The following is a 230792-nucleotide window of genomic DNA, read 5'->3' as shown; positions in this document are numbered from 1 at the left end:
ATACATTGAAATTCCTTATTTGGTTACGTTGAATGACAGCCCTAATTAAGTGTAACCCACAGAGGGAGATCTGTTTGGACACATACAATATGCATTTCTTTTACATTATAAGGCAATTGTGGTGGTTACTGATGTCTTGGGGATTTCTGTCCTCTGGAGTTCCCTACCTTGTTAAAACGAAAAGGTTGTAGCTCAAAGATTTATTTATTTATTTATTTATTTATTACATTTATATACCGCCCCCAGCCGAAGCTCTCTGGGCGGTTTACAACAATTAAAAATAGTAAACATTAAAAGTATACAATTTTTTTAAAAAAAACATAAAAACAGGATAAAAACAACAACAGTATCCATTTAAAAACAACAATTCTGGGGTCCATTAAAAACAAACTTAACGTTGTTAAATGCTGTTAAAATGCCTGGGAGAAGAGAAAAGTCTTGACCTGGCGCCGAAAAGATAACAACGTTGGCGCCAGGCAAGCCTCATCGGGAAGATCATTCCACAGTCGAGGGGCAACCACTGAGAAGGCCCTCTCCCTTGTTGCCATCCTCCAAGCTTCCCTCGGAGTAGGCACTCGGAGGAGGACCTTAGATGTTGAGCGCAGTGTACGGGTAGGTTCATGTCGGGAGAGGCGTTCCATCAGGTATTGCGGTCCCAAGCCATGTAGGGCTTTATAGGTTAAGACCAGCACCTTGAATTGGGCTCGGAAACATATAGGCAGCCAATGCAAGCGGGCCAGAATCGGTGTTATATGCTCAAACCTCCCTGTTCCAACTATCAATCTGGCCGCTGCATTTTGCATGAGCTGCAGCTTCCAGACCATCTTCAAAGGCTTCCCCATGTTGAGGGCATTGCAGTAATCTAATTTGGAAGTTACCAGAGTATGGACAACTGAAGCTAGGTTATCCCTGTCCAGATAGGGGCATAGCTGGGCCACCAGCCGGAGTTGGTAGAAGGCACTCCGTGCCACCGAGGCCACCTGAGCCTCAAGTGACAAAGATGGTTCTAGGAGAACCCCCAAGCTATGAACCTGCTCCTTCAGGGGGAGTGCAACCCCATCCAGAACCGGTTGAACGCCCCCCATCCGATCAGAGGAACCACCCACCAACAGCATCTCAGTCTTGTCTGGATTGAGTTTCAGTTTATTAGCCCTCATCCAGTCCATTGTCGCAGCCAAGCACCGGTTCAGCACAACCACAGCCACACCTGATGAGGATGAAAAGGAGCAGTAGAGCTGCGTGTCATCAGCGTACTGATGACAGCGCACTCCAAAACTCCGGATGACCGCACCCAACGGTTTCATGTACATGTTAAACAGCATGGGGGACAAGATCGACCCCTGCGGAACTCCATACTGGAGAGTCCACGGGGCCGAGCAATGTCCCCCAAGCACCACCTTCTGGAACCGTCCTGCAAAGTAACCACTGCAATGCAGTGCCCCCCACTCCCAACTCAGCCAGATGTTCCAGAAGGATACCATGGTCGATGGTATTGAAAGCCGCTGAGAGGTCGAGGAGAATCAACAGAGTCACACTCCCCCTGTCTTTCTCCCGACATAGGTCATCATACAGGGTGACCAAGGCTGTTTCCGTGCCAAAGCCGGGCCTGAAACCCAACTGAAATGGATCCAGATAATCAGTCTCATCCAAGAGTGTCTGGAGCTGGCCCGCCACCACCTGCTCAAGGACCTTGCCCAGGAATGGAACATTTGCTACCGGCCTGTAGTTACTAAGATTTTCCGGGTCCAAGGAAGTTTTCTTCAGGAGTGGTCTCACTACCGCCTCTTTCAGACGGTCTGGGACCACTCCCTCTCGTAGAGAGGTATTAATCACCTTCTTGGCCCAGCGGCTGTTCCATCCCTACTAGCTTTTATTAGCCAAGAGGGGCAAGGATCCAGTACAGAGGTGGTTGCACGGACCTGTCCATTGTTTGTGTCTATATACTGAAAATCTTAGAAATAGAAGGCTTCAGGTGAATGGAAATTGTTATTGGGCTGTTGCTCAATGGTGGAGCACACATGCGTTGCAGGCAGAAGGTTCCAGGTTTGATCTTGAGGTAGGAGCTGGAAAAACTCCTGCCTGTGAAACCCAGGAGAGCCACTGAGTTGACAATTCAGAGTTAGATGGACCAAGGATCTGGCTCAGTGTGAGGTAGCTTTCTATGTTTTCGAGCAAAATCATATTTCTGGGAGGCTGCCAGGAGCATAATTTTGCTTTAAAGCAAAGCACATGCTTCCATGTTTTGTTTTAAAGCAAAATAGCTTCTTCTTTTTGCTACCACCAAGATTCAGCAGCATATCACTGTTTTTTTCTTTTTTTCTTTGCTGCTGACAGATTTTAGCAGTGGAGTGGGGGAGGCAGAAGAAAGACCAGGGCAGGGGCTGTATGTAGCCTCCAAGCCAGAAGATCATTTGCTTGTCCAGCATAATGGATGGGTTAGATTGTCCTGCAATAAATTAAGGGCATTCTAGAACATGGGTGGGCAGAAAGTAGATCTTCAGATGGTTTGGATGTCAGTTCCCAGAAGCTCCTGCCAGCATGGCGCATGCTCAGGAATGCTGAGACTCAAAGTCCAAAACATCTGGAGATCTACTTTCTGCCTACCCTGTTCTAGAATATTGGCTGGGATCAAGGAATTGGGTTCATCAGAAAACCCTACCTAAATACTCATGAAGCCCAATTCTGTGCATATTTAACTTAGAAATGAGTCCCACTTGTGTTCAGTGGGGCTTACTCCCAAGTAATAATGTCATTGAATTGAAGCCTTTGGGCTGTCACCTTTTAAGCCAGTGATGTTCCACTCCATTTGTGACAGCCCCTCTGCAGTCACAGAGAATGTGGGTCTTGAGGAAGGAGGGTGACATCCTGAGGAAGAGGGAAATAATCCCTTACAAGGGAACCATTCCTCAGAACATAAGCAATATCACTCCCCACCAGCATTCTGAAGTGTTACAGTCCTATAAGGAATGTTGGATATGTTTTTAATGAGCATTTGTAATAGCTCTGACTCCCCATATTTTAAATGCAATCATCTTCAACCACTTGTTACTCTGTGCTTGGCTGTGAATGTGAAAATAAATGATTGCTCACAAAGGGAGCGGTATTTTCATTGAGTGCTTTGCAGAATGCAACTTTAAACATTTCTCACAAATACATAGGACAGTGGAGTTGGGAAACATGGCCTGGGAGTTGCTGCAGTCCATTGCAGGTGAATTTCAGTCCCTCTGAAATCAACAGCGAAAAATTATGGATAAAATTTGGGAATTACATTCAATACTAAAAATGCCCACCCACCAAAGGGCTATTAAAACAGTACATTGTTGGTTCTGGATGGATCTCTGTTGGTAGAACAATCTACTAAGAGGATGCCATTATCAAAAAAGCTCTAGGCCAGCCTTCTACAACATGCTACCCTCCCATCACCCGTGGCCCTGTTGGTTAGGGCTGATGGGAATAGTACTCCAATGGAAGTCCAAAACATATGGAGGGCACCATGTTGAGGAAAGCTGTTCTAGACCTTGTGGCTGCTTGCCTAGCCTCATGAGGCCAGGGATCTGAAGCAGAGCCTCCAATGACGAGCATACAGGGAGAACATATGGAAGAAGGGAGTTGCCAAATCCCAAGTAGTTTAGGGCTTTGAAAGTTAACACCAGGACTTTGAACTGAGCTGGGAAACAAACCAGCAGCCAGTGCAATTCAACTAAAATTGGTGTAACATGTTCAAAATACAAGTGGCATTCTGCACCAATTGCAGTTTCCAGATGTTTTGCAAGGGCACCCCCACATAAAGCAAGTTAGAATTCATAAGAACATATGAAGAAGAGCCATGTTGGATCAGACCAAAGGCACATCTAATTCAACATTCTGTTCACACATTGACCAATCAGCTGCCTGTAGAACATGAGTTGCAATATCATCCTCCCACCTGTGTTCCCCAGGAAGTGGTATACAGAGACATACTGCTTCTGTGCTGGAGCTAGCATATAGCCATCCTGACTAGTAGCCATTGATAGCCTTATCCCCCATGAATTTGTCTAATTGCAATTTAAAGCTGTCGAAGTTGATGGCCATCAACAGATTTTGTGATTTCCATGGCTTAACAGTGTGCTGTGTGAAGGAGATCTTTCTTTTATTTGTCCTGAATCTCACCCCAGTCTGCTTCATGGGCTGACCACAGGTTCTACTATTATGAGAGAGAAAGAAAAACATCTCCCTATCCACTTTCTCCACACCATGCATAATTCTATACACCTCTAACACATCTCTCCTTACTGGCTTTTTCTCGAAGCTTAACAGACCCAAATGTAATGTTGTGGTCTAACCTGGAGGTAATTAGGGCATAAACAACTGTGGCAAGGTCCGCCTTTGTCAGGGACAGTCGTAGTGGGCAAGGCAGCCAAAGGGGCTCCTTGCAACCGATGCCACCTAGGCATCTAGCAAACATTCCGGTCCAAGGAGCACCTTCAAGCCTGATCATTCAGAGGGAGTGCAACCCCAAGACAGGTTGCATATCTAATTCTGAATCAGGTGATTCACCTACCGACATTAAACACAGAATCATAGAATAGTAGAGTTGGAAGGGGCATAAAGGCCATTGAATCCAACCCCCTGCTCAATGCAGGAATCAGTTCTGTCGTGTCGGGTTTAATTTTCAGCTTGAAACTTAAATCTTTCACTTCTGCCAGAACATGGCTCAGTACTCCTGCTACTTCCCTAGGATGAGATGAAAATGGGAGATAGGGTGCAATATCATCTGTGTACTGATGTCTCCACAGCCCAGGTCACCTAGTGATTTCATGTAGACATTAAGCAGCATGGTCAGTGTATCAATAGGTAGACCTAAGTGAGACACACAGGAAGTTAGATGGAAGAGGGTCAGGGACACACTTTGATTGAAGGAATACTCGCCCAATCAGGAGGTGACACAGCAGTCAGTGACTCAGCACTCTCAGGAGTCAGTCAGGGCTGGAGAGAAGTTAGTTAGAAGCTATGTTTGTTTGAGGCAATAAAAGTTTTATTTTTATATAATACTGCATTCCTCATTTGCAACAAACCTATCTTTGAAACAGTCAGGACCAGCTCCAGGTTTCTGAAGACCCTTGGGCAAAGATACCATGGTTGATGGCATCAAACGCCCCTAGAGAGTAAGAGCATGTCACACAGTGGAGTCTGATGGCTTTAATGTCAGTGCGGCAGTGAATCCGGTCATCTTGGATAGCTCCTTTAGAATTTTGACTAAAACCCAGAGCGGATTTACCACCCTAGAGCCATCGGAACCACCTGCAGTCTCCACTGGCCACTCATTCAGCACGGTTTATAATGTCCGTCTGTCAGCAAAGCCAAGCAAAGGGCAAGCATTTGTTGTACAATGACATCACGAATCGACAGTTTTGGACTTGGGACGCTATAACTAGTGCTGCTGCAATTAGCAAAGAAATTATTACCGAATAAGGAGTGGAGGAAGGGAAGGGACCAGTTAACATTGTACAGCACAACCCTACACATGTCTGCTCAAAAGTAAGCCCCACTTGTTAAATGGTGTTTAGTAAGATTGCTGTGGTTACTGGCACAGCTGCCCATTGACAAGGAAGTGGAGATTGAAATCAAAGTGAAAGGTACATAGAATATGTGAAAATGATATCAATATACATCCCTGAAGCAAAGACTTGTTCAACCTTGCACTGACTGCTGTGCTGCTACATATCCAGGCAAGGTGCAAATGTTGCTGCCATCTATGTTTGGGACTAGAGTGTTTTAATGGTACCAAATTGGAAAAGATCCAAATCTTAAAGCAGGTTCATGATCCAGACATACTGGTGTAAAAACATTTTTTAAAAAAATATAAATCAAAGTTGGCATTTTGAATCATGTGATTGTTCTCCAGGGTGCAAAGCTTTATAGAGCTACCCTATGCATGTCTACTCAGGCATAAGCCACAGGGAGTATTGAAGTAAGTGTGTATAGCACTGCAGCCTTAGAAACCTACCTTTTCTGAAAAGGCTAGTAATGCTCTTAACTAGAATGTCTTATTCTTCAACAACTTTTTTTTCTTTCTTTTTTTTAAAAGCTGCTAGATCCAGTATGGGTTTTTTTTCAAGAAGGATGCATTAAGTTTCCATTGCGTTTTCAGCAACTCTTTGACCACATTTTTCTTTCTCTTCTTCTCTCCGCCCCCCAAAACTAGCATTATTGTGTAAGATTTTTAAACTTTGATATGGGTTGTTCCTTCCTCCCCCCCCCCCACTTTAAAGTCTGGGAACAGGGGAAGAAGATGAAGTGAGCCTGTTACATAATGCTGGTGAGACAGACTATAAATTCAAATTTAAGATTTTCCTGCATTTATCAAAAGGGGTTTATAGATTAGAATATAGAATAGAATTTACAACAAGGAGTCTTGTGGCACCGTAAATACATATATTCAGGCCAGGAAAAAAATATTAAGTTTCTAGATGCCACAGCACTGTGCAAACAGATTAACATGGTTAGCCCTCTGGTCATTGTTTGAACAGAATTTATAAATCAAACAAACAAAAAGAACCAGGCCAAGTCAAAAAATTGGAGAATGCGGGCATCGATCCCGCTACCTCTCGCATGCTAAGCGAGCGCTCTACCATTTGAGCTAATTCCCCACTCTGAAAAAAAAGTGATTTTCGATTGGCTTACAAATAACTGTCTCCCGAGCGACGTTCCTCTTTTAACCCCTCCCCCACCTATTAAGGCGTCGTTGTTGTCAGGCAGTTTGATTTCTTCAATTTTATGACGGGGCTGGTTCTTACACTGTCCAATAGGAAAACTTGTTCACCCATAGTCATTTGTGTGCGAGGAGCGCCTTCTTTAGCTCTGCCTCTGTTAATTCTCATTGGTCTGAATCCTACGGCAAGTGATTGGTCACTATTGGTTTATTTTTAAACGGAACTGAAGGTTTTAGTTGGATAACATGAATGCCTTTCAAAGTGACGTAAGGTTGTTGCTAAGGCGTGAGGGTGGGAAGCCAAAGCCGCGCCTCCGAACACGCTGATTGGGTTAAATGAAGCCGTGACCCCGTCCCTTATCCCTTTATTGCCCAATGGTGAAGTCCTTGCCTTGTGATCGACGACACAGTGGAACCAGTAGAAAATAGAGGCTTTTGCCATTGTCCAATGGAAGAGGGGATTGACGAGGAAAGGTGTGCTCCGTAGAGGGTTGATTGGCATGAATGGGGGGGACGGAGATAGAGGAGGGTTCGGAGGAGCTATGTCCGCCATCTTGAAGATTCGGTGATGGTGGAGAGCAGCAGTTTTCCCGCCTGAGCGGGGGGTCCGCCGGGGGTGGGGGGAGACGCACTCTCTGAGGTAGGGGCTCCATGAGTGGGTCTGCTTTCTCTTAGCGGCTTGAGTCGAGTTGATATCATGTTCATTCTGCTTGCGGAGAATGAAAAAGGGAAGCGGGGTGGGGGGGCTCGTTCCTCTGAGGAAACGCGTCGGGTGGGCGATGGGGAGGGGAGGAATCGCTTGGGATGAGGTAGTTATTTCTCCCTCACTCTTCCCGTCACCATCCCTCGTTCCCGCGTCTTGATTCGAGGGCGAGTGGAATAAGGCCTTCTTCCTCCAAGCACCCCCCACTCACTCCCGCCACTCTACTCTGAGAGCAGCGGCCTAGTTGCCCGGTTTGTTTTGCTTCCTGAGATGCGGCTGCCCCCCCCCCCGTCTCTGTCGCAGCGGCCTGTGCCCCCTCTCTCCCGTGGGAGGAAGGGGTGGGAAACGAAGTTACCCGATGTCTTTTCTTTCCCTGACGGCGGGGTTTGAGTTAATGACCTTTCCCCCACCAAAGAGGGAATACGCGTCTCCTTTGGGAAGGGAGCGGGAACACGTATGTATTCATTCACACGCTCTCTCATTCTCCCAGTCTTGCCGGCTTCAAGAGGCACTTGCTGATGTGAGAACTCCTCTGGACTGTTTTCTAGGCGGTGGGGTGGGTATAGAGGGCCGTTTATATTCTTTCCGTGTTTCCTACAGGGCGCAAATTGAAAACTATTTTTTTTTAAAAGCAGTAGCATGACTCCTTTCAATTTCTCTAATCTACGAACATAAACCTCAATCACCTTTGGACTCAGTTCCTTGCCCGAGTCCTGATGTGAAGTTAACTTTTGCTTAGGGAAAGAAGTGTAGATCTGGCTGTTAAGAGATGTCTAAAACCAGGATTTTCATGTGAAAGTAGGTGGTGAAAACTGGTTTAAGGCTGTAATCTGTATCTACTTTCCTGGTGGTAAGCTCCATTGAACTCAGAGGGACCTACTTCTGAGTACACAAGCAGAGGGTTGCACTGTTAGTTTATCAGGCTCCAGCTGTTCTATGACACTAAATAAAGAATTCGGGATGTTTGTGTCCAGGACTTAAAACAAATCTCTCTTACCCTCCCACCCCAGGCTGTCCATTGATTTCCTGGGAAAACTTGGGAGAGAAGTACTGTAGTTAGTATTTGAAATGCTAGTTTTAAAAAGCCATTGAAATAACCCATTTTAACACATCTTCAGATTGAGAAGATGGAGAATTTTTAAATTTACTCTTTAATTATAATAGTTGAAAAATTTCTCAGTGTCAGGAAAGTTTCAGTTTAAACAACTTGTGCTAATATCATGGTACAGTGGATGTGATGGTATTATATGGAATCTGTTTGGGTTGAATTATGCTACCATCTGGATTCCATTAATTATTTTTGGAAGCGTTGTCAAGGAAAGGAACCCCATGTTTACTATTATGGAGACTATCAGTTTGATAGCTATCCTGCATACTTTCTGTGACTTTCCTGTACAACATTCTCAACAAGAAAAGTTCTGTTGATGACAGAGGGTAAATGGAAGAACGAAGCAAACTTTTGAAAATTGATAATTGCCTACAGGATAAATCAGGTTTCTATTAAAAACTATGAAAATCTCTTGGTGTAGGGTGAATATGTTAGATTGGATTGTTTGGATTCCCAGGCTTTAATATTACCTAATTCTGCATGTGTACCCGGCCAGATTAGGGTCAAGAAGGATTATATATATGTGTGTGTGTCTGTGCGTGCGCATGCGTGCATATATAGGCTAGTGAATGAATGCTTTTAACATTTTCTGTTGTATCATGGTGTAGTTTAAACCATCTGGATTTTTTAACCATTGATCCTTTCTCATACAGGCATCTCAAATATTGTGTAGCTTTCTTGATTTGTGATACACTAGCCTTCTAGATTTGAATGTTTAAATTCTGATTTCGCTGATGGTACCTCCAGTAGTCTTTGCACCTTTCAATTGTGTAAGTAGAATGTAAAAAAATCTATGTTGGCTAAGATGTACATAATGCATTTTAAACATTACATGTTACCACTCTACACCACACCTAGTCTGTCTCATTTGCTTTTCAAACAAATATCAAAGTGAAATTAACATTTGCAAGTGATAAACTTCAGATTGCAAACAATTTATCACTTCACCTGTAAAAATCCCTTAATTTTCAGAGAGTTCGATTAGATGACCATAAATGTTTTTCCAGCTGTGTGGTTTTTGTAAACTACCATGAGAATTTTATTGAAGGGCTGGATAAAAATAATCCAATAGAACAATTTTATGGTGCCTGGACTGTGTCTGCCAGGTTTTTTCAGATTCCTGGATCGAGGCCAGAAACAGCGCTCTGACCTTGAATTATTTATTTATTTATTAGACTTATATACCGCTCCCATAGCCAGAGCTCTCTGGGCGGTTTACAGAAATTCTAAAATTGAGGTAAAAACAAGTATACAAAATTTAAAACTCTAAAACACAGAACATACACACATAAAGCATTAAAAGCTGATTAAAAACTAAACATGTGGGTAATTAGGATGTGCCGCCATATGCCTGGGCAAAGAGGAAAGTCTTAACCTGGCGCTGGAAAGATAGCAGCATTGGTGCCAGGCGAGCCTCATCAGGGAGATCATTCCACAGTCTGGGGGCCACCACTGAAAAGGCCCTATCCCTCGTAGCCACACTCCGAGCCTCTCTCGGAGTAGGCACCCGGAGGAGGACCTTAGATGTTGAATGTAGTGACTGGGTATATTCACGTCGGGAGAGGCGTTCCGTCAGGTATTGTGGTCCCAAGCCGTGTAAGGCTTTATAGGTCAAAACCAGCACTTTGAATTGGGCTCGGAAACATACAGGCAACCAGTGCAAGCGGACCAGAGCAGGTGTTATATGGTCAAACCTTCTGGTTCCCGAAATCAATCTGGCCGCTGCATTTTGCACGAGCTGCAGCTTCCGAACCCAGAGGTCTGAGCTCCCAGCCCTCTTGCAGCTGGGTAGGAGAGAACTAGCTCCTCCTGTAAACTGGGAGAGGAGGGGAAGGGACATGCCAAGTGTGCAGGGAGGGGAGGGGATTTGCGAAGCTTCTGTCCCTCGCTCCCTCTTGGATACCTCAGCTAGATGGGTGAAAATGCCTGCCTTGCTAAATTGGAGGTACAGTGCACCTCCTGCTCTGGTTTGGGTTCTTTAAGCCTCTGGGTTTGGAGGCTTATGAGTACCTAGGCTGGATCTGATAGGATTGTGCCTTAAATAGATTTTGACATACCTATTGATTGGAAATGTTTTTATGATCAAGACATTTGTAGGAAGACCCAGTACCCAATGGCAGGACCAGTTCTGGTGCAGCATAAGTGATAAGGACTGCAGGCTTTTTATTCCTATTTGAAATTAAGTCTGCAATTCTAAGCCTATTTACCTGGGAGAAATCCCCATCAAAGCTTACTTCTGAATATGATCGAGTAATCAGCCGTCTCTACTGTTTTTGTGAATGCTGTTAATCTGAGATAAAAGGTAGGAGCCATTTAAAAAATTAAAGTACATTCTAGCTAATATAGGTGCTATGCTCTCACAGCAGAGGTGGGAAAAGCAAAACATGCTTTCACATACATCGCTAAAAACATTCTAAAAGTTGAGTTCCAGAATGCTTCATGCTGGCCAATCCTAGGCAGAGTAATGGTGTTCCTGAACCCACTGAAAACTGACATTAAAGCTACAGTCCTATGTGTAAATTATTTTGAATAGTTGTGATATATTCCTGCAATATAGGAATATGTTAAGACCAAAGTAAACCTGATGTTAGGAATCCATGATCATATCTCTTGTTTCTTTAATTTTTTCTTAAAAGTAGCAATGCCGCCACCCCCTGAATTGGGTCAGGACCGCAGTCATTAGAATGTTGGACTGAGACTTGGTAAATCCAGGTACTGGACATGAAGCTCACTGAGTGGCCTAACCTATGTTGCAGGTTGTTGTGAGGATAAAATGGAGAGGATGATCATTAAGTCACCTTTTGTTCCTTGCAAGAGGAAAAAAGGGTGGGATATAAATGTAATAATAAATACATAACATAAAGGTAGCAGTGAGCTGCACTGAGAATATTGGATTGGATGCAGCTTCTTTTCCTCTGGTGAGAGTGTTTCCATATTGTATGTTTGCTCAGAATGCTTCTGCCAGTGGAAGTGGGCAGATGGCATTGTTTGTCATATACTCCCCCACCCTTCACTTCTACTGTTCTGGAACATGCCCCAACATTCCGGTGCAGTTTTGAATTTATGCATGTTAAGATCGCAGAAAACTGGTGTAGCCTAAGTATCAGGAGGCATGTTTGAATGAAGAGTTAGGTAGAAGTTTGCCATTGTCTCTCTAAGAACATTATCCAAAAGTTGTGTTGCTTTCCTTTTTTATACTTGCTTAATGAGGTAACATTAAGAATTGAACAAGCAATATAGCAAGAAAACCTAAAATAGCATGTGGCTAATCAGCATGGGGCAACTTGTAGGCCAAACATCTGGCCTCTCATCAGCCTTAGCTAGGACAGCCAATGATGAGGAATTATGGGAGTTGTAGGCTAAAACTTCTGGAGGGTAAAGGGTAGGCTCTGTTTATTTAGTAAACTTCAGATCCTTATGGTTCCACTGCCTTCATGTGTTCCAGAAGCAAAATAGTATGTCTGAAATAGATCCAAAAGATTTCTGGACTATGTGTTCTAGTGCCAGTTCTAAAGTAGGCTAATCAAGCACTGCAGACAGACATTGTTGAATTAGTAGAGTATCTCAGTCTATGTAATGAGTGCAGCAGGTCGTTCCTGGGTTGCTTATGAAAGTGAATGCAAAGTGGCAAGCGTGCTTGCTCCAGCATGGCCTGCTAATTCATGTGTTAAACAACCCATGAATTGGTGTTATGTGTGAACCAGGTCAATGGTTCCTTGAGTTCCATGGAAGAAAGGTGGAATATAAATAACTGGAAAAAAATCGATAGATTCCATTTTAACTAAGATTTCAGATTCCATAACCTCCAAATATATGTGGTTTTTTTTAAAAAAAAATTGGTTCAGATTTATTTTGAGTTACTGAAAAAATCTGATAACTTGTAGTTTTTCATAGTGTTTAAAATTACTTGAGCACAGAAAGAAATAACTTTCTATATTAAATAAAAATAAAATAATTTCAGCTGCTAGCTGTGTTTCGCCTGTTGTAACGAAACAGGGCCTTTTTGACTTGTGATAATTCAAACTGTGGTTTAGGAGGGGGGTGGGCAGATTTCAGGCTTGTTGGATCTAATTTGTTTTTTACTAGAAACCTAAGATCCACCAGCCAAAGCCAGGCGGAAAAGACTTATTCTTGGAACTAAAGAATAAGTTCCAATTATGTATGTTCTGCATCTGGGGATTTGTTTTGAATACTGGAAGTTGACTGACCTCACAGCTTTTCACACAAGTCATTACCTTTGGCTCACATTTCAGCAGCCTAATTTAGGTGAGAAAAGTCATTTTATTGCTATTTTAAATCATTGGGAAACCTTTGCAAAAGTACAGTAAGCAAGTCTCAGTAGTGGCACCCACCCTTTGGAACACTCTCCTACCTGTGGTCCAAGAGGCGGAAACTGGCAAGCTTTAGATACCTCTTGAAGACATATCTGTTTAGTCAGGCTTTCCCTTGCTTGTAATCACACTGCTTGTTATACTATTCTTGTAATGTTTTAAATGTATTTATTGCATTGTTTTTTACATTGTATTGTATTTTTAAAAATGTAAACAGCTTCCAGATCTTAAGGAAAGATAAGTAAATTAATAAATTAATATATTAATACTGCAAATCAGCTAAAGGGTCTACTGGTAGATTGCGATCTGCCTTCTGGTTTAGGAACTCTCCTTATGCACTGTCTTTAGCTTTCAGATCCTGGTTTTTTGACCCATTTCCTTGTTACATTTGAAACATGGAACTGAAGTTTAATGTCTGCCTTCTTATCAAGTTCTTAAACCACTGTTTGATCCTGATTAGCAAACAGATGCTAAATCACAGTTCCCCATCTTGGATGTAATTGGGAATTGTGCTTGAAAGAGACAAGGATTGAAGCAATAGCACATTTATGGCACCTTAAAGACTTAGCAGCCATGATGAATCTGTCAGCGTGAACGTGCCATAAGCCTTGTTTTAAAAGTTTGAGTTACTGCTTTTATTTAGATTGACTGTTCCTTTCTAGATTCGGTGGCATAGTTCCAAACAGCAGCCCAATCACATTGGCTTAGTAACCTGCCATTATTTGTAGATGCTACTGGCCACTTGGGATGGTTTCCTTCCCTTGGGCTTCTGAAAGAGGCACTCACATGTACCCCAACCACCTACTGGAAAAAGCACAGCGAAAAAGGTGTGTGTGCTCAGGATATTGGGCAGGGGCACCTACTACTCATTAGAGAGTGGACTTAAGGAACCCTAGTTTCAAAGTAGGCTATAATGCTCTCGTCTGCAGAATTCTTTTACACTGTCATATGTGAAAGACTTACATGCTCTTTTAGTTCAGGTGCAGAGGACTTGGGGGGGAAAGCAATGTGAAGGGAGAGAAAACAGTCTGTTCTCTTCACTTGAACCCCTAGTTCATTGAGAGCTTGGAAGAAAAGGGATTCAATTTAATTTTGACTCGGTGTTGCAGGAGGCAGTAGTGGTAAAGCACTGCTGGCACCTAGAGAACACTCCCTCCCTTGGGACTGGTGGTGGCTACAAATCAAGTGCTTTGGCTAATGAAATCTGTTTAAATGAAGGAATTATCCTTGTCAGTTGGAACATTGATACTGTTAAGTGCTCCTCACTTCCTAGAGTGGTGAGAAGTTCCAGGGAAAACAACTACTTAAGTTTAGCTTCCTTTGGAGGAAGAGATAAGTTGATTTATTTACAAATATATAAGTTGAGCATACATGGGAGCAAACAGATGAAGCACATCTACAAGCAGTAATCCTCTTCTTCACTTTAAGATGTCCAGAGAGAGGCATCCCTACATCCCCTGATGGTTTTAGCTAACAGCTTTCTACTCTGTCTTGCATTCTGTTCCCAAAATAATTTCTATTATTCCCTGACACACATGCACCTAGCTCCACCTTTCAGCTTGAGGGGGTGATGAATCATTTTTGCTGAAAATGGTACTCTCCTAAAAGTGTCTACAGTTATTTCTTAGCCATTTTACCTGTAATTTTCCTAATGTGGCTGACACGAGCAATGAGTTTGGCCTTCTCTTGTCAGATTCCTTCAGAGCAATTAAAATTTAATCTTATAACAATCCTTTCTTTTATGGCAAATACTGCAACAACCATTTTTAATATGTCACATGTCTCTTAGGGTGGGTAAAATCAGTGAGTAAAACACTTTTACATATTTAAAATGTCCTTTAAAATAGTTGAATTTGAATTTAATATAGAAGTCTACACATATTATCGCTTAAAATCTGAATCCATGACCCTCTACTGAATATATCAAATCCTGCATTTCTGTGTAAAAGAATGAACCGGAGTGGAAGTATGATTTCTGAGGTCAAGCATTATAAACATGGTACATCAGGAAAATTATATTTGTTATGAACGTTTAGACTTTCAGCCAAAGGCTGTGGGCATCTATGTTTGATGCAGTGGGCGAAGACTGTTCTGCCCAGTAACTACATGCTTTGCTTCTGGAAAGTGGAGGGCCTTGAGAGGTGCATTTGAAACATTACGAAATTAGTGATTACTTCTGAAGTTTTTCTAAAAACTGAAATGCAGCATTGAAGAGTACAAATCATAGAATCATAGAATAGCAGAGTTGGAAGGGGCCTACAAGGCCATCGAGTCCAACCCCCTGCTCAATGCAGGAATCCACCCTAAAGCATCCTTGACAGATGGTTGTCCAGCTGCCTCTTGAAGGCCTCTAGTGTGGGAGAGGCCACAACCGCACCAGGCAACTGCTTCCATTGTCGTACTGCTCTAACAGTCAGGAAGTTTTTCCTGATGTCCAGCTGGAATCTGGTTTCCTTTAACTTGAGCCCGTTATTCCGTGTCCTGCACTCTTGGAGGATCGAGAAGAGATCCTGGCCCTCCTCTGTGACAACCTTTTAAGTATTTGAAGAGTGCTATCATGTCTCCCCTCAATCTTCTCTTCTCCAGGCTAAACAGAGCAACTGAGTGTTGCTTAATGCTTTATCTGCTGGCTAATTTCAAACACACTGAAGCATCCCTTCCCTTCTCTCACCTCTACTTTGATTAAATTTGCAGCCCTCCACATCTGCATTACAGATGTGTGTGTGTGTGTGTGTGTTTTTAAAAAAATGCTGTTGGGGGACAGGTCATGTCTCACCTAGTTTGGCTCTTGGTCTTCAAGCAAGTGATCTTGGTTACGTCCATATGTGTACAGAGTGCTGAACAGACTTCTTTGTTTCACAAATTCTACCTTGTATCTAACTAGATGCAGCTTGTAATATAAAAGATATTGGCTGTCTGACTAGAGATATTTTCAGTTATATTCCTAGGTAACATAAAGGTCAGTTTACAATTAAATAGCACATCTTTAATAATTAAAGTAACCAATCAGTATGCTGCCATGTTTAGGAAGTAAATGCATTATTATTAAGAGCTTGATTTAAATTACCAGAAAAAACCCAATTTTAAAATAATTTTACCTTGATCTAGTAAGAGTTGATCAGCAGTGTCTTCATTTTATTTTTTTTCATTTCATTTCTTTACCGCCCAATAGCCAAAGCTACCTTTATATTGAAACTAGGTAAAAGTGACAGTTCCAATATTTAACTTGCTGGTTAAATTGAAGCAAGTCGTTATCAATAATAGCAGTAATATTCAGAAATGACAGCATCTGTATTACAAATGGAAACTAGCTGGACCCAGACTATTGTGGGGACTGCAGTTTTGTAAAGGCATTTTAAGGCAATCGGCACTTTTACAGAACTACAACACTCAGGGTTCTTGGGTAGTTAGCTATGGAAATCAAATAGGATTGAATCTGTTATATATCTATAGTGTATAGATATTGTCATATGATATGTACCTATTATCACTAACAGTTGGTCTCCATACCAGGCACTCACTTATTAAAACAAACACCTTGAAAATGTGGTCTGGTTAGCATGTGGTTCTTGTAAATTGTTGTTTGAAGAGATTACAAAACCAGCAATCATGAACCATTATGCCAGTTCTGATTATGATTATGATGGTCAAAATCCAGAGAACTACTTGAGATGTGTTTTTACATATCTGGTGCTCTTTTTACTTTGAAAAGCAGGTAATCACATGCATGTCATGGTACACACTGCTTTTCAAAGTCCTCTCAGTTTCAAAAGTGGTTTGTTATGCAGCATTGGGAACCGCTGTTCAAGGAACTTTCCAGGTCTCCTTGGATACGCAGAAAGATTGTCCAGTTATTTTGATCCTGGCTAGAGATGTAACATTTCCCAAAAAAATGAGACCATGGAAAAGAACCGTTTCCCCCCTGTTATTTTTTCCCCTGCTAAAAAATGCAAATTTGGGGGGGAAATGAAGCAATACTTATTTTTTTAGCCCTTTTTACAAATTTAAATTAACTTTGTTGCTTTAAGACAGCCTTCTCCAACCTGGGACCTCCAGATATTTTGGATTTCTGCTCCCATCAGCTTCAAGCAGCACAGCCAACGGTCAGGAATACTGGGACTGTAGTCCAAAACATCTGGAGGGGGCCAGGTTGGGGAGGGCTGCTTTAGGAACATAGAGTAGCCTTTCTGTCCCTAAAGTTATTTATGTATAACTTAGTTTGCTCATAAAATTATAATATTTTAAAATGTTTAAAGGTAAACTCAGTATATTTGTAATTATGGTCTAATAGATTTGAACTATATTAAATGAGTGCTACAGCATCAGAATCAGGTCTTCTATAGAACAAAACCCAAAGAATGCAATGTGCTGATAGGAATGCACAGTGGTGACTCTACTCACATGTTGGCAAACTGAGCATGAATGTCTATCAGTAAAATATACTTTAGATCAATAATAGTGAGGAATGTAAGAAATAACTGCTGGGAATCTTACAAAGGATTAAAAACACTTTTCTTCATGGCTTCCTTATTTCCAAATACTTTACATCTCCAGTCTTTCTATGAAAATGTTCTTATTTCATTGTTTTGGTGGGGTAAAGGCTGGGTAGTAATATATAAATCCTTTTATTAAATTCTAAAAAAAATCATACTCCAAAGCTCTTCAGTTTTTCAGAAAAAAGACAAAACTGGTCCATGGGGAAAAACCCGTCCTGTCTCCCCCCCCCCAATATTTTCTGTTTTTTCCTTCATATCTCTAATCCTGCCTATGTTCATATCTCGGTAACTTCAGCCTTAGCTGTTACATTGTGTACGAAAGCATAAATATCTGCTTCTCTAAAAGTTTTCCTTTAGAATTCTAAATATAATAAATAAAAACAGCCATTAGGTAAAGCAGAGTGGCAATCCCCTATGGAAATGTCTTTCCTTTGGAAAGAAGACTCTTTTGATGCCTGTAATCCTATTTCAAACTATTTCTTTAGCTTCTGGAGAAGAGAAGATAATTAGAACAATGACATTTCAGACCCGGAAGCATTTGCGTATGATTCCAGTGGTTGCTGTAGAAACCTTATGTTTGCTGCAGATGGCCTCAACAACTTCTCTGAATGCAGCTCAAGAAATCTACTCTCCCTGCCCCCGCCCCCAAACAGCCAGTCATGCACTTTTTCAGAAAAGCACCAACTTGTGGACTACTATATGGTGATCATTTTCACATACTCAGGCAAGTGGTATTGCATGCATCTTGATAAATATGGATGTTCTAAAGTAAAAACAAAAGTTAACAGATGTCCAAATTTCTGCTTGATTTCTAGGAACCTGTGCAGTATTATAGATGGCTACCACGCATGCATGTTCTCAAATGTTTGCATGTGCACATATGTATTATGTCCAACACTTCTTAAAACTACAATTATATGATTTTTGAAATCTAGTTTGGGGTTTCTAATGACTTCATGAACTGTGGTCATACCTTATGTTATACATGAGTCATTGCCAAATTCAAATAGAAACATTTCAGTTGGATGCACATATTCACACATGTGCAATATTATATGTCTCAGTATTTGAAAATGATCATTATGTATTAGTCCACATATGGTGTATATTTGGTGCTTTTATGAAAAAAGTGCACAATTGTTGTGAAATGTTGAGTTATTCCACCACATTACCACCTTTTTAAACTATGGTGTAGTAGGGGTACAATCCTATACATGTTTAGACAGAAAAAAATCCTACTCCCAACATTTCTCAGTTGTAGATTTGTTTCTGTGTAAACATACATAGGATTGTGCCCTAAGAAAAGTTATCCTGACCAACTGGGCTCTCATGCTTTGTCCCTTTGTTTGAACCCCAAATAGCTCTCGATGTAGTACATTGTACATCTCTATTTCTAGTTGAAGCGGCTCTTGAAATCTTGTGTTGACATTATGAAATTGTCTTGTGTTTTCTTATAGGAAGAAATCTGCTTCATCTTAACCTAATTCAGTCTGCTAATCTGCTAATACTGTAGATTGAAAGATTTTGCTGTTGCCAGGATACCCTGTAATGGGCAAGAAGCCACAAAGAATAGAATTTTTTTTTCTTTTTAAACTTTTCTGTTAACAGGTAAGAAATGTCAATAAGTTTGCTTCTATAGGTTTATGCATTAGTGTCTGCTTCTTAAAACATTGACTGAACACATGATGCTTTAGAAATTCCTCCTGTAACATATTCCTTATTCCATTTTTACTTATTTACTTTTTTCTTTTAACGGTTTTCTTTCTTTTGGTGTGTTTTCTTGTTAGGCCTTTAGTTAAACGCAGTTTATCTGCATTACTAGTGACTTAAATTCACTTTACGATCAATATGGCATTGACATTGCAAGTTATTAATTTGCTTTATGCTTACAATAGTGCATAACCTGATCTGGCACTTAAGCCCTGTTTTGGAACGGGAACTGAAACATTGCGTTGCTGGGAAATAATCCATGATTAAGTCTTGTGCATGTTCACTATACTAAATCTGATTGAATAGGATTGCTGGGATTAATTCCTTTGTGCGAAAAAGGTTTTGACTTCAGTTGAAGTTTGCTTCCAGTTGCTGCTGTTCCTTCACTTATAGATAGGCTTTCTGGTCTGTTGGCTTGTGACACCCATTGCTATCATGTATATGACTTATTTATATTCTCAAATATTGTGGCAGTGCTGCAAGATTGGGTTTAAGTGCTCTTGTGTGCTCTAGTGTATTAAATATCTGCCAACTATCTGGTATAAAACACTGCCTCTTTTTAATGCAAACGTAGTCTGCTACTTACCATCATCTTGAGGTGTTTCTATAGAAGCTAGATAAATCAAATATACAGTTACAGCAGCAAGTTGTTGAATCTCCTCCATCTCAGCAGTGAGAGATGGTGTTTCTCCCAACTTACCAAACAACTGTTTGATTGGCTAAAAGGAGTGCAGTCTTGGGAGGGGAGGTGTTAACTCCCCTCTACAGTCGTCGATGCAGCCCAGGTTGCTGTCCTCACATTGCTAACATGGCTGATCAGCTACATTGTGGGGGAAAGTTGGAGAGGCATGGGCCACCCCTGGATGGTGGGGAAAAGTGGGAGAGGCATGGGTCACCCCTGGATGGTGGGGAAAAGTGGGAGAGGTATGGGTCGCCCCCTGGTTGGTGGTGGAAGTGGAAGAGGTATGGGTCACCCCTGGATGGTGGGGGAAAGTGGGAGCGACATGGGTTGCCCCCTGGATGGTGGGGGAAAGTGGGAGAGGCATGGGTCACCCCCTGGATGGTGGGGGAAAGTGGGAGAGGCATGGGTTGCCCCCTGGTTGGTGGTGGAAGTGGGAGAGGCATGGATCACCCCCTGGATGGTGGCAGAAAGTGAGAGCAGCATGGGCCGCCCCCTGGATGGTGGGGAAAAGTGGGAACGGCATGGGTCGCCCCCTGGATGGTGGGGGAAAGTGGGAGAGGCGTGGGTTGCCTTACTGTGTGTTAAACAGGGGAAGAGAATGGTATCTTGGAGAACAATAGAGGTCTGTGGAATGCAGCAGGACATGCCAAGCACCGTCTTTTGAAATCTGCCATTTAGGTAGCAGAATGTCAGGATTGCAGTGCTGCCAAACACCTTCCCAAATAGGCACTTCAGGAGTCTATCTTAATCCAGCCTTTTCCAACCTGGTGCCTTCTAGATGTTTTTGACAATAATTCCCAGCATTCCTGACGATTGGACATGTTAGTTTGGGCTGATGGGAGTTGTAGTTCAAAATATCTGAAGGGAACTAGGTTACCATAATCAGTGTTACCAAACTACTGAGAGGTCCAGGAGAGGTTGTACTCTTCTAGTGAAGGTCATCACACAGATCGGTGAAGGCAGTTCTGTATGAAAGTCAGGTTAGATGCTAGATTGAATGGCCCCAGATAACCATCTAGAAATGCCTGAGTTGACGTGCTGCTCTCACTTGCTTGAGCACCATGCCCAGAAATGAATATTGGTGAATGCTTAAAATGAAGCTATATGGATTTCTGTGCAAAACCTGGAGGATTGATGTAGGACTAAATATTCTAATCTTTAATTCACGTAATTGGTAAAGGTGATCTAACTTGTTAATTTGCAACTCAATACTTTGCCACTTTAGCCAGTAGTGTGCACACACAAGGGACTTTGCCAGCTTTCTTTAGGGCCCAGAACTCACAAACTACTTTTAAAACTAATTACAGTGCAGCTTGGTTTAGCATAAGAGCTGCTGAGAGGAGAAAGTCAGTGAATGGATCTTGATCCCAGTTGGTAGCAGGAGAAGAAGTCGTTGCCTGAAGGATCAAAATAATAATGTTAAGAGTAGGGAAATAATTTTTGAAACCATCCATAAAAGTGCAGTTCACAAATTTTTAGAAGCCATGTCATTCAATTGTGCATGGATGGGAAATGTGATATGCAGCAATTGGTTTCTGAAAATAGTTTTGTTGCTAAAATATCACAGCAGTTAGAATATTGAAGAGAGGATATTCAAGAGTACTTACATGCTGATAAATTCTGTAATATGTAGTAGCTAGTAAAAAAATGCAAGGAGACGTGTTTTTTGGATTAAATAATGCATGTAAAACATGAGAAAAATGGCAAGTCCAGATGAAGATGGAAATGGCACTTACATTCATCAGAATTCTGAATAAAAGATAAAAGATCAGCATCTTAAAGAAGGACAGATATTTTGAATAGCCAGGTTTATATAATTGTAGGCAACCTGGTGCTCTCAAAATGTGGGGGTTTTATCCAAAACAATCTCTTACCATTGCTTGGTATGTCTGATGGGAGTTGTAGTCCAAAACATCTGGAGGGCACCAGGTTGCTTACTGCTGAGTGATGGATGAGAAGCTTTCATTTGTATTAATTTCAACAAGATTGCTTTCAGAAACACTTCATAATATTCCATCTACATATAGCATAGGGTGGGCAACTCATGATGTTTCAGATGTTTTGTCTTATAACTTCCATCATCCCACACCATTGGCTGTGCTGGCTAGAGCTGATAGGAGATGTGGGCAAAATATCTGTTGGGTTTCAAGTTGCCCCGCCCTGTACTAAAGCTGAATTACCTATACTAAAGCTGTATTATTTTAAAATACTGTGCACGTAGTATTAATTGAGTATAAGAAAGCTTTCAATTTGCAGTGATGTGGATATTTTGGTAAATTTTCCAATGCAAAATTAGGTTAATTTTGTGAACTGCCCAGGGAGCTTTGGCTATTGGGCAGTAAAAAATGCAATAAATAAATAAATAGGTTTATTTGCATAGGAAAATTTTCAGCCAGCATCCAAAAATGTTCTGATGCACTGGAGAGAGAGAAAATTAAGCATGTTTATTTTACTTTAAAAAAAAAAAGTACTCCTTGTTAATTTTTGTCCCAATGCATTTGATCTGAAATAATAGATGAAAAAAATTAAAGCACACTTAATTTAAAGAAAAATAGCATGTAGTTCCTTCACATTGCATAAATTTAAGGATAAAAACAAAGGTACTGAAAACTGTTGACACACTAATTTTAGCAACCCAAAGAAATGTGTATAACCTTTTGACAACCACTCATCTCTTTCAACAAAATTCAACTCTCTTCCACTAAAGTTGTTGGGGCACCTTCAGCTTCACTGTCACTATTAGTTCCATTTCACTCTGAAACATATTTGTAATTCAATTACATATGTATACTAGGAATATTCACCTGAAAAGCATTAAATGCAACTTTGAAACTGCCAAACTTGCCTAATACTGTATTTGCAAACGGCATCCATTCTTGTTACTAAAGAACTTATGAAATGGAAATTTTCCATGGAAAAACAAAGCACATAATTGTTTGGGTTGTAATATGTTTTTTTAATACTTAGGTCAGTAGAGTACTACCTATACCATATTGATAATATGAGAACACTATGGGCCATTGTAGATCTAACCCAGGCTGTTCCTTAACCATGTGAGGACATTAGCGGTGGACTAACCACATTGCCACCATACCCCGATTCTTTCTTGACTAGCATTTAAACCCAGCTTCAAAATCGTTAGAATGGAATCCTGATGGTTAAGGTTGACACGTATTGTGACAGTGCACATACCTCTTCTGTGGCCTGTTCCCAGTTTTATAAAGGGCAGGCAACACTGTTTGCACCAGTCTTCCTCCTACATTTGGATTGTACAAAGTATATAAACAAAAATCTAACTAAAAGTGTGAGAGTCGCTTCTAGGTAGTATAATAGACTCAGTAGCTCAATTTTTGATGGTGATAGAACTGTGAGTGAAAAATGTGCAGGTAAGACAAATACAGATGTATGATGAGATTAAATTTAATCTTGCTGATATTAAAGTGACTTTTTGGTAAGTTTCTAACTTGAATATAAAACAGCCCAGTAATTTAAAACTAGAATTCCAAAATGTGTTCACATCGTGTTTCTGCTGAAAACCTGAGTGACCTTGTAAAAACTAAGAGTTGGAGGGTGAGGGAGCATTTGGAAATAATTGCCTTTTTAAACAGGGTACTGTACTTTTCTGAATGCAAGTACCTGGCCAGTGCGCGATGATGACCTACAAATTTGAAAACTGACAGTGTGATGGAAACACACAGTTTAAAAATGGTGAGCTTTATAAAGAAACCCAAGTGTGAGATGCATCCTGAAATATGTAAAGACTCTTATCCAGTGAAATGCTTCTTTAAAAATTGAACATTATCTGTATTATAGGTGATGAACACTTTCTAGTTCAGGGTACACAATTCTGCTCACCAGAAGTTTTAATAAGAAAGTAAGTAATTAGAGGATTTTCTTACGTATCCTATAATACTATAAATATCTACATACAAAAATGTCTCCTTGCATTTAGCAAGATGAAGAACTTCAGGCAGCACTCTTAATTTTCTGTATGAACATTGTGGTTTTTTTTGCTGCAATTGTATGGCGTGTGTAGAAGGAACACATACCTTCAAAACATTCAGTTCTTAGAGCTTTCAGCTACTTGTTGGTTGTATATGGTTTATATACTGCACTTAATATGTGATGCCATGTGGTTTCCCATCTGACAGACAATTCCTGCTTAGTTTAAGCAATGCTGCTGCATTAGGACTACCCATAAGCAAAGATAACCATGAATGGCAAGCAGCTATAGAATATGGAAGAGAAGCTTTTTCAATCACATTTTCTTTAAAAGGTGATTATCATAATTAAAGCAAGAATAAGATTGAGCATAAACTTTGAACTTGGCAGAAGGAATTGGTGTTAATCCCAGGCTTTCTCAATACCATAACAATAAAATTGTTAGGAGTTTGTGCATTTGTATAGTTAATTTTCTGGAGACAAAATTGCATACCATTCAATGAGAATCCCCATTGCATTGCTGGAGATGGTTTTTTTTATGTTGCTTTATAACGGAGCATGGGTTTCTAGTGTTTATGGAACTCCAGCCTGATGAGCTGGAATAATCAGATGACTCACACAATCTGGAAGTATTTTTTTCAAACTTCAGAAAAGCATACCAAAAGGATTTGGAGAGAAAGACAAAATTAGGTTGAATCTATGCCTTTTCCTATTTGGAAAGTAGTAGTACACTGTGTATGAAAGGCTAGTTTCCTGTTTAGTGGAGGAGAATGGGGTTTAAATGGGGTCATAATATGTAATCATGGATATGCAGTCAGACGCAGAGCTGTAGAAGTGGAAAAGCCGTCAGCAGACATGGCGTTGCAATAGCAACAGAGGTAGAAGCAAACTTCAATTTACCAACACTTGCACTCTAACTTTTCCTGCTGATAGGCGCTGCTTCCCAATCCCTACCCCCAATTCACTGAAACTTTGCTAGTTTGGTCTGTTACTCCCGATTTGAAAATTCGATGTCTAACTTTGTACTCTCCTTGTGTACATATCTTCAAGACTGGTAATTTATTTGGCTTTGACATTGACCTGGTTTGCATGTAACACCAATTCCTGGGTTGTTGAACCCATGAATTGGCAGGGGTACACCACAGCAAAGAGGTGCTGCCTCCCACATGTTCACCACATCCACTTTGCACCCACTTTTGTAAATAACTTGGGAACACTCCTTTCCTAGGTTGTTTGATGTGAGGTGCAAGCTCGAAATTCTGGGTTGAGGGAAAAACAGCCCATAATTGTAACTCAACAACAAACCATTGTCCCTCAACAACCCAGAGTTCTGGGTTTGCACGTTGCATCAAACATCACATTGTTAATTAAAGCAGATGCAAAGCGGAGGTGAAATAGATGCAATATTTTCAGGACTTGTTAGGCGGGGAGGGGAAGCCTGATGTCAATACTTGCCTTGCATGTGCTACCTCTCCCCTGATATGTGGACAGAGAAATTTACTTGTGGTGGAAATCTCTTACGTACATTCATGAGAGAGTTTGTGAAAGGAATTATAATTTTAAACCTTGAAAGTAGCTGTTCATGTCTAGATTTAGATATATTGTATAAGAATATGGTAGTATAAGGCTTATTACTAGAGACTCACCTGATGGATTTTGCTCATTTCTGTTTTAAACTGAGGGCTGAGCTGTGTAGAGGAAAGTGGTTGAATTGTTGGATGACAATGGCGTTAAAGGAATACTAAAGGAGGATAAGGAGATTGCAGAGAAGCTTAATTCTTTGCATCTGTCTTCACTGCAGATTATGTAGGGCAAATAGCCATACCTGAGTTGATATTTTCAGAAAGGGAGTTTGAGGAATGGAGGCAAAATGGTGATGACAAGAGATGAAGTTCTAGATTTTATCGGCAAATTGAAAACAATAGACTAGCAGGTCCAGATAGTATCCAAAAAAATTAAATGTGAATTTGCTGCTCTTCTAATAAAAATGTAACATGTCCTAAGAATGGCCTCTGTACCAGAGGGCTGGACAACAGTCAATGGAATGCCAATTTTTTAAAAAAGTGATCTGGGGCATCTAGGAAGTTAACAGGCTGGTTAGCTTAATGTCTGTTCTGGCTAAATTGGTGGAAAGGGTTATTAAAGGTAAAATTAACAAGCATATAGAAGGGCAAGTCCAGCTGAAAAAGAATCAACATGGCTTCTACAAAGGTAAGTCCTGCCTCACTAACTTTTAGAGTTCTTTGAGAGTGTCAGTAAACATCTGGACATGGATGATCTGCTAGACATGGTTTACTTGGACTTCCAAAGGATTTTGACAAAGTCCTTCACTAAAGTCTCAGCAAGATTAGCAGACATGGGATAAAAGGAAAATCCTTTTATGGATTGGTAATTGGATACAGAAAAGAAAGAGAGTAGGAATAAATGATCGATTCTAGCTATGAAGGGAGGGAGTAATGGGGTTCACCAAGGAACTGTATAAGATAGGTGCTTTTAACTTGTTCATAAATGATCTGGAATTGCATGTGAGCAGTGAGGAGACCAGGTTTGTTGATGATAGCAAATTATTTAGGGTGATTAAAACAAAAAGATCTCTCCAAACTAGGAGAATGGGCTTTAAAATGGCAAATGTGGTTCAGTGTAAGCAAGTATAAAGTGATGCATGTTGGGGCAAAAAATCCTAACTTCATGTATGCTTTGATGGGGTGACTGATCAAGAAAGAGACCTTAGAGTTGTAGTGGATAGCTTGATGAAAAGGTCAACCTGGTGTGTGGCTGCTGTCAAAAAGGAGAATTCCATGTTCGGTATAATTAGAAATGGAATTGAAAATAAAACTGCCAGTACAATAATGCCATTATACAAATCTATCATTCAACCACCCTTGGAATACTGCACACAGTTTTGGTCACTGCACCTCAAAAAAACATTGGAGAGCTGGAAAGGGTGTAAAAAATGGCAACCAAAATTATCAAGCATTCACAAACCCTGTGAAGAAAGGTTTCAAAGGTTGGAGCTGCTTAACTTAGAAAAAAGTGAATAACGGGAGACATTATAGAAATGTCTAAAATTATGCATGGTGTAGAGAAAGTGGATAGCAAGAAGTTTTTCTCAGCTCAGTACTAGAATCTAGGGTTATGCTATGAAGCTGAATGGGGTGAGATTCTACTAGCTGTGATGGCTATGTATTAGCTACAGTATCGGAGGCATTATGCCAGTTCCTGGGAAACATTGTGTGTGCGTTGGGGGGTGCTATTGTACTTATATCCTCCTTATAGATCTTTCAGGGACATTGTTGGCCATTGTGTGAACAATGCTGGAGTAGATAACATGGTACTCACATTCTTATGCCATGTCACTTCACTGTGATACACAGCTGCCCTGTAGGTTTGAGACAGTGGGTCACTGACGTGAAGAAATGTGAAGATGCCCTCATGTACCCCTTCTGACAACTGAGTGACCATGCTGGAACAGCCGTGGGCAAAATGCAACAATGGGCACTTCATAGGGCATGAAGTTCTTTTGGGGGATACAAGGCAACTGATCTATCTGTCTAGGCATACAAGACACTGAAGTGGTTCAAGCAAAGAAGTCAGAGACAATGCCTAGAAATGTGGATTAGGCAACAGATTAGGAGGGAAAGAATGCTAGGAAGGTTCATGATGAATAAGCTGAGAGCCTAGCAAATCCTGGGCAGAACTTGGAGGTGTATTAAAAGGGTCTGTCCCTACTGTGTCCCATGATCAAAAGGAACTTTCTTCAGATTGGGAGCACAAAGTGACAATGATTTGGGACAGACTCAGGATGGGGTAGAACAAAGGGATCAATAGCCTGACTGTAGAAAATGAAAGGGAGCCTCAAGGAGATTTCTGGCTGCTTGATTAAATTAAAGTGACCTAAGAATCACAAAAGGCATGCCTGTAAGGGAAGCTGGGCAGAGATACACAGAACAAGAGCTTCCACAAGAGGTGCCCAGGTGGTGCTTTAACCTGTTGATCTTTCTAGGGGTGAGGATGCTTCAGGATTGGACCAAGTTTCCTGCCAAGCCTATAGATTGGCCAATTTCAAGGTACTCTCATGGGTTACATGACTAGTGTGGTGACTTGGTAGCCAGGAAAGTATTTGCATTTCTTCATAGTTCCCAAGCTTTGTATATTCCAGAAGGGCAACACCCCTGATTAAGTTACAGTAGAAGACATGGATCAGTAAATAATAAAGGCAGGTAGCCTAGCCTCTTAATGTCAGGATCCTCTTGCTCTTAGTTGCCATGAACTTCCTATTCATGCAGCCTTTCTGAGAACAAAAGAAATATTAGACAAGGTGATAGTGTGATACCAACAATACAAAATACACATATACAAAAGCAATTATGATTGAACTTCTCAGTTGTAATGCAGAACCCAGTTGAGTGTCTCCACAGATGCCCTCTTGACTGATAGATACGGGATAAGCAAATGGTCTTTCCTTACAATAATGCTAATAATAATGCTAAACTCGTGTGGTTTGGGAGTCAGAAAATGTAACATCCTTTAAACGCCTTCTGAAAACACCTTTTTACACAGGCTTTTCTTAGACTGTAACTTATTTTGGTTTTATATGACATTTTTAATTTTTAAAGTTTCAAATATATTCTGATTTGTTGTGTTTTATGGGTTTTTGTGAACTAGCCAAAGAGACTTGACTATTGGTCATTATAAAAATGTAATAAAGAAAGAAAGAACATGCTAAAGTTAGCTTACAGTATATTATTAAGCTAATATTTGACCAAACGGTGTGCTTTGTGTTAAAAGTGTCAAACTTGGCTATGGACATGCAAGTATAATGCATAATTTTCCTCTTAAGGATCCCCACATCTAACTCTTGTTTTGAAGTGAATTCGTCTTAGTTTTTTAAAAATATTTTTGCTTACAAATATGAAATGGACATTCACCAGACAATAAACACAACAAGGCATGTGTGTTCATGATGTAACACAATAATACCATTGCTTCAGTAGAAAGCGTAATTGTTAAGCATAGTAACTTAATATCTCTGGTAAATAGTGCTTCCCTTCACATTGGCAAATAGTGCAATTGCAACTGCTTTATTAGCAGAGACTTCTGCATGTTTTTGTCCAGTTATGTTATATTTGCTTCATAGCATTTTTTCTATGCTTGGCTAGGAGTTGTCCACTTTGGTTGCTAACCACCTTTCTCTTCCCAACTCCAGTGTGCAGGACTTGTTTTCTCCATACATGTGCTGTCTGTGGTGTTGGAGTATTCTCGAGGGGTTGTGACATTCTTGAAAACAGATGCTGCCTTACCTTATTTACTTTGCACAATCCACTCATTCTATGATGTACTTACAAACCTTCCGAAGGTACTTGCAAACCTTCCAAGTAGCCTCATGGTTTATTGGAACAATGACATGGCTTCTGCCAGAGTCAGAAATGCATTTGAGACATCTGGAATATGTTCCATGTATCCCAACCTGACTTCTGACCTCTTTGCAACATTACACCCATATAACAACTAATTCTGTGCTTACAGTCCTAATCATGATCTTCTTGTACCCACTGTATAATATCAGGTTTCTTTTGCAAGCATGGCTCAATGTTATTTTTGTCTTTTCTGCCAGGTAAACATAATACTTATTTGCTGTATGCCTCTTTGCCTTCTTTTTAAAACTGAGGTAACATTTTCCTCCAGCAGATGAAACCCTCAATTTTTATTTATTTATTTATATTTGTTACGTATATATCCCGCTTTTCCTCCAAAGATCCCAAAGTAGTATACATAATCCTCCTCTTGATTTTATCCTCACATCTGTGAGGTAAGTTAGTCTGAGAGTCAGTGATTGGCCCAATGTCACCCAGTTCATTTATGGCTGAACGAGGACTAGAATTCAGGTCTCCTAATTCCCAGTCCAGCACTTTAGCCACTGCACTGCATTGGCAGTTTTCATGGACACCAGGGAAGCTGTGCTAGTTACTGGGCACTCTTAATTAAGGAGCCATATTCCACTTCAAATCTTTACCTCTTTTTATGCTGTCTTTAGACTCTCTGTGATCGAGGCATTCTGTATCATGTCCAGCCTGTGTGCATGCTCCAGATATTGCAACAAAACATTCCAAAATAAGTGTTTGAGAAGTTCCTGATTAAAGCATTTGAACAATAATGCCACTATCCATTACCATTGTAACCATTTTGGCACTTGTATCTGGAGGTTGTGCTAGTGACTTGACTTCCATAACAAAGTCTTCTTTATCCATGGCTAATTCGCATACTTGGAAAAGTTCCTTGAGCTAGCATAACAGTCCTGGGAGAGCATTCTACAATCTAGAGAATAAATCGGTCATCCTTCAGTATTGTGACACGGGTGTTCTGCTTTGGCATTGGCTTTCTTCTAGAGAACAGTTGTAGTTTTTCTGTGTTCTCTAATTGGTTTGGATCAATCAAAAAGTCTCTTTACTGTCGTTTTGTTCCTGAGCCACTATGTATGCACTTTTGATGATATCCCTTCTATCAGAATCCATTATGTCGTTGGTATCCAAAGTTAGGTCACCACTATCTTTCCTAAAATTATTTCTGATGTCATTCATGAGAGTGATCAAAGCTAAGACTTCCTTGGACTCTTGTTCATCTAGTGCTTGATCGCGGTGACTTGTGCATTCCTTGCTGATGACAACACCTTCAAATTCCTGGATTATCTGTAATTTCAGATCCTATCACCATCTAGTGCCTCAGTGATGCTTTATCTCTCAGCCTCATTGCATTTCTTATCTCTGTTAACTGAGGTGCTGACCTGTTCATGCATCTGATAAGAGTGCCATGTCAGAGAATAGGCGCTTCATATGGTGTGCCATGAACAGTGCAGAAATTTGGTATGCAACCACTGTACATGGTTCACATGATCAAGGTTAAACACCATGGGCTTAGCTACAACAGTGATTAGATACTTTGTGAATCTTCCTTCCCAAATTGATCCTACCAGGTGTAGTGTATAAAACTCCAATTCAAGAACAATTTGCCAATACTGAAATTGCAGTTGTTCTGCTGTTTTTACACACCAAGCAGTGGCGTCTGAAGTCTCTTCTCTCTTTGGCACAGTTTCCTTGGGTCTGCTTACCTGGTCGTAGTCTGGGGTGGGCCGCTTGCAGCCTTTCTGATGTTTTGGCTTACAAGTTGCCCACCCCTGACTTAGAGCCATAGCAGCAGTACAGATGGCTATTGTCCTACTACTGCCTACAAGCCAGTCTCCTAAGGATTTAATGGAGCGAATTCATTCTGGAGTGTACAGAACATATGTGATCTTACCCAATGTTAGTCTGAGAAGTCCCATTCATTTCAATGGGCCTACTCTAAGATAGACTAACATTGGATACAACCCTAGGAATTTGTTGCCACCATGAGTATCAGAAAAGTTCAGCTTTCTTTTAGGCAAAGCAAGCAGTGGTTGGTCGATCACAAGCTGGGTTTGATTTCAGGTGTTAAACAGCAGCTTTAACCACTGTATGGAATGCTTTATCATGGCAATAAAATGTACTTCCCAAAAACAGTGGTGTGAGTCAAGTTACTGTCAAAGGGACTTTTGATTGTGGTGCAATGAAGAGAGAAATTTCTCTCCTGAGAGAAAATTCTTTGTTGAGCTCTGGATTTCCCAAGCAGACTCTCAAGTGTTCCAACTACTTAACATTCATTTGCTAATTCATTGGATAGACTATGTACTTCAATTGAGTCTTTTGAAGTAACTGAAAGCAGCTAACAGCACTGTAACTCCTTACTCTCTCTCTGTTCCCAGTTCAGAGAATACATGGAGGGCTTGAGTGACATAGGAGGGTGTGTTGAGTGGATGTTGAGTAAGGGAGATAGGTGGTCCTTTCAAGGCAGTGTGAAGATAGCAGCAGCTTCTCCAGGCCAGGAAGGGGCACTGCAGGCTCCCTGAAGAGTCTCATCCTAGCCACACACTAACATGCACCATTTGAGACCTAGATTGGGAGCCTTGTCTTATAGCTCTCTCATGTCAGTCATGATTGTGGCAATTCATATACAGTTGTGTGAAAAAAGTACACCCTCTTGGAGTTGTATGATTTTACATATCAGGACATAATAACAACCATCTGTTCCTTAGCAGGTCTAAAAATTAGGTAAATACAACCTCAGATGAACAACAACACATGACATATTACACCATGTCATGATTTATTTAACAGAAATAAAGCCAAAATGGAGAAGCCATGTGTGAAAAAGGAAGTACACCTTATGATTCAATAGCTTGTAGAGCCACCTTTAAAAGCAATAACTTGAAGTAATTGTTTTCTGTATTGCTTTATCAGTCTCTCACATCGTTGTGGAAGAATTTTGGCTCACTCTTTGCTTCAGTTCATTGAGGTTTGAGGGCATTTGTTTATGCACAGCTCTCTTAAGTTCCTGCTACAGCATTTCAATTGGGTTGAGGTCTGGACTTTGACTGGGCCATTGCAACACCTTGATTCTTTTCTTTTTCAGCCATTCTGTTGTAGATTTGCTGGTGTGCTTGGGATCATTGTCCTGTTGCATGACCCAATTTCAACCAAGCTTTAGCTGTTGGACAGATAGCCTCACATTTGACTCTAGAATACTTTGGTATACAGAGGAGTTCATGGTCGACTCAATGACTGAAAGGTTCCCAGGTCCTGTGGCTGCAAAAAAAGCCCAAATTATCATCCCTCCACCACCGTGCTTGACGTTGGTATGAGTTGTTTGTGCTGAAATGCTGTGTTTGGTTTTCACCAAACGTGGCGCTGTGCATCATGGCCAAACATCTCCACTTTGGTCTCGGATGTCCAAAGGACATTGTTCCAGAAGTCTTGTGGTTTGTTCAGATGCAACTTTGCAAACCTAAGCCGTGCTGCCATGTTCTTTTTAGAGAGAAGAGGCTTTCTCCTGGCAACCCTTCCAAACAAACCATATTTGTTCAGTCTTTTTCTATTTGTACTGTCATGAACTTTAACATTTAACATTCTCACTGAGGCCTGTAGCATCTGAGATGTAACTCTTGGGGTTTTTGCAATTTCTCTGAGCATTGCATGGTCTGACCTTGGGGTGGTTTTGCTGGGACTTCCTCTCCTGGGAAGATTGGCAACAGTCTTGAACGTTTTCCACTTTTGAATCATCTTTCTCACTGTAGTATGATGGACTTTAAATTGTTTGGAAATGGCCTTATAACCCTTCCCAGATTGATGGGCAGCAGCAATTGCTTCTCTAAGATCATTGCTGATGTCTTTCCTCTTTGGCATTATGTTAACACACACCTGAATGCTCCAGACCAGCAAACTGAAAAAAACTTTGGCGTTTATAGAGGTGGTCATACTTGCTGATGATCAGTTAATCACGGGCATTTGATTAGCAGCACCTGTCTGCTACTTAGCATCTTAATTCCTATGGAAGCAGTAAGGGTGTACTTACTTTTTCACACATGGCTTCTCCATTTTGGCTTTATTTCTGTTAAATAAATCATGACACGGTGTAATATGTCATGTGTTGTTGTTCATCTGAGGTCGTATTTACCTAATTTTTAGACCTGCTAAGGAACAGATTATTGTTATTATGTCCTGATATGTAAAATCATACAATTCCAAGAGGGTGCACTTTCTTTTTCACACGACTGTAGCTGCCATACCTTGACTGCAATACAGAAACATTTTTCATTTAAGCTATGGTTAGAACGAGCACAAAATTTAGGACAGAAGTATGCATTTTTCATTTTCCTGTACCCCAGGGGTCATTGTTTACTTGGATCCATATTAAAATTTTAAGTATGGGTCAGTGCATAAGTGTGCCAAGTTTCATCCTTTTTAACCTAATATGCACAATTTTAGCCATAACCATATCATTATTCCACTCCTTGCAGAGAAATAGCTAGTTATTGACTTCTATGTGTTTCAAGGTGCAGTGCTTTAAACTTCAGTTAAAGTTTTTAAAATTCTTGTATGGCATGTAAGTAACAAGCCAGACCAACCTTGTTAACCAAAAACCAAAGTATGAAATACATATATAGGTTTTGCTGGCCACAATCTCTGCAACTGTTAAACTAAACGCACTGGGATTTTGAGTAGCTAGGTTTACAGTAACCACTTTCATAATATTGAGTCTCTGTTTATGGCAGCGCACATGATGAGAAGAGTTTGGCATAGTCTGCCTGAAGAGGATGAAACAAACGTGAAATACTATAGCCTGTCCTGAACCTTATTTTTAATTTACACTAGTGTAGTCTTACACTGTCTGTTCTAGCCCAGGCTGCAAATCGATACATGCTCTCCTTGGGAGTAAGCATAAAACTCATAGGATTTGCTTCCAAACAAGTCTGACTGAAATCAGGCGAGTTTTTTGCATCTTGAACTGGAAGCCAAAGAGCACAGATTCATCTGTAGCAGCCTTCTCCAACATGGTGTCTTTCAGATGTGATGGACTATAACTCCCATAATTCCTAGCCAGCATAGTTAATGCCATGCTGGCTGGGGTGATGAGCACTATCAACCAGCATATTTGGAGGGCACCAGATGTTTGAAGGCTGATTTATAGCAAAAAATGGAAATTTCATTCCCAAACTGAAAGGTTGAAACTAAATTTGCAAACCTGATAGTCATAGTACTGAAAGTTTAATGAAGACAAGTTCTCTTCTTTTAAGGGTTCCTGTAATTTGCCCTTTGATCCATTTTGTGGTGTTTTTCCTTATTCCAAGGGTCCTGGCCTCCTGTTGAAAAGTGATGGAGTAATCTGGTCAGCATCTGCCATATTGAGAAACCAGCCCCTAATTCAGCTTGCCTGGGAGAAAGTTTGTGAAATAACACAGTAACATGTTTGCAGTAGTATGCTTTCTATTTTTGTTGCTATTTACTGACAGTCTTTCCTGAATTCACTCATTGAAAATCCGTAGTGGTTATATGTTGTATTTTGGAGACAATTTTCATGCAGCAGGATCTATGCATGCATACTTCGAAGTAAATCCTACTGGATTCAGTGGGTTTTATATCCCAAGTAAATCTGCATAGAATTGTAACCACAGGGATTCTTCTGAAACTCCTTTATCGGAGCTGTTCATTCACAAAGTTTCAAGTTTCTTTGGGGTTGAAGTCTAGAACATCTATTACTTTAATGGGCTTAGAATTGATTTTGCTTTTTGTATTGAAGTTATTTGTCAACAAGAAATGGTTGCAGTAGCCTGACAAATAAGCCAATGTTTGACTTCAGTTTTCGGTGTGTGTAAATGATATGTGATATATACAACTTGAACAACTTATGTAAGCACACTAATATTTTAATTGGTTGATTAGTCTGTATTGATTCCTAACTTCTGGGCATTTCTGCCTTTTTAATGTCTTAGAGTTAAATATCAATGTATATCAAACAGCTAATACTAAACTTTGGGGGCTCACACTTCAGGAGTTCCCAACCAAGAAAATGGAATGTTAGAAATTCGGTTTGAATCTTGGTGGTGGCTTTGCATGACTAAAAATCCAAATCATCCTTCTGATTCACTTTTTGTGTGTCAACCAAACATAACACACTTTAAATGTGAGTGGCACTGAAGTCCTAAGCACATGCATTTGGAAGTAAGCATTGTTGGTTTCAGTGCAACTAACTTCTAAATAAGTATGCTTAGAGGACTGCACCCTATTTTAAAAGGCCTGTGTATCAAAGGCAGGGCCTGGCAAATTTTGACTGTGTTTGGTAATTCTGTTTTCCCTACAGAAGCAGAATAAATACCCTTCTCTCTTTACTACCAAGAGCATAACACATGCACCTAGATGAGTGCTGGCCTGTGTTTGATACAGGGCAATCCAGAGCTGGTTGTGTATGCTGTTCTGCTTCTCTCTGCCATAGCCTTAAAATTAAAGATGTCATTGTGCTGAACTAATGCAGAAAAATAGCACATATCACTCTCCATAAAGATTGCTCTGCATATGGGTGCTTCCAGTGGGCATTTGATCCAAGTCTGGTAGCTGAGAAATTACAAAGTTGTTGATGGCTTTGAAATACTGTTGTAGACTACTATACACTGAAATTCTTAATTTGTGTACAGGACAGTTTAGCTAACTCCATTCCTGATTTTCTTCTTAAGTGGGATTTGCTGAAGCAACTGATGCCTGTTTATTGTAGCAGTGAGAATTATATATGATTTTACTACATTTATATTCTGCTTTTCTTCCATCATGGAGCTGATGGTGGCACATATACTAACTTTTGCTTAACGCAGCCTTCCTGAAGCCTGGCTTCCTCCAGATGTTTTGTACTGTAATTCCAGCCATCCCTGACTAGTGGCCATGCTAGCTGGGGCCATTGGATGTTGTAAGCCAAAACATCTGAAAGGACTCAGATTGGGGAACACTGGGTCGAGCAGAAGATGGTATATGTGCTGCCTTGGTTTAACATTTGTGGGTACAGATTGCAATTCGAGAAGTATACGCTTTTCTGTGATAACCAACAATTAGGGCCTGGTTTATAACTTTTATAAAGTGGGAAAGGAATTCTGGCTTTGGAACCTATTTTTTTTAATACTTTATAATTTTTAATTTGGATCCTGGAACATTGACTTGTTAAGGGAATAGTCAGTGTTTCTGAAATTTTGTGTTAATGGATATTTTTAAAATATGCTTCATTTCATATATTTGCATCAACAGCAGTGGGAAGAAAAAATCTCTTAAGGCTGGGAGTCAGTGTGAGGTATAAGGTATATGTGTAGTGCTGATGGAATTCCTTTTGAATGTTGGCTTTATGGTGAGTTTCACAAACTGTCAAACCCCAGACCAGGGAAAGCAAAGCCAGATCTTGTGGTGCAAGCTAATAAAGGGCTTAATTCTATTCCTGGTAATAGCATTCATAGAAGTAAAGGATAATGGTGTGCATAGACACCTTTTGAGAGGAGCTTGGCTCGGCAGTAGTGCAAGTTGAAATCCTCTCGGGTTTCTTTATCTGACTTCCAACTAGCATTTAGCAATCTCTTTGAGTTTGACCCCTGTAAACTGGCTTACAATAAAAGGGGCAAGAAGATACTGGAAAATTCTAAGTTGAATTAACCTTTTCCTTATTGTTGTTGCATTAACATCTCATGTGTTACATGTCAAAGTATTAAAATCCTTCAACTGGCTAACTACTTCATTGAAAAGTTAAGACATTGGCTTATCATTCAAGGCACTTTAATATACCCATTTATCTTCCATGGAGTCCAATTTTTTTACACTGGTTCATCTTTCCCTGCTTTCTGATCTTGCTTCTATAGTGTCTTTTGTATGCAAATTGAGTACAGGGGAGTAGGGGGAATGGCTTTCCTATGGACTATTGGAGTCAACTGCTACTAACTGCTCCTTAATTAAGGCCGTGTGTGCTTTTCCTTTTCTCTAGACCAGCATGTTTTGGAAATTTGATCTTCACTCATCATCCCACATAGACACACTTCTAGAGAGAGAAGATGTAACACTGAAGGAATTGATGGATGAAGAAGATGTTTTACAAGAGTGCAAAGCGCAAAACCGCAAACTTATAGAGTTTCTTTTGAAATCGGAATGTCTGGAAGATCTAGTTTCATTCATTATAGAAGAGCCACCTCAAGACATGGATGAAAAAATCAGATACAAGTAGGAAATGTCTTTAATGTGGGAGCTTGAAGTTGAGGGAAGATCACAAAGCAGGTTGCAGGCTGGTAGTATAGCTGTACATTTCAGTGAGGTTCAGAATAAGCCTGTTGCATCTGTATGGTTTGGGGTGGTGACTTGACCCTCTTCATAGTATTAGTCCAGTCTTCCCCAGCTTGATTTACTCCAGATGTGTTGGACTGCAACTCCCAGCATTCTTCAATCAGTCATGCTGACTTGAAGGATACTGAGACTTGTAGGCCAACATATCTGGAGGGCACCAGGTTGGGGAAAGCTGAGTTAGTGTATAACTCATTGGGTTGTATGTAAAGATTGCTCAAGCAAGATAACCTCCTTTCCCCCTTCTCCCAACTACAACTTCCTGCCTAAAAGTATTTCCTGAGGCTTTAGCAGGCATGAAGGTGGGGAGATGGGGTGGAGGCAACTTATGCAAGCAGGCTTTTCATATGGTGCAGGAGTCAGTAGCGGGGTGGAGAGGATGGGAGATTACTCTGACATGAGCACTGTCATTGTCTGCAACCTATTGATCATGTATTTAGTTAAGACTAGTAAAGTCTTCTGCAACATATTTAATGTCTCTACCACCTGAATATCAGGTCCCACACTTACTTTGGTCATGAAAACAGGCACTGTTTTACACAGAGGAGGAATCCAGAGCTGTCACTGCTAGAAGTAGGGCCTTTACTTCTGTTTCCCTAAGGCTTTGGAATTATCTCCTTCTCCCAGAGGTCCGTAACTGCTCCTCCTTGCTGTCTTTTCGGAGGGATTGAAAAATATATCTGTTTTGTTTGGCCTTGGATGCTGCTGGCTAGTAAATGGTGTTTAGTTTGTTCGTTCACAATTTTGTGTGAATGTGTGCTTTAATCTGTTATAATAGTTTTTGAGCCTTAATTTATAGAAATGTTTTGTTTATTTTGTTGACATAAATAGCATTTTATCTATGAGGGTGACACCAGTTTTCCAGTATATATTGTACTTAATCAAATACCCAGAATGGCTCCACTGGAATAATTGTGACAAATAGAAAATCAGTGAAACCTGCATAGGTGTTTGTGTTTTTCTAGCAACTTTAAAAGTTAGTAGGCTACAAAATAACAAAAGTTGCCATTTGCTTTACTTATGTATACTTGTGTATGCCCTTAGTTTTTCCAAGTAAAACTTTTAACTGTGCAATGTGTATTGAAACTGCATATGATGGCAAATCGATCATTATTGCATAAGGCCTTTAGGCTAATAGAAATCTGCAAGATTAATTTATTCTAGTAAATTAAAATGTCAACTGTTCTTTTCTAGGTATCCAAACATATCTTGTGAGCTGCTTACTTCAGATGTTTCACAGATTAATGATAGACTGGGAGAAGAGGAATCATTACTAACAAAACTGTACAGTTTTCTTCTAAATGAGCCCCCTCTAAATCCATTATTGGCCAGTTTCTTCAGCAAGGTGCTAAGTATCCTTATTAGTAGAAAACCCGAACAGGTAATTATTTAATAATTGTTCTGTTTTGAAGCTTTGTGTTTAAACATCTAATCCAGCATAGTTATTTTTAGTTCATGTACTGACCCGATTCGCACATCACTAACAATGCATGGTTGACAAGCTATAGATGCTTAGAAATGCAGCAAGGGCATGCGCGCACCTGCCCATTTCCACTGCGATAAATATCTCAGGGCCCCCTCATCCCAGAGTTGCTTACTGATGTCCAAACCCGAAATTCTAGGTTGTTGTGAAAAGACGAACTCAGAACTTGAATTAATCTCTGGCTTGTTCGTCCCCCAGCAACTCAGAGTTCCAGGTTCAGACATCAGTAAACAACATCCTGTTCCTGAGTTATTTATTGTAGTGAAAGCTCACACACATGTGTGGTGCATGAACCAGCACACACACTCGCTTCTGCTGCATTTCCAGCAACATGTTGGCAATGTGTAAATCAGCAGAGTGTATCAAGAAAAACAACAGACTTTCCAACTCTTTGGTTCAGTTCGGACAACACATTAGTCAACGCAGTGTGAAAACTCCACTCAACGGTTGAGTTTTTAGGGGGTAATCCCGACACAACATGTTCTAAATCCACTGTTGTGTGACTGTGGGCTACCGTGGAGTTGAGTAAAATCTGTTTGATTGACAGTTCCTCCTCCCTTTCTCTTCCCCTGGTCCTCCCGATGGTATCCCATCAGTCATTGCTGTGAAAAACAATCCCAGCGGCTCTCCTAGAGCAGCACTCTCTCCTTTCGCCACTTTTGCCAGGGAACTCTGTACCCAGTGGAAAAGTCAATGCAACGCAGACTCCACAGAGCCCTCCATACAACACGCAACACAACAATTATGCAGGAGCTCTCCTCTGCACAGCATGGATATTCTGTATGGAATGTTTTCCCAAAAAAACTCCATTGTTGTGTGGAATTTTCCTGCCAGACAACTGTAGTGTACTCTCAATTGTAGTGTAACAACTCCACCATGGAGTTCTAAAACCACTGTTGACTTAACGTGTTGTCCAAACTGAGCCTTTGGATAAAATTGAATAAAGATGCAATTACAGCAGTATAAGGCAGGGCTAGGCAACCTGGTGCCCTCCAAATGTTTTAACAATTTCCTAAAACCCTGACCATTGCCCATGCATGCTGTGCCTTATGGGAATTGTATACCCAAATATCTGGAGGATACCAGGTTGCCTACTCCTGCTGTAAGGGATGGGGAAACGAACGCCTCCAAATGTTGTTGGGTTTTAACTCCCATCAGCCCCAGCCAGCATTGCTAGTGGTCAAGGATGATGGGAGTTGTGGCTTTCCAGGTGTTGAAGTACAAGTTCCCCACTGCTTGTGTATATGGACACCTTTTAAAAAGAAAAATAGAAAAAAATCATGAGGTTTTTGTGGTAGGGGGGAATCCATGAACATGCCATGTCCTGCAAAACCTTCCCTTTCTCCTGAAATCTGGCATTAGTTTGTACATTTATTTGGAATGCTGTATATGAACTATTGGACAGCAAGAAGTTGTGCTGTTTTAGGTACTGTGGCATGGGTGGGGGAACTTATTCAGTATGAGGTCTTTATTCTTTCATGGCTAACCTTCCAAGGACCACATGCCAGAGGGGGTGGGACCACCCATACATGCATTTATACACATGCAGCAATTCAGTCATCAATAAGTTGCCAGTGAAAAGCTGTTCACTTCAATTTGGAAATAACTTGCTTTATAATATTTTACTGTTCTTATTTTTAAAATTCTTTCACAGATTGTGGATTTCTTAAAGAAAAAGCATGATTTTGTAGACCTCATTATAAAGCATATAGGGACCTCTGCTATTATGGACTTATTGCTCAGGCTGCTGACATGCATAGAACCTCCACAGCCCAGGCAAGAAGTATTAAATGTGAGTAACTTCCTCTGAAATGTCAGCTGTAAGAATTAAGTTGAATGGCATTGTCTTTTAGACAGAAATTGTAACAAACTAATGAGATACTTGGAATTCCCTTGTAAAGAACACCTTTTCCTACACAGTCTGGAAAATACTGCACTCACCAACCACATAAATCAGCGATGGACAACCTTTCTGTCCCTGTGGGCTGCATCTAATACCAGATAATGGACTGGGGGCCAAATGCACATGTGGGATCACTGGTGAAAGGGGAGGTTAAAACCTTCCTCCCCTCCCCCAGCAAACCTGATCAGAATTGTTACTTCTGTGCTGCCCTTAGCGGTTAATAGCACCAGAACAGTGATCTTCTCGCTGCAGCCCAGTTCCTGCAGGTCACCATTGACTTAAATCATGCATTTGAACTGTGGATGAGTTTGGTTGTAGCTGCTTGTAGTTTTCCATATTCCAACTATTGCTTATTATCTGAATAGAAAAAAAATGTATCTGTGGTTCCATGAACACATCTTGGAGCATGGAATAATAGACCAGGGAACTGTACTTCTGAAGTTTTTGTAATATGCTGTAGTGATTCCAAGCTTTACTTATCTCACAAATGTACTTGTGGCTTGAAATGCAAACTGCAGTTATTTTCCATATAAATGAATGAATATTATACCCTTTATTAATTCTGGAAACATTTCAAAATACCTTGCTAGCACGTTAAATGAATTTAAAATTCATTGGGCATGAAGAGCAAGCATGGTTCAGCGTTGTCTCTACTAGTGGTAGGTCTTAATAAACTGCACTTAAAATGATTTGCATTTGATGTACAAAGTCATTTTTCAGCTTGTTTGGATACATGAAATGGAAAGCTGGAGTGTTTTGACCCAAAAACATATGTAGCACTATCCCTTCACAGCAGGGATGGGCAGCTTGTGCCCCTCCAGATATTTTGGCCTACATGTTGCCCACTCATGCCTTTACAGCAGAAGTGTCCAAAAATCACTCAGAAGGCAACTTCTACATTTTTACCAATGTGAGAGGGCTCTGCAACTTTATTTCCATTTTTGCCCAATTCTTTCCCTTTAAAATTATTCTTATTCCTCTTTTCCCTGTTCACCCCATTTGTTAGTACCCTCTTGTTTCCCCACTCACAGGTCTCTGATTTACACTATTAATATTCTCTCCTATTTCTCTCTTCATCCCACACTCTCCGCAGGGCCATTTCACAGCCTGTAAGTCTCTTGACCTCCCATTTATCTCCCTTTTTTCTTCTATACTCCTGCAGTTATCTCTATATCTCATCTCTTGGTTCATCCTTCCTTCCTTTCTTCCTGCTCCCAGAAGTTTACATGTTGAGTGATTCCCATGCTGCTGGGGTATGTGGCATATGGCTTGAAAGCTGATGCTAGCTCCACCATGCAGCTCTGAATCCATTGAGAGGAGCAGCGAGGGTAAGCTAGAGATGCAGGAATTCTCATATCGTCTGATTGGCTTTGGGCCTTCAGTGTTTTACAAAAGTTGGAAAGGACTGCAAATAATGGTCTCCCAGAATCCAGGAGATTACAAAGGGGTCTGCATATGGCTTGCAGAGTTTATGGTATGCCGGCCTGCACAAGAGCATAAATGTTTGCTACAACCTTTTGAAAATAAATGAGAAAATAAATTAAATGATTTATTTATTTTTACCGTATATCTCCACAGTGGCTAAATGAAGAGAAAATTATTCAGCGGCTTGTTGAAATTGTGCACCCTTCTCAAGATGAAGATGTAAGGAATACATTTCACTGTTCATATTTACTTAAATTTTGTATGGCAATTTTTAAATTGTTTCTCTGGGCTTGCTTATAAAATCCACAAGCTTCAATGTTGTTCAGAGTTGTAGGCAGAATTATAAGATTATACGAAGGTGCTAGTTCTGATTACTGAGCAGAAGGGACAACTTCTCAGTCAATTTATTTAAAGCATAATTAATATCCATAATTTGTGTTGCCATCTAGGAAATGGATGAATCTGCATTAAACCTAACTTGTGTTCTTAACTACTGATAAATATTGTAGAACTCTTTATAAACTGTGCTCTTGTTCTTCAGAGACATTCAAATGCGTCCCAGTCACTCTGTGAAATTATACGCTTGAGTAGAGACCAGATGCTACAAGTACAGAACAGTTCAGAACCAGATCCACTGCTTGCAACACTAGAAAAGTAGGTTGGCATAATCTTGTCTGACTCTCATGGGTGGTATGAGTATGTGTATTTATTGCACGGTTTTGTATTTTTGAATACATTCCTTGTGTTGGGAAGAACAGTAGAACTTGAGTGGAAGCTCTGGAGTGTGTTGTAACATTTTCTTGGAGAGGAAGTTTGGTTTAAAAGTCCAAAAACAAGAGCTAGAACAAATAGCCAATAAGGGGGAAAGGAGAAGTCATCTGTGTTTAAAGGCTTTCTTTTTTTACTTGAAACGCACTGAATTCTGACTTGGCTCAGACATAACACCAAATCATGGTTTAGCATTATGAAGACGAGTAGGTGCTAGCATCAGGCTTTACTCTTTTCTCCCCCCCCCCCCCAACACACACAGGGGGAAGAAATTTTAAAGGTTCTGTTTGTGGTTTCAGACCGTTTTCCCTGCTTGTTAAGATCTGCACTTGGGTGCTCTCTACTCAGTCCACTAAGAGGAAGGCTCTTTTAAAGAAAGACTTGGCTTGGGGTAGAATTAGGAAGCACCTCCAACTTCTGTAGAGACAATCTTTCTCCTGCCTCCACAGTGCATACAGGTCTCTTAGTCTGGACAGTTTTTACAGTTAAAAATAAATAAAGTGAAGGTAGCTGTAGACAACTGAGTTGTGCTTAGCTCTGGTTCTGAAGTGTTAATTATTTATGTCTCTGCTAGTCCTCCACAGTGTCATGACATAAAGCACCCATTCCCATAAAAAGAACTGAGAAAAACCGGGGACCAGGAGTCATTGAATGTGCATGAAATTTAATCAGACTTGTTTTCTGAGCTATAGCTATCACTATCAGTTTCAGTCTCTGCTTCAATGGCAGTGCCCCCTAGAGGAAGAAATGCATCTTGCTCTTGCATTTGAGAGCTGTAGTCTCAGTTTGCAGCTTAGGACTTGCTTGTCTTCGGTTCACAGAAATTGTAATAAACTGATACTGTACATAGTTTTTAGAAATCATTTTGAGAAGTAAATATCTGAACACGTTGTCTTAAACATTTTATTCAGCATGCTAAAAAAAAATTCCATTATCCGTTTTTTCTTCTTTTTTTTTCCAATTTTTCAGAAACCCCCCCCCAAAAGGCTACGGAAAAAATGGGGGGGGCAATGGGTTTTTTCCAGGCCTTCACATCTCTAGTAAGGACCTATTAGTTTGGCTAGTCAGAGAGCAAGGGGGCGTGTCACAACTACAAGTTGACGTACATAGACTTAAAATTATAGAGGAACCAGGAAGCCAGCAGACATGCCTTGTATGCATAGAAAGCACTATGAGGGCACAATTAAAGGCCTCGAGGGTGTACCTGCTCTCTCGGAAGTCCTCTTGGGGAACCTGTCCTACAGGATGTTTTGACTTGAACCTTAAAACGCAGTATATAGACAGGGCTGCCTTCTGTTCCATCCTTTCACTGGTCAGAGTCATTATAGTGACCCACCTTGTGTTAGACACTTTATTAGTGCCACTGCTTTTTTTCACATTCTGTGTAGTGCACTGCTTTTGTACCTGACAGCTTAACTTAGTTCTCCAGGCCCTCATAAGGTCTCTAGTCTAGCAGCTGAGAGAAGTCTCTGTTTTGTGTTAGATTAATAGCAGAGATAATATGATATTACCTCAACCTACAAAGTGTCTGAACTGCTTGCCTTCTCACTTATCCCAGCGGCCCTCTCTCCTGACCCAGCCTTCTGCATCTTCTGTCCTCTAGGAGCCTTCCTTTTAGTCCAGATGTCAACTCCTTTTTTCACCATGTACAGGAACCATCCCTTCTTCCTCCTGCCCTAATTGCCAGCACCTGGCATTACTTAAACGTTAAGAGGGCCCTAAAGATCTACCTCCGCAAGATCTAACCCATCTGGCAGTCTTTCTCTTTATTACTTACATAATAAAGGTCAGGAGTAGAACTGTCTCCAAAATCTTCCTCTCCAGGTGGCTCAGTCTTTAAGGCTCTATCCCATCCTAGAGGAATACCGGCTTGCTCTGTGAAATGAGTTTTGACCTGAGCTGATCTAGGGCTCTTCCTGAGGTGCCATGCAGGGCCACCTGGTCGTCCCTTCACACATTCAATAGGCGCTGCAAGGACAATGTGTGCCCACTAATGCAGCCTTTGGCTGAAGGGTGCTTCAGTGCATGTTGCAATCCTGACTTCATTTTCTCTCTCCCACTTCCTGGGTTGGTGGGCCAGTGTTCTATTAGGCTTCAGTGTTCTGGACAAGTGGGGAGATCAGAGAATTGGCTTACCTGTGAATTCCCTTTCTGCTTGTTTGCCAGACAGTGGTCCACTTCCTACATGTTCCTTTCTGTCATCACTGGACTCCTTGTTGGGTTATGCTAGGCTTGTCCCTTGCTGTCATTGTTTTGTTGCTAGGATCTGTCTCTAGAAAGGAAGTGGGAGGTACCTCCCAATCCAACCCTGAGCCAAGTGTTTCTACAGAACAGCCCTCTTCCAGGGGGTTGGGGTAAAGAGTCTGGTGAACAAGTAAAAGGAAAATTCATAGGTAAGCAAATTCTGTATTTTCCTTTTTATGCCAATAACTGTTTGTAGGCTAAGTAGCTTGAACAAATGAGTTTACTCATAGTTAGACTTAATGGGGGAACCTTGGTATCTTCCATGTCACAAACAGAAGCTTTAGACTTTCTCCCCTCATGTACAAAATGAGGAAAGAAGGGGGAGGATGAGTCACATGAGCCTGAAGCTCACACTTGCTCCTCCTTATAATGCTAAACCATTGCATCTGAACTTATCCTGTGTTTTGGTCTACTGTTCTCGTACTATCCTAATGAATTACACATCCATTTGGCTAATAACATTAAAAAAGGATGGTTCTTGGACAGAGCTCAAGCAGATAGTTTGCAAAGATGATGATATTGATACCACGGAAACTTTTTCCTTCAGCTATTCAAATTACCACTGCCTTCAGCTACGCATGTTAAATGTAGGGTGTACACTTTTTAATAGGGCTGAAAGAAATTTCATATACAATGAGCTGATACTTGCAGTACATAATTGGCACGCCCAGCCTAGGGTATAGCTTAGAGTGAGACAGCACTAGAGCTGGGTAGGGGGTGTACACCTGGTAAGGTTGTAGTTTGTAAGTGTTGCATTCAAGCACCTAGAGGAGGTGGCAATTTGTGTGCTTAGTTGGTAATGGGCAAATTTACAAATCCAAAATGTTTATTAGTCAGCACTTAAACTCATTAAGTGTCATGTGCTCATAGATTTACTGGTTTGTGAACACTTGGTACTGAAATGCTTGGTACCGAAATTCACAATTTCCCCTATAATTGTAAAAATTAGGGTTGATATCAAAATAGGTGTCCAGCTTTTGATATATATATATTTAACAAGCACTTCCAGACTAAGCATGACTAATTTCAGGCCTTTTCAGTGAAATTGTTAAACTTCAAATGATGTCTTCTCTTTTTAGAAAAGAAATAATTGAACAGCTGCTATCAAATATTTTTCATAAAGAGAAAAACGAATCTGCGATAGTCAGTGCAATTCAGATATTGTTGACCTTACTGGAAACAAGACGGCCAACGTAAGATTGTCTTTATCTTTCTCCCCCAGTAAAATCCCTGACATTTTGTCTCATAGTTGTTATTCATCCCTTCATTCCAATATGGTTACAGATGTGTACACACACACATACAAATTTCCGAATGTGTATATTTCTGATCTTTAATCTTCTTGATTGCCAGAACGAAATCTCAAATGTTGTATACATACAGTAATGGGCCTTCTGTTATCCATCGTGGCACTAATCCAAATGTGGGTCAAGTCACTGTAGTGCTCATAAGGCAACAGAATGCTTTATGATAGCACTTTAATAGCTGTAACTATGGTCAGCCTTTGGGAACAGGATTGTAGTATTTGCATAAACTAATGTTATGATTTAAACCCATGTAAATGATGAATACATAAGATAGTGAGTTTCATCTTTTGTACATAATTACCCTTCTCATACACATTCTTCAAATAATACTCATGCATGCTCAAAAAGGGGATTTTCCTGAATAAGGTCATTGGTGAATGGATCACTGCAAAAGATATGAGATTATTTGTCTTGTTGAGGGTGTTCATGTCAGTTGGAAGGCTTCAGTAAAGTGTTCATGTACTGTTGCTGTGTTAATGGAAAAACATGCTCTTTTGTGTGTGTGTATTTTAGGTTTGAAGGTCACATAGAGATTTGCCCCCCAGGTATGAGCCACTCAACATATTCAGTCAACAAGAGTGTATTAGAAGCCATAAAAATAAGACTTGCATCCTTCCATGAACTGCTCTTGGAACCGCCCAAAGTAAGTAAAACACATCAGGAGTGAGCAACCTTAAATCAGGGGTGGATTTTTTTGCACAAGTTTGGCTGCTGTATCAACTATGGGCCTGACATTACCTGAGGTTTCTAAACTTTTCAAAAGGACCATATATAGAATGTATTGCAGTAATTCAGCTTAATTTAGTCATGCATGCTTTAGTTACATCAAAGTACTGTAATATACTCTATGTAGGGCTGTCTTTTGAAAGGTTCGAAGACTTTAGTCAATGCAAAACATATTAGCCAAAGTTATAATGGCACTGTACACAAAGCAAGGGAATCTCCAGGAAATACCCCAGAAATAACAAGGAAATACTGAGAAGGAATGTGTATGCCAGTGCACTGATTGTGGGATTTTTCAGATAACCTAATCTTACAAACCACAAATAGAGAATCCACAAAGAAGTTATGCCACTTAAGTGTGCTGTGGGTGGATGTAGCTTCCATCATCAGTGGGATCTCATTAAGCACTAAAGAGGAACTATACCAATGCTTCATCTGTGAGCAATGTCACAGATCAAATTTAGTTGCACATAAAAGATCTCACACAACAGAGAAGCCGTATTGGTGCTTTTATTCTGAATGAAGCTTCTGTCAGATCTCATTACCTACAAGAGAATCCACGCAGGTGTGAAGACTTATAAGTGCTTTGAGTGTGGAAATTGCTTCCGACATCACTCTGATGTCATTAAACACAAGAGGATCCACAGATGGGAGAAACTGTATAAATGTTCCATGTGCGAGAGCTTTATTCAGCGCTCAAGCCTTATGATCCATGAAAGACCTCTTACAAAGGAAAAGTTGTATGAGTATTCAGAAATAGCTGTTTCCAGAATTCTTATCTCATTAAACACAAAATCATCTGCACAAGAAATCACATAAATGTTCCACGCATAGGGAAAGCTTCAATCAGAAATCAAAACTCCCATACCATGAAAATAATAATATAATATATTTATTTATTACCCGCATCTCCCTCTGGATCAAGGCGGGGAACAACACCAAACACAATATATTACATAATACATGAAAAGTATCACATGGGAGGGAAGACTTCACAATGGTCAGATCTTCTGCTGGCCTGCACTTCTCTGTGTGAAGTGATTCACAGAGAGAAACTATTCAGATGTTCTACATGTGAGAGAAACTTTCCTTTCTGATCAAGCATTGTTTCACATGAAAGATCTCACACAGAAAAAAGCTGCTTAATTGCTCAGATTGCAGGAAAAAAATTCATTGGATTTCATGATGCACCAAAGACGCCACACAGGAGAGAAATTATACCAATGCTCCACATGCAAGATAAACTATACCAATGCTTCACATGCAAGAGAAGCTTCACAGACACATCAAATTTTATTTTACATCGAAAATCCCACAACAGAGAGAATCCATTTAAATGTTCCCGTTTGTCAGACTTGCTTCTTTCAGATGTAAGATCTCATTAAACACCAGAGAATCTACACAGGAGAGTAACCGTACAAATGTTCCATGTGCCAAAAAAAATTCCATCAGGAGATTGACACTTCTTGTACATGAAAAATTCAACAGAGAGGGAGGCAGCATAAGTACTCTGATTGTGGAACTGACTTCCACTTAAAGTCAGAGTTGCAACACAATTGTATCTGATCAATTTGTTAGCCAGACTGATGCAGAACAGGCACAAAAGAGAAAACAACCAAACAGCACTTGTTGCCACATACAGTTCCCAGCTAAAAACACTCAGACATCATTAATGATCTACAACTTGTCCTGGACATTGAGGATAGGCTATAGATTAATGATCTACAGCTTCAGTTTTCGAGCACATGAAATCACAGAAATAATATCTAGCTCTGAAATTGTCTTTCCCTCATATGTGAATGGCTAAATGTTGCTGAATTGACTGGAGATTTTCTCATGTAGATAAGTAATGCTTTAGGGTCTTGAGTCCTATTTTAATATTTTATGCTGTTCTTCTTTTTAGAAAAGTATTATGAAGACAACATGGGGTGTGTTGGATCCACCTGTAGGGAATACCAGATTAAATGTGATAAGATTAATATCCAGCCTTCTACAGACAAATACAAACAGCGTAAACCTGGAACTTATAGAGCTCAATAGCATAGGAGTTATACTGGTATGAACATAATTAATTGAAAGATTCACTTTCCTGCCCTTCATAGAGTATTAAGATGACATTGTCCTTAACTTTTTTGATTCTGGTAATTGTTCCTAGTCTTGCTAGTTACGTCATGACATAGGTAAAAGATATTTTGCTTCTTTGAGTGAGTGGTGTAATGGAACATTAGCTAAGGAGTTATTATTTCTGTTTTGCTTTAACTTAGACAGCCAAACGATGTTCTGTGGAACATCCATAATTGAAAAAGCACACAAACTGAAATGAAGCCATGAAGGGCTGTAAGTTTGCTCACAGCAGTGTGAGGAGAGGAGGTGGGAACATTTTTTCTGTATCTCTTTACCCCCATCAGGCAAAGAGCGTTGTTGAGAAGAGAAAGATTTTTTATAAGTAAAGTGGGGTGGAGAAGGCTTAAATCTCACTGACCAAGTTGCACTCCCATGGCTGCATTTCAGATTTTGCGGGTTTCTTTACTGTTGGAAGATGCAATCATGGATGTCCTGCATACTGTGTAGACTAGTTCAAATAGTTTAATCTGTTGTTAAGGTCAGATAAAATTCTGGGAAATAGAGGTAGCAGGGTCCCATGAGTTCAAATGGCCCCAAAGAAAGCACTCCAGAGAAGCCCAAATCCCATGAAAAAAAGCAAGGAGTTACTTCATTGGCCACAGCATCGCCATATATCAAGTTGAAGATGTATGCATATTGTTTCATGTTATATGCCATGCAATGGGCTAGCAGCTAAATTGGCTCATAAAATCTGTGTTTGGGAGGGAACTGAGATCAGCTTGTGTTTGCATGAACATCTACTTGTGCTTATGTAGGAAGGCTTACCTCATATCTAGAGTTAATTGGATACGATGCACTCCAGTGTATTCCATTGGAGATTCAGAATTCCCTGCTAAGAAAAGCTGCTGCATTTTCTGTGCATAAGCTTCTCTGGGTTACTGTTTGCACAAAGAGACTACTAGCATAAGGTGATATGTGCATATATTAGGGGCAGTGTACAATATGTATTGTCTTTAGGGAACCCAGGATCTAGGCTTAAATATTACTGACTGTTACTGCTTTTACATGATTCGTTATGGAAATTGTTTTCTGCATTTCAAGTGATAAACAGAATATATCTAAGGGAGCTATTTCAAAATGTGTGCTGTTCTTCAACAATTGAAATGACAAGCAGAACTTGTGCTAGCTGGCTTGAGTGTTTTTGCATGTGTGTGCCATTACATACATTAACATTGCTGTTGGATTTTGAGTTGACCTTCCACAAACAGAAGGGATTCTGATCCAGCAGAGGATCCTGCTGGCAGAAGGGGGAAGTGACTTTTCCTGGTTTCCCCCTGCAAATCTCAGCTCTACCTCCCACATAGTTCTGGAGGGTTTTTCCAGGTTCTGGAGAACAGTTCAGTACAGTTCTGGAGAAGTTTTTCCAGGTTAGGGGGGAGAAATCTGGGGAAACCACCTCCCCTGTTCCACATGCAGGAACACCCTGTGAGTGGAATTCTGCTCACAGGACCCTAGGATATTGGGGCAGTATCCAACACTGCCCATCCATGAGAGGGACCCCCCACTGCTTCTGTTCTGCAAATGGTGAGCCCTGCCATTTCCATTGTGCAAGCACCACTTGGGCAATGGAGATTTTGTGCTTCCAGGGGCGAGCCCTGAAATGAACGGAAACACTCATTTCTAGAATGGGGCAGGACAGCAGAACTCCATTATGTGAGTTCTGCCAACCTGCCCCATTCAAGAAACGAGCGTTGCTCACAAAAGTGCCAAATCTCTGTTGTGAAAGCTGTGGGCACCACTTGTGTAATGGAATCGGCCTGGCTGGCCACTCACGGCCAGTCATCATTGCTCTAGGTAGTGTTTAGCAGATAATAGGGCTACTTCTGATTCCAGTTTCTTTGTACTCTGCAGGACATGTTTTTTAAATACACATGGAATAATTTTTTGCATACTCAAGTAGAAATTTGTATTGCATTGATCCTTGCAAGTCCATTTGAAAGCACAGAAAATGGTACAATCTCAGATCAGGATGCCATTGGAGACAACCTTTTGCTGAAACATGTAAGCTCTCTCTTAATTTGTAGTACTTACGATATAGCTGTGTAAGGCTTTCACAATTAGAATAAAAGGAAAGCTAACAAGATGATGAAATAAATGTGCTATTCCTATTATTCAAAAGGTTCTTATGCTTACTAGCCCCTTTCCACATCTACTTTCATCCAACAAAAACAGTTATCCTGTTTTTTAACAGAAGTCTTGTAGCAAAGAACAGAGTCAGCTTTAGTGCAATAAATGTACTTTCTAATTTTTTCCAAGTCCTAACTAATACTTCTAGGTCCCTTTGCTTTAATAGGTTATATAGGCAACATTTGTACAAGGAAAAACACACTGACTTAGTTTATACATAACAACAGCCTATGGTTTAAACAGCCCATGGGCTGATGTGCATGAGTGAGAGAGTGCAAGCGTGCTGCCTCCTACACACATGCCACTTCCTCTTTTATTCAACCAATGATAAGCTCATTCATAGGTGGTTGAGTGTGACATGCGAACCATGGAGCACTTGGTTGTTTAGGGGCCAAACAACCCAGCAGTTAACCCATGGCCTGCAGCATGACCTCTCTTTCCTACTCATCCCAGAAAGTCCATGCTTTGTTTAACCCATGAGCTGTCATTATGTGCAAACTGGCCTGTTGTTCTTTAAAAAGGTGTTGACAATGAAGCAGTTGAGTAATGTGGTGTTGTCACAATGCTTTGAAGAACTGCATAGATAATTTCAGTGTAATTATCTTTTTGAAATATAGTATAGTGAGAGCTGTAAGGTTGGGGAAAAATAAAACCTGTACTTTTGGGGGGGAAATAGTGTTGGATTCAGAATTAGACTGCCTTCTAGGGAGGGAAGCCTGCCCAGATATAATGCATCTGTTTAATGGCATATTGATATGGGCTCTACTTTGGATGTTGTATGTGCATTCTATTACTGTATTTTACGTCGTATTGTTCCTCCAATGCAAGTTTTATACAATCACCCACTCTATAGATGGATGGCTAGCTAGTCACTGATCTGGTCATTTGTTCTGTGTTTGAACAAACTGCTACATATCATGAGGCATTTAATTTGTTGGGGTATCTCATGCAAAAACTAAAGAAGCTTTTCTTTTATAGCTTTTCCTTAAGTGCCATTTAATAGAACGAATACTTGAAGCTTGGGAGATGAATGAGAAGAAACAGTGAGTAGTCAAAACTTTTGCCCCTCATGTGCAGTTAAGATACTGTACAACATTTTGAAAGTAACTTAATGGATTTAATATAGAACAAATCAAAACAAAATGCTGTGTGACATGGAATCAGATTTAATTTAGGACAGATCAAAACAAAATGCTAACTGTAATTTAGATTTTCATAAAGACCAAGTATAGTATGCTATTTTTGCTGGGAGTGGGGAGGGGGGCATAAACAGATCATGGGATTCTTGAGTAGGAGGAGGTGAAAAACCTCCTTATTTTTACTCCTGCATTGTTCACTGCTGCTCTTTGTGGTTGTGCAGATTTGCAAAAGCAATATGGATTGGCTTGCTTTTACAAATTTAAGTAGATCTGTATTTTAAAAAAGCAAATTTATACTGGGGCGAAGTTTGCAAGGATATATATCAGTCTTCCCCAACCTAGTACCTTCTAGATACATTTGACTACAATTCCCATCATCCCTAGCTGACATGAACAATAATCATCAGGAGGTGATGGAATTTGTAGTCCGAAACTACTGGAGGGCACCAGATTGGGGAAGATTGGTATATATTGATCTAATGGAAAACACTGTGTGTGCAGAATAGGCAAATATCAGATTATTTATCCTTAAAATCAAATTTAGGAACAGATTTTGAAATATCTAACTGCCTAAGAATGGATCCATCCTGTTATGGAGGACTGACAAACCAAATCTGCTCTCCATTGCTTGAATGAGCATCTGTTCAAGTTCAATGCCCTGCAAGTCTGTAGAAGTAAGATTTTTTTTTAAAAAAAGTCAAGTGTATTTAAATGATGAACTATGTTCAATTCTTGCAGGGGTGAAGGAGGAAGGCGATATGGCTATATGGGTCACTTAACAAGAATAGCTAACTGTATCGTGCATAGTACTGATAAAGGGCCAAACTGTACACTAGTCCAGCAGCTTCTTAAAGGTAACATTTTTAAGAAGTAACAAATATTGTATTTACTTGATCTGCTTACTGATTTTCACATGTGGAGAATGCTCCCATACCAATCCTTTACCTCCAAGTTTTCTCTGAACTTTATCTGCAACCCATTCATTCCACCTTGCTCTGAAATCTGTGCCCATCTTGCTTAGAATTCCATAAGAGTCAGTGTGGTGTAGTGGCTAAAGTGTTGGACTGAGAGTTGGGAGATCCGGGTTCTAGTCTCCACTCGCCAGTCACAGGCTCTCAGACCAACCTGCCTCACAGGGATTGGGCATTTGACCTGTCAAAATTAAATCATTAACATTATTAGTACAACACAGAAGATAATTGTTAACAGGTTTGCTACTTATGCTGATTATAAAAAGAGTAGATTAAAACAAATTGTAATGTGGTGTTTGTTTATTACATGTTTATTCCACCCTTCTTCCAAATTGTTCAAGGCACATGGTCTGTGCCCCATCCCTATTTTATCCTCACAGCAACCCTGTGTTGTAGGTTAGGCTAAGAGTGTGTGACTGGCCCAGTGTCACCTAATGAGCTTTGTGGCTAAGTTAAGATTTGAACTTGGGTCTTCCTGGTCCTAGTCTAATGTTCTGGCAGCAGCCTCTGCCATTCATGGCTGTTCCTGCTTTGGAGTTTTAGCAGGTAGATGGTGGCACCAGCTTACTGTTCTCCTGGATTTGTTCCTGACTGTTGCCTGGCTAAGGGGCAAGCTGCCTTCATTCTTGCCATTCCTAACAAATTACACTGTGATGTAGTAAAAAAAGGTGAGCTGTTGTCTACATGGTGCCAACCTGATTTTGTTACATCTAAATGAGATTGATCTGTCTGAACAGATGAATTAATCAGTTGTTGAAATCATCGTGATGATATATTGAGCTATATTTTCACAGAGGAATCTCTTGCACTATCATGCATCCTAGGCATTGCAGACATTTTGGGATGAGTGAGTGGGAGTTTCCTTGCTGAAGTTAGTCTAACTTTTCAAAGTTTCATATATCCCTTTTGTAAACAGAGAGGAGCAAAGCAGCATATCTGAAATGTGAAGGTTCCGTTTAATGTACCTTGAGGAATGAGTGTATATATCTTGTAATATACCTTAAAGAGCCCAGAATACGAAATACAGTGTCTTAAGTGACATTAAGCATTTTTAGTATTAAATCAGTTTCTCTTTGATTTTCCAGAGCTTCCTGATGAAATTAGAGAACGATGGGAGACTTTCTGCACAAGCTCCTTAGGTGAAACCAACAAAAGAAATACAGTGGATCTAGTAAGTTTCATGACATGAAAGTGGGGAAAATACTGATTTTTTAATTGAAAAAATCTTTGTTGCAAAGAAAAAAGGAAATGCAAACAACAGTAGTGATAACACAATAATAAATAATGCATTCCTTTCCTTTCACTGATGTTACTTTAAGAAATTGATAAGAAATGTCAGTGGATAAGTGCCACATTCTTGGGTTTTATACATGTCTCATTATTGTGATAGTCTTGATTTTCTGCAAGGGATTTAAAAGCTTCTAGACGTTATATGAGAGCAGTATTTATGAAAGTACTTTTTTCCCTACACTAATTCCTTAACTTTTCTATCTCTAGGTTACTACCTGTCATATTCATTCATCCAGCGATGATGAAATTGATTTTAAAGAAACTGGTTTTTCACAGGATTCCTCTTTGCAGCAAGTGAGTTAAACTCTGGGCTATTTGCAATTATATGCATTGATACCTTTATTGAAAAGAGCTCCTTGTGAGATTTGCTTTAGGATGTTGCAACTTTTCAACGGTAGCAAGTTTAAGAGAGAAACCAATTTCAGGGCATATTCTGAGAGGAAACGTATGATTACAACTTCCAAGATAATTTTGATCTCTGACTTGATTAGAATTTTTCAGTTCTTTATTGAAACTTGTCAATTCCACTTTCTGAGAGACACAGAAATTTGAAAATACCAAATTTTTAATACTGCACTCCATGCTTTGTTCCAGTTGGCAGCCTTAGAAAAATGACTGGGTAGTTACTTGTTTCCACAAATGTATAGCAGCCTCATACTTGGAAATATCTTGGGGGTATTTCTCTAACGGTCTTGGTGAAATGAATATATTTTGCACAGCCTCTTCCCACTTGCTTTCGAGGATGACTGTACATTTTACAATAGAATTAAAAGATGTCCATGGTCTGTCTTATCCCCAAAGGAAAGCAGACTCAGATGTCCACCCAGCCATGTAAAGCCTTGACTATTTAGAAATGGTATTTATTTATTTATTTATTTATTACATTTATATACCGCCCCATAGCTGAATCTCTCTGGGCAGTTTACAGAGGTTAAAAACAGTGAACACTAAAAGCAAATATAAAAATTTAAAACCATCAAAAGCATAAAAAGAACAATATCCATTTAAAACAACTATTCTGGGGTCAGTTAAAAACTCAGCATATGTTGTTAACTGCCTGGGAGAAAAGTCTTGACCTGGTGACGAAAAGAAAACAATGTTGGCGCTAGGTGAGCCTCATTGGGAAGATCATTCCATCATAGGGGAGCCACCACTGAAAAGGACCTATCCCTTGTTGCCACCCTCCAAGCTTCCCTCAGAGTAGGCACTTGGAGGAGGACCTTAGACATTGAGCGTAGTGTATGGGTAGGTTCATGTCGGGAGAGGTCTTCCGTCCAGTATTGTGGTCCCAAGCTGTGTCAGGCTTTATAGCTGCTCTATGAATACAGGCATACATGACTAGTTCTTCAGGGGCCACTTGTTCCAGCTGAGTTGGCCTATCCCTGATGGAATAATTAATACTTGAATCACATTGTAATTTGGGGGGCAATCTCTGGCACTTCAGAAAACCCCCTGAAAATGTACTTAACTGTTGGAGGAAAATGTAGCCTTAGTTTGGCTGCAGCTCTAGAATATGGCTCTTCTCTTCCTTCTTTCCCCCCTTCCCTCCATTCTTATTTTGTTTGTGGATTCCTTCACCAATGGCCATCAAAACTGTCTTCATACATACAATGGTAGTTTGCCAAATCTGAGTCTAGCCGTCATTCTAGGAGGTTACCGATGTCGTCCGGAAAGCTACACTCGGTCATTTTTACTTAAGGATCAGCAGTAGTTTTTACTGAGGGGGGTTGCAAAGTGGGAACAGTGGTTCTGCTTTTTTTTCTATAGGCTACTCAGAGAATTACCAAATGTTGTAGGCTTAATAGCTTTTGGTGGCTTGGGTTGCCAGTCACCAGCACTGAAATATCATGAGGCTGTTCTCTTTACCAAAAATATACTAATGGGTTTGGCCTCTTAAAGGTTTTGCTTTGAAGATATTGCCTCCAAATTAAGTATTGCTGTTATTGTATTTCTTGTTCCTTCTCAGACTTGTTTGTATCTGTTCCTCTGGGTGGTGGAGGTGCCATGCTTCTTGTTTGCTTCTTCCCACTTCTATAGTCAGTATCCAACCAAACTTGCATTACCTATTACCTGGCACTTTTTAAAAGATTAGCTTGAGGCCAAAGGTGATCTTTACTTGAAGATTTACCAAACATTTGCCCTCCCCACTCCCCAAGTTTCAGTCAATCGTTCATAGTTCCTAATGATGAAATAGCTTTTTCCTAATGATAGAACAGCGTTTTCATTTGCATGTGTGTGTACACATATACATACATGTATGTACTATGTAATTTAGCAAAAGTATTTCTGAAGCAAAATGGGCAAGTAGTATTTAGACTATTATTAGAATCATTATATCACTGTCGTTGGTCCTGGGGTTGCCAGGCCTTTTCTGATTATCAGATGCAACAAATGACGTCCAATTTTATTGACCAGTTTGGCTTCAACGATGAGAAGTTTGCTGATCAAGATGATATCGGCAAGTGAGTATAGATTTCTTTAATGTCTGCCTTTTGTTTTCCATTTGTTTGTGTCACAGTGGTTAGTGGTTGTCTCTTCAGTGATGAAGCTGTATATAATCAGCCTTGTTCAATTTCTTATGCATTTTGTATATGCGGAAGACGAAATATTTCTCTAATTATAAAGCATGTATCTAACACCTCCATCCCTATCATTTATGAAGTGAATTCTCTTGTTTCTCTCACTAAAATAATAGAATAGGAGGCTCACTGCGTGGATTTCTCTCTTCTCATGATCCTGATTCAGAATACCAGTGCTCAGAATGCATAATACACTGGGTTTTTGATTTGACTTAGCTTTTCTTAGGAAAGATAACCTTCACAATGTCTGTATGGTGCTATAAAGAAAGGATTCAAAGCCATACCTCTGTGTTTTGGACCAATTCAGTTCTGATCCACTTAGAGCAACCTCCCCCAATGTGGCAGCCTCCAGATGTTTTAGACTACAACTCCCATCAGCACCAGCCAGTATGACCAGTGGTCAGGGATGTTAGGAGCTGTATCTTGGGGGTGTCAGGCTGGGTAAGGCTGATGTAGTGTATCCCTTGGGTCCAAAAATATATTTCATTAATGAAGGCAGTTTATTATGTTTAAATGTGTGCATCAAAGGCTTGGGGCTAGTAAGAATTTAAATGATAAATAATGTATCCAATTAAAGTATTTAAAAGACAAGTTGACTTACATAACCTTGTTGGATCTCTTCCTTCTGAGTGATTGTTCATTTCTGTGAGCATATGCACCAGTTGTTTTATTTTCATATCTTTTTTATGCAAACAATGAATTGCATAAAATTGTCTATAAATGAAAACAGTTAGCTTTGTAGTATCTGGAACTAACAGATTACAGTACTTTAATACTTTCTATAAAACTTGCTTGTGCTCTTTTCTGATCTGTATAGCTTGTTTGATATGCTATGATTTTATACGCCATGATTTTTCTAAACCTTGTTAGGAATGTTTCAGCAATTCCAATTTTGTTTATTTTCAGTGAGAAAAAAACATTACTTTTTAAAACTTGCACAGGCCATATCTTTCTGACAACGTTTGGTGGTCTGTCTTTCTACATGTTGATAGAAAAATCAAACATTAACTGGCCATAAGTGAGCAGCAACAGAAATGTATATAATTAACTCAAAGCCATGGCATCTCATGCTGCATATGAGCAGTTAGTAAAATACAAAAGAGAATGCTATAAATACCAAAATGCCTAATATATGTTCAATAAGATTCAGACATTTAACAAAACTAAAGTAGTAGTAATAAATGGACCACAGATAAAAGAATATAAAATAAATAATGAAAAATATATCTAAATTAAAATCAGAATATGTGGATAAGTTTGAATTCTGTTGCATGTGTGTGCATGGTGAGATACAGTTTTATGCACTGGTTACATATGCATTTGAAATTAATACATTGGGCTACATAAAATATTGTGTTCTGATTTCAGTTTGGTCCTGTGAAATGTCTGAAGTGGATTGCACATATTAACAAAAATGTACTGATCTACATCAGAAAGCAGTACCCCAAATGGAGAGATAGCCAAAAATAGCAGCCCCATGGGTCATTTCTCTTTCCTTCCTTAAAATAGAAACATAAGTTTAGACAATGACGAGCATTTTATCGCACACTCGCTACTGCCCACTTACAGATGTGCGTGTGTCCTTTAGGCAATGACATCCACCTCCTGTGTGCCTCCCACTCCTTCCGCTTGTTTTTCTGTCACAAAACCCCACTTTTTTTAAAAAAAATAATGGAATGTGCCACGATCTGCTGTGTGCAGGAAAAGCGGCACGATTAAAATGGCCCCTGAACGGGCCACGTGGTCTTCCTTTATTTCCTCTTTCCCCTCCGGGAAGAATGAGACAATGCAGAGAAGGTGATGGTAAGGAAATGCGATTTCCCCCATGTGATGATGATCAATGTCGTCGTCATCCCCCATCCAGGGCTTTCTATACTGTCTCGTTATTAAACTGAATACGTTTTTCATGGCTGATGTCTGTCATTGAGGCAAGTGGGTTTTCTCTGTGCCCCATTTGAGTCTCTTTAAAATAGCATTTAGGTTTTCCAAATTAAACCTTTGAAGGTTTTATTGGAGGACTGCTTCACAGGTAACAGGAATGATCAGGAACACAGTTGTACTTGTCTGTTTGAACAAGTGCTGCAGTGACTTGGAGCAAGTTGTGGCTCCCTGGAGTGTGTATACATGGTTTTTAAAAAGTGTGACGTATGCGGGTGTGCACCTTCTGTTTTTGTTACATGTGAAATCGCACTGAGACATTCTTCTTGACGGAGGAAGAAACTGAGCCAGGCAAAATAGAAAACTTGAGATCCAGTCTTTGTAAGAGAACCAATATTCAAAATTGCTTCCTTCAGATAACTTTTAGTAGAAGTACTTTCACTGTTTCTGATATAAAAAGCCAGAAAGTGAAATATTTCAGAATGTCATCTGGAATGCCATTTTTCTTGTTTTAGTGCATAAATTTGTACTTTGTTCACAGCGTTTCTTTTGATCGCGTATCAGACATCAATTTTACCCTCAATACAAATGAAAGTGTAAGTATATTCCTGCAACTATTATCATTTGTGTGTGTGTGGAGAAAGAAAGAGAAAGAGCCTGCTGCGCTTGGTGGTGGTGTTTTTAAAGAGCAGCATTTTTACAAAATAATTTTCTGGGCTTTCCGTTTGTAACTCCGAGACCATAGATTGACAGCAGGGTCCACACTGTTTTCAGACAAGTTGGCACCAATTCTTGAGATCAGTGCTAAATTAGCTAAAACCATTGGAAGAGTCACTGGTGCTGCTTTTAATCCAGCAGGTGCTTCTTTCTTTGGGAAGAGAGGCCACTGTCTGATATGACTCTTATTTTTCTGTAGGGAAAGTAGGGCGACTCTCTCATGCAGTACTTCTTGACTTTCAGGCACTGACTGTTGTCAACTTAGTGTGTATGTATTTTATGTGTGGGTTGATTCTTCCCATCTATGACAATGGTGAGAAGGGCAATGATCAAGGTGGATAGTAAAGTGGAATCTATCCCTCCCCCCCCCCCCCCCAAACATACCCAGGATGAATCTGGCCCTTCAAATGGCTCAAGAAATAGACCATCTGAGCACAGAAGCCCAGATGAATCTGAAAGTTAATGTTCGGGTTTTCCGGTTCTTGAGAACCTGTGCCGCAGCTAATAGCTGTTTATCCCTTTGTTACACATAAAAAAGAGTTGAGAAGAATCAGGCAGAATGCTGTTTTATAATAATTTCCTCTTACGTACCACAAATCTAATGAAGTCTTTGTCACCTAGAAACTGGTGATAGGTTTGCTGAAGTATATGTTCTGAGAAAATTTGAAATGGTATATTTAGTGAGTGGCAACATCATAAAATCTCCCAGTTTGAACTTTGCTTAAGCCCTGAATTTACAGAGAGAGTTCCATAGAAAATGTTATCTTTTCCTTCTAGTTTTGGATGTGTATACATGTGTATACTTTTTCCAGAGGCATGCCTCATCTGTTTTTCAAAATTAATATGGCTTGACATAAGCATGTAGCGAATAGGAGGGTCAGTATTTGTCAGTGGTGTTCTTAGTCCTCTACACATAATTGCTTCTAAAAATGTTTAGGGCAATATCGCTTTGTTTGAGGCATGCTGCAAGGAGAGAATACAGCAGTTTGATGATGGTGGTTCTGATGAAGAGGATATCTGGGAAGAAAAACATATTGCTTTTACATCAGAATCTCAGAGAAGATCCAGGTAATTTTAAGATGACAAAAACAAATAAATACATGTGTGTATATGTGGTGGGGTGGGTTTTTTTGCCTGTTTTGTTTGAACTACCAAAGAAACATGTTCTGACTCTAATTCAGTCTGTTCATACTTACATTCTGATCTGGCCCACCATTGATAAAGGTGTGCAAGATGCTTTGATAAGAATATATAGCACATATCAGCACTAATCAGTATGATATACTATTGTTGATTTGATCCTCTGAACAAACAGGGACTGAGCTGTTGTCTCTCCCTTTCCCATTTTAGCGTTATACAATTTTTGCTTTTTTTGTATGTCTTTTCTGATGTGCTAGACCAGATTTTTGAGGCATTTTTCTGCATAAGGCCTGCTCTAGGTCTTTGTGGGATTCCCTCAACTTCATGTCTTTGGTGCTAGCCCTTCTTTATTCCATTATTGTACCACTACATTACTGTTAAGGAAGCCAGTTATTATTCGGAAGATCCTCTACAGACCAAATCAAGTTAAAACAATAATAATAAAACAATTGCTAATGTTAGCAGCATTGAGAATCTGTTCATAAATACAACTTAATAAAATCTCTTTAATTTCATGATTGTGGAACTAGTTAGCTCTAATAATCAAAGCACGTTGTTTGCATTAGAATGTAGAGTATTCTTTTTTATCTTATTTGAATGGATTAATGTTTGGCTGATATGTACATAGTTATTACATGCATTGTAAAATAGTTATTTTTTCAAATATTTTTATGCAGACTGCCTTGGAAGGGCTCTGTTCTGAAAAGCAGCATATAAATAGTGGAATACCAGCTAGAGCACCAGGCAATAAAAAATACGTTTATACAAAATTCTTCCAAAAATGCCCAACAGGACTAGGTTCCTGAGCACAGGACACCTCTTGCAAATCCATGAGCCTTTCATACAATATAATAGACATATAATCTTCCTTTAACCCTTTCTTTGCATCCCCAAATAAACTCTTCATGCAGCATCTGCAAGAAACAGCTGGTGTCACTGAGAAATGAGGATAAGTGACAAGGAGAGATGCTATTAAGAAGCAAAGTAATGCATGCAGTCTTGGGTCTTGCATGGAATAAGATGACTTTTGTGAGACAGCAGAACTAAGATATTTGAGCTTACTGTTTGGGAAGGAACAAAATGAGAAAGGGAAAGATTGGGCAGGCAGGTGAGACAAAGCAAACCAGTGAATGTATCTGTCTTGTCCTCATTGGTATCCTGTGCATCACCAGCAGGTAAACATTTGGGGATGCTACATATCCATGTTTCCTCTAGCTTCTCTCTCTCTCCTCTCCCTGTTTCTTGGATAAGTCACATCATACATCTTTTTTCCATCTTCCTCTCCATCTGGAGGTAGGTAACAGTGGCTTTGGCACTTAGGGATAGGGAGCCATGTTGAATTGTAGGAGCAGCAACTGGCTGCTAAATGGTGGGATTGGTTAAATAGTTGGCAGCTGCCAGACTTGAAGCAATGAAATAAATCCAAATTAATTATCCTACCATAAAGTCAAAGTTTGCTGAAGTAGAATGTGAATGCCTTGACTATAAATATTATCCCACCATGTCCGCCACTTTACTGACTCTGGATGGCAAGTAGTCCAGACACAGTTGCAACTCCCAGCCTCTGATATCTAGTGATTCCTGGCAGGGTAGAAGGTCACATCTTGCATATGGTAGAGATTATCATCCCTTAAATTGGTTTGCAGCCCTAGCACTTGCCTGATTGCCAACTCCTGTTGTCAGGCCTGTCCCTGTATAATCATAGGAGGAGGAAAACTTTGTGCTGTTCCTCACAGGAATGGAAGTCCCGTTCATTTAAGTTTCTTTATCCTACTTCTTCCCTTATATAGAATAGCCTGTAAATGTTCACAAAGAACAGCTAAAACACGCCAGATTAAAAAATCCCTAACCATTTGTTAACTAAAACAAGCCCAACTACAAATGATAAGACACTGAGTATCTGCTTTCTTTTCTACCCAAACTTTGCTCTCAAATATGCTGGCTTCAAACATTTTAGGGTAGTGTAGATACAAATGAGTATCTTGAATTATATCTAAAATGCAGATGAAAGAAATGTCATTAACGCTCATCATCAACCAGTCTTTTAAGTTCCATACCAGATAAAGTTTCCAAGAACTCATCAAAGGCAATCCATTATTATAATTGATGATGATTGTAAGGGCTTTAATGTAAGAGTCTACATGTGATTAGAGTTTCAACATTGTAATATATAAAACATTCCTGGTTATTGCCACAACCTGAAATTCCAGGCATGCCAGTGAATCCAGGAATAGCCAGGGGAAGGATAAGCCACATCAGTGAGAGTTGTTATTTTTATTATCATCATCATCAACATCATCATCTCTATACTGCCCAATAGCCGAAGTTTACAGCAATTCATAAGGTAATAAAATACAGCATAAATTACAGCATAAATTTTTTAATGTCCAAAATGTAAAACAATTTAGACAGCTAAAAACAGTTTCAGTGAAATACTAGACCTGTTGAGACAACTGCAATAATGATAATCTTGGTGCCAGGCGGGCCTCATTGAGGAGTACATAGTCAAGGTGCCATCACTGAGAAGGCCCTCTCTCTTTTCACCATCCTCCAAGCCTCCCTCGGAGCCCCCCCCCCCCCCGGTTGATTGGTATGTTCAGGTTTGTGAGAAGCATCCCATCAGGTATTGCAGTCCTGACCTGTTGCATGGGATTATCCAAGTAGCATGCTCAAGTAAGAGCGTCTTAACTCAGCTGTCTTGTTTAAAACTTAATTCTGTCGTCTGTAGCAATGTCCAAAATGGAAGTAGCATGCAGCTTTTTAAATTTCAAGTTCAAAGAGGTCTGAAAGTCCTAATGTGTTTACTATTTAGTTCCACTAAAACTTCCGTCTCTGATTTCAGTGGGAGAATTTGTTTTTTGGGGGTTCATCTTTTGGCATCTTATCATTTGACTCCGGCTATTGGGTGGTATAGAAATGTAATAAATAATAAATAGAAAGGTCAGTCAGACATCTTCCCTTCCTCCTAGTCCTCCCTGTGGCACTTTTATTTCATGTTTATCTTTAGAAAAGTGGTGTGTCAAGGTAGCAAGGGAAGAGAATCCCTTGAGATAGAAATAATAATCCTTCTTTATGTCTCTTTCATTTTTTAAAAAAAGCTCAGGCAGTACAGACAGTGAAGAGAGTACAGATTCTGAAGAAGAGGATGGAACGAAGCAGGACTTGTTCGAATCAAGCACCAATACAGAAGACAAGATGGAAGTAGACTTGAATGAAGGTAGGTAGCTTTTGTGCCCACAACTTTGCCCATTAAGATACCGAAATTTGCCAACTGTCACTATCATAATAACTATAAAAAGCAAATGTGGAAGCCCTTGGCCTTGCTCAAATTTTTCGTTCCTTACCGTTTTTAAGCAATAAAATAAAATAAAATTTAAAATCAGTGCTACTGTTAAAGCAAAGACCCATCTTCTGGTTCACCTGATCAGTGGAGAATCTGACATTAACAATTTAAAAGCAAGAAGAGTCTACTTGCCTCTGTTTGTTTTTGGATAAGTTGACAGGGTAAGCAATAGCATGGTCATTATATTAAGTTGACAATGGCAAAAGCAATTCCAGTGATGTGAAAAGTTGTGTGGTTAATGTTTTGGGATTTAAACACAGATAACTCTCAATCAGAACCTCAGGTATATGACTACATAGTCTAGCCCTTAAAGATCATTCAGCACTTAGCTGGAGGGTACATTCAAATGTGTGGAACAGGAAATACTTCTGGAGGAGTGAAGGCTTGGGGAGATCCAAATATGGCTTCCACAAAAGACTTACAGATTAAAATAACCGGGTTTGGGGAGTTTCACATTCTGATATTGTGCTTAGGAAATCATAGTTTATATGTTCCTTAACAAGGTCTACATTGTCTTTGTTGAGAAATGGTGCATGTGTATGCAAGTTCTAAAATGGCACAGAACTCTTCCATAAATCAGAATGGAAGTGTTCAATCTCTGGTATGGACAGAGGAAGGAAGACTGGTTGCAAATGCCTCTAGCAACAGTGACAAAGTTCTCTTAACAGTAGGACAACTGGCAAGGTTTTTAGTTTAAATAACGGAGGAACCCCAAGATCCGTAGTTTAACCTATTATCTTAAAAATCCATTACCCTGTTGCAGATTTATTTCCCAGGTTTTCATTTCAGAGAGTGTAACACTATTCATATATCAATCTTTCTAGCACCTAACTGGTCAGCTAACTTTGATGTTCCTATGGAAACCACACATGGCACCAATCTAGATTCTGTTGGGTCTGATGTATGGAGCACTGAAGAACCTATGCCAGCAAAAGAAACTGGCTGGGCTTCTTTTTCAGAGTTCACGTCTTCTCTAAGGTAGGAAAGTATTGCCTTCCTCCAAAACCTGTAGATGAAATGAAAGAAGAATCTAAGATGTTCTTTGCTTTCATATATTTTGTTTTTGACTGTTAACATTAAGTTGTGCTTTTTAGAGTGAATTTGTAGTAGAGTATTTATGAGTTAAGTTGGAAAGGTACTGCATATGTTGGTAGGACTTTCGGAGATAAAATTTGTCCTGCAGGTGAACAGTTAACAAAAGAAAGCATTACCCCTGCCTCATTTACTTGAATGGAGGCTACTAGCTTCAGTTCTCCATAGTAAATTTCAGGTGGCAGAATGAAACAAATAGCACCAATATTCTTGCAGTCTTTTCTTTCCCTCCGTCTCAACACTTTTCTCACTCTTCTTTCCCCACCCCAATACTCCAGTTTCCCCAAATAGCTTTAGCCATTTAGAAACAGCATACAAACATTTGTTTTCCTGGATTAAAAAAAAATCATCTGCAGCTTAAAGAAGGCTGTCTGAATGGTACTTTTCATCCAGAGACTTGCTTACTATTACCATCTTGAGAGGGGGCTGGAAGAGCCCCAAAGCCAAATGACTACACACACGTTGATTCCCCCACTCCCAAGCGCACTCTTCAGTACTCCTCAGTAGCATGGTGACTTTTCAGACCCAGTTCCTTCGCTGTCTTTGACTACAGCATTAAAATGTCCCAAATATAATTGTAATTGTAATCTTGCACCCTGACCCCCATCTCATTTAACTTCCTGTCTTAATTTTGAAGGGGAGAGTTGAAATAAACGATCCTTTAATACATATAAATACCCGCAGAGTCTTACATATTTCTCTATGTTCTGTTTCCTTTCATTTGCTTCTGAATTACTCAAGTGCATCCCAGAATGGTACTCCTAAACTATCAGCACAAATGTTGAGGCATTTACTCTTTTGGTACAGAACTGAGGACCTGTACTTAAAATATATTACCAATATTCCTCCTTTTGTCAAAAAGGATTGAAAATGGAACTCATGGTAGCTTCCATTTTTGTTTTTAAAGTTCAAAAGATTCCCTAAGAAGTAACTCACCTGTGGAGATGGAAACCAACACAGAGCCAATGGATCCTCTGAGTGCAAATGTAACTGCACTTGCAACTCAACCAGAAGGTAAGAGCCCTGAAATAATGCAGAAACACAACTTGCAAATAGGGAAATCTTGGTTTGCTACCTGAAATTATGTAATTTTAAACTGTTATGTTGGATTTCTTCCAAATTGCTTGCCTAATATGGACATAGAAGGTCATAAAAGCTTTTATTGTGGCTTCAGATGTGAGTAGCCAGTTATTTTAAAGGGATCCAAGTTGCAAAATAGACTGAAAAATGAAAAAGGGGTTTTTAGAGACTGTTTAATTAAAATAGCTGTTCTTCATCATGGTCTCTGTGCATCACACATATGGGCTCTGCACCTGCAGGGAGCTCACTTCGGGAAAATGCTTTTGGTGGGAACCCCTCCCCTACTGTACAGTGCACATGTCACCGGGTTCCCACTCCTCTCCTCTGTTCTCTTTTGACCGCCATTCTGGACGGACGTATCACTGGGGACTTCTGTATTTTTCTACGGAAAAACAGTGCCGATTGATATATTTTTTCTTGTTCTTTCTCATCATATATATTTGTCTAAAAAAACAAAACAAACCCCAACTACTATCCTTTTGTAAATATATATCTCTTCATAGAACTTTAATTGTTTGCAACCTTATTATTATTATTATTATTATTATTATTATTATTATTATTATATTTATTTGTATCCCGCCTTTTGCCCAATGCTGGGCCTCAAGGCGGCCTTACAAAGTTTAAAATATACATGGGGGGGGAGGGAAACAAAACCATAAACAATTAAAAAATACACAACAAAATTATAAAACATTAACATAGATGGAGGGCTGGATTATTCTCCAAAGGCCTGCTTGAACAAAAAAGTTTTAGCCTGCTTCCGAAAGCCCATCAAGGAGGGGGCCAGCCTAGCTTCCCCAGGAAGAGAGTTCCAGAGCACCGGAGCAGCCAACGAGAAGGCCCTATCCCATGTTCCCACCAAGCGTGCCTGTGAAGAAGGTGGGACTAAAAGAAGGGCCTCTCCAGAAGATCTCAAAGTACGGGCAGGCTCATAGGGGAGAATACGTTCTTTCAAATAACCTGGACCTTAACGTACCTTGACCGCATGGCCATTAAGAGCCCGTTTCAAAAGTGCCTAGAGTGTGGGAGTAAACTCCCACCTTCGGATGGTCATTCTTTGTGCCTCCTTTGTTTAGGAGAGTCGCATGTGGTCGAAACTTGCCGCTTCTGTGCAAAATTCACAAAACAGACCAAATGTCATCGGACAGACCAACTGCGTTCTCTTCTCTGGCAACGAGCTTTAGAGGTGACAGAACCCACCAAAGCCAAGTCTGCACATACAACAGCTATGTCGACATCAGCGTTAAACCCCTCAGATCCTCCAACACCAGGACGCTCTTTGGCAATCTCAACTGCCAAAAAAATTGCGAAAAAGGCTCGCTCTGTTCAGCAGCCCAGCAATAAGCCTAAGAGGAAGAAGAAGAAGAAGGCCAAGTCGTCTTCTCTCCCGCTGACTTCAGTGGCCACAATACAGATCCCGACTCCCCCACCATTGTTGGAGTTGCTGATTCCGCAATGTCCCCCCTCAGTACCGGTGGCTCCTGATGACCTGTCGGTATCGAGATTGGACATGTTGGGACGAAGATCGGGACAATCGGTACCAAGGCAAGAACTAGCGCCGGTAACATCGATCTCAGAAAGCATGATTCGGGATTTATCACCAGCACGCTCTTCTCTCCCATCTCACACTCGAGACCAACAGAGAGACAGATCTCCTCATTCTGTAGATATACTCAACATGACCGAGAGTACTATACTAGAGACCAATGGGACCATCACTGTTCACCACCAAGAGAGTGGGTTTCATACTCAAATTGGTCTTTTCCACCATGTCTATTTTACCAGTATCCTGTTTGGGGCAGTGGATATGATCCGTATGCAGGAAGGTCACATTATGACCCTCGATACTTACCATCCTCTCCTCGACATCGATCAGCACCTTCTGTTTCTTTGTCTCAACCTCCACCACGACAGGAGATACTGAATTGACACCGAGGATCGGTACTGATATCATCTACTGCTCCTACTCTGATGGCCCCTCCACAACCGCCACCAGAAAGGCAACAGCTGCGAGATCGAGAGTGAGCTAGTAATATCTCTCAATTGCGTATAGTAGAGGTACCCTCTTCTGTTCCATCCCCTGATCGTCAGACCCAGACGCGGGATACTGGAGCAGAGCAGCAAACAACTAGACCGGTGTCAGACAATTGTTACCGTTCAACCTCTCCCTATTCCTCTAAGGATTATGTTTCTGAATCCAGTTCATATTCTTCAACATCTCCTTCTATCCAGTCACCCACAGATGTCACCACAACTCAGGACAGGGCTTCACCATCAGAAGGCAACTACCATTTCTCTGATCAGATTCTCTGCATGGCGCAGGCACTGGGTATAGAGACACATCAACCCTCAGAGAGGATCTCGGACCCAGTTTTTGATGCTGTATACACTGAAGCAGCCACCTCAGTATCAATCCCTTTCTTACCAACTTTGCTCCACACTGTAAAACAATCCTAGAAGGTACCAGCTACAATGGCGCCTACATCACGGAGACTGGAGTCCCTTTACAAAGTCCAGGAAAAGGACGCTTCCTTCCTTTTCACCCATCCACGGCCCAATTCTATAGTTGTTGAGTCCTCGCAGGGGAGGTCGCAGAAGATCCACACTTCCCCTGCTGATAAGGAGGGACGTCATTTGGATTTACTCGGTTGCCGCATCTATTCTTCTGCTGCCTTGGGACTCCGGATAGCCAACTATTTGGCCATGTTGTTGAGGTACCAGCTATTCCTCTGGGAGAAGATGGACGCTATCTATAATCATCTCCCAGAGGAGCACAGACAGCTGGCTAGAATATTCCAGGATGAAGCCCTACACCTCTCTTGCCAAAAGCTCAATACAACACGTCATCTCACGGACTGCGAGGCGAAGGCAATGGTAGGGACAGGGGCACTACGTTGTCACGCCTGGCTCAGATCAGGCCTAACGCCCGAGGCTCGTGCCCGTATCGAGGATCTCCCTTTTGACGGAGAAGGGCTCTTTAATTCTAACACAAATGACACTATGGAAGCAATTCAAAAGGCCAAATCTACCGCTAAGAAGATGGGCATATCGCCACATCTCCCTCAGCCTCCATTTCGACAGCAACACTGGTCCCGTCCTCAACCATACTATAATCCAAGTCAGTATTTCGACAGGGTACAGCGATACTCTCAATACCAGCAACCTCGCAGTCAAAAACCATACAATCGCTCCCAACAACCCCACCAGCGATTTGACCAGGGTCCAAAGAAGCGTCTTTGACTCCGACAAATTTTTTGTTACGGATCTTCAGACACGACCCTTCAGGACTTTGCTCTCCCTTTTCGTTCAAAATTGGATGACAATCACATCAGACAATTGGGTGCTAGACATAGTCCAATGCTGCTACCTTATCAAGTTCGAAGTACTCCCTCCCATCGGTACCGTGAGATCTACCCGTCCTTCAGAAGTTCTGACTTCAGAGACCTGCACTCTTCTATGGAAGGGTGCAATTGAGAGGGTAATTCCTTTCTGCGCGGAAGAAGGATTTTTCTCCCGCTATTTCATGGTACCGAAACGAGACGGCAGACTTCTGCCCATACTGGATTTGAGGGACCTCAACCGCTTCATAAAGATCAGGAAATTCAGGATGACCACGCTTTCTTTAATTCTACCTTTGCTTCATCGAGGCCTCTGGTTTGCATCTGTGGACTTGAAGGATGCATATTTTCACATTGCCATAGGAGACATCTACCAAAAAATTCTTCATTTTGTGATCGGGACAGATAAGTTCCAGTTTCAAGTTCTTCCTTTCAGACTCTCCACTTTCTTCGCTTACCGACCATTCCAACGTTTCTCACCAGGGATCAAGGCAAAACAAGACAAAGCTCAAACTGAGTCCTTTCGCAAATCTAATAGATTGTTTGTCAGCTACGGAGGACCCAGGAAAGGACAACCAGTCTTCTCCCAGCGTCTTGCATCCTGGATCATAGCCACCATTAAGTTGTGTTATGAGCTGTCTAATTTACTGTTGGGTGAAGGCATCAGAGCTCATTCTACTAGGGCTGTTTCAACCTCTACAAGATTCTCACAGAGAATCTCTATACCAGATATCTGCAGAGCTGCTACCTGGTCTCAACCCCCGACATTCATCTCACGCTACCGGCTGGATGTCAAAGCAAGAGCTGATTGCAGTTTCGGGTGAGCAGCTCTGTCTTCGATTTTGACATACAACACCATCATCAACTACCCACCTCCGGTAAGTGAGCTAATTAATCACCCATATGTGTGATGCACAGAGACCACGATGAAGAAAAACAGGTTGCTTACCTGTAACTGTAGTTCTTTTGAGTGGTCGTCTGTGCATTCCCACAACCCTCCCACCGTCCCCACTTTGGTGTCGATGACGTTTATTGTCGGTACTGAGTGGTTAACCTCCTTGCTATGGGACCGAGATGTCGGTCTCAAGAGAACTGAGGAGAGGAGCAGGAACGTGGTGACATGTGCACTGTATGGTGAGGGAGGAGTTCCCGCCAAAAGTGTTTTCTCCGCTTTAGAAGTTTCCCGAAGTGAGTTCCGCGCAGGCTCAGAGCCCATATGCGTGAATGCACAGATGACCACTCAAAGAACTAACGTTTCAGGTAAGCAACCTGTTCTTATAAACAATTATATATTTTGTGACTGAACAACTGCAAAAATGGCTAATAATATCCAGTTTAAGAATTGTATGAAAACCAATCATTGGGATCCTTTTGAACTTGTACGCTTGCACAGGCATAGTTCCTGCTCAAAAGGATGCTGTGTTTCTTGGTCTTAGCTATACTGGTCAGAGAGCCTTTTCAGCTGAACAGCAATAAACCCATTGGCAATTATTCATCTCCCTTGTGCAATTTTTTTCCAGCCGCAGGAAGTGTTGCAATGGAAGCTGGTTCTGATGGAGAAGATGATGTAGAAAATGCAGATAAGGTGACTGAGACAGTAATGAATGGCAGCATGAAGGAGACCCTTAGCCTTACTGTAGATGCAAAAACTGAAACTGCTGTCTTCAAAAGGTGAGAAAACAAACTCTGCTCTGATTCACTGAGAGTGGGTCTATATTACATTCATCTTTAAAATGGTGGCCTAACATTCCATCCTTAATTTTAGAAGCATTTAAGAATGTAGCACAACATTGCACCCTGACAAAACTGGGAGTTCGTTGAAAAAAAGAGTAAAAGGTTTAAAGTGTGGCTTGATTGTGGCTATAAATATATTCCATGATCTAAGCCTTGTTTTCTGTGAACTACAGTGACTAAATTTTTTGGTGGTGGTGGTTGTAGTGAGGATTTTTAATATTGCCTTAATCCTATATGTGCTGTATTTTTCAACTCTGAGTTTGTCTTTCTAGTTTTGAAAATTAGTTCTAATGTTCTAATCATGTTGTAAGCCACCTTGAATTTATTAACCAGCTAACATGGGTATTTGTTTGCATAATCCAATTCAAAACCTGAATTAACAATGAGTCTCTCTGAATTTGTACTATTTCAAAAATTTGTTACTTTAAAATGATGATGACCCTCAGGGGTCTGGAAACAAAGGCCTATGAGGAGAGACTGAAAGAACTGGGCATGTTTAGCCTGGAGAAGAGAAGATTGAGGGGAGACATGATAGCACTCTTCAAATACTTGAAAGGTTGTCACACAGAGGGGGCCAGGATCTCTTCTCGATCCTCCCAGGGTGCAGGACCCGGAATAACGGGCTCAAGTTAAAGGAAGCCAGATTCCAGCTGGACATCAGGAAAAACTTCCTGACTGTTAGAGCAGTACAACAATGGAACCAGTTACCTAGAGAGGTTGTGGGCTCTCCTAGAGGCCTTCAAGAGGCAGCTGGACAAGCATCTGTCAGGGATGCTTTAGGGTGGATTCCTGCATTGAGCAGGGGGTTGGACTCGATGGCCTTAAAGGCCCCTTCTAACTCTACTATTCTGATTCCAGAAGTTGTATTTGAATTTGATGGAACTTAATAGAGCGTAAGAGCAGATTGGGGTGATCCTAAACTTGAAATTATTGCTTTTTCTTTAAAATAAAAAATATTTACAAATGAGATTGCACTGCACTTCACCCTTGCACCTTTTACTATTCTTCTAAGTTAATCCTACCAGTTTTAAAATTTCTCCACCCACTGCAGTTTTGTATTCTTTCCTGGGGTTCTCTTCGGATAAGCTTTAAGTGCCCTGCAGTTGCACTTCTTAAAAACAGGTATTCATAGGCTGGATTCTTGCATCCTATTGCACTGCCAGTCACTGCTTCTTGTATTGGTGTCCAGAGCAGGGTTATCTCTTAGCACTTGCTCTTCATCCAGGACATATGTAAACTAAGCAAGTGTTGTCACTTTCATGTGGAAGTGGGCCCTTATGTATTTTTAAAAAAGAAAAAAGTGTAAGCTACTCTACACAGTGCTGCTTACGAAACTGTCCTAGTTCTCACAAACAGGAGATAGGGCAGCAAACTTGCTTATAGATTTTTCCACTTCAAACTCCACGTGGTGTTTCACATGATTAAATCTTCCTTCCTCCATACCCCCAAATTTAAAAAATGTCCTCATACAAAACTAGCATGCCACGGTAGCAGTCTAGGTTACATGGATTTTGTGTGTAACCTCACCTGCAGAGAGAGGCTTACCACTTCATCTGCTTTAGGTGAGAAATAGGCCTGAGACTTGCTTAGCTTTAAAAATTTAACGGCATTTTGTGTCTTCAGACTATACAGAGATAAATTGTGTGTAATAAACCACTATTACTTTGGTCACTGCATAAATAGGCTTGGTCCAAGGGCTTTTTTATAGGAAAATCTTGATCGTCTTTTTATATTCCTTTTCTGTTTTTCCCCCCCTCACTTTTGGCTTCAGAGTGTTGAAATCCTATCGGTATGTACAGTAAAGGATAATTAATGTTTTTTCACTTTGGGCACCATGTACATTCTTTATTCCTCTTCTTACTCTGTAATCTTACATCCTGCATTTTTTCCAGTCCAGTTCCTTTTTTAAGTGAACATATAAACTGATGCCAGTGATTAATGTGAACAGAATCCACAACCTTGTGCTTGTTTTCCATGTTTCAATCATATTTCTAAAATCTGTTTGCATGTGACCTCTGGACCCCTTCTCCCCAAGCCTCCCATAAATGCATGATTATACAAAAGTTTAAAACACAAATGAAACAGTAATCTGTTTCTTCATTAGTGAGGAAGGAAAATTGTCTACCTCGCAAGATGCTTCTTGTAAATATGTGGTGGAGGAAAACACAGAAGCTGGAGAAGAAAATCCTATCACTCCACAGCCTGCTTGCAGCAGTCTGGAACAGAGGTAGGTCTTTATTTCCAAAATACTTTCACATTTGTAGTTTGTTTTACTAATGGAATTATTTATTTATACATTACTCTTTAGCTGGAAAAGCTCGCAGAGCACTAAAATCAAGACATTTTCTGGTTTGGTGTGATGGAGGCACCCAAGTGTTAAAGAGTATCTCCTCTCATTGCCTAGGCAGTCCAGATCCTCAAGCTCCATCTCCAGTTTCCTTCCCTACCTTCACCCAGTACAGTCATTACTCTTGGAGATCTTCCTTCTTTATCTCTCAAAAGTCTAAGCTATTTCCTCTACCTTTTAATTTCAATTACTTGCTTACTTTCCTTTGACCTCCATCTTCTTCCTCAGCATTGTTTTAATCATGCATAAGGAAAAGCCAGCAACAGGTGCCTAAGCATAAAACCTTAGTTACTAAATCTTAGGCTCTCTTATATTCCTCAGAAGATTCTAACCAAGCCTTTGCTAGTCCTTCATTTTTATTACACAAGGGCCCCATCTGGATGGGAGAGTGAGTGATGTCATAAGCATTCAATCCTTGCACGACGAGTTTGATGAGAATGAATCGTTGGATTCTACCCAAGCTGAAGATTCTTCTAAAGACAGATTGTTTAACACAGATTTTTTCCTATTACTTTCCAAGGCAATAACTTCAGTCAGATTGCAGCTGACATCAAAATCCAGTGAACCACAGCTTTCTGCCCTCATCTTCGAGGCTGTTTCCAGGGGAGCATATGTCTTGCCAGAACCCAAAGCGCCAAACCAGGAAGCACCTTTTTGACAAGCTGGTCAAAGGCAGAACAGGCCATTCCAGGCCAGGAAAGGGGTTAACATAGCACCAAAATTGTATTTTCTGCCCCAGCAGGATCTATGAATGACCTCAAGGAACCCCTGGAAGATCTCCTGTCTCTGCTTTCCTGTCAGGCACCCTAATGTTTGCCATCTCATTGGGTTTTGCCCATCCTCCCTCCTTTGGATTGAGTAGCTCTTAAATAACAAGGACCTTGACTGCTAAACCCTACTTAGGGGCCTAATTATACAAATCTCTTGCATTTTTGGTTGACACCACTCACTTTTTCAGTCCAAACCATCTCCACAACAAAATGGTGCCTAACGCAGAGGGTGGGGCAACTGTAGGTGGAGCCAAGATTAAAAATGGCAGGAAAAGCTCAAGGACAATGAGTGCAAGGATGGTTGGGAGTAGTGTCTCTGACTCACATAGAAACATAAACACACTCCTTAGAACCGGATTTATCTGATCCGCAGCAGGAACACAATGAACAGAAAACAGAGACAACATAGAGGGAAAAAAGGGGAAACTGACAATATATATAGGTAAGGGTGACAGTTCATGGGACACACAACACATTCCACAATAGCTCCTGTGCAGTTAAAAATTAAAAAATGTTTAAAGTTTTTTAAAAAATAGATTTAACAAATAGCAAGGGCTCCAACTCCCATATGGTATTTTGCACAGATGCACAAATATGTCACAAAAGTGCTCTCTTGCATGCATGTACATACACACAGGAAGGAGGTACATAGCTGAAGGGATTAGATTTTTTTTAAAAAAAAAAACAATGGTGGGGTACTTGTACAATGAAGGTTGGCCAGAAGGATCTCACAGTTGGGGCCCTCTCAGTACTGGACCCTATTTTGTCTTTCACTAAGGACAGTGACACACAAACACACCCACCCCTGGAACTTCCGTTTCATGCCAAAGATTAACTCTTGTTTCACTGCTCTCAAGAGCTAGTGCTTCTTTTCTCACCCTATCACCACCCACTGCTCTGAGATGAAGTGGCACAAGTAGGAAGTGTGCAGGGCACTCAAAATCCACATCTGTAAGGTCAAATCTTTTATATGTACTAATTCACTGTTAATAGTTCTTCATCCCAATTGGCCTTTATTACCATATACATGACTCTCAACATCTTGCACACCTTCACACTTGACTGCTCATTCCATGTGACCTACAGCTGCCTCGGCAGCTTTCTTCACCAATGCACAACTTTGTAAGGCAGCAACTAGGGCCAACCCTAACACATTTACCCATCACTACAAGCCAGATAAATATATCTGTGTAATATATTTGTGTAAAATGTACATGTGGGGGTGGGTGGGTCATGCACTGAAGCCAGAAGCTTCTGGTGCTTGATTTTTACTGGGATTAATTGCAGGGAAAGGTGTCCCAGGTAGATAGTAGACATGAATGAAGATATTACCATATGCCCAGCTTGCAAATGAACTAATTAAGAACTTCTGGACAACACTGGAAACCTTCGTACCTAGAAATACTCTTGGGTCCGACAACTGAAAAGAGCCTGAAGTACAGGGTAATGCTGAGCTTTTAGCAGCAGGTCTCCCCTCTCCACGAGTCCTTTTGGGCTGGTGAGCGCATTTGGAATTTTGAGAGTGTCATGGGCACCATCACAAAAGCTGCTGTGGGCTGTACCCATTTACAAAATAGCTGTTGTGTTGGGGCACAGACTCCACCTTTGCCTTGTAGTTTGGTTGTGAAGCAAATTATTTTTCTTTTAGCATCGCTAGTTCATCTTTTGTGAAATGGACGCCTTGTAACCGACTATGCCCATTACAGTATGTATTAGGAGACGTGCACATTAAAATGTACACAAATGTTTGTGCTGATGCAGAAGCAGGACAAAATAAAAGTTGGAAAATGAGAAATTGAACAAAACCAAACTGACAGATTTGTTCATCCCTAGGTTGGGAATGATGCATCTGGATTCCCATCCCCTCTAGCTAGCAGGAAAGGGGCAATGCATGTAAAAAGAACAATAGATGGCAGTTTTGAGAGAGAATGGGAAATAGAACGGAGTATATGAACTTAGTGTATGTAAACATGTTAAGAGTGCTTGCTGACTCCCTATGTGATGTGGACTTTGGCTGATGAAGTTGCATGCCACCACCTAAACCCAACCTGTATCTATCACAGTGATTATCTTCCAAAGAAAACCAATCCTGAGTAAGCGCTTGGCCCTACAGTTTCTCACAGCTCAGAGAAGGGAGATGTGCCACCAGATAGTGCAGTTTGTGCAGGGCCAGCTCTACTGTTCAGGTATCTGTGACCACAAACTGAGCAATTCAAGGCAACAGAAGAATTTGGGAGGCAAAGATCTCTTGCTCTTAATAGTCTTCCTCCTTACACCTGGGAATTCTAGTGCACTTACATTGTGCAAGCTCTCTTCCTTCAAACTATTCTGCAAAGCCATTGGCCCCATCTGAAATAAAGCTTAATAACATATAACTGTATAGTCCTAACATTTATCTGTTAACTTCATTTTTTACAGTTTTTTTTTCATGTTCAGGTGACACTTACTGTAGTTCTTCTGTTTAACTCCACTCCACAGGACTGATCAACAAGCTCTTCTAGCAGAGGCATCTGTTAACGGCCCTGTATGATATGTGATCTCGACTGCTGTTGGCTGAAGATTATGAACTGATACCCAAGGATTTGTGTCTCTTGAGGATTTCATCTAGAGCCTATTGGAGCCAGTCACTGCTGCACTAATTTCACAAGGGATCAGGACCAGCAACATTTATATTCTAGATTTTAAGACATTGTACAGAAATTCATAAGTGTAAAAATTGCACATTGAGAAATACCAAGAAATTTTTGCGTATGTTTATATTGTATTGTTCTAAATGATGGGTGGCCTGTGAAATAAGATCTTGCCACCCAAGTAACAATAGTAGTGATACTATAATTAAAATGGCTGTAAGAATAGTTTTATAAAAAAGTGAATACACAATTCTAATGTATTTGAGGCATAACTATTTGACAATTAGTGACCAAAGTATTTAGCAGTTTTCATAATTTTTTCACCCTAAAAAATCCTGAAGTCCATGTTTCTTTCAGTTTGGCAAAGAATTGTTCAACTGCAATGCCCTTTAAATGTTTTGGTTGTTTTAGATTTAAAACAATGATTTAAAAATAATTTTTGGTGTTCAACATTTTACAGCAGGCTTTCAATTGGTAATTGTTTTCTGTATTGTTTAAACCAGATCAAATGTAAGTCTATTGGTAGAGATTTTAAGTATTTATTGCTACAACTTAGTTGACAAATTGATGTTATTGTAAAGCCATACGTTCTGTTCAGTCTTGTTTGCTTGAAACAATACCTTACAGGTGAAACACTATAATATTTTGAAGTGCACATGGCTTGTTGTGTATTTTTAAGTGACTCACCTACTTTTTTAACCCATTCACCAAGATGTACTTTAATTCAGAGCATTATAAAATTAAACATTTTGGAACAATCTTCATATTTAAAACACTGTAATCCTTTTGACAAATCAACTAAATATAATGAAATGCCCATGCTGCTCATGTAATTACAGTTCATGTGTTTTAAAGGTATAATATCTTTAAATATCAAAATTGGGCACTTGAGCATGTTAATTGTTATACTTTCACTGTTTTGATCTGTGTGAAGTTTTTCATTTGTAAGTTTTAAACCAGTTTTTTCATACCTGGCTTGTGTATATATATATAGTGATTATGGAAACTAATTGTAATTTATAATTTTCTATGTCATAAAATTCCAACCGCCTTCTCAAACGGAAGCAATATAATGTATATTGCCACATTGTCTGGTGGAAGGGTTAAAGTACTTCACCTCTTGCACTTTTAGATGCAAATCCATTTTTATTTCTTTAATAGAAAGGTATTCATTTATTTTTACATCATTTGTTTTCCTGACCAGTATTTAAAAGCCAAAAGGATACTCTAAACAATGGCCAATGACTTATTTTAGAAAGTGTCCCAAGCTATGTGCCTAATACTACATTGCATACAGAAATAAAGACAAATGTATACTGGTATTTCTATTCTTTCCTCATTTCTTAACATTTTGAAAATACAGTGTTCATTTAAGTATCGCTGCCTGAATTTCAAATCAATGTTCACCTGTATCAGAAGGCTCTATCAGATGTAAAAGAGAAGAGGTAAAAGGGAAAGCATGTGGCTGCTGCAAAATAGTTCCAGAAACCATCTGTAACTTATATAGCTTCTACTCCTGGGGAAATTGCCAGCAGCTTAGGTAAATGGTTTCCCAGTCACAACATCTTTGTACCATCCTGAAGTATCCCCTCAAGAAAACAAAAACGAATTTGGGGAACAGTTGAGTATTGCACGGACTCTTCTTTAAAACAATGCAACAGGTTTCTTCAGCAAAGGAATTGTTTTGCTGCTGTGTTAAATCATTCATGCTAGAAAGAAGTAAAAATGTTGAGCAGTTGCACTCATACAATTTACCCACCCACCCTGCCCTGAAAGATAAAAACTTTGCAGGGAGGGTCATAACCCACTGTGGATTGGGAAGTGGTATTCAGCCGATTCTATTTTTCAAGTTCTTAATAGTAATATTTTTAGCCCATCTTTCAAGCACATATCCCTTTAAAGGAAAAATAATTCTGTGATGCAAAGAACATGGGCTGCTCGAGATTGTTAAAAAGCTCTATTTAGTTGCAAACCAAGATTTGTATTGTTTATACCAACCAGTTAATAGAAATATGTAGATTTTAAGATGGGAAATAATATCAATGGGCATTGTGCTTGCTTTATATTGATCTGAATATTCCGAAATTTTCTGAGGCATAAAATCAGTTCAAAATTTATTATACAGATTATAAACTGAAATAACATCAAATATTCCAACACTCCTAAACAGTTTAAACCGTTTATGTTTATATACCAAACTGCTGTTTTACTAGCAGTTTTGTCTAAAAATCTTTGTAAAACTGGTAAAATATATTTGCAAAAAGGCTAACTAATACAATTAACTGGTTCCATAGTGAGTTGATGTCTATGCCTTGTTTCTCTACAACATCTCATATTCTTGCTCTTTGGTAGTGGAACATGATGGGGAATCCGCATTAAACTCTTCTCAAGTTGGGATTTTGGGAGCTCAAATATGTATACTCCTGTGTAATAGGAAAACCACATGTTTGAATATTTTGGCTGCATTATTTACATTAACATGCAATTTAATAAATCAGACTAGACAATTTTGATACATTTTCAGACTAGCCACTTCTGTAGTGAAACAAAAGCCATCAGATTTAAGTATGTGTCGCTATTTTCTCCAACACCTTAACACTATGGTGCGTTCTGTTCTGAGTCATTGTAATAACTGATTTTGTAGTTACAAAATGAAGGTGATCCTGTGGTCACACAAGAATTTCCCACAAGGGAAATTAAAAAACAACAACAATAGGGTGTGATCAAGCTAATTGTTTTAAACTGGATATAACTTCTAGTGTTTTGAATATAATTTCATGAAAAATCTTACTAAATACCTAATATTACATGCAAGATGTAAGACCTTAACTTGGCTTACATTTAGTATACACTTATACTTACTAAATCAGAAGATACTGTACTGTGACTCCCTGCGTCCAATGCAAAAATGTGTCCCATGGTGGCTGTAAATTCAACGGAAAAAAACATTAAAAAGCCTGTCATTTATTTATTGATTTTACTACAGAATGTTAAAATAAATTTCCCCCCACATTCATCCTGTTCTGTTTCTGAGAATTTAGAAAACAATTGTTAGAAATAGAGATGTCTGTAAGCAATCTCTTAAAATCTTCTCCTGTGTTTATAAACTAGAGAAGTGGCAAGTTATTTAAAATATGCTTTTCTTTGCTTCCTACCGATAATATATAGCAGAACACTGCACTAACAGTGCCTCAAATTTTTACCCAGACCAGATTTTCCAGTTGATGGGCATGGCTACATTAAAAATCATTTAATTGCAACTACTAACCCAAAATATTTTAAGTACAATTTAATAAAAGTAATGGGAACTACTTTTGTAATTACTTTGAAGCAGTTAAAAGTTGTTACAACTACTTTTAAAAGATAATTTAACCTAGTGGGGAGGAGTAAATTAAAACATTTCAAATGGCTAAGACAAAACAGCTTTAAAGTGCAATCCTATGCATACTTAGGAAAAAGTCCCCTGCTGGCTGGAGAATGCTTGGAATTGTAGGATCTTTTTCTGTCTAAATGTGTCCTTAGGCATTTACAATCCTAAAATTCCCAGCATGTCCCAGCTAGCCAGGGTGGCTGGCACATGCTCAGAGGTGGGCTTTTTTCTGTCTAAACATGCATAGGATTGTGCCTTTATTTACTAAGATTTTGTAGCGTGAGACTTCCTTGTAGAAGAACCACTATGCCAAAGCTGGAAAATCTGAGCAAGAATCTTCATTTTTCTGAATTCCAGTTAGCTCCTTACAACTGTTCCACTTGTGAAATATTTATACGCTACATAATTGGAGCCTGGGAGAAGAGCATGGTGGGTGGGATAGCGAGGAGAACTAGGGCAATAGAAGAGCTTGCTTAACAAAGTACAATTAAATGATTGTGAGACGAAAAATTAGTATGCAATGATGGCTCAATAACAACTTTATCACCTCTCTTAAAACTATTCTCTGCTTCTAATAATAGGTTGAATATTACAAAATTGCAATGATGGGCAGTAATTAAGATAAAAATAGTTGTGCTTTTCATATAAAATAGTAGTTACAGCTAAGGATGTGCATTCAATGTAGAATGATGTGGGCACCTTTGGGGAGATTTGGGGCTTGTCTGAGGTGATGTAGGTGTCCTTCAAAGAGGTCCGAACAAAATCGGGCTTCTCTTTCTACCTGCGCCTTACTTTTTGTGAAGGCCCCAGCCATTGTTTTGAAAAGGCTACTGGGAAAGGTGTGATTTTGCTAAATGTAGTTGGTGGCTGGCACTTGAGCGTATAGACTTAATTATGGCCCCCCTACCTTTTCTCCATCAGTCCAGCACTATATTGTACATTACATATATAATGACCGCGTAGTTAGGATTTATACTAAACTAGACAATGTTATGTGCCATGCCTGCTACTGCGTATTTTAATCCATCAGCCATTTGATAATCCTCCTGCCTTTGAGGCCATCTATCTCTTTGTGAGTATCTGCTGAAAGACTACTTTCTCCATTGTAGAGAAACTAGCAGGGCACAAGCCACAGGACAAGGCTGTTTTTTTTTTTTTTGCTAAATTAGTCAGTGGCAGATTGGAAGCATCACCCTGATTTTCAACTCTCCTTCCTATCTTCTGAAATGGCTGCCAATCATCACCTATCTTCTCAGGCACCCCTGCCATTGTGAAGCTTACAACAAACACACTGTTTGCCAGGCCTGATTTGAGGGATTTCCTCAACCTGTCAATAACTCCCTAACTACACAGATAAACAGGGAGCAGCTTTTATTATGTTTTGTTTGCAACTGAACACCCAATGAGGACCCATGCAGTTAGCATGTAAGTTGTGTAGCCCGATTTTATAATTGCTCTACAAGTGAACTAGAAGCAATTTTGTTTATTTTATTTTCTATTGTACTTTGCTTAATTTCTTTTATGGCTTAAAGGTTCCCAACTGCTTTCTCACCATGTCTCCGAGTTGAATGATACTGGCAAATACTACTACATGTTCCAGTACTCTTCCGTGCTCCATGCTCTGTAGTTCGTATAACTAGCAGTTTTGTTGCGGATGCAGTGCCTTGTACCTATAATATCGCCATAATAACACTTATTGCTGAAATCACAAGAATTCATTCATCTATTTTTTATTATTTATTTATTTATTTATTTATTTATTTATTTATTTATTTATTACATTTCTATACCGCCCAATAGCCGAAGCTCTCTGGGCGGTTCACAAAAATCTAGGGCTAATGCAGAAGGTGCTACATATAATCCTAACTGGGGCGATCCTGGGAGCTATACAATTACGTTCTTCATCATTGGTGGAAGGACACCATTCCCAGCCAGCAGGCTGTGTTCATATACCTTCTAGGAAATACTAAACTATAGTTGAGCCACATCTGTCAGTGTGCACATTCTTCCACACGCAAGGGAAATTGTCAGTGGACATGTTTGGGCTTTATGCCCCCAAATACACTCTTACTGCATTTTAGCATTGTTCAACAGTCCCTTACATCTCTTTCAAGAGACAGTAGCATGATATTCCACCCTTCCAGCACAGATTGGGATGAGAAATAGGTAGGAGCTGCCTGTTGCTAGTGGTGCTAAGGGGAGGATTTGTAACATTTGTCTGTTAATCATACTCCTTGGAATACTTGGGGCTGCTCACTAGTTACTTGGCACTCACAACTTATCTGGTACAAGTAGCGATGAAAAATTTACAGAAATCTCTAAATCCTGCTACTCTTCTACCACAATTATTACTTCTACTACAATGATGGGTATTCTGTGGACCATGGTTGTACAAGTATTTCAGGCATCCATCAGACGGTATCCATGATATTACCACAGGTAACAGCAATACAAGCTTCCAATCTGAGTTATTTTGTGAATTGCAATGAGGGGACATTAATTTTATTTGGGGAGGTTGTTTTTAAAGTTTGTATAGAGTAGATCAAGTGTTCATCAAATACAACACTAAATATGGAAATGTTGCTATGTCCATTAAAAATGGGAACAGCAATGTCTACTCTTTTTTATATACTTTTATTTTATTATTATTTTCTCATTCTTTGTGGGATGTGTGCGTCTTGCTTTCCAGTGCTGAACTATATTATGGGCTAGTTTTAAAAAATACTCTTACCTGGTGGCAGGTTTTAGGTAAAATACATGGTGCACTGTAACGCTGACCCAGTTGACAATCTTTTACAGTTCCATGTACAAGAATAACATCGTCCATAGCACCATCATAAATGTCACATTTGGTGTGGTTTGGTACATCCAGCACATACATGTTAGAAAACTGCACGCATATCTTGTATGACCAATCCTACAAGACAAAACCATATAATATGAATTATGTAATAACTTATAAAAGTTGCAAGATGATAACTCTGTTTAAAGTTTTAATCACCACACAGAAAATCATCCTGGCATAGGAAAGACAACATTCAAATATTATTTTGTTGTTATGCTTACTATTTCATACTTTTGCATGTGACAATATGAGACCATGTGCATTTATCTCCATTATTTTAGGCCTGTTTCCTAAGAAAGCTAATTACAATTCAGAATTTCTGACATAAGCAGTGGTCAGGTTAACAATCCTGCAAGTATTCTGTGAACTCAAATTAATTTTTCCAATTTTGTTTAGCATTTATTAAAGAAGCATCAAAAAGGGAAGTTGTACACAGTAATTATACTCAATTCAGAGCAACAGTGAAACCTATCCACACACACTCACAAAACTACATTATACCATATCAGCTGTAACAGCAATTCATCAATAAAATATGTTAACTGTATTTTAAATCTTTGCACTACTGCCAGGTTTTATTTTTCATTTCGGTTTCATACTGCAATTTTGATCTTCTATATTATGTTTTATCTTATGGTTTTAATAAATGAAAAATTTCTACCAAATATAGCCACCTCAATATGCCATTAAATCAATCTAATTATGTAACCCAAGACTATTATTCCTTTCCCAAAATTGGGGAGAGGAAGACGGCAATTTTTCCTACATATTTCACTCTATCTTCAGAATGACACCATCTATGTCATTTGCATGTATTATGTGTTTTGAAGCATGTTTAACACCAGTCAACATTTCATCTCCAATTGCCTATGTGAAAAAACACTACTTTCACCCCTGTTGCTTATTTTTTGTTATTAAAGGGGCACAGGATGCCTCACAAAAAACAAACAAACAAACAAAAAACACCCCAAAAGCTTCTGCTATTATAAGCCTCCAAATTCTATCGCTTATAAAAAAGGTGAGTACACACCACAAAAATAAATGCTCGTGTACAAAGGCTTAGTATCATCACCCCAAAAGCCAGACGGAAGAGCTGAAAGCAGAGGAGACTGTTCCTGCTTCTGAAGGATTGGCTAGGGTGGAGTTTAGGGGAATTTGATTCAAGGGGAAAGCTAGATTGAGTTTGTTTATTAGCCTTCAACCTCACAGGCATTGATCTACACATCCACATACTGATGACAACACACTCCAAAACTCCAGATGACTGCACTTAGCAGTTTCATGTAGATGTTGAATGGGAAACAAAGCTGCCACCTGTGGAACCCTATACTGGAGGATCCACTGGGCCAAGCAATGTTCCCCAAGCAAACCTTCTGGAATTGACCTTCCAGATTGGAGCAAAACCGCTTTTATGCAGTACCTTTCACTCCCAATTCAGACATTCATCACAGAAGAATACCATTTCGGATACTATCAAAAACAGCTGAGATATCAAAGAGAATCAACAAGGTCACACTCCCCTTGTCTCTCTCCTGACATAGGTCACCATGCAGGGTGACCAGGGCTGTTTCTGTGCCAAAACCTGGCCTGAATCCCCATTGATAATCCAAATAATTAGTCTCAGCCAACCGTGTCTGGAGCTGGTTTGCAACCATCCACTCAAGGACTATATAGATTTAAGGTGGAGATTTCTCTGATTTTATAAAACATGGCTATGGGCAGTGCTGAGGTGTTCGTTACGGCACATACAAGCATGCATACAGACGTACCTGGTTAGGAAGGGTTTCCCTGAAAGTTTTGAGCGCAACATCAAGAGCAAGTTTCAGCCATATCTTATATTCTAAGGAGGGCGATTCTAAAAACTTATCAAAAGCTTCAAGCAAATCATCTATAGAGATAAAACACGTCTGAGGAAAAATAAAACAATGCCATGAAAAAATGTAACTGTTATTAGTACGTTCTATATTTCCAAGTACTTAGAGTTACACAGAACTTGCTCCATTCTGCCTGCAAAGGATTAGAGTGAAGTTCTGTGCAATTTACAAGTATTTTCAAGGTTTATTTAAAACCTATCTTCCTTGGGAAGATAACACACATTTTTGTCTTTTAAAAAAAATTATTTCAAGAGAAATTTGCTGCTTTAAATCACACCTTTTTAAGGCCAATTTGAAAACGATCACCATGAGGTGATTGCTGCTGAAGATTGCTTCCCCAAAGCCGTACGTCCTCTTGGCAGCTGGTATTCAAATGGCTACTTTAAATGTGTGATAAGGCTTGGGAAGGACCAGTGAGGTTTTTGTTTTGTTTTGTTTCCTTGGAAGTACAGACTACCCATGTCGCATTACGAACAGATTTTGAAAATCCCCTCAATTGCAAAAGCAGTTAGCGCCATCTCACATGGAGGGCTACTCTGTGAGAAACACAAACACAAACACAATCTATATTATGGTTGCATTTTACACCCTGAAAACAAAATTTCCAAAATTGATAATGAAATTAGGGTTTCCAGCATGGTCAGACAGCTGCCTATGACCCTGCACTTGGGAGGTGGCGAGAGTGAATGGCACTTGAGTTGGCTTCTTCCACCCAACTGTTCTCCCTGGTTTGGATTTATTGAGCAGCAGCAGGGGTTGGGCAAGCAGGAAGATGCCATTTGATGCTCCCTTTGAGCAATGCTATACCAGAGCATTGGGTGAACATCAAGAACATGGGCAGTTTGCCAAAACTCACCACAGATGAAGTATTGTTGAGGCCACCACTGCCAGTAAGTCCACAGGATGGCAATTTGTTGAGGGGCCCTTGCATATAACACCAGACCTGAATGGAATACTGAATTTCTGAACAGGAATTCTGGTTGTCTGAGACTCCTGGAGGACATTACAAAACATTGGGATAGTGCCTCCACCTGATCAGCAAGCAGGGTCAAAATCCTAGAGTGGCTTCTTCTTGGGTAGGGGCTGCCCTGCCCTTCCAGACTAGTAAAGCAGAAGCAACCCCTCTGTACTAAGGGCAGTGTGTGTGTGTGCCGGGGGGGGGGGGGAAATAATGACAAACAGCAAGCAGATTAGCATTATGTTTGAATGGTCCCTTACTGAAATGAAGGGGGAAACAACATCTTTCTTGACTTGTCTCTCCTCTGTGAGGAACATTCTCTATTGTACCATATTCACTATCATGCCCAGATGTTCTACATTCTGTGGCGAAACTCTTTTACCAATTGATTTCAAATCTGCGTTCCTGCAAGCAGCTCCAATGGTTGGAGCCCAAGAATATCGTTTCAAGCATTATGTTGCAAGATCAGTGTCCAGGGTATCCTGATAGGCTAAGTTTCAAAGGCTTTGGGCAAGTGCAACGCATTTAGGGCGCAATCCTATGCATGTTTAGACAAAAATAAAACCTGCAGCTTCCAGGAGCCCCCAGATAACATGTCTGGCTAGGGGATGGTGGGAGTTGTAGGATTTATTTCTGTCTAAACCTGCATAGGATTGTGCTCCTATCAGTGAGTCATATATCTGCTGAGCTGTCCAATTGGGGACTTATGCAATTGTTTCCAAGCCCATATATATTTGCCCTACCGTTGTTAAACTGCCACGTAGGAGACTTATGCAATAGATTTTAAATCCTTCATTTCATTTTGAGCTCCCCTATTGCAGAGTTACAGAAATGGTATTCTAAATCACTCCCATCAACAGAGCAACCTAGTAGGTTCTGTGCATTTTAATCCAAGATTTGGTAAGTAAACAAATGGGGGAAACAGTTAATCGAGCATAGATATTGTGGAAGCAATAATAGGTAGCACGATACCATAATGACTTGTGCTTCCAGCCAGGAGGACTAATACAGTAATAAAAACTACAGATCAGACCAAACTTCTATCTAGTTTGGCATTATGTTCCCACAGTGGCCGACAAAATCCCTATGGGAAGCTTACAAGCAGGACGTGAGCCCAATGGCACTCTCCTGCTTATGTTCCCCTAGCATACTGCTTCCAATACTGGAGCTAATATGGTGGAGTTAATATAGCTGCATCATTCTTGAATTCCTGTTCTCGGGACTTACATTCTAGATACTTCACAAGTTAGCGATACTCTTCTCCCACTGATGGAGATCCCTTCTACCCTAGACCAAATTCAAAAGAGTAGCAACCAACACCCCACCACAGCCATCAGAAGAAACTTCTATGTCCCCAAAAATACAAAACAGTGAAAAGGGAAGAAATATGCAATGCAGGAAAAAAGACAGTTCATCGAATTTCCGCTTCCACATGTACCTATCAGCCAGAATAATGAGGCAAGGAGAAAAGCATGAGAAACAACAGAAGCAAAGAAAATACTGTAGTGTATTTCCAGAGAATAATAATCATTAGAAATCCCCCCCAAGAGATAGAGGGCATTCTAGATACGGGATCAGAACTCACCAAACAAGTCTTCTGTCAATAGCTGCCTCAGCAGAAGAGCAAACTATTTTCTAAAGCTCAGTAAATATGTGCCTCAAAGTGCTCATGGCTGCCCAATACATTTTTTCCAAAGGCGTCTTCCCCCCTTGAAGCAGGTGACACGCCCCCCTCCATGCATACACAACCAAATGGGCTGTATCCTGCCCAGGAGATGACTTTTCAATGGCATAGTAGACCACGTTTTGTCAATACAGGCTCACAACCACCTGGAAAGACAGGTTTTGTGATCCTCTTCCCCAAGAACCCTGGTGAAAAGACACAAACAAGGCTTGAGACTTTCTTGTGGGGTGCAGTCCACTATTATCCAGGGGAAAAACCAAAAGGCCCGCTGCATGACCAACTTATGCTACTATCACTTCTGCTAGTGCACAGGGTGAGGACAAAATGAGCCCACCACTCCATGCACGCTTGCATCCCATCATCCCACCTTGGAAACGGCGGAAGGGGAAGGGGAAGAGGCCTTGCAGTTGTGTGCATGAAGCTGGGACCAGCTTTGGCATGATTTTGTGCTCCTTGTTCACCCCAGCCTGGCCCAGGGAGAGGCTCACCATGGAACACAGTCTTGGATCATTGCTCTAGGCTCCTTCCCAAACCAGCCTAGCCCAAAGAGAAGGGCCTCCAAAGCAGTGCCCAAGGTCTGTGCTACCAAGTTCTTGTGCCTTATTCCTTGTTCATTCCTAAAGCTTTGTTAAGGCATATACCGTATAGAAAAGGGAGTAGGAAGGAGGAGTGAGAGAAAATGAAAAGAAAATTGCAAGCCAGAAAGAGGTGAGGTCGAAGGAACTTTCCTTGATGTTTCATTTCGTGAACAAGGAAAGGGAGGTCTGGGGAAGGGAGCCGTTCAGTTGTTGACCTTGCCTCCTTTTTAGATGGAAGTGGCAACTCCCAAAGAGTCTAGAATGCCCTCTTCTATCTTGTGAAAAATAAAGAATTTGTTTTCCTCTTTTGTAGCCATAAGCTAGAAAGTCAATACAACCAGTGATTAGTAAAAGTAGCAATCCAAAGTGTAAGCAATATTTGGAAAAGTGCTTCTGGGGCGGTCTATAGGGCAGCGAGGGCCGCTGCAATAAGCAAACCCCCCTGCTTTTGCTGTTTTGGGGTGGCAGCAGCTAATCCCAACACAGCAGCAAAAGTGTGGGGGTTTCCAGTGGCTGAGCCCACCCCCTGCCCTCTTCCCAGGTGGAAGGTGACCAATCATGTGTCGCCATCCTCCCGGCCACACGTCTGCTGCGACTCCAGAGCGAGGATAGACAGCTCCAGAGAAAAAAAGTCAGGGTAAGTCCCTGACTTTTTCTTCGCAGCTTCATGGGAAGCTCCACGGTGACTGCATGGTGGCTGCTGCATCATATAATCGACACAGCGCCACTGCGCACCCACCCCGGGGCTTTACGGGCGTGCAGGCAGCCCCTCTGTGCAATGATAATACAGGAGCAAGTGAAAACTGAGATGCGATGATGGCTCGTCTAAAATGCACTACCTCAGTTATTATGGAAGTTTAGGGCAGGGGTGGGCAACCTGTTGCCCTCCAGATGTCTTGGCCTACAACTCTCATAATCTCTTACTATTGGCTATGCTAGCTAGGACTGATCGGAGCAGTATGCCAAAATAACTGGACGACCCAAAGCTGCCCACTGCTGGTTTAGAGGACTGGGGAAAATTAGAGGATTGGCAAAATTGTTTCTACTTTCTAAAATCAAAATTTGGACAAACATTTCAAAGATTTGGGTTTTAAATATACAGAGAATTTCATTCCAGCCCTAGTCCAAGCCTCCTGTTACTACTGTGTAAAATAAACTTCATGAAATATATTGAAAAGCAGAATTTTCCAACCTGTACAGCAGTTTCACAAGTAACTCCATATTCCATTTCTTGCTTGGTTAGGCAGTTGAGCTCTCCAATTATAGCCCCAGTGACCAAGTAGTCTGTATAGGAAGACACTGCCTCATGTTTATGGTGTTCTTTAACAACTTTCTGTGCTTCTTTAGTATCATCTTTCTGGGCTTCTTTATCAACTCCGTAACAAGGAGCAGAACCAGAAAGCTAGTAAACAATTTTAAAAGAACGAAAATAGCAATTACTTTACCAGAAAATGAAACAAGATATACCCACTGTATATTATATTCTAAAAAGTAACTTTCAAATATACATTTGGTAGACACTTTGCCATAAGTGTGGGAATAGATATGACTTAGGCTGCAACCCTACACACACTTCCTTGGGAATAGCTTCCATTGAATTCAGTGGGTCTTACAACTGAATAGACTTATATAGCACTGCACTATTAGATAGGAAGGTTGCCTTGCTTTTCCCACTTAAAAATAATAAATACTTTGGCATTTCTTATATTATAGACCATAACTGGAACCATTTGTAAAAGGTAACATAGATGCAAGATTCAAATCTCTTGCACACTTTTAATGTAATGTACACTTCTAAAATATATGTAGCTGTCTTTGAAGCTTGGCCCTGCTATCTCTATGACCCATAGAGGTAGAGCTGTCAATTGTCTGGTTTTTGCAGAGATGCAGCCATCAGGTGGACTTCTGGATTGGGCGAAAGAAAATATTACCTTTTAAAGGGAAGAAGGTGAATTCTCCTAGTGCTGCACTTATATTTGGAAAATGTGTTTATTTTGTTCATTTATGTGATGCACATACACATACATGTGTACTAGTCATGGGAGAGGCTCCCCAAAGATTTATATTTATTTATTTATCACAATATTTATATACTGCTCCATATCTAATACAGATTCGAGCAGCAAATGTAAGAAGTAAAAAGATAAAAAGAATTAAAACACCATTATGCAAATTGTTCTTTTAAAAACTGAATGCCAATAAAAACCATGGCTGGATAGTCAAGGAATGTTTCCTGGAAGAGATCTGCTTTCAGAAGGTGCTGAAAGCAGTACAATGTTTGCACCTGCCTATCTTCCAAGGTTAGGGCGTTCCAAAGAAAGGGGGCCACCATACTGAAGACTTTTGCCCTGGTAGACTCTAATAGGTCCATGTGGAACTACCAGGAGCAGGCCCTCTGATGACCTCAAACACACAGGCAGATTGGTAAGGGAGAAGGTGCTCTCTCAGGTATCCTGGTCCCAAGTTGTTTAGGTCTTTGTACACGATCAAAACCTTAAATGTGGCCTGGTAATGAATCGGTAGCCAGTGCAGTTTCCTCAGCAAAGGATTCGCATGCTGAAAACGGCCGGTTCCCAACAGCCGCTGAGCTGCTGCATTCTGCACTAGCTACACCTTCTAGAGTAGCCTTAAGGGCAGCTCCACATAGACAGCATTACAAAATCCAGACTTGAGGTTAATAACACCTATACCTTTGTGGCCACGATATCCCTGTCCAGGAGAGGCCATAGTTTGCAAACCAGCTAAAGCTGGTAAAAGGCACTCCAAGCAACCATGGGCACTTGGGCCTCCAATGACAATGATGGATCTAGGAGTACCCCCAATCTACAAACCTGATCTTACAGAGGGAGTGCAACCCCATCCAGAAAGGGAATGAACCTATCTAATGGGCTCAGCAACCTCTCACCCAAAGGGCTTCCATCTTGCCAGAATTGTTTCAGTTTATTGGCCCTCATCCAATCCATTACTGAGTTTAAGCACTGGTCCTTAAGGACAGCAGGGACCACCCCTTCCCGGAGAGAAACATTTGCCACACCCTGGACCCACCCAGTCATACACCCTCCCCCCCCCCCGGCAGCATTTAATCCCCAGGAGAGGCACAGATCGAGTGGGCATGTGGTCAGTTGCACTACTGTAAATACTTTGTCCATGTTATCAACCACAGCAATTGAAACTGACTGAACAGAATTGGGCAAATGGTGACATTAGATGCCTCAACCAGAACTGTACTAACGACAGCATCAAGTTTGCTGTGGAGTCAAGCATTTCCCCCCTCAAAGTACAATGCAAAAAGATCACAGCAGGCCATTGAAGGGATCAGGGTCCCATTCACTGGGGAGAGAGTTAACAACTGTCTGGCAACCTGAAAGAGCTCTATTGGACAGTTACTTGAGGACACGATGGAGATAGTTCATTGCTGCTTGCACCACACACAATAGGCACGATTATACACTGTACAGCATGCTCGGTCATCTTCGCCTCAATTTTTGCAACATTTGTGCTCTAGCCAATATCCAGCCTATTTCATTGCCCATAGCTCCCCAGTATGCCAGGGAGAAGAGCAGGCTCACTCAAGCCAATGGCGCTCTGCATCTCACCATTCCACAGTGAGAGTAAGGCCTCGGCTAGATCACCAGCTTCGCCACTGGAAAATCCCTAAGAGCAGTCAGAAATCCATTGGATTTCATCAGTCTCCTGGGGTGAACCATCAGAATGGGTCCCCCACCCCTGCAGGAGGGATGTAGCGGCACAAGTTCAAATCTCACCAGGAACTGGTGTTGCTTGGGCCCCCCAGTTTTCAAATTTTTCACCTCACAGCTTGGTGCAAAAAACAAAGGTATGTTTTTTGCTTCGTATGTTGGTTGTCATGGTGACCATGAAGTCTGGAACTGGAGACCCAGAGACATTTGTGGCATTTATTTCATTTGTGGCAAGGAGTCAATGCCATTAGAAACACCACTCCTATTAACAGAAATGTTAAGGCAATATCAACATTTAGGATAGTGTGTCAAATGGAAATCAAGCAGGAGCCCCAAGTACAAATTAAATCTCTTTACTGGGAATAACATAGCACTGGTGAGAAAAGTATCTCTGCTGTATAAAATACACTAGCAAATATGAGAACGGAAGGAGAAATATGACAGCTGGAGATATTAGAAAACAGATTACTTATCTTTAAGCCTTGTGACATGATACCATTTGATAAAAATATCTAAAATCAGACAAGGTATCTCAGGTATAGAGTTTTGGGAATTATCACAGGTGGATGGAACAATCTATTTATGGAAGAACTATGAGAAGCCATGAGGATGGACTTGACCTCTACTGAAAACCTTCAGAAAACCTCATATCAAGGTCAACGTTGAAGGTTACTGGACTTCAGGATGCTAGATATTATAAAATTGCTCGATGCGTAGAACAGCGCTCGTGAAATCCCTTGCATTTTACTGTTCATTTCATGTGCAGGACCATTAGGGATTACAAGTATTCTTTTGCCTATTGAATCAGAAGTTAGGCTTTGCTTTGGGAAGAAATTAAAGTGGTGCCAGTCTGAATGCTCAAGTTCAGACAAGCCAGTCCTAATACACCATCTACAAGAACTATAATTCTGTGACAGGTTAATCACTCAAATTATCCTGATTTTCAGTTCACTTCCTTTTGCTCCTCCAACTGCCGTGTGGATCAAAACTGGCAAAGAGGTTTACTTATAATGTACATCACATTGTCCCCCAAAGCAACTTATAATCTCCTTAGGGCATATTCCTATGCAAGTTTAGACAGAAAGAAGTCCTATAACTAGCAGCATTCACCAGCCAGCCATGCTGGCTGAGGAATGCTGGGAAATGTAGGACTTTTTCTGTCCAAACATACGCAGGATTATGCCCTTAAATAAATAATATGAATTATGAACAGTGCGGGGAGTGGATACTAAAATGTAGGTGACCAAATGAAACTGATTTGCAGTATATTTAGGAGAAACTTACTGATTTATTTAATATATTTATATACTGCTAAACATATTTAAAAATATCTCTTAAGAAAGTACTTCACGAGAATGATTTATATAAATAACTCCATCATTGTTCATGGTGTTTTACCACTGACAAACAAAAAAGACAGATCCCTGTTCAAATACGTTCTTAATGCAAATGTTGACAGTAAAGGGGGCAAACAAAGGGGGCAACAAAGGGGGGGGGGAGGTTGACTCTTGTGCAACACACGTGCAAACCCAGCTAATTATCCTCTATTGGGTTAGAACTATCATACCAAGTGACCTTTCCTGGGTCCTTATCTGTTGAGGTTTTCCAAGCCAAAATCTTGACCCTGAGCCTTATTCAGCGTGGGATGGCGGAGAATCATTTTAGATGCATGTTTACATGTAGTTTACTCTTTTAATCCTCATCTTACTGATTTTGTTTTATAAAATTTTGAATTCTTGTGCATTCAGCAGACTATAATTCAAAATAAAAATGTTGTCTATTTCAATTAATGTTTTAGACTATGAACCAAGATCTGAAGAATCTCTTTCAAGTAATATAGGAGCAAACATAATTTTCAGGGAGCATACAAATGATTTAAAACAGATGTGAAATTCCCTCTATGTAGACAATTATAGGCACTGGTGATGACATTAGATACATATGACTAATCATGGTTAATGCTTGCTGTTACCAATTAGTCTTATTAGCACAAGCAATTTGCGCACAGGATGATATTACTTTAATTACTGTAAGCAGCTCGTTCATTTATTGAGTAGAATACATTTGTAGAAAGGTTACTTTATCCGCAAATTAATCATAACCTTCTTTATTATTACGAAAATAGGGGGGGGGACTTCTACAGGCACAGTGAGAATGTAGGTGATGAAAGACTGTAATTTACTGTTATTTTAGTAGCATTTTTTTCTATTGAGGTGAACTAAGGTATTGTGTCCTTTTTATCTGAAAGCTGTGAAGCTGTATATGGGAGACAAATTGCTAGCATTGTGACAAGTAGAGGGGTAGCAAAGCAAAAATCAATCTTGTGAAGATTGTGTGTGTGTGTGTGTGCATGCGTGTACGCAAGTGCACATCTACATATACAAAGTAAAGATATGTTGATCATTTTGGTATAGGTAAATTAACATACAGAGAATTTTGAAATATTCTGATCACTGTTTAGCTACATTCAAAATTACTGAGAAATATGACAGAATGTTAAAAACAAACAAACCAACGAATTGTATCAGCTGCTTTCTTTCTTAATAGAAGTTCCATGGTGACACAAACTGCAACTCTGACATTAAAACAGTTCTTGAAATTTCTGAAAACACAGATTGTTAAGGTACCATTGGAACTGGAAAATAATGGATCCCATTCTCTCATCTCTTCCTGAATCTAGCTTTTCATGCAATTTAATCATGGTTGTAATTTAAAAGCTTTGTGAAGGAGGTGGTTCCTTCTTCTGAGAATAGAGGCGACCACCGAGGTTTTATCATAATATCTTTCTTGCAAAGGGCATGACTTTTTCTGGACTGAGACAGTGATTCTACATTAGACATTTAAGTGGAGTCCCCCTCCAATTGGGAGAAGAAGTGGCATGCAGAGGAATTGCTCCTACAAACATCTGATAACCTTAATCACCAATTAACAAAAATAAATTTCAGAGTAATTCCATACAGCCTATGTAAGTTCAAAATGGCCTTCTAAATGCTTATCTTAAGGAGATTATGCCATTATTCTAGAGAGTAAAAATAAGAGTCACTAAAGGAGAAAGACAACTCAAGTCTCATTCAAAATGAACTTTTAAGCAGACTAGTAAACCAATTTTATCAGTTTACTGTCTTTACTAACAGCTTGTTGCTAATAGAATGTTTTGAGGGAGGATTTGAAAAGTGTATTTTCTCATTTGAATTGACATATCCTGACATAACTGCTTCCTAACTTAATTGCTTCTATCAGTGGAAAAAACACAATAGAAACCATTATATTGGTGGATGCTGGTAGCTCTGATTTCAGTGGGGCTGTGAATCTATTCTGGGTTTTCATCAGGACCAGTTAGAACTTTAAACAAGCTATTCAAGGTGCTGAGCCCTATCCTTCAAATGGGTTCAGCACCCTGTATAGCTCCGGTAGAGTTCTGGCTGGTATTGACTGAAACTCAGCCCCACCAAAATCAGAGACACCAGCCTCCACTGCATCATCTCTGTGATGCCCAATACGTCATCTGGCACATCATGCAAAGACAGTGCTCTCTTGTTTTAGGTGTCTGTGACAGGTTGCACTGGGACCAACCACTGTGGCAACTCTGGAAGCAGGTGACTAAAAGACGCTTGGGCCACAGGGCAGAAAAGGACCTGATCTAATGGGATGTTTCCCAGAGAAAGGAACTGTAATCACTGATCATTGTTTTCACTCTTGGGGCACAAACAGCAAACGCATCGGGCTAGCCAACTGGGCCAGCTGAGGAAACGTCTTGGAGCACTTCATAGCATAAAAGCAAAACAATTGTCGACAGCAGAGAAGTGGCCAGAAAAGGAGAAAAGGGCTTGGAGTTACAACTCCCCAACTATTTGCTGGAATGGGGCTTATTTGCGCTGGTGTGGTGCTCTCATGGAGAGCGAGTATTTAGGCTGCCTTTCAGCGCTCTGCCACTGGAAGTGGGGGGGGGGAGTATTCCCAGCTTGGGCAGGATCATCACCCCCGGCCATGTAGAGACACAATAGTGCTTTAGATAGACTATTGCAGGGGCAATGATCCCACCTGAGCTAGCAATACTTTTTTCTCCTCTTCCATTTTAGTCCAGTGCCAAACGAATTGAGCCAGTAATTCATTGTAAAAGACTTAAACATATAATACAGTTTAAAAACAAAACTCAAAATACAGAAGAATAAGATTCCTTAAGATAAATTACTTCACAGCAGAACACAGTTCTTTAAAAGTATAATCCAAAGATAAATCACGCAGTGGCCAAAAGCTAAATTTCAGACTCAAGAGTTAAATCCATCAGAAAGCAACTCAAAATAAGTGAGTATTTAAGGCTCTCTTAAAAGTTAACATGCTCGATGCCGGTCACTCCTCAGTAGGCAGGGAGATCCAGAGCATGAAGACACCATTGCAAAGCCTCTCTCTCGTGCCTGCCAACCAGATTATAGGTCTACAAACTGGGAAAGTCTTAATGCCAGGACAGTCATATGGGTGCAGGAGTTCCTTAGAGCTCCGTCACACCTTGGAAGAAACGCTGGCTAACATTGCTTCTCTGTGGACACTCAGTTACTTCTCCCACACACAGCAGGGGAAGGAAGCAACTGGACTTTTTTTGGTTTTTCTTGCCATGCAAGGAAGACCAGAAGGACCAGAAGGGGCGTGAGAGGCAGACAACATCATGTGAGCTACCTCCGAGGAATCCATGAGTGCCCAGTAACGAGCGTACAATAAAATGCTTGTTGGATGGAGCTATTAGTCTGGTCCCAAACCATTTAGAGATTTATAGATCAAAACCAACACTTTGAACCGAGCTCAGAAACCCAGTGACAACAACTGTAACTTGTAAAGAATTGGTGTTACATGTTCTAATTGCCTGACTCCCACCAATAACTGTACCAGTAGAAGTGTCTTGGCCATCTTCAAAAGCCATCCCACGCACATTACAGTAGTCTAGCCTGGATGTGACTAGTGCATTTGTATCCATGGCAAGTCTAATTTCTCTAGATAGGGTCACAGCTAGCAAAACAACAAAGCTGGTAAAAGGCACTCCTGGCTACTGATCCCACCTCCGGCTCCCCAACTAATGCTGAGTCCAGGAAAATCTCCAAACTATGAACTTGGTCCTTCAGAAGGAGCACAGCCCCATCCAAGATTGACTCTACATTTCCATCCAAAGCAACTGGCTTTCTTCTAACATTTTTTCTGTCTTGTCTGGATTAATAGTAGAGTTGGAAGAGGTCTATAAGGAAACCGAGTCCAACCTCCAGTTCATCCTCATCTATCCCCAAACTACTTCCAGACAGCTTTTAAAGAATTCCACAGCCTCCCTGGGCTTACAGTTGGAAAAGAGAGGTAGAACTGGGTTCATCTTCTCTCTTACTAGACCTTCCAGTAAACTGGAGGAGCGATGAAGAGAAGAGATATATCTATATCTATATCTCAGGGGTAAATTGTTAGGTGAGACATTCAGATACAACCCAAGTAGAAGAAGAATTGCTGTGGGAAACAAGAGAAAACACAACACACACATTCCAGAGATCCCTCAAGATGACACAAGGCATCTGCGTTATGCTGGGCAAACCCCAAAGATGCTTCATTTAAGAAGAAATCCTTTCTGAAATTAAGGTAAAGATCAAGGCAGTATATGCATAAACATAAGGAAAATGTTTGAATCAAATTTTCTTTTCCATCTTCGCTCATGAGCTTGAAAAATATTATTCTTTCGCTTATTCTTTTTTAGTTTTAAGTAAGAATGTGTTCTTACTTTTTATCCTTTTTAAATACAATTAAACCTGTGTTATTTTATTTTTGGTTTTTCCTTCCCAGTCATTACTAAATTGCCTTAGGGAGTTTCCCAGCATGACTAGTTGACGGATGCTGGGAGTGGTAGAACTTTTTTCTAAATATTCATAGGACTGCACCCTAAATGTGCAGAAGCATTTAATTAGAAATTCCTCCATTTTCTTGTTGGTGACCAACCTAAGGGCACCAACCTTAATATGGGATGAGGGGACAGGACAGGGGATGAAAGGAAAATCCCATTCATTGAAATCTAACAACCTGAAGATTTAAACCTGTGTGAAATTTCTACCATGAAGAAAATGGGACATGTCCAACCCATTTTACCACAGAGCGTATTTGCAGGTCAATGAAATGGTTATCACGGTGACAAAAGGGGATTCTTTCTGTTACAATTACCTAAGGACAAAAACATTCCAATAAAATCCAGAAATTTTTAGTCCAATAAAAAATGTCTGTCAATAAAGAAAAGTCTGCTGAAGGAATGACATTGAAATTACAAGCTAGCTGTGTTTCATATAACTTCACCATTTTAAGTCATTTTCCTTTCTTCTTTGCCAGTTATATTCTCAGGTATTTGGTCTATAAAGATAGCTTACCTTAATCATTCCTGATACAATTAAATGGATTCCTTGTGGCAATTCACCTTCATCAAATATGATATCTCCATAATCATAATAAAGAATTTTTGCTTTTTTCTGAAAATAGAAAATACATGTAGAGCATATAGAAAGCATTACAGAGCATAGAGTATACAGTTCATTCTTGAGTATACACAGACAAAAAGGGGTAAATATTTTAATATTTGTTAAAGGGTGCTTTGAAAGCTTACTTTTGAGAGGATGGCAAACGGAATTAAGGAATACTTACAGTACAATTTTGTAATTAGAAGACAGCATAGGAAAGTCTTGTACAGATAAATGGGGGAAAGCCATTGGGCAAGTAACATGCAAAGAATCCTAAAATATTTAAATTTAAAGAATTTAAATGTTTTAAATACATACATAAATGGAATAATATGTGAAAATCTATATTTACAATACACTGGGATTCGTTTAAGTAAGTGTGAAAGGGAGTAGTGTGAAGTAGGTTTTGTACATGAATGCTCTGGGGGAGATGACAAAATACAATGAATGACTGAAAGTATTTTCAGGTTATAAATTGTCAGATTTGTAGGAATACTATGTTACACACTAGGAGCAAAGATGGCTGTAGTCTTTAACTGGGGGAAAAGGAAACATAACAATTGAGAATGATAAGTATGAGGGATCTGACAATAATTAATTAACCAATAACGTGTGGATTCAGAAAGTCGGACCACAAACCAAAAGAATGTATACACCATTATTTGGTACATTTTAGAATTAACAAATTTAATTATAAAAAGCAGTCTATGCAAAGTTTACATTGATTTAAAAATTAAATAGAAATATCGGCATATTAATGACAGATGATAAAATCATGGACATATTTGAAAACTATATAAAAAAACTATTCTGTTGATGGGTCTAGGAAAATGAGAAATCCCTGACAATCTGCAAAACACAGATGGAATGGATTTTGCACAATCTATATATCCCTAGTTAGTGTACAAAATAGCACACTATATTCCTTTGAATCTATATGCATACTAGTCTTGTGTGTGCATTCTGATCACACTGCACAAATGCAGAAACCACAGATCAAAAACAGGGATTAATAATTGTGCAGAGTTCTGAAAGCACAGATGATATTCAAATGACATATTCAATGCACAAATACAAGGCAAGACAGTATCAGAGGCAGTAAGCCTATATACACCAGTTGCTTGGGGGAAACGCTGTTGCACCATGTCCTGCTTGTCGGTCCCTGATCCCTAGCTGGTCAGCCACTGTGTGAACAAGAGTGCTGGACTAGATGGACCCTTAGTGTGATCCAACATGGGTCTTCTTATGTTCTTAAGTGCACCTGGTGAATGAACGTAGCACACGGGATTCCTCTTCCCCATGGAGTGTTTCATCTACACACTTGGGCCTTGTGTGAATAGAACATATGATATTTTAAAGTACTGGAGTTAAACATTACCTGAATATATTCTATCTGGTTTTTGTCATTCTGTAGCCACATAACATTGCACAGAAGATCCTGTGCCGTGGGTGGTGCAATTGTAGGTGGAAGCGTTGCAAGCTGTTTTCTTTTAATTAGAATCATCTAAACAAGAAAAGTACTCTTATAGAGACAGTTAACATTTAAACTCAGATTAGCTTTACACTTAAATGACTTCATTAGGAAGTATCCGTTATTAAACTGTTTTTATGCACGTAAGACCATGCAAAATGTGTCCCTGTTGGCTGACTCTCCTTCGCCTAATCTAGTTGTCAGTTGGCCAGTGGGGTCAAATGTAGATGGCAGGGTGCATCTGATTCAATTAGTTACAAATAACAACACATTACTACAGTTAGATTAAGGAGAAAGCCTTGCTAGGCAGCTCTGTCAACTAATCTTATAAAAGAATACAGTACTTTAACGCTTATTACTCAAGATCTACCAGACCGATTTTGCTCATTTTTTGTTTTAAACTGAAGCTTGAGCAGTGTAGATGTGCAGACAATTTTGAAAGTTCAAAAAAGTTCAAAGCTCGAGTTTTAATAGCAATTAATTTCCTCTGTGTCAAACAGGCAAGACAGCTCCTGCACCAGCAGGATGGACAGCTCTGCTCAGTCAATCAGTGTGGCATGAAGGCAGGTTTTGAGGCACAGCCGCCCACTTAGGCTGTCACCACTGGAGTAGAGGGGGAAGGGGACTGATGGTATCCAATCAAGGCGTGAGAGGGAAAGGGAGGGGCCATGCCACATGCAATTTTTTGGGGGGGATGCATGAGCCACATTTGCATTATTCATGAGCCACTCTGTGGTGAGAGGACTGAGGGGCAAGAAAGTGGGAAAGGAGCAGGACTATTAGTGCCCATGGCGACATGGGCTTTACACTAATGTAACAAGAACACTGCGTTATGAGGCAGGGCACACTGGCCTATCTCACAGGGGGGCAGCCTGAAGGCTGCATACAGCCTGCCAAAGCCCTATCCATATCCCCTGTGCCATCAGCTGGGTGGCACAGAAAAGACCACTATTCCAGGGCATTGCTGTTCATCTCCTTATCCCATAAAAATCCTTATGCAGCTGAGAAAATTGTTTCCTGCTGCTAATAACAGCAGGGAAACAATGATTTGAATCAGAATTGCTGGGGAGAGGAGGAAATTAAACACACCCCACCCACAATCCCATTCCCTTATCTCAGTAAGCAGAAAGGAGAGGTTTAAACCTCCCCATTCCTTTGTACTGAGATATGAATGAGTTTGGTGAAGTGTGTGCATGTATGGACCCCGCTCCACAACCCAGCACTGCATGAAGCCCTGAGGGTGAAAAGATTACCCACTCCTGGGCAATAAGGATGCCTTATCTCTTCCTCCAACCAGGCTCAGTGTCAGCAGCTGAAATGGTCAGGCAAATGCCAGACATGTAGGCTCCAGAGCACGCCTCAGCAGCTGATCACTGGATTTTTATTTATTTATTTAAATGGCAAAGTCCCACTGCTGAATGGAGAAATGCCAGACCAGAAGTAGCAGCACTACCACCTTCTCACCCCAGCATGCCTCCGGCTCCTGCCCTCAACCTAACAACACGACATTAGAAGCCAAAGTCATTTGGAAGAAAGAAGATTGTTTCTACTACAGCTGCACTTCTTTTAATGCTGGGCTGACTTGAAAGGCAAAAATGAAGTCTTGCTGAACTCCAACTCCCATTGGCTATGCTAAATGTGGCTGATGGGAGTTAGAGTCTGACATCTGGAGGGTCACTGGTTCCCCACCCATTCTACAGTGACAAAACTACTATCTCTTAATATATGTGTAATAGTAAATATACAAATAGATTGATTTAAAAAAAATACCTTCTGCAGTTCAGCTCCTTCAGTTTTATCAACAATTCCTCCTGATATCATAACCCTAAGTGTTTCAGAAGCTGTATTCAGCACTGTTTGGACAGCCTGTTTAGTTTTCACCGCAGTGACAATATCTGGGTAATCACGCTGCATTAACCCTAAAACAAAATCATTTTTTTTTTCATGCAAGAAATGTTAAATGCCAATTCAACTGAAGGAAAATTGTTTAGAGTTAACTATTTACCATAGCGATCCCTTACATTATTTACTTAGGATGCAATCCTATACTTGATTAGACAGAAACAAAGCCCTAAAACTCCCAGCATGCCCCAGCAAGACATGTTGGGTGTTGTAGGACTTTTTTTTATGTCTAAACAGGCATAGGATTGTGTCCTTTGGCTATAAGTAACCTAAAGTCCTAAAAACTTGTCTGTTGATTTAAACTAATTGATTTATATATGTTTAAAGTTGACATTAGAAAAAGCTTCAATCTAACTTTTGCTTAGTGGAAAAGTAAACTGTATCAATATGCTATTAAAGCAAAATTTATTAATTACATGAGACTTAGGGAAGGACTACAAAACCACAATGGGTTTTTCTAAAACTGAAAGTTCTTAATTGATGTTTAGCAAAATAAGGCACACTTATTTACTATGTGGCTCACTTACTTAATTTTCTTTAAAATAAAAATTAAATGATTGAAGAAATACGTTGCAATTGTGTTGTTTTTCTTTTTAAAACGACAAGAACAAAATTTGCATCTTCAAAAATATTGTCTTTTGGATCTTTAGACTACTACTTCACAAGCCAAGCAAAACTCAGGAAAAAGTCTGATGTCACAGAAACACAGAGTTCCTTGGAAAGACTTAACTGAACCAGAACTTGACTAGGAGGAGGAATTATCTGGCAGTAGTAGTGAGTCTGATATTTCTGAAATAGATAATTCTGAAGACGAAAGTGTTTCAGAGTTGCCAGGTGCTTGTTTAGGGGTTGAGTTAATGCCTCCTTTGTTAAAAAAAAAGTGACCTGGTCCAAGTGACATTGCACAGTCTCAAGAAGAAAGTCCAATTCAGACAGTGCTAAAAAGTTATCCATCAATAAAATATGGCCAATCGTCGTGGAGACATTTCAACCCAGCATGGTACAAATGCTATTCTTGGTTAGAATACAGTGTAATACAAAATGCTGTGTTTTGCTTTGTTTGTGGCCATTTCTCTAGAAAAGATCCCTGTACTGCTGAAAATCCATTTACTCACAAAGAGTACAACTGGAAAAAAGCTACTGGATTGAAGCTGCATAACAGAAGTGCAGTCGACAAAGCCCCATGATATTCTGATTAACAAACTTAGGGTGACCATATGAAAAGGAGGAGAGGGCTCCTGTATCTTTAACAGTTGCATAGAAAAGGGAATTTCAGCAGGTGTCATTTGTATGCATATCGGACCTGGTGAAATTTCCTCTTCATCACAACAGTAAAAGCTGCAGGAGCTATACTATTACTGCAGCTATACTGTGACCAGATACAAAAGAGGTCAGGGCACCTGCAGCTTTAACTGTGGTGATGAAGAGGGAGTTTCACCAGGTTCTCCATACATACAAATGACACCTGCTGAAATTCCCTTTTCAATACAACTGTTAAAGACACAGGAGCCCTGTCCTCCTTTTCATATGGTCACCCTCACAAACTAGCTTAAAGTGGGCTAGATGAAAGAACAATTAGGTGGATTCACAGTTGACTACAGAATCGGACTCAAAGAGTGCTTATCTACGCAACCTTCTCAAACTGGGGGAGGTAACGAGTGAGGTACCGCAGGGCTCAGTCCTGGGCCCAGTGCTCTTCAACATTTTTATTAATGATTTGGACGAGGAGGTACAGGGAATGCTTATCAATTTGCAGATGACACAAAATTGGGTAGGATAGCTAATACCCTGGTTATAGTGTAAGATATACCGTTATTTTTCTCTGGAGACCTTAATATGTGGGGCACAGCCCGCCCACCTAGAAATGTACTTTGCCCCTGCTGTGCCCCCCCCCAATTTTTTTTTCTAGTGCCGCCACTGACTATTCCAAGGATTAATATGAGGATAACACATTTTTGTCTGTGTTTACCACAAAACCACAGTCTGTCATATAACCTAACATGGTTTGCACTTCCTTTAGTTTAGACCCTTTTGTCTGGAAAGTGAACTAATTGGGATATTGTCCAGGTATGAGTATGCTAAATGTTCTTCAACCTCAGATGAGTTATAAGTGTCATTTGGTTCAAAAGGGCCCTTAAATCAATTTACATCCGTAAAAATATTCTTTACAGTCTGCATGCAGCAGCTTATATAAAGAAGCATGAACTGAGAGCAAGCAAAATAGCCTCTACAGTGGTGGAGGTGGATGAGTTGTGTGACCACAGAGATGACCCACTGAAGTACCACAGTTACAGGTTAACAACCTGTTTTACTTCTTTGTGGTTTCTGTGCAGTCCCAAGTAGGGATGAGTAGTACACAAATTCACTGGGGGCTGACCAGGTGCATAGGAAGCTATGGAGTTCAGCAAGGCCTTCTGAACAACAACAACAACAACAACAATCATTTCAGCACTTTAAATCTTCCTCAGAATTTTGCAAAAGGTTCGGAAATTTGGACTAAATAAATGCACATTATTTCCATAGACGTACCAATTACAACACATCCATTTATAGGTATGATACCTGTTTAAATGCATACCTAACTCCTTCATAGCCTCTTGTTTGTTTTTTTCCATTATTTTATTTATTTCCTGTAACAAAAAGGGACATATGTCCTATGTTAAGCAAAACACATTTTTCTTTGCACTAACATTTTATTGCTATAAATCAGCAGCAGCCATTCTAACAGGCTGCAGAGCAGGGGGAGGGAAGAAATGCAGGAACATCCCATCCCTTGTGCTGAGAGTCTGGCTGCTTTGGGCCCCCGCTCGACTGTCACCAGCGGCAACTATCCCATCCGGCTCCCTGAACTGTTTCCAACTCAGCCGGCTGTTATAACAACTGGAACTTTATGAATTGGTGTCTGAGCTTTTCCCTCCCCCCTCTCTTGTCACCCCTTTTTTCCTCATGTGCCACTTTAAAATTATAAACCTGAGAGCAGGGACCACCTTATTCCTAATTTATATAAGCTTTTCTGGAAGCCTCTTTAGCTACAAGGTTAAAATGCTTTGAATACATAAATGAACATAATCGCCAATGAATAACTATACAATTACTGGTGATAATACAGATTTATTTATTTAAATTTCATTCTTGCCCCCATCCCAAAGGTTTATGGCAGTTCCAGTGCAAAACAAATCATATTTTCTAGTGCAGATATAAAACTTCACTATAGTTATGACAACCAGGAAATAGTGGGGGAGGGAAGTGGAAGAGATAAGCCTGCGGAATCCTGTGAGAATATCATCAGATGGGGGAAATCACAGTTCCCTACCATCACTTCTCCACCCCCGCTCCTGTCCCACATTATTTCTTTTCCTGCACACAGCAGGAAACAGCGGCACATTCCACTCCCCCCTCCGCAAAAAAAGTTGGATTAAAAGGGGTCCATTTTGTGACGGAAAAAAAGGAAAGGAGCAAGAGATGCGTGGAAGGTGGCATCTAAAGGATGCATGTGAAAAACAATGAGTGGACAGTAGTGAGCGTGAAATAAACGCTTGTCTGATGAACCCCTGAATCTCCTAACAGTTGCTAGTATTGTATCGGCACTGAATTTCTATCAGAGGAGCCATTTTCCCTTTAACTTTGGAAAAGGGCATATATGTGAAAGGTATTCATTTTCTTACTGCTGAGCAGTACATTATTTGGGCAATACTTCTGCTATGGTGAAGAAGGGCATCATCATGTGGAATGTACCTCTAATGTGGTTGCTTGGCTGAAACTGAACTGCTTTTTAGAGTTCCAGTTCCCTAGTTTTGGTCTTGTTACCTGTTGTTTTGAGATATAGCTAGCCCCAACCCTCTCCACTTGTACTCTGACTTTTTAAGCGTACAAAACAATATTTTTGTGATCCCATTGTACAGGGTCCTTCTCAAAACATATCCTTGACTTTTTAAAGAATATAAATGAAGTACTATGCCACAAATAATTTACTTTTCCCATTAAAATATAAGATTATTTTACTTACCAAATAAACTTTCTCATGGCCAGCAATCTGTCCAACTAAACATTTTATATCTTCTTCACCTTGAACATAACCTTTGGCAATATCATACCGGAATGTGAGCTGTCTGTTTATTTGTTTATCCAACAAGAAAATTGTTTTGGGTATCACAAGCTGAAATACATAACATATGTAAAATCATGGCTACTATATATAATTATATGCAGCAAAGTGAATGGCCACATTCGCTCACTGCTGATTCTGGGACGTTGAAAGCACTCTGCACATGGACTCTCTTCTATTTGGACTTTTGATTTCTAAGGACTGTGCCATGAAAAGTACTGTGAGGCTTTTCATAGAGTTGAACTCGCATTTGCTGTGGGCTGTGTGTGTTAACAACCGCTCAGAGCTCCATCACACCTACTTTTTTATCCAGTTTTATCCATGTTTTCCCCCTCCGTTTCCTTAGCGAGTCGAGCACTGGGCACTTTCATGTGTGTGCATTGTTGCGCTCTTTCAGCTCATTATCTTTTCACCTGTATCGCTACTACGCCGGCAAACTCTCCCACCCCACCTCCTACATTCTCCTTTCCCCTGCAGTTAATTGTTTATTGGAAAAAAAAACTCTTTATTTCTGTGTAAATACAATAGGCACTATATTTTTCACAATATTATTGAAGAAAAGCATTTCATTTAAAAAGAACTTTTTATATACTTTTGAAACATGAAAGATTAAGTTTTAAATTAGCACAACGTAACACACGTTGCTGAAAAATGAAAAATATCTTTTTACCTTCAAGAGCCGCAGAATTCTTAGAAGACGAAAAAACCTGAACATCTTGACAATATTAGTCATAGCGTATGTTGGAGTAAGCGATTTAAAGAGATTTACAACCATGACATCTATAATCCCCACTACTATGATTAGAATATCAAATTGATTCCAATGGTAATAGAAGTAGCTACTGCCCATTGCCATAGCCTGTTTAAAAAAAAAGTTGACGTTAAATATGTAGAAAACATTAATCTTTGGATAATAAACCTTGTACTTTAAAAATGCATTCAGACACCTATTTACAGTGCATATCTTGTTTAACCGTAGCGTAACCAACAACACATGAGTTTGCATCACAAGCCACAGTGCCCGGCAACCACAGCTTGCACATTCAAAATGGCAGCTGACATGCATCACAAGCCAACATGACATATTTAAACTACACTGGGCTGTGCTAATGGTGCAAACCCAGTCACTGACTTCGAGCACAACTTGTGTTGTCTGAACCTGAATGGCAAATAATAATAATTATTATTATTATTATTATTTTATTTCTTACCCACCTCTCTCTTTGGACTGAGGTGGGAAACAACATTAGTACAACAATACAGTATAAATCAGATACATAAAATTAATTAAAAAAGCTTATAAAACCAATACATCAAAATAACAATCAACACATCTTAAAAATTATTGGTTTAACATTCACTCTCAAATAACAATGGGTTGTTATTGGATTATTTGAAGGTTGTTTCCCCCTCAAACAAGCCACGCTGCCTGGGTTCAGACAACATAACAAACTGTGCCTAGGTGGGTAATTAGGCTAATGGCACCTGACATGCGCCACTGTTCTAAACTGGCTGCTGTGCAAACACTTCCGCAATGTTAATTATTGACATTTGTGCAGCCATGCAGAATGGAGATATGAACAATTGTAGTAACTTCATTTAAACCTTAAGGAGAATCAGATTATCTGAAGAAAAATAATTAACAGAAAAACTAAAAGGTGATACTAATTGAAGGAAAGTATTGTAGTTTCATATTACCAAAAAACTTAAGCTGCAATTTTGCACACTGTTGGCAAAATGAAATTCAAATTCCAGTTTGTAAAAATGTAAGTCAGTAATTAGCACTGCTATTAATATAAAAAATTCAATATTTTATGTAGTCACTACCTTCAGTAAAGCTTCCAATATATATAAACTCAGAAAATAGTAATTGCACATTTTTAGTTGTGGAAGATATGACGAATTAACACTTGGTATAAAGTGAAGAACAATCGGTATGCAGTTCAAACATGTTATCATGGTACTTATATATTCAAATTCCTCCATGAACACTATTTCGTGGGATAGCCTCAGCAACTTGTTTCTGTGGAGAGGAAAAAACATTTTGACTTCCAGTTAGTTGTCACTGAATTATTTAGAAAATCGGCAACACTAGAGGCAAGACTCCATCAACAACTGAAGATGCCAAGGAGATCATAGCTCATGGAACGAAACAGTGTGCAAGAGAGTCCTTCCTCTGCTATCCCTGGGTATTGCTCTTCTTGAGAAATGGGTGATCTCCATACATCACTGCACATGCACTCTGGGTCACTTACCTATTCTGCCCAAGGGGAAGGGCACAGAGTGGTAGGAAAGGAAGGGCAATTCAGATCTCCTGTGCTCCTTTTGGCCTCACCAATACTGATCTTCATGTTTCAATGATGTTTGGGGCTCAAGTTTGGGGGCAAAAGAAGTTTGGCCAATTATAGCACTCCACATCCTCTCTTACATGCATCACTATCATTACAACCACCTCAGCCCCATTACCCATGCTATTATTATTATTATTATTATTATTTATTTATTTATATAGCACCATCAATGTACATGGTGCTGTACATTTCTATGCTAGAAAGGGCATAGATGTGCCCATGGTGGCGGCGGTTGGGGGTGGGGGCACAGGCAACTCTCGTGCTCAGAACTGGTCTTTTAAACAGGTCAGAACTGAAAAGGCATGGAGAGTAGGAACAAAGGAGGTGGAGGAGACAAAGACGGAAGCAGTGGTTCTAACGCAGTGTATAGGGAAGAAAGCCCATGGGGCAGGGTGTGTGTGTCTCCTGTCTGAGATGGAAAACAGCCTGTTGTAATTCTGGAGCACACTACTGAGCTCATGAGAAGAAAAGGAGTCTTGAATTCTATACTGATCCCGTCCTGTATGCACAGACAAATCCCTAGTGATATGGGCTAGTGCCAAGAGATTTCTAAAATCAAGGCTCCCAGCAGACCGTCTCCTGTGCCAAGAAGGCTGCATTTCTTTCACCAGCCTTACAGCCCGAACTGAAAGTATCCAGAAATCCATCCAGGCTACAATACATGCCACCATGTGATCTGAAACTGTCAGCTGATCCCGAGGACCAATTTAGTCCCCCCCAGCTTGCTCAAAGCTCCATCCAATGAGCATTTTATTGCACGCTCATTACTGGGCACTCATGGAGTTTGCTCAGGTTGTCTGCATCCCGTGCGCCTTCTGCCCTTTCTGGCCTTCCTTGCACAACAACCCCTGGTTAAGTCCGATGTATTTTTAAACACGGAATTGCTGCTCTCTGCTGCTGTTTGCAGGAGAAGCAGCAGCATTAGAACAGAGGACTGAATGGGCCTCGTGCTCGTTGTGTACTTCCTCTTTTGAATGAGGAAGTAACTGACGAACAAAAACACGGGTGGAGAAGCGATGGAAGGGAGCGTATTCCCCCCCTCCGGTGTGATGGAGCTCTCAGTCTGAGTAACTTGCCCCACCAGTTGGGACCGTATCTGGTTAATCTGGTTAAGCCAGATTCCAGCTGGACATCAGGAAAAACTTCCTGACTGAGTACGACAATGGAATCAGTTACCTAGGGAGGTTGTGGGCTCTCCCACACTAGAGGCGTTCAAGAGGCAGCTGGACAACCATCTGTCAGGGATGCTTTAGGGTGGATTCCTGCATTGAGCAGGGGGTTGGACTCGATGGCCTTGTAGGCCCCTTCCAACTCTGCTATTCTATGATTCTATGAATCTTCTGCTCCCTTTCCCAAATGACTGCCTTTGGAATCAATCACTTGCTTGTCTTGTTCTTCCTGAACTTCAGTTCTTTATTTTGGAACTTGATCTCCTGCTATTGGCAGCTTCAGTCTCTTCAGATCTTTGCTTGGCATTTTGGGACTTAATCTCTGACTGACCAGGACTACATTTCTCACCTCTTGCCCAACCTGATTGACAGCTAGCTTTCCACAATCCTAGAAACTTGATTTGTTGGGGCCAAACCCCCAGACTTTGATAACATTTATTTATTTATTTATTTATTTATTTATTTATTTATTTATTTATTTATTACATTTTTATATCTCCCAATAGCCAAAGTTCTCTGGGCGGTTCACAAAAATTAAAACCACAAAGAGCATAAAACAATCAATAATCTAAAAACATTTTATTATTAATCCTATCATATGAGGCTGTATGTGTCATTTTCATTTTGAAAGCATGCTACCTTTTATTATATACTAACTTTGGTGGCTTAGATGTTTCATCTTTCACACTGTAAACCCAATCAGTCAGCAATTTCTTCATCATTACCAGTATTCCTTTGTTTTCCCAATATGTCTTTACTTCATGAATATTCATAAATCTAGAATATTTAAAATAACATATAACTGAAAATAGAAGCTAACACATGAATACAGTATGATAATCAAAACGATGATTACTAATATTTCACTTTTATGCTGAAGTTGCAAATAGCAAGGCAGCAGCTTTATAAAAAAATGTACCTGTTTATTCAGAAGTAAATTCAACGTTGTGTATTGATATCCTGATCTTTAATTAAACTTATCAAGGTGGCTTACAAAACTCCAAATTAAAAAAGAATATAAAAATACAAGAAAAATAAAACAGCAGGAAAGCAATTTAAAATCAGGTTGAATACTATGCTAAAACTTGTTTTTTAAAAAAGCCTAACAAAATAAAAAGATCTTTGCCTGGCAAATAGATAACAAGGCAGGTGCAAGACAAATGTCCTTAGAGAAAACATTCTGGGGAGGGGTGTGTGTGTGTCTACCTGATTGCCACTATTATTTACTTCACTGTTCTGTCTCACTGTGTTCTTTACAGTGTGTGGGTCTCTTAGCTTATGTGTCTGAGAATTTTTATTACACACACACACACATGAGTGACTTAGCATGCACAAGCACTTTACTGTTAATAATGTGCTATAAGACATATGATTATTAAAATCAGTATGAAATGTGCTGGTGAACTACATGATGCCTTTGGGAGAGAGGCACAGCTGGTGCTAGCACAGTCCATACTCAGCTGAGTAGTGCCCTCCTGCCAGGAGCAGTTTGGAGTATAAAGGGTCTACTATATCTGCACATTTTATCCACTTCTGTTAAAAAGTAAAGAAGTTATAGCAAATTTTTAGATTAACAATTATAGGCAATGGGAGGCATAAAGCTTCGGATTCGGTCCTGAGTCAAAGCAGGTGGCCTCCAGATCTGAGTCGAATCAAGCTGTTTTCTGAATCACCAAAGCATGAGCAGAACTGAGTCTTGTGGTTGGTGCACAGCTCTAGTTATAACCATAATTTACGAAATCCTGGGTTGGATCCAACTACGTCCATCCACTAGTGGAATTTATATTATTTATTTACCGCATTTCTATACCGCTCAATAGTCTAAGCTCTATAGATTTCCTGCTCCACTGCAGCCCCTGTGTGTTGAGACCCCATCTGGAGTAGATTTGGGGAACAACAGGGAGCTGCCAGTGGGGAGAGAGGACAGGGAACTGTGCAATTTTTCATTTATTTTTAAATCAACGTTCAGATATATTTTTCTTTGATCAAAATGAAATACTTACTTTCCTTCAATATCAACATAGCTTTCTGCTGCACCTATTAATGTTTGGGCAGCATCTTGGTTCAGCATTCCACTGTTGTATTGCTTCTGGTAACTGGCCTATATTTTGACAAATAGAGTATTTGCTGAATAAATCAGAAGATAGAACCACTGATTTCTTTATATGTACCCACATAACATACCTATGCAATAGCCTCTTCACAAGCACACACACTTATCCTTTGATTACTCACTGCTGAATCAGCCAACTGATTCAGTTCATCCTTTTTAATTAAAAAGTTAAACAAACCTTTGGACTTAAAACATGCTAAACCCAAGTCCCAAACTAGATAGAACGGTGGGAGGTGGCAGACCTTAGTTGTTTAAAATCTATAAAGTGCAAGTGCAGGCAGTTTTTAGAGCAAATGGGGTGCAGATAATTAGCAGATAATTAAACCCTCCCTCTGTTCTCAGCCTCTCTTCCCAGGCACGTTTTCCTTTAAATCTCCAGAATCATAAATTAGCTTGGCTGGGAGATGAGCACTGGCTGAGGTGAGGCTACTGAGGAGTAAACCGTGCAGGGATAGGGTGGGGGTAGTCAACTCCCCTCAAAGAAAGACAGGTTGCTTACCTGCCCACTTACAATGTACTCATCATGAGTAAAGGCCTCATTGTGACCAGGGTATGAGAAAGGATATGTGTCAGTGCGCTTTATGAGCTTTGGCAATCCTTCAGTCACATCTCTAATCTGTCCTCCAGGGAAACAGCATACTTGGTGAGTCCATGGGTCTAAATCCCATGCAGCAGTGAGTGCTCACTGTTGCACAGGGTCCCCTGTAATTCTTCCTCTGTAGGCTGTCCTCCAGTAGCTGAAAGTGGTTACATAGCTCTAGTGTTTCCACTGGTGCGGAGTGTCTTCTAATTCTTCTCCTCCTAACTGTCACCATTTTCCAGGGATTTTCTGCATTGGCTTTCCTCACCTCAGTGTTCTCCACTTCTGCCCTTCCATCTCTTGTACTTCTTGTTGCTGTTGCAGTTCATAGAATCATAGTCTCATAGAATAGCAGAGTTGGAAGGGGCCTACAAGGCCATCGAGTCCAACCCCCTGCTCAATGCAGGAATCCACCCTAAAGCATCCCCGACAGATGCTTGTCCAGCTGCCTCTTGAAGGCCTCTAGTGTGGGAGAGCCCACAATCTCCCTAGGTAACTGATTCCATTGTCGCACTGCTCTAACAGTCAGGACGTTTTTCCTGATGTCCAGCTGGAATCTGGCTTCCTTTAACTTGAGCCCATTATTCCATGTCCTGCACTCTGGGAGGATCGAGAAGAGATCCTGGCCCTCCTCTGTGTGACAACCTCTTAAGTATTTGAAGAGTGCTATCATGTCTCCCCTCAATCTTCTCTTCTCCAGGCTAAACATGCCCAGTTCTTTCAGTCTCTCTTCATAGGGCTTTGTTTCCAGACCCCTGATCATCCTGGTTGTCCTCCTCTGAACACGCTCCAGCTTGTCTGCGTCCTTCTTGAATTGTGGAGCCCAGAACTGGACGCAATACTCTAGATGAGGCCTAACCAGGGCCGAAGCCTAACCAGGGCTGAATAGAGAGGAACCAGTACCTCACGTGATTTGGAAGCTATACTTCTATTAATGCAGCCCAAAATAGCATTGGCCTTTCTTGCAGCCATATCGCACTGTTGGCTCATATTCAGCTCGCGATCTACAACAATTCCAAGATCCTTCTCGTTTGTAGTATTGCTGAGCCAAGTATCCCCCATCTTGTAACTGTGCCTTTGGTTTCTATTTCCTAAATGTAGAACTTGGCATTTATCCCTATTAAATTTTATCCTGTTGTTTTCAGCCCAGCACTCCAGCCTATCAAGATCACTTTGCAGTTTGTTTCTGTCTTCCAGGGTATTAGCTATCCCACCCAATTTTGTGTCATCTGCAAATTTGATCAGCGTTCCCTGCACATCCTCGTCCAAATCATTAATAAAAATGTTGAAGAGCACAGGGCCCAGGACTGAGCCCTGCGGTACCAGTTCCACCGTTCTGTCTAAGAACTCTTCACATTCTTTTATTCCTTGGAGGGTGGATACCCACTGCTCAAGTACTCTCACTTTTTCTTCCAACAGTGTAACCAGCTTGCACTAGTTGTTGGTGTATACCATGTTGATCTCAGGCAGGAACACAAACATTGCACACACTTTGCAGGTCACTACCACTGGAGACTCATTTCCATCCATTATATGCTATAGAGGAAGAAAAGAAGCCGGTCAGTCAAAGTCCAACTTCTCTGCTGCTTGCTGCTCACTTCCCAGAATTCCTCAAGAGTATGCAAATGATCCTACCACCTAAGATCCCAGGTCGCCATCTTCAACCAGTTAGTCAAAGTCCAACTTCACTGCTGCTCGTGGTGACTTCTGCTCACTTCCCAGAATTCCTCAGGAGTATGCAAATTATCCTCGCTGCTTCAGTTCCCAGCCTCAGTCCTAGGCAGGGAGGTCTGCTGGAACGTTTCCTTATACCAGCTGTTACCCTGATTATGTTGCCTCTGACTTTCTAGCCCTCCCTGTAGCGGACTTCCTGTAAGGAGATCCTGGATCACCTTGTGACTTCATGTTTGGACCCTTTCTTGCTTGGTACTATAGTCTTTGCTTGAACCTTGCTGGCCTTGACATTGGATTGCCTGTTGACCTCACATTTATACCTATCCATGCCTAGTGCTGTGCTCTTTGTTAGAATCCTGTTGGCTTTGATTGCCTATGACAGAAGAGACCACAAAAAACCACCACAGCATGCTGCATCTGCACTTGGGACCACACAATATTCCATACATACACAAGATAGGATAGCCTTGCATTAGCAATGCCATATCTGTCAGCCCTGCTGTTGTTTGCCATTCTTTTTCTTTAAATAGCCATCTGAGGTGAGGGGAAATGTAGTAGATTTTTTATTTTTTAAAAATGGCTGCTATCCCCAGTTTTGTCACAGTAGTTCCTAGCACCAAATAGACTTTTATATTCAGAGAACAGAAGGGAAATGTTAAAAGATTTTCAGTGCACCCTACAACAGAGTAACGTCTAAGAGGATTCATGTTTATAACCTAACATTAGAACAAATCCTCAGATTCACAATGAAGTTATTTCTAGGATTAAAAAGATAGTAATAAAGGACACATAAAGAAAAGGCTCTCTCCTTCTTAATTATGGGGTAAATAAATTCTAATTCTTTTTAATAGCTGTCTTATACACCTGAGAGAACATATTTTCAATTCATAGTTAAGTATACATCTCAAGATTCAAGGGTTCTCAAGAGTTAGGATTTTTCTCCTTTGAAGCATCATCATGATGCTCAATCATGTAAAGTACTGAAATTAGAACAATAAAAGGCCAAGAGGAAAAAAATACGAACTATTTGTGCAGTCAAGAGACGTAACCTGGCTTCTTCCATTATGTCAGCAATCTGTTGAGAACTTCTCTCAAATGTAATATCAGTATTACAGTCTGGACATCTAAGTGTTTTGATCAGTTGATTAACTTCTTCTGAATCTAACTGCAGAAGGAAAGAAGAAAAACAAAAAGTAGAAAATCTAAAATCAAACCAATAATGGTATTATGCCAGGCTGATCAAAACTAAAATCTGTCACATGAAGGGGCCAGCATAGCATTTATAAGCAAGACCTGCAGAGGTGGTGTTAGGCTTTCCCAGCTATGTCTGTCACTTTACTTACATGCATTTGCTTACATGGAACAGTATTTGCCATTTTAATGTCCATTCCGCCAGTTTGGAGAGATCCTTTTAGAGCTCTTTGCTTCCCCAAGATATTTGGTGCCTAAAGCACAGCCCCATCCACCACAAAGATCAATCCTTCAAAATGTCTTGCTGTACCATTCAGATGCTAATTCCTGCCTTCATTTATCTCCTCATGGTGTCACCTGAAGCAAGTTGCTTCTTCTTGCTACATGGCAGGACCAGCCTGTTTAAATCACATTGATTGCAATATGAAAATTAATGAAAAGGGCTTAAATTTGTCTGGGTTTTGCACTATGTTACAAAAGCAGTATGCTAATGACACCCAAGTCTACCTCTCCTTTCCAACATGTTCCGAGAGGCAGCTTCCCTCTAGTGCTGGAAGAGGAATCCTGTTCTGATCTCAATCACTAAGAGCTTGGCTTTCTCTAGTGCTGGAAGAACATTCTCAGCGTTCTCCAGTTCCCATGACTAGTGCAGCCATTTCCAAAGTTCACTTCTTCTGAACCCAAATGTCTACATTACGCTGCTGTCAATCTGGTTTATCAGAATTATTTTTCATAGGAATAAGCATTTTCTGGTCCCTATCAAGCCCTAAATTTACTATTTTCACCCATTAATCATTTATCGTTGCTGGCAGATCATTTATAAGAAAACTAGCAAAAGGAGCTGGCTTTGCATGGGTTAGAATTGCTCTTAGTTTGATACAATAAATAAAACTTAAAGCAAACTTACACAGCTATCAGAGTTGAACACACTGTGCCTGCCTTGTCTCCTCCCCGCTTTATATTGTGAATATCAACAAAACAGAACAGAAGATACATCATGAAAAAGAAAAGGCGGGCACATTACATATATAGGAATATTGTCATTTTCCAACATGTGTACCGTTCTATGTCACTGACAACTGTGTGATGCTACAAATATACAAAACGGATGCTCTCTTCAGTGCTAAAAGGACATTTTGTAAATTTAGTTGATCTAAAATGCTAAACAAAACTCATAATACTGCCTCCTATGTCTTTCTTGCTGAGTTATTCTAGTCTATAATTTTTATTCATTATTAAGAAGTCATATTGAGTTGGGTATCTGATAACAAAATGTGAGATGGTAGAAGACTTAGATAATTAAGTGTCATATCAAGTTGCCTCCACAAAATCATAGACCTAATAGATGAAATCTAGGTCATCTATACTGCATTTGGTAGGAGCAAAATTGTGAATGACATTTTGCTTTCTGCGTTTTCTAAATTATATTATTTCTTTAACAGTAACATAATACTCACTTTATAAGGATAATCAATTTTAATTGCTTCTTCAGCCATTGCCCAATTTGCATCAGCCAAAAATCTGTCAAGCTTCAACATTGAAAAGGTGTTGGCCTCCATTTGTCTGATGCGTTGAACAGCATTATGCATTGCCATACGCTTCGGAAGAGTAATATTACAAAGACCTGTAGAATCCAAAAAATAATTAATTGGTCGTTATGAGATGTGTAAGGGAGCAGAAATGGTCTATGAGAGCTGGGTGGTTTTTTTCATTTGAAGGGTGGGGTATAGATACACACATAACAACGATTCCAGTCTGACGCATGAATGGCAGACTGTCCCTGCCCCACACATGAATTAGGAAGGAAGAATGGGGGAATTAAAGAGCATGTGTCTCTGACAAATGAACATATTATACCTGCACCAAGAAAACGAGACAGCAAAATTATATTTTGGGATGAACTAGCAACTCTTTATTAATTTTCAGAAAAACAAATTTCATCATCCTATCAACATTGACTATATTTTTGATTGACATCAACTACTTCATGGTTCTTCAGTGTACTATATCAAGGTATAAATATGATGCATTCATATTTTTTTTATGCATTCATTTTCTAAAAAAAGAAAGAAAAGAAAATGTATATTAAATATATTACCTAACGTCATAACCAGCTTTTTCACAGTGGTGGAATTAATAATCAAGGTTAACAAAGATGCTGTCCCAGCATGCAATAATATCTGAAACACAAAAGATTTGGGCAATTACCGTCATTATCCTCATCACCAGTAAAAGCAGCAGTATAACCTCATCATCGCCCCACTCTCCACAGCTCCAATCGACACTGCCGCTAAAAAGAATTAGGACTTGCAGATTATCCAGCAGCCGCAGAAGTGGCCACTGGCGGACCATGAAATAGTAGCAGCAGTTGGCTCAGAAACAGTAAAATTGAAAGCCTGGTAAGTGGACAGTTAACATCACTGCCTCTTTTTTGCTCTCCACTGCAGCCAAGAGAAAGAGCCAAGAAACTGCAGACTAATCAGCTGCCCCAGAGTTGAAATTATACAGAGGGAGGGATAGTTTCCTATGCAGTGGCTGTAGAACGTTTAAAGGCCAATGGTTAGAGCAGAATACCCTTTTCAGTCGAAAACGTGTTTTCTTATTTATTTTTTAAAAAAACCTTATGTTACTGTGTGTGGATTCTTTCTTGTTGTTAGTCCACCTTGGAGGTCTGTCATCAGGCAGAAAGAAAGGAAATGCTTTAAATGAACAAACAGACATTTTGAAGTGGTTTCATGAGAGTTCCATACTTGACTACTTGGTAGCAAGGCAGCAACTACTCTCCCTAAGTCACAAAAGGCACTGCAATAGATCTAGTTCTGTCATACCAGCAATACCAGGAGCACTATCTAATAGGTGCTTATTGCATTCCCTCATTCACATTAGATATAGCATCTAGTATAGTACAAACTAGATGTGGTGGGAAGGAGGCTGCATTTTTTCCTATCAACAAAACACTGGGGTTTGAATTCTGGGAAATGAGATTTTGCAATAGACCACAAACTGCGGGGGAGAAAGTGTGCAGCAATGTTAAGTCATCATACAGGCTGTCTGAGGCTCAATCGTAAGCAATAATATGTATTTTTAACATTAGCTTTCAATATCTTTGTAAACCGCCCAGAAAGATTGGGGCAGTATATAAATGTAGATAATAATAATAATAATAATAATAATAATAATAATAATAATATATTTTTCAATATAAATGTGATCTTAGTTTTAAGGTTCAAATTAAGCAATTTTTCAATTACTAAGAAATGCCATGCTGGATCAGACTGAGGGTCCATCTAGTCCAGCACTCTGTTCACACATATGCTATGTATTCCTTTACTAAATCAGTGTTATACTTACATTCTTATATGTATGTATAGAAATGTGACAATGTGACTTCAAAATAACATATCTTTCTATACAGATTTTCAAGCAGGTTTCTAGCACAAATTAATCATAGGTTTTGATAATACTTTCCAAAATACTGTTCTATATTTACCATGGTCTTAATATAGACCTCCGCCTGAGTTACACTTTCTGTTTGGCTAATTCCAAGTGCCATGTTCAAAGTGAAAGTTCCCCTCATTCCGCTCCAGACAATAATAGCTCCCCAACGCCAATTAAATCCATAACCGAGACGACTCAAAAAAGGGCTCAACGCCAAAATAACTAAAGCCCTGTGTGAATAAAGTAAAGATTAGCAAAAATGCCTTTTAAATATTGAGCAAGCTCTGGCATGGGCTGGTCCATGAAGTCACGAAGAGTCGGAAACGACTGAACGAATAAACAACAAATTACAACATAAGCAAGAGTTTAAAAGACACCCTTATTAGACAACAGATCCAAATTAATTATACCTTGAATAAGGCAAAAATAGCAGTTGTTATTCAAATATTTGAATAATAAATATTTGTGAACCGCCCAGGGAGCTCCGGCTATTGGGCGGTATAAAAATGCAATAAATAAATAAATAAATAAATAAAACAAAGCTCCTCTTTTTTCATGACCTCTAGTAGTGTTGCTGAAACTGCCGGAATACATGGGGAACTACGTATGAACTGCCATGAAGAGCTGACTCTACCTACTTCTATTTCAAACAGGAACCATGCTACTATACTATAAGAACATGAGTTAGCCAAATATTCTATATATGCCTTTTCCCAAAAATTATCCTGCAAATTGTAGTACACTCTTGTGTTGTCTGAGATCATCCTGATTTGTTTTGGAATACGCTGTACTTTGCAGTATGTGTTTGTTTATTTTTAATAAATAGCAGGCATGGCAGAGGGTGGGGTGGCTAAATCATATTGAGGGCAGGAGGCAAACAGCTCCAGTGGGAATATAGTCAGAAAGCCTCCCCATTGTTTTCAATATGGAAAGAGAATTCCCACCTTAAATCTGGGGTATTTTTACATTATCCTGGGTGTTAAACCTATGAAAATAAACTAAATGCAAATTCTAGGTGTTATATGCCATTTGAAAATAATTTCAATATTTCAATATTTATTTATTCACTTATTTATTTCATTTCTATACCATCCAATAGGTGGTTTGCAACAATTCATAAAAAACACACAGTAACATTACAACGTACAACTTTTGATCCTCTTATCTTCCAAATCTTTTATCCAAAAGCCCTTGGCAAGTTATTTTCACCAGATGTGACTATTTAAACATGTTACAAGATAAGATGATGAAGAAGTGATATGTGTGGCTGAAACATCAGCTGTATCTCCTATATATTAATAGCAAACTCATTGGGATGGAAATACCCATGGTCACCCTCTTGAATGACTTACACTAGCGAATAAATAGGGGAGATCCAACCCTATTGGTTCTCCTGGACTTCTCCGTGGCTTTTGATAGCATCAACCATGCCATTCTTCTGGACCATTTATCTGGGCTAGGATTGGGAGTCATGGTGTTAAGATGGTCCCAGTCCCAGGGAATGGTCTTAAAAATTAGTGCTGGGGGAATTCCACCCCATGGCAATGGGTCTATTGTTTGCCACAAGGTTCCAACTTTCCCCAGAGCCAACCAAAAATAACAAAGCAGTTTCTACATATATCAAGAAGCTCCCCAAGTACAAAGAACTATATACGTAAGTTTATAAATCAAAGCGTGCCAAGGGTAGAGAATAGGCCAACGCAGACTGATACACTTACTGGAGGAGGCACTTCGTTGCAAGTCCCACTTATACTTCAGTGTATATATTTCCGAATTGTCCAGTTCGACAGACCATATTGGGCTTTAATGCCTATCTCAGTCCTTTAAACATGTGGACCAATCATTTAAGTGATGAAGAGCATGGCTAAAACTGATGCCACTTTGTAAAGATTGCCTTCCTATATCTTTATATTGATATCTCTTTCTATATAGAGATTGTCCTATATCTGTATCTCTGGATTCCTTCGAGATTTTATTATATTAAGTGGTATAGAAGTGTTAGAAATAAATATATAAATAAATGTTATTAAAGTATCTTAAAAATTCACATAACTATATAGGCGTTAAAACTCCAAATCAGACCATGTACTCAGGATAAGTGCATATCCCTCTTCTAAGTTATACAGAGAGGCAGGTGGATAGAACATCAGGCTCCTGTTGGCCTTTTTCCTCCTTACCACAGGACATCTAATACCAGTTCCTCTATGGCAGAGAATCCAGGAGGGGGATGGAGGCAAAGTGAGAAGATCCAATGCTTACTTATGCTCCACTTGGGCTAGTTTTGTTTTAAATGTATGGTTTAATGTAGCCATTGCATTTTATAAATGTCTGCAGACTCCAGTCAAAAAACAGTATATAAGTCTACAAATAAATATATAGCCTTCCTTTGTATTGATTATTGTATTTGCCCAATTTCAGACTTCTGGAGATGTTCATTCTTTTTTTAGTTTGGAAATATGTAAATTTGAACAGAATTGACATGAATTATGAATGTAAAAAAATCCTCTGCTTTGACTTTTACTAAGGGAATAAGTTTACTTTAAAAATATCAAGTTCCAACCTACATTACACCTGATCCAAACCACCCTTTATATTTAGAACATTATTTTACGTTAAGAAATGACAATGTGTAAATTCTAGCATTTTTGATTTGTAAAGTATTCAGCAACACATATTACTAGTTCCATCGGTGTCTTTATCAGGTATTGGGCCCCGGTAGCGGTGTATAGGGGCTGGCACCTTCTAAAGGCTGACAGTTTTGAAGATGCTGCAAAGTTTGTAAGATTTTTAAATAGCCAAGCTTTCTGCTCTTTAAGAAGTAACTAGCACATCTTCTGACTGCCTCCTACAAATTCAATCTCCGTGAGAGATTAGGTAGATGGTTAGGCTGATGGGACTCAGTGCAAAGACTAATATGTACAATCTGTGCACAAAATGTTGGCCATATGGACATAGAAGTATCCACAATGCCTTTTCTGAAGTATCCACAATGCCTTTTCTGCAAATATTAGAATGCTTAAGAGGTTCACAAGTGAGAAAATCCACATCCCTAGTTAGAATCAAAATTGGGCTCAGCCAATCAAGCTACTTCATAATATATCAGAAAATAGCTTGGTTAATTCCAAATCAACTCTGAGATCAATTCAGACCCAAAACCTCCTTTCCTGGTTGCTGCTGTATTGGTCGATGCTGCCGCAAGTGGTAGCAACAGCAGTGAGGGACAGTTCTTCCTCTTGCTCATGCATTCTTTCCTCCCTTCCCTAATGCTTAGAATTTTGCTAGAGCAGCGTCTACCAAGTCCCTGGGAAAATTAATTTTCCTAAGGCACTTCACATCTTTAAAATGGATGTCAGTTGCCCCGGAAATTATGAGAAATATAGTTTCCAGGACACCTGACATACAAAGGAAATCAGGCACTCTGGGAAAACTACATTGCCCCAGAATGCCTGGCTCCTGGAATACTGGCGTAACAGTGTTCCAAGCAGCAGGAAGGGAGGGGGGGCCTGAGAGAATGAACACCTCCTCCGAGATCCTTTGCTTGCAGAAGCAGGAGCAGCCAGATGTATGAGTAGGGAAAATATTTGTCTAGCCTATACAGCAATCTAAACCAAGGAGAAATTGTGTGATGGGCTGGGGGCTGGGGGTTTGAAATACAGATGTGTTTTATAATCATACCAAATCATACTAAGAATGTAGTGCCTGAATTTGCTTTGCTTTTCCTCCTCCTCCCTCCCCATCCCCTTTCCTTTTGTGTCATGTTTTTTAGATTGCAAGCCTGTGGGCAGGGACTGTCAAGAAATATTTTTGTAAGCCGCCGCGAGAGCCTTTTTTGGCTGAAGGGTAGGATAAAAATGCTTAAATAAAAAATAAATACATAAATACTACAAACTGGGCAATTATGAAGTTCAGTGTCACCACCACTAATAGGCGTGGCTCCCTTGCAATTGTTTGGGAGAGCATGTGGGGACTCCCAGCAGAGATGACCAACATAAAAATTAACATTAAAATAAAAGTTGACAATTCTTTGATAAATCAAGAGATCTGGCCTGACCCCTTATGGCTAAGACAGTGAACTGGAAAGAAAGGGGTGGGAAAACTTCTCATTGTTCCGCTATCAATAATCTGGTACAAGTGAGTGAAATGCTTAAAAAGTCTTTAATATACCACCCTGTTTCTTCAATTCTAAGACACACTTTTTTTCTTATATAAACATCTCTAAAAATAGGCTGCGTCTTAGAATCGCAGGTGTGTCTTAGGGTTTTTGGTGGTGGTGGTGGTACTGAAATTTGTGTGCGTCTTACAATTGATGGCATCTTACAATCGAAGAAATATGGACCAAAAATGATCTGTATATCTCAAATAAATCCTAACTGTGTAATATCATATATACCCTCAAATAAAAACTTTAAAACCAAACCAAACACGTTTCGACCCAATTTGGGTCTTCCTCAGTGGTATAATGGAATTTAATATATATATATATATATATATATATATATATATATATACACACACACACACACACACACACACACACACACACACACACTACAGATAGATATTTTGGATTCATCTTAGCCATTACTCTGTTGCTTCTTTTTTAAAAAGGCTAAACAGGAGCCTACTACATTCAAGTTCTTTTGACAAATTGGTAGCTTTTAAATACATGCCCTCATGTTTCATCTAATGAGGTGATTTTGAAATGGCATGGAGCTACTTTATGCATCAGTACTTTATGCACTACTTGTGATTAATCTGTATGTTGTTACACAGCCTGATTTCAAAATCACCTCATTAGATGAAAGATGAGGGCATGTTTTGGCTAAAGGGCGGGATAAAAGCATGATAATAAATACATAAATAAATAAACAGTTCTTACCGTACAAGGTTCAATGAAAGGTAGATTGTTATAATATAAAAAAATGCACGAGCATTTACATATGGAAATGTTTTTTGAGCTATAACAATTCCCATTATAAGGTATATCATTATGTGAGCCAAAAATGTCAACATTGACCAGAACCTGTTTAAGAAAAAGCATATTAAAGCACATGTTAAACCATGTGATGTGTAAAAGTGTTACAATTATGTGTCAAGTGACAGCTTAGGTATAAGAGTTTTTCTCTCTGCACCCCCCCGTCTTCCACCAAAATAAATGTCCTACAAAGGTTTCTACTCTGAACATTTTCACCTTTGAATGTTTGGTCAACAATATATTTGGGCTGGAAATACATTTAAAAAAATCGGAACTGGAGATGGACAAAACATTACAAATGAAATTCTATACTCAGAATATTCTATATTATGAAGAACTGGAATTCATCTTATCAATCTTCTAAAATCATGTCAAACTTATAGGTTTAAGTTCCTTACATGACATGTAAAAGGGAGAAACTAGCTAGCACAAATGTTTTCAAATTGGTGCATACAGAAATTTAAGTCATTAACACTTACTTATAAAGAAACACATCCATTCCTGGGCTAAAGCTTACGGAATCTAAAACAAGACCCAGAATACAAAGAGCTATAACTCCAGACATCCCAAGCCATTCAGCTAAAGTCAGAAAGAAAAAAAATAGACATTCAAATTACTATTACATGTTTTTATTCATGATTAGACGTGTCTACTTTAAAAGTTAAACATTAAGCATTGCATTTGGTAGAGATAGTATGGTCAACTTACCCAAGAAGAAAACTATGTATGCCATTGAGAAGCTCAAAACTACTTCAATAACTCCATCATTGAAAATGTGTTGCAACCAGAAAATAACAAATCTTGAACTCAAAAATCCAAACGCAGCACTTGCAAAGAATTTTAAAATCAATTTTATTAAAATCTCTTTAACTGTAAAAGGAAAAAGAAGCAATTATTTCCAGTTTGTATTACAGTCGTTAATTCCCATACAATTACGGCTACTATTGCATAGCAAATTGAACTGATATCCCTCTGTATAAGCTCAGCAGGTTGAGAGTTGGAGGCATGATGTGATGGGGGTTCCACACATACCCATAAAGCCAGTTCCAGCAGTGGTGCTGGAAAACTGCTATTTGAGGAAGAGGGAATGGAGATCTAGAGAACCCTGGAGGACAAAACCGGAACCCCAGATGTCTGTACCCCAAGTGCTACCTTTTGCAGGGGGATTGTTGTTATGGTCTACTAATTGTAAACTGTATATTTTGAATAATCGTTTTATGGTTTATCTTTTATTTTAATTTATGTTGTATTATTACAAATGTTGTAATCTGTTCATTGAGATATTGTAAACAAGGATAGGCACTGTGACACCTGCAGACATTTGTGAGCCCTCAGACCTTTCTCGGAGCCCGCCAAGGTGTCCTACCTCCCCCAGTATCTTTCGTTCTTTTCTTTTTTAAAAACAACATAGTCTATTACTGACAGCTGCGATTGCTACAAAGCTAAGTGAAAACCACTAACTGCTCCCATCTTCTTTTCTAATGAATGCCTCTGGGCCACATGCAGAAATGAAGATGGCAGGTGGCTGCAGACCAACGCTTTCATCTGCAGCATGCCCATTTTGGGGGGATGCCCAAGACAGTTTCTACAATTGCCAAATGTGTCCATTGACCCACAAAGCTTGCCTAGCCCTGTTGTGGACTAATTATCTCTGATTTTTATGAATTGGTATGCCTTTGTCAGTTTGTGGTAAACCGCTTTGAGTATAGTATATGGAAAAGCAATTTAAACTGACGTAGCGCTCGGTGGCCTTTCACATAATAAAAAGGTACAATTTTGTTTGAAAAAAGTCTAGTAAGTTTCAACTGAACTGTCTGCTTTTCATAAAAACACTGTTCTGAGTTCATTGGTACAAAGAGTTTAGACCGAAAAGCCCTGCAGATTTACACTGATGGACAATTTCTATTTGGGCAGCAAAGGTGGAGCAGCACAGCCCCAGCGGCAGCATCGCCTTCCCAGGAGGGGACTGCTGAGCCAATGATGGGGTGGATCAAAGGGGCGGACCCAGCAAAACGAGATCTCTGTTTTGTTCTGCCCTCAGTCCAACCTGAGGCTCCCAAAGGCAGACCTCCCATGCAGCTCCAGGATTGCAGGTGCTGACCCTGGCCCATCACATTCACCACCAGTGCTCCTGGCATGTGGGCCAGGAAGGGAAATCAGTCAGCAGGCAGGTAGGCCAATTACAGTATCCATGCCCTATGCAGCCAAGCCTATTCAACTGAGTCAATAACATTGTGGCCAATTTGTTATCCCAGCTATGCCTGTTTGTTCTCATCCTTTCCCCAACCAGACCCAGTTAAGCACTGCCCACACAATGTGGTTTTTTTAGTTTATCCAGAAACAGACTTAATAAGGAACACCATGAGTGAGGTTTAATAAAAGCTCTTCTGCCTGTGCTCTAAACCTTCTTTATAGCTATGCCAAAATGTATGGGGCATGTTGTGTAACAAAATAGCAGACGTGTACTAAATTAAAAGATGTTTTAACAGTCAAATTACTCATGACATATGAGATCCATGATCCAAAATCAGATCTCTTGACATCTTTTTTAAAAAAAACGTATAAGAAGCAAGGGGGATTGGATCATAGTTGCAGCACTGGGGAATTTAATCTTTTCCCATTATGTAATTTCTCAAATTTAAATAACCCCTGAAGGTGCTTGTAGCTAATGGACAAAGGGGTAACAAGTATGGAGGAAAGGATTAACCACTAGCACTATGGACATGATTCAATTCAGGGAGCTACTGTTAAGAAAAAAACCTATTTTGTAAAGTGAGGTGCGCCCACTGGACTAACTCTTGGGAGAGTCTAATCATTTGCGACTGGTTGTGCAAATGAGGAGACTGGGCCTTCTTTTGGAAAGGGCCGTCTGAAGGCAACCAACTAGATTAGTGACAATTTGCAAGCCTACAATAACAATAACAAAATATAGCTCTAGAGGAAAACAAACATGATGTGGGGCAGAAAATTTTCCATTTCTCAAGTTCATTAGTAAAAATGATTGTATGCCAATTTAAAATTCAGTATTAGGCAAGCTTGGTAGTGTCAAAGCTATAATTAATTATTTTCAAGTGATGATCCTTAGAAAGTGTATGAGAGAGAGAGATGTCTGAGTGAAATGGAAAGAGTGCCCCAAGAACTTTAGTGGAAAAAAGATAAATGCTACAGAAACTTTCAAGAAGCCTCCAGCTACACAGTACTTTTACCTGACCCATATTGTAGCTGTTGGACTACAATCTATGCCTAGACATCTGAAGACCTCATATATCCTAATCTCCCAATGTTAGGAAAATATATTTTCATTGTATTTCTTCTTCAGAAGCATTAGTCTGTATTAGAGCCAGTGTGGTGTGAGAGCCAGTGTGGTGTAGTGGCTAGAGTGCTGGACTGGGAGTCGGGAGATCTGGGTTCTAGTCCCCACTAGGTCATGGAAACCCACTGGGTGACTTTGGGCCAGTCACAGACTCTCAGCCTAACCCACCTCACAGGGTTGTTGTTGTGAGGATAAAATGGAGAGGAGGAGGGTTATGTATGCCGCCTTGGAGGAATAAAGGCGGAATATGAATGCAATAACTTATTTAACCTAGCTTTAACAGTTTAAAAATCAGGCTCACAGCATAATACAAATTAGTATTTAGTAGTTTTATTTAAGTAAACATTACAGGAAACAATTGACTTACCTATTTCTTGATGACTACGATTTATAAGATCCCTATATAACTCAAAAATAATTACTGTGGTAGCATCATTAAACAAAGACTCGCCTTTAATTAAGTTGATAACTATTTTTGAAAGGCCTGAAAACAGAGACAAAGAAAGAAACATGGCAAAGTAAACCGTTTTAGTTTTTACACTTAACAATTGGAAAGATAGATGACTTACCTGTGGGGATTTCTCACAATTTGGATGCATTTCTATTTTTCATGTATGATGTTCTCAAAAGCAACAATGAAAAGCAAACCCCTGTTTTTCTCCATGCACATCTCATTAGCACCTCAGAGTAAGTCTCTGTATATAGTAATGAGGCCATTATAAAGTTCCCACAGTTGCTGTCATCGTCCCACTAAAAAGCACTACTGAGATGCGGTCTGCATATAGCAAAGGGTGAGCGACTTCAGCTGTTTCAGGATCTAGCGCTAAATACTACTACTACCTATATTTCACAGTCCAACAATGATTTATAGTTGATCTTTATTTTCACAGAGGGCACGCATAGCTTCACATAACTAGCATTGCCTGAGTAGTATAGATAAGGATGCACAAGTCCTCCATTTTCAGATGTTTATAGAGATATATGTCCTGAACAACCATGATAACATGCTGCCACAAAGGTAGACACGGCTGAAAAATGACAGCTAACTGACTTCTAACTCAGACCTCATTAACTCAGATTTGATTTAATATTGGGGAGTCATTCTTGGTCATATCCCTAAGATGTCTATGTCTCTTTATCTTTTTATTACAATTCATTACCAATTAATCAAACTCTGTGAAGCTAATCTGTAAACAATATGCTACAAATTCTATAGTATTATACTATAAAACAACAACAGTGTAGAATCTTACCCACCAATGTTTCTTACAGAAGCCACAGAGAGGACTGGATCTGTTGTGCTAAGAATTATTCCAAACAACATGCTATCATCCCAGGACCAATTATACTTATTAATTTTGTAGGTTAACCATCCAAGAAAAGCACAGTTCATTAAAAACCCAGGAACTGCAAGAATTAACACCTGTAAAAACAATGTAATGTATACTTGGAATTAAAATATTCACAATTATTTACATTATCTAAAAATCATTTGTGAGATACAATTATCTTAAACTAAAATGTGTAGGACTCTAGGTTTAATGGCAGTGATAGGTATGAGACAACATTCAATCAGCTCACATTAAGGGAACTGTAGAGAATATAAGAATGATATGCTTATATCAATAAGCAATAAGAAAACACAAATCCAGACTATCAAAGACAGGGATTCCCTTCTTCCTTTGGCTGCTTGCAACTCTACAATAGCTCATCATATAAAGCAGTTATACTTACCTGAGACAAGATGAATAGGTTGTTTACAAGAACTGCTGTTCTTCAAGTGCTCAGGTTGTGTGTCTGTGCAGAGCTCAATTAATGTCTATTAGCTATGGCTCAGGGGAACAATACCATGAATAAAAACCTGGATGGACATCATGCACCTGAATGGGTGGACATGGATCTCCAAGCATAAGTTTAATGACCTCTCCCTTTAATGGAACTGGTCAGTATTGAGTAACAGGCCAGGCTGTGTCTCTCCCACTGGAGGAATCTATGGGTACATTGTGGCAAACTTATCCAAGATCAGTATGGGAAGAGAGAGAAGTGTCAATCTTGATACAGAAAGATTCCCAGATGGGGTCAGTTCCAAAAACTGTTTTGGTCCAGATTTGCTTTAATACTGATGTGATGATCTCCACTGACTTGTCCTTTTAATTCTTAGGTATATATCCAAAACCTTTATATAGCTTCAAGGCAAACATACTTGAAAGCTTAAACCCAGGAGTTAAGGTCATAGTCAGAGCTCTGGGGAAGTGAGCCTATACAAAGCCTAGCAGCAAGGCAGAAAGTCGCAGAAGCCTTCATTGCTCAATGCAATCTCTGAAGAAACACTGCCAACTCCCCCACAGGTGGCATGTTGGCTCAACCATTAAGATATTGGTGGACAGGTACTTGAACAGAGAATAGGAGGCCAAGGTAAAGCTAATTTGTTTGAATCTGCCACCTGAAGAGCCTTCTGGCAGAGGAGAGCATGAAGGAAATATATTCTTTTTCTTCTCACCTGTCTAGTAAAGGTTTGACAGAATCAAACAAACAAAGTAGGTAGAGGGAGTGGCCATCCATTTGTGGCAACTTACTGCCAAAGAGCACTTGAGGAAAAAAGCCACCTTTTGAGCCATAGCTCAAACAGGCCACTCAGAAGACCAAACTGGAAGTGCTAAGGAAAAGACCAAAAAACAAACCAAAACCACAAATATGTAGTGAGAAAGACAGAGAGGGTAGAAAAAGTGAATACATAAAGAAAAAAGTGAAAGAAAAAATGTGGAGATTATTATTATTTTTTTAGCCTACAATGGAGGGTTTTTTTTAGTCTAGACTGAGCAAAGTTCCTGATGCTCTTGCTGTGAAAGTGAAAAGACAACTGAGCAGGAAGATGGAAGATACACCCACTTGAATGTGTACTGAAAAGGGGGGGAAGCCTATAGAGTTTCCAATTTGAGCTCTGCACAGGCACAGAAACCTATGAGGGAGTGCACAGAGACTACAAAGAATCACTCTTTATAATATCTCTGATTTATTTATGTGGACATTTATTACAATTGTTGCATTTGTATCTCATTCTTCCTCCAAGTACTCAGAGCAACATACAGGGAGTTATTTAATTTTATTCTCTGTAAAACAAATTAGCCAGATGGTTAGTATATTCAGCAAGGGCACTAGCTAAGCAGCAGAACAGTGATGAATATGAGATCCTAGCAGGAGAAAGGTACCATCTAGCTATGCTATAATGTAGCTGTTCAGAGCTCCTCTGATCAGTACCCTGGGGTGGGGGCGTGGGGAGGATCTTTTCTAATCTGAAACTTCTGAACTTTTTCTGTGCAGACTGGATTTATCAGATGTCCTTCTCCAAAATGGCAGTTTCAGGGTTTGGTTATACACATTTCTGAACAATGAGCAAGTTATGTTTAAAGATAATATGCTTATAAACAAGAAAGTGAGAATTATACATCTTACCTGCCAAAAAGATTTTCGAAATATATAAAAATCCATTTCAAATGAAGCTGTAAATATTATAATTGGTGTAAACAAATGAAGAAAAAGTACAGGATCTATATCTGCAATGTTCTTCACAAAAGGTAACTGGCAATATAAATGAGAAGCTATTGTTAACCAAGAATAATTTATACTATAAAATATTCCATTTTTCTTTCCCTTCCAAACACAATCAAATGGAGTAGAAAAGGGGCACCTGTTCTTCTTTGGCCTCCATATGATAGGAAAGGCAAAGAGGGCAGGGTTGGATCCCTGGGTTGGACACAATGCCAGGTGGGATGCTCGATTCTGAAACTTTATCTTTGTGCAGCAGCTTCTAATGCCATCTGATGGGGCAATCAGTCTATAAATTTTTGAAACAGCTAAAATCTTTTAAATATCTGGAACATGCAGGACAGAGTAATGATTTGGCTCAACTTGGAACTGGGTTCAACAAACCAAGCAATTTTCTTTCCTTTTTTTAAAATGAGAAATTAACTCAGTAATTCCCAAGCTTAATTCCAAACTTTAGATTTCATCATCAGCTGATTATGTGATCAGCAATATGACGGAATCCAGAGACCCACCCCTCCCCACCATTGCTTTTTCTACGAGCCCTTGTATCCTCCTTGGCTGCCCTCTTTCCTTTTCTGCCCTCCCCACTTATCTGCTGGTGATGACAAAGAGTTCTTGCTGGAGGCCTAGCTGGCATCCATTCCTCCCTTCTTTCCTTGGACTCACATGTCCAGAAATATCATATGGCCAAGAAATATTCTGTCGATCACTACCAATCTACAACCCACACTTCATAAATTGCTTTTCAGACTATATATTCATTCAGAGCTCAAAGCCAATATGTTGACAACTGAGGTAACAGAAATGACCCCGATGGTACAGACCTTGTAAGTTTTGCCAAAAATACTGGGGTGGAGATGGGGACAGAGACATTCCCACTTATCACCGACCACCAAAGCTTCCCTACACATAAACTAGCTAGCACGTCAATACTGACTTCAACCAGCTTCATCTTCAAAGGCTGAAGTGCATACACTGGGGATCAATATAGTCAGGCATTAGGTTGGGGCAGGGGAGCGGGGGCTGCTAAGCTATTCACTACGGCTTAATTTAATTCCCTGCACACTGTTGGAGGGTAGAGGTCAGTTACTGCACCAACTTCAAGCAACCAAGATTTCCCAAAAGTTCGGCATGGAGAATTAACACAGGCTTTGAGAGAATGGATCTAGTACCTATTTCTCACCCTCCTAACTTTAGTATATACTTTATTCCCTAAATCATTCTCCTTCGAGGGGGAAGAAACTGGTATTGACTATCAGCTGAATAACTAGAGATGTGAAGCTCGGGGGGGGGGGGGAACTGAAAAGTTGAACAGCATTGGATTCTGAAATATCTTCTTTTAGAATTTAAGACAAAGTAATTATATGTTGTTACCACAAAATGATCTCTCTTTATTCTATGTAATAAAAACACTTTCACTGAAAGACTAGAGATGTAAAATGTCTGGGTATAATGAAGCCATGGGGAAAATGTTTTTATTTCTCTCTGTAAGATTCCCAGCATAGCTATTTATTTCCTTATTAGAATTATTTATCTAAAGTATATTTTGCTGATAAGATATTTCTGCTTAGTTTCCCAACGTGTGCATAGAGTCACCACTGTGCATTTTTGACAGTAAATGTGCGTTCTTGACAGTTTTTTTTTATAGAAGACCTCTGTTGTGATGCTGTAGCACTCATTTAATGTAGTTCTAATCTATTTAGACAATTTCCAAATTTACTGAGATTACTTTTGAAAGTTTTAAAATATAATGGTAATTTTATGAGCAAACTGTCAGGGCCTAGTTTCAGCACTGCAGTGACTCTTGTAGTTTATAGATAAGATTTAATTGACAAGGAGAGAGGGTGGTAGCTCTCTGTGTGAACCTGAAGGAAGTGGGGGTGAGGTTTCCAGTAGGGTCACTCAGGATGAAGTGTTATCGCTGGAGTGCTACCCTGTTTGGACACGGGCCTTGCCGAAATGCCAAAACCCCTTTTCTGTTAAGGGGTCTGGAGGAGGTGTCTTAGAGTCACCTCTTGCTCTTTAAGTGCGGCCAGGAGGGGATCAGAGATCGCGGCCAGAGGGGGGCGGAGAGGGCATCGGACATGGTGAGCGGGGGGTGGGCAGGTGATTGGACGTGGCTGGCGGGCAGGGGGGCATCGGACATGGCGAGCGGGGGGTGGGCAGGGGATTGGACGTAGCGGGCGGGCAGGGGGGCATCGGACATTGCGGGGGGGAGAATCGGGGGCAAGGGTGAGCAGGGAACCCTTTTTTTTTAAAGACCTACCTCGTCGTTGGTGTGCTCCTACGCACATGGCCCCTTTAAGTTTTTTTAAAAATGGACGACACAGTGGGGCTTTCCCTTACCCCATCACGTGTCACGTGTAGACTGGGGTGACGGCCCGCGCTAGCTGCAGTGCGGGCTCACCCCTATTCCCCACCGGATTAACAGGTAGGTCTAGCAAAGCCCTTTATTGTTTTAAGGTTAGTAGATTTCCTATGCTATGCATGCTTGTATTGTTGTTTTGCTTAATTCTTCCCAAACCCCTATTTGAAAATAAAATCCTTCTATCACAACAGCCATGGTGTGGTTGCTACTGGAGCAGTGCTAAATTCAGGGCTACAGTGCCAGGATTTCTGGTCAGAAAGTAACAAACAAAGATATACATAAAATAACTTCAGGAACAGAAAGACTGCTTTATGTTCCTAAAGCAGTCCTCTCCAGACAGTTTGGACTACAGAGATACTGCCTGAGGCTGATGGGAACTGGTCCAAAATATCTGAAGGGAATACATTGGGAAAGAATGTCTTAAAGCAGCAAAGTAATGTTAGATCTGTAAAGAGCAATAAAAAAAAGTATTGCTTATTTCCCCAAAATTTCCATTAAAAAACCACCACCACAAAAAAATGGATGTTTTCCATGGCCTCAACATTTCCAGAAACTTTACACCTCTATGCATAACAACCATTTCAATTTGTTAAATTCCCAAGCTGAGTAGCCTTGCAGCAATAGCATCAACTGGGTCTCTCTGAAAGTCATCTTCAAAAAAGCAGCTTGAAAGGGGTTCCATCAAAGCCACAAAGCCATCCTAGAGAGACCATCTGCAAGCAATATGCAAGCATTTTTTACAGGGACCTGTTACAGGCAGAGCAAAAGGATTTAGTATATCCTCTCCTCTTGTCAACTACCTAACCTACTGTATTTTCACCCCAATTTTCAACACATAAAACAGAAGAAATGTATTTCCTCCCTTTAAAAAATAATAATAACAAGTTATTTATATAGTACCTGATATGAAAAATGGGCTATTATTCCAAGGGTAAGTCCGAAGGTAAATATAATTACAAGAATAGGTATTTTTGTTTCTTTCAAAACAGTTCGTAACATAGCTGGGGAAAAAATATTACTATTACACATATAATCAACACTAGTTTTACACAATTTCAAGATAGAGTCCACATGATAAATAAATAACATTTTGATTTAAGTGTTGAAGATAAGACAATTCAATGATAATTCGTATGCATAATACAAACTCACTTTTTAACATAACTTACTGATGTTAATGCTATAAGTTATATGTACTTAGTATTAAATTTTGTAAGGCCACCTTGAGGCCCAGTATTGGGCAAAAGGCAGGATACAAATAAATAAATAAATAAATAAATATAATAATAGTATGGTCAGACAGCATCAACAAAACCCTAATGCATTTACCCCTAAAATGCACAAAGTAAAAGGAAAGAACTAGTGGCGGCAGAGAGGGGGAAGCGGCTCCCCCAAACAAGGAACTTGCCATCCCGGTTCTTTGACTCCTATTGTAAGTGCTTGCATTCTGGGATGGCCAAGAAGGCAGTGGGGACCAGCGGTTAATCCGCTTCTAAACCAGTTCCTGGGCCTTCGAGGCCTCGTTGTCATGGTGATTAATTGTGGTTTGTTTTAGAAAGAGGTGGGGCAGGGTAGGAAGGTTAGGAAGGATAGGAAGGAGTCACTGTGCACAAGAGCAAAGAGGGAGAGGGGAGCGAGAACATGCCAGGCAGGCCAGGCTGAGGCTTCCCAAACGAAGACCAGCCTCCGAACTTACAGCCATCCAATGCAGAGCAAGAGGAATGGTGGAGATCTTCACTTCCGGCCTCCTCCCACTCTACATTTCAGCTAGAAAGGCCGCCCGGCAAGGTATCGGGAAAGAGGCTAGGGGAGCTAGAAGAGTCCTTGTAAACTGGCCTCTCCAGTCCCCTCCTCTGGGAACATCCCCTTCCTTCTGAGATCATCTCTGCAACCTCTGAGTAGCAGCTGGTGCCAGAGTGCTCTCCAACCTTGGATCCAGGAACTATCCTATATCTCCCCCCCCCCCACACACACACTACTTTCTAGAGACTATAGGATTGCTCTCCCTGGCATTTATTGAGAACACATATTTGCTTTGCCTTTTCCCCAGCCATAAGGTGTCTTTGTGCCAAACTCATGACACGTTTGTGTGTGTTTGTGTGTGGTTTGTTTGTTTTTATTCTTTTTTAAACAGCTTCTGGACTTGTTTCAAATCAAAGGAGCATATAAATATTGCCAATAAATAAAAACAGAAAGCCCTCCTTCATGTTTCAGGCCATATTTAGGGCAAGCGTCCCTAATCCTCACTCCCACATTGCCCCCACCCAGTCATCAGCATTATGAAACATCACAGGAAAAGGGTACACTGCACACATTCTGGTACCCCAAGCAGGGGAAAAAACAAAAAACTCTAAAGGCGCAGTTTTTGGAAGGAGGCCGAGCTCTTCGGCAGGAAGCAGTTAAAGACCTCCTACCTCCTAAGGAAAAGGTGAGAAACACCAGCAGTAGGGTGGTCGGCCGGTTCTTACGGATGATGTGATACGTGCCATAAAACAGTTCCCCATCATGGAGCTGGTGGTCCAACGCGCTGTCTCCTAAATCGCGCTTGGAAATGCGGTAGGCCGGGCGGGTGGGGCCTGTGATGGCAAAGCTGAAGTTGAAGGAGCTCATCGTGTCTTCGCAGCCCACGAGGGGTGGGAGGTTCTGGCAGCGGCACCTTCTTTCGCCCTTCCAGCCAGGTCAGCTCGCTGAAGGAAGGTGTCGTGAGCGGCCTGGGCGCACTGCCCTCCTTCCACTGGGAGGACCGTTGGGATTGGTGCAGGCGGCAAAGCACTTTGAAGAACTGCGCATGCCAGGCCCAACGGCCGCTGCCCCACCATTCCGAAGCCAAACACATTCCAGCCAGCCGTGCAGGATTTGACACCAAGGTGCGAACAGCTGTTGGATTTCAAATTTGTCAGGCCACATTGATCAGCACGTGCAGCAATGTCGAGAACAGAACACTTTGGAAAAGAGCACAGCCAGGAGGTGGAGGGGAAGGGCGAGATGTGGTTTTTGAGGTTTTTAATGTTCCGCCCATTGTCTTCATATATGTGTGTGTGTGTGTGTTTGTGTATTGGTTTTTGGTATCAGCCTCTTTTGCCCAGTGTATAATAGTTCTGTTAAAGTTTTACTGTTTGGTGTTTAACCTTTGCCTATCTGGCCAGCTCAGTCTGAGCAGGGAGCGGGTGTGGGGCAGGGGCAGGCAGTTTCAAGAATATCACTCTCCTTATGCTCGTATGATCTTATTGCTTTTTTAAAAAATGTTTCTTGCTTTTTAAAAAATATATCTTGCTGCTTCTGGTTGCTGATCTCCTTTGTTCATTTCTGGGTGAGTAGGGGATCAATTCCCTCAGTACAAATACTTTTGTTTTAACAAACCCATTCCCATCAGAGCCCAATAGATTCATGTAAAGATCTTTTCATGGGGTTGTGACTGAATAAGGAATGTATTTCAGTCTGTGCTTCCATGTTGTGTAAAAAAATATTTGGGCTTGTGTGTGTGATTTACAGATTGAGAAACTTGTGTGAGTGTGAGTGTGTGTGTGTGTTGGGCCTAGAATCCATTTTGTTTTGCTGTTAATGCATCTCAATTATACTGTGTACACGTGGTTTTAAAAAATCCTTTCTTTTCTCTTTGTGGTGCAAGTTAACACATATTCCTGGCTAAATTCCTCCTGTTTGATGGGACACTTCTTTTTGTCCTTTAAACATGTGATTATGTAACCCAAACTCTCCCACTTGCAATCATTGACTCATAGTTTCCTGCAGCCTCATTTTGCCTATGTGTAAAATGGGTTTCCTGATCTCCCATCTCCCTTTAGTTTAAATATTGGAGAAGTGGTCTTGTCCTTTTTTTTCTCAGGACAGTAGGCCAGGAAAAATTGAGAGGGGGAGGAAATAATTAATCTGTACCTTCTTCCGGTCTTCCTTTCTTTCTCCTCAGAGAATTAGGACAAGAGTGGGGAGAATTTACTCACAGTGCAAGCCTATGAATGTTTACTCATAAATTATTCTCACAGTCTTCAATATCTCTTTATTTCTTTTATTCCATATTACAAAGGCAATGGATTGCAAGAAAAAAAACACCCAGCTTCATCAAGAGCTTCATCTTCAAAAACTTCATCTTTAGGATCTTTCGACTACTATTTCACACACATTGAGTTTCCTAGGTGTACAAGGCTCAGGTGACTCAGTTTGCTCTTATTTTCCTAACACTAAAAACCCCATCACATCAAGTCAAATGTGCAGTGCCCGTTGCTTCTTCTGTCGCCGCTCTCATGTCACTTCCTGAAAACAGGAAATAATTAGCCCCATTCAGTCCGGTAGGAGAAAGCAGGACTTAATGAGGGTTTTTTTGTAGCACAATTAAGGCTGGAAGGGGCAGAAGACGTGTGAGGGGCAGACTACGTCATGTGAGTAATTCATGAATGCCCAGTAACGAGCGTGTAGTAAAACACTCGGCGGATGGAGCTCAAAGAGTCTACCTTCCTGGTTCTGCCTGCACTGGTTCAAAAGTAACTGTTTTCTAAAGAAAGTGTTCTGTTTAATCTGTACATCAAGGAAATGCTTGTGTAGTTATTCTACCTTGTTTGAAAGCATTTTTCCTTACACTAATTTGAATTTGTATGCTATATGCTATATTAAAAAAAACTAAACTAATAGATATATGATTTATTTCAGAATATATGGTTAAGATTGCAATTTTAATGTGAGATCCCCGTGCCCCCCCCCCCCGCCCCCATTTTTTTCCTGGTACTGTCACTGGATACAACTAACATATACAAAAATGCAAAGTTAGCTTGGAAAATTGAATGGTCTTTGCCCGGTGCCAAAAAGACAATAAAGTTGGTATCAGGCAAGCTTCTCTAAGGTGAGTGATTCACAGTTGAGGTGGCATCACCAAGGCAGCCTTCAAGCTTCAATTCACATGGTGAGGGGCACCCACATAAGGCCCTCCATTGAATGACTTAATACTCCAGTTCGCAAGTCACCGCAAATTCTTGCGTTGGTTAATGGATGAATTAGTGGGAGTGCACTGCCTCCATCTGCTTGTCATTTCTGCTTTCAATTAACAACTTGGAAACAACGCCAGAGTTAACCCAACAACAAATAATTAACCTCTAAACCCAGACTTTCTGGATTCACACATCATGAAAGAACCCAGGAATGTCCCAGGCAAGCAGTAGGCCTATTCACTCAGTCCTGCACACTCAGAAACAACCATGATTAACAAACCATGTTTAATTATGTGAATGGAGTCAAAATACAGTTAAGTACAAATGGAGACAGACACCTTGGTCCTAAGCCATGAAGGGCTTTAAAGGTCAAACCCAACACTTTGAATTTTGCCCAGAAAAAGGCTGGCATAGCTCATGTATAATATAATCACTTTATCTGCAGAAGAAACTAAACTAGATATGCATTGCTGCTGAAGCCATAAGATCAAGACATTAGTTGCACCTACTTTTTTTTTTTTACAAAACCTTAATAAAAAGAAATTCAATTTCATTTTTGCTTTCAGAACTAAGATTCAGCAAGGAAGATAACGGGGGGAAACCATGTTCTTTTGGTAAAGTGCATTCCTCAAAACAGGCTATCAGTTTTAAAGCTCAATTCCTGCTCTCATTTCATGTTCTTGATAAATAACTATTACGTTTTAAGTAGACCGCACAACAGTACTATCAGCAATGCTAGAAATAAAATAACAACTCTGAAATATCCTGCCAGGCAAGTACAAGGAAAGCACAACATGAATATACTAAAGAGACTCTAATTGACAGTCTAGATCAGAACATTCCAGGCACAACTAGACAAATACCGAGGCAAATAGCAGCTTCAGGGAAGTGATTTCATTGAAAAATAGCAGAGAGCGAAAGGATTAACACCCCTTCCAGCATTGCTATCTGATCAGATCCTACCCCTATTAAACTTTTTAAAAACAATGTACAGTCCAATCACAGATCCTCTGATTTCATGTGTAATTTGTCACTAATGACGTGTCATGGTACATCCTAGACCAATACAGTAAACAGAAGTTAGGTAAATTAATAACTATACCTCTGAGACAACAATCCTACGGCCTCTAGACAGAGTCTGGTGAGTCATAGGATAATTCATATTCCTGGACCCGAAGTTGGAGAAACCAACCCAACTTCAGAACCAGGAGCCAGAGTTCCCCATCCTCTTCCCAGAACAAACAAAGAGAATAGTGCTGGTTAGCTCTCCAAGGTTGCCAAACAAATGACAGAGTGAAGATAAAGGGGGTATGCTGGTGGGCAGGCAAGGGAGGGGACTGGGGAGACCAATTTATGCTGTATAGTTATAGAGCCAATAATGCCTAAATTCTTTGGGTTGGATCCAGGATCTGCCTTCCAGAAGAGGAAGAGGAAGCAATCCCGAGACCTCAGTTAGACATGCAAAAATGCCGGTCTAGCTAAAATGCAGAGTGGGAGGAATGCAAAAATCTCATTCTCACAAATATACTATTTAGACCACAAACTATATTATTAATTCCTAGCAACTTCACTGTATAACAAAATAAGAGTATAATGACTATAGGTATCCAAGTATCATGACTTAAGAGGGACAAGCTCACCTTCAGGATGGAAAGGGACAGCCATGATTTTTCTCTGAAGTAATATACCAAGCACTCAGGAAGCAGCAGAAAGTGATTAAATCGAGTCTTTCTGAGTAGTGATTTAAATCGTGATTTAAATCAAATTGATTTAAATCAAATCCACCCTGTGAGAAACTAATCTAAAAAATGTGTCATTATGTCTCTGGTTCATTAGCCATGTAAACAAGACCATGGTCAGTAGCAATACAAAGAAAGGCCAGAACAGATGGCCGTTATTATAATGCTGGACAAGGATCTTTCCCTCCTTTTATCCAATATCTCCTGAGTTTACACTGCCTCTGTGCAGAGAACAGAAATCCCAATTAGGGTCCCAAAAACCCCTCAGAAACAAGTCCCATTGATTTCAATAAAGCTTACTTCCAGATAAATGAATATAGGATTGCAGCCTCTTCGCATCTGTTCACCAGGGCGGATTTGATTTAAATCACTATTCAGAAGGACTCGATTTAATCATGTGACTTCCCCCCACCCCCTCAAAAGTGCACTCTTTCTAGCTATATTTTATACAACTCAGAGTTACCAAAGACTCATTCTTGCTGGCATAATCTTAATATTTACAACCAGTTGAAGGTTTCATTTTTAGAATAGTGACTTTTCAGATTAGTTTTACAGTTATATCAAAAAAAAACTGATTTGGTTATACAATTAGAAACACATCATAGATAGATAATTACGAAATTATTGTGAGGTGAACTATCTCCAGTTTAATAGGTTAATCATTCATATTTGGACAACTTTTCTGCTGTACTTTATTGGAAGGAGAAAAATAATCTTACAGAAACCTCTGGAAGAGCATGACATTGTGAATGGATTAATGCAATTCATTTACCAAAAAATTTAAACAGCCTCATGCTACATAATTAAAAACTAATCCTTATTTCATGATGAATAACCTTTGGACTATAATGTATCTTAAATAAAAAACTATCTTGAGATAGTTTTTTCCTCAAAAAGCATTTTATTTTAAAAAATCCAATTTAAATAAAAAAAATCCGATTTAAATAAAAAAAATCTTTTTTTAAAACAAATCATTGATTTTTATCCACCCTGCCAAGTGCAAGCCTCTCCTGTCAATAACAAGCATGCACTCACAGAGCCTGGCCTTGTGGCTCATGCAATCAACAGGTTCTCTCCAGAAAGATGCTTTCAGAGCCTAGGAGGTCCAGACACACTCAAAGAATTCAAGCGAAACCATGCTATGCACTCACATAATTATCTTGCTGGGACAGAACAATTCTGGGACAACATTTGAGACATCAGCTGCCATGTCACGATAATGGTTTGTTTGCAGATAATTGAGAATAAAATGTGAACACACCAAGTTAAGCACAGATGGCTACTGAGAGTATAGCTGAACAAGTAACCCATGCTTGCAGTGTAGAGCAATGACAAATCAATGATCCTTGTCCTTCAAATCATGCCAAAAGACAAACAAGCTGCTTTTCAAAATCATGGGCTGTATTCAGAGTCTACATTCCATTCATTTCAATGGGTCTAATCTAGGGTGACCATATGAAAAGGAGGACAGGGCTCCTGTATCTTTAACAGTTGCATAGAAAAGGGAATTTCAGCAGGTGTCATTTGTATATATGGAGAACCTGGTGAAATTCCCTCTTCATCACAACAGTTACAGCTGCAGGAGCTATACTAGAGTGACCAGATTGAAAAGAGGGCAAGGCACCTGCAGCTCTAAATGTTGTGATGAAGAGGGAATTTCACCAGGTGCTGCATGCATACAAATGATACCTGCTGAAATTCCGTTTTCTATACAACTGTTAAAGATACTGGAGCCCTGTCCTCCTTTTCCTATGGTCACCCTATCTAATCGATGTAAGATTGGATACAACCAATTGTTCTTTTTCTCATGGGATTTTTCATACACCATCATCTTCATCTTCTTGCTATTGGTTGTACAAATGTGTATGGCAGCTGCAGATTAAATGCAGCTAGTATGCTGACATGACTACTACTAAAACCAGATATCTCCAATATATTATAATGTTTACAAGCCTACCACCAGGGATTTTACTGAGGCAACTGCCCCATCATTCCAGATGCTCTTAAAAGAACTAACACCTAAATTTTCAGATATTCCCATTCAAGTTACAACAAAATACAATGGTAAACTTTACTGAGGTATCACTTTATGGCAATTGCAAACCCACCCTCCCCAATACAAATAAAAACAAACCTCCCCCAACACACTTAATGGGGGGGGGCAGAATAAAAATCCACCCCACACTAATGAAAGGCAAACAATAATGCACAGCCACCCACATAAGGAAAAATAACATTCATCACCATAATAAATCCACAGACATGCACACACCCAAGGCAAAACAAATTCCATTAAAAATACAACACACACCTGATAGACCCAGGAAGAGATTTCATCTCTCTGATGAATGTAATGTGCCAAGGGTGAAAGATGGCTTCTCTGCCAAAGGGTGGCTACAGGTGGCTGCATGCCAGATTTGCGTTCCTTAATGGTGGACATCATGTCCTAGCAGACAAAGGGAAAAACCTTCAACCAATAGAGCATCGAATGTAACCTATGACTCATTGAGATTGTGCACCTTAACTTGAAAATTGAATGTAACTTATCTTGCTAATCCAGAACTGACCAATAGAAAGGTTAGAAAGAGACTAACACCCTCTTGTAGTCAGGGCCTATATATACTGTGAGATTCCCTTGTTCTTGGTGCCTCCATTTTGTGGAACTGGAGAGCGCCCCCATACTGCAGTATCGGAAGTAAATAGATTAAGTGTATTCTCCAGCCTCATGTGTTTGGCTATTAACGCGCCAGGGTAACGGGCCTTTAAATCCCTGGTTGAGGGACAACACACCCATGGCATCATCATCCCACACATGCACCAAGGCAAAAACAAAACAAATAAACACACAACCAAGGGTAAAAATAAAATACAAATTCACACACCAACATACTCACCCACTAACAATTGGTTTGAAACACTCTCAGCACAATCCCACTCCCTGCATGCACTCACCCAATTCATAAAAACCACTACCCAAAGAATGTATAGAAAATCAGTGACACCTTATTTCATCAATGCAGCCAGAGATGAAGTCCAATCTACCCCCCCACCCCACTAGACTTAAATTGCAGCTAGAGACATTTCATTTGGCCTTCAATTACTTTAATACCCGCACACACACACACACACACACACATGCAAGAGCAGCTATTTCCAGTTGGGCATAAAGCAGAAGTACATACACACACAACTAGGCTGACCATATGAAAAGGAGGACAGGGCTCCTGTATCTTTAACAGTTGCATAGAAAAGGGAATTTCAGCAGGTTCCCCATATATACAAATGACACCTGCTGAAATTTCCTTTTCAATACAACTGTTAAAGGTACAGGAGCCCTGTCCTCCTTTTCATATGATCAGCCTACACACAACACTTATTTAGTTGAGCGGCAGAGTCTTGCTATTTACTGTTTTACTCTGTACAGCACCATGTACATTGATGGTGCTATATAAATAAATAAATAATAATAATAATCTTTTAAAGCCACTACCTGAAGAGGTGTCCTCTTTTTGGAGATCTGGGCACGCTGTGGCTGGGAGGGAGTCGCTGGACAACAACAAGGTGGGCTGCACTGGCTGGAGCAAACAGCGGGCTTTCTCCGCTGTGGCACCCCGGTTGTGGAACGAGCTCCCCAGAGAGGTCCGCCTGGCGCCCACACTGTACTGCTTTCGTCGCCAGCTGAAGACCTTTTTATTCACTCAGTATTTTAACACTTAATTTTAACTTAAATTTAAATTTTACTGTTTTAACTCTGTATTTTAATCCTATATCAACTTTGCTGTGTGGTTTTATCCTGGTTGCGCTTTTTATACTGTATTTCGTAATTGTGTTTTAAACTGTTGGGTGTTTTACTGTGGTTTTAATTTTTGTGAACCGCCCAGAGAGCTTTGGCCATTGGGCGGTATAAAAATGTAATAAATAAATAAGTAAATAAATAAAGCAAGCCCAGACATGCTCCCCCCCCAAAAACCTCAAGCCTCATGAGTGCATATGGCAGCTGAAGAAATGCTGGCTGGAGCAGAGAGCAAGTCTGGGCATGCTCCCCAAACTAACCAATTTTCTCTCTCTTCCTTCTTTTTTAAATCCCCCGTTTTTTGCTCTCAGTCTCAGTTATAAGAACATTGGGGGGGTTGGTTTCTTTAGAAGATAAAACTAAACATATCCTACCTATGCAGACAAGAAATGAATCACGTGAGACAGAGGAGGACAGGGGCAGCCAAGTAGCGTGTACGCCCCAGCCTACGGGTGGCAGTCCCCGGCAGGATCACTTTCTCGGCAGCCGAGGCAAGTATCCTTGGTGGCTAGAGCCCAGCCGGGAGGGTAGTTTCGTGTGTAGGCAGTTCTTCTGTGTGTGCAGGAGCACTCTGTGGCAGCCGAGCCAACTGCGTGCGCGTAGCAGCAGCTAGAACCCAGGCGGGAGGGAGCAGCTGCCTGGGGTAGCCAAGCCACATGCATGTGAGCGCTGTGGCAGGAGGCCCAGAGGAGGCCAGAGAAGGAGCACACCCAGGGGCAGCCGAATGAAATAAATGAACGCGCTATACTCCTGAGACCCGGGTAGGGGAACAGGCTGGGGAAGCCGTGTGTGCTGCATGGGCAGCTGGAAGGAGTTGTGCTGCCCGGGCGTGTTCAAGCCAAGCAGCGCCGCCTCCTCCTCCTCCTCCTCCATGTACCTTCTGTTTAGCCACCATTTGTGCCGCCGCTGTTGTTGCCGGGGCTGGTGCCTGTGCCGCCGCCAATAATACTGCTGCTGGCTGGCTGCATCCTCCTCTGCCGGCTGCATCATCCTTTGCTTTGAGCTGGGGTTTAGCACGCAAACAGCGAGCTCCGCCTTCCCCAGCAGTATCAAATCTCGTGAGACTACCGGATGGCAGAAGTCTCATGGAATTCTGCAGGAAGTCTTGCTAGATTTTAGGTTCCCTTGAGAACATGCTGGCGAGGGCATGACTGCTGGGACGACTGTCCTCACTTTGGAGAAGATGCCCGGGGTTTTCCAGGTCATCTGGTCAGCCTCTGCAACCTCTGAGAAGCAGCTGGTGCTAGCTGCAATGGGGCAGAGAGATGATTCCTGGCTCTGAGGTCAGAGTGCTGACTCCAACCTTGGATCCAGGAACCATCCTATGTCCCCAACCCCCCCCACCTACTTTCTAGAGACTATAAGATTGTTCTCCCTGGCATTTATTGAAAACACATGTTTATTTTGCCTTTCCCCCAGCCATAAGGTGTTTTTGTGCCAAACTCATTACACTATTGTGTGTGTTTGTGTGTGGTTTGTTTTTATTCTTTTTTAAACAGCTTCTGGACTTGTTTCAAATCAAAGGAGCATACAAATATTGCTAATAAATAAAAACAGAAAGCTCTCCTTCATGTTTCAGGCCATATTTAGGGTAAGCGTCCCTAATCCTCACTCCCACATTGCCCCCACCCAGTCATCAGCATTATGAAACATCGCAGGACAAGGATACACCACACACTTTCTGGTACCCCAAGAAAAAAGCTCCTCTGAAGGCACAGATCTTGGAAGGAGGCCGAGCTCTTCGGCAAGAAGCAGTTAAAGACCTCCTACCTCCAAAGGAAAAGGTGAGAAACACCAGCAGCAGGGTGATCGGCCGGTTCTTATGGATGATGTGATACGAGCCATAAAACAGTTCCCCATCATGGAGCTGGTGGTCCAATGCGCTGTCTCCTAAATCACGCACGGAAATGGGGTAGGCCAGGCGAGTGGGGCCTGTGATGGCAAAGCTGAAGTTGAAGGAGCTCATTGTGTCTTCATAGCCCACGAGGGGCAGGAGGTTTTGGCAGTGGCACCGTCTTTCCCCCTTCCAGCCAGGTCGGCTCGCCGAAGGAAGGTGTCGTGAGCGGCCTGGGCGCACCGCCCTCCTTTCACCGGGAGGACTGTTGGTATTGGCGCAGGTGACTGAAGCACTTTCAAGAACTGTGCATGCCAGGCCCAACGGCCGCTCCCCCACCATTCCGAAGCCAAACACACTCCAGCCGGCTGTGCAGGATTTGACCCCGAGGCGCAAACAGCTGTTGGATTTCAAATTTGTCAGGCCACGTTAACCGTGAGCACGTGCAGCAATGTCATGAATGGAACACTTTGGAAAAGAGCACAGCCAGGAGGTGGAGGGGAAGGGCGAGATGTGGTGAGAGAGGCGACTGTGGTTTTGAGGTTTTAAGGTTCAGCACATTGTCTTCATATATGTGTGTGTGTGCGTGTGTGTGTATGTGTGTGTGTATTGGTTTTTGATATCAGCCTCTTTTGCCCAGTGTATAATAGTTCTGTTAAAGTTTTACTGTTTGGTGTTTAACCTTTGCCTATCTGGCCAGCTCAGTCTGAGCAGGGAGCGGGGGTGGGGGAGGGGCAGGCAGTTTCAAGAATATCACTCTCCTTATGCTCGTATGATCTTATTGCTTTTTAAAAAAATGTTTCTTGCTTTTTAAAAACTATATCTTGCTGCTTCTGGTTGCTGATCTCCTTTGTTCATTTCTGGGTGAGTAGGGGATCAATTCCCTCAGTACAAATACTTCTGTTTTAACAAACCCATTCCCATCAGAGCCCAATAGATTCATGTAAAGATCTTTTCATGGGATTGTGACTGAATAAAGAATACATTTCAGTCTGTGCCTCCATGTTGTGTAAAAAATTGTGTGTGATTTACATATTGAGAAATTAGTGTGTGTGTGTGTTGGGCCTAGAATCCATTTTGTTTTGCTGTATAATGCATCTCAATTATATTGTGAACATGTGGTTTTAAAACATCCTTTCTTTCCTTTTTCTAATGCGAGTTAACAGATATTCCTGGCTAAATTCCTCCTATTTGATGGGGCTCTTCTCACAGAGGAGGCTGCTTGCTATGCATCCCAATGATTCATTTACTCCTTTTGGAGGCAGGTGATTCTACTGCAGCTCTGCATTGGGTGTGCCTGGATCAGAAGAGGCTGCCTGTTGTGTCTCTGCAAGAGTTGCTGCACTGGACTAGTCTTCTAAACAAGCATTTCCAGTCCATTTACTCATGCATAAATATAGGGCAGATACTCCACTGTGAATGGGTAAGTCTTACTTTTAAACATTTTAAAATTAGCCCTTTAGGAAAGTACAAGTGAAATGTGACTCCAATCTTAATGTTTAAAAAACATGTACTTCTACCATCTGATGTTAGGGGAAATGCTGATTTGTTCCAAGCATTTGGAATGGATCTTGAGCTATGCGCATTTGCCACAGTGGAGGCTGCAGCCAATTTTGCCTAGTTGGCAAAGTGGCTAAGAGGCTTTGGAAGCAAAACAGTTTTCAGTATTGATGATCCTGATAATACTTTGGGCCTAACACTACCTATCCATGTGCTTGTTTCTGCATCCCCATAATGCTTGAAGAACCACTACAGATGTAAACAAATACATTCTTACAAAACATAACCCACCCACCCCCAGCGTTTTTATCTTTCAAAAGACTATAAAAGGTTCTTTAAACTTCAGGGAAGAATACGAAACAATAGCATTAGAGTAATCCTGTAATTTGGACTGCTAGATGGAATGCAGTTCTCCTTAGATAAGAAAACAAGAGATTTATATGGATGATTAGCAGTGTATACCTTGCTAATTTAAAAACAAACAAGACCTTTTTGTATATTGCAGGAAACGCCGTAAGTCTCCAGTGACTTCTTTCTAAGGTCACCAGCCCCTAGGTAAAAATGCCTGCACCCCTTGAGTTCTCAACCATTTGGAAGATTGGGGTGCAGAGGGGTGTAACAGTATATTCCATTTATGCCACTGTATTGTCTTCTTCTTTATGACTAAAGATTAAAGACTAAAATTATGCATAAATCATAATTCCAGTCATTTCTATAGGTCAGAGAGAAGGTCTCTAACAATTTATTGTTATAATATAACTATCTCATTTTTTAAAAGATAGTATTTAAATTTAATTCTATTTTCAGCGTTAGAATATAGTTTAAGAAATAATGTATGATACTCAGATTCCATTAATTCAACCATTCAAAACTGCTGAAATAAAGACTATATACTAAATAATAGCTTGACTCTTATATAAATGCAAAGTTCTAATTCAATAATATGACTCTGTTACATCCTGAGTCATGAGTAGAGTTTAAGGGCTTGCTATGCAGCAGCAGAAATTTCTATTGAGTTATGATGCTGCTGCTTTTAAACACAGAACTCAATATAGTTTGTAATATAGCAATAAAGTTTAAGAGCAGTTAGTCTTCAGATTGTTTAGCATTAGCATTCTCAGCAGCTCCAAAAAAAGTATGATGCATGAGACAGGTTTTTTAAAAAAGTTTTTAAAGTTTTCATTATAGTAAAATGGAAACTTGAAAACCTTTTTTTTCAAAAAACAGGTCATATTAATAATCCAGTTCCATGCAATACCCTTCATTCATATTGCTGCCAAATTGTTGATTAAATGGCATATTTCTGTTAACCATCTTATTTCTTTCGTATTAAAATTAATAATTTTATTCTTCCTTTCCAGCACCATGATCATTCTGTTGGGGAAATGCATGCTGTGTGGTGGCAGCTCAGCTTTTATCCTGTTACAAAAGAGAGAAAAATGCCTGTAGCACCTTGTATTTTCTTTTCAATAAAGGTAAGACACTCCCCACCACCACCACCACAGCATTTTAAAATGTTGTGTGCCTGTCAATGCGAATCCCACCCCATCCCTAACGAATGATCCTGCTTTTGCATGTGTGTGAGGGGGAGGAGAAGCGGGCATTTTGACACAGCTTTAGCACAATGTAGTTCTTCAGGACTTAGTAATTTTTACATTTAGATAGGGTGACCATATGAAAAGGAGGGCAGGGCTCCTGTATGTTTAACAGTTGAACAGTTAAAGCTGCAGGAGCCCTGCCCTCTTTAGCTAGGAGGGCAGGACAACTGCAGCTTTAACTGTTGTGAAGAAGAGGGAATTTCACCAGGTGCTGCATGCATACAAATGACACCTGCTGAAATTCCCTTTTCTATGCAACTGTTAAAGATACAAGAGCCCTGTCCTCAGTTTCATATGGTCATCCTAATTTAGAAGTCATCAAGAAGGTCTGTTGTCAAAGTCCCCAGAGTCTCTTATATGTCTCCTGGAGAACAGAGGGGTAAACTTCAAGCTGGGCAGGTGAGCTTCCTCCCCATACCAGCTACGCCCAAGTGTCATTAGGCGCATCATCCAAGTTAGCCCATTCAGCTGTGGCTCAGCCTCAAACCCTGAGAGTTTTGCAGGATTATCATGGCAAATATATATTTATAAATAGTTTCCAAACAATCCAAACTCTTTGGCTCAACTGAGTTAAGAATTTAATTTTATAAGTCTTAATCCAGTTTTATTATTTATTTTTAATATAACACTTCCTTGAAACTATTATGGCATTTATATAAATTACATTTTAAAAAAATATATTTTTAAAGTTCTTTTTTAAAGTTTAACATTTATTTATTGCTAAATAATAGGCAAAGAACAATCTGGACTTAATAGGATACAATAAAGATGTATTGTTAAATAATTGATACAGAACAAAGTGATTTTCATAATAATTGGAAATTATTAGTAACAGTCATACAACTTGAAAGAGAAAATAGGCTTTCATTCAACCAATATTTTAATAGTTAGCTCAGTTTGACACTGTGTTACAGGTACAAAATGGGCAAATGATTCACAGATATTAGGCTATCCACACTTCCCCACCACTGTACTAGGTAACAATAACAAGATTGGATAATGAGAAAACAATGGCAAAGGCTTTGGAAAGATGAAGAAAAAGAGCCTTCCCTTATTACCATCCATTTTCATGTTTTTCCATCAATTTTCTCTGTTCATGCTTGATTAAAAAAAAATCACAATTGTTCTCACAAATGTGACAAAATGAAAAAAGATGAAGGCAGCCTCTGTAGCTGTTGCAGATGATATCTGGAATAAATGTCACATACAAAAATGCATTCAGTGCATTAGAAGATAGCAGATGGCAGGCCTACAGCATCTTAGCATCAGATACAACTGCTGTCTCCAAAATATCTAATGCCTTGACTGAAATCCCTAAATAGATGGACAATAATGAGTTGCAGCAAAAGTTCCAGGAAATCTCAGTAATGTGAATGAAAGAAGCTTCAAAGGACATCAAAGACCAAGAAGAACTTGCCATGTCTATTATATCATGTCCTTGTGCATGTAAGTGCTTGAGTCATTAAAATAGCCTAGCACTTGTGGTCTTTGGGGCTCCCCTTGGTTTTTGGATAGTCGTCTTATGTTATTTATTGAGTATTATTTGTTATCTAATAAATATCTCTAGTGACGTTGCCTGTTTTCTTTCTGTAACAATTGAAATTTATATTTATCTGGAACCAATGCTGTTTTTGAATTTATGTGATTTATTAAATTGTATAACTCATAGGGCACAATATTCATAAATGTGATAATAGTATCTAGCTATAATTGTATGAATTTCTAATATTACTACAGTTCAACAATTAATGTTCATGGTCCACGTTTGTTTGTTATATTCACCTTGTTGAGGGTTCCTCCCATTTGTTTTTGTTCTTCCTTTTGAGGTTATATTATGGCTGAGTGGAAACAGACTTTTGCTTTTAATGGGGTTGATAGAACCCATTTATTTATTTATTTATTGCATTTTTATGCTACCCAATGGCTGAAACTCTCTGGGCGGTTCACAAAAATTAAAACCATTCAAAGTATAAAACAAATAGTATAAAAACATGATATAAAATACAATATAAAAGCACAACCAGGATAAAATCAGCAGCAGTACAGAACAACAAATTTAAAACAGCAAAGTTAAAATTAAATTTATAGACTGTTAAAATACTGAGAGAATAAAATGGTCTTCACCTGGTGCCTGTAAGAATATAGTATAGGTGCCAGGCAAACTTCCTTAGGGAGCTCATTCCACAGCCGGGGTGCCACAGCAGAGAAGGCCCTCCTCCTGGTAGCTACCTGCCTCACTCTTTGAAACTAACTCGAATGGCAAGTTTACGAATACTTGGTAGGATTTTGAATTTCTTAAAAAACACACAACGTATATGAGTAGATCTGCATGAGAATTTCACTGGTACTTTCTGCCTCCTTAGGGAGGATGTGGCGTTAAGGCTTGTGAGCCTTAACTCCCAATTTCCCTGCTTTTTGGTGCTTGGTTAAAACTACATCCTTAACGTTGTTTTGTAAACCGTAGGTTTTTTGTTTATTGAATTTCATGGCTTTGTGTAATGGATGACCATATATATTTTAAATCTCAGATGTGCCTATTACATGTGACTTGGAAGTCACATGTAATAGCCACATCAGAGATTTAAATGAATTTTAAAATACTGCTTCCAAAAACTGCATTTGCCTTGTATGCTGCAACCTTACACTGTTAGCTCTCATTGAGAAATCCATCCAAAAGGTTAGCTTCTTTCCACCTGCCTATTCCAAAGTACATCCAAGTCATATGGGATATGTGCTTTGGGATAGCCCCCCCATCCCGCCTGGCCCCACCGCCACTGCTGCATGAACTGCGGCGGCGGCTCCAGGCAAGCCCCACGCACCCCACTTCCCTTACCTTCTCGGTTGTGGCCGGGCCCAGGGTTGAACTGAGTTCCCTGGTCCACCTGCGGCCTTGCTTCCTGGTAGAGCTGGGGACTCAATTCAAACCCGGGCCCAGCGCCGACGGAGCAGGTAAGAACCCCTCCTCCCACTTGGCCCCTTACCTGGCCCCACTGCCGCCACTGCACGAACTGCAGCGGCGGATCCAGGTAAGCCACCCCACCTCCACTTACCTGATGTCTCGCAGCTGGGCGTGGGCCGCACTCCCCCTTCTTCTCCCCCCTCCCTCCAGGGAATCTGATCTGAGGCGCATGCGTTGCCTTATCAGATTCCCCATAGGGAAATATAGGTTTTTTAAAATATTAATTAAAAATTGATGGAATGGACTTTTTAAAAAAGAAAGGCCATTCCGTCAATGGGGAGGACAGGGGAACGCAATCCTACAACTGGATTGCATGTTTAGGCTCCCAATTCAGAGATTTTAGTGCAGAAAAAAATGGCCGCTAGCCCAGAAGCATTTCTGTGTCGGTTTGAAACAGAGAGGCTTCCCCCCCCTTATAATTTAAAGTGACATCCTGCCATCATTATTTCACCAATCTTCTTGAAACACGCAGGGTATGTAAAACCAGCATTTCTTTCTGGCAGGACTCAGTTTCAGAAAGATTGGTGAAATATTTTTCACTTTAGGATGCTAGAATGACCCCCCCCCCAATAATGCCTTTTAACATGGTGGAATGCTTTTTTTACTGATCATCCTTAACACAGGGAAACACTGGTGTGTTTCCCTGTAATTATGCATTTCTTCATCAAATCTTTGGTAAAATTATCTATTTTTGAAAGTTGAATAGAAGATGCAAGTCTCTTTTACTATTAAGCCCTCAATCCTGCCTTTCTTCACTTCAATTTTGGACCACTACCCCCCAACCTATGTTGTCAGAATATAATAAATTAAATCATTTTCTACTCTTTCACTAATGGATGCATATTGTTATTGCAATTCTGCTTGTCAAGAATATTATTAGTCCTTTTAAAAAAATCTCATACAGGAATGACATGTCTAGAGCTGCAGGCAAAGTAATTCACAACCAGTCGACTCCGTGCCTGCTCTTTCGGTGTTAGCATTCAAATGAGCCATTTGTCCAGATAAAATTGTAGTTCAATCATTGGGTTGACTTTCCAGTACAGTCGCTTGTTACAGTTGCTCACCATGAAAAATAACTCTGGAAAATGATTTTGAAATTACACATTCTATGGATGCTGAATTTTCTCTTCCAATGACAGCTTTTGTGGGGTAGGAATTGTGTGCTTCCCCCTCAGCCCCTGCTCCTCAGGACAAGAGTCCCTGTGCCCACCCCTGCCATGTTCCCCCTTTTTATGTCTGTGTTTCCTCTGCTTCTGAAGAAACTCCGGACATAATTCCTTGTTGGCCATTCCCTCCTTCTGACTCATATAGGCAATTCTCCAATCTGCACAAATTTTCTGTTCCCCTCCCTACACTCTTGAGTAGACTTACAGCTCCATCACACCAGCAATTTATCACACTCTCGTCATGCCTGGTATGTGTTTTTGCAGTGCGGTACTCACAGGACATTGTCCCTGTCCTGCGCTCATCTCGCCTCTTCCCCTCCCTTTTCCGTTTTATTTTGAAGTGGGGAAAGTCTGGTATTTTCCCCTCCATGCACAATAAATCCACTCCTCCATCCTGTGTATTGTTGTCCTTGCACTATATCAGACCAACCCGGGTTTTGTTGGGGGCGTGTCTGTTGCTAACAAAACAGGAGAGTGGGGCAGTTCTCCGCTCAACTATGAATGGGGAGGGAGAGAAGGCGCCTGAAACCCACAGAGAAGATGAGTGAGGCGGCCGCCCATGCCCGGGACTCGATCCCATTCAACTTTATGATTCTTACTCCCATTACCATGCCAACATTGACTACAAACTTCTCCAAAAACTCATTGTAATACTTTCTCTTCACTTATATTATTTAATATGATCTTAGGGAAAAACATAGTGTGTTATTTTACCATAACTGCATAGTTTCAGGCTGCCGTACTATTGTATTTGCGCAGAAATAAAATTATATAGAACGTAGGGGGCAGGGTGGGAGATTTTGCCAGCACAGTAGTGATACAGGTGAAAAGATACATGAGCTGAAATAGTGCAACAATGCACAGATGTGGAAGTGCCCAGCACTAGACTCATTAAGGAAATTGAGGAGGAAACCATGCACTCAAAGCAGGGGGGAAGTAGGTGTGATGAAGCTCTTAAGCCATCGCTGAAGAGTTATCCCTTGCTCATAAGCAAGCTACAATCTCTGCTTCTGGCTAAGGAGGCATTTTGGGCCACAACACCAGTAGCACTGCATTGTCCCCCTTCCAGAATTGCTGCCAGGAAAACATGACTTTCCACATCTGTAATGCCAGGACGTACTCCGTCATGGTTTGCTCCTCAACCCATCCTCTTCACTGTGGGATGGATCCTGACTTGCCCCATTCATTCCATAATGAATGGAAAAGTTCCCTCTGTTCACAGACAGAGTCCCCGGGATCCAACAGAGGCTTCCCACAAGAGGAAGTGGGTGGGGCAGAATTTTTTGCCAATTTCCCTTTTCCTTTGCATCTGCAAGTATCACCTCCCATGCTGTGTGAGATGGTCCCCCAACCCTTTGGAGTAGCTTTTCAGGAGGCATAAGGGCGGCCGGGGTGGGGGGGAGGAAACCAGTTATTACTAGGGCTGGGCACGGGCCCCAAGATTTGCTTTGGATCCCAATTTGGACCTTCCGAATCCAGCATGATTTGCTTCAGATTGATTTGGATCCCGTCTGCCTCGCCTCAGATCCGAATCCAAATCGAGATTTGGATGTCCAAATTATTCGGATTTTTCATTTTCCCATAGACTTGCATTGGACAAAATAAATGCCTATAACTTTTTTTATTTTTCAAGGTAGAAACATGAAAGTTGGTGACCTTAGAGATGCCCTGCAGATGCTCATGTATGCCAAATTTCAGACCAATCTGTGCAGTGGTTTTCCTGTAATCCACTGCTAAAAATATGATTTTTCAGGCAAACCACTCAAAGCAAAGGGCTATAACTTTCTCATTTTTCATGAGACAAACATGTATGTTAGACACCTTACAGATGCCCTGGAGGTGCTCATATGTGCCAAACTTCAGACAGATCTGTGCAGTGGTTTTCCTGTAATCCACTGCTAAAATATGATTTTTCAAGGAAACAAAGCAGCCACTCAAAGTGATTGAAGTGTGTGTGTATTCAAGCTCACACTATCCCTTCAAGTGCAAATCTCCCCTACTTCAGTTTTCCTTTGTTTGTTCTGAAGCCCACATCCTCAGCCTCTTCCCATTCAGAGAAGAAACAGGGAAAGTAGGCTGCCTGCAATATATACATTACCTGGCTGGGAGCAATGTGCCTCAGAAATTGAGTCAAAGCAAAGCCAGAAACACAAACCAGCCCTGCGAGGCGGAACCAGACTGATAACATTGGAGAAGTGGGCAGAGTCAGGCAGGCAGGCAAAGAGGCAGCTATGTGTGTAGGCACGAGTCAGTGAGCCAAGGATTACGTTGATTCAAAGCCAGAAACACAAACCAGCCCTGCGAGGCAGAACCAGACTGATAACATTGGAGAAGTGGGCAGAGACAGGCAGGCAGGCAAAGAGGCAGCTATGTGTGTAGGCACGAGTCAGTAAGCCAAGGATTGTGTTGATTCAAAGCCAGAAACACAAACCAGCCCTGCGAGGTGGAACCAGACTGATAACATTGGAGAAGTGGGCAGAGACAGGCAGGCAGGCAAAGAGGCAGCTATGTGTGTAGGCACGAGTCAGTGAGCCAAGGAGTGTGTTGATTCAAAGCCAGAAACACAAACCAGCCCTGCGAGGTGGAACCAGACTGATAACATTGGAGAAGTGGGCAGAGACAGGCAGGCAGGCAAAGAGGCAGCTATGTGTGTAGGCACGAGTCAGTGAGCCAAGGATTACGTTGATTTAAAGTCAGAAACACAAACCAGCCCTGCGAGGTGGAACCAGAGCGATAATATTGGAGAAATGAGCTGGCAGAAAGGCAGGCAGGTAGCTTTGTGGGTGCAAGCTGAGCGAGTATGCAATAGATTCGTGGGGTTGGCCCACCACATGCAGCTATTCCACAATGTCGCCCCATGGGCACAGGCAGGCAGGCAGAGAGGTGGGCAGGCAGAGAGGCAGCTCTGCGAGAAGGCAGAGAGGCTTGTGGGGTTGATCCACCCAGCCCAGCTACATCCCCAGGCACCAGGAGGGCAGAGAGGTGGGCTGGCAGAAAGCAATCAAACCAGCCCTGTGCGGCAGGCACAGCAGTTCGAAACATAGGCCACAGCTAGACCTAAGGTTTATCCCTGGATCGTCTAGGGGTCAAACCTGTTCATCTAGGTGACATACATGGGATCCAGTGCTCAGGCAGGGGCGAACCCTGGATGATCCCAGGATAAACCTTAGGTCTAGCTGTGGCCATAGACAGTGAGAGATGCTTTGGCATCCCCTTAATAGGAGACTAGGAGGAGGGTCATTTCAGGGTTCATCTTATTGCACTGCAAGCAGCACAGCCAATAATAATGGTGATGGTGATGATGATGATGATGATGATGATGATGATAATATAAAGAAAGAGCCTGCCTGTTTCTTACAAAGTTGTAGAAGAGGATTCACTCCTGATGGCAGCAGCATGATTAAAATGCAGCTGACTTTACATGACAATGCATGACTCATGCCCTGAGAAAGCAAGAAACACACAAACAGACCTTGCAAGGCAGCACAGTGGTTCAAAAAACATAGTGAGAGAAGCTTTGGCGTCCCTTAACCAGAAATGCTAGGAGGCTGGCCAATCTGTCTTGAATTTCTTCAATTTCAACCTTTTAAGGCGATAAGAAATCAACTCACAGTCAAGTCTCCATATGTCTCTCAACTTGTGTAGGAAATTGACTATTTGAGACTGAAGTTCCACCAACTTTTGAGGAATAGTAGAAATTTCTGAATTGGATCGTTCTATTAACAGGAGCATAAGTTCAAGGGAACATTTGTTCAAAATGGCAGCCCATTTGTTTTTAAATTCCTGATCAGTTGTTAACAGCTGCCCTCCAAAGGTGTTGGACTACGACGACGGAGCAGGTAAGAACCCCCCCTCCTGCCTGGCCCCTTACCTGGACCCGCCACCAGGCAAGCCCCCCCCCCACTTACCTGCTCCGTCATCGCTGAGCCCAGGCTTGAACTGAGCACCCTGGTCCACCCGGAAGCTCGATTCAAGCCTGGGCCCGGCGACGACGGAGCAGGTAAGAATCCCCCTCCTGCCTGGCCCCTTACCTGGACCCGCTGCTGCCGCTGCACGAACTGCAGTGGCGGCTCCAGGCAAGCCCCCCACCCCACCCCACCCCACTCCACTTACCTGCTCCATCATCGCTGGTCCCGGCCTTGAACTGAGCGCCCAGGTCTTGCTTCCGGGTGGATCCGGGGGCTCGATTCAAGCACATGCGGCCTGCTTCCGGGTGGATCCGGGGGCTCGATTCAAGCCTGGGCCTGGCCACGACTGAGCAGGTATGTGGTGGGGGGGCTTGCCTGGATTCATGCAGCGGCGGTGGCGGGGCCAGGTAAGGGGCCAGGCGGGACGGGGGGGCTTACCTGCTCTGTCGGTGCCAAGCCTGGGCTTGAATCGAGCCCCCGGGTCCACCCAGAAGCAAGGCGGCAGGTGCGGCCTTGCTTCTGGGTGGACCAGGGCGCTCAGTTCAAGCCTGGGCCCAGCGACGATGGAGCAGGTAAGTGGGGTGGGGTGGGGTCTTGCCTGGAGCTGCAGCCGCCGCACATTCCCCATCCTGCTGTCCCAGCATTCCTGTCCATGGGACATACTGACTTGCAATGATGGTCGTCACAGTCCAACACCTTTGGAGGGCACCAGGTTGGGGAAGGGCTGCTCCAAACAAAAAAAAGAAGTAGGTGGCTCTAAGTTGCTTGTCATCAGTTTTCCACAACCCCACAGTCACCTCTGCATATCCTATTCTCCATCCTGTCCTCATGATTTATCTGCTTTGGGAAAATGAGAATTTCACTGGTACTTTCTGCCTCCTTAGGGAGGATGTGGCGTTAAGGCTTGTGAGCCTTAACTCCCAATTTCCCTGCTTTTTGGTGCTTGGTTAAAACTACATCCTTAACGTTGTTTTGTAAACCGTAGGTTTTTTGTTTATTGAATCATCCAATTTTAAGTAATGGGTTAAAATAAACACACTTTGTTCCAGTGTTTTTGATAGTAATAAAGAAAATGACCCCAGCTAATGACAGCTAAAATTAAGATATTTTTATTGCAATGTCCCTAGAAGTCAGGACATGGCACTTTGTCCTTTTTCTTTTAAAGGCAGAACACCTTTCTCCCCCCCCCAAAAAAAAACACCTTATAACACAATACCTTCAGTTATGAAATTTAAAAGGGTAAAAAAAAATCAACATGTGGTTTTACAGAACCTTTTTTGTGTTTTTAGACTTCATAGTCGGTGGTGTTTAATCTCATACTACTCAATCCCTAAAGCTTGATTTTTAGATAATGGATCATGTAAGTGTTAAGAGTTTAGCAAGCTCCTTTTCCCTTGTTTAAAATGGCCACATTTTGGTTTGGAATTCATTTTGGCAATTCAGACCACTACTGGATATGTATGTGAATGCAGGTGTGTGTGCAGATTGGATGCAAGTGTGTGTGTTGCTATAGCTGTGTGCATGTGCTATGATCACTTTGAAGGTGATAAAAAGAAACATAAAATGACTGCATATAAGAAGCAAATTCTAGATATACATGGCTGCAAGGAAATATCTTTGATTTCAAGCATCGGGAATGCATAGCTAGTCACACAAATATACCAAAGTTGAGATTGTAGCTAATTTTGCCCATTATAACAGAGTGATTAACATCCATGTTTACTCAGAAGTCAGTTCCTCTGAGTTTAATGGCACTTCTCTGCAAGTGTATTTAGGATTTCCTTTAAACCAAGAAAGGTTTAAGGGAGGGGCAGAGGGAGGTGTAGAAGTTGTCTTTTGGATCCAGGGTGTTGAAATTCCATTGGGACTCCCTGATTGTATCCTTGCTCCTGCTCACCATTATGCCTGCTCTGTCTGAACATGTATAAACAATCACATTATTTCAAAGATTCCATAAGTTCCCAGTATTCTTTCTGCGCCAAAGAAAACTGACCCTGTATGCTCATGATATTGGGCGATATGGCCAATGTATATTCTGCGCAAGAAACAAAGCAATGTTTTGTTCCATTATTTTTTATAGTAATAAAGAAATGGTCATCAGAAGCAAACTTCTTCCTGGCTGATTGGAAGAGATTTCAAAGGAAACCTGTATCATCTGGAGTTGTGATAGATAGATTGATAGACAGATGGATAGATGGAATGAACGAACTCTGAGAGATGAGGCTGAAACCCCTCCCTGGGCCTGGATGTAATAAAATGTTGTAATTGACAAGCCTGTGGATCTTATGAAGGGGTATAATAATAATATGAAAACTCCTTTCTCATCTCACTCGACTTCGCTGCCTGCTCCTCCGACGAGCGGGCGCTATTTAATTTTCGTCGCCGCTGGCTCCTTCTCAAGCAACAATAAAGCCCTTCTGAAGTTGCCGGAGGAAGAAAGGCGCGAGGCCGGGCTCCCCCAGCAGAGCGCGTTGCGCTGCTCAGCCGCCGTGGCCCACCCAGGTATAATGAAAGGTAATTGGCCAGGCTGTTATCCATCTGCAGCCTGTATCTTGCCTCCAAATGCCTCTAATTGGATTGCTGTAATTTTTTGCCCTTCCTAATGCACTGCCTCGGCAAGGGGAAATAGCCGAGGGGTGTGGGCGGCTCTTGATGCTCCCCGGGGGAGTGACAAGCAGCGCCTGCAAGGTTCAGCCACAGCTCATAAATAGCTGAGAAAGGGCAGGCTTGGGTACCAGTTAGACCACCCCCGCTCCTTTCACCTCTCTCTCTCTCTCTGGCTCCCCCCCCCACCAGGACACTCCATTCCCTAGGCACCTCCTCCCCACAAGTGGGAGCCATGCAGTGAGGGAAGCCTCCCTGAGGAGATCAGCCAGCCCCACAGCAGCCTGGGGACAAGTCCCTTGTCCTGTCGCTAGCCAGGATCCAGCCCAGCGCATTGCCTATCAGAGCAGGGCATCGCCTCTCGCTGCAAGGTACTTTCCTTTTTCATTTATGGTCTCCTCCACCTTTTCCCTCTTTGGCTACAACTTTCGGAGCGAGCAGGTTAATTTTAAAGAACAGGAACTCCTTTACACATCTGCTGTTCGCTTTTAAAAAATAAATAGGTGAAGGCAAAAGGAAAACATCATAGGCGCGGAGTTCTCTGTCTCCCTGTTAAGATTTGATCTCTTCCCACTTCTTTTTTTCTGGGATGGGAGTGGGGACTGGGAAGGGAAGAAGGGCCCTCTGTCCCCCTCGGCTGACTCGCAGCAAGGCACAGGCATTAAATGGGTTTTCTCTTCTTTCAGATGCAGAGGTGTACTAGTTTTCTGTTTGTCTGCTTAATCTTCTGTGCTGCCCTCTCAGAGACATTCGGGCTGGTTTTATCAGTAAGTAGCGCTTTCAGCTTTTCGCATGACTTCTAGCGCACAACAAATCAGAATTGCACATACTCTGACTTGCCCTTCTTGTCAATTTCAAACTTAGGATGTAAATCTAAATTCGAATCAGGGGCAAACGGGGGATTTCTGGGAACATAGTGGAACATTAAGGCAGGATAAAAAACAATAATATTTGCCAACATTTGATCTTGTCTGGCTGAGGGAAATAAGTAATTTGAAGAAAAGCAGAGGAACCCAAAAGAAAGTATGCGAAAAAATTTAGAGTGTAATAGCAAGCTGAATATGAGGTGCTTGATATTGAGATGTTAATTTAATGTTGAACAAAGTCCTAAGTGTACTTCTCCTATTAGAAATAAATGGGATCTACTTCTGAGTATCCTGGAACAGCAAATAATTGCAAAAATAATTGTACTTTTTTTTTTACATAAAGTATGCACAGATTGTCATTAACTTTCAAGCATACTATTCAAATTGTACTATAAATATGGGACTGGATCCAGGCTAAAGCATTCTTAGAGTAGAACCATTGAAATCAATGTGACAAGTCAGTCATGATTAACTTACGTTCCATTGATTTCAATGGGTGTACTCTAAGCATACTTATGTTTGGATCCAACTTATTAAAAACTATATGATAGATAGCACTTATTTTCCAAGTAAATAGGTTTAGGATAGAAGCGGCTGTTTTATTTTATGAATAAAAAATTATAAATTGTAGTTATAAATTATCTATTTTCCCAAGTTGGTATTTCTGTCTTTTAAAAGAGGTGCTATGCAATCTGTACAAGAAAATAATCTCACGATTTTCCCTTCTGTAAGGCTAAAGAGAAAAGGGGATGGACTGTGAATAGTGCTGGTTATCTGCTCGGCCCACGTAAGTTCAAATGTTTTATATTACTTGAAATCCATCTGAAATAACAGAATTAGCCACTTAAGGTCTCCAAAGCTCTTTGCTTATGGGTTGAACTGCCATAGAAATGAATAATACATACAATATCCCATGCTAGCTCTCATTCCCAGCTTTGTAGGAGGGATGTAGTAAATCACTCACTTGTTGCTCTCTCGTGTTTATTTTAACCTACTTACAGTGCAGTGCTTTGAAGGGACAATTGTGCTATTACCACACATGAATTCTGAGAGTAAACCAATTTGATCTGAAAGCTCATCTTTCCATTCTATAGCAATGCTATGCACGGATGCATTAAACATACATACTGGCATCTCTCTGGACATGCTTATCAACTTATCTGGACTCATTCACTATAGTGCATAAGCAGTAGGAATATCATTATTTTTCTGCTTTGCAGCTCATATCTGTCTCCTTTGCTTTGCTTTCTGTTATTGAGTTAGAAGGATTCCATGTGTGTTTTTAGATTGTCTGCAAACATTTGGGGCACCAGTGGTGCAATCAGGACCAGGTCTTTGGGGGAGAAGTCCAGGGCCACACTTCACAAAATGCACAGGAGAGGCCCCAAATGCTGCAGGTTAGGATTTCCACATTTTGACATAAGTGAAGTGATATGCATTGCCATCTCTAGAGGGGTTCGCTCCCTAGAAAACCCAGTGTCGAAAATGACATAACTGGCTGCATCACTGCGAAGAGCACAATCCAGTAAAGTGACTCAATCCACTGAAAGTTTTGAAATAGGATGTTTGCTAGAGTGTGACTTTGGTTATTGTTTTATATAGGTACAAGGCACTTGAATTTGGGAAGTATTTTTTTCATCATTAGGCTATTTAACATGTTGGTAAGGGAAGGGGCAAAGAGATTTATTGGGTCAGGGGGCAAAATTCACAGTAAGGTTCAACGGCTTGCTCTTGGGTAAAAGCAAGATGCTTTCATAGTAGCCTTTTTCTCCAGTGTTGTCACCATTTGCGCATTCATTTATTCCTGAGAATCTGACAACATTCTCCCAATTCATTGCATTCCTGTTTTCTCTCAGGTATCTTCCTCAGCTTCTAAGTGCTTGTAGTAGTTTTTGGAGCGCCCATCACAATTGTCCTGTGGTCATTTCAGGTGTGAACTGATAGGGTTCTATATTTTCTTCTCTGATTTGGAGGTGTGACTTGTGATGGATGGGGCATGTGCCTACCCCTCTCCATTACTTAACCCCACCCACAATTACCGGTTAACAAATGCCATCCCTTTGCTATGGTGTTCCTGTAGTTGAAACTATGGCAAGTTCTGCAAGGAATGTATCCATTTTACCTTTCTTTGCCCTGGAACTGCAGCTCCACTTGCTACAGAGGTGAAAAGGGATAGCTTGTCAATTTCACTTATAAACATTATATTTGAAGTATGTAGACTGTGTATTCACTTCAGCATGAATAAGCACACACTGCTTTTTATGAAAATCAGAAGTGAACTTGACAAAGCTTTCTTCTCTTCACCTCTGTAGGGAGTTTCAAGGTAACAATTAGGTGAAATTGAAATTTACCCCCATGGAGGAGGAATAGCAGCAGCAATGATACTGTAACTCTAACAGAGAAATAGCATGGGACTCTCTGAGAGGCGTTCTACCAGCAGCATTGGCTAGTATGAACTCTACCTAAGAAGAAAGTGAGTTTTGCCTTCCATGAAGCAGTAGAAGCAATGACAGCAGCAATGGCTCTTTGCAGAAATATATAGGGATGGACAAATTTGTAGGTTTTGCTTTCTCCCACATTCATTTTTTTTAAAAAAGTTTTCTATCAAATTTGAAGACTTTTGCTAATTTAATTCTTATCAAACACTAACCAAAACAAAGCTCTCACCCACCTGCACTGTCCACATTCAACAGATAGAGCATGGAAATGACCACGTTCTACCTGGCAGCCATATAGCTATTAAAGATAAGGAACCTGTCAGAAAATAAGAGGTGTCAAGCCTAATTTAGCACCACAAACATGGCTGAATACACAGGGAATCAAACTCAAAATTTTAAGCACTCAGCACTCAAAGCCCTTGGCCTAGATGGACAAATCTGTGAGTTTGGGTTTCCCTTACACTCAGATTTTTAAAATCTCAAACTCTTTCCATCCTCTTTATGAAGAAACTTGCACATTTTGGTAAGTTCTTATAAAAAAAATGCATCAAACAAAATTCTCACCAATCCCTAGGAATGAGGTGACTGGTTGAAGTTCTCATAGCTCAGGGCCAGCCCTACCGTTAGGCAAAGGGATGCAACTGCCTCAGGTGGCAGATGCTGGCAAGTGGCAGTGTTGGAGGGGGAAATGTATGTGAACCATGCGCCCTGCCCTGCACTACCTAAGCTAGCCTGCTGCCCTTGGGTGCAGTGGAGGATACTCTTCCATCACCAGTGTTTGAGTAAGATTCAACTGCCAGTCAGCTTCCCTTTTGTACATGGAATGAGCGAGGGCACCATCTTGTCTTTCATCTCAGGTAGCAAATGTCTTGGGCTGGCCCTGTCACAGCAGCAGCAGCTGTTGCTCTAGTTAAGCTAGGAGGGGGTAGGCAAAATTTACGTAGCATAGCTAAACTTCCTCAAGAAGATGGTCCACCATGGAGACTACTTATCACTCAAATAGCACAGAATCAGGCTATCACTTGTTTAAAGTTAGCAACCTCCTCCCTGCTTCTTCTTCTTTTTTTTTTTTTTTGTGGTCAGCTGGAAGAACCCAGCTGGTTACTTGTTAAACACAGTAATCAGAAATGTTCATGCTTCTAAGGAAGAATCACACATGGCTTGAAACTTCAGCAGTGAGGAAAACTAATCCCCTAACCTAAACAGCAGCTCTGTCAATGAATCTGGGCTGTTTTTGCAAATATAATGTGTTGTTGAAATGTAGATATATTAATTCTGAAGGGGAAAACAGTTGAAAGGGCAGTCATGTGAGGTGATTTTAAATTATTACTGCCTAAAATGAGTAACTAAACCTAATAGACTTCCCCCTATAGGCATCCTTTAGTAAGCAGCAGCATCAATTACAACTAAGCTGTATTTATTTCACTAAAAAGACCTCAAACATGCCCGTTGCAACGTCCTATGTGTGTTACAGTTGCTCAGGATTTCAATTCTGGTAATACATCTGTATATGGTAGAAATAATTTTAAAGGTCACAAGGGTGGGTGGGTGATCTTGAGTTTCAAACAATAAAATATAATAAATACTTTAAGGGTTGGATCCAGGTTTAGGAACATGCAATTGGGCTGGTGGAAGCGGGCTTCCCCACTCCTGCCTCTCCCCCAGCTGCCCCTCTAGACCCTTGAAAATGCTGAATAGAGTGTCATGGGACCCCGATGAATAGGGTGAACTGTGGGGGTAGAGTCCCAAAAATCAGACACAGGCACCTTCCATGAGCAGAGCCCTTCCATCAGCAGAAGGCAGATCCTGGATCCAATTCTAAGAACTCACCACCCAGATTCATCTACTTTGAATGTTTTATTTGTTCTGTTTGTGTTAGCTTCAGAGTAGACCAGGGGTAGGCAATGAGGCACCTGTAGGCAACAGTGTGCCTTTGGACACCTTTCTTGGTGCCTGCCGAGGTGCCTTACTCCTATTTTGTTTGTTTGTTTGATAACAAAATGGCAGCTGGGATCGCTTCAAAGCAAAGTGAAGGCTTCTAGCTGCTCCCATCTTCTTTTCCCATGAATGTCTCTGGGCCCCGCGGGGCTCAGAGGCATTCTTTGGTAGTGCCTGGCAGTTGACTGCAGGCTGATGCTTTTATGTGCAGCACGCCCATGTTGTGGTGGTGCCTGGGACAGTTTTTCAAATTGCCAAATGTGCCATGGGCCCCAAAGGTTTGCCTACTCCTGGAATAGACTGTGTAGACAGCCAAATCTCCGTTCAATACAAAGAAGATCTAATAATCAAGCTCCAATTTCTCTAAGGTTGGATAATAGCCATCGTCTGTTTCAGGTCGTATTGAACAGCTCCTCAAGGAAATACCCAGTGCAAGGGGGAAAGAAGAGCCACCTGGGGAATGTAAGATGGCTTTTGGAGGTTATTTGTGTAAACTAACTGCAGTTTACTGTCAAAGCAATCTATCTGACAACTTGCTTCTTAAAACCAAGGGAAAGAACTGTACTGCTACTACATTTTCTAAATTGGACACAGTGGGCCTAGGCGGCATGCCTTGTGCGTCCAAATATGCCCACCAAGGCTTTTCAGGAATGGACTAACAAAGGCGATGAACTAGATATTGTACAAGACATGCCTTTCTTTAATTTGATGCTAATGGCTCAGTCTCACATTTGGCTGAGTCAGCGTATAAGTGGTTAGGATGCACTATACCAACAGTCTTCACCACTACGACATCACAAAATGTGACATTGTGCTGTTGCTGCAATTGTGTGCGAGTGTTATGTTCGGACGCATTGGTTTACAACTGGTATGCCAATTTAAGTGAAATGCTTCTTCTTGTTCATTCACTGTGAATCATTCCATCATGACATGCCCATTATATTCTTGTTCAAAACAGAAATCTTTTTAACTCGTGTAGTGATATTTATGGATCTCACAATATTCTAGTAAACATTTGAGTAATAAGTTGCTCCCCTCTCTCATTGTATTGGCAGATGCGATAGACAGAGTTTTTAATGACAAGCATGGTCTAGCTGGTAAACGTGACATACAACCTGAAGAAAATACAAAAGCTGGTAAGGAAATCACCTCATTTGAAAGGTTTGGGGTGCATGTCTCCCAGGGATATCTGAAAAGCTGCCCACCAAACCGTACCTGGCACCTTTCTGGTTTGTAAAGGGGTGGGGTCAGATAAAATCCAGAAACCACTAGGCAGTTGGTGAAAAGGGGGGTGGGCCAGATGAAGGGGTACAGACTTCTAGTGAACCTCAAAGGACCAGACTGCCCCCCATGAGCAAAATTTGGCAAACAGTTTTGAGATTCAACACCCCTGATCTACATATTTTTCACCTCTCCAGGACTAGCATTAGAATGAAGTATGAAAAAATAAGCAAATTGGCTTCATTTGCATTATTGATATGAAAAGCAGATTTATTGGGTATCCTTTGCCATTTCTTTTAGTGCAAAGTACACTAAAGGTCATACATGTTAAATGCTGTCCCATATATTTTTGGAACACCTGATTTGTTTTATGAATGACCCTAGAATGTCTGTTTTAACATCAGTTAAATGTATATAAATATGGTATACAAATTAATTAATTTTGTCCCTAAATTTATTTGATTATATATTGGGCTGATAGAAATAACAGGCAATTCTCCCTCGTTCTGCAATTATGACCATCATTAATAATACTGAACAGGTAGTCACTCTCATTATACTTTTAATACCGCTTCTCAATTTTTTATTATCAAACTCATTTTTAGTGTAATGTTCTCATAAAACCCTGGTGCCCTCTTGGCACTGAAATTCCATGTGCATTTATGACAGAGAGATCACAACAGAAGGTTTAACAAATTCTCATTTGAATAGTTTGATGTTTTTAAAGAGTTGATTTTAAAATGTGATTCCCTCCCCCTTCAGTTACAAAATCAGCGCAGAGGTTTATTTTGGGGGTGTTACTTTTCCCCTGTGGAAAACCTCAGGTTCTAGAGAGACATGCAAAATGTAAAAGAGTAGGCTACATCCAACATTGTGGCAATGGACTTCCAGTTGTGCAGCAGGATTTCCCCTTGCTATATTCCCCCCCACAAACACTTTGTGCCCCACAAATCTGCTCCAATGGGTCCACCAACTATTCGGAGCAGATTTGGTGGGCAGGGAATCCAGTGTTCTTTCCTCTAGTGGATGAAAACCACTGGATACAACCCATAGCTATCATATTTAGACATCAGAAATCTGCAATACGTTTGGAAGGTAGCAGAAGGCTAATATAAGAGGGGAAATCAAAAGGGTTAATTTTAATATTCAACAAATTCAGTAATATTTTATTAATATTTTTCCAGGTACTTTTGGAAGACCAATGACTGACAATATTATGCGTGCAGTAATTGAATTTTTGACCTACTTACGTCTTAAAGGTTAGTAGACTTCTCTTTTCACTTTGGAATGAATAGTTTTACTTAGATAAAATCACTCCCTCTAATAGCAAACTCATCTGGTGAGTGCCAACAGAATTGTAGCCAAAATGGGGCGACTGAGAAATGAAACGGAAGTATCAGCCCACCAAACAGATAATAGTAAATGCAGGTGGGGGTGGTTACTATGGAGTATCCTGGAAGAAGGAATGGCACATTAGCATACTGAACAGAGTGACTCCAGACTGCAACATTTTGTTGCAGTTATTCTTCAATATATATTATCCAATTTACCTGAATATTCTAAAATTCCACACTTACAAATTCTTGTCTACTTAGAAATAAGTGGGTATGATTCACCCCACTGCCTAAGGGGAGGAGATTAGCACAGAGCCCAGTGGATTCCTGTTCTCCCCTCCCCCCTCCCCTTGTTTGATCTCGCTCCCATCCAGGCACATGTGCCCAGCAGTGTGATAGTCATTACTAGCAAAGGCAGACCTTTGCCTGTCTTCCATATACGTATCTGGGTCTGCACGCACAAATTTCTCATGCTCGGAGCATGTCATCTATGTATTAGGACCTTGGGGAGGAGAGTGACAGCTGATATGCCCAGAGCTCCCATCAGAATGAATGGCTGGTGTGTTGCAACAGTGTGCACAACCAGCTGAAGGCCCTCTGGGGACAAGAAGGAGGGGAAGGGAGCCATTGCGCTGAACAACCCCTTTCTGTGCCTGCAGGTGTGCCCAAGGAGGGAAGGACTGCAGCTAATCAATACATCTAGATAAGGAAATTTTTTAATGGTGTGCTGCTTTTAATGATGCACTGGTTTTAAACGTTTGAATTAGTTGTATGCATTTTATGGTGTTTTTATTTGTGTTGTGCCCCGTCTCAATCCAGAGGGAGAGGCGAGTAACAAATATATTGTCGTTGTTATTATTATTATTGGAAATAATTTTTGTTTTGATCTGCGATCTTGAAGTTGTAAACACATTTCCCTGTTCCCTTTGAGCGTATTTATTTATTTATTACATTTTTATACCGCCCAATAGCCGAAGCTCTCTGGGCGGTTCACAAAAATTAAAACCATGAAGAGCATAAAAACAACCAACAAATTTAAAACACACATACAAAATACAATATAAAAAGCACAATCAGAATAAAACCACACAGCAAAAATTAATATAGGTTAAAATATGAGATTAAAACAACAAAGTTTAAATTTAAGTTAAATTAGGTATTAAAATACTGAGAAAATAAAAAGGTCTTCAGCTGGCAAAGGAAAGAAAACAATGTAGGTGCCAAGCGAACCTCTCTGGGGAGCTCGTTCCACAACCGGGGTGCCACAGCAGAGAAAACCCTCCTCCTAGTAGCCACCTACCTCACTTCCTTCGGCAGGGGCTCATGGAGAAGGACCCCTGTGGATGATCTTAAGGTCCGGGCAGGCACATATGGGAGGAGGCGGTCCTTCAAATAACCTGGCCCCAAACCGTTTAGGGCTTTGAAAGTTAATACTAGCACTTTGAATCGGGCCCGGACCTGGACTGGCAGCCAATGAAGTTGTAGAAGGACTGGCGTGATATGATCTCACCGGCCAGTGCCTGTTAGTAGGTGGGCTGCCCTGCTACAATCCTCATAGTAGTTGGGGGGGAAATGAATTTTCCCAGCAATGATATATAGCTGTGAGTGAGCTAGCCCTGCTATAATGCAAAGTATGAAGACTTGATCTTGAATGGGCAGTTAAGACCCATTAGCTTTACCAAAGATCTGCTCCTGGTGCCCCCTAGGCTCAAGGTGGGTGAGAGAGGTTGGCCTCATAGATGGTCCTTATCCCCCAGCCCGGCCACAAGGCTCAACACTGGGAGCCCTCGGGAATCACCTATCACTGTAACAGTGCCTCTGAATGCTCGCCATTCAGTTCCCTCTGGATGCCCGTCCCTACCTGCCATGAATTAGATGTGACCAAATTAGATCGCAGCCAGATTCACCTAGTTATGCTCCCAGACTGTATTACAGTGTGGAGTAGGCGAAACAACTCACGTCCAATTCAGAACGTGAGCAAAAAATTCCTACTCGGCCCCCTAATGGCGACCAGCAAGCTCACACTGTCTACAGGGAGGGAGGGAGGGAGCCGCGGAAGCGAGGAAGAGGGTCTCCCAGGGGTAAGTGACCAGCTTATATCTGGTCAAGTCCCCTCCCAGTCCAAAGTGGTGCGAATTCCTGCCCAATGCAGGATGGCCAGTCTCCCACTTGCTCCGCCCACAAATCCCTCCCCGTGCCTAGGCTTTGCCTGGCACGGCAGAATGGGCATTGTGGCCAGAAGTGCCTTTGCTCAGCTTCAGTTGTTGCATCAGCTGAGTCCATTGCAGGAGAAAGGAGATCTGGCCACAGCTTGTTATTACCCACAAAGTTCTAAATGGTTTGGGATTAGGATACTACCCACTCCATGTGCCACCACTGGCAGAGGTATGGTTGGCTGCGAGGTGCAACAGGACCTTCTTTGTTGAAGCCTCTTGGACCTGGAACCAAACATCTCCCAAGAGAAGCCTGGTTTGCCCCCTTCGTAGTTCACTTTTAGCGGGCAGTAAAAAACGACACCTCCAAGCCTTTAACCTATTTTAAATTCTTGCATGCTGTTTATTCTCTGGCTCTGTTTTATGCTCTGTGCTTATTTTATGCATAGAGGACTCAAAGGTGGGATACAAATAATTTTATGTATAATAATTTATAAGTAATAAATAATTACTAACTATAGTTGACATTTTCACTATGACAATAGTAAATGCTCCTTCAATCCTAGCTGACTCTTATGATATTACTTGATTTAGTACAAAGAATGAAAGGCAAAGTGTGTGTGTGTGTGTTTTAACTACTCTTTTTCAATGGTGAGTACCTTCCTAATTATTTCAGAGAAATTACAGATGAAATAAATTGGTTTTTATGAATTCCAAAAATTATTCAGGGTTTTAGGCAATGTGAAATTTTCTCTAAAATGTGTTCTATATTGAAAATTATTTGTATGGTGAGAGAATAATAATAGCAAGATGAAAGGCAAGGACTGTAATTGCAAGCCTAATGATAGCAGTGCTATCAGTGAGGCAACCTTTGAGTCAAAGCCAGCCAGTTCTGCGAAAGATGTCCTCTCAGTAATGCATTAGAGACACCCAGGCTGAGATACAACAAAGCAGTCCATGGCTAGGCCAGCCTCCTGCAGTGGCATGTAATAAGAGAAGTGTATTCATTGCTTTTCATATCATTTAATTCCTGGAACATGTCAATGGGCACTATCCAGCTGTGTCATTCTGTTAGTGCTAGCGGAAACTAGGTTCTGAACTATGCACAAAAGAAGAATCCAACGATAGTTGCGTTTGTGCAAATGTGATTGCACAAACAGTTTTGCATTTTGCTTGTGCAATGCCTTGTGCAACCCATTGTGCATTCCATTTGGGTTACGCAACTGTTTTGCACCCATTGCACAACAACTTCGCACAAGAGTAATGGGCATCCACTTGCACAACGGAGTCAGCAGAGCTCCACTGGCATTATTTGAATTTGTGGAATGTCACCATTGGATACTGCCCCATGATGCCCAATAAATAACTCAACTCTGCATCCATACATAATTGCATGATTACATAAATAGTCAAGGAATATCAACCATAAAAAGTAATAACGTATTGCTTTTCTTGATTTTTCTGAGGGAAAAAAAGAAAGAGAATGCTCTGTCTTGTATCAGAATTGTTTTAGAAATGAGTAGTAGGTTTTTGAATTTGTTGTTGAGGTCCTCCCCTCTCCCCCACCAATCTTTCCTATATGTGTACACACACATGCACAACTTAATTTTTATTTATTTTTGCAGAAGCCGGCGCTCTTGATAACATGTCTACTACAGTTTCTTCAGAAGAAATGGATCAATCTTGAAAGAGAATGTATTTATATTCTCTGTTATAAATTAAGACATCTGATCAGAATTTTGAACATAGAGATGCTGTTTATTGTTTGCATTGATCTTATACACTGTTACTCATAATCAGTTTCTTTCTTGTCTTCCCCCACACTGTGATGTCATATTGTAAGATTTTCCTTGATAAAAAAATTACTCTAGATAAATGACAAAATAAAAAAAATAGCAGCTGCATCGTGTTTCACTTTCCCTAAAATTCTTGAAAAGCAGGTATACATGAAGGTATACTCAAGAGGGCTCCTATCACAGTTATGTTTTCTTTTCCTTTCAAAGGGTGGTAGTAATAGTGGAACATCTATCATGACCCAAAAGAAATCTCCTTTTAAGCAAAGAAATAGATGCAATCTAAAGAACTTCCTATTTCAAATAATGCAGATCTTTTCTGGATCTCTTTCTAGCAATCTCCAACCAGTTCCATTTTTTACCAGCTCTAGAAACTATTACAAGCCTTAAAGCCAACCTTTATAGCATCTGCAATTCAGATGCTGCAACAAGTCCCATCTAATCAGAGATTAGCTTCCATCCAGTCATCTCAGTTGCTCCTGTTTTCTTTTCCTTTCCTTCAACTCAGACTGATGATTTACAGCTTGACTAAAAGGCTTGGCTAAAAGACTATGAACAATATAACACTGCAGAGAACGGATGTAATAGAACCTTTCTACATGAAGCATTTATTATGTGTTTGTGATTCCTCAGTCACGGTAGTTTGCGGGTCCTGTACATGATGTCATCTTTCTCCAGGTAGTCTCCTGTGCTTTGCAAATATTTTAGTGTTTGTTTGTTTTTCTTAAGGAGGAAAATCTGATATGTCCTGAATGGTGGCATGAAACCCTTGGTATATTTCTGCAGTTCCACTATACCACAGAGACATCTAGTGGTTGTGTAATGGAACATATAAAAAGGCAGAGGAAGGAAACTGCTGGAACAAATGTGTAAAGAAGCCGATCTTTATCCCTCTAAGAATCCAGAAACAGAAGCCTCAGTAAAGTGGCAGGTTAAAAGCCTCATGTAAAAAAAAAAAAAACTTAGTCTGCTGTAGCAAAAGCAAAACACACACATACACCCCTTTAGAAGACTACAGCATTTATTGTAGCATATGCATTAGCTAAGTAAATCCCAGTTCATCAGATGCATGAAGCATTATCCTGTGGTGGTGTATGTATGTGTGCATACATGCACACACAGAGAAGCAAGTGCTGTAAATAGTTGGGCCAAAAGGCCATAAAATGCAAGGGGTAGCAATAGGTTTGTCACATATCTAACAGAGCCCAAAGTAATGTGTACAGAACAGTCCACTCACAATAGTAAGCATTGGTGAACACACTTTTTCTTGGGGCACCTTAAAAAAACCTGCAGAAGCCAGGAGTGGGCAGAAAACCACTGGAGATGGTGAGGTTCTGAAGACATAAACAGCAAGTGGGGGAAGCAATGAAGTAGCTTTAAATAAATAAATACACCCCCTCCCCCGCACCCACCCTATCAGGAAACCCTGCACATTAGCTAAGCATATGAAAGTTTCTGTGCACACCCATTCCATCTATATTTTGTGACATTTCTCAGACCCTGCTGTTGGCCTTGGAACAATTCAATGAATGGGGTCCTCTCCTGTCAAGGTGAAGGTGGTTATTGAGCCTCAGAGATTGGTATTCAGGCATGATTGTAGGAAATATGCCTTGCTATGCTGGAGGCTAGAAGGTCTAGAGGCTATAAATTTCATTTGCAAAAAATGCCAGAAGGAATAAAAATGAGGACAATTCCGCCCTCTGTCTAAATTCCTATCAGAAAGGTAATTGGCGTATACATAATCCTATCCAAGCTGGAAATAGGAGCATCATCAGATGAGTGTTTTATTGTACGCTTGTTACTGGCCACTCACTGTTTTCTGGGCATCCTTTTGATGACGTTGTCCGCTTCCTGCATGTCTCCTGTTCCTTCTGGTCTTTTTTCCCATGACAAAATAGACCTTGGTAAATCCGACTTATTTTTTTAAAGCAAAACTTGCCTCCGTTTCCTGCTGTGTGCAGGAAAAGCAGCGCAATAAAAAATGCCCACTGAATGGGCCACGTGGTTGTGGCTACTTCCTCTTTGTTTCCCTTGTAAAGAAATTGTCAGTATTGTGGGGCAGCAGCAGGAGGCCATTGTGATGGTAGGGAAATGCGACCCCCCCCCCGGTGTGATGATGCCCTAGGTCTAGAGTTGTCAGACACCTTTAATTCCTTAGCGCATGGTGGTAAGATCATGTACCAGGAACCTCTCAGGTGAGCAATCTAGAGATATGGTTAATTTAACCCCTGCAGTCACCTACACCCCTCCCCCTAAGAAGAATTTCTGGAGGGTCAGGAGGTCGTCCTGGACAATGTGGGATGGTTGATGGGGAATAGCTGGGGTAGGGGGGGATGATCATGTTGGAAAATCACACTCTATTCCAGAGCTAAGCAGAATTAGCAGCGGCTCTCAGTATAGGATGCAGCAAAGACTCAAAGGAGGCAAAGGATTCCTTGTAGGTTAAAACAAAGCCTTTTTACTGGCAGTTGAATAACTTAATCACAGCATACATACTCACAGACGATCATAAAAGTTTTACAGCAGCAGCATACAGATGAAGAGAAAGAGATGGAGAAACACAGACATTTATATAGAGGCAAAACTGTACAGTCAGGGAACCACTAATTGATTAATTGAAAAACATTTCCAGCCAATAATTCAATAATTGTCCAGCTGAGACCTTGACATTCAGAGAATACATTTTCTGCTGACTTCTTCTTTTTCTCCAGGCACTTGAAAAACAGTGGTAAAAGTAAAACTAGATCCAATCCAGGATCCAACAGATCAGGCCTGGATTCTAAGATGAACTAACTTAAGGAAATTCATGGAAAGAAAGTTTCCAGTCAACCGCTCTCCTATGCAGCCCCCCCCCCCACACACCTGGCATTGTTGAGGAGGGCCCTATAACCTTCTGGAGAGAATTCTCAGGGCTCGCAAGTGTCTGCAGGGGAAGATGAAGGGACAGGAAACTTTCCTTCCATGAAAGTTTTCAAGTTAACGTACCTTAGGATCCAAGACAGTGTCTCCAAAGTTGAGTCACTTGAGCTATGAAAGTTCAGAAAGATTAAGATATTCCAAGGGGATCCAGTGGAAAAAGCAGTTGATAACATCAGCAACTCAATAACTGGAACAGAGAACAGAGAAGGAACCATATTACTGGGTGCCTTTTAAAAGCCCCTTCTTTCCCCCTGGAAGGAACCCTATTTTTAGTGGGCTTGGATACATAACAGAGGCCAAAGAACAGCAGGCCCTTCCAGAAAAGGCACACATCAAGAAATGCAACAAGTGAACTCCAGAGTAAAGGAAAAGGCGCATCCCATGAAAACGGCAATAGGAAACAGAGCAATGTACCTGATGAAGAGGAAGCCACACTGACTACTGGCTTCTTGGGGTCTATCTCCACTGGACATGGAAGAAGCAACTGTGGTAAAAGAGTGGACAGGAAAAAATAATAGCAGATGTTCCCTTGAACTCTGTAAATGATGTTTGACTACAGAACATTTTTCCTCAGATGCCTTCTCACTTAATGACACCAGAGGGTACTGTTGTTCTAAAGAAACAGCCAAAGTTTTATATATGGTTGTTATTCTGAGGCAAAGAAGAACAGGGAGGTGGAAGCAAATGGATGGGATGCTAATAAGTTCTGAAAAGGGTAGATAGGATAGTGACCCTGTTCAGATGAACATGCGAAGTGCAATGGCAGCAGCAACAGCATGGGAGCAAGAACCACTTCATTGTGAGTATGAGGGAAGAGAACTGTTACCAAGAAGTCCAATTGCCCTGCTATTTGAGGGGTGTATGAGTGTCTTAAACACCTTGACTCTAAAATCTCCATTTTGTCCTGGAAGGGTTAAGGATCAGCCAGGGCTATCGTTTATGCTAACCCTAATTAAATTAATCATGGGCGACCTCCTGGGATGCAAAGAAATGGGGACACCAGAACTTGGAAATGTCTCCCTGATTTTTGGGTCACTATCTTAAACAACTCATGGTCAATTTCAAATGGGCTTACCTTTATCCCTCATCTTTGATCCCTGCATCTATCTTTATTTTGCGATTGGTTCAGACAAGGCTCCTAGGCAGTCTTTTGTTCCCTTCCAGGCTTTCTGGCAAAAAAATCCCTTGGGATATGCCAAGTTTAGAGGGACCTGCAAGGGGATTGCTAGCCCCAGTGACAATTGCAGAGGGCCAGCCCTGAACCTGGACCTGCAATCTACACCTTTCCAACCCCTCCCCTCTTTATATCCCTCCTCCTCCAGGATAGAAAAATATTAGCCCTCTTTCTATTCATCTTTCCAGTTTTTCTTTATCATCTCTCTACTTATGCCCTCATGCTGCCCAAGCCCATGCCCACTGCATTTTGAGTTTCCCCATTGCACTCAGGCCTCCAATTCTGTCTGCTTCTCCCCATTCAATTCCCTTCTTTGACAACTGTAACGTCCCTGCCTCTGACATTCTCCCTGTTGCCAGTCCAAGCTTGTTTGGGTTTAACTAACCAATCTCTCCATATCAAAGTCATATATTGCCCATATATTTTGTAATAAAGCTGATATTCTTTGATTTCAGTCTTGGGCTGCATTTAATAGCTAAAATAAGTGTAAAATACAACCTCTCCCTGGCACACCTTGAGGGGATCTACATAGCGTCCTGAAGGCGCTTGCGTGCGCCTCCAGTGTGCCCCGAAACTCCTTGTGTAGATCCTGCCTACCTGGCCAGAAGAGGAGGCGGCGGTGGCGGCCCTTCTTGCTGTTATCACGTTCCCCCAGCCCGCTCTGCCTTGCATTGCCAGCCCCTTGCTTGCCTAACTTCACCTCCTCTTCCCACTCAGCCATGCTGCCGATCTGGGTTTGGGGCAAGGGTCTCTTGGCCCGCCCGGCGAACTCCCCTCCCTCAGCCCCAACAGAGGCGGCTCCAAGGGAGCCGGGGTCTTGCTGCTGCCGCCGCGTGGTTTCAGGCACTGCCAACCGCCGCCGCGCCAGGAGAAGTTCTCCCGGGCTGTCTGGGGCCTGGCAGATGGTGTCCCGAAGGTCGGGGAGCTCGGCGGAAGAAGCCGCCGAGCCCGGAAACTTTTCGCCCCGTCCCCGCGAGGGATGATGCGGGGCCGCCTCCTCCTCCTCCTCCTCCACCTCTTCTGGCCAGGATAGGGGAGGATCTACACAAGGAGTTTCGGGGCGCACTGGAGGCACACGCAAGCGCCTTCAGGACACTGTGTAGATCCTCCCCAAGCCTCTAGGCCCAAGTCCAGCCTTCCCCAACCTGATGCCTTCCAGATTCTTTGGACTACAGCTCCCAGGATTCTTGACTGTTAGCCATTTTGGTGGGGGCTGATGGGAGTTGAAGTCCAAAACATCTGGAGGGCACCAAGTTAGGGAAGGCTGCCCAAGATCAATATTTACATAGTGTTGTTAACATATTTTTTTAAAAAATATATATCCTGATGCCTGTTTGAAAGCACATCAGTCCAGCGAGAAAAAGTATCCTTTGGTTCTGGTCTACAACATAAAGAAAGCATTCTGCCTGTGATGGGATTTCATTAAACATATGACTGTACTATTGTTCCATATGCCTATTATGCTAAAGGTCACATAGCAACTGTCAGCTGCAAAAAATGGGATAGGGATTTGGAGCATCTGGAGAATTTGGCTTTACATTTTTAAAAGAGACTGATAATTTGGTGTGTGTGTGTGTGTGTGTATTTAGCATTTCAATCATCAGTTTTAATAGTATGGTAGTAAAGGGAATTCTGTCTCTCTCGTTTTAGTCAGATGGTTTGCTAGATCAGGTCATTGCAGTTACTTAGATAATACAGCACTTCATCACAAATGTACTCAGGATCATATCAGAAAATGTATTTCAAGATACTAGGAGCTAGGATTAATGAATATCAAATAAATTACAGCATATTAACAGGAAGAGTCATCCTTCTTTATCCCATTTCATAATGAAAGAGCAAAAAGAAATTAAATTAAAATGGAACAAACTCAAAGTATGAGAAAACAACATACTGATGTGTTGTTGTCCTGACAATGTTCAGAAACACTGAATGGCAAATCTCAAGATTGAATATGAATTTGGATGTATTGCCTGAAGTATGTACAAAGAACTGAGCATTACCATGGGGAATCCTGAGACGACTGTCCTTCCTGACATGGGTACACCTACCCACAGCACCTACTACCCCTTCTGTTCACTTGTTGTGCTCACAGAAAGCACACCAGAATGTTTACGGAAGCTCACTGTGTGCCTCCCCATAACCTGCCCTCTCTAGGGGCTTCATCTCACGTACCTGTTTCCCTCGAATTATCCCCATAGTGTAAAGCTGTTGCTGTTGCTGTTGTTAGCTAAATGACACCCCGGGCGGCAGCACTCCTAAGATCCTTTGTATACCAGGAAAGGGTTTAAGGGAGAGAAATGTAAAAAATCATTAAAAAATCAACAGATGACCCAATCCGATTCAAATTTGGTATGCTTAAAGTCCTCCTTAATATCTATTACTGTGCCAATTTTGATGTCATTATCTTTAAAACTTACGCAGATGTAAGCATTTGTTTAATTTGTACTTTAAACATATCAAAATACCCTCCTGCGCCCCCAGTGGCTGCTCGGAGAACAACAAAAGATTAGCTCCTAAAAAGGTAGTAAAATAGGTCGGTTCATTTATATATGAAGCACAATTAAAGCAGGATGCATGGGAGTACTTCACGATCAAAGCAGATTATAAGCTGGAAAACGTCGGCGTCCTTTTCACGCAATTCTCAGTGATTGCACAGTATAACCCTGGTGTGATGAAGCTATAGGTGATGTAGATTCCTTGTACTTCAGAGTGCGAATACTTGCACTGTATGGCCAGGAAGGCATGGGTGAACACCTTCCACTTCCCATAATGTCCTAGTAAACTGCCTACGTGTCCACCTGTGGAAAAAATGGAGCTCTATTGATCCCTATGGCTCTGAGGATCACTCTGTGACATTGTTCAGATGATACGTTAAACATTATGACTTAGGATGTTGTGTGAACCATTCCTAACCATGGTGGCTACATAAACACGGTTTAAACACGCTATCCATTTGCTGCAAATGGGTTACTGACCTAACCATGGCTTAGTGTGTTGTCTGAACCAGCCCTATAGGAAAAGCTCAACCCCTGCTAGAAGCTGCCTTAACCCAGGTCTGACCATCTAGCTCAGTATATTCTACAACAGCCTCCCCCAACTTGGTGCCAGCTGGAGAATTGTTGTAGATCACAAGCTGAATATGAGCCAACAGTGCGATATGGCTGCAAGAAAGGCAAATGCTATTTTGGGCTGCATTAATAGAAGTATAGCTTCCAAATCACGTGAGGTACTGGTTCCTCTCTATTCGGCCCTGGTTAGGCCTCATCTAGAGTATTGCGTCCAGTTCTGGGCTCCATAATTCAAGAAGGACGCAGACAAGCTGGAGCGTGTTCAGAAGAGGGCAACCAGGATGATCAGAGGTCTAGAAACAAAGCCCTATGAAGAGAGACTGAAAGAACTGGGCATGTTTAGCCTGGAGAAGAGAAGATTGAGGGGAGACATGATAGCACTCTTCAAATACTTAAAAGGTTGTCACACAGAGGAGGGCCAGGATCTCTTCTCGATTCTCCCAGAGTGCAGGACACGGAATAACGGGCTCAAGTTAAAGGAAGCCAGATTCCGGCTGGACATCAGGAAAAACTTCCTGACTGTTAGAGCAGTGCGACAGTGGAATCAGCTACCTAGGGAGGTTGTGGGCTCTCCCACACTAGAGGCATTCAAGAGGCAGCTGGACAACCATCTGTCAGGGATGCTTTAGGGTGGATTCCTGCATTGAGCAGGGGGTTGGACTCGATGGCCTTGTAGGCCCCTTCCAACTCTGCTATTCTATGATTCTATGATTCTATGATTCTATGAATTCTGGGAGTTGTAGGCCAACACACATCCAGTGACTGGTCGTGGCTCTCCAGGATTTTCCAGCCCTATCTGGAGTTCCCAGGGATTGACTGTGGGACTTTTTGCATGCATAGCATCATGTAGTCTACCACTATGCTGGGGTCCTTTCCCTTTGTTCCCGATGCCAACAGTGCTCCCAAAACATTTTTATAACCCTGACAATATTTGATTAAAAAACAAAACTACAAAGCACTGAATGAATCTGCAATTGCACAGAAGTACAAGCAGTCCTTCATTTTATTTTATTTTAAAGCAGTCAGTCCACCAGAAGCATGGAGGAAGGGTCAAAACCAAGCCTAAATCAGCACACAAAATGGAGATATGTTTGTTGAAGGAAGTGGGGAACTGGACTGTTGGAGAGAAAAAAAATAACTGCACTGATCCCTGGTTTTAGGTACATCTGTATGCAGCCTTTGTGTCTGAAATATTCAAGACCTACCCGTAACTTATTTTGTATACCTGTGAGGTGGTGATGTTATGCCACATGATGCAATGAAAGTCAGTTGAAGGAAATAGCTTTGCATTTACATAGATTTACCACAATGTTCCACTTACTGTCATAGGATAATTCGACAGTTACTGAAGATTAAACTACCACACTTTAGGGATGTGACTGCCCTGAAAACGTTGGAGACATTTGTGAGTCGTCTCTAGGGAAGGTCAGGCTGTCCTGGAAGACAGCATGGTGAAATAAAGCCTTCTGAGTAAGCTGGTTTTGCAGCAAAGGACATATTTGAGACGAGGTTGGGGTTTGCAAGCGCCTTTACAGGGGATGGGGGAGGCTATAGCCAGGGGAGAGAGTTAGTGGGATCTACTGTGAATAAAAGTTCCTTCCACTCATACATGAGATACTTTGGAGCCAAATCTTTCTGTTTGTATTTACGTTACTTGTTATATAACAATGGCAAATATCACAATACAGCAAGTCATTCCCCCTGACTAGGGCTACCAGCTAAAATGAACATGTCCAAAGTTCCCATAAAACAAAACTTTTCTTTTTCCTAAAGCTTTTAAAACTTGATTTTGTTCTGACTTTATACTGTTAGTTTTACCCTACCCAGTGCCTGTTTACCCTACCCTGTGCCTGTTTGCATTCTCTTCCCCTCCTTATTGTTTTATTATGATTTTATTAGAATGTAAGCCTATGTCGCAGGGTCTTGCTATTTACTGTTTTACTCTGTACAGCACCATGTACATTGATGGTGCTATATAAATAATAATAATAATAATAATAATAATAATAATAATAAATAAATAAATAAAAAAAAAACAAAGCCATTTGAGAATCAAACACAAACAACTAAGAGAAAAGTGGCGCAAAGGTTACACCACATACAAAGATTGCTAAGATTAGTTAGTTTTCTGGGAAAACATTTAGGGACTTTATATTCCATAATAACAAGTGGTGTATATGTGTGTGTGTTAGCATACCCCTCCCAACATCTCTAGTGCGGCTAACAACATATTCAACTCAATGCTATAGAATTTCCATTCCAGCCCACTGCAGCCCACACAAGAAAGGATCTTCATAGGTCATCTTTTCCACCAGCCCTAAGCAGTGAAGGAAGTCACAACTAGCCAGTACATGGCAGTCGAAGGTCTGCCTTGTCCAGCAGGAGTAGCAAGAACAGAATTGTGGCCTGGACCAGCAGAATCCAGGTAACCAGAGAGAAGTCTGCAAAGCTGGACAAGGCATTGCCCAATGGAGCTGTTGCATCAACACAGATTTTTATAGTGGGCTTGGCAGCTGTTCTTTTTCACTGATCTTTGCAGATCTTGGCAGCTGTTCTTTTTCACTGATCTTCCCCCTGAGTAGGCCAAATAGAAGGGAAGCCTCAAGCTGCCAAATGTGCACAGCATAGCTGGATCTGAGCTTTGGCAAAGGCTCATAACTGCCATTGTTTCTGAGGTCCTGGCAATGCTGAGGGATGGTCTTCAGCCAGGGCAGGGGTCCTGAGAAGGGCACTGAATTCCAAGGTCAGCTCAAGGCATTTTATTGCCTGAGGCAAAGATGGCGACCCCGCCCATTCTATGTGCAAAAGCCAATTGGACTGGCAATTGAATCTTTCTTCAACTCTGGTGATAGGACAGTGTCCTTCACTGTACTCAACGGCAGCAAACTAGGTTGAAGGCATGCTGTACGCCACCTTGAGAGGGTTCCTTGTTAAAGGTGGCCTAGAAATAATTTTTGAGAGAGAGAGAGAGAGAGCATGAGGCAGGCCATGTGGTGAAGAACTCTTTCCTCTAACATCTTGCTGCCATCTCCCAGCATCTGCTGCTTCAAGAGATTGCCTCCCTCTGCCTAATGGTAGGGCTGGACTTGCTGAATTCCTTGCTCTTGCAGCCTCCTCATGTGGATGGGGTGTAATTTGGGGGGTGGGCAGCTTCTAGCCATCTTTCATCCTTCACCAGGTTCCCTGTCTGTGTTGGGGGCTACTTCCCCTCTCGAGAGGGCGCCTTGTCACACTGAGGATCTGAGCCCCAATGGGTCATAACAGTAAGCATAATAAAGCCACACCTCTGTGTGCACTTCCTATATCCCCCTCAAAGAACACGAGCTCTGTATGGTGGGGTGGTGATGGTAATATGGGATCGACACACAAGCCTTCCTGGTCCCCATGTGTACTGTCTGGGGTGGGGAATAAGGCTCTGCTTTGCCCTAAAGCAGGTATGTAGATTTTAGAGTCTAGAATGTCTGGAGAGGTGCCCATCAGAGTTTGGGAAAGGTAGCACCCTTCTGGCTAAGGGACAGAGGCAGAGAGAGAAGAGAAGAAAAGCAGCTTGCTGTTCAGACGACACACTAAGCCATGATGGTTAAGCATTTTGAACTAAACATTATGGGTTCTCATGTCATGCGAACCATGACTTAGCATGTGAACCATTCCTAACCATGGTGGTTACATAAGCGTGGCTTATGTGTGGCTTATGTTCTGTGTTTTAGAGTTTTAAATATTGTATACTTGTTTTTATCTCAATTTTAGAATTTCTGTAAACCGCCCAGAGAGCCCTGGCTATGGGAGCGGTATATAAGTGTAATAAATAAATAAATAAATAAATAAATAAAATAAACATGCTCACTAACCATTTGCTGCAAATGGGCTAGTGGCCTAATCATGGATTAGCATGTTGTCTGAACAGGGTCAATGAGGGGCAGAGGAAGAGTGGAGAGTTTCTAGCTCGAGTTAGCTAACTACTGTAAAGCTGTGTGAGGAGGCTGTACATTTTGCTCTCTGGGGATCCACTGGAGACTGTGCCTGCCTGACTCCATTTATGCCCTGCTAGTATATTTTGGAGAGGGAGAGAGAGAGAGAGAAAGTAGTTTAAAGATGCTGTAAGTTTCTTGTGCTCTCTCATCCAAAGGAAACTAAACTCAGTAGTGCTACTCGTAGCATTCTTTCTCACCCCTCTGGAAGTGGGGAGCAAATAATAAAGGTTGGTATCTCCTCTCCTGCCCCCGTTTTGCTTTTCCAGAAGCTTTGTAGATTTTTCAGAGCAGATTTTGGACAAGCAAATGAATGGTTGGGATTCACAGTTCTAATCCTGCTCTGCTCATTGATGGCCATACAATTCCAGAAGGATGAAATGTTTCAGTGGAACAGATATAATTTTTTCCAGAGGTTGAATACCTAAACATGGGGTTTTAGGAAAGTGTTTCATTTTCTTAAGAAGATACAACAAAATCTCTCAGGTAGTCACAATTTCTGAAGTACAAGGAATCCCCCCTCCCTACTGTCACACACACTTGTGCACCACATTTAAACTGAATATGAGCAGAAAATGAAACAAATGCAATCTCAATGCAATAAATGTGTAGTTTCAAGGCTAACCATCACTCCTCCTGCAACTCATAATTTGGAGCTGCCTTCTGTGATCAGAGAACTAATTATTACCAACTGGGTCTTTGGGGGCAGCAAGAATTCAACACCCAAACTCTACAGAAAATGAGAAATTAGTGAACACCCTATAAAGTCTTGGGAGAAATATCTGGTTTGTGTACACATGAAAGTATGCAACTGGAGTTACTTTCTATATGAACTGTGTGAGTTATTTTTCTGCAGGTAAGAAGTAAACATAGATTGGACCACATAGAATGATAGCTGGTATGAGAAAAAGGACACCCTTGCAGCCCTTTTAGGTAGTTGGTCCCAAGCATGACCATCAGGTGACAGTAGTCCTGCTGCACCTATAAACTAACCATGCAGATTATATTACAGAGATCATCCAGGAGGTCTACTTATCAAATGCTCAGCCATCAGGTATAAAAAGAGGTATACAACTATTTAGCTTCCAGATGGCATATGCAGACAGTTATGGCCCCATCCTGTAGTGCAGTACGGTTATCGATTTTGTGCATTTGGACCATGTGGAAATGGGGGAAATGTAACCATGAGGTTACCCTCCTGGAAGATGCAGATAATCCTGTTTCATAAGGAGTTGTTGGGACGTAATCATTAGGAAAGCTGAAAACTGGACATTACCAAAATATTGTTCTCTTTCTGGAAATTGGGAAATCATCTGGGCTTTGATCCAACATCTTCATTCAATGAGATGAAGGAGTCTGTGGGAGAATGTGACTTCTGCATCTTTTCCTCACCTGCATTCCCCCAACATACCCTCCAAATATGCTCTAGAGGGTTGGGGGACCCTCTGGAGGAGATTTGGAGGGTGCACAAGGAGGACTGCAGGAGGGATGAGAGTATGCAGAAGTCCCACTCTGCCAGAGGTATCCTTCTGCCGGTGGAGTGACATTGCTGGATCCAACCCTGCTCTTTTATGCTGTGATGAAGGGAAGAGTTGCCCCAAAATGAGAAAAAAGCCACAAAGGGGTAACCCCAGTAAAATGGACAATGAAGCAGCATAATTAGACAACTACTATATACTTCTACTGGTGCTTCCAGGTCCAGAATAATAGCTGTAATGATCTATAAGGAAAATTTATCAGAGGACGAGGGAGCTTTAATTTGCTAGTCATCTATGGCCTTTTCTACATGAGGCTGTTAATTCACTGCATCTACTTTCAGTTCTGTTGCAAAATTGAGATCTGAGTACTACATTTCCTGCTTTTCTGCCACATAACCTCTAGTTGGCACTGTGCTATAGCAGAATAGCATAAATACAGAAGACGAAATCACGATTTCTTTCACCAATCAGAAAAAAAAATCTGCTCTAAAAAAATAGACAGAAAGTGCTATTTACAAACGGAAGTGAAACTGGAGGGTCCTCTAAACTTCTAAGCAAAGACATCTAAACACTCATGAATAGGGAATGATGAGAGCACAACAAATACCTTGTGTAAAAAAGCTCTTTGTGCTGAGAACACCATCACACAGATAATAATGTAAATAATGTAACTCCAAAAGTCCTACTGAACAAAGTATAATTCATAGGTGTCTATGTTTCCAAAGCACTATGCAATCATCTTCCAATATGATGCTCCATAACCTTGCTACAAATGTGCTCCAATTTATTTCAGTAGAGTGAAGAAAATTACATTGTACTTTGGACTCACAGAAACTTTTGAATTAAACTGTGCAGTGAGATGTCTGGAGTGTTGCCATTATTATTTGATTTCATTATTATCTTTGAGACATGGTTAACCTTTAGAACATGTATGTAAATTATATCATTTCCATACTCTTTCAGGCAGTGTCAGCAGATGGGAGGGGGGAATCATGTTTCCATACTGTCACTTTTCTGTCCCATAGTAGGGACAAGCAGCTTCCTCTTTCTTCACAAGGGGGAGAAAGAAGCAGCAGCAACCACCACATGGCCCATTCAGTGGGCGTTTTTATCGCTCTGCTTTCCTGCACACAGCAGGAAATGGCGGCAAGTTTTGCTTCAGTAAAAAAATGGATTTACTGGGTCTTGTTTTGTCATGGAAAATAGAGCAAAAAGAGCAGGAGACACGTGGGAGGCGGACAGCATAGTCTAAAGGACCGGTGAACATCCATAAGTAGCCAGTAACGAGCGTGCAATAAAATGCTCATCTGTTGTTAGTTTACCTTGTTTTGTGGCTTCATTATTAAGATGTGCCAACGAGCCTTTAGGTGGCACTGTAACCTAAACCTTAAAAAAGCAATTTCTTGGAAAACAAAACCAGGGGACCAGGGGTGGAGGGGAGGAGGAATACAATATTCTGGATGCAAACCTTGCAGCATTATTTAGAGGAAATAAAACTCTCTAATCCAGCAACTGGTTTGCCTGCACAGTAGTAGGTGTGGGCTGCACAGAACAGCCATTTTGCATTGCAAACCCACACTGTATGCTACTACACACAAGCCAAATGGGCAGATCCAAAGATTTGCCGCCCACAGCTCAGTATTGGATTGCACTGAATGCAGGTAAGCTGACTGATGGACAGCAAAAAATTAAACCACAAATAATACAATGAAAATAACAAAACAAATAAGGTACATATATTTAATTCAGTTTATACAGCACTCTATAATAACAGTTCTCTGAGTGACGTATGAGGTAAAACAACATTGAAAGTCATAATCACATAAATTGCAGTTTAAATGTAGGGGGGAAACACAACTAAAAAAATTCAAATCACTAGGGTTGTGCTTCAGATTCTGCCAAATCTCGAACCAAAGGTTGATTTGGACAGATTTGCCAGATGCCCTCATCAAAGCAAGAGTCTTCTAAAGCAGACCAGGGCCAGATCTACACCAAGCAGGATATGACGCTTTGAAGACAGTTTGAAAACTATATGAAGTATGTCCTGGGCCCCAGCAGTTGTCGCTACTGTTATAAACCGTTTTAAAGCAGTAGTGTAGATCCTGCCCAAATCTGAACACTCCTGAAGATTTGGGATTTGAAAGAACACAGAGACTCTGGCCTTCTCTAGACCTACTGGTAAGTCCGCGATGGAGGAGGGGAGATCCCATGATGCGAATATCGCGGGATGTCGCCCTCATTTACATGTCAGGCATGGCGACCTCCAGAGGAGACCTGTCGTGCCCGCCATTTTTAAAAAACTTTTAAAGGGCCGGCTGCATACAAGTGACGAAAGGTAAGGTGTTTTTTTTAAAAAATGATTCCCCCGCTCCCCCCACCCTGCCCCCAATGGGTGCAGCACTTCTGGGGAGCGCTGCGCCCCATGCGCAGCTCCCGGCTCTGTGCGAGTAATCGCGTGGAGCTGGCTCAAGCTGCAGAAACAGGCCACATGCTTGCGGTCTCGGGCTCAGCCCGAGACTGCGGGAAAAAGTGGGGCCAAAGGGGTAGGCTATATCCTAGGGCCAGGGAGGGTTGATCCCTGCCTGAGCCCGGGATCCCCTGTGCATCATCAGGACGCACAGGGACGATCCCAGTTATCACCCCGGGATATAGCCTAGTCTAGCAAAGGCCATAGTGTCTCTAAAATTTGATACATTTTCCTCTAAGCTTTTCATATAAGAAAAATGCTAAGGTGGGGAGAGGAGAAGGTATAGTTTTATGACTGGCAGCTCTGGCTTCTAGACACAATGAATAGTTTTTTTAAGTCCTCTCCAAACCCAGTGCTTTAGAGGAGAGATGCTGAAGTAATATATCTCAAGGTAAGGTCCAGCGCTCTCTCCCAGGAGCAGGGTGTAGCATCCAGTGCTTGCTTAGAAAATGCTAGAACAGGGGGCGGAGCTTGGCAGCCTGAGCGATGGCGGGTTTCTTCTGAGGCTCTGAACGGCGCTTGCCGGAAAAGGCAATTATCTCTCTTCTAATGGGCATAAATCTTCGAGCAACTGACAGAAAATGATTATAAAACCAACAGGAGCTGGGAAAGTGGAGAGATTTGAACAAGGGAGGTGAGATGAGCTATGATTAATGCAATGTCTGGCTAAACGGCAACTTTATCAAAAGTGAAAGTAAAGTAAACGCTGACTCTGACGCAGTTTAAAAAGAAGGAATTTACGCTTGCTGGACATTGATTTGTGTTATAACCTTTCATCTTTATCTCACATGGGAACGATTGAAATGCTGGCTTTCTAAGGTGGAAGTGGTTGATTGGATTAATTGGCGTGGCGAGAAGGGGGGGTGAAGGGGCGAAAAAAGCTGCATTTGGCATTCGGTGAGGGAGATGTGGGATGCTGAGAGACTGTGAATGATTAAATCTGATCCCCTCTAGTGAATGCTGTTGTGAACTGGATATTTCCCCCCTCCTCGTGAAGAAGGAGCTGTGAGTGCTATATAATAGAGAAGCCAGCATAAGTTGCTAAGGAAGAGAGTTGGACTCTAAGATTTATGCCCTACCCAGAAGGGACCCATGCCCAACGTTAAAAAAAAAAAGATCAAAAGTTGGGAAAAGCTTAATATACAAAAAAAGAAACCTTCAAATCATAATTTGGCTTACCTCTCCTTCCTGGAAAGTACAGCCCCTGGAGTTGAACAGGAAGAGGAAGATATAGACCCAGTCTCTTTGGATACAATACCAAATAAAGAAAAAAACATGGCTGAAGGGGGAAAAGAAAGTGGTAGTAACCCTCCCTCTTTAATGGAAATCAAGGCTATTATAGCAGAAAATAACATTATTATTTTTAAAAAAATGGATCAGCATATGAGTGAATTCAGAAAACAAATGCGTACTATTGCGGATAAAGCGATGGAAAATTCGGATAAGATCAAAGAGATAGAGGCTAAAGCGGATCTGGACCAGAAGAAACAAGAGGCTTTCGAAAAATCAATTAATATACAATTTAAAGAATGGGAATTGCGTTTGATTTTCTTGGAAGATCAATCTCGTAGATCTTCGCTTCGAATAAAGCAGCTGAAGGAGACGCAAGGAGAAGATCTTAGAGAAATTATCGTGAACTGGTTCAAGGAGCTGAGGCCTGACATACCAATAGATGGATCGGATCTGGACCGAGTCCACCGTGTGGGGGGGCAAAACTACAAAGGGACTAGAGACGTATTAGTGAAATTTGGTAACTATTACAAAAAAGAGCAAATTATGAAAGAATTGAGATCTAAGGTTCAGATACAGTGTAAGGGCAGACCAGTGCAAATTTACAATGATCTTTCTCAATGCACATTAAATTGGAGACGTAGTCTTAAACCAATAACGGAAACATTAATGAAGAATAAAATTCCTTATGCATGGGGTTACCCGGTTTTTTTAAGATTTACATATGGGAGGAGGGAACACAGAGTAACCTCATTGGATCAAGGTAAAGATTTGCTGAAGAGGCTGGGTCTGGATGGGGAAGCAGATGGGGCTGGAGTGGGTGGGGGAGGGAATGAGGCTGGGACATCTGGAGAGTAAGAGAATTGTTAATTATGTTTGGAGATAATTGCAAATAAAAATGTTAATATAGAAACCTGCCGGCCAGGCACAGCACTGCCTCCCCCCTCCCCCTTTAAAGTAGATGGCTGGAGTACTAGACTCACGGGGATATGGGGGGGGGATTAGAGTGGGGGGGTGGGGAGGGGGGGAAGGTAAGGGAGGAGGGATTGGGGTAGGAGGGTGGGGGTTTTATGTATGGAGTTTGTGTTTTTATGTAAGCAAGTTTGAATTGCTGAGCACAAGGGATCGGAAGAGATTTCAAAAGGGTGATTATGGATAAAAAGATAAAGGTATCAACACTCAATGTTAAAGGTTTAGGGGCAGTCGTGAAAAGGAAGAGAATAGAACAAATGCTTAATAAAGAGGGATCAGATATTATAATGATCCAAGAGACACACCAAGGCTCCGAGAATTCGAATATGATAAAATTAAAGTGGTTAGCCTATTATGAAAAGTCATTAGGGACATCAAAAAAAAATGGAGTGGCCACTTTGATTTCAAAAAAAAGTGGGTTTACATTAGAAGAGGTAAAAAAGGATGATAAGGGTAGATATCTTATGTTAAAAGGTAAAATTGAGGGAAAGGTCTATACTTTGATTAATGTTTATGCCCCAAATGAGAGGCATAGAGAGTTTTTTATAAAGTTGTTTAAAGAAATAGAAGAATTTAAGGAGGGGTATGCTATATTAGCTGGGGATTTTAATATGGTTATGGATAATAAAAGGGACAGGTCAAATCCCACTAATGCTGAAAAGAGGAACAATATGACTATATTGAATAAGTTAGTAAAAGAAAATGATTATTTAGATTCGTGGCGCTTACTTAACGGGAATAGGCCTGGATTTTCATACTTTTCCCCAGTTCATCATACATACTCCAGGATAGATCATATATTTGTTTCAAAAGACTTTGCAACGAGGATTTGTAAAATGGAAATGGGGGTAATAAAAGTAACTGATCATGCCTTGTTAAGTTTAGAATTTACAGTTAAGAAAGATTATAAAGAGGCATATAGATGGAAGTTGAACACAAAGATATTGAAATACAATAAAATAGTAGATAAAATTCGGAAGGAACTGTCGGAGTCATGGGAAATTAATGAAAAAGGAGGAACAGCTGGGTCAGTCATTTGGGACACCATGAAGGCTGTAGCAAGAGGAATCTGTATTAGAGAAACATGTAGTTTAAAAAGACAACAACGTGCAGAACAGGAAAAGTTAGAGATAGAAATTAAAAACTTGGAGGAAAGATATTGGCGAAGTAAAGATAAATATAAATTAGTGGAAATACAAGCTAAGAAGAAACAATTAGAAAACTTAAATATAGAAGAGATTCAAAAGAATTTAATGTATATGAAAAGGGAATATTTTGAAAACAGTGATAAGAACTCGAGGTTGCTTGCCAAGCTCACACAAAAAGAAAAAGGGAGGAATGGGATAGAAACGTTGAAAGATAGCCGAGGGAATTATTGTCATGCAATGAAAGCTAAAATAAAAATTTTTCAGGAATTTTATCAGGAATTGTACAAGGGTAAAGAAATTCAACAAGAAAAGGTGGAGGAGTATATTGGAAGGTTTATAAAGAAGGAAATAAAATCAGAATATAAGGAGTTAATGGAGTCAGTAATAACTCAAAGAGAAGTTGAAGAGGTTATTGATAAGTTAAAAGTGGGTAAATCACCAGGAGCAGATGGTTTGGGTCCAGAATATTATAAGGTCTTCAAAGATTGTTTAGTTCCAAAATTAATGGAACTTTATAATAGGATATTATCAGGAGAGAAGATACCTGAATCATGGGAACATTCAGTGATAATTCTGATCCCAAAACCAGATAAAGATTTGACTAATCCCGATTCTTATAGACCTATTTCTTTAATAAATCAGGATGCTAAAATTTTTACATCTATTATGGCCAAACGACTAAATAAATTTTTGGCAGAATATATAGGAGCAGATCAATGTGGGTTTGTGGTAGGAAGACATATGCATAATTTAGTGGGTAGAGTTTTAAATGTAATAAATGTAATAAAAAAAGCAAATATTAAGGCAGGTATTATGGCATTAGATATTTTTAAAGCTTTTGATTGTGTGAGCTGGCAGGCACTAAAGAGTATTATAGATAAATTGGGATTTGGAAATAAATTTAAAAATGTAATAGAACAGCTATATTCCCAAAATACGGCGGTAGTGGTGGTAAATGACGGACTTACTGAAAAGATACGACTAGCCAGAGGAACAAGACAAGGATGTCCGCTCTCGCCGGTCCTTTTTGTAATGGTTATGGAAGTTTTGGCGAAGGCACTAAGGGAGGATAAAGAATTAGAAGGAATTGGAGAGGTAAGGGAAATAAAGCTAAACATGTTTGCGGATGATACTTTATTGACCATTAAGAATCCATTAAGAAAATTAGAAAGAATTAAATATCAGTTGAGGGAATTTGAGGAAATTACAGGGTTAAAAATAAATTGGTCTAAATCAGAGATGATGTTGTTTAACTATACTAAGAAGGAAGAAAAGGATTGGGAATTTAAGGGAATGGAATTGAAAGTTAAGAACGAGATTAAATATTTGGGAATTAAAATTACAAAAAATCTAGAGAATTTAGAAAGGGAAAATTTAACGAGGCTAAAGAAGGAGGTACTAGAGAAATTGGAGAAATATAAAAGATTAAATTTATCTTGGTTTGGGAGAATAGCTTTGATAAAAATGAAGATATTAGCTAAAATTAATTTTGTATTTAGGATGCTACCTATAAAAATATCAGAAACCGAGATAAAAAGTTGGCAAAATATTATTAATAAATATTGTAATGGAGAAAAGAGAGCAAGAGTGAATAAAAATAATTGGTACCTAAGCCAAAAAAAGGGGGGAATGGGTCTCCCAAACATAAAATTATACTACGTAGCAAATAGATTAAGACATGTTGTAGAAGCAATTACGGGAGTAGGAGATTTATATTGGATGGAAGAAAAAATCATAAGTAAGGTAGAGATGAATCTGGAGAATGTTTTTTTTAAAGATGGAGGAAGAAAGTGGGTTGGAAGTATAGATAATCCACTCCTGAGGACTCAATGGGAAATTTGGAGTAAATTTAAAGGGAAGCTGCTTCCGAGCAACTCTCCCTTAGCACCGATAATAATGTTAAAGAATTTCCCAGAGGATCTAAAGGGCAGATTATGTAAAATATTAAAAGAGAAAAATAAAATAAAATTAAAGGATTGGGTAAGAGATATTAAAACAAGAGAGGATATGGAAAATTTGTTAAAGGAGAAGAAGCTATCTTGGTTAGAATATGGTCAATTAGAACAATGGAATAAAAAGTGGATTAAAGATAATAGAATGTGCAGAAAGATGACGAGGTTTGAAGAATTAGTAGTAAGTAAGGAGAAAGGAAAAGGAGGTAGTATAGTTTCAAAAGGATTAATGAGTGAAATATATAAAATATTGTTAGAGAAGGAGTTTAGAGAGAATACAGAGAAAATGATTTGGGAATCAGATTTGAAGATACAAATAGGGCGACAGAGCTGGGAGGGACTATGGAAACAAAGAGTGTTGAGAAGTTTATCAGTAAGAATAAAGGAGAATTATTTTAAAATTTTATGGAGGTGGTACCTAACCCCGGTTAGATTGAATAAGATAAGTGATCAACATTCAGCAAATTGTTGGAGAGGATGTGGGGAAAAAGGAACGTATTTACATATGTGGTGGCAATGCAAATATGTACAAAGATTATGGAAGATGGTGTTCTCAGAAATTGAAGAAATAGTGGGAATGAAAATAGAACAAACACCAAAAATAGCATTGCTGTCACTATTTGAAGATATAAAGTGTGGAAAAGGAACTATAGAGCTGATATCGAGTTTGTTGGTTGCAGCACGATTGATGATAGCTAGGAACTGGAAGATCCAAGGGGAATATTCTATTGAGGAATGGTATAAAGTAGTATGGGACATAGCCATTAATGATAAACTGACATGCAATATTAAGTGGAGAAAAGGCGTAACTAAAATAAATGAGTTTGAAGGAATCTGGAAACAGTTCCTAGTGTTCGTGTTTACTAAGGGAAGTGGGAAACCACCAGCAGAAGAAATGATTAGATTTTGGACTCAAGAATGATCCCGAGGTGGGGGGTGCACTTTTATGTTAAGAATGAAGATGTTGTAGTGTGATAAGGTATATGTAATAGTTTTTGATATTTGTACTCAACAATTATTCAATATGTATGCAGCAGATATTTGATGTATTTTTTTTTTCTTATTGTGTTTGTTTCAGTTATATTTTGGAAATGTTTATCTATGTTTATATAGTGTTGAAAATGAATAAAAATTATTATAAAAAAAAAAAAAAAGAAAATGCTAGAACTTCAAGTCATAGAATCATAGAATTGTAGAGTTGGAAGGGGCCTACAAGGCCATCGAGTCCAACCCCCTGCTTAATGCAGGAATCCACCTTAAAGCATCCCAGGAAGATGGCTCTCCAGCTGCCTCTTGAATGCTTCTAGTTTGGGAGAGCCCACCACCTCCCTAGGTAATTGATTCCATTGTCTGACTTCTCTTACAGTCAGGAAGTTTTTCCTGATGTCCAGCTAGAATCTTGCTTCCTATAACTTGAGCCCATTAGCCCGTGTCCTGCACTCTGGAATGATCAAGAAGTGATCCTGGCCCTCTTCAGTGTGACAAGTATTTGAAAAGTGCTATCATGTCTCCCCTCAGTCTTCTGTTCTCAAGGCTAAACATGCCCAGTTCTTTCAGTCTCTCCTCATAGGGCTTTGTTTCCTCGTTGCCCTCCTCTGAACCCCCTCCAGCTTGTCTGCATCTTTCTTGAAGTGTGGTGCCCAGAACTGGACACAGTACTCAAGGTGAGGCCTAACCAGTGCTGAATAGAGGAGAATCAGTACCTTGCATGATTTGGAAGCTATACTTCTATTAATGCAGACCAAAATAGCATTTGCCTTTCTTCCAGCCATATTGCACTGTTGGCTCATATTCAGCTTGTGATCTTCAACAATTCGAAGATCCTTCTTGCTTGTAGTATTGCTGAGCCAAGTATCCCCCAACTTGTAACTGTTCATTTGGTTTCTTTTTCCTAGATGCAGAACTTGGCATTTATCCCTATTAAATGTCATTCTGTTGTTTTTAGCCCAGCGCTTCAACCTGTCAAGATCACTTTGAAGTTTGTTTCTATCTTCCAGGGTATTCGCAATCCCACCCTTCTGCCTCTGCCTCACTGTATGCTCCAAATCCATTATCCATACCTGTCTGGTTGTACTTTCTGTGATTTTGGTGCCATTTGAGTAGAAATCAAAGAATTCTCTTTCATCATAACTCCCTAGGCCCTCTACCTATCTTTCTAAAAATTTGCAGGTTTCTTGCCTCTGTAATATATGCTTCTTCATACAAGCTATCCCAAACAACCATGTATGGAGGGTCAGGCGAAGCGGATCACCCCATCCCCAAATTTCAACACTCCTCTTCTATGAAATGCACCAACCTATCTTTCTGAAATTTTGTAGATTTCTTAGCTAGGGCCACCTCTAAACTGCAGTTCATAACAATTGCCCACAAAAAAACATAGGGGAATAATAAACACATTGTTTTAGGAAAGCCCGAACTTTAAAGACTGCACTTACACAAAGCTCCCTGCATCTATTCATCTGAAACTTGGCAAGTTTGACAAATATCTCTCGGGACAAATATCCCTACAAATTTTATTCAATTCTGCCAAGAAATAACAATGTTATATTGGCAGTTGTCTTTTTTAAAAGAAACCATAATTTAAAGATGCACAACACAAACACCCCTGCACCTATGTATTATTAATTTATAGTACTATTTTGTTTAATAGCTTAAAATTCCTAAGTGGTTTACATGCAGAAATACATATAATACATTTGTCTGAGGTTTGAAAGAGATAATCCCCTCATACGGAATTACTATGACTTGAAATTTCATCCCATCCAAACCCAAAAAACAACAACACCATTATACCCATTTATTGGTTTCCAATTATAGTCAGTAGGAGGCATGAAGACTTGGATATCCCAATCAGGATTCAGAGTCAAAGTAGGCAGCCTCTGATTCAGTCTGAGCTGAATTGGGCTGTTTTGCGAATCGCTCATTCAGGATCCAAGTCAAATCTTGCAATTGTTTCACAACTCTACAAAACACTTTAAAAGAAGGACAAGCAGTGCTACAACAATTAAAATAGGGAGCAAAGATAATAATAATAATAATAATAATAATAATAATAATAATAATAATAATAATAATTTATTACCTGCCTCTCCCTCTGAATCCAGCCGGGGAACAACACCAAACACAATATAATATATAAAATTAGTTAAAAGAGCATATGAAAGCAATACAATATTAAAATAACAATCACAGCATCTTAAAGTTCTTAGATTTAAAATTCAGAAGCAAAACATGTCACAGCGCTAAACCAGAACATAACACAGAAACGTAAAAGCCCTTGGAAAATTTAAAATTCTTTGCATGGTGCTGAAAAGACATTCAGTAGGTACTAGGCAGGCCTCTCTGGGGAGGGCATTCTACAGGAGAGGGCCACTGTAGAAAAGGCCATGTTTCTCATAGCCACCCATTGTTCCTCATTTTGCAGTGGCAGAGAAGCCTTAGCTGATGATCTCAAGACCCAGGCATGTACATATGGGAAAAGGCAATCCTGCAGATAATATGATGCTTGGCACAACACTACTCAGTATTGGCATGAAGTGGATACACAGCTCCTTCTGCCCCTTGGCATATGGCCACATGTTTATTTATTTCATTTCTTACACGTGCTGACAGATACCTCTGCAACCCGTTCCCCTGCGTCAAAAACTCGCTGCATCCAGTGCCTTTGTCGAGCTCTCTCTGCATTGGGGCCAATATGAATGCATCACCATTCTGCAGTGTCCTTCAGGCATTTCATTAGCATTATGGTCATGCTGCACATGAAATATGGTAAGTTTTGCAATTCCCCTAGTGTCTTTGCAAAACGTCCATAAAAATGAGAATCTGATTGGAGAAAAAAATATGTGCCAGCAATATCTCAGTTTCTTCACATCACCAGATGGGAAGGCTAAATAAATAAAAAATATCTGGGACAAATCTCCCATATACATCATAAATGGAGATACAGTACATATCATGCAGTGCTCACATACTAAATTAATATGTTACTGGTTGTAAAATGTAAATGTTTGCCTTTGAAGAGTGGAACAGAGCAGGCTAATATGTTACCGATTCAGAAGGGCACCTCTTCCACACCTTTCAGCCACTGAACTGATTGGCTGTTGTCAGGATCCAGGGATTTCCATTTTTGGAGCAGGTGCCTTGGCTTGGCTTAGCATAAACAAGCTGCTTTTTACTTCATCTTGCTGGCAGCTAGTCCCATCATATATAAATGTATAGTCTTCTAGGCGTATCACTTTTCCTCTTAAAACTAACTGAGAATTAGGATCTGAATATTGCAGAGATGAATGGCATTTGTTCAGCCCAATTCTGCAATCTTTATTTGCAAGAACACTGCCTAGTTTTCCAAAGTAATTTCCACTGAACAACTCCATTGTGTGATTAGAAATTATATGCAGCAAAAGAGATCTGATCCTTTCTTCTTAACCAAAGGAAGCAAAATAATTAGCATCAATTATCCATAGAAAATGAGATCGTTTAATTATGTGTGTGTTCTCCAATATCTCGTTATTTAATGGAGATTAATGAGTTTCCTGAAAGTCATTTTTATCAGGAAAACCCTACATTTTTTAAAAGTCACCCAACAAATACATCAGACTTCATTCCACTTTACCTAGGAGAAAAGTAATCTCAGAAAAAGGTGTTGACTGAGTGTGAAAAAGCAGACAGTAGTTAGTACATCACCTGCTTCCCAGCATTTTGCTTTTGTACATGTACAAAGACCCGTTCTTTAACCAGATAGAGGAGGAGCTGCTGTACTTTCATACAAGACTTGGGTGGTGGTTGTTTTTAAAATCACACTTCTATTATTCAGCTTAACAATCATTCTAAAATCTACAGTTCTACAAAGGATTTTTCCCTGAAAAAAGAAAAAAAAGCCCTGCCCAAGTTGCAAGTTATGTAAAGGTGTAAGTAGAGCCACTTCCAGATGTGAAGAGTCCCCTGACGATATGTTATTTATGGTCCTCCTGACATCATTGCCATCTCCCAACATCACTTGGTTTTACTAGAGGCCACAGGCAGCAGCAGCAGCAGCAGCAGCAGCAGCAGCAGCAGCATTGCACCAGGTGGCTGCAACAAGCTACCCACAATTTATTTTAATAGTGGAGGTACGGGGTTAAGGGTGGCTTTACGTTTAGAACTTTTGCTATATTTACAATTATCAATTGGAATTAAAACAAATGCTTGATCAACTGGCAAGGCAGGCTGGCAGTGCAGTTTAGTAAGATAAGTTTCTGACAAAGGGCGCAATGTTTAGACAGAAAAAAGTCCTACAACTTCCAGCATGTCCCAGCTCTCCATGCTGGCTAGGGGATGCTGGGAGGTGCAAAACCTCTTTCTGTCTCAACAGGCATAGGACTGCACCCTAAATGATGCAAATGGAGTAGCCTCCTTAGATATCTTCAAGAGGGAGTATGTGTGATTCTGGAATGGATCATATGCAGCTTCTCACATTTTCACAGTTGAACCAGTTTTTAAACAAAGCCTCACTTACATCGGCCAGCCCAGGAGCTGGCTGCCACCTTATGAAAAGCAACCTTTAAGGGCACAATCTTGTTCAAGTTTAGATAGAAAAAGGTTCTACAACATGCTGGCTGGGGAATGCTGGGAGTTGTAGGGCTTTTTCTGTCTCAGCACACAAAGGATTGTACTTTAAAGTTTTATATCTTATGCATAGGGATTTAGAGGGAGCTCCTGCTTCTATCCCCTGGATAGTCAATATGAAAGAGAGACAAAAGGCTTGTAGTTTATTGTGTGTGTTTTCTTTTCTTTCACTAGCTGATTTTCAGCATGACTGTTAAAGAAAGAGATGTCCTATTAGAAAGCGGTACAAATCCTACCATTATTTCATTAGTTTGCTTAGGGTGCAATCCTATGCATGCTTAGAGAGAGAAAAAATCCTACAAGTCCCAGCATCCCCCAGCTAGGACATGCATAGGATTGCACCCTCATTTCTTCATCTACATCAACTCTATCGTTCCAATAAGTTCAATAGAACCCAAGCTCAGACGTGTAGGAGATAATCTTAAGTATGGAGTAGTTAAAACAGCTTGCTGCTTATAAAAGTCATTTTACATTCAATCTATGCAAGTCATTTCACAGCTGTTTCTGTCTTAGCATAATGGATATGTCAGTTTACAACACAGAGACATCTGCTTTCCAAGGTACTTGCATCATTTCCTCTCTTTTAATTTAATAGCTGAACATTTAAAAAGCCATTAGGAAATCTTCTTTTTATTACCTATAGTATTGCAGGGGCTGTACTGTTAAATGATAATCAAAACGCGTCATCAGACGAACATTTCATCACACGCTTGTTACTGGGCACTCATGACTTTTTGTGGGTCCTTTTGACGCCAACGTCAGCCTCCTGTGTGTTTCCCACCCCTTCTGCTGGTTTTCCCAGAAAATCCTACTTTTTTGGCTGTAGTGAAACATCTCATTTCCTGCTGCGTGTAGGAGAAGCAGTAGGATAAAAACACCCACTGAATGTCCACATGGTCATTGTTTACTTCCTCTCTCTTCCCTATATAAAGAAAGAGGAAGTATTGTGGGACAGAAACAGGGTGGGGGAGCGACGGTAAGGAAACGTGATTTCTCACTTTGGCTAATGGGTAGTATAGAAATGCAATAAATAAATAAATGGGTCCATTCAAGAAATTAAAAAAATTGTTCATAACCACAATTTTTCCTGAGCATCAGAGCCCCTTGATTTAATTATTTATTTAATTTAACAACACTGAAACCAATGGAACGTACTTCATCACAGATCAGCTTACATGCTGCTTGAATAAAAATGTCTTTGCCTGCTGGTGGGAAAGAGAGTAAACCTAGAGGAAGGCAACCTAGTTCCAGAGCCCGGGAGCAGCCACCAAGAAGGCCTGTCTCAAGTCCCCATCAAACCTCCAGTGGTGATGGGACCGAGAACAGAGCCTCCCTGGAAGATCTTAAAATTCGGGCAGGCTTGTGTGGGGGAATGCAATCTTTCTGGTAGCCCTGTCTCAAGCTTAGTTCTCTCTTCTGTTGTGCTTATTTTCTAGAGTTATAACCTTTGAAAGCTCTCGATCATTATTTTTTTGTTATTGTATTTATATCCCGCCTTTCCTCCAAAGAACCCAAGGCAGCATACATAATTCTCCTCCTCTTCATTTTGTCCTCACAACAACAACCCTGTGAGGTAGGCTGGGCTGAGAGTCGATGAGAGATGACTAATATGATCCAGTATATTACTGTTTGCTGAATTCATATCACTTGTTGGCTAAATCCTCCATCAGCAATAGGCTTCCTTGGGATTCATGTTTTAATATTGTTTTACTTTAGTCCACATAAAACATGCTGTGGTGTTTTGTTGAGATATTTGAAAAGCCAAAACAAATGTAATTTGGAATTGTTAAATAGACTGGGAATCATCCATCAAAGTGATTCAAAGTGTATTCCAATGAGAGAATTAAGCATGTGCTAAAATTTGCCCTATTGAAATCAATGGGACATTATAATGGCTAACTTTGGCTGGATTGTGCCTATTGCACTTACAAGAAAATGTTGTAAAAACATCCTTTCTTGTTTGTCAGTTTATTTATCTCAGAAGACTTCATCTCCCATTCTTCACTCAAAGCCTCTCAAAGCAGCATACAGTGGCTAAAGACAATATAGTATATTAAACCACAAATCAGCCGAAATAGATTAAGGCCTTAGCTAGACCTACCTTTTAATCCATGACGGAGGAGGGAAGATCCCGCAATGTGATTATCATGAGATCCCTCCACTGTTTACACGTGAGGCACGACGACCTCAGGAGGAGAGGCGATGCGCCCACCATTTTTTAAAATGACAGGAGCGCACGAGCATCGAAAGGTACGTTTTATTTTTAAAAAAAATTAATTTACCCGCTCCCCCCACCCTACCCCCGATGGGTGCAGCGTGGAGTCGGGTCAACCCGTGGCAACTAGCCACACATTCCGCGGTCTTGGGCTCATCCCGAGACCGCGGAAAAACTGGGCCCAAAGTGTAGGGCTCTATCCCGGGGCAAGGGAGGGATCATCCTTCCCTGATCCCAGGATCCTCTGTGCATCATGGGGACGCATAGGGACGATCCCCGGGTTCGCCCCGGGATAAAGCCCTGTCTAGCTAAGGCCTAAGAAAAACCAGTGTCACACCAGATTAAAAACCACAGACTTCAAAGACAAGATCTAAAAGACCTGTATTCATATTTGTGCCCACCTTGGCCAGGTCTACACTAAGCAGGATATAACACTTTGAAAGTGGTTTGAAAATGGTATATGGAATGTGTCTTGGCCCCAACAGTTATCAGTGCATTTCAATACCGTTACAATGCAGTAGTGTAGATCCTGCCCAAGTCTATATAATCTGCATAGGTTTTCTACAGGGTTGGACTGATCTCAAGAAGACACGGGTTCAAATCTTACTTAAATATAAAAAAAGGTCACTGGGTGACTTTGGACAGTCACTATCTCTAAGGCTAACCAACTCATACGTGGCTATAAGAATAAAATGAGACAGTCCCATTTATACCACTCTGTGCTGATTCAAGAAAACACAAGCTATGAATGGATTAAAACAATATATTTGCAACTATTTTCTGCGTTAGCTGTTAAATTATTCTAAAGATCTGCATAATAAGTTCTTAATTTAATTGGCTCAATTGTGTTGAAAAGATTCTCGGCGTGTAATTTCTCATTCCTGGGACCCAGAAGCATTCTTTGGAAAGGAAAGAAAGAGAGTAGACACTCTGAAGGAAACACACAGAGCCCTACCCCCTAACAGTGTGTCTGTAAAATCATGTGAAATACAAGGAATCACATGATTGAGAAAAGATACAAGAGCATGTTACTGCAAACAAATTCAAAGTAACTTCTCGCTTGGCTCTGAGTGATGGCTGCTACTGAAATCTTTCAAAACAAGAGAGACTCTAGCCCAGCTTTCCTCAAACAGGTGCCTTGAAGATGTTTTGGATACCAATCCCAGAATTCCTGACCATTGACCGTGGTGGCTGGGCTGATGGGAGTTGAAGTCGAAAGAACCCAGAGGGCACCAGCTTGCAGAAGGTTGCTCTAGCCTGTAGTCTCTATGATCCAGAATGATTTTGCTAATTAAACCCATGAACATAAGAAGAGCTAGTATTATGTTCACACAGTGATCAACTAGCTGTATATGGGAAGCCCACAAGAACGGCATGAGTGCAATAGCAATTTTCCACTTGTGTTCCCCAGCAACTGGTATACAGAGGAATACTGCCTGTGATACTGGAGGTGATATATAGCCATCATGACTAGTAGCCACTGTTAGCCTTCATGGCATGATACATTATGGTTGGTTAAAGGGAGAATAAGAAGGGGAGGTGGCGTTCAATATGGAGGGACCATCTCCTTGGGGAGAGGTGCCTCAGTTTTGTATTTCAACATGGCTGCGGGTCTTTTTTTTTCATACTCTCTACAACCTTATCCCCCATGAGACCTCCGCACTGAGGTCTTGACCAAGGCAGGATCTACACTATTCATTACACCGTTGTTTAAGTGCATTGTTGCGTCCTCCCTTGCTACGTTACAAAATGCAACTTGAGCCCAGTCAATCGAAATACCTTTTCTTCTATTGTTTTACCCCGGCACACTCTTCTTTAGAACGTTCTTGATTATGCTCATACCGGCTCTGAAGTAAACCTCCTTCTTCTGGTGACTCTGAGCTAGACCTGCCGGGATAAGCCGGCAGGGAGGCAGGGTGACGTGTAGGGACGAGGGAAGCCCTGCAGCGTCTTAAAGGGGCCACGTGCGCCCCGAAAGATAAGCGTTTTTTTTAAAAAATTAAGCCCCTGTCCCCTCTTTCACCGCCCTCCCTCCCCCTCCCCCTCCCCCTCATCGCATTGTGCCAGCTCTCCCTCCCCTAGAAAAGCCCTCACTTGTCCTAATCAGGAAGCAAAGACCATGGTCACGAGACATGACTTTGAAAGACGGCATTGAATACAACGAAAGGTTGGGGCACATTGTTAGTTTTAAAATGATTTTAACAGAAAGTGGAACGGTTTTAAAAGTCAGAAGAAACGTAACAACAACAGCATCATGTGACTGCTGACGTCATCTCTGCCAACTTGTTACGTTTCATCTAGACAAGTGTAGACAGGCTCATGATCAGTGCACACATAAATGGGGCTTAGCTTAACACAATATGCCACTCACCAACACTCTTTTCCATCACAACACATGGACAGGATTCCTACACACATGCCAAGCAGTCACACAACCACTACTATGTTTAATGAGTCATCACACAATGGAGTGGATAGATGAATCTGTGAAAGTGACAAATTGGGTGGGAGTATCACTGAGAGCACTTGTGGATTGTGATAGTTTTTAGGGAGATAGTAGTAAAGCCAGTTAAAATATTATGTCAGCGAGGACTCTGCAAAGTACTGATTAAAGAATTTTAGTTGATTAACAACCTGCTGTTTAATTCCAATTAATGAATTAGCACAAACTAAACTTACTACTTATTGTTAGAAAGATCACCATTAATAGTTTGTTCTTTCTTTTACCTGAGAAAAAATAGATTCAAAGAATGAAAATATGAGATCCTTACCCACAATCCTTCTCACACAAATTTGCTCTTACAAGTTAAAAGTGATCCCTGTGATAGCTTGAATGATGAAAACTTCAATGGATTTGTCTACAGATTCATCTTGCTACCTCAATAAAAGCTAGATCCAAACTAGCTAGATCCAGCAACACATGGTTTTATGTGAACCAAGTTAGTTTGGTCACATAAAACTTAAGTCAAATATTCCAAAAGTAAGAGTTTGTAAACTTTCATATAAATCCACTTCTTTTTGTAAGCATAATCTTCCTGCGTATGAAAGACTGCTTGTAAAATTCTACCTATTTTCCTCACGATTCAGTGCATTTTTACTGATTATTGCAGTGATTATTGTGCACTGGATAATAGCTTTCACAAACTGTAAATGAACATACAGAATAAAACAATTTTTGTAAAAAAAAAAAAAAAAAAGAAGAAGAAGAAAAAAAAGCCACAAGTACAATTTATGTAATTATTGCTAAGGAAAATTATTAGTTAAATAGCATCAAGCCCAAGTTGTCGTCATAACATCAACACTATTACAATGGATGAGTTAGATTCACAAGGTAATGCCTTGAACAGAGGTTGTTTTGATACGAGCTTACTAGGCAACGAGGAAATGTTATTAAGTTGACAGGCTGAAAAAGAAGAGAAACAATGCAAAGGAAACCGATTTTGAAAGTATTCATTATACACATTCTGTATCCATCCTGCCCTCCCAATCCATCTGTCTTAGGGAAGCAATAGCTTTGTTGGCATATAATAACACTGTAGAATGGGTGTGGACAGAATGATGCACAAACATGCCATATGAGATCCTATTCCTTATCATAATGCACAATGGCTTTAGCAGTGTGTGTCTTTCTTTCTTGATCCTGACTGTAAGGGAGATATTTGATGAAATTAATCTGGAGAATGGAACTTCGTGAGGCAGTAACTAAGTATTTAGATCTGCTGGATATGAATTTGAGAAAAGGTGCAAAGGACCAACATGATTGTATTAAAGGGCTCATGTCTAACATCACTACTTTTTATACTTTATTTTGGTTTTTAAAATAGGGCTATGGAGTAGTTCTTCAAAGTGATCTATGATTATCTGGAATAGTGAGACAATACTTGAGATGACATTTACTTCACATCCTCTCCTAAAAGTGGTTTTCAGTTAGGGATGTGGTTTCAACAAAACTTGAGATCATTGGATGTCTCCAAATTCTTCTTGAGGCTCGTTCTGACTCATGTTTATATCAGACTGTGAACTATATGGGGGGAGGTTTGCATGAAAATCCTTGTGTGCCTTCCTGCACATTTCCCAAATCTATGCGCTACTTGTGAACATTTTTTTAAATGTATGCATTTTTCTCCCATTGGTAAAAGAGTGTTTGTATGCATTATTCAAATGTGCGCATTTGTCAAATGTATGCAAGTATTGCATCTGCAGTGCTTGACTTCAAACTGCAGATTGTGTTTGTATCCATGAGCTAGAAATTGGATAAATTCTGTCCCAAAGCAAACTGAAACAAATTTCTCACCCATCCTGATTTTCAGGAGACGGCTTCTCTTTAATGGCAGTTCAATAGCTCTGATGGCTGCTTCAGAGTTGCCCCTCCTCATCAATACCAGGATGAACACTTGAACATGGGCTGCCATAGTAATAGCTATAGGCATCCCTACCCAAAGAGGTGTTAGTCTTCGAGCTGGGCCGGATCTACACTACTGCTTTAAAGCGCTTTATAACAGTTTTGACAACTGTTGGGGCCCAGGACACACTCCGTAAACAGTTGCCAAAACTCTTATAAAGCGCTTTAAAGCAGTAGTGTAGATCCGGCCCTGCTTTCCAAACCAGTTGTGTTCATAATTCAGAGATTAAGGGCATGACTACACTGGGCGATATCCCAGGGATCATCCTGGGATTGTCCCTATGTGTCCTCATGATGCACAGGGGATCCCAGGAGCAGGGAGGGAAGATCCCTGCATTTCCCCAGGATATCGCCATACCCTTTCTTCACAGCTTTTCCCGCGGTCCCAGGATGATCCCAAGGACCATGTGGCCACTCATCCCAGCTTCTTCCCTCTTCCCTGTGAGTAGCAGGGGTCATCAGAGGGAAGGAGCCAGGATGGGAAGAGTCCAAGGCCATTGGGAGTGGGTTTTTTTTGTTTTGTTTTACTTACTTTTGACTTACTGGTGCGCTCCAGCTCAGGCCTTTTTTTTTTTAAAGGCAGGCACAACGTCCTCCTTCCTTCCTGGACTGCCGCACGCCATGTGTGAATGGAAGGGAGAGGATCTCACAATCAGCATATCATGAGATCTTCCCCCCTACCTCTCAGAATGCCGGGAGGTGTAGATATGCCCTTAGTAACTCTCTAAACATGGAGAGCGATCCTCCAAGTGTTCCTGCCCAAAGGAAACAAGTTATTGTCAACAGTCACACTCATTTATTTGTATATATTAAAAAACTAATTGTATCTCACTCTATCAACATAGCTTTCAAGGCAGCTAACAACAAGTTAAGTAATATAAAAAACTAAAATCAATAAAGAAAAGATGATAAAACAGTGAAGTGTTGTATGTTCCTAAACTGATGACTTTAGATTGCCAAAAATATTTCCTTCACAGCAAGCATATTAACAACAAAAAATGCTTTCTGCTTAACCTTCTCCCTGATCGCGTATTGCAAAGTATGAATGGGAGGTTCAGGTAAAATGTGCCAGGTACAAATGCTTGACATTTAGTCACCTTTTATCTTGTTTTTCTTCCTGTGGGGACAGATTGTTTCCAGACCTCATGGGAACAACTATCATTACCTACCCTTTTGTCTAAGAGTCTCTGACATTAATTTTGTTGCTTTGATCACTGATGATGTTAAATTATTATATATCTAATTTCCACATATCAAACTTGGCATAAACCCTTGCCTGGAAAACAAAGTCTTTGAGGAAACCCCCCACAACCCAAACGAAAACAACCATGATCAGCTGAACTCGCGTATTTTATCATCATCGGCTATTTAAAAGTGAGTGCCAAATCAAACCTTGGATAACATTTGGGTGACAGACGCAAGTGACAAAAGATCTGCTAGCATGGTAAGAAGCTTACTATGAATGTATGAGGCATGATTTGAAATATTTGTTACAGTGTTATATCTGAATAATGAAAGAAATATATACTGTTTCTCTTGCAGAAAATTAAAATGGCATTAGTTTGTGCTTTTACCATAATGATGGTCTTTTTGGTAGTTGAATCGTCGCGTGCCCCAAAGGTAAAAGTTAGAGCTAGCAAAATATCTTTGGAACAATATAGGGCATTTTCGCAATGAATAATGGCAGCTTTCTTTTTGCAGAGTAAACTCATAGCAAGAAATTGGGGCCCACAATCAATGCTATACCTCAAGGGACGATGTAAGTTAAGTTTGGTCTCTCAATTACATAAGGAAATAAATAAAATTGTAAATGTTTGGTTCAGTTAAAATGATTATTAATTGCTAAATCAATATTTCCCTTTTTCCCCTGACATATCATTCTAACAAAACAGTTACCAATATATTAGAATCAAAGTACTGGTAGGAATAGAGCATTTGTAAATAAGCATAGGTATTTATTCCTAGAGTTGGATGTATATGTTGCATTATTTGTAGTGGCAAGCATTGTGTTCTAAATACGTTCTATAGAATTATTGGCATGAAAACTATCCTTAGTGCAAAAGCTTCGAGATAGCTAGAAGTTGACAAATATTTGTTACAGTGTCAATCTCCAAAGAAAGCGTTTTATTTTTACCTTGACACAAGTTTGAAATACTTAAAAAGGTTGTCATCACCCCAAAATGAATTGTAGCTTCCTGATCAATTTTATAAAAGCAACAATAAATTGGTTCTCAGTGGGATTATGTCAAATGAACACTTTGCTTAATTGTAATTAAGAAATGAAGAGTATATATATGAGTAACTTGTAAACTAATTTATAATTGTTTAGCTATAGTCATGTAAGATGGAATACACAGTTAATCTACCATAGAGCTTGCTAACTTTAATAGGATGATGTTACGGAGATGTCATTAGCAAAGTGTAAGAGATTTTCAAGATGTTAGAATAATAACCTAGGAGCTACATTTCCACAACCTCCTTAATGTGCATTTTACAGTACCTATGCCAACATAATATTTAATACTTTGAGCACTTTATACAGGGTACTCTGAGAAAAAATACATCTCCGGGAGGAAGGTGTGGCTAAATGTAAATAGATCACACTACTCAGATAATTTCTCAGAGATATCTCTTCCTAGAAACTCTCTGAGTGGTCTGATTTACTTCCATTTTGTTTTCTTCAGAATTTGTGCTGAGGCATTCCAGTGTATAAAATCTATAGTAAAACAGTTCAAAATTAAAACTCACAATATCTTAGGAGATGCATTTGTCTAGATCATCAAACCCACTGAGTTAATTTTTCCTACCCTATTCATTGTTCCTAAAGGCAGGCAAGCTTCTCTACAGAGGGCATGTCGCATGCAGCTACTTATCCAGAAAGTGGACCATTGAATGGAATAGAACAATTTTATTTATTTATCTAGTTAGTTAGTCAGTCAATTTATAAGTTGCCCTTCAGTAACCAGATTCTCAAGGCTGAATGCAATTTAAAAGCAGATACAATGAAATGATAAAAAACAATAACAATACAACCTTAAAAGCAAAAAATTATTTCATCAGTCAAAGTTATAAAACAACAGCTAAATAATAATAATAAAAGCTAAACCCACCCATAAAACATAGTGGAATACATGGCCAAATAAAATGTCTTTGCCAGTCACTGAAAAGTCATCAAAATGGTGCCAGGCAAGCTTCTCTGAGGAGAGCATTCCACATCTGAGGCACCACATCTGAGAAAGCCCTCTTTCCCATCAGAACCCACCTAACTTCAGAAAGTGGGAGGACCGAGAGGATGTCCTCATATGAAGTATAAAGGGCTTGGGTAGGCTATGCAGAAGACATTGGTCATTCAAGTAGCCATGCCCCACAAACCATTTTTGGCTTTATAAGTATCAACAATCTTTAACAACCTAGTGCTCTCCAGATGTTTTGGACTTCAACTCCCATCATCTCTAGCCAGCATGGCCAATGGTCAAGAATCCTAGATATTATAATCCAAGACATCTGGAGGTCACCAAGTTAGTGAAGGCTGGGTAATAACTACTGGCATGTTGATTGTTCATGGAGTTGGCCTGCAGAAAAAAAGTGTTCTCTAGTGAAAAGTGTTCTCTGTAGTTATCCCGTTAGTGACCTAGCAGTTATATTCTGTAGTGACTGAAGGCTACTAGGGCATGGATCACAATGGTCAGGCCATCTCTGTCCAAGGGGAGTCACCACTGGTGCAGCAGCCCTAGCTTGTGAAAGGCATTACAAGCTACAAATGCCATTTAAGCCTCCAGTGACACTCCTGGGACAGTTAGTATCCCCAAGCTACAAACCTGATCCAATTCAGAGGGGATTTAACACCATTACCTCCCTAGTTGGACAAATCACCTACCAACAAGAACTCCATCTTATCAGGACTAAGCTTCACTTTATTGGCCTTTAGTTAGCCCATTATTATGTGGGTTGGTATATTATCCAAACCGGCAAGGGTATGTGGTTTGCAATTCAGCAGCTTCACCAACTTAAATAAATCTGAGGAAAAGGAGAAATAAAGTTGGGTGTCATCCATGTACTAATGGGACCTCTTTCCAAATCTCCAGATGACTTCATTCAATGGTTTAATGTAGAAATTAAATAACATGGAGACAAGGTGGAACTCTGCAGGATCCCGTGGCATAAATGCCGTAGAGTTGAGCAATAGTCTTCCAGCACCACCTTCTGGAATTGGCCATCCATGTAGGAGCAGAACCTCTGAAGTAGAGTGTCCCCAATCTCCAACACAAACAGCCTACGCAGAAGCATTCCATAGTCAATGGTCTTGAAAGACGTCCATGAGAATTAGAAAGGTCAACTCTCTCTGCTCTTCTTCCTGCATAGGTCAGTCATCAGGGAAATTAAGGCAATTTCTGTACTAAACCTACATACAAATGGATCCAAATAATCAGTTTTATTATGAATGTGAAATAAAAAGAGGGAAATAACACTATGAAAGTTGTATATGAAATGTGGATTGTGCCCCAACAGTTATCAATACACTTCAATACTATTATAAAGCAGTAATGTAGATCTAGCACAGGTCAATTCCATTCTACAAGATATAGAGGATCATCAGAGAGGGGACGGGAATCATGGTTCAGTACCATTGCTTCTCCCTCCTCCCCATTTCTGTCACACAATACTTCCTCTTTCTTCACAGAGAAGAAAAAGGAAGTGAACAATGACCATGTGGCCCATTCAGTGGGCATTTTTATAATGCCGCTTTTCCTGCACACAATAGGAGATTGCGGCAAGTTTCGCTTCTAAAAATCAATCAGACTTACCGGGGTCTTATTTTGTGATGGAAAGACGGTCAGAAGGAGTGAGAAATGCATGGGAGGCAGACCTGCAAAAAAACATCAGTGGGCAGTAATGAAAGTGTGATAAAATGCTCATCTGATGATATTTATAATAATCTATGAAGGTACAAGCAACTGGCCAACCATACCCCACCAAGCACCTTGTCCAAATCCTCAGCCCCCAGCTGCTGAAATTCATCCAATGAAATAGGACCAGACTGTGTACTGGACATATCTATGGACTGTACTGCAGAAATAGTAGTTGTCAGGTCAAGGTAGATGCAAGTGACCTCAAAGTGCTTAGCAAAGGGTTCTTACACATCCCCTTACAGAGCTCATTGTAGTAGGTCTCAAACTACCTGGAAAAGCTCTGCTGGATGACACTGGAAGGGCACAATGGTGGTGGTGAATTAATATTCTTTCACTGCCACCAACACAGAATAAACTTAATAATAAGCCCCTAGTGTATTTAGTCAAATTTGCAGTGAGTCTTCCACCTCCTGCATTACAGCATCTCCCTATCAGAAGAACTCAAATTCTCTGGCTAGTTGTTGTTGAATTATTATTATTATTATTATTATTATTATTATTATTATTATTATTATTAGATAGCGGTTCTATTTACATGCAGTTCCAGCAGGGTGGGAGTGAGTCACTGGTGAACAGTGAACCATGTGGGCAGTGCTAATTGTATGAGTCTTTCCTGCTATGGGTCTCCTTCCTACTCAAGGCTGAATATGGGTTGAATATGGGTTGTCATTGAACCATGGGCTGTTGTGTTGTGTGAACACAACCAGGCTAACAAACCATAATTTGTTAACCATGGGCAACCCATGAAGAGAATCCATGGTCTGTTGTAAGGTTGTGAATTGTGGGTTGTTAGTGGTTAACCATGGATTGTTAGGCTGGGTTCACACAACACAACAATCCATGGTTCAATGACAATCCACAGATCAATGATAATCCACACTCAATCCGTATTCAAACTTAAATACGTGTTGTCATGTTGTGTGAAACTAGTCAATGGCAGGTTCACATGATCGGGGAAGGAAAATAAGTCACTGCAGCTTATTTTCCCACTGCATGTGTGCTGGACACACCGCATCATTACTATATTTCCCTCACATGGCATGGTTTGGCGTATCGTCCAAACCCAGTGAGGGCATGCAGTGGATAGGTTTTTGTGAACCGCCCAGAGAGCTTCAGCTATTGGGCGGTATAAAAATGTAATAAATAAATAAATAAAAATAAATAAATAAACCACCCCACAACCCATGGCTTGTTCTAGAGTTGTGGGGTGGTAACCCACCCCCATTGCACACCCTTGGCAGGTTTGGACAACACAAGAAAATGCACTGAGAGTAATTAAGGTAATGATGCAGCGTGCAACAGGCACACACAGCCCAGGAAAATAAGCTATGATGTATTAGTTTCCTTCCCTGATCATGCACACCTGGCCGACGAGTTATAGTATTTTAGGTCTTACCCTGTTGCTGGTGTTTACTCAGATTTTATTCTGTTTTAAACTTTTAAAGGTTTTATATAATATTTTCCCATGTTGCATTTTAGGGCTTTAATGTTTGTCAACCACCCAGAAAGCTTTGGCTATTCAATACTATAGAAGAAAGAAAGAAAGGAAAGAAAGAAAGGACATCAGTAATAAATATCCTAATTTTACAAACTATTGTAAAATCTTGAAATCCCCACAAGCACTGACAGGCTGAGCTGTTAAAGATTATCTACAATGCTTGTATGGGTTTCTGTGACTCCTCAAGGCTTTTATAACGGATCAGTTGGCAAGAATCCCAGCTGTTTTTATCTCCCTCTTTCCCGCCCCTACCTTAATGACTTTGTTTCTATTTTTATAAGTCTTTTACGTTCAAGGCTATTTAGTCATTTGAACAGGGCTGGAATTTCAACTCATTTGAATCATTTTCAACATCCATGCAGCCTAATTATACTCTAATGTATTGAGATATATAAGCCAATTCCCTGTAAGAAAACCTGTTCCTGCTGATGTGAGCAACAATTTATCTAATGGCTGTGCTGTGGTCACATCACCCTCAGTGATACTATATATATCTAGGGACAACTTGACCAGAGAGCCAGATTGTACTAGGGCACTGCTGGATTCAAGCTCCTGTATTCATATCTGGACATTATTGAAGTGTCATTGCTGTCACCCACATAGAATAATGTGGTAATTCTAGAAGCTTCTATGTCATACAGGTGCTAAAATGCAATAGGGCCTGAACCATGAGAGGAATGTAAGGATAAGAAGGGAATGTCAGATAAAAATCAGAAACTAAAGAAAAGATTGGTTTCTTTAAGAAAGAAGCGCAGGGTTGATGTAATGGCACTGCTGTGCTGTGGGTCAGGAAAATGCCTGTCAGCCCAAGGTTCAAATTCAGTTTCAGACAAGCTCTCAGGGGCTGCATTCCAGTGGTGGTGGGGAGGCAAAAAGGGGAAGGTAGCCTGGGCCCTAAGGTCATCCTCAGGGGTCGTTCTCCGCGAGCCCCTGCCAAAGGAAGTGAGGCAGGTGGCTACCAGGAGGAGGGCCTTCTCTGCTGTGGCACCCCGGCTGTGGAATGAGCTCCCTAAGGAGGTTCGCTTGGCACCTACATTATATGCTTTTAGACGCCAGGTGAAGACCTGTTTATTCTCCCAGTATTTCAACAGTCTATGAATAAATTTTAACTTGGTGTTTAAAATTTGTAATTTTGCATTGCTGCTGTTTTTATCTGGTTGTGCTTTTATATTGTATTTTATATTATGGTTTTATACTGTTGTTTTATACTTTGAATGTTTTTAATTTTTGTGAACTGCCCAGAGAGCTCCGGCTATTGGGCGGTATAGAAATATAATAAATAAATAAATAAATAAGGTCAGAACTCCAAAAATATCAGCATATTCTAGCTTAAAGCTCTTACTGCTGTTAGTTAAGCTATAGGAGAGGCATTCCAACCTTTCAGAATGGGAAAGGAGGTGCAAAAACCAGGGAGCCACCAATTTTTCAGCAGTTAGAGAAAACTGGCTGTGGCTAGGAAAAGTGGGTGTAGTCATTTGGGGAACCATGGAGGGCCAGATTGGGACCCCAGAAGGCCAGATATGGCCCACAGGCCTAAGGTTCCCCACCCGTTGTCTAGGTTATCATGATTTTGACACTGAAGCCAAGCTGCTTCTGTAGGTGACTTCCCTATTATCCCAGCAGACAGGGCAATTATTATTATTATTATTATTATTATTATTATTATTATTATTATTATTATTACCTGTGTGGTGTGTGTGAGCATGATCACACCAGCGATTTAGGCCACAGCTAGACCTAAGGTTTATCCTGGGATCATCCAGGGTTCGCCCCTGCCTGAGCACTGGATCCCCTGTGTGTCACCTAGATGAACAGGTTTGACCCCTGGATGATCCAGGGATAAACCTTAGGTCTAGCTATGGCCCCAGTGCACTCTTGCCATGCCTGGTGTGTGGATTTCCATCAGGGTACTCACATGATGCCGTGCCTGTCCTGCTGACACCCTGCCTCTTCCCCAGACTTTCATGGCGTTCGACTACACGGGCGCTTTCCCTCACGGTAGCTTTGGAGTGGCAGCAGGTGATCAACATGACGCAGATGCCCAGTGCGATTCTACCTAGATGTGATGGAGCTCTTAGACTCAGCTATATAACTTCTTTTTGTTTAAAGTAATAATTTTACTTTCTCTTTTTTTATATAGATGGTAGAAGATATGCTTCTTCTGATAATGAAGAACAGTGTTACAAGCTTGACTGGGATGATGTGAATACAGTCCTGAAAAGTATTTATTTGTAATTACATGCATAAGTAGTATTTGTGAATGCAATTTGCAAACCCGAATTTGCCCCCATATTCAATGTTTAATAAACAGCTCATTATTATAAGAAGTATAGTGGTTTATGCATAAAGTTTATGTTGCGCGAGCATCAGCAATGCCAGGAGTGTTTGCTGGCATGACAAGTTTTCTGGTGAAAACAGTCATGCCAGCAAATGCTATTGCCAGTGCGTAAGAGGTCACTTATGCTAGCACAATTTGTGGTAGTGTTAGTGTTGAATTGGATACTGCCCAAATTCTCTGTGCATTCTTCGATTCCAAAAATTAAAACTGCAAGGATCCACGAAGGGTGCAGTCCTATCATAATCCTATCTTCTGTGCCCAATGCGCATAAGTCTCTGAACTTGGAGGCTTATGAGCAGCCAATGCAGAGCAGGAGAAGTAGCGGAGGTGATCATCGCCTCTGCTGTTCCTCCCACTCTGCATTTTAGCTAAACAGGCTTTTTTTGCCCATCTAACTGGGGCACATCGGAAAGTGAGGGCAGGAGGCTGGAGAGGCCACAGGATAGCTCATATCCCAGCCTCTCCAGTCCCCTTCCATCCCCCTCCACCAGAATGCCCCCACTATCCCCTTTCTGAGGTCATTTTTGCAACCTTGGAAAGACATCTGGCTGCAAGGGGGCGGGAACAGGGGCAGGGAAAGCATTGTCTCCCAACTCGGATCCAGGAATGCAAAAAGATCCTCCAGTCCTCCAGATGCTCTTAGGATTGCAGAATTAAACAATAAAATCCAGCACAGAAAAAATGCCACAGCATGGGAATAAGAAAAGTTGGAGGAAAGGGAGATAGACTGGGAATGAGAAAGTTCACATTTTATTTCTTCACCACTATTTAGGATACTTTTAGGATTGCACCCACACAGCAGAGAATTCTCACAACCATTTCTGCTGCTCTACTTAATTTTGTGCGTCATGGCCAGACAAAGGGGTTCATCAGACGGGTGTTTTTTTGCATGCTCGTTACTGCCGACTCACGGGTTTTCATGAGTCCTTTAGACACCGCTGTCTGCCTCCCACATGCCTCCTGCTCCTTTTTTCTGTCACAAGATGGACCTCTTTTAATCCAGCGATTTTTTTGGGAAACGGTATGTGCCGCTATTTCCTGCTGTGTGCAGGAAAAGTGGCATGATAAAAACAGCCCCTAAATGGGCCATGTGTTCTTTTTTTACTTCCTCTTTCTTCTCCTGGAAGAAAGAGGAAGTAATGTGGGACAGGAGCGTGGGCGGAGAAGTGACGGCAGGGAGTCACGATTCCCCCACCCCCATCTGATGACACACTAAAAGTGCTCCAGAATCTTCCTCTTGTTGATGGAAGGGCTCTGCTCACAGAGAGTGGCTCCATCTGATTTGGAGGGATCCTGAAAATCAGGAGGTGGGAAAATCTGCTTCTGCAGCCCAGTTGCACACAATTAAATAGTGATTCAACCCAGTGTCCCCAGGCTTCACATAGCCAGCATCTGAACTTCTGCTTGCAAATCCAGCTTTTCTGTGACTATCGGACCCTGCTAAAGCAAACTTCCCTCCAGTTCTGGTTTATAAAGTCACAGTAGCCGGATGCAGAGTATTTTTTTCTGGTGTAAAGGAGATGGAGCAAACTGGGATCTTGGGGCATATGTGGAGAATGACAGGGAGCCAATGAAGGATTTTAAGGGGAACAGTGTGAATGTACAATTATACTTTGAATATTATTTATTTATTAAAACATTTTTGAACCACCCTTCATCCTTGGGTATAGCAGGGCAATCTACAAATGTGTTTAAAATAATACACAATACAAGAAAAACAGTAAAACCACATAATAATACAAATATGTATCTTTTTTCAATATAGGTTATAAACGCTCATCACCACTGAAATTTCTGAACATCAGAAGAAGATTAACAGCCCAAAATATGGACATTGATGACTACTTAGATTAACCATCTATTTTACTCACCCTTCAAATTTTCCAAATACTGTAGGGGTACAATTCTATGCATGTTTAGACAGACAGTGCCCCCAAACTCCCAGTATGCCCCAGCCAGCCATGCTGGCTGTGGGATGTTGGAAATTGTAAGACTTTTCTGTTGAAAAACATGCAAAGGATTGCATCCTAAATAATTTGAAACGTGTTCTATTAATACATTTTCTCTGTGAATGCCTTTGAAAAGTTCCATTAGATATTAAGTCCTTTATTAGATATTGATTACTCACTCTGTTTTCATAAGCATTGTTATTTCATGTATTAAACTTATATTTGAAACATTAGCATGTAATGGAGTTCATAATATTAATAATAACAACTCCTGATGGTCATGATCAGCCATCCCACAAGTTTGAGGCGGGGGGAGGTGGGAAGACATTTTGACTACCTGATTTTTTCTGGAAAGCTAGGAGGTCTCTTCTGCCTTTTCCCCACCCCAATTAGGGCTCCTAGTGCATCAGCACAGGGGATACCAACTTTGCTAATATATTTACAGCACTAACCCATGTCTGTTTTCTAAGAAGTATGCCTCATGTGCCAGGAGACTTACTGCCGTGTAAGTGTGCATAGGATTGCAGCCTTAGAGGTTAAAAGTCCAGAACTCCAGAAGAGTTACCTCTTCCTGTTGTCCTTTAGAGTCACACCAAAGCATGCTACTTTGGTTCCTTCTATTTCCATCTCCACCACCTCCAATTTAAATGCCAGTTACACAGCCAAACCATTGTAGGTACTCAAGTGGTAACTGTTTTGCAACCAACAACACACCAAACATCTCACAGCAGAAGTAGACTATCATCTTTAAAACACCATATTAACTTTGCAGGTAAATGCAAATATTTGCTGATAGTTACCACGCACACTGCCCAAATACACAATGTCATGTTCTGCAGGGACAGCTTGGGTGATGCTGTATCTGGCAAGTAATTACTACTCATCTTGAGCAAGTTGTTAGCTGCAGGACAGCAATATATTTTTTTGTGAACCGCCCAGAGAGCTTTTTTGTGAACCGCCCAGAGAGCTTCGGCTATTGGGCGGTATAAAAATGTAATAAATAAATAAATAAATAAATAAAAATATATACTGAAAAAGTTGGGAAAGCATTTTACTTCAGCCAAGTATTGATCAGGATACCTGGATCTTTGGGTAATTTCCCCCCTTGTGTTTCACCCAGATGCCTTATTTAAATGAAAATATTAGCTCCATTTGAAGTATCACTGGTTTCTTAACCTTTTCCAGAAATCTGCAAAGAAAGTTGATATCATATTTATTTCTGGCTCACAGGGGTTATTTTATACTGCTTACAGTCTCTTTTTAAAATAGATTTTGTTCTTCTCATTGCAGAAGAACGACATCTGAAAGATCACTAAAAGCTCTCAAATTACTGTAAACCTACATAATCTTTGTAACGACTCTTTCCCTAGTCAGTGAAGTTCCATTCGAGGAAGATGAGCACTTGTTACTGCTGTTATCTTCTAATATACTTCTCAGTGAGCTGTGAAGGGAAACGTATATATAATTAAGAGCTAATTGAAGTGAATGAGAATAAAATGTGGAAGATGTAAAATATGCTTGGACTAACGCAGACTACTCCTGTTATTCCAGATCTTTTTCTATTTTTACACAGTGGTGGGACATTTCACAAGTACATAGCAGTGTGATCTTCTAACCACAATAATGTTATTCCCTAGCAGAGGTTCTTAACAATACATTATGAGGCTCTGCATTTTTGTAAAGCTTTCTGTGAAATAATTGGAAAGTGCTTCCCTTTGGGTTGTTTTGGTTTCACCACCAGTGAGTTGAGTATTTGTTGGGCTGGTCAGTTTACTATGAAGTATTAGCACCAATTAATTCTCATTATGATAATGGAATACAGGGTTCAAGCTACAGTTCGGATAAATTATTTGACAGGTTTTGCAAATTCAAGTACACATCCATTGATTGCATCATTAGGCATCATAATGTTAGCTGTAGAAGGCATTGTAACTCAGATAGATCTAGGCATTAAGTCAAAATTTAACTCTTGACATTCATATTCAACATTTATATGACCTACATCACTGTAGTACCAAATGACCCAGAGACTTTAATAAATTTCATACACATTTTTCAAAGTAGGAAGATATATTTTTCCATTTTACAAAATGAATGTGATACATACAGTATTCTGTGACTAACAGGTGGCATGCTTTCAAAGGCAAAAGCTATATTTATTCTGAGGCTTAGGAAGACTTAAGGCAGTATGATCTTTTGCTTTTAAGAGAACTGCCCTGTGCGTAGCACCAAAGTGGAAAATATGGCTCAATGTAAATGTAAAGTGGTGCACATTAGGTAAAACTAAATAAATCCTAATTTCACATGCAGACTGCTGGGGTTTCTGAACTGACTATGGGCATCTTCTCCCCCCTTGTCCCCCCCATTTAGCTGTAAATGTGATCATTCACATTTATAGCTTAAAACAAAAGAAAAAAAACAAAATATAGGCCAGTATATGAAAAAACCTCTAACCTTGGGAGAGGGGCCACGGATGCTCCCAGGTGCCCCTGAACTACTGCGTATGTGCTTGGGTCGGAGGGCGCGGTGGCGCCTTCAGGAAAGCCCTCAATTGTGCTCCTTCCACTGTAGATAGTCGGAAGGAGTGCCAATGCAAGGGGGGGAGCGCCGCCTCGCGCTGCCCCCACGCTGCTGCCCCAATGCTGTCAAGACGAGGGCTTGTTTGAGTAGGGGGATTAAATGGAAGCTGGTTGCATGTGCTCATGTCCATTGCAACTCCCTCCCCATTGCCCATCTGTTTAGGCTTTCCTCAAATAGAGTGGATCAGAAGTGGAGGGACAGAGACGCAGGAGAAGACACTCCCAACTGATCCTTGTCCGTATTGATGTCAATGCTGCTCTGCCCAACACCTGCCCACACAAATCAGGGCATAATATGATGGAAGGATTACATGGGGCAGTGGTTGTGGTTTCATCGCATGACTGCCAAAAATACCATATTTTCCCCATAACAACATAACACATGAAAGTGCGGGGGGGGGGGGAAGAGACATGAGACAACTGCATGATGATGGTGTTGTGTAAAGCTCATGGGAAAGCCAGTGATCAAACCATGATGATTGCACGAAAAAATATTTGTCTCAAGATGCCCTATGATTAATCAGGAATGATATCTTGGGGGTTGTCGTGGACAGTGACTGGTGCTCATTGTAACTGGTAAGGTGGAGAGCAGGAAAGCCAATGGTAAACTGAGCTAGAGGCAATTGTAGGACGAGTCAACTAATTCTGGTTTTGGCCCCATCTTCCTCCCTTTCAATTACACTAAGAACACTTGAGCACTGTTATACAATTCCTAAATATTAACATGTAACTGAGCTATCTTAGGAATAGTCTCTTCCCATGGTCTGGTATTATTATTATTTATTTATTTATTTATTTATTTATTTATTTATTTATTTATTTATTTATATAGCACCATCAATGTACATGGTGCTGTACAGAGTAAAACAGTAAATAGCAAGGCCCTGCCGCATAGGCTTACAATCTAATAAAATCATAGTAAAACAATAAGGAGGGGAAGAGAAGAGAATGCCAACAGGCACAGGGTAGGGTAAGCAGGCACAGGGTAGGGTAAAACTAACAGTATAAAGTCTGCACAACATCAAGTTTTAAAAGCTTTAGGAAAAAGAAAAGTTTTTAGTTGAGCTTTAAAAGCTGCGATTGAACTTGTAGTTCTCAAATGTTCTGGAAGAGCGTTCCAGGCGTAAGGGGCAGCAGAAGAAAATGGACGAAGCCGAGTAAGGGAAGTAGAGGCCCTTGGGCAGGCGTCTGTGCTATTGCAGTTGATTTTCTGTGGTGGGGAAGAAGGGGTGGCCTCCACCAACTCTTCCAGTTACCCCTACCCTCCAGTTAGGAGCCCACCATTCCAAAATGAAAAGGGGCAGAATGGTGTCAGAGACATGTGTTCTGATCACAATGTTGTATGCCTGTGACAAACCCCTATATTGTGATGTAACTCAATGGTACCCCCTGGAGCAACTGGTAAGTTGACCTTGTGCTGGATAACCTAACAGGCTTGTCTGATCTCTCTCTTTCCCAGTAAGCATCCCAAAACTTTAGCTCCCCCGCTTTTTTAGAATAGGATAACTAGTTCAAACCACCTGCATCTTTTGGCAAGAAAATCCAAAACGTCTCACTTTTTATTTTTCCCAGGGCTGAGCTGAAGGGAGTGGTCCTTGGCAATAAGGTTCAGCATTTCCCAAAGCAGTTGAACAAAATAGGGTGGCAGCTTATCAGAATTTAGTTTTTCTTCTAGGGAGACTTTTAAAGAAGTCTGATGAAATTGTTGCTGCCCAGTTGGCAACAGTCAAGCGGCTATCCTGACAGATTGGAATAGCGAAATTGTGCCTTTAAGGAGAAAGAAAACTGGCTGCATTCTGTGAATCAGGCATGTCTCTTGATCTCAATGGGTAAATTCTATATGTTTTCTCTATGTTTCAGTATACAGTCACTAAATGGTGCTGCCGATATGCCAGATTTATCTTGCTTGTCGGGTTGTCTCTGAACTTTTTGAAAGTGGGATAAATGGGGAAAGCACGGGAGACATCCTGGAGGTTTATAGAGGTCCTTAACATCATGTAAAGGACCCGCAAACTTCCATAAGTGACCAATCACAGGTGTGCAATGAATCACTCGTGTAGAAATACTCTCAATTAAATTTTTTTGCATGTGAAAAGAAAACTAAACTACAACAATGTGCTTCTGTTTAGCACAAAGTGCTGTGAAGTCTTTTGCACAAGCTCTTGCACATCTCAAAATGCATGCTAGCCTAAAGTATTGCAAAGCTCTTGCACAAGCCCCTGCAAAAGATCTCAACAAGATGAATACTTGTGCTAAGTTGGTGTTATGCAAAGTCTTCCAAAGGTTCTTCTGCAGCAGTTTACAGAATAGCCCCCCACAAGAATTTCTTCAGTGGATGTATTTCTGGGTTGGATTCAACAGTTACGCAAGCAGAAGTCCACTGACGCAACTCAACTTCCTCTGGAACAAGACTTCCCCATCCGCTCGTCCACTCCTGCAGCTTCCTACACATACCCCAAATCTGCCTCAGAGGTCCAGATCTGAGGCAGAAGGGCAGGGGGAGAGAAGAAATCTGTTCCACTAGAGGTTTCTGTTCTGAAAGTGGATGAACAGCACTGGATCCAACACAATGTATTTTTCAATATAACATACATTTTTTCTAAACAAAGATTATGAATAAAGTCCATAATTTCAATGAACTTTCTCCATTTAAATATAGAGGGGATTTTAAATAGAGATGCCCTCCTTTCTTTGTTCAGTGTCATATATATATATCTTGATATAAAGTTTTCCAGGCTTTCCAAAACTTTTCCTAAATAATATAATTTTACCATAGTGATCTTTTGCTTTAAAGACATTGGAAACATTACACGCCTTTTGGCTAGTTTTCTTATTAGTGTGTAATAGAGACAAATGTGTTTCTAGCTACAGTAATTACCTTAATTTCATAGGAACAGAAGACTGCTATGTAATCAGCTATTACTAATGTAATTACTCTGACAAAAATGGTTCACAAAGAGACAGTGTTAGGGTTGCTCCTACATCAGTACTGATTGCACTAATTTAATAGTGAGTCACATTTGTCTCTGAAGTGGATAATATGGGATAGCAAAAATCCACATTATAATTAAGATTTATGAAAAGCATTATTTTCAGATGTGCTGTCATGATAGCTTTTGGCTTTTTAAGACTAAGCTGAATCTCTTTGCCAGTCCAGAATAATATTACTATTATTTACATTACAGCGGTGTCTCTTAAAACCAAGACATATGCTAGCATTGTGCAAACATTCAAGCGACAATCTTTATCTTAGAGAGCTGACAGTTTCAGTAGGCAAATATGTCCATTTTAAAACTGCTGAATAAAAGGAATAACTTAGTTATCTAGAGTAGTGGTACCCAATATTTTAGGGAAGAATATTATATTTAATTCTCAACTATGATTCTCCAGTATATATGCAATACCTGGGTTTTGTCTCAGTTCTACCAAGATGGAAAATAGGAAGCAGCACAGAACTGGAGAAGCAGACAAGATATGTTCAACTATATTCTACAACCAGGTCCTTGAGTTCTGTTGCTCCTGTCCAGAAGTGGCACAGATATTTGGTGCTTGTGCCACTTGTGGTGCCTATGCTCCTTGCTGACCAGCATGAGCTATAGTATTGCCTCAGAATTAATGTACAAATTATCAGAAACACAGGGCTGCCTCTGACAATAGCACCATCTTGTCAAGTTCCTTTCTTCCACTTCGTAATGTGTCCTGAATTCATTGCACTGACAATTCCTCATCATCCACCAGCAGCCGCCAGTGTTGGGCAATCTCTTTCTCAAGGAGTGGAATCTTGCAATTCACCTTCAGAGATCAAAGTTTTTGGAATGCCATCCCCATTGAAACAAAGGGCTTGGCATCAACTGGTATTGGGGAATTCAAGAGTGGCATTGACATCAGTAGACACTTCTGTTTTAGCGCAGGAGAATGTGTACCCTCTTTGCTTTTTCTCTACTGGTTACGATGTAAGTCAGCCAACTTTGGTTTTTGTGGGTTCCCCCCCCCCTTTTTGGCAAATATTTTTAGCTGCAGAAATTGTGAGAGATCTGCCCAGAGTGGCCCATGGTTAGAGCTGTGACTGGAGAAGAGGAAGAAGATGTTTGCCCTCTACTCTCACTTGCCATAGTTTTTGGTCTAGAAGATGCAGATTCTCTGAGTAATTTAGGAGTATCTGTTGCTCTTAATGCCTTCTTCCACAATATTGACCTTAATCTGTCTGCTCATTGTTTTCTAGTTTGTTTGGTGAATGACATGCAGTGGTGGCAAGACTCCTCAATATGCCCTTCACCTAGACAGATTAAACATAAAGAGTGTCCATCTGTGGGGGGAAGCTTCCCTCTACAGCGCACACACTTTCTAAAAGGAGTCTTCATGGCTATACGCCCAAAGGTGAAAATAGCAATCAAAGATAAAAACATAAGAAGAGCTGTGCTGGATCAGACCAAGGGTCCATCTAGTCCAGTGCTCTGTTCACACAGCGGCCAACCAGCTGTCATTCAGGGACTCACAAGCAGGACGCAGATGCAACAGCACTCTCCCACCCATGTTCTCTCCAACTGGTGTATATAAGCTTACTGCCTCTGATACTGGAGGTTGCACTTAGCTATCAGGACTAAGACTTTGATAGCCATCTCCTCCAGGAATTTATTTAAAGCCATCCAAATTGGTGGCCATCACCATGTCTTGTGATAGCAAAATCCATAGTTCCAAAATCCAAAATCCATAGAGGTCGCTTATGCTGTGCATAAACACAGCGGCCCCATTGCCTACTGCACTGTGGAAACAAAAGAAACTGACAAAGTGGATCTAAGCAAGGATAGAATGTGGTATTTCTTAAACAAATGGTACATAATTTCCCAGAAAGTTCATTAGGTTATAATTGATACAAACTATTCCGAAAATAGAATCAGTGCTAGCTGTGAGTGATAACACACATTCCATTTACTTGAATAGAGTTTATATTGGTTGAGCAGCTTTGGAATCCGAGCAAAGAACTGTATATATATATATATATATATATATATATATATATATATATATTTCAGTGTTGCAATCCTGAGTATTTCTTCAGAATGTCATTGAAAAGTTAGATAATAGATTACACTTTTCATATCACCTCTCCCATGTATGGTAGCAAGAGTAAGTATATACTGGTAATTCAATTATATGTACATGAGTCTTTTGACAATTATTAGGATGTGAAGATATTTGTGCATTTAGTACTGTGGGGAAGTGCTCATATTTTATGATGGATGCATTATGCTGTAAAAAAAAGAATTATTAATAGAAATAGTAAGGTGGAAGTATGGAAGCCCCAGGAAATGATTAGAAAGTTAGAACTCCTATCTCATCTGCACTTGTAAAATACATTGAAAAATTATTCTATGTGTGAGAATGTCATTGTCTGCCATTTTGATGGGTATTTTGCTATTACATAACTATCATATTTAATCAATGTAGAATTTATATTCAACTTAATTTAATATTTGCTGTACAATGGTATGTTAAAGTTATTCACAGCTATTGAATACAATTGTCTTTTCCACTTCTGTATCAAACACAAGATGGCTTTTAATATACTTCACAAGGACTCAATTCATAGAATTTCTTATCCTCACCTTAATCAGTATTACCTTATTCATCTGAGTATATCTAGATTATCACACCTCAAATGACTATGAAATAAATTGCTGTGATGCCATGCACTTTTCAATTTAACTAGGTACTAGGAGAATGTTTCAAAAGTCCATATAAAGTTTAAAAATGAATAAGCAATTGAAATAGAGTTCAGTTAAGGATCCCATAACTATTGTGGGGGGGAAAATAGTGTCCATCCACCAGTACAATGGCACCCACTATGGGAAAGGAGGGGAAGGGAAAGACAGGTTGCTTACCTGTAGCTGTAGTTCTTTGAGTGGTCATCTGTGCATCACACATATGGGCTCTGTGCTTGCATGGAGCTGCACCTCAGGAAAAACTTCTAAAGCTAAGGAACATTCTTTGGGGTGGGAACCCCTTCTCCATGAGCCCCTGCCAAAGGAAGTGAGGCAGGTGGCTACTAGGAGGAGGGCTTTCTCCGCTGTGGCACCCCGGTTGTGGAACGAGCTCCCCAGAGAGGAGGGTCTCTAGTCGTTAATGATCCTTCCACAGATTGGTCCCTTGTAAGTGATGTTTCCCTGGGTGGAACAGGTGGAAGCTGTTCAAAAATTACATCATCCAAGAGTCTAGATAATGTCGCAGAAGGGGTGCATGATCCTTAGGCAGGCACCTTTGTCTATCCCTCTGTTCCTCTCTGTCTCAATGCCATTCACCATATGCATGGTGGTGTTATGGCTGGCGAGACCAAGTGGAATAGCAATCCCAATCTCGATCTTGGTGACCTCGATCTGGAGATATACAAGATGTGACTTGATCTTGAAGACCTCGGAGAAGAATTCTCTCTGTATTCCTGTTGGTATCTAGGGGAAGATTGTTGTAGTAGGTCTATCACTATTATCGGTTTCAGAGGTGAGGGATCGGAACATTGGTACTTACCGAGAAGGTTCCTTCTGGGTTGGTGTGCGGAAGGCATCCCACAATGGGTTAACTCCCCCTATCGCCCAGGAAAAGCAGGGACTCACATGACTGAGTTTTAAGCCCTCTATTGGTCTGAAGCTCCTCCTAGCCAGTTCCGTCCATGGCTAAAGCTCGGAAATTGAGAAAGGAAGCATCTCTTTGTATCATAGGTAAGGAAGAACCACAGAGGAACAGATAACTTATTAGTAAGTACTTAGAAATCAATCTGAGAGTACAAACTTTGAGGATCCTTAGGAAAAGGTCTGGCCGGCTAAATGCAGAGACAAGTGGCCTGATAGACTCGGTGGTGTTTCAGGGTGTGGTTGGGATGCCTTCCGCACACCAACCCAGAAGGAACCTTCTCGGTAAGTACCAATGTTCCGTTCTCCAGGTTGGTGTGAGGAAGGCATCCCACAATGGGATATGCAAAAGCTAAAAACCCCTTATCTGGGTGGGAAAATCTTAAGCCGAGTCTATTGTAGTCCTACAACCTGCTGGAGGACTCTCCTGCCAAAGGAGGCATCCGCTGAGGCATATGTGTCTATTTTGTAATGTCTTATGAAGGAATTAGGACTTGTCCAGGTGGCCGCCTTGCAGATTTCTGCCAGAGGGGCATTAGTACTTAAGGCGGCTGATGTGGCTGCTGCTCTAGTGGAGTGAGCTGTGACTCCTAATGGCTTGGGGAGGCATGAGGCCTCACAGGCCGAAAAAATACATGCTTTTAACCACCTAGCTAGGGTAGATCTGGTAACCTTCTTGCCCATAGCCACAGGGTGAAAGGAAACAAACAGTGAATCAGATTTTCGAAAGGACTCTGTCCTTTTTAAGTAAACTTTAATGGCTCTGCGGACATCCAGCTTGTGCCAGGCCTTCTCCTGTGGATGAGAAGGGTTAGGACAGAAAGATGGCAGAATAAGCTCCTGTGACCTATGGAATAGCGTGTTGACCTTAGGGATAAAGGTCGGGTCTGTTCGAAGGACGACAGAATCCTTATGGAAGGTGATGAGGCCTTTTCTGATTGAAATGGCAGATAACTCTGAGATTCTGCGAGCAGATGTTATGGCCACAAGGAAAAGAACTTTTTGTGACAAAATGCGTAGTGGGATAGAGGCAATTGGTTCGAAGGGAGGTTTAGTCAATGCAGAAAGTACAACATGTAGGCTCCAGGAAGGAAACCTATGGACAATGGGAGGACTCTTGAGTGCGGCTCCACGGAGGAATCTTTTGATGTGAGGGTGTGAACTTAGTGGCTGCCTACCAGGCCTGGAAAGGACTGATGACAGGGCTGACGTTTGCCTGCGCAGGGTACCCGGTTTTAAACCCATCTGAAGGCCTTGTTGGAGAAAGGCTAGGAGTTCCTTGACACCTGTTGCCCGTGGAATAAGCTTCTCCCTTTCACTCCACCTGCAGAAGGACTTCCAGGTTGTTTCGTAAATTCTGGTGGTGGAGTCCTTGCGGGATGCCAGCAGGGTGGATATGACATCCTCAGAATAACCCAGAGTTAAGTAGATGGACCTCTCAGCAGCCAGGCGGCTAGTTTGAGCCAATTTGGGTCTGGGTGCAGTACTGGGGCCTGAGACAAGAGATCTGAGATCTGGGGCAGGAACCATGGACCTTGCACTGCTAGGGCTAGAATCTCGGAGAACCAGGGGCGTCGGGGCCAGAAGGGGGCTATTAGGACTACAGTGGCTTGTTCCTTTCTGATTTTTTGTAGAACTCTGGCTAAGAGGGGGATTGGAGGGAATGCGTAGAGCCTCTCTTTCAGCCAGTTGATATATAGTGCATCTATCCCTTCGGCTCCGTAAGACTGGAATCTGGAGAGAAATCTTGGCAGCTTGTGGTTTTGCCTGGATGCAAACAAGTCCAGTGTTAGTGGGCCGAAATGGTGTATGATTCTCTGGAAGACTGCTGGATGTAGGCTCCATTCCCCTGGGTCTATTTGTTGCCGACTCAGATAGTCTGCTGTATGGTTCAGGGTCCCTTTGATGTGTTGGGCTGATATGGAGGCTAAGTTCAGTTCGGCCCATAATAGCATGCTCTGGGCCTCCAGGTGTAAGGAGAGGGATTTGGAACCCCCTTGATGTGTTATGTGGGCTCGTGTTGTTGTGTTGTCCGTTCTGACTAGGACATGAGAATGTTGCAGATGGTGTGAGAATGCTTTTAGACCCAGGTGTACTGCCCTGAGCTCCAGCCAGTTGATGCTGTGGCATTTTTCCTCTGCATTCCATTTTCCTTGGGCCAGGAGAGAGTTGCAGTGGGCTCCCCACCCTTCGAGGCTGGCATCTGTTGTCAGTAAGATCCTCTGAGGCTCCTGGAAGGGGCTGCCCACCTGCAGATTTTGGAGGTCTTGCCACCACATGAGGGAGTCTCTGACGTGCAGAGGGAGAAGTATTGGGAGGCGATCCCTCCTTGCTATTTGAGCTTGGAAGGGCAATAGGAACCACTGAAGGAGGCGAGAATGCAGCCTGGCCCATGGGAGAATGCCGAGGCATGAGATCATTAAACCCAGAAGATGCGCAGCATCCATTAAGTTGGTTATTCTTTGCCGATGAATTGCCCTTGAGCGGTCCTGAAGCTTGACTATTCTCTCTGGGGAGAGGAATATTAAACCCTTGGAGGTGTCGATGAGTGCTCCTAGATGAGGGAGGACCTGGGTGGGTGTGAGATGGCTCTTTTTTCTGTTTATGACAAAGCCGTGTCTTTCTAGGCACTCGACAGTTGTCTGTAGATCCTGTGAGGCTTTCTGACTGGAAACAGAACGGATAAGAAGGTCGTCCAAATATGGATAAATATGCACGCCCTTTAGCCGGAGATGAGCTATTACTGTCACCATGATCTTGGTGAAGATGCGGGGTGCCGAGGATAGGCCAAATGGAAGTGCTTTGTACTGGTAATGATAGTTCTGGTACGTGAAGCGTAGGAATTTTCTGTGAGGTAGTGAGATGGGAATATGCAGATATGCCTCTGTGAGGTCTATGGAAGTCAAATATTCTGCTTTGTGAAGGGCTTCTTTGATGGTTTGCAATGTCTCCATACGGAATTTTCGATATTTGACAAACCTGTTCAGATGCTTGAGGTCCAGAATTGGTCTCCAGCCTTTGCCCTTTTTGGCTACTAGAAATAAGATGGAATAAATACCTTCGTATTTTTCTATGGATGGTACTGGTTCTATCGCTCCTATTTGAAGTAGACGCTGTATGGCGGTAGATAGGATGTGATTCTTGGTGGCGGATTGTGATGTGGGGGATGGGGTGAACCGAGGGGGAGGTTGTTTCCAAAACTCTATGAGATAACCATGGGAGATGGTGTCCAGGACCCAGCGATCGTCTGTGGATTGTTCCCATGCTGGGAGGAAATGTTGAAGTCTCCCCCCGATGAAGGGTTCCCTGGCGTCAGAACTGCTGTCGTCCAGACCTTGAGGCCTGGAAAGTAGAAGGGGGTTTGGCAGAAGCGCTAGAGGAGTTGGCGCTTCTGGACTGAAAGCGGGATCTGGACCATGCTGGTTTAGGAAACCTGTAGCTTTTGGATCGAAAGGAAGATTGGTTAGTGGTCCGGAATGGGCGAAAGGATGTATAAGACCGGATGAGTTTTTTATCTTCTCGCCGGAAGGATGAAGGCATAACTTTTTTCTTATCCTTAGTCTCTATGAGGACATCTTTTAAGGCCTCTTCTCCAAAAAGGTGTGCACCTGTGAAAGGTACAGTCGCAAGATTTCCCCTTGAGGGAAGATCAACATTCCAGTGCTTAAGCCAAATGGAACGTCTGGCCACATTAGCAGCTGCTATGGAGCGGGCTGAAAACTGAAGCGCATCTTGTGTAGCATCAGCCAGGAAGGCAAAAGATTTAGAGAGTTTGAGCAGTCCTCTGTATAAAGTAGGCTGATCTAATTCCTTATTGTTTATTATGTCTTCCACCCATAAGATGGAAGCTCTAGCGAAAAAAGATGATACTGCTGAGGCCCTTAAAGCTAATGCTGAAGCTTCATGCGCCTTTTTTAAAGCTGTATCTGATCTTCTTTCCCCGTGGTCTTTTAGGGGAAAGTCACCGTCTTTTGGCAATACAGCACCTGAGAGCAAGGCCGCCACAGGGGCATCTACTAATGGAATTTTTAATTCTTCCATCACATTGTGAGGAAGAGTATAAAACCTCTGCGCTGTACTGACTCCCTTTTTCCCCTGGAGGGGAGATTTCCACTCCTCCTTCATTAATTTATTAAAGGAATTGGGAAAAGGTACCTCTCTGGTGGTTGGCTTGGGTTCTGGAAACATCGCTGCCCCTCTAGATAAAGATTGCTGTTTGTCGGGTTGTACTGGCTCACTAGCTAGAGAGACAATTGCTTTGGACAATAAAGGTAAAAAATCCTCTTTGTTAAAGAATCGATCAGCCGAGATATGGTCTGTAATTTCTATGTCTGACCATCCACCCTCCTCTCCTTCTGAAAAGAACTCCTGCAGTGACATTATGGAGGAATCACTGTCATGGTGGGGCTCAGCCAAGGGGGTCTTGGATTTGTTAGAGCGACCTTTGGCTATGGAGTGTGGGTCTGGAGAGTCGTCCCCAGAGCCTGCTGATGAGTGCAGACTATGGGAAGAATTGGGCTGTTTTGACCTGAAAGCCTTATTTTTGTTTTTTGTTTTATCATTGTTTTTATTTTTGTTTTCTAATTGTGGAGGAGGAGAGGAGGAAGACTCAGAAGTGTGCAAGCCTCTGGTGCGTTTTGCAGAACGGCTTGATCTCAAGGTTTGCTTGTCTAACAAATGCTCAGACAGATTATCCAGTACTGCCTTAGTGATCTGTGCTAAAACAGATTTATCTATTTGAGCCATGCTTAGGATAGGCGTTGGGGCTATCTCATTATTCTGTGGCTGAGCAATGGAGGAGGTGGAAGGAGGAGGGGCTTCCCTTTGCAAGTTGGAATCGAAACTGCAACTCAAAATGGCCGTCCGCTTTGTTTGGCGGGAAACATCTACGTGGGGGAGAAAGAATGGATTTGATCTCACCCTTGATGCTGTTGGAGCATCTAGCTGCTCCGTTGCTTCCTCCTCTTGTTCTGAGTGGAGAGGGTGGCGTGCTGAGCCCCCGACTCCCTCAGTCTCGGCCGCATCTTTTGAGGCCGGGATCGCACCGTTCCTGGTGTGTAAGAGACTCAGCGAGGGGCCTTGGCCTCCGGGCTGGTGATCTCTTTGATCCTCCGCGGCTGGGAGACTCAGTAGGCAGCCGAAGCCGGCAAACTGGTTATCTCCTTGACCTTTCTGGCAGGTCATCCTTTTGTCTGCTGATGGCTTCCTAACGACTCTCACATGAGTCATTGTTTTCTTTTTCTTTTGAGGCTTCGAAATGGTTTTCTTTGCCGGAGGGGTCATAGAGAATGATAGGCAAGCGGCAGAGAAAAGGAAGCAGAAAAGCGTTTTTTGTTTGTTTGTTTGTTTTTGGTAAGAGAAAGAAAGTCAAAGAGGTAAGAAGTTTAAAAAGTGTTAGAAATAGAGATAAGTATAGGCTTGAGATAGGAGGAGATGAGAAGTAGCTCTGTCCTGGGCGAAAAGCAGGGACGAACTGGCTAGGAGGAGCTTCAGACCAATAGAGGGCTTAAAACTCAGTCATGTGAGTCCCTGCTTTTCCTGGGCGATAGGGGGAGTTAACCCATTGTGGGATGCCTTCCTCACACCAACCTGGAGAACTTGTATTTCTCCCTCTGACATTGATGTATTGCCATGTTCGGGTCTCGACATCGAAGGTGTCGGAGTCGGTACATCCCATGTAATGGCCAATTTTGGAATTGAAGTTACTGATGCTGACAAGTTTTGCTTGTTGCTGCGATCAGTTTTTGGCAGTGGTGTTGATGAGTCCCGTCTCGATGCCGGTATTATCAGTGTTGATAGACGCCTTTCTGAAGGGGTAGGTGAACCCAAATAGGTGGAGGTATAGAACCCCCTTTTTTGCCTTCTTGGAATCATGTTTTGTTTTGGTAACATCAGAGTTCCTCTTTTTTGTATTCAAATCATTCGAAGTTTGCTGTGTCCCTTTAGCCTTCTTGGCTAACTTCTTGGCAGTTGATGTTGGCAATGAAAGGCTCGATGTCAAAGGATCTGCTCGGCTCATATGCAGGACCAGCGATCTGGGTGGATTAGCTGCCAGGTTCATATTCTTTCCTGAAGTGTCTACTGCAAGTAGCACTTTTTCCCCACAGCAGAGCCTTTAAGCGATTGGAGTGATTATGTCAAGTTTGCTTAGAAAAACCCATGCAGTGTGGGCACAATTCAATTACATATGTCTTGCCTAAATAGACGAGACAAAGCGAGTGTCCATTTGGCGCATCTAACGCATGCTGCCCCATCTAACGCATTTTCTAAATGGGGCCTTTAGTGCCATCCAGAAGAACAAGCAAAAGTAAGAAAAGATCGTAATATATATATATATATATATATATATATATATATATATATATGAGAGAGAAATTTAGTAAAGATTGTAGAGAAATAACAAGAACGTCCTCAAAAATTAAAAAACAACAACAGTGACTAATCATGACCGAAGTTCCCTCAGTGCAACCAGCACGGCGGTTGAAGAGAAACTGAAGAGATGGGCGGGAACTGGCTAGACATGCACAGTAAGATGGTGGGGGAGGGGTTCCCACCCAAAAGAACATTCCTCAGATTTAGAAGTTTTCCCCAAGGTGCGGCTCTGCGCAGGCACAGAGCCCATATGTGTGATGCACAGAGACCACGAAGAAGAACATGCTAGTTGCATGAACAGTAAAATTGGAGCTAGCCAAGTGATTGTTTGGTTAAATTCATTATGTGAAGATGAGCAATTACCAGTGAAGTATACTGCTGTATTATTCTATTACATATGTTGCAGCAGTAGCTTTTGAATTATTCCTTAAAAATGAAAATGGTGAAACCTTTAAAAGGGTATATATTAACTAAGCTCCACATTTATTGCAAGTTTTTCTATTAAAAAATGGAATTCATTTGGGTTGTGACTCAAATATCACGACTCCAACCTTTACTTTCACATCTAGAGCATCGCTTTTCCTTTTTAGCACACATGCATAAAATCGTATTAAAGATGTTCATTAGCTAAAATTTATCAGTTTTCATTGTTACAGAACTGGTATAATAAGCAGTAAACAGTCTTTTCCCACCTTTCTTTTCTATTCTTTTCTAATAATTAAACATTGAAATAAATAAAGGTCAAACTACATTTGAGGAACTTCATTTTTACGCCATCTTTAGTCAGGCAACTTTCTGAAGCCTGTGAAATGATTAAAATTAAAAGGAAGTCTACGTGTAGTAGGCTGAAACAAAAAAATATTTTACTCAATCATGTTAGGAATTCTTTTCAAGTACTGGGCCTCCATTTAATATCACTTAATTGAAAGTACAGCAGGAAGA

General features: G+C 40.8%; 3 protein-coding genes and 1 non-coding gene across 10 annotated transcripts; 2 read left to right on the top strand and 2 right to left on the bottom strand.

Annotated features, from left to right (window-relative positions):
* Nucleotides 1–6556: 6556 nt before the first annotated feature.
* TRNAA-AGC (transfer RNA alanine (anticodon AGC)) lies at nt 6557–6629 on the bottom strand. Its single transcript has one exon. It is a non-coding gene; the product is annotated as a tRNA-Ala (tRNA).
* A 582-nt stretch (nt 6630–7211) lies between these two features.
* PPP6R3 (protein phosphatase 6 regulatory subunit 3) lies at nt 7212–78849 on the top strand. 7 transcript variants are annotated; one of them, XM_063117050.1, is made up of 26 exons: nt 7212–7331; nt 9156–9272; nt 18787–18937; nt 34363–34489; nt 37023–37255; nt 38567–38753; nt 40510–40647; nt 42337–42402; nt 42725–42837; nt 46275–46388; nt 47016–47145; nt 49129–49281; nt 51201–51350; nt 52455–52519; nt 53354–53469; nt 54672–54757; nt 55084–55170; nt 57241–57338; nt 59875–59929; nt 60988–61118; nt 64289–64407; nt 65358–65511; nt 66533–66639; nt 71567–71717; nt 73885–74007; nt 77376–78849. In XM_063117050.1, exons 4-26 carry the CDS (start codon nt 34478–34480, stop codon nt 77425–77427), a joined length of 2640 nt encoding a protein of 879 aa, XP_062973120.1. In that variant the 5' UTR covers nt 7212–7331; nt 9156–9272; nt 18787–18937; nt 34363–34477; the 3' UTR covers nt 77428–78849. The 7 variants fall into 7 exon arrangements, with proteins under 7 accessions (XP_062973120.1, XP_062973123.1, XP_062973125.1 ...); XM_063117053.1 differs by lacking the exon at nt 9156–9272 and having other exon boundaries at nt 34363–34455; XM_063117055.1 differs by lacking the exon at nt 9156–9272 and having other exon boundaries at nt 57292–57338.
* Nucleotides 78850–79902: 1053 nt separating this feature from the next.
* On the bottom strand, nt 79903–135810 carry LOC134393371 (sodium/hydrogen exchanger 10-like). Its single transcript, XM_063118399.1, has 27 exons — nt 135615–135810; nt 134101–134201; nt 130740–130865; nt 128544–128709; nt 127654–127770; nt 124682–124843; nt 124453–124552; nt 123878–124021; nt 119051–119228; nt 117659–117740; nt 117018–117184; nt 115394–115534; nt 112006–112103; nt 110660–110779; nt 108310–108505; nt 107153–107341; nt 106384–106533; nt 104956–105007; nt 102246–102394; nt 100383–100508; nt 98918–99016; nt 90029–90238; nt 85512–85649; nt 83629–83814; nt 82450–82567; nt 80390–80451; nt 79903–79950 (listed from the first exon to the last, which is right to left on the bottom strand). The coding sequence occupies exons 1-27, from the start codon at nt 135808–135810 to the stop codon at nt 79903–79905; spliced, it is 3621 nt and encodes a 1206-aa protein (XP_062974469.1).
* Nucleotides 135811–159924: 24114 nt separating this feature from the next.
* Nucleotides 159925–170875, top strand: GAL (galanin and GMAP prepropeptide). The gene is made up of 6 exons (XM_063118744.1): nt 159925–160005; nt 160837–160891; nt 164877–164942; nt 165536–165616; nt 166886–166960; nt 170814–170875. The coding sequence occupies exons 1-6, from the start codon at nt 159925–159927 to the stop codon at nt 170873–170875; spliced, it is 420 nt and encodes a 139-aa protein (XP_062974814.1).
* Nucleotides 170876–230792: the final 59917 nt, after the last annotated feature.

Source organism: Elgaria multicarinata, chromosome 2, assembly GCF_023053635.1.
Source record: "Elgaria multicarinata webbii isolate HBS135686 ecotype San Diego chromosome 2, rElgMul1.1.pri, whole genome shotgun sequence".
NCBI classification, from domain to species: domain Eukaryota; kingdom Metazoa; phylum Chordata; class Lepidosauria; order Squamata; family Anguidae; genus Elgaria; species Elgaria multicarinata.
Note: the sequence above shows the minus strand (reverse complement) of the source record. Positions and strands in the feature narration are given on the sequence as shown.

Excerpts from the sequence above, each read along its gene's own strand:
- PPP6R3 (XM_063117049.1), top strand. Across the intron at positions 55,171-57,240 it reads AGGATTCCTCTTTGCAGCAA|GCCTTTTCTGATTATCAGAT; the intron begins GTGAGTTAAACT and ends TGGGGTTGCCAG. Across the intron at positions 66,640-71,566 it reads ACTTGCAACTCAACCAGAAG|CCGCAGGAAGTGTTGCAATG; the intron begins GTAAGAGCCCTG and ends ATTTTTTTCCAG.
- LOC134393371 (XM_063118399.1), bottom strand. The coding sequence starts at position 135,810 with ATGAGCTCCTTCAACTTCAGCTTTGCCATCACAGGCCCCACCCGCCCG. Across the intron at positions 130,866-134,100 it reads TAGCCCATTTTTCATATCAG|TTACCTTTTGTGAAGAACAT; the intron begins GTACTATATAAA and ends TTATATTGCCAG. Across the intron at positions 80,452-82,449 it reads TCATTCAACTCGGAGACATG|CCACCATGGGACACATTTTT; the intron begins GTGAGAAAGCAG and ends TTGAATTTACAG.
- GAL (XM_063118744.1), top strand. The coding sequence starts at position 159,925 with ATGCAGAGGTGTACTAGTTTTCTGTTTGTCTGCTTAATCTTCTGTGCT. Across the intron at positions 160,006-160,836 it reads CATTCGGGCTGGTTTTATCA|GCTAAAGAGAAAAGGGGATG; the intron begins GTAAGTAGCGCT and ends CCCTTCTGTAAG. Across the intron at positions 165,617-166,885 it reads TGAAGAAAATACAAAAGCTG|GTACTTTTGGAAGACCAATG; the intron begins GTAAGGAAATCA and ends ATATTTTTCCAG.